Below are 273,333 nucleotides of genomic sequence, written 5' to 3'. Positions count from 1 at the left end.
CCCTGAGCCTATGGCCCCCACCCTGCCACGGCCCCATGTCCTCCAGCACTCAATGCTGCTGCATTCCCACCTCACAGGAACCCTTCGCAGCTATGTAGCTCACCCAAATCAATCCCGTTTGCCTTCTGTCATCAACATCCCCAACTTTAACCCTGTCCTCCAGAGCCCAATTGCTGTCTCCTGACCAGTGCTGGTGCTTCCCTCTGCTCTCATCTTAGAGCCACGGCCATCACTATTTCCCTCTCTTAGCCGGTACAGTTAAGTCTCTGTACATTACCTTACTTACGGTGTTGGAGCTCACTGGAATAATGCAAATCAACAAGCAAGCTGAGGAAACATTCGACACGGCAGTGTATGATTGACTCCGTTTACTTCTTTATGATTAACTGTACTAATGAGTACTGTCAGATGAGCCCTGTGAATACCGCGGTGCAAAAGGGCATGAGACCTGCATCTTAAGGAGAGGTGCGTCAGGGCTATGTTTTGAAGGTGGGAGCATGAAGCATGTGATACACAATGCAGATTCTGAAGGAATCTGAAGACAGGCTGAAAGCACCAAGACGCGGAGGGTATTGGATAGCATCACAGACTATGAAGCGGAGGAAACAGAACAGACTTTGCACGTGGTAAAAAACACACCACAGGCAACAGGTCTGGGAAGGAGCTATAGACCAGTAATGACTAGTGTGTAGTCACAAGGCTCTACAAAATAAATTAACCAAAGCAGCTGGAGACTCTTCAGGGCTGAATACTCTCACCACTGAGCTACCACCTTCCAGGTTGCCCCTCACTAGCAGAACCTTCTTCCAGTTTTTATCCTGCAGTATCAGCTCGCAGACTGGATCATGCAGTTCTCAGTGCTAATATTTTTAAAATACCATTCATTTGTTGTATCACTGAGCACAAGGTCGGTCCGGTGTCTTGTTTTTAAGGAATGTTTCATCTGAAAGCCATGTTATTTACTAGCTATTCTGAGCTAATTACAATAGCAGATAAATACTAAGAAAAAATAAATAATTCATTCCCTACAGTTCGAATAGTAATAATGCAGTTAGTAGATTTAAGAGACAAAACTAAATAATAATGAAATTATGATGGTGGTAATAAATAACAGCAAACACACTTGTATTTAACTGTTACTCTATTTCAGTTCCAAGACAGTAATTAAGTCATTAGGATCCCTTCACTGCCTTATAGCTGTGATACAGTTTTCAAATCATACATTAAGTGATTAAGGAAAAGAATCAAATGTGAAGTTCCTGAAATCAGATAGATTCAAGTTCTCTTGATTCAAGTCCAATTCAGACCTTTTCTAGAATGTTTTTTATATCTGCACCTTTAACAGGAGATTACTTTTACCATTTTCAAAAGGTCTTTTGATTCTCACCAGCTCATTTAAATTTTCATGTTTGATCATGACAGTAAGGAGTCAGCTTCTGTCTGCATGGTGAAGACAATTTGTTCAGGGATATCCAAAGACTTAGTAGAATTATAAGGAAACCATTACCTGCTTATGGAATAAACCTGGTGGTTTGGGTTTGATATTTAATGCATTTATTTTTATGAAGTCTAAACTACATTCCATAACAACTGATGGAGCTGCTACTATTACATGCCTTCAGTGTTTTCTGCATGATTTGCAAGCATACTTAATATGCAAGAATTCAACATGCTAATGTGTGTGTTTCATTGGTAGACCTCATATTAAGACTGGATCTGCTGGTACCCAAATGTGATAAGGAATAATAATAGATTAATGAAAATCGATTGAGATAAATTATAACGGACTTGAAGGGATATTATGGTTTTAAGATGCTAGGATTTAATTATTTTAATGATACTGGGTAAGGAAAAGTTAACATGTTGAAAGATATTTTCTTACCCAAGTACAGGGAGTATTATAAAAATGGTTTCAATTACAGAGAATGGATAATGCGGAAGGATTTTGAAGAAAAATGACTAGCTGGTTTTATATTCTTATCTAAGTTGGTCAATGATAGTTTAAATTTTTTTTTTTTCTAAATACCTATATCTTATTGAAACACATGAGATGGAGTTGAAGAGAGGAATTTGCAAGTTGTTGTCAAGAAAATTAAGACCTCTAAGTTCTACCTATTTATATTAGTGGAGAGTTTGGCTTGGAGTTTGCAAATAAGACAGAAAATTTGTAAAGCATTTAAAAAAAACGAGGAGCTAATGAAAGGAAAGGAGTAACATTTTCTTGTTTCTGAAGATGAACTGGTATTGTACAATTTATCAGGTGGGGGATTCACTGCGGACTTCACTGGTCAACATACACTTTTTTACCCCCCTGCAATCATATGGAATCACTTTGGACGTTGAAATTTCAGTATTTTCTAAATAATAGGTGACATTTAAATAATACAATAGGAAAGAAAGCAAAGTTGATTGTTCCTCATAGTTCCAGTGCCGTAATTAGAGAGGTGTTACATTTTCGGTGCTCAAGGGAAAACAGTTATATGTAAGAATAAAACAAACAAAAAAAACTCCCAGATAATATTCATGCACTTATTTGGATTGCTAAGGAAAGATATTTTATCATCATTCAGCATGATTAGAGACATTTATGCTTCGAAACTTAAGTTATCAGTTATTGCTTCATTCAAATAGGTGGAGAGACAGTGCCTAATAGAAACATTAAAGCTGTTTTGTAAGTTCTTTAGTTCACGGCAGTGTCTCTGAATGGTTGGTTTTGTGAGCTGTTTTTTGAAAATGTCTTTTACTGTAAACCGTTGATTATATTTATAAAAAATTGTGTCTTTTTTTATAAAAGAATTGTTTCCAGACAGTGATTCAGCTGTCAAAACCCCATTCTTTTGCAATTTTTAGTAATGTAATTATTTCTTTCAAGACTCAGAGTATGTTACAACTAGTGAATTCATATTTTTCACAAATGTTTTCTTAAATGTAGTTTATTTCTTCAGTCAATAGTATCAGTGTAGTTGGAGCAGGGCAAAATTGACAGATTCACAAATAATTGGCATCAATCTTTATCGTTTGAATAATATATAAGTATTTAAATGTAGCACAAATGCATGGGTTTGTGACCTAAAAATTTTATTTTCTTTGAAAACAAAAATTGTACACTTCATTTCAAGATAGATTTTTTTCTTACACTTTAGTTTGGTCAGTAAGAAAAAAAAACCCTTATCTTTTTAAATACATACAGACACAATTATGTATTAATTTAAACACAATCTACCCCTGTCCTCAGTCTCTAGATTCAATGAAGGTAAGTCAGTTTACAGTTATTTAGAAACTGGGTCCAAAATCTTTACTTACTTAAAAAGTCCAGGAAATATGTGAGAGATTGTGATGCCAGATTGTTAATTTACCTTTGTGTCTGATTTCAGTCAATACCCAGTAATGAGATAAATACGTTCATCCCATGTAGACATTTGTATCAGGTGCTTTTTGTCAGTGGAAAGACTGACACAGAACCAAGTCTCAATAGCGGAAATGCTTCATAGTGAAACACCAAAATTACCAAAGGGAAGAGGGGACAAGATAGACCCTTTCTTAAGGCAAGCAGTCCTTAAATAGACAATCAAATAGAGTGGATGACATCCAGTCTAACGAAGAGGCATTCGCATCTTCTGGGAAATTAAACAATGCTTATTTCAATTCTTATAAATGGCCCGACCATCTCCTGGATTAAAATTAAAATAAAATTTGTTGAATAGAATCAAATCTCTCTGGACCTCTTCAGGAAAATTTCAAATGTGGTAAAAGAAATTGGCTATAAAAGCTAACGTGCTACATCAAAAGAGGGATTCTCCCCTGATGTAACATGAGCATAAGATATCTAGGACCACAGAAGTCTTGACATCTAGGGCAGTATGGTAAATCACATGGAAATAATGTGACTAGTATGTGTAGTTTAAATTTTTACTTCCTCACTTAGGTCTAATATAAACCTCTGTTACTCTGTTGCCTGTTTTAAATCTCATTAATAAATACTTCAATTTCTTTTATCTGTATCAAGATGAAATTAACAATGAATTCTTAATCACTGCTTAGCAAGATGTTCCCCTTTGAATGGTGCAACAAATCTAGAGAGCAAGGCACTGAGCGCTGCAGCTGCCTGCTGCATTCCTAGAGCACGCAGAGAGCAGTAAAGTCGGGCACAGTAGGGTGATCCCAGCTGCAGGGCAGCAGTGGGCAGCCACCACCGCCGCAGTCAGGAGGGCATAAGCATCATCACCACTGATGGTAACCAGATCACTGTGTGCTGTGTAATAAGATAACGGGAAACATGCTCGAACTCATGGAAACCCCAGGAAATTTGCAGCTTCCAGTTATTGAGCCATGAATTAGGATTCGAGTATTACCTAACCTCAGTGACTTCCTCTTGCAGCTGGAGCTGAACAGTAAAGGAAAACATTCAGTTCATGGTGACGGTGTGCATGAGATGGAAAGGACAGCTGTATTTTAACTTTACTGTTTGCTTGATCACATGCAGAGGGAGGCCATACTGAATTATGACAATTCTATATATATTTTTTAACATTTGGGTTCAGTATTATCTCTAGATTAGTTTAAATTGAACCACAGCATAGGAGAAGAAAGTAAAGTATCTATAATAAGGTTAGTTTTTCATGTTTGACACAGTAGGCTGATTTTGTTCTCAAATTGACTGTATAAACCTGCATAACTTAATTTACTTCTGCTGAAAGTTCAGTGTAACTGTATTAGCATTGGTAGACATGTTCCCATTCAAAATTACTATAACTGACACTGCCTTGGATTTAAAGAAAATACACTTAGTGCTTTCCTTTTTACCTTTTGACTACCTTCTTCAAATAAAAGATGCTCTTGCCTTTAGAGGGAGATTTTAAAAGATACAAAGGCCTGCCCAAAAGACAGTAAATCATGAACTGTATGCATTAAGGATGTTTATATCAGCATAGCATAGAGGGTGGGGAAGTCTGTCTTACAGGCTGCCTCTGTAATATGCTTTGGTCCTGTCTGCGCTAGAAGCTGATCTGTTACAGACAACCATGGATTATCATGCTAACAGCAAGCAATTTACAGCATAGTTAAAGGTTCCATTCCTGATAACCATTTAAAAATATTATAGTTGAGAGGGAAGACCTGCCTGACCCTGTGAAACACATAAACTTTTCTGTACCATGCTTTCCTTAACTTAGAAACTGAATTCCCCCAAATTCATAATATTCCATGGGGAGTAAAATAATATCTATTGAGATTCCTGGGTTAAGGCACTTTAGAAATACAAAGTGGTATTACTGAGCAATTAGGTTCAGGGAAAAAATCTAGTAAACCCAGTCATTAAGTAGGTTGCTTAGCTTTGAGAATCTGAAGCTTATCGATTAGAAGGAGTTTGAAAATGTCAGGCATGCTGCCAGCAAGTAGTCTCATATATGTAACATACTGTGTCATACAAACTGGAAATCTAAAGGTGCGTGTTTCAGAGGAAAGCAGTCATAATCACAGCAGTGTGTGAAAGATACAGGCTGAATTCCTGTTCAGGAAAAAGAACACCAGCAATTATTGCTATGAAGGGTAAGTCAAATCAAGAGCATCACTGACCAGGCATGACTGGTGGATTGTGGAAAGAAATTGGTAGCAAAATTAGATTTCATGGGCAAAAATGAGGGTTAATAAAGTCCCCGAGTCTTTATGTGAGTAAACTGAGAATAAAACTCCTACACGCATTTCAAGAAAGCCAAAGAATGAATCTTTCTTTATGTCACCCTGCTTTGTTGCTGCTGCAGAGTTCCTGTTATTAGAGGTTCCTTACAACATGTCCTTACAGGTTGCAGGTTCATTACAACCCGTTATTATTTGTTTTGCTAGCAAATCAATAGAATGTCCCAAACGAAGATGAAAACTTACTGTTTGCCTAAGAAAGACTGTTAGCAAGATGCAAGAAAAAGATAAGCTCCAATTCCATAAAATCACATTTTATCACACAATGTAAAATGGAGTATAGGAAGACAAAGTAAGCAACATAATAATTGATTAGCCCAAGAAATGTCATTCAAGCAAAACAGGTACCCAGTCATGATCAGGTATAGCTTTGGCAGCACCTACAATAGGAATTAAGGGGGAACAGAAGTGATGTTATATAGGCAAGAGGCTTATGGATGAAAAACTACTCTCAGTCATATGAATATGCAAAGAAATAGAAGGGAAAATAGGAATGACAGACTGACAAGCAACATAACTGAAGCTCGGAAGGGAATACTAATGGCTTCATGACAGATGAATATGAAGGTTGATCTCAGATCACATAACTATATCAGAGCTATCTTTAAACTAGAGATCTCCGGTTGGGAAAGAGAAACAGAGCTTGTAGGAGTAAAAACGGAAAATAGCTGGCCCTGAGAGTTTTCACAGTAAGAACAGACAGAAAAGTCTAAACTTAGCAGCAGTGGCTTTCCTCTGTCTGTTTTGGTGTGTATGGAAAGGAACAGCAGAAGCAGAAGATGATACATAAATTGCTGATGAAGTTGACAATTAACTGGCTACAGTTGCAGGCTACAATTATGATTGTATATCCAATGCAGTATTAAAGCTGTTGCTTACAGAATAGCTATTTATGCTTGTTTATAAGCTAAAGAAGCCTTTAGTGCTTTTACTGGTCAGTGGTAACATGAACCTTTCACTGCCGTAAAAGATTTCACTGCACCACCAGGTACCATAGTAATATTTAGTCATTTGGACAGTGGGGTCAGACAGGGTTTGGTGAACTCTGAAGAAAAATCTTACCCCACGAATTCTTCTTCTCCCCAGATGACCTGCTCTTCCTAAGGCCTGGAGCCTGCCCCTCCACATGTCAAAAGCTGCAGCATAGCACTGATTTATCCCACCTGTCTGTCTCCTGATGGAGGACCCCTCTGATGTGTACATCTCCTTCAGCGAATACCCTCCTGCCTTCTAGAGTCACGGAATGGTTTGGGTTGGAAGGGACCTTAAAGATCACCTAGTTCCAACCCCCTGCCATGGGCAGGGACACCTTCCACTAGACCAGGCTGCTCAAAGCCCCGTCCAACCTGGCCTTGAACTCCAGAGAGGAGCCTGTAGCCCCTCAGGGACCCCCAACATGAGCCAACTCTCATTTCCTTCAGCAGGCAGCTCACAAGGTGGAAGAGCAGCGCTGCTGAGGAAAGGAGCAAATCTTACAGCTTTTCCTCTTCAGCCTCTCACCCCTGGGATGCAGAGACTCTGCAGATGGCAATCCTCCTGCTCTGAGGAGGCAGAGGCAGCGGCACAGCTGCGGTGGGACACAGAAAGCAGGGGTGGGCCACATTACACAGGGTGGTTTCTCACAGGGTACTGTTTGGGGCCAGGTACACATTGTGATGCCATCCATCCCAAATGTGACTTCATTTTTAATTCACCACAGGTATATATTTAGATTATTTTTTCCTTTATTTGGAGTTCTCACATTTTTGAAGTGAGTATACAACTTCATGTGATCTGCTTAATAGATTGGAAAATTTTAAGTGGTTGGTTACTGGAGCTGTCTCGAGGCTTCTCCACGTACCGGAAAATTTGAATTTTGCAGCAGTATTAGTCAGAGTCTGTATAAAAAAGAACACGGGGGTTGTGGAAGGTGGAGGTGCATGAAGAAGAGCGTGGAGGAAAGAGAAGAGGAAGGTGTGGGGAGATGTACTGTGGAGACAGGCTGAGAAGACTCCATGGGGTTTTGGCTGACTAGAAGTAGAATTAAGAGGCCCTCTTCATCTGTCACTGGATCCCAGCCCTCCCCACTCTGGATTCAGGGAGTTGTGCCTCCCCTTGCCCACACTCCCTGCCTCTCAAGCAGCAAACAAATCATTTACATCTCCTGCACTGCTGCCAGGGCTCAGCTGCTCCGGTGCAGGGAAGGGCAGAGATAGGACTGAGTCAGAAGGGTCAGGTTTTCTATTGCTGCTGGTGCATGCTCACTCTGAGAGTGAGTGTAAAACACATGTAAGTACAGTATAACACATATATATACAGTATAAAAGTATAAATTACTCGGGCTGAGAGAGTTTGCTGGCAGGAGGTAGGAATCAGTTGTTCACATAGCACAAACAGCTCAAATGTGGGGTCTTCCTCTCCAGAGGAGACAGGCCTTGGCAGAGGAAAGAGCAGAGCTTGGCTGCCCTTCATCGGGACCCATTTCACCACCCTGAACATCTGCATCCACAGGCAACCTGCCTCCATTGCCTATACCTGCAGCTGGCCCTGCTGTTCTCTATTTACTATAAGACTCTAAAGTTAAAATGGAAACTTCAGCATTGCCTATCAGTAGAATAAATGTCTTTAAGAAATTTTTTTTTAGTCATTTGTAAAAAGAAGATTATTAGGGCTTACATTAGGACATAATATCTGAAAATTTGTCTGGTAAAAATCTGAATTTATAGTGCAGCAGAGGTGGTACAACCCAGTTTGAAAGATGATGACAACACAATGTTATCATTGCAGCTATGGAAGTAACTTGCTCATTACTTTTGTTACATGACCAATTCTTTTGTTGTCAGTAAGTGTAACAAACAAGCTTCATTAAAATGCTATTTAGCTATAATAGGCTAAAGAGTTTTTGAAATTAATGTTTTAGGAAAACAACATATTCCTCAAGCCCAACAGGATTTGGGTTACAAAGCTATACAAGGACATTGATACATTTCTGCATCTACAAGGGCAGCAGTTTAACAAACACAGGGCCCATCCTTAAAACAGCCTTCTGATTTCCAGCAAAAAAATAATCACTGAGGTCATTTTCACGTATCTAAAAGTAAGTGCTTAAGGAATCACGATCTATTATGTGCTCTAGGGCTAACAGGAATCCCAGCTAGGGCAAGTGGCTGTACTTAGGGACAACTTCAGACTCAAGGAATGTTGTTGAAAGGGTAATGTGAAAGGGCATAGCTAAGGTTTTCAAACTGTTAGAAAACACTTGCATCTCTTCTCTTGTAAAATAGAGCCTGTATTTCTCTCACATTTCAAATTTCCACATGGCATATGGGTAAACTATGCAATAGATTTGGAATCACCTATTTGTGAATGCCATATGTTAAATATATAGCTTTTAGATTATTGTGAGACATAACAAGATGGAGATAATTTAACTAAGGAACGGTCTGGGAGCATAGTCCAGATAATATATATCGTTAAGTGTTAAATGGACAATGCTGGAGTAATTTTCTAGTTCAACCACCCTTAGGAGAAGCTAAACATATCTGTCTAAGAAGGTTTCAGACTCTAGTAAAGAGAACACTGGAAGGCTCCCTACAGGTCTGCTAAACACTCCTCCTCCCTCTGACATTTCTAAAAGCAAAGATGATTAATTTATTCTTATAATAATTATAGCTCATTGTTTCCAAAGCATTCAAAACATCTGGCTTAAGAAAAATCGTAGACAAGATTCCAAGGGAAGCATACTTGAATTTCTAGAAGACGCATGACTACAAAAGCTAATTTCCCATTCACTAAAAATTCTGAAAACGTTGTGTTGTGCTTACTTAAGGCTTCTCCCCCACCAGCAAAATTCTCACTTACAAAAATGTTGCCTTAAGTCAGCTATAAGGGTGCACTCCCTTCCAAGAGAAACTGTACAGTGATTTTATACTCATCACCAACCACTTTATTCATCACGTCTCAACCCAGAGGTGCTGTTAGATTGGAATCATAACAAGGAGAAATTTCCAACAGGAATTTCTGTGAGGACAGATACCCAATGGACCAATCATCAGATGTAGCAAAGAATTTAGATAATTTTAAATTGTTGTGTAAATTGTATGGTCATAATTGATGTAACATATTTTCAATTAAATTATTTCTAAACTTCACTGTTGCAAGACAAGCATCAGGTCTGCATATTGTTAAGTCTCTTTTCTATGAACTTGTACTAATTAGCATGGTTAGCTGGCCTTACAGGAATAAGGGATGTTTGTGCTGTGACAGTTATTTACTGTCTGAAAACTGAAAACTCAAGACACATGTCAAAACAAACAGTCCAAAGCTAAGACAGCATCCACCATATGAGCACACTGAAAAGAGCACTCGAGTATTTTAACGCATGTTCACATCATGCCTTAGGATTAATGGCACTTTGAACATTCTCTATTGTGGAGTCTTACTAGCAACTGCTGAACAGTGAATACTCCTTTCAGCAAAGGTCAGGTAAGCGTTGCTCATTACCAGCGATTGCTTCCTGCCCAAGGTAACTCACATGCCATGTTGTGGAGAAAACAATGTACACCTAACAGGCATCATTTCTACTGACACAGCTCACACAACATTTTACAAAAATTACCTGCTTTTGAACAAGCTGAAATGTAACGGTTGGACTAGATGATCTCCAGGGTCCTTTCCAACCTAGATGATTCTATGATTCTATAATTATTTCAGATTTGTGTATCTTTAGTGAGTGGCTGATGTACTGTCCCCAAGTACTGAGCATAACTTTTGAGCCTATGTCCTTGAGACATCTGAAATACAAAGAGAATTCACAGCACATTGCAGTGCTCTGTGGGAGGATAGCAGGAACAGATGATATTTATATACACAAGTATTATGCACAGAGTATAAACATAAGCATGAAATGATGAACAGAAATGTTCTGTGCATGGAGTTTACTTATCTACTGTCTCCTGAATTACACAGACTAGTCAAATGAAAATATTACTTCCATTTTTCCTGTATTCTAAGGTTGAAAGTGGTAAACTTCCAAGAGTTAATAATACAGTTATTTGCATGATTATTAAAAGTATCGACCCTACTTTTTATAGAAGTATTTTTTAAATTCTTGAGTAAAATAGAATTCAGCACTTGGTAATCCTAGCTAATTTAATTTCCATCACATCTGGTAACACTTCAGTAGATTTAAAGGCACACATATATGCAACTCACATTACAAAACAATTGTATAAAATGCCATGCGTGTAAGTTTCCAGTTAGAGTAACCAGGGGGGGTGTAACTTGCAGCATAGATTTCATTAATCTAATTAATTATTGAATTATTAACGAGTCACTCCTCTGTGTGAACAAAGCACTTCCAACTACTTCCTCTCTCAGGAAAGTGAGAGGTAAAAGAAAGAGAAGGAAAAATTTTCATGTCACCCTGAAAGGCATACATATATATGTATGTTTTAAAAACATAATAATTGAATCATTTCGTTGGAGCCTCCTTTCCAAAGATATTCAGGATATATTCCATTTGCTGTGACAGAATTGTGTAAATTCTATATTAATATTGCACACTGCTGATGCATATTTGACAGCAGATTTAGCTGTAATGGCTAATGTGGTTACCTCCTTCAATTACCTGCCTCATCCTACTTTTCAAGGTTGCTGAAACTCCAGAAATAAAGTGAGAATTATCCTCAACACTTTTTATGGGACCAAGAAGTACTGGCATCACCCTTAGAACCAAGAGTGTGTGTATGTGTGTCAGAGTTTCACAAATAATGCATCCCACTTCTCATTTCACCATTGCTGCTGTCATAGTCATTCCTTATATGGTATTCACCAGCCAAAATATATTCTGAATCTAGAATTTAGATTGTTCATTTATAACTTCTGATAACGCTGTGTATAAGGCAGTACCAATGTGTTGAGAAGCAATGGGAAATCAGGACCATGCTGATTATGATATAAATGTTAATGTAACAACTTGTTTGTGTATGCAGATGGAGGCTTATGGCAGTCACATGTCCCAATCCTCTCCTCACAGAATCTCTTTCAAGAATCTAATCACCAAACTCAACTAAATATTCTTTCTTAATCAAGAAAAACAAAGGGCAAAACTAAGGTGGTCTTGCTTGAATACAGAAAAAAACCCTTTGCTTTTTCTCTGTGTCCGACCTTTCCTGCTCAGTGCTTAAGAGGGGGCTGGTAAGAAGAAAACAGCATCTTGGACAAAGAAAATCAATTTCAAGTGAATAGAGCTTCCAAAATTAGTGTAAGTGAATGGGAACTAGAAGCTAGCTGAGATGCTAAAGTGACCCTGGAGGATATTTCTTGACAAATATAATAATAACATGCCTTGTTTCTTTATCTCTTTGTAGCACTGTTCTATTACTGCAAATCTGTGTTAGTAAATACATTATTTTATACTTAAATCTTGAGAAGAATCTGACTCTGAGTGATCTAGCACACAATCACACCATCTCTGATACAAAAGGGTGGCAAAGTAAAGTAAATGGACACCTTAAACATTTTCTTTGTGACAAATTGCAACCAGTGTATTTAGAGGGTACTACTGTCTGCCACTACAGAAGCTGCACTGGTCTGTTTGAGAAGTGATACCATAAGGTTTTTAAAAAGAAAAGTACATCTTTTGGTGACTAGTGATGTCTCTTTGCCTGCACTGAGACAGGAGGAAAAAAGATCTAAAATTCAAAAGATGCAGAAAATTTCCTACACCCATTTTGATACTGGACACGTTCTGTACAAGGGCACTTTTCTCCCCGGGTTGATAATTCCAGTAAGTGGTAGTGTCATGGCTTGAGCTGCTGGAACTGTTCCACTGGCTAAAATAAAATGTTAAAGACCTTGATGACATTCCAATTGGAAAACTTGTGTTATGGATCCTTCTTTCAGTATATTACACTCAGTTTTTATTTTCTTTGAGAAAACAAACAAATTGGTTTAGCAGTGACAGCAATTCATACGCCATAAGGGTATGAATTAGAGGTTTTAAAAGTCTAGACCAAAGAAAACGTAGTATACATTCAGAAACTGTAATATACATGTTATGCAAAACAGATTTTTTTGAAGACTCCTTACTTTGGTAGACTAGTTTCAAAGCCATTTTTATAAGAGACAGTATCAAAGAAAATAGACGAAGATAAATTTTACATGCACTACTAATTTTTTGGTTTTGTTGGGAAGTCATACTGCCCGAAAAACTAACAATTTCTTCATGGCTCTTTGCCACCTACAGGCAAAATCTATTTTCCTCCTTGCTTTCTGATTTACTTGGAGTGTAAAAGGAGAGGTGCATCGATTATTGCCATCCTGCCTTGCCAAGTAAATGTAGCTAGGCAAATTCTTATCTAGTATTCCATGGTCCTTACAAGATTCTGTGCCTTTACACAGTGACAGAAGCGTGAACACCTTGCTCTATATAACATACCGAAGGACATCTCAGCAGACAGAACTAGCCACACACTCATGGAACCCTGCCATCAAAACAGTGACTCAGAGAATGTGGCTCCTACAGGGCTGCTGATTATCTCAATAGGACAAGCTTATACGGGAAATTGTATGAAATCAGATATATAAATGTCAACTTAAAACCAGGCAATGATAGCACAAATCTTGCACAGATCTACCTCTGCTAGCACAGGAAAGGCACAAATAATTACTCTAATATATGCTGAAGGCTCACCACCACATAGTAAATTTAAGTTTCTATGAAGTTGGTAACAATAAGATGTTTTAAATCATTATTATGGCTAGAAGTAAAAGAAAACTCTTTCCTGTTATTGGCACTTCAGGTTGTCTAATGCAGAAACATGAATTACAAAATGGATTACAATCCTAAATCACATTGCCAAAAAGATTTTTATTACTTTATTTCAAACTATTGGGGGGGAGGGGGGGGGGAGGCAAACACAGTTTGAAGATTTCTACACCCATTAAAATAGTCATAATTGCTTTGTTCAGATGCTGGGAAACCCAAAGAAAACTGGAACATAAAATTGAGAACTCAAAGTTGTAACAGAAAAATTTACCGATACTCCTCAGTACAAAGCCTTCTTCTGCCAAAACAATATTTTCTTACAAGAACTTCTCTTAGCAAATAACGGTGGTATGAGTCGTGCATCGTGACCTTTTCGGGTGTAATTCAGAGAAAGCCCTTAATTTTGTAATTTGGAAGATAATCTCGAATACAGATGAAAATACATGTAATCAAGCATGGGGCCACTAAAATACAAAATCTGTGCTATAGGCAAGTTACAAGATATTGATAACATGATTTCAAAATTATGAGAGAATGTGAATTAAAGATTCACCAGCCAACATAAAGATGTTTCCAGAACTGCAGTTTAGACACCTCTTTAACCATTATACAGTAATGTAAAGTGATGCTTTGAAATAGTAACCATGAGATTAGAAATGGTCTAAGCATGGAACATTCAGTCAGTGAGGAAAACAATTTTAAAATCTAATAAACCAGTGATCTTAAAACAAATACAAGTCTCAGTAAACTTTCAATGTGAAAGCTTTATGCCAGCTATAGGCAGGTTCCATCGATGCCGTTTCTAGTAAAAAATTACCTTCTAACCAAGAATGTGGAATGAGCTCAAGCCACTCTGGACACTCACTGAATTAGACTTTCTCACTTGCAAACTATGATTTTAATAAATGTCACTGTAGCTAGGGGTGAAAAGAGGGACAGAAAATCAAGTAACGTACACAAACCATCCCCAACACACAAGATCCTCTCTACAAGCAATAAAAATAATAATTTGGAGTTGTCTTTCTCTTGGCAACTGGCTCCTCTCCTCTTCCTGCAGCTGTCCCCCCACACCCCCTGTACTGACTCAGAGGCTCTGGGTTTTGTGGCTGACTGCACACCCCAGCTTAGGTTGCTGGAAGGGCTGCCTGCAGCCGAGCCTGAAGTCGTCCTCCCCACCAGACGTCCTGGCTCGCTGCCTTTCCTGCTAGCTACTGTCCGTTCAGTTGTGACAGCACCTCTGCCTGCTGTTTCTGTTGCTGTTGCTGTTTCGCACTCCACATTTATTTCAGCTTCACCGTAGGATTCCAGTGCCATATGGACTGGCACAAATCTGTGGACTGTAAAACGGGCTTCCTTTATAGACCTTAACTTTTCCTTTCTTCCTTGGCCATGAATTTCTTCTACCCAGAACTCCAAACTATAGTGTTAGGGCAATCATTTAATCTGCGCACAGCTGTGTTGCTGTTCTCTTCAAAGCATAATTACAGCTTCTGTAATTCCATCACTTTTACTACACAGCCATTTTTTAACAGACATCGGACACTAGAATCCCACTGTTGTGGACCTGTGGTTGATGTGACAGACCTCCTTACCTGAATGCAAACCTGTTAGGGGCCCCTTGCCCTTCTGCTACTCTTGCTGCTACAAGGATTTGAATTTTACTAAAGACATTTTGAAGGTTGGGTTTTTTTTTCTTTTGTTTTATGCCAAAGTACAGTTTTGGGCAGGGTAAGGAAATCAATAATATAGCTGAGGACAGGTATTTACACTGGCACTTACTTTCAGCAATAGGATTTTTAATGTTCACGTGAACAAGGAATACAGTCCCCAAAAGTCTGAAATAGGAAGACTCCACTGTAAATACACAGAATAAATGAAACCTGTTTCATCCTGACCATTGGACCTTTTCATTCAGCTTCTCCTGCTCCCTACCAGATACCAAAAGAGCTGCCAGCCCTTCTGGGTTTCCAGTCCTATCCAGTTTGTGGGGGAAGGGAGGATCCTCTTCTCCTTTATCTCTTGGGCTATAAAACAGGAATGATGTGTTCTCATCCTCTCACACCGTGGCAAGTTTAAGCACATTACAGCTTTCTTCCTTAACAGCTAAGATTGATATGGAGTGTATTTGTGAATAAAACCACCTCAGGGTAGAATTTGTTCTTCATCTACCAACGTCCAAAATGGTTCTCAGAAAAGCAGCACAAAACAGATCATTTCCAATAAATGATACTTAAGTAATTCCAGTGAATGACGCAAAAAAAATGTACACATAGAGGAATAAGCACTTAGACCAGTCCAGTCTGGTACTAAAGTTAATTGTTCAGTCAAGGTCACTGGACAAACACCATTTAAAGTTACCTTGAATAGGCTTTTTCATTCGGATGAGCAAGGGCACCAAAACCAATTTTGACATCAGAATTGCTGTGGATACCAACTAACCTGGCGTGACTGTTCTGTCAGCACAGTAAGGGGCTTCTCGAATTATCAGACATTTTAATAAGAAAACATTGCAATAACTACTTGTTTGTGTTTATACTGAGACAGAAAACACTAACAATACACCACACATTCCAGCAGCTCCATTATCCTGCTTTGCATATGTCTCACACTGTCCCAAGTGCTTAAGAGTTTATGTAGTAGTTCATCTGGGTTTGCATGCACAGCTAATACAGAATTGGAATATACTATTGGCAACAGAATAAAGAAAGTTTTCTAATGAGTGTACTTGGTCTATGTTGTGCACACAGTTCTCCTCCATAGACCATTATATAACTATAGTCCTGGGCCTATCCTGGGCTCACTTCCCCGAAACCAGAGAACTGATACAACGTTTTCAGCATATTACAGAGTAAAAAATAACAACCAAAAAGCAAACATTGGCAATTTCTCCAGAAACCCCTGGTTTACCAGTTATTGCTCTTCTAAGCCAGCTGTAAGTCACAATTAATAAACACCTCCTTTAGATTTCCATGAACCGTCTCTAGGCACTGATTTGCATTACAGATTCTAAACATAGCTACCACCATAAAACTCCCTCTCCTAAGAGCACAATTACATTGCTTTCCCAATATGAACTGCATCCCTGAATACCACAAGCAATGACAAGCACATATGCACGACCACTGCTGGCTAGAAGAGCAGAATACATGTTCCTGGGTTTATATATCAAAACTACAATTTCTTCTCTGTCCTTCTCAAAACGCACCAGTGTCTCAATGGCTCGTGCAGCCAATATATACAAGGTGCTCCATAGCTGACAGAGCTGTCCTTGGACTCAAGCACAACCATCTCACACTCCATGGGCAGTGACCTCCAAGTCTTCCCTGGCCTTTGCACTAAAATAAAAAGTCATGTGTCATTGAGCAGCATCACTCTGTTGCCTGGACTGACAAGACTGACTGGGCCTCCTGTAGCTGCGATCCATGTCAGATGGCTTCATGGGCATCGCTATGTGACCTACAGGTAGCTTCAGGGAGGGGTAAAAAAGTCTTAAATAACAACTGCTACAAATACAGATAAGCCAGCAAGTTCACATCCAGAGAAAAGCCTACTGAAGACCAAAATCGGTGAGGAAACTGTGTATTTTAATTTCTTTATTAAAATTTGTTATTTAGAGAGTTTATATGTATCTCTCTACTTTCTCACACCCAGCCTGTGCGAGATCAGTTTTCTGAGGTTGAGAACACTTTTTGTACATTGAAACATGAATTCAAAGAAACATATTTTAAATGAAAGAGAATCATTACCTTGAGGATGGGTGCTTAGATTCTCTGCACTCCTAAACCATAAACATAATTCACAAATGTTGTCTTACTTATTTCATAACTGATCACACATAGCAGCACATTGATTACCTGGAGGACACTTGCAAAACTACAGAGGTGGCCTCTCTCAGTCTTGCAGACAGACAAATCCAGAAAAGCTACTCCCTATATCAAAGTTTGAACCCCCAGTTCAAGAAAATATTACGCAACATTTCCTTGAGTTACCTGGAAAAACATGCTATGAACTTGCTGATGTATACCATCCCATCAGCTATGCTTCAGAGGTGCATCACGCAGTCCCCTGGCATACAAGATACCAACTGTCATTACAGGACTTGAGGGAGCGCATCAGCCAGAGGATTTAGAGCGCTGTACTGCCCTGCAGCCCGCGGACAGGAAGGAAATGCAACAACTGACCACAGGTATTTGGATGTCAGAACCAGAAGTCTGTTCCAAAAATATTTGCCTTACCTGTGTGACCACACATATATTTCTTGCATCATGCTGAGTGACCCTTGTCACCGTTTGCTATAAAACACCATGGCGGAGGAGAGCGTGAACTCAGCTGACGCAGCACTGTGGCCACATTTCTCCAGCCCACAACTTTGGGCCTTAGGGTGTGATGTGGACAGCGCTCGTGCCAGGCATCGTCCCTGGCTCACTGTGCTCCCGTGGCCTTCTCACTGCGCCGCTTTCCTGGTGGCCAGCACGCTACCTCAGCAGCAGCTTACTGACAGAATTGTATCAGCGTGCCAACGAACGGTGTGAGCTCCTCGCGCTGCTGACCCTTCCTCCTCACGTCACATGTCTAAATTTGTTCTCCAAAGTCACCCGAGGCCCAGCCCTGCGGCATCAGCGGATGCGCAGGCCCTGGGTGACAGCACACAGGGCAGTGCGGTGGCAGTGCAGCCACACGCAGGACTGTCATCGCGGGGGCTGTGGTGCGGTGACGGGGCTCTCTGAGGGGGCCCGGGGCTAAGGGGCCCCGGGGGGGGCCGGTGATGGGGCACTGTGAGGGGGGCCCGGTGGGGCCTGGCGACGGGGCACTCTGAGGGGGTCCGTGGCTGAGGGGGCGCGGGGGGGCCCGGCCAGCGCACCCCAGCGGACCAGGGTGTGCAGAGCGGGGCGGGGCTCAGGGCAACGGGCGGCAGAGCGGGAGGGATGAGGGGAGCGCCGGGGCACGGCGGGGGGCGGAGGCCCCTCGGGTGTGGGAGAGGGTAGAGGAAAATGTTCTCGGTGAAGCCTCCCGGTTCGTGAGGGCGCAGGGGGGACCGGAGTTATGTCCAGGACAGGAACCGTAGTGAGAGGAGGTGGCTGGGCCAACGTCAGAGCTGTCACTGGAGTGCGAGGGGGGAGCCCGGCGCTTTAATCTCTTTTGCGGTACTAATTAAGACGACGCAATTTTTAAGTCGCCACACGTTGGTTAATCAGCAACGGGTGCTGAGGTGTGAGGCGGGCTGCGGGCACCGCTCCTTTACACCAAGCAGATTTCCCCGCAGCTTGAGCAAGGCAGCCCTTGCTAAACTCCGCGTGACCTTTAGTTTTGCTGAGCGTTTGCGCAGCTGTTTCCTCGGGGGCTCGCTCGCTCTGAAGCAATCGCGCGGGGCTGCCGCTTTTTGCCTCGCTACATTTCTGCTTTTGAGGTGACCAGCCTCGCCGTGATTTGTTTGTCCGACACGTTCGTATTTTCGCACTTCTGCTTTTGCGAAAAAAGCAGCAGCAGGCGGGGCGCAGGCAGGCGGGCCGGGCCGCACGCCGGCCACCACTGCGCCGAACCGGGCCGGGGACTCACCGGCGGCGGCGCCGCGCTACTGGCTGGAGGCGCTTGCCTTTCGCCCTTTCAATGACATTGCGGCAACAAACGGCCGGGAGCCGCTGAGCGGCACAAGTCGCCGCTCGGGCGGCTGAGGCGCCCCGCTGAGCCCCTGGGGGCAGCCGTCGCCGCCGCCGCCGCCCCCACCCCGCCACCTCCGCCCGCCTCCCCCCGCCCCGTGACGCCACCCCAGGTGCTTCCCTGCCCCGGGGGCGTGGTCTCGGCAGCCCCGATGGGCGGGGCCGCGCATGCGCCCGGCGCCGGCGGCAGCGGGACCCGTTGCGAGTGTATGTGCGCGCGCGGCGGCGGCGGGGCGGAGCGCGGTCGCGGCTCCCGTGCGGAGGGCAGCGCGCGAGGTGCCGGGAGCGTGCCGGCCGCCCGACAGGCTCGCGCTCTGGCCGCCGCCATGTCCTCCGCCATCGAGCAGGAGTTCCAGGAGATCGATGCCGCTAACGACTGGCAGGCGCGTTATCTGGTAAGCGGCGGGGAGTCGCCCCGGCTCTGCCCCAGCCGGAGGGTGGGAGGGAGGACGGGAAGAGGGCCGCCGACCGGCAGCGCCCGTCGCCGGTACGCGCCGCTTCGGCGGGGAGCGGAAGTCGCTGGGCCACGACTCGTTTTCAGGTGCACGCAGCGAAGCTGCGGACAGACGCCGCGCATGCTCCCGGGAGCCGGCCGCGGCTTGTCCCCGGGAGGGGGGCAGTGCGCAGGCGCTGTGCGGCCTGCTGTGCCGGTGCGCATGCGCGCCGCCCGCCGGCGGGGGTGCTGGCGGCGCACTGCGCCTGCGCGGCGACGGCCGAGGCCCCTCAGCCGGTGCTGGCGGCGGGGCGCGGAGGGCTGAAGCGAGCGGCCTGAGGCTGAGCCGAGCCGGGCGAGGGTGTTTTCCCCGCGGTTTCCAGGCAGACGGGAAAGTTACACCTGATAATATCGATCCGGTCAAGGCTCGTCATCGGCCCGGGGTTCGCGGCTTGCCACCGAAACCGCCGCGCAGCGGTTCCTCAGGCACCCGCTCACCCTCGTCAGCCGCCTGTTACCGCTGCCTCCACCTGCTTGGTCTGCACAGCTCCCTCTCAGAAAATACACTACTCTGCCTTTTTCTTTAGAAACAACGAGGTTACTAACTCGCACCAGTAGTCTTTGCGTCACTTCCATAAAGTAGACTTTAAGCTTATAATACTAGAGCAGTTATTTGAGCAAGTAGGTATTTTACAGTTCTTTTTCATAAATCAGGAAAACTAACCCCAAATGAAAGTTCTCCTTGATAACTTTTCAGTTATGCTTTTTGTCTGCTAATTTAGCAGTGTATTTGATTTAAATGTTTCAAATATTTACTCTCTAGACAGGTATTACAGAGCTGAACTGTGGCTTGAATTAGGGAATAGCACAAATAAAGTGTCCTAAGTTAATGAGATACAAGTTGTAAGGGAAGAATTCTGCAATCAGTATTTTTCATGAGGTAGAAAAGTACACATGCATTACGTCTGGTATATCCAGACAGAGCATGTTGGCTTTCCCAAGTAATTTCAGTATCATTTAATTGTACTTGGAGAAGTAAACTGGAGAGAAAATGGTGTATTAAGCTCTTCTAAACTTTGTATATGTACTTCCTAACTTTACTACAGCTATGCTGTAAAATATTCTTTAGTAAAGTTTTTTGTATTAGTAATCTGTGCTTCCCTGATTTTGTAGATCTTGCACACTCAGGATTTTTTCAGGGTACTTAATGTTCTTGTTTTATATTAAAAAGAGAATATAGATTTGCATAAAAACATAAAGAGAAAATAAAAATTATGTTTTTAAATAGTGCAGAGTTGTAGAAAGTAATCACTGACTACTTGTTTTTACACTGGGTTTTTGTTTAGGAAGGTATTTTCCTATAACAGTGTTGTACAAGAAACATACATACTTGCCCTGAGAAGTGTAAGTTTCTCTGAAGAAAAAAAAAAAATGGTCATTAGAGTTGTTTTATAGTTCTTGCTGAGACCGGTTTTGTATATTTGCCCATCACTTCCATGAATTTGCCAAGACTTGTGGTAAAATCCTGTGAAGCCGGGAATGTGTATGCTGACTCCAGGAGCTCCTATCCAATCTGAATTAATGACTGAATAAATAATAAGAATTTTCACTTTTTTTTTCAATGCAAGTTTTATGTTACATCTGGCATCTGGTTTGTTTCTCTGATTTGTGATGGATGGCTGGGAAAACTGATTTTAGAACTCGTCATTTAACTTCAGTTTAATGCTTTTTAGCAAGACTTCCCCCACCCCAGTCACTGTAGTTGTGTTTCTAGCTATTTTAATGTTTCTTGACCAAATTACAAGTCTGTTTCTCCGCGCAGAGGATGCCAGTGCTTTTAAAAACCAAATATGTTGCATCCTGTTATGGAGTAATACAAAATTTACATTTCATGGGAACTTGATGCATTTATTCAGTGTCCATGTGGTTGCTCCCAAAGTTGGTAAGCCATATAAACTAGAGGAGAAGACAAGTTCCAGTGTGGTGTATCAAATTTAAAAAAAAAAAGATTTTTCTAATGGATCAAGAGTTTTTTATACAAATATGTAGAGCGTTGGTGCTTGACAGTTGCTGCTCCATATTGTGGTTTAGGTTTTTTACAGGTTTGCACTGCACTTAAGTAATGTCATACACCAAATGCTAAAATATGAATCTTCCTTATGTATGTTAAATTTCCACTGAAGTCCTTCTTGGCTGTTTTTGTTGTCTGGGAATATATAGACTAGGAATTTTGAGAAGACACAGGAGTTAGTGGGAAGACAGAGAATGCTTAGTTGTAAGAAGTTTAAATGCTCTTTTGGACGCAATGATCACATGTAGCAACATCATCTAAAAGTAAAAGAATTCAAAATAAAATATTGTTAATTCTCTATTGTACAATGTCTGCTGAGATGGCATCAGCAGATATACAAAGGAATAGTTCAGTTCATTGGAGGCTGCTCGTCACTAGCACTGTAGATGTGTTTTCAGTTGTCTACATAAGGTAAATCTGTGTATCTTACTAAAGTTGTGGAAAAGGTATACTCAGAGGCAAAAAGTAACAGTGAACATTGAGGGTATGTGAACAGTGCGCTCCTTAAAATTGTGTGCAAATGAGTGTGTCTGAATATCCTCTGATTGCAGATTATTGAAGGGTTTGTATGAATGCTTGGGGAGAAGTGGTCTGTGATTTGACATTGATATTTGTGAGTCTAGAATTGTTCCTTCATACTGGGTCATGTTTAACTACAGCTGTATGGGTTGAACCGTCAAATCGCCAAGAATAATCTTGTGGCTGTTAACAGCAGCCATAAAATCATTAACTAGTTTATTTTCCTTTGTGGGGATTTATGCTGCCCGTTGGTGTAAAGGAGCTAGTGGTACGCTGCTGTTCTCTCTAACGGAGTCTCTTATTAGTGTGGGAGATAACATGCAAGTCTGAGGTAAACTGTAGGCACAATAAATACCTGGGGTTTTTTTCCCCTTTGTTCCTGCTGCATCAGTTGTTTACCAGATTGTACTTACATTAGTTTGATGGTGTTAGCCAAGTGTGGGAAGATCTAAATGGAAACAGCTTGGCCAAGAACAAGACATGTGTTTTCTGAGTGAAAATAACACTAGGTGTAGTAAAGGTTGGTTTAAAAATGTTAATTATTAATAACCTTGATTAATCAATAAGCTTGAAAATCTTAAAATAGGATATGTAGAACACTAAACTTAATCAGCTTACTGGCTATAAGTAAATTGCATGTTTTGTCTTTTAAAGGAAATTCGACATAAATCCAGTGACTACCCTCATAGAGTTGCAAAATATCCAGAAAACAGAAATCGAAACAGATACAGAGATGTTAGTCCGTGTAAGTATCTTTTCTGTAATTGTTGCAGTAAACTTTATGGACTTTTTGCTTACTCAGTTTACTTTTAAACACTGTAGCTAATAAATCAGGGTCACGGTCAGTTTTGGATTTTGTTTATTTCTGTAGGCATGTATCGTACAATGAATGTGTTTTTCACAACACATACACCAATGTGTATAAGAGAGAGAAGAATCTACTGGCTAAACTCCGTTGTTCTGAATGGTGAATGAGAGATGATTGCAAATCATAGTTATTAGTGTATAGGTAAATGTTTGTGAGCTGCAAAGTAATAAAGATATTTTTCTCCTAAGGAAATTATTTGTTTAATATTGCTTTATCTGTCATTAAAAAATGAACATCTGCTGAGCACTGAAGTTAATAAGCCTTGACTATCACAAACAGTTTCCTTTTGAGCTAAGTGATTCTGCACATTTATAAGATTGTGTGAATAAATGCCACTGATTTCTACTGTTGCTTTAAAAAATAATTGAGACTTTGTTATTTTTGTCTGTTCAGAAGAATGCATGTATGAAGTTGTTATTTAATTTTCTCAGTGAGAGTAGATATGTTATGGAGTGCTTTGTATTTTACTAACTGCTGTAAAATGATCTTTGTGACATAATGATCTTGCATCTGAGGTGAAGACATGGGGGTTTTTTTACCAGCTTCTTTGGTACTGAGGTGTTGTGGACTTGTTTCAAACAGTGTTTACTTTAGAAACTGTAATCCAAAGTCATTATAAAAAACATGTGAATAAAAGATTACCAATATGTAGTTACAGCTGGCGAAAGCTATCATAAATCACTTTCAAAAGGACTAGGAAAAAAATTCAGTACAGTCTTAATTTTTCTACAAAATATTGAAGTTGGAACAGGTTAAACATTTGCATGTTCTTTAGTATGAAGTTTCCCAGAGCACCAAAGGCTCATAAAAGCCTTCATGTTACTGGATCTAGCATTTTTGAAGGGTTGCTGGTCTGTTGGGGCTTTTTGTTTGAGAGTTTAATCTGAATACCTATTGTAAGATTTGGAGAAGTGCTGAACTCCTTGTTTCCAGTTGAAAGTTGTGGTAACAGCATGTGCCTAGCACTTCTCAAAATGACACGGAAAGAGTCTCGGGTTGAGTCACGTTGGTCAGATGCAGTGCTGTGTGCTGCTCACCAGGCTGCTGCCAGAACACTAACTGGCACAGGGTATTCGCACCACATGGATCTAGTCTGGCTTAATGATGAATCTTGGTACTGCACTCTGGTGAAATGGAACTTAAAAAGAGTTCAGTGTGCAACCTCTTTGCTGTGTCTGCGTGGCATTCCCCCATAAGGTCTGTTTGAGAAATGTACAGCTCTGAAGAAGATACCTCAAGTGAGTCAAAGCTTAACAACTTCCGCTGTATGCTCCGCAAAGGGAGATGGGCCTTTGCTGGGCCTTTGTTGATATGTGCAGAGGTGCTTACGTGTCCCGGGTTTGCTGTCCCGTGAACAGCATGGCGTTAGCGTCTTACTGGTGGTAAAGTAGATCGTGTTTTATTCACTGTTTCATACCTAAATTGGGATGAGGGTTGGAAGAAGACAAAGCAGGAGATTGGATTTGAATCCGTGAGACCCAAGTTCTATTCCTGGGTCCAATATCCTATACAGATTGTGTGGCAAAAGCTGTATTCATGCATTTACCATTTCTCTCATCTATGGATTTTTCATTACTTAGGCACTACTGCAAAGAGAACGGCAGCTTACCTTCAACATTTTCATCATTTTCCTTTCTTCTTAAACAGAGTGTTTCTAAAATAAATAAACAATACATTGCATTATTTAAGTAGCATCTAATAATGCTTGCATTAATATCTTAAAGGTGTGACTTATATTGATGTCCTGTAGTTTTTTTGAGCTCAAAATTTTCCTTAATCATAGCATGCCTTTTACAACAGTAAAGAACACCAAACACCTCTGCCTTGGTCATGGCAAAGCCTGCTTCTGAAATGCTCATTTAGGCAGGAGGAAATTATTTATGTGATTGTATTAATCCCTGAGCATTGTGCAAGAGCAGAGACAGTTAGATAAAATCTAATCTTGAAGTAGTAGTTGGGCTTAGGAAAAGGTTAGAGTCGTTACATGCTAGTTGATGTGAAGTATAATGTGATGACTGAACTAAGATGGTGAACTTTGAGGCATGTCTCAATTTTTAGCATTTATGAAGGAAAGAAGGTTTGAATTAGGCCACCAAGGGAGCCTGCAGAACTGAGCACTAGGAGCAGCAAGGCTGTATGAGAACAGAACAAAACACTGTGTTTGAACTAATTCCTGTGAATTTTACATCTGTGTTTTCAAATACAGTTCATAATTGTTTCTATAACAATGGTGAGAGTTGGGAGGAGAAAGAGACCTGGAAGGGAATATATGATAAATAACATTACAAGATAGCAGTACCTAAATTTTCAAAGCAGCAGGACTAAAAGCCATGCGTGACATGGTGAACATCTAATGGTGAACACATCTACTCATGGTGTATGTTTGCAAGGAACTGGTGTTGCGGAAATGCAAGACAGTTCAGTCTTACACAATCTTAACATCTTGGTCCTTCACTTTGCAAATTTTACTGCTCTTTAATAGTGTTTAAATGAAAAATGTGTGATAATACTAATATTCTCTTATAGTCAAAGGCCTTCAGAACTAGCGGTTAAACTTAAGATCTATCCAGTCTAAAACCTGAGGTGGTATGTTTACAAGAGGAAATGCAAAGATTATTCTGTCTTGCAGAAAAGATGTCAATTACAAGTGCAGGAAAAAATGCAAAAAAGGTTGGGTTTCCCCATTTCAACCATAATACACAGCACTGATACACTGAAACCAGTTTGTGTCCATTACATATATTTCTAGGTAAAAGTTGATTAAAGTTATCTGGGAAAGGCTAATCATCTTTACCCATTGCAGTTGAGTTTCACATTGTCTCCAGTTTCATAAATATTTTTGTGTCCAGTTTTGTTGGCTGAAGAGCTATGATGTGTATAAGTTTGGTTGGGTAAAAGCCCTCAAGAGTTACTGCCTAGCCAAAGAAAATAGCAGTCTTAACAGTTTGGTATTAGTCTCGAATAGGGAGAGGAATATTTTGGCTACGTAGTACTATTGAAACAGGAAGTTAATCTGAAATAGGTTTGGTTTGACAGCCAGTCATTTCCTGACAGATGAAACCATTTCTCAGAAAACATGGTTCAGAGAGGAAAATCACTTGTGAGGTTATTATTTTTTATTGATAACTTTAATGAAGCTCTAAGATTTCTGTTGTTACTTTCCTTCTAAATCTTATCCTTAGCTGACATCAGAGGAGTCTAGTGTCTCAGGTTGACTGTAAACACCTTTAGAGATCTGCTTACTGTGTTCCCAAATTTAGAGGCAAGAAGGAAATCCCCTTGGCAAAATTGACAGGATTTTTTTTTTTTTTTTCTTTTGGAGGGTAGATGGGGGGTTTACGCAATTTTATCTTTAGCCTTCGTTTGTAATGTGGTGTGTCGCCCAATATCTTAGGTAATCTGAACATTTTTGCCTGACAGATCATGTTGCTGTTGGAGGATCTTAAGAGGTAGTTGTTTTGTTTTCTTCCTGTGCCCATTAGACTTTGTGTTGGACATTTAAACCGTTGGCGTATAGTTTTCCTGGAGTATATACCAGGGAGAGAGGAATGTGAAGATTATTGTGCTTTACAGGGAACAGAATTGGAGCTGATGTGGGTGGTTTTCCATGTAGTGCTGATAAATAATAATCGCGAAAATGTTCCTTTTTTGTCCTGTGTTTTGAGCGTATGTGCTGAGAACAGGGAGATGTTCTGTCCAAAATAAGCCTACTGCCCTTCTTGTCGTCCATATTAGAGGCTGACATTGATGATTTTTATGATGTTACCAAATGATTCTCTAAAACACCTTGTTACCAGAAACATGGTATAAATAAACAAACTCCACATGTACGTATTTCCATATGAATACATTTCAGTTAGGAGTTAGGCCGTGATTGATATGATGGTATTTATTGCGTACAACCAGTGACAGGGTGGAGAAAAGTCAATTTGTCTTTCCTTTGCCTTAAGCTACCTCTGAAACTTGAGACTCTAAGTCTAGTGATAGAATATTGTAATTTGAATAATTTAGCAGCTCAGATAGACTAGATTTAGATTAGTGAAAAGAAGGGGATTTGCTGGTAGGCGGGAAAGGGTCAGGCTGGGTCATTGGGATGGCTTATGGCTACATGTTTTACTTATTACTTTCTTTAATCCACTAAATAGCATTTCACCCTCCTTTGTTGTTAATAGCTCTGTTTGGGGAGCCAGAGAGAGAGATCTCTTGGATAAAAGATAATTTTTAAGTTATACAGTGGTTTCACTTCTAGAAACACAGTTGTTTTCAGAATAAAAACCTTTCCTTAACCAGCTGCAAGAACCATTATGATGTAAAATGCTAAATTCTTCATATCTCAGTTTTAACTGGCTATGTCATTTTCTTTTTAGCAGGGAGTGCGTAAATTGATGTGTAATGTGAAGTCTAGGTCTTAGAGACCTTGAGACCCGAGGAGTGTTGTCAGTGATATGAGTGGGACAGGGTTTCACTTGGAGTGGGTAATAAGAGTCTGCTTATCTGAGAAAGGGTCATTTTGGGAGTAGTTTTCTTAGTGCAGGAGCCAGAATGAGAAGCAGTTTTAAGGTTTCCACTTCCTTTTCAGGCTGCATAGTTTGTTGAAATAGGGGAATTAGCACTTCAGAAAATGAGTACTGTATTTTAGCTGTTGTGGGCATGGCAACATTTAAGATAAAACTTTAAGATAAGATTTTAAGATAGGTTTATCATTCGTATAAATCTGAAGTACTTTGTAACTGGAAATGGTTTACATATGGGAAATATGTTACAGCTAACTCACTGTCAAAAGTTGGCTTGCTTCATTTAATTCAGCAGAACAAGCCAGGGCTTGGATGAGGCTTCTAGGTCATTGTGTCCTTTGGGAACCTTTTCCCTTGAAAGAAGGGAAATCAATATATTCTAGTGGCTTTCTTTGTCCTATGGGGTGTATGCCAGTGTGTTTGTAGGATCACTTCTGGTTTTGTTGGGGAGGAGGAGGAGGGAGGCTGTCCGTGCATAGAATGAGTTGTTAAAGGAGCTTTTAAAAAAACTTTCAGAATTTTATTTGTCGTGTTTACAAAGCAGAGTGTATAAGAAGGAAAAAATGAGGCTGAAAATGTGTGTAAGGATTACAGGAGGAAACCTCATTAGGGCCTGGCAGTTATCTCCTACTGGCAGCAATACAGCAGCTGCTGCTGGGTGATTGAACTGTTAACAGTGCCTGCTTACGTCATCTTTCCGAGAACACTAGTACCGGTATGTGTGATTTACTATAACAAGATCTTAAGTTTTTCCTGTTGGCAAATGACATGTAATATTTACAAAGGTCTTGGTTTCTCTCCAGTAGAAACATTTCAGATAAATTGATACACGAAAGGAAAGAGTAACACTTTCCTATCCAGACAAAATAATAGAAGGAGGTATATTTTACTTTAAAATGCACATGTGCCTTAATTTTACTTTGTCTTGGCTTTGATAATATTTTTTCTTCATACAGATGTATCATAAATTGTTTTAAGACTCCTGAAAGTCAAGATGGTGTTGCCTTACAGCTGGAATGCTAATGAAAACAGACTAAACCAGTAACTTTCTCATACTTTTATATTAAAAATAGGTTTTCAGTGTATTTCTGTTCTCTGCACATTTGTATGTGACTGCATATAAAAGCTGGCAGCTAAAGGAGGTAGGATAACAACCCAAATCTCAGTCCTTAATAAAACAAACCAAAAAAAGTAGTAATTTGCTGTTGACTTCTTTCTTTGAATCCAGCAAGATCCTCTCTGACAGTTGTCAATAGCAGATGGGTGAGGGAGAGTATAAAAGCACATCAAGAGCTAGTAAGTGTACTTCTCCCAGGTTTCCAAACATACGGAAAGTATTTATAAAATCATGAGTGGTCCATAGAGCAGCAAGAGTCTAATTCAGTAACTGTTTCTTGATTCCTCAGCTTTTTGTCTATCTGGGTCATATTCATGAATTTCTTAGATAAGCCTTGTGCTGGAGGGACTGGCTGTGATACAGGGACTTAATCAGAGTTCAGCTATCATAGCTGCACTGAATGTGATGCTTGGTAGTTGCTCCTGTCAAAACTCATGGACTTTGTTAATTTCCCAAGATGTTTGCCAAAAGGAGGTTAGCCTTTTGGTGCAGGAATGGGACAGGGAAAAGTGGACATTTTAACAGCAGCTGTGCCATCAGTCTGCACCCCAAATGAGTTTTTTGAGTTAGACCTGGTGAACATAGGTTAAAAACTGGCATTACAGCATAATTCATTCTCAGCTCTGTCAGCTTTTTATGGAATATTTTCCATCTCTTCCTGAAATGAGTTGAAGTCGCTTAAATTCATTTTAGTTTGCTATTTTATATTTACTCTTCTCAGACACAGTCTGGGCAGTTGGGCTTCATGGGGTTTGCAGTCAGTTGGATCTGATTTAGTGGCATGCAGTTGTGTACAAATTCTAAACTAAAAATGCTGTTTATTTAATACTGTTCTAATAAATGGCTGAAGGATTACCTACTGTGAACAAGTCTCATTACCTAAATGTCTCCTAGAGTGTGATAAATCGGATACTGAAAGGTTCTAGAAACAGCCGCAGTAACTTTTATTACAGTGATTCAGTATGACAGTCTGATAATCTTTCTCATATACATGGTGTAATTTTACATGGAGTCCTTTGCTTGCCTCTGCCCTAAATAGGGGAATCTTCTGTCTTGCCTGTGTAATGATGAGACTGAAACTCTGTAATTAGATTAGATTTCATTTAATTGGAAGATTTGTTAAGTAGGTACATTATTGCATGTGCCCTTCCATTAGTATTTTTGATTTGTGTAGTATTAAACAATAAATTACAGGGGAAGGTAAATCAATTAAATCTTGGTTTGAATTATTGCAAGTAGATTTTTTTATTTTTTGCCTAGCTGTCTGTGTTCATGGTTCTACCACAACCCATGAAACTCCAAAAATCTTGGAATTCTGAACTTAAAGGAAACCATGCAGTGGAGTGATCTGGTGTGATAGGACAGAGTGCTGTCTGGTGTGGGTTGTGGTGCTGTTGTATTAAGGAAATGCAGCTGTTGAGGGATGGCGGTGAGCATCTTTGGCATGTGTGGGAGGGTTATTTTGTTTGTTGTTTTTTAAAGAAAACTGGGTATACCAGTTTTTTGAGCAGCTTCTGTTAATAGCTGCCTGAAATTACCCTGATGGAGTGCTGAGGGAAGAATGAGACGGGCAGTTATCAGAGTTACATGAGAAATTAGTTTCATGTATATTTATAGTTTGTCATTTGGTTAGTACTGCAGAACTTTATTTCTAATGCTTGTCAGACCTAAACTTGCCTGTTAGAGAGTATTCATCGAGATGGATGCATCATTAATTCTTAATTTTCTTTGAATTTTAGATGATCATAGTCGTGTAAAACTGCAGAATACTGAGAATGACTATATCAATGCCAGCCTAGTGGTCATAGAAGAAGCCCAGAGATACTATATTTTAACACAGGTAAGTAGTACCAGTTACTAGGTTATAGGGATTGAGAATCTGAGGGAGGGGAATTTGTACAGTGGTAATTGTATTTGGATGGTTCCTTGTCTCTGGGAATTATATATATATATATATCTCATACTAGCTGCCTGTTTGATCTAGTTGTGGACACATTATTTTGGTATTTTAAGAAAAAGCTAAAGATAATATTTAAGTATGAATAATTTACTGCATATAAAGCGTTTCAAGTATTTATTTCTCTTCAGACCTTTTGGAAATAGGTTGCAACAATACTTCTACCCCTTATTTCATCTTGTGCTTTTTGAGCGTGCCTGCAGTAGCTTTTCTTTTAACAGCACAATAGTATTGATGCCCAAACTGAAACATCCCTTCCCTGAGTTCTTTCTGTTTTGTTGTTTGGTTTTTAGAAAAAACAAAACACTTAAGTACTGGAATGATCTGTGCAGTGTATTTACTTTCTTGCTTGTCATTCCTATAATTTTATTAATAATTTGTTTAAACTTTTCAGAGGAAGACTTTTTCCTGTTCCACACGGTGAACTATTAACTGTGTTCAAACACTGCTTTGCCTGTATGTTCTCACACCCATTTTTTTTTTCTTTACTACACAGGGTCCACTACCTAATACATGTTGTCATTTCTGGCTAATGGTGTGGCAACAGCAAACCAAAGCAGTTGTTATGCTGAACAGAACTGTTGAAAAAGAATCGGTAAGTAATACTAGGCCTAAAGCTGTAAAGTAAGCCACATCATTTTAATACAGTTGGACAATATTTGATTGTTGAACGGACTAACACTTTCTCACTGATATACAGCATAACATGTATTTAATATAACATGAAAGTGATGGAGCTAAGACACAAAAATTGGTTTGGTTAAAACATTCTGTAATAAATATACATCTAGAAAGGTGAAAGTAACATCCTGAGAAGGAGGATGTGCAGACAGAGATAAGGTGGAGTAGAAGCAGTGTAAAATGCTCTAGAAAAAATGGAAGGTGGGAAAACAAGTTTGAATTAAAGTATCTTTAGATTATTTCTTCTAAATCTAACAGAGCAGTATATTTGTTATGTAGTTATCTTGTTTGTAACAATGAAGACAAGCTGCTGTTCTGCAACTGTCAAATTCATCTAGTTATTTTTGATTCTTTACAGCTGGTGGTATACCTGCAGAGTGCATGAATCTTCTGTTATGAAGTAGTTTTTCTGCTAATGTGTCTAAAATCACTAGATTTTAATTATAAATGTGTGTCATTTGAGGTTTATGGTTTTTCTTCAGAGTAGATTTGTTAGTGAAAGAGATTTGACTAGTCACTTATTTTCTTATGCAAAAATTCTCCTTCAGAAGGTTTGAGTGCAGGGCAAGGGGAATACAGGATGGGGAACAGTTTTGCATTGCTTGTTCTTTTGTTCACTAGAATCTTCCAGTGTTCAGGAAAGCTTGGTAAAACTGGATTTGTTACATCGGCTACGTAAATGTGTAGGTGTGCACATCAGAAATGGAGGGGGGAAGTGTTGTTGAAATAACTGAGTAAAGATCTCTGTTCGTTGTAGAGAACTGGAGAGGGTAGAGGTAGAACGGTTAAGATATATGGGAAAAGATGCTAGCCCTGTGATGAAAGAAAGCATAAAGAGAGAAATCAGCTATGCGTAATAGCCAGTAAAACAGTTGTACTAACTTGGCCGTAAACATGATCGACTTTGAGAATTCCCCAGACTGGGAGCAGGTACTTGAGTTTACTGTATTGTATAATGGGATCTCAGAACCTGCTCATGCAAAGCCCAAGATACTAGTATACTTAACTTACTTTCTTTTTTCCTCCTTCTTTTTTTCTTCTCTTTTTTTTTTCTTTTTTTTTTTTTTTTTTCTACAAAATAAATTAGGTGAAGTGTGCACAATACTGGCCAACAAAAGAAGAGGAAGTTATGACATTCAGTGAAACAGGTTTCCGTGTGAGGCTAGTATCTGAAGACGTCAAATCCTATTACACAGTACATCTACTGCAATTAGAAAATATCAACGTAAGCTTTTCTCAGTCTGTGTAGCTCATATATTCCTGGGTCTAAGTATATAATGAAAAACTGTTTAGCATATTGTCACTACAGGTTTGTTTGAGCTTTTAGACTGAAAATTTTAATGCACTGTGCTTCTGATCATGTTGAAATGTATGTATGGCATATAAGCAAGTGAGTTAGACCTGAGTTAATCTATACATTAAAACAGGTAACAGCTTCAGCATTTTTATACTTGTATTTTCCATTTGGCAGTACCTTAACATGCTGAATTGTTACATGTTGATGGTAGTGGTGATTCTAAGAGGACCTGTAAGAAATACCCTAAAAGGAAGAACCTAGGAGTTTAAGAGTCTGATTTCTTCTGAATGTCAGAAATCAGACTCAGTAATTACTGTTTTTTAATGGAACTTTAGTTTTCCATGTAATTCAGTCCAACTATCTTAAGTTTTTGGGGGGAGGGGTGATTACCACCTGTGGATAGGTAACTTATCTCCTCTTGCTTACCTCCCGTTTTGCTCCACAGGACCAACCATCCTTTTCTCTTAAAAATTAAGCACTTTGACAATTTAATCAAGTTAAGCTCAAAAAAATTGTTCCTGGCCTGAGCTTGGGTTGGAATTTGCTGCTTCTGTTTCAGAGCTGAAGACAGGATTGAAGAGCTTGTCTGTTTGTTCCAGCTATGTCTTGTAAGATATTCTCTCTCCCTATAAACCTTGCCTTATATTAATTGAAAATGCTAGTATGGCAAGTTTTATTCAAGGTGGTCTTGTCAGTGGATTTGGAAAAGGAAAGCTTGAAGGTGTTCCTTTGCATGTTGTTTTATACAACTAAACCAATATATTTGGTCAGAATAATTTGAATTTATAGTAACTATTAATGGTACTTCGAGATAATGTTTGTTACTTTGAAACCTCCCTCACGAGATCAACATGATAAAACTTGGCATGTTGTTCCTTGGTCTATTCAATATAAGAGCTTTATGAAATTCTGTCCTACTGACCAGAAGAATTTCTATTTAGTTGTTTGTTTATTGACAGCAAAAGCAAAGAAAAGAGGACTAGTGCTTGCAAGCTAGTTCCTGAGAAGGAATAACTCCTTTTGGAAAGCTGAGGCAGGTTTTCCAAACAACTGAAAAGGCTTTTTCGTGGAATTGCCTGGCTGATGTTGGTCCCTGATCTTAAACTTCCTATTTTCAAAGTATGCAGTTTCCATGATATGTGTATGTTTGGACATAACATTAGCTGCAAAAGGCAGAGATCCCTTGAACAGCACAACATACATGACAGCAGGCTTTTGAGTTGGATCTACTGAGCACTTAAATTTCTGGGTTTGCTTTGGACTGGTAACACAGGCCTGTCGGCACTGTACAGAGTTTCTTGTATGTCATGTAAATCAGTTTCACAAATACTTAGCAAACTTACTGTGTTGAATTTTTATTTTAGTGCCCTAGTACTCCTATAAGCCTCCACAAATATTAACTCCAAACAATATTTTTTTACATAAAACAGCTACAAGCAATAGAACCTACTTGGTTACTCAAACAGAAAAACTGCATAGTTTCCAGAATAATACTGTGAATGTTAAGTGCAGCCCTCTGTAAGATTTTGATAATTAAACCATAAAACTTGTGGGAACTGAGTACTCAAAGTAACTTGAAATGTGAGCTTCACTATGTTTATACAAGTTACTCTGGAGGGGACTTTGGTGGAGGCATAGTAAGACCTTTAGCCACTTGACGCCTGGAATATAAGATGACTCATGAACAAAATATACTCTGAATTCCAAGAATAGTTAAGAAATTTTAGTAGTTCCTTGAAAATAGAACTAGAATTGCCTTTATTCTGCAACCATTCTGAACTCAAGTAAGTCTGTGTTACTGCAACAAATCTCTCTAATACATAAGCAAAATACATACGTATGAAGAGTAAAGTGCTTGTTTAATGTTGTTACCAGTGAAGCAATCTCGGAATATTTGGTTGTTTTTGTTGGTAGTTTTGTTAAAAAGAAATTAGAAGGGGGGAGGGGAGGGAACGTTTGGTTTTTAGGATTAGATCAAGGCGTTTGGTGGTTTGATTTGTTCTAGGCAAACATTTGTTTTTGCTGTTAAAGCTAGTGTAGTCCAATAAAGCCTTGGAGAGGAGATGGTGTTTATTGGTGTTCTTCCAAAAGTTTTGAAAATACTTCTAATGTGCTTTTGCCTTGCTAGTGATTATTGTGGAATTTCCTTATTTTTTGCCTGACCCAGTCTGCATTTTAGAATATAGAAATTTGAAACTGCCTTTCCATCATGGTTCATTGTGTATTCTCCATCGTTTTGTGTCAGTTGTCAGCTTTTCTGAAAGTTAATGGCTGCTTTCTGCTGTAATTGCTGAGGCTCAGAATGCTCCTTGAGGAAAGATTGACTGTGAAGGCTGCCACAAACCCTTGCCTCTGCTGGAAAATAAGGGTAGAAGGGAAATACTGTGCTCATGTTACAAATTCTTAATCATTTATATGTGAAGCTATTGCATATCTGTGATTTGAATCAAAGGCTCCCAGTATACTGGAGAAGTGATAAGTGTTTATGAGAGCGTTTTGTTAAATCTGTAAAATAACCTTACTGGCTGGGGTTGCTAAGTTTTGTGACAATATTATGGGAGAATTGTTAGATATTGACAGATAACTTCTGGAAGACTCCACTTTGTGCTGAATATGTACTTTCATATTATTCTTTGCTGCTTTCAGCTTTTCTTGTCACAAGTGTGAGTACTGGTCTTAAGAGAAAGAAAACTTTCGTTTTCAGTAATTGCTGATGTGGCAACCCACATAGCCTGGGGAAAGATACAATGTGACACACAATTAACGCTTATAAACAAAACCCTAGTAGGTTGGTGGTACTGGAGAATTCAGGGAAGCTATGGAAGGGCAAATGACCATCAGTACTTGAGGGAAACGAGGGGTTGACTGGGTGAGGAAATGGGGCAGTGGAAAGGAATTGAAATTGCTGGAGGAACCTTGATGAATGTATCTCAGACTGAGTTCCTAGAAATAAGAATAAAGCGGCCGAAGGAGAGGTTCACAAAGAAAATATTTGCTGGAGGAGAAAGGACCAGAAGAAATTAGAACTAGATTTGATGTGACACTGGTGGTATGTTACTTTAGAGTAAGGACCCATTAATAAACCTCAAGTGGAATCTTGAGTCCTCTGCAAATAGCAAATATTTAGAAAATCCCTTTAACAAAATGAATTTTTGACATAGTACCAAGCCTCTGTGTGGCCATTGCTGTCAGATTAAGGTGACACAAGACTGTTTATTGGCCCTCACTGTCTGATCCTGTGGATGAACCAGGAAGAGTCAGTGTAGTGCAAGAGGATGAGATCTGCTTTGCTCCTAGTTTACAGTGTCCAACATTTTAAACATACTGAGAAGATCTTCTAGTTTGTGGAGGCAAGCAGTCCAATGGCAGGCGATGTTCTGGGATCTAGTTGTATCTTTGTATATGGATGTGTATATGTATGTAATTCCTGGAGTGTTTTGAAGGGATTTCTGAAACATGGCATACACTAGCTTTTAAACTTGTGGGAGGGATGTCCTCATACCACTTTGTCACACTGAACAGGGATTAATTTTGGTCTTCATGGCCACAGAAATAGGACTGAATTGTTAGGGAAGATATTGGTGTCTAACAGGAAAGGAGAACCCAGACTCTCTTGAATGTCAAGTGTTTTGCAGATTCAATAGGCATAACTATTACCACGTTTAATAACTTACACTAATTATTAAAAAAACCCCATAATGTTTGTGAGAATTATTTGGCCCCGTTATCCTCATTGTCATTTTTGTGTACATTTTAAAAATAATTTTGCCAGGCACTAGAATGAATAAATAGAAGAGGTTGTGGTAAAAGTTGATTTAAGATTTTGAATCTCAGCATGCCTTCTCATTTTTATATGATCAAATTAGTTGTTAATGCACTTAAGGCATTGTCATTAAATACAAGACCATTATGGGGTTGTAGGTATATTTTACACCTTTTTATGTTAGACCATTTCAAACTATGAAATGAAGGTTTTTATAAAGAGTCTGTGAAGTTTGACAGACCAGCGTTTTTCTGTCTTCACCTGTTCTACTTGACACTGAAGGCGTCAACTTCCTTTGAGCCTTTTGGTAGTATTTCATTGATGTTCATACTCTTGGGTGACTGAACAACCTAAAGCTCTGAGATTTTTAAACCTTTTTTGTTTTGAGTGATTGAATAGTCACCGTAAAAAGGTTACGACAAGGGCTTGTTTTGATGAAAGTTCATCTAGTGGCATTATGTTATTCTGCAGAAGTCCTCATGTCAGTGTCTGCTTGTAACCTGGAGCATGGCTTGTGGTTTGATCATCCTTTTATTATGCTGTTAGTGTTGCCAGCAGTCAGTGGAGAACTGTGCAGTGTGGTGGTAACTTTCTGAGTTTATCTGTTTTGGCTATGTTGGTTATTTACCAAAAGCTTACCTCAGTAGTTCGTGAAACTTTCACTAGAATGGTTTGATTCATTTTCTTGAAAAGTTGTTTAAATGTCCCATGATTATTCAAGGATTTTTAAAATGAGTTTTTTTGGTGACTAGTCTTAGAGAATAAATCTTGCAAGAATATTTTGAAATGCCCATAGAATAAGCTGGTCTTCAGTTATCATGCAGAAATGTGTTCCTTGTGTATAAGATATATACAGTTTATATTACTGCCTGAGTCTTGAAGTCCAGCTTTTTTCTTTTAAAAAAATATCTAGTTTCCTGATAATCTTTTCAATAAAATCAGTTGTTATTTAAAATTGAATTTCTCTCCATCAACAGTTGTGCATTTTTAGTGAGCCCCAATGTTTTTTTGTTACAGTTCTGCATCACTTCACGTAAGTGATAGCTGTGGTGCATGGCTCAGTGACAGGGGAGTTCTTTAAGAAAGGGTGGTACAGATATTCACACAAAGACAGTATTTCAGCTGTGCAGCTTGACTGCCAAGCACCACTTGAAAGAGCCATTCTGTTCAAGAGAGAAAATGTGGGAGGTTTGAAATACTCAAATGGGATTTGGCTGTATGATTAGGAACTGCTAGTTCAAAGAAGACCAGCCAGTTCCGGTGCACTGAAATGGGACCCATGAAGAAAGATGAAGAGACTAGGTATTTTTGAAATGAGCTGAAATGAAGGAAAACTGTGGGATGGATAAAGCCTTCGTACAGCATGTGGAGGAGAAAAAAATAATTCTGTGGATGAGAGCTGGATGAGATGTACAACAGCACTGTTAACTCTCTCCTTTAGAAATACTTATTTTCAGATTAATGTATGAGCAGGGTGACACTTGACCATGTGCTTGAAGCACTACTTTTGTTTTTAGGAAGAGGATGGTAGTGCTTGTTAAAGTATGGGATCTGAAAAAAAAAACAACCAAAAACACCAACCCAAACCAAATAGCCTACAGGTCACCTTTGTTTTCTATAGATAAGGGCATTTTTGCCGCCTTTAGGTATAAGGGAGGCTTTCATCTGGAATGCTGTTTAAGAATCCTGAGGGAGACTGTATCCATTATCACTTCTAAGGTTCATCTAGATTCACAAGCAATAACTTTAACCTTCGCTTTACCTAGTATGTGCATTTAGCTCATCTCTTCAGTTTTCTTTTTAATTTTATTTGTAAATCGATGAGTTATTTGTCTTAAAGGAGTTTGTCTTAGAGGAAATTGCTGAAGAGTGTTATCTTACTTAAAATTCTATAATTTCTAGATTTTTCTTTAAAAAATACCTTCTTTATGATTTTTAAACAAATGGGTCATTTCAGTTGATTAGTGAGTTAACTCACTAGTTGAAAAACTAGGTACAGAAGACCAGTAAGAAGATCTCAGTTGAAAATGCAAGCTTTTTAAAATGCTTTGCTTCAGACAAATACAAGGAAATCTCAGTGTATTTATACAATTTAGGTCTCGGTAGATTTCCCCCCCCCCCCCCCCCCCCCCCCTTGAAATCTTACTGTGTACTCATTTTCCCAGTATGATGGATCAGACTCTGTTGTCCTTGTTGAGCTCTTAGCCGAGAGACAAATATTCCTGGAAGATAACTGTACATTTGAGAGTAGCTTGAGTCATGTTAATATCCACTTTTCTGTGAAAGTATTGGCAGTCTCGCAGTATCAGGCGTTGAAGGCAAAAGACAAAATGGGAGAGTATTTTTGTTACTGTGGTAACCATGAACTGGATTATTTTTGTTTCACAAAGGAGTTTCGTAAGTTGTCTCTCATAAGAAGTTGAAACAGACTGAGCAGATGAAAAACAGTAGAATTTGTTTGAATTTCATAGCTATATTTATACTCTTGCTGAAAAAGAAAAATAGCTTTCCTGGAATATGTTGATATTTTAAATCTTGTGTTCCAACTTTTTGGAGGTTTGTGTAGGTTTCAATCTACGTGGAAAATAAGATAAAATGGAGGGAGGATAAAAGTAACTGAACCTTTCTAAAATTCCTGAGCTAAATCAGTGATCAAGTAGTCTCAAAATCACTGTGGCAAGGAGTAGCATTTAACAGGAGGTCTGAAGTGAGTTCCATAAAAATACAATCCAAATTTGTTATCAAAGCTTTTTGGATCTATACATACTCTCCTACTGTCGTTTCAATACTTGCAGTTAGTTGGTCGTGTTAGGAGAGGAGCTGCATGGTTCTAAAACAACTGCACAGTTTTGGAATCCTTCTTTATTACTTATAAAGAATGGTTATGTCCAGCAGAAGTCTTTCAGTATGGGTTCTTATAGGCCTTTTTGCATAAAGCTTCCTGCTCTTCCTAGTAGTGTGGTTTGTATAAAGGAGATTCTAATAATACCTTTCAATATTAAAACTTGCTCTGAGCAAGAGTGGAGAGTGTTTACAATGCTGACGGGTAGTTTTTTCAGTCTTATTAATGCTAGCAGTCTAATAACTGCTGTCAGTCATTAAGCTTCATTAACGGTAGCAAAAGAAGAATGTTTGGGAACAAGTAGTAAAGCAAACCAAATATAGTACTGAAAGTTTGAGAAGAAGAAAGAATGTGAATGGTAGTAACTGCAAAGGGGAAAACTACCAACTTGGATGAAAAACTGATTCAGGTTGATTGTCATCCAACTTGAAGCAAGTTATTGGATTGTTTGTTGAAATGGGAAGTTTAAATAGAAAATAGTTATTGATTCAGATAGGAGAAATGTGTGCTAACTAAACAAAAGTAGAATACTTTCTAGTTGTATTGTTTATTTGTTTTCATTTCTAGAGTGGTGAGTCCAGGATGATCTTTCATTTTCATTATACAACGTGGCCAGACTTCGGAGTTCCTGAATCCCCAGCTTCATTCCTGAACTTCCTGTTTAAAGTCAGAGAGTCTGGTTCACTAAGTCCTGAACACGGACCTGCAGTAGTTCACTGCAGTGCAGGGATAGGACGTTCCGGCACGTTTTCTTTAGTAGACACTTGTCTTGTTCTGGTAAGTGTTTGGTCATTTTCTCTGTCAACCCTTTCCTTCTTCTGACACCCTGCCTCTCTTCCCAGTATGGGCTTTGTGATCAGAAGTCTTTGAAAGCATTTAAGTTAATGACATGCCAGTGAAAACTTCAATTATGATATAATGCTTTTTTTTCCTTCATGTATTTCAGTGGTTTAAAAACACAGCTCTAGAAATACATTTACAAATCTATTTTGAAGTACATTACACATTTTCACAGCTTTCTGGAAAGTAAATAGTAAGCATTCTTTTCCTTTTATGTAAGATGTACTTAGGAAAGACTGAGATTTTTTTTTTTTAATATGAGCTTGAAGTTAGGCTTGTGAATATATAAGCCTTTTTCTCTGAACATGGGATATCTTGCAGGTCTGCCAGGCCCCTTTTCTTAAGGTTACAGAAAATTGGTGTCTGAACTAAGATGAGAACTTGGGTATACTCCTGGATCTCCTGCAGTGTGTAATGGAGGATGGGGCAGTTTCCCTAGCTGTGCTGCCCTCTGGGAGGTGGGGCTTGGTAGCCAGTTGCAGTACCACATAGATGAGTAGGTTTTTTGCTTACTTGGTGAACTGCATCATCTATAATTTCTCATGACTTGAGTGAACTTCTAAATATTAAATAATACTTTAAATCTTTGTGGGTTTTTTTTTTTTTTATTTTAAAGTCCAGACACAGATCTTTGTTTTTGGCTGTGCTTGGTAATAGGGAAAACTACAGCACAGGGTTAAGTGAAATAGGATTTATTTAAATTATAAGACATTTATCTTCTGGTTTGGTTAGGTCCTCTCAAATTATTTTTTATTTTCTTCTTCAGTATTTTCTGCATTTTGAAAAACATAGGTGTATATTTTGATGTAAGTATGCTTTAATATTAGATGAATTAAAGTGAACATTGCAAGAAGTGCAGGTGTGTGGTTAAAAACAGCCCATGAATGTAGTGTGGGGACAAGTGTGTGCATTGCTCAGATTAGGGGTTCTGCGTTAAATAAGGAAACTTGTGCCACAATCATCCATTCCAAATTGCTGTTCCATTCAGCTTTATGGTTCTGAGTCTTACAGTCCTATTCCAAAGTACGTATACATCCCTGAATAAAACCAAGCATATCTAAATTTCTCAATTTGAAGACTTGATATTAGGGTACTGATTTATTTAGTTAATACATGATCATTGATTTTTTTCATAACAAGCTTTCATTAGATGGTTAAATTTTTTCCTGTAAAAACAATTCAAATATCATTTGATATGTTAATTTCATATATTAGTGGAAATGTAATATGAATAAATAAATTTTTAGATTTAGTTTTATGACTCATTTTAACTTGTAATTATTTTTTATATGTTGTCTCTATCACTAGCAATGATGCTTTTGATGTAATTTTCTTTACAGATGGAGAAGAAAGACCCATTTTCTGTAGATATTAAGAAGGTATTACTGGATATGAGAAAATATCGGATGGGACTTATTCAGACTCCTGATCAACTAAGATTTTCATATATGGCTGTAATAGAAGGAGCAAAATTTATAATGGGGGATTCAACTATACAGGTAAATGCTTAGTTCCGTGTATTTAAACAGAAACAGTAGACTGCTAACAGTTGTTAAGAATGAGCTCCAAACTATTTTAAAACATGTAACTTTGTGGGATTTAAATAATGCACCTTTTTCTGTGGATGCCTAGGTGTTGGAGGGTATCTGATCAGCGCCTTCTATCACCTAAACTTTTAATACTATGGATTTGTCCGCTTTTAAATAAAACAAAAAAAATAACTTCTTTGTACTAATGTTTAAAAAAAAAACCCAGCAGCTTACATTGATACCTTTGATGCTGAAAAGCAAAAGTAATGCCTAGTATCACTTTGAAAAGATAGCAAGGGTCTTTTTAGGATTTGTTAATCTTTGTTACATATTTTCCTATCAGTAAAGTTACCTGATGCTACAGATCAGGTTTATTGGTAAAGTTGCCTTTTGTTTTTCCTCCATATCCTTTAAAATTTGTGTTACAGTTAGTAGAATCTAGCCAAATAGAACGAGTTTTGGGGTAAACAGATTACCAAGTCTCACCGTTTTATCACTGTGGTTTGGTTTGTAGATGTAACAATAGCTACAGCTATTTTAAATGGCTGGGGGTAGGTGAGAGGGAGAACTGGGAGGAGAGGCTGCGAAACAGACTTAATTCTGCTTCCATATGCTAGAGCTTTTTTATATTGTTGATCTCTTAAAATCATGAATGAAGCAGATAAAATAAAACATGTTTCCTCTTTTCTGTGGTTCTGGTAGTTGTCAAATTCTTCTCATTGACAAATGTTTCTTACTTGCTGTGTAAAGAAATTATTTTGCACAACTACTAATCAACACCTAGGTAGTGTGCTGCTGCCATAGGCTTCGAAGACTGCATGATTCATCCTAACACTAACAGCAATTTAGCCTCTTTATTTTCTGGAAGCTGTTTCTGGTGGTATGAGGGTATTGTCTCTAATAATTTTTCTGCCTTTTTTTTTTTTTTTAAAGCTATGCTCCAAACTTAGCAGTTCTGGCTCCCACAGTTACCCATCCAGATCACGAGATTTCTTGTTCCTGGATACAAGGAAGCATTGTCAACTTGAAATACTGCTTGTCGGGTTCAAGTGTGTTATTTCTCAATACTAAGAGAATGCCTAAGAAGGCATGCTTCTCATTTGTTCTTTTTTCTTTCTTTTGTTATGATTGTTCAGATGATCTTTCCTAAACCTGTGTTTTCTGCAGTGCAGGCAGTTGTCCTGGTGCTTTTCTCTTTAGGCCTCAGGGTCATGTGCAGAAAATCAATTGGCAGTGCTTAATAGGAATATTTCTGCTTTAGAGGTCACCTAGATCATTTTTTTCCCCTTGCAGGGAACAGTTATACTGTCCAGAGTGTGAGAAGTGTTTACTTCTCTCTGCTGGTGATGGGGAGGGCATGAAGTCACTGAACGCTTCTCTATACTCAAATGTTCATCTCTGACATCTTCATGGATTCCAGAAGTCTGTAAACTGTACAGACAAGCACAACATATGCTTGAACCTTTACTTGCTTACATCTAGTGGCTGCAACTGCAACACTTGTATCAGGAGGCGAGGAGTCTCTTCCTCTCGTTCTCATTTAGACCCTCTGGGATTCCACCTGTGACTGAAACAAAGGATCATGCTCACCCAGATTGCCCTGAAACCCTGCAGAGGCATGTGGTTGGTGTGCTGCTGCATGGGGCCGTAGCTGAAACAATTACTTGCTTCCTGATTATAGTACAGCACTGTATAATGGGTGACGTGGAACAAGGTGGTTTTTAATTCCTTTGTAATAAAGATAAGTGAATATTGCTTCAGTTTCTTTCAGAAAAATCTGTTGAAATGAGTGGTCTCTGGAAAACAAATTTGTGGCTTTGGAAGGAAAAGATGGTTGAACTCCTTAGATCTGTAGATGTGTTTTGCAAACAGAACAAGAATATTATAATTTTGTACTGAAACTTGTGAATCCAAAAGCTGTATCTGACATTCACCTGATTTTGTCGGCTGAACATTTTAACATGCCTTTCTGTTGTTTCCTTTCATTCCAAGAGGCCATACAGGCTCTAAGTCTTAGCTCCGCTACGCAGGCATTTTGGCTATAATTTTAAGGACAGTTGTATATCTTAAATCAAACTTTGTCACTTCTTTGTTTCTTCCAGACTTAATTTGATGCAGTGTAGTAGTTCAGTTACTGAGATATATTTTTGTTGTTCTTTTTTGTAAAGTTGCAGGTCTATCATAAAATGGCAAAGGTAATTTAGCAACGCAGTCCTCCTTGTCTATCTGCTTCAAGTTGTACATTATTTTACCAGTCTTGCCATTCACGTAGTCTTGTCATTGATACTTAAAATTACCAGCCATTTGAGCTATTGTTATTACATGTTTAAAATAGAATTCTTTGTGGGAAATTCCTTCTGTTTGACAAGAGTAGTAAAATTGCCTCTGATTTCCATTCTTCCTGTGTGGTTTATCGCTCCAGATGTAATCAATGTTTATCTTAGCCAGCAAGTCTCTTATGGCCACCGCTGTGTCTTCTAAAAGGCCTTTTTCCATGACAGTAAGAGGGAGCTGCTAAGCGGATTTCCATTTGTTAGTGGCTCTTTTTGGGGTTTGTCTTTTTTGTTTGCTTAAGACAAAACAACAAAAACCTCTTAGAGTGAAGTGACTTCTGGGTGAAGACTCCCTTTGTGAATTTCAGATCTATACTGGAAGCTCTTCTGCAGTGGAGGAGTCTGTTCATTGTTAAAGATCATTCTGCCAGCAGTTCATTTATAAGTAGCTCTGAGTTTGATATTTAGTTTAGACCAGCAGTCTTAAATTCATTCCACAGACAAGAATCTAACACTCATTTTGTGCAGAGTCAATTTTCAGTTCATCTTTCTTATCACAGACATTTAAAAGTAACTGATTTTTTTTTCCCCAAAGGTATTTTATACAGGCTGGCTGGTTTGTGTGAGAAAATAACTGTTTTTTAGGGGCAATTCTTTTCCTTCCTCTTACCTTTATAGGTTTTCTTCTGCATGAAATTTTGTTGCAAGAAATCCTTCAGACTGTTCATCATTAGGACAGTTACCCATCAGGGCAGTGATCTAGATGCAAACCAGTTTTACTTCTGATTTTTTTTTTTTTTTCTCCTTCTATCTCATTTCAGATTACTTCTCAAAATGAGGTGGATATCTGTTTTATATAGTTCTCTGGGCTAATGGAACACGAGGTGAAATAGTAGGCTATGATTTTGGCATAAATAACCCGATTTTTTTTATTACTGGCATTGCAAATTTTTCCAGTTCTCTCTTTTTGGGCAGTTCTTGCACACAAGGTCCTACTGTGTTTTGGAGCCATGAAAGGTAATGGTACAGGCACATAGAGAGTAGAGAGAAATGGAAAGTGCTAGACAGTGCGGGATTATACAAGACAAGTTGCTTCCTCATTGTGGAGCTGCTGTGGACAGACAGTACAAGCCCTGAAGATAGTGGCCTCATACCTTCACAGTTGCATCTTCCCAGAGAAATAAAAAACGGGATTATTGTTGGAAAAAACGCATCTTCACCTAACATTATTTCTTTGTCTAGATTTTTTTTTTTCTCTACTTGATCTAGTAGTTTCTTTAATCTACTTCTGTGACTGTTCTGTTGGAAGACATCTTGGGCAAAGAGGGCCTTCAGTGTTAGGGGAATATTTGAAATATGTTCTCCTTGTTTGCAGAAACGGTGGAAAGAGCTCTCTAAGGAGGACCAAGCGCCAAGTTCTGAGCAGTCTCCTCCACACCCAACAAAAATAACCACAGAGAAGTACAATGGGAACAGCATAGGCCTGGAGAACAAAGATCAAATGGAGAAAATAAATACTGACCCGGCCACTAAAGTTCAAGATATCACAGATGGAAACATTGAAAGGTAGGCGAGATGAAGAAACTGTTTAGAAGACAGATACACTCTCTCAAAAGGCTGAAATACTGTATGCTTTTCTTATCATAAGAAAACTTAAAAGATTTCTCTTCAGTAGACCAAAAGGACAGGTGGTATTTGACTGTCTTAATTATTTTAAAAATACAACTTCAGTTATTCCTTGTGATAAAGTTCTGTTGTTTAAAGGTCAAGAGAAGAAAAACAAATGTCTCTAATTGAAGCAGCTAAACCTTATGCTTGAAAGCATTTTTCTGCAGACTGTGAACTCTGTTGTGCAGTGTGAATTAGATCCTAAAAGTGCCCAGCATAAGTCGATACTGATTTTTAAATGCAATGCTAACTTCTGTTTGGAAAAATATATGATACCTCAGAAACACAAAGTTCTTATCACCTACCACTTTCTGTATGGTGATTGAAACTGAGTCATTGAAGCCAGAGGTCACCCTCCACTCATGTTAAATCTACCACTGAAATTGATTACTGTGGTTTAGCTGTGTCATATGTATTTGTCTTTCTCTGTTAAGTTTCTCTGCCTCATGAGCAGTAATGAATGCCTCAGCTACAAGCTGCTGTGTGTGGGGAATTGCCATCGGAACTGCCGCACAAGGCGCTTTGTCACTTGGGCCTGCCTGCCTGAGGGGGGCCAAATGTGGATCCATGGCCAGACCCAGAAAGCGGGCTGAGCCCTGCGCTGCACGGGAGGAGGCAGTGTCTGCCCCAAAGGGCTCCAGTCTGAGACAAGATGCAGCTGTGCAGCATAGATAGGCTGGAATTCTGAAATAACGGATGATTTACTGAATGGACTGCTGAGTGCATTATCTCTCCATGTCTTGATGAGTGTTGAGAGACAATGACAGCGATTCTGTAGATGCTTGAACGAGCCCCTCACAAGCAGTGGGGGGGGGGCATGGGTATGAGTATGGTGTTTAGTTTTCTTGTGTTGGGGTTACACTTTCTTACAGATGATGAGGCTACTTTTGGAGGCAAGAATTACAGGGTGGCCCTGATGAAGTGTAACAACACACAACTGATTTTTAGCCCATGTCTTTGATTGGTTTACAGCCTAAGATGAGCAGCATTAAGTCCGTATGCAGATGTGAGTAGGTTAGGATCAGTGAGGCTAGTGTGAACTCCTCAGTGGCGTCACATGCTTAAATACTGTGAATGTTTGCACATAGTATCTTACATTGCATATAAAAGCAGCCTCCCTGCGAAAAATCTCAGCCACCAAATGGGGCATTGATGGGAGTGAAATTCTAAGCTCAGATAATTAAGCTAATTCTGTTCCCTGTTGAAGGCATAGGTCAAAGCACCACTTAGAGCTTTACGTATGTCATTTACATACTTCATGGGGCTTCACTGACCTGAAAGGTTGTTAAAACAGAGCGAAGATAGCTTGGTTTAGTTTTTATACTCTGCTGCCATATGCTGCTGGTGGGTTGGTTAACTGTTGGGAGTGTGTTGGGAAGAGGTTTATTTTATTACTTTAATAGCTTTCTTCCCTGTTCTACGATTTAGGATTTACCTTTTCTTTTCTTTTCTTTAAGTACTGTCCGAAAACGACTGCGAGAGGATAGAAAAGCAAACACAGCACAGAAGCTGCAGCAGATGAAGCAGAAGCTAAATGAGACTGAAAGAAAAAGAAAAAGGTGGTTATACTGGAAACCTATTCTCACTAAGATTGGGTTTGGTACACTGATTTTAGTTGGTGCTTATTCTTTCTGGAAAATGTATTTTCAAGAACATTCCTTGTAAGTAAACAGTAAGCCTGTCTGCTCCCGCAGCTCATTCTGCTGCAAGTTAATGACTAGGGGTGTGACTTTAAGCAGTAAACTCCTTACACCTGGAATGGGTACAGACTATTACATACAATAGAGAAGTGATGCAAACTTGATCACATGTCAACATCTCAGGACTTTGCACTGCAGGTACTTAGAAAAATGAACTGCTGCCCCCCAACAAAGTTGATGGTTTTTGTTTATATGAGCAGGTACAAACTTGCTGCAACTGTTTATACACTTTTTAAAATGGTGTTCTACCAGATCTTAAGCAAACCCTGAACCACAAAGGTTTTAGCTGCTGAAGGCTGTCGGGGTTTAAATTTACATGCCTGACATAAGCAATAAACAGTGTTGTATCATTTACATTATTAATGCAAAGTTATCCTTAAATGTGTGTAATGTGTAATGTACTAGTGACATGGACATAAACATTTTATATTCTTATGACCTAGGATAAATATATTTTATAATTGCATATTTAATCTTTTTGTAGTTCACTGTACTTTTAAAAGCTCAGTTTGTACAAATTTCTGACCAAAAAGAATTTGATTTTGAAACAACATGTAATTATAATTTGTGCATGAAAATAATAGTGCAACCATTCCCCATATTTTGACTCTCCAATTTATGATATGAGCAGCTAGGGGTCTGATGAAGCACCAATTTCTATTCTGTTAATTTGCATTCCTTATTTATTTTTTTGTAGTTTTCATTATTTAAGTAAGGCTTGGAGGTTTTTTTTAAGGCTTTTGAGAACTTAGCCCCTACTAGCATACTGTTGATTAATGTATTCAGACTTCAACTACTGTTTGAAGGCCAACATTGTTAAAGTTCTGACATTCCATTAAATGTGAAACATAGTGGTTTGTGTGTCTATAGATTTTAATTGCTAGAAAGAATAAAATTAATTCATCACTAATAGGTGTAGGAAGCATATCAAAGGAAACTAGAGTTGGACTTCCAAGGGTGGTTGTAGTAGAAAACAAATGTTGGTAGTATTCTCCTGTACACAGTATGTTCTGCTGTATGAGCCACTTCTGTAGCTTCACAAAATCTAGAACTGCTTTTCAGGTTCCCCAGCACTGTAGAGGCATGACTTAAAACACTTAACTAGGATTTTGGGAATACCTATGCTACAGTCACTTTAAAATTCTTGAGCAGTTCCTTTCCACTAGTTGGGCGATAACACTTTCTAAGTAGTAATTCAACACAAATCGCTTGCTGTCCTTTAAATTCTCTTTGAATACAGAGATCGTATGTGGCTGTATGTAGCTTGCTGTCATTCAAGTTGAGACCTAATCATTTGTAGTATTGGACTGCACTTTGAAACCTGGATTTTATTTATTCAAGCATTGCCTTGTTGGGTGACTTCAGAGAAGTCATGTTTTTTTCTCTCCCATTTTCCTAGCTTGGTTGTTTACTGTTGGGTACAGGGGTTTGAGGGTGAGTTCTTTTTCTCCCTCCCCCCCCTCCCCCCCCTCCCCTCCCTCCCCTCCCTCCCCTCCCCTCTTTTCTCCTTTTGTAAAGCACTTCTTGGATTTACTGATGAAAAGTACTAAAAGAGCTAGATAATTACTTTGCTCCTTATCCAAAGGAATTAACTTGAAAGGTTTCCAGTATGTTCAAGCTTAGTAGTAACATACCAGGCATGGGGCCCAAAGCGTCTAACATTTACTACGCAAAGCTAAGTTGAGTTTATTCTTTGAAATTCTCATTTCACAATGGCTAATACTATTTTGGACTAAGCTGTTTATATAGTAAACAAATGCTTAAGGGTCCAGAGAAGGAAAACAAGTGTAGTTTCATACAGTTCTGAATTTGGGAAATTGCGTCAGTAAAACAAGACAATTTGTCCTGTGGCATTATTGACCGACTATGCAGCTCTAATAGCAAAATGACCTACTGGCTGCTGTGACACAGTAGAGGCAGGCAGCTTGTGTGTTTTAAGACATTTCATAATTTTTACAACCATAGTAACTCTTTTAGCCAATGAGGCTTGGCAAAAGATTCTTTCCTTCTTTCTTTAAATTGGGAAGACAGGTTTTTCAGTATCAGCTATAACTGATAGTAGGTGTACATGTATGTGCCTTATAAAAGATATTTTGGTTATGGAAAAAAACATGGAATGTAATTAAATGCTTTTATAACAGAAATACTCGAGATTTTATTCTAAATAATTAAAAGCAGCTAAGGAAAAAGCGCAGATGCAGCCTTCACTGAAATCACACTGTCATTTATCGCCTCTCTGCATGAGAGAGAGTTCCTGGGCCACCAGTATCCTGCAGACACTGAGCTCTTAACTGTGGCTTCTCAAGTTGTCACTTGAATTTTTTTCTTGATTCCGTCTTCTGAATTCTGAGTTTTTTATTCTCTCGATTCTGAGCAGGCATTCTGTTTTTCTGGGTAGGGCGGGGCGGATGGGGGCCATCTGACATCATCCCTCGCTTCTTGATGCAGTAAAGCAGGACTTGCACATTCAAATGCTGATCTGTAAAAATTTAGTTTGGTTCCGTGATTGTATCTATCTTGAGAGTCTAACTGTTAATAATTTAAGGACTAGAAACCATTACATTGTGTTCTGGGCAAATCTGTTTTGTACAGTGAATTGTCCAGGATGGTATAGATGTAGGAAGGGAAATTAAACATTAGATCACTTAATACATTCCAGGAAATAATTTGGATAAAACTCTTTATTTCTGGTCTGTCAGTAATCCTAAAAAAAAATAATGGAGGAGGCTTGTTCTCTTTACTGCAAACTGAGCCCTTGTGATACTCTGTTACTCTATAGGATTTAAACTTGCAGTGGTTTTGCACAACTTGGATGTTAAGTAAGAACAAATATGGGCCAAAATGAAGAACTGTCAATCCCAGTGACCTCTATCGTAGGAAATGCTTAAAGAAAGAGTAAAACTGATGGATGTGTCTTCTGACCCCTCTCCTGCCTGCCCCCCCCCCCAGTTTCTGGCAAGCTACTGGCTGGTCCTGTGCTGCTTCTAAAATGCTATTGCACTCGATTCAAAGTGTTACTGTGTTGGGTTTTTCCCTCTGTTCTGGAAATAAGTCAGTCAAAGTATTTGATGCATAGTGGACTTCCTTGAATTTGATTAAACAATGTTTGACCCTCAGATGAACACTTCTGTACAAATCATGCCTGTTTTTATTTAAAAAAAAAATCAGTAACTAACAAACATTTGGACCTCTGTTGCAAGGGTCTTGCAAATTAGGAATTAGTCCTTTAGGTTTTCTGTTTATGTTCTTGGTGCAGGGACAGTCCACTTAGTGATGGTACCTCTGTATTTTTCTTGAAATGTATCAAGTGAAATAATTGAATGCAGCATGGAAAAACATTACGGATTGATTCTATGGAAGTAAGATGTTGCAAGTGAAAAATTAGCTTATTTTGTAAAACCTTGAGTGAAATGATTTACTGTCATCAATTTATATCCCACTGAAAAGGGAAGAGGTGTAAATGTGTATACATGTATGTGTGACTGGATTGTGCAGGCAATTAAAAAGCCTGGCTGGCTTTAAGTTTAATGAATGTTAACCAGATTATTTAGTTTGCTGTTTGGCGTTACAGTTAAACCTGAGTCACTTGAGGACTGCACAAGAAACTAAATTAATGCTGACAAAAGAGGAAGTCTTCTGCATGGTCGAGTGGCTTAAGTCAGGATGAAATTTGCAAAGTTGACATAACATGCAGTAGTCTTCCTGGGCTTTTTTTGTTTTCCCCTGAAGCTTTAGGTCAGTCTTTCATTTTTATGTATGAAAAATAAATGTGTTCAAAATTGCACTTCTGTCTGAGTCTTTCTTTAAATTGGAAGGATAAATACTTGGAAGAAATTTTTAATGTGTCTTTGATCAAAGAAAGCTGCATTATAAATCAGTGTAGTGCTTGCAGAATTTAGAAGTGTTTTACTTGTAGTAGCTTGTGAGTACCGAGGTCTTTTTCTGTGTTCTTCAGAGTAGAGCTTTATCTTCCCTAAGAACAAAATGCCCAGTGTTGGGATGTCTTCCTCGCTGAGAAACCTTTGGCTAGAAACGCTTATTTCCATGCTGCTGTGCCAGGACTGGCCTACAAAGCCATGAGAGGGGATGTTAGTGTTGAGAGATGCAGCCTTCTGTAGTCCCACCAGGGCCCAAGACGACTTCTGCAGTGTTTGTGGTTAGGTGCCCAAGAGTAGTGGCTTGCTGGACTGAGGCCTATACGTGAAGCTCTCCAGCAGGCATGTGCCTTATAGAATAATATGGAAATACCTCTGAAAAAGCAACGGCTTTCCAAGAGCACTTGCTGCAGGCAAACAGTAGGCAGTAGTTGCCACAGAGAATGCATGAGAAGCTGTTGGTGTTTATAGTGAATTGCAAACCCGTTGTCTGTTCTTAATTTTTTTTTCTGTACTGTGTACTGAATCGGTGACTTTCTTTTGCGTTGTGTGTCGCAGGCCGAGACTGACTGACACCTAAGCCTTCAAGACTTGTGAATATTCTGCAGCTATAAACTGCAAATTATTGACATGCAAAGCGAGACATGAACCCCTCTTCGGGAACAAAAAGTGAGGTCTGTTAAGTACCAAGAAGACCTCAGTTATCTGTTTACAGCGTAAACTGCATCGAGGGGAAGAAGACCACCAGCAGCGTGCCACTTTGCAAAACAAAATAATTTGCCATCTTGTGTTTTTATAATGCCGGTATTACTGTAGAAAGATGTAAAAGAAATAAATTAGGAAATATTTTGTTTTGTACTGCCATTCTTACTGTATTTTTATACTTTTTGGCAGCATTAAATATTTTTTTAAATTGACAATACACGGTTGTGTGCGCATTATGTTAGGCAGAAACTGTTAAGAGCCTGTTTTGTGGAAAATGTTTTACCTTAAGGTTTCCTGCTATACTGTCTTAACTGGAAAATGGCAAAAAGATTAGAATGCGCTTTATGCAAATATTTTAATTGATGCTAAGTATTGTAGTTTGAGCTAGGAGGAACTCTTGCACATTTCTTTTGTAATACACCACTAAGAATATTATTTTATTAATCTGACCAGTTGGTTTGGTAATCCTTCTGATGTTTGCTATGAAATATGCACAAAAGAGTCACTTTGTGAAAGGAAGGTGTTTTGTTGGTGATGTTTTAAAGGAGGGGAACAATGGGAAAGCTGACCTCTCGCTGCCCACGGTCATACACAATTAATGGGTGCTGAGGGCCAGGTGCAAAGCGCACAACGTCAGTGGTGTTTCTAATTAAATGGGCTTTGGACTGTGCCATTGCAGTGTGTTGTATGTATGGTATTTTACTTCACTTCTCCCCTCTCTTGTCACCTTTCTCCTGCCACAGTCTGCGCAGCAGGATTGGAAGGGGGCAGGCTGGAATGGTGCTTACGGGACTCAACAGGGTTTCCAGCCCTGCGCCTGCTGTAACAGCTGATCTCAACTCTGTGCTTGCTGACATTCTCCAACAGTTTCAGATAAACTTTAATTCACCAAAAACCTATCTTTAACATGACTGTCTAAACTACAGTGTGGTGGGGTTTTAGATGTAATTTGTACTCTGCATATTTTTGTATCAGGTTTTTGTACAAATTATACAGTTGCTGAAAGTAAAACATGGAAGAGGGGGGAAATCTAGGCCACTTCAGGCAGATTTTGCTGAAATAAGCAGTAACCTGAAATCTTAACTTGGTTTCGAGGCTCATTCATGAAGGCAACTGTACTCGGAGTTGTGTTTAACTTGAAGGTGAAGCTGAATCAAGGCAGTACTTAATGACATTACTTGAGCTAAGTATTGTGCTTGGCACTATCTTGAAGTAGTTTAAATCACCAGAGTCTGGTTTGCCTAAATATTTTAATTTCTTTAGATGTGTAGTATTGTTCCTAGCCTTATGCTGGAGGAGAAAATGACATCACAGCTTGCTTCAGCTTTCATTTTTAAGTTGGTGCAGCTGTGAGACCAGGAGTGTTTATATGGGAGATCATGGTCTGCCAAAACCACTGCAATAAACCCTGTTGTTGTTCCAATACAGGAATGGAGCCTGTCTATGCCAATTGATATGTCTTCAATACAGCAGTTCATGCTTTTTACCCATGATTTAGGGTTTTATTATTTTTGTCCTTTTGGAACTGAGAATAAGCACAAGGTGTATGACTACTGGAGATGTGCACATGCTTCGCTCGTTTTATTTGCTGCTAATGATCAAATATGTGACTAATTTGTGTTACCTGGTGGGGTGTAGAGAGCTAAATGTACTTTGGCCCTTGTTGCAGAGTGGACTCATCAAAATACTGGTGGCTCTTGTTTTTAAAATAGTTTTCATCTTCTGAGCTGCTGGACTAACTTTGGCAGGGTAGCAATGAATAGGCAAAGGGGATTAAAGATGGAGTTGTTTCACGCACTGAGCTTTGTCAGGTTTTATTGAGGGCTGCCTTGTGACAGCAGAAGTCAGCTCACTGGCGCAGGGACTCCTGACATATGCACTTGTTTTGTTATTTCTACACAAGGCCACAATTCTTGACTGCCACTGGGAGTGTATTTTAAAAGGTGAAGGAAAGGGAGAGGCTGACTTCTGAAACAAAGAACAATGGAGCATGTAATTGCAGCCTTGAAAGAAATGGGGTTAGAAGAATCATAGACTTGCAGATTTTTAAATGAAAAAGCTATAATTTACTGGCTGCCATGTTTTTTTTTCCATCCTCGGGAGCAATGTTGCAGAGGTACGTGCTTTGTGGTTTTGCTAGTCATCTTAACAGGAGGATGAAACTGTGACCTTGTTCTGCAGCAAGGTTTTGCAAGTGTGCAAAGGGGTAGGCAGGCAAGGAGGGTGCAGCAGTCAGGCTGTGTCAGGGTAAGTGCTTAGGAGTTGCAGTTAAGCATCAGATAGCAGATACTACAATTCAGACCTGGATATTTTAAATAATGAGCATTGCTCTGGGGAATCTTACAATTTTTTTCTGCCACAGGGCTATTTTTCAGAATTGTGTTAAAAAACAGAAGTCTGTGGCCTGTCTGGAATGGTCAGGCTTCATCTTTACTACCAGTGCATATCTTATAACGCAAGCCTCCAAGCAGACTTTCCTGCAGTATAGCGATCAGTTGTGTACTGCTCCTTCCTTATCTGGAGAGCGCCCTAAGGAATCATTTTTACAGCCATGAATCTCTGGTGGAGGTAAGTCAAGGTATCTTGCTGGCTAAAACCACCCATCCATGCCCTAGGAGCAAACTCCTAGTTGGAGGACACAGTAATTCAGCTTGCCCTTGTTTTGAGGTCCTGTGCACTCCAGAGGGAGAGACTGCAGTGTGACAGTTAACCCAGAAACCAAACCCAGGAGAGAAGGCTGATGCAAGTTTGAGCGTGGAGTTCATTGTAACTTTAGAGAGTGGGCAGAATTTTAGAAGAGCTACCAGTGATCAGAATTGCGAGAACTTAAGTTCTTGGAATTTTTGAATCTCTAAGTCTTCAAGAATTTCTGACTGCTCGCAAATATTAGATTTCGTGCTTCATATTGCTTGTTAATAGCTGAAAAGAGATGCCATTGCTGGAACACTGCTCAGGGCCAGCATGGATATAAAGGTCAGTCAGTTCAATGAATAAGAGTAGAGAATAAGACCAATAAATCTGAATTTTGTATTTCCCTTTGCCTGCCTTTCTCACAAATTTATTGCAAGATTTAGATGAAAAGGTAGAATATCTTAAGGAAAAGGGGTAGGAAAGCCACTGTAGCTACTGCTAGTTAACTACACGATGGTGCTTTTCAGTTAAAACACCTTCAAGTGCTACTTTCTGTTTTCTTGGGGATCTTGCCATGGTGTTAGAAATCGAAGCTTGCCTGGTGCTGTCACATAGGATTGTATTCTCTCAATGCATGAACAGATTTCCTTCAGATGTGTAACTACTGAAGGAACAGCAGGTGGTAGGGCAGCCACGTCTCTGAAACCAACGTTAGCCCCAGTTCCTGTTAACCTCTAGAAGAGGTGGGTAGTGCAGCAACCAGCCAGAGCACACAAATCCTAAGGGACTACCAGCAGATCTTGTATTTAGAAACACTCGGAGAGTGTAAAGAATCATGGTTGGCTTGCACTCATTAATTGCATTGTTCTAATTGCAAATAGTTGAATTAAAATTTTAAGATTTTTTTTAAAAAGCCTTGATCTTGTTTTTTTTAAAAAAAAAAAAAAGTTAAACTATGTATTCTGTCATTATCCAGCAGATAATATTTTCCTAAGATGTTTGCAACATAAGTACCAGTTTAGCCAAAAGTACTGGTTTAGCCAAAATGACAATAATAAAAATGACTATGTTTAAGCTATTTGCAAGAATATTTTCATGAGAAATTGCACCTTTATCTGTAATCGGCAAAAGATGGAAAGAAAAAACAACTCCCATGCCTCAAAAATTCTGAATGCCTCTTTGCTGTGCTCAAACACTCCTTTGCTGTTGCTTCAGAATCCCTGTTTTTCCTCCTCTAGCTTTTTATCACCACTTCTTGTTCCAAGCCATACTAATTTTGACTGAAATTTATTCTATCACAGCTGCTTTGATTTTGATTAATATAGTTTTGCAGTGAAATACTTCTGAACTGTAGCTTCCCAAATGCTGCTGGGCATACATCAGCCTGCATCCTGATTAATACAACCAATAAATACAAATTTTTCCTACCTTTCTGTGGATGCCCAAGCAATGCTGCTTATTGCCCAGATAAATTTTAAAAAATCAGAAGGGTAAAGCTGTATAATTTAAAAACCACAGAGGTTGTCTGCAGTATTTCTAGTGTTTTTAGTACCTTGTACATTTTGGATCTGCACAACATACTCTGGCTCTTGAACAAAATTCCATGCCTGGGCCAAACAGCTGCAGCAAACCCTGTTTGGGCTTGCTATTTGTATGTGGCAAGTTATTTAAACTCTGAGGCTTTATGCAAATTGACTCCTTAGTTGCAACACATGTACTCCACAACCTGTTTGCAGTACTGAGCATCATCTAGAACACCAGGCTGCAGCTGGCAGACATAGTAAGTCTACTGCAGCTGGCTGAAGTTCACAGGTGTTAGAATAATGATAATGAGACTCGTGAATAGGCCTAAATGAAGCGGTTAATTTGATCCCAAAGGAACAAAGTACCTAAACAGAGCCAACTAAATAAAGCTTATACAATCAGCTTATTTAAATAAAGCCAACAAAGATGTCCCAAAAAACCAACACCCTCTTCCCAAGAAACTTAAAAAGCTTGTGCCTGTTGATAATCCCTTTTTTCCCCACACCACCATCCTGTGATGGTTGGAAGAGCCTCATGAAGCAGCTCCAGTGCATCTGTAGCTGTTTCTGATAGCTGGATGCGCAACATGCAAGCCCTGGTTGAAGAGCTGGCTCTTTGATAGGCACTGTTCAGTACCTTGCCAGTCCGTGTGATAGAAGAAATTCCTTCCAGACTCATTCTTTACAGCTGGAATTGTCTGAGCCCTGCACAAATGCAGGAATATGCCCATGCTCATCTACTAGAAGGACCTACATTGAGGCAATGCAGAGGTTGGCAGTTCATCCCCTTCTTTCTGAAGTTTTCACCTTGGGAAAGCTTCAAGAAGGTACAGTTGATTTAAACAGCCACCTCCATCACGCTTGTTTGCTCAGCAATTCCAACGAAACTCCCCAAGTTAAATATTTTGCCCCCTTTAAAAGCCACCATTCCATGTAGCAGCTGTCAGTTCAAATATTCTTCATACCCACATCCATCCACCCTTCTAAAGTAACAGAGATTGTGGTCATAAGATGAAAATGTTCAACCTGCTGGCCATTCTTTCTTGAGCTGTTCTCTAGTACATCAGCAAAGCCCCACCTCAGACCAAACACAGTCATTAGAGCGTGCAGAGGAGTCAGTGCAGGGAAGGGAGAACTGAGCATTTCCTACACCTTTCTTCTAAGGTCACCTGCTGATTTTACTGGTAAACCTGATACACCCGGCTGGTTTTCAGGTCTAAAGCCAAACCAGGGCCACGATCAACTTCAGCTTCTGACTTTTAAGAAGGTCAGATTCTAATCAAGGAAAATGAACACTCAGTTCCAGATTTAGCAATGCACAAGAACACACAAGTAATTCTTGTGATTTACACAGGACTGTGTGCTTAAAGTCAAGAAGCTCTCTAGTATTTACTGGTTCGAGGCAAAGTTTTCAACCAGCTCAGCAGGTTCAGCTTTCCAAACTAATGTACAGCAGTAAATTACACTCGTAGCAGTTACCAAATTTCTCTGTGCTCATTACTGTCCAGTTACAGGTGACGTGTTACGCTCACAGAGAATCTGAGAATCCATTACAATGAAGAATAACATCAGAAGAATATTTAGATCATTAGTCTCTTTTTAAAAATGCAAAATTTGAATAAACAGTATTTGCAAGCAGGAAGTATCACCATGATGGGATCTATATGAAGGCAGGCTGCAGATAGTTTAGCTTTCCACTTAACCTATAGAAAGTCAAGCTTCTTATAAAACAATTACAAGACCATAAGCCAAAATAAATCTCTGAGCTCAGACTAATGTGATCTTTTCAGCCATGTTATTTGGTTCAACTTTTGGTTGCAGCTTGCAAGTTTCTTTTGATTCACAATCACAGGCACATCAGTCATGCCTGAATGCTTTAAATCTATTCACAGCTCATTTTTTACACCATAAAACATGACATCTTCATGAAACGTGGCATCTTCATGCATTACCACTGTAAAGCTTATTAATATGAGCAAAGGATTACTTTACATTTCTAGCATGGTATTTAGTACTAAGAAGCGTTAGTGTTAATACAATTCAAACGTTTATAAAACAAACAAAAAACCCCACCACTACAGATGTAATTAATCGTGAAGCCTTTTCAGTTCTCCTAATGCCAGCAGCAGTTAGTTCACACTCACATTGTTCTACACATATCTAGGTTTGTGACTGATTCAAATACAGTATTTAACTTGAGACTGCCTACCTTTTATGATATTATCTGAAGGTATTTGGACATACAATTATATGAAGCATTTGCTCCACATATCAGTTCTCCAAGGTTCAGTTTGCCCTGCATTATCTCCTGCAAAGCAGATTTAAGACTAGGAAACACTTAAATTTCTTATTGTTTCGTGGAAAAAGAACAGTAACTGAATATTCATGCCAATATTTGTCCCCTGGGACAGGCGTTCACTATGATTCTCATCTCAAACTTTCAAATACCCAAACAGACAAACAATATGACAAGCTTTGGGTGAGCAGTCACATTCACTAACTGCTTTTCTCTACCAATATGCACAAGTTTTCAAGTGAAGCTGACCACTGAATCTTATTCCTGCACCTTTAACAGATCTCTTCAGGACCATTGCTGTTCCTATCCGAATCATTTATACTACTGGCATGACAATACCATCATCAAAAAAAAAAGAATCTATTTAGCAGAGTAAGTATTTAAAATTATACCCTGTATATATGTCAATGCCTCTTAATTCATAAACTGAAACTTTGAAACTCTAGATTTAAAGTTACTTCTAAATAAGCTGATGTAACCAAGCACTTCCAAAAGATTAAACATGTAGCTTAATAACACAGCAGGTACCATTACGAACATTAAACACACAAATTATGCATCGCACAGCTGGTGTCTCAGACTAAGCTTACAAAATACACAGATAGGAGACTGCCTGCTATTGGGGCAATGCTCTAATTCCTTTATATTTCAGAGCACTGTATTCATCCTCAAATTAGTCTAAGAAGGCTCATCTTCCTAGAAAGCTTTAGTTTTAGCATCTCTGCAGCCCTTGGAAGCAGAAGGGAAGTTATAAATGGAGGTAGGCCAGAAAAGATAGAACAGGCTGCTCTATTGCTGGCAGTTTCCCCAGCTGAAGCTACCACGACAGCACTAGGAAAAGAAGGCAGAACTAGATCACTACTGATCTTCACTGCTATCACCAGGAAGGTTCTGAAAAAAGCGAAGATCCATAGCTGATATGGAAGAGCAGCGTTTTATCCTCATAAAAAAATCTATACCTGCACATCAGTCTCAAGTTCTCAGCTATATTAAGAAGGTGCACCATAAGCTTTTCCATAGAAATAACACTTAACCAAAGAAAAAGGTTTTTTAAAAAATATTTTATTAGAACAAACAGTCAACCAAAGTTATTCAATAAGCAACTGTACAAAACATATTTCTTTGGTCAATTTGTAAAAGTTACCTTAATTTCTTTAGCTACCCACACACGTGAAAGGAATTGTTCTTAAATAAAAAAATTTATAGAGACAAAGTAAGCCGCTTTTGCCTGGCAATTACTATGTAATCACCTTCGCAAGGGCTGTTTGAGACTGCATACGTGACTTACAGAAGAATTCAAAACTGATCAGAAGAGTGCAGGTGGAAGACCGTTGCCAAAAAGTAAGCGCCAAGAACTTGGTATTTTCCATTGTGAAGAAGTATCTGTGGAATTATTGCTCTGCAACAAAACCAGAGTAATTCATGAAGTTTAAATAGTAATGATGTCATTGTAGCTCTGGCACACATATTAAAATAATGGGCAGCATTTCAAGTGTCAGTATCATTGTGGGTTGCTTTAGAGAAGAGCAATGGAAGCTTGAACTTGATCAAACCTTTAAACAATTTCCCCCCACCCCTCAGACAAAAGAACTGCTATTTAGATTTGGTTTTTCAGGTGAGATTTAAATCAAAATATATCTTCAATTTGGCATATCCTTGATGATTAAGAGCCAAAACAAATCCAACCCATACATTTTAAACTTTTCTAAAATTCAGCTGAGTAATATTCTTTATGTTCCATATTGAAGAAAAATGAAAATAACATATATAACATATGAAAGGAAGAACTTTAGATCAAACGGCACTTACTTCACTTTTAATTAGCTGAAGCCATTCATTAAGATAGTTAATAAGAGCAAATGCATCAGGGATGTTGTCCCCTTCTGAGCAGAATTTCAGAAGAACTGCCATTTGCACTCCTTTCGAACAGCTGCAAGAAAAATGAGCAGACATTTCTACTTCTTTTCTAAATACAGAAGAATTATATTTAAGTATTAAGAGCAACAACAATCTGCATATGGCTTGTTAAAAACCCCCAAACCAAACAAAAAGTAAAAATCTATGCATATACATATAGGTATTTGTTTTCCTCTCCATACTTCCTTGATTACATTTGCATACTTCATGTTATTTTTCTTAATCTTGAATTTCTTCTTTGCTTTGTGGGGCAGGAATCCTAGGTCACGGAAGAGTTACTCAGGGCCTCTTTTACATACTTAGTTTGCATTTATACAGATCCTTTGATACAATCACTCCTTATTTTTCTGTGTACTTCAAACAGCACTTTGGCAGGCTGCAGATCACTACTTTACTCACAATATTCCCATTTTTTCATTTAGATATGAAGATGGTTATTATATATATTTTTTTCCCCTAAAGTCCTGGGAGGTCTTTTGTTTTGCATTTGTATATTGTTTCCATACTGAAGTCAGTGCAAAGGTAAGCATGGTATTAGTAACTCTCCGGCTGTTGGATGCAACAGTTTGGACAAGTGTCAAAAGCAATAGCTAAAAAAAATAGAAGTGAATTTTCCACCTGACATTTACAAAACAAACACCTTTTGCAGAGCTAACACAGTTGTACAATAATGAATATTATCCAAAATTTGAAGCTCAGACATGCTTTCAGCACAATTTCTGATGCACGCACCTTTTAACAAAATCCCCACATCTAATTTGCCCCGAAATCTTAAAATTCTGGTGGCTAAGAATGAGTTATCTTTTTTTTGTTTTTTTTTAAACAGCTGATGACAGAACTATTTGTCACAGGAAACAGTTTTAGTCAAAGTATCAGAGGTACAGGATTTTTACTATTTACAAGTTGCAGTCTGCATAAAATCAGATACCAGATTAATCATGATCTCAACTGTAAAGGCTTTGTTATTTTCCTTTAGCTCATTCATTTATATTTTTATCGTATTTTAACTTCATGATGCGGAATTCCCTATTTTTTTCATCTTAATTATGGGCTTGATCTGGAAGAAGTTCTACTCCTATGAAATCCTTTTCTATGAAAAGAGAAACTTTTCCTACAAGACAGCAGTTTAAAAGATAATTTTACCCATGTACTAAAAACAAGACTTCTGATATCTTTCTGTGCTTATCTTTAGGCAACTCACCTCTCGGTAAACAACATTTTTGTGATGCCACCTCCAGGAATATGTAGAACTTTTTCTGTATCATTTATTCCAGGGTAAGCTGCTACTTTTTCCATTTCTTTCCAGTTTAGCTCCTGTATAAGACCCCCCACTGCTTTCTCAAGATCAGGTGTAAGTAGGTAGCGTAAAGGTGTCCTAGAAACGAATCAAGAATAGTCTGACAAAAGACACTACACCAGTGTTACCACTTGTGACAGAAAGAAGCTGCAAGCATTCACACCTCACACCTGCAATGAAGAGTAGCACTGACATTCCCTTCCTTCTCAAATCAAGGTTAAAAAAAGTAGCCTGTGGCCTCAAAACAGTACAAACTACTGAACTTTCTGCCACAAAGAGAACTAAAGTACCCACATTTCAGAGGCTCAAATAACTAGCAAGTACCAGATACGTAAGCACATAAATTAAAGAACTGATTATAGTTGTTAAAATGATTTACAAATAAAATGTGCTTTTTCTTCCTTCAGACATGTGATTAATTTAAAGTTTGTTAGGGTAAACTTTGACTTCACCATGATGCAGTATTTTTAATAAGCTCGCACTGCAAGTACATGCAGACTTTAGTCAAGTCTAAGTATTTTCTGAATGCACTACCCTTGCTCTTTAGTAAATCTGCTATAAGAGTTATTCTGTGGTGCTGAGGGAGGCAGGGGGGTTAAATCACCACAACTTATGACTCAGATCACATTGAATAATCATCAGTTCTCTCATTTCATTCCATGCCAGCTGGCCATTCTCCAACTGTATGCAGATATTACTGGTAACAATATTTGGGACCCGCACGGACCTAAACCTGCTTTAAGGCTGTACACATTTATACAGCCTGAGGGTAACAATTGGTCTTCTGAAAAAATACTGATTTTTGTTTGCTTGTTTTTGTTAAAACACCATTCATGATGTCCTCAATCAGCGAGTAATGCTTGGATATTTAAGGGGTAACATCTAATAAAAATATATATAGTCTGAATCTTGCAGTTGCCTCCCAACAAATAAGAACGACAGATAAGAAAAAAAGAACGACAACTTACTATATTAAAGATGACCTTCAAAATGCAAAATAATGAAGAAGAGGTAAGAAACCAACCAATATTCTCATTAACCATTAAAAATATAATTTGTGACCTGCATGTTAGCAGCTAATCCCTGACACTGCCTGCAGCTACAAGAAAGGAAGAAGTTAAAACTGAGGCTCTGTTGCCTGACAGTGCAGACCTAGTGCAATTTACTTACAGCTTACTATTTGCTCAGTACTTTTAAGAGTGGTAACTAACAAAGTTCAGAGACTAATCCTACAGAACATAATGTTTTAATATATTAAGTATTTTATCACCTATGAGCAGAGCCAAGCAAAAGAACCCTGACAAAAGTATTCAGTAGAGGGAAATATGTCAGTGTGTCAATAAGCACAGAAACATTAATTAGGTCTTTTAATGACACAAACATACCCAAGAAGTTGCTCATCATCACGCTGGTAGGCATGGCTGCTAGACAGAAGAACGACTCTGGCACATTTGCTGCTTTTCACCCAGGAAAGCAGTGTTTGACAGAATGGCCTGTACTTGTTCTTTATACAAAGACAGAGAAAAGAAGTGAAAAATATATTCTGTCCTTAGAAAAAAAAGGTGTAAGCCAACAATACCAGACATAGACCGTTTAGCAGTGATGTAAATTTTTCTTCATATCCATTTAGTCTTCAGCTTTGCATATATTTTTAAAAAGCAGAGGACTGCTCTGGTTGTTTATTTAATCAAAACTATATGTAGAATGATAAAGATTATCATTAAGACCCCATTAACAACAACAGTACCATTTGTTTTGTGTGCCATTAATACCAATGTAAAAAGCTTTAGAGTACGATGGGATGGTAGGATCATACAGCACTTTTCCACACTTTGAAGTTAAAAACTGCATCACAAAATTTCTTCTGGCATGGTATTCTGCTTATTTTAAATTACAGCCACTGTCCACTTAATGACTAAATCTAAATTCCTGTTTTTTACATAATGAATGCAGTTTAAATTAATATAGAATACTGTAAAATAATTACATCGGAGTGACACCCAAAATTAAGTTATTGGAATAAAAGAACATACAGAACCAATAAATGTAAAGGGAAAAAAAAAAAAAAAAAAGGAAAACCCAGACCATTTTGTACTTTCAAGACTGTTAATAACTAAGGACGCATCTACACTAAAATCTACCAACACAGGTGGGCTGTTCTGGGGCTTGGAAAAACAAAACAAAATCTTAATCCTCAATGAATGCAGAAGTCAGTTTCTGTTAGCTAAAACTGTATCAACTGTAGAAGGTGTTATAGCACCTATTTTGCTGGGCCACTTAAACTATTTGCCAGCAGAACTATACAAACTGAATAGTGAAGTAAGAACGATCTGTGAACATACGTACCTTTATAAAAGGTGATCTGATCTGCAGAACTACAAGTTTCTTTGAAGGTAAGGAATACACTACAATAAGAAGTAATTAAGTTTTGTGAGAAGAAAGCAAGACATCTGGGTTTAAAGCTATCCAGATTTATCCCATTTACAAACCTCAGACTAGCAAACCTTTCAGATATCAATTCATATGGGAAAGCCTGACTATCCACAGTGTTGAAAATACATATTTTTGTGCATTGTCTTAATTGGACTTAATTTCACTTGTCATAAATTTAAAGGATTGAATGAAGAAAAATATATGAAGATCTGCTTCCTGTAATGACTCAGATAATCTCTTTATGCAGCTTTACAAAGATTGACAGATTATTGTGAGATTTCCATGATTTAAGAGGGTAAAAAAAGATGAAATGAAATGCAATGATCAACAGAGGAAGGGAGGGAGGATAAATATCCTTCTACACCAAAAATTCAGCTTGCATTCCAACAGTTTACTGTAAGTATGTGCACACTTCATGTTGCTTTGGATTAAAACTGCAGAGAGTTTTGGCAGCACTGTAATACGGTTGAAATTCAACATTTCTTACTGATTCCAGATGTCAAATTGGTTATCCAAAATAACAACAGTAACAGTTTCCTCTGTGAAGTGTAAATACATTCTTATCTGTAAGTTACTGAAGTTATTACTGACCTTAGTTTAAACATTGTTCCCACCAGCAAAACGTAACAACAAAAAAAGCAAATGTGACATTTTTGCACCTTATGCAGCTTCCAAATACCATCAGCATTCAATACTCACCTTCAGCATTTATACTCAGCTCCACTGAGTTTTCTTCTCCTGTTGCATATGGATTATTTCCAACCATTGGCACAAGGCAATCGGTGTAGAAGTAACCGACTTTAGTCATGTCAAGCGTGGAAATCACTAGATCTATTGCCAGTTGACCAACATTTCCCACTGACACTGCTGGCTAAAGCAACAGAAGTTACTTTACAGCGTGGTTTATGGACAATACAGGATGCTCTTCAAATAGTGAAAAGTCTAAATTACTTCAATTCTGATTAAACATGATTTCTATAAGTGGCTGCTCATCCTCTGACAAAGGTGACTATTTCTTAACAAAATACTAATAGAGACTTTGGTCCCTGTCCCACAAAAACATCCTGACCACTTCTGTGAATAGTTCTGCCTCATTGTAAACTTAAATAAAGGCTCGGAAATTTGTTTTCTCCCTCTTTTTTTTGATATAGAGTAGGTAAGTCAAAGGATTAATGCTGAGATTGGCAGGCTTCAAGTGACACCTAACGGTAATATTGATATTACATATTAAACCTGTAAATAGCTTGACTCATATAGAGTAATTGTTTTTCATCTTTTAAGGATGAAAATGCTAAGGATCATCTTGGATTTATTTCATAGGAGTTGCCACGGGTTATCACTGATCAGGGCAGCTACTGATGGCACAGAAAGAGAAATTCGAGTCGTGTCCTTCCTCAGAAACTGTTACAGGAAGACAATCGTACAATTTTCGGTCGCTTCCCTCTAATTTATAAGCAAGTCCGTGTGTACGAATTGCTGCCGTCACCAGTTGCGGAAACACACCGAATTTGACGCTGATGAGCTCACGGTGAAAGAGGACGTAACAGCACTTGCAGACTGTCACTCCAAACTGGCTGGTATTCAACGGCCTGTTACTCCCAGACATAGAACTCAGCCGTGAAGTGTTTCCTGGGGCTAGTCAGCTGATCGGGAGTGACTTCCCGTGAGCCTGCAGAGTCATCCCAGGCTGTGCAGCCCTCCATGAAAGGTGGTAAGGTTACCTTTAAAGTAATACGGTAAAGAGACTCACTAGCAGGAAAAATAAGGGTTTGCTACTTGGAAGCCTGCACTGGAACTCTTACCCCGCAATAAACAAAGTAATCTCAGGTAGATTACCTTAAACTGATTTCATACCATGTACGAAGGTGATTAAAACACTTCCTTAACCAGTCCTAACCGCAGTTTAAATATAGCGGAAGTGAGGGGGTTTGTCATTGGAAACAGTGATATATCGCATCTAAATGAAAAAAAACCACGACCCTTTAGTCCAGTGGCAACCCACAGGTACTACAAATCTTGTAAAATGATATACGGCATTTTAATCTTGGAGCGACAGCGTATAGCTATAGCTCGGCACGTAACTGCTTGACAGGAGCAAAAACCGGGGGGCTGAGGAGGGAGGAATTGACGGAAACGGAAGAGACGGCATTAAGCTTAAACAGTTTCGGGAAGGACCCCTGCAAATCCTTTTTTACTGGCAAAATATCCGATAAGACATAGATACAGGCACGGGCACTGCAACCGCCTGCCCAGCGCCTCTCCGCTTTCCCTCAGCCAAGTACCCAGGGAGGACCCCCGGGGCAGGGGAAAGCAAGCCCGAGGAGCCCCTGCCTGCGCCCCACAGAGCGGAGGGAAGGAGCGAAGGAAGCCCTCAGCGCCCGAGAAGCGGCGCGGCGCGGCGCTCTCGCCCACCCCGGGGTGCCCCGTCAAGCCCATCGAGGGCGGTGGGGGGTAGAGCAGGAGCGCGACCTACCATGAGCAGAGTGAAGCCTTTAAAATCGGAGCTGGCGGAGCCACCGCCACGGTCGCAAGGAACAAACATGCCGGCCGGGAAGGACGGGAAGAAGGAAGAAGAGGGAAGGAGCAGCGGCCGCTGCGTTTCTCCCCTCAGCAGGGCGGGGTGGAGCGGCCGTAGCCGCCCGCCTCGCGCCCACCAGGGGGCGGGGCGGCTGCCGCGCGCGCCGGGCCTTGGGCCGTTGCCCGCGCCCGTTGGGAAGGCGGCTGGGGGTGGGGCCTGGTGCGCGCCGTCCCCGCGCGGCGTCGCGGCTCCGCTCCGGGCCTGCCGCCATGTCGCTGCCGCCGGAGAAAGCCTCGGAGCTGAAGCAGATCATCCACCAGCAGCTCGTCAAGGTGGGGCTGTCTCCGCGCTAGGGCGGCTTCTCCTGCCAGGGGGAGCGCCGGCCCGGCCGGGCTTGGCCGCTTCCCGTGTCGGCGGGACGGACCCCCGGCCCTTGGTGACAGCGGTGCCCGCTGAGGTGGTGGCAGAGCACGCGGCGGGCTCGCTCCGCGCCCCCTCCCTCCCCCTGTTTTGTTTTCCCGGCTTCCAGGCGCCGTTTTGCCTTGGCGGCGTTTGCGCCCCCTTCCAGGAGGGCCAGCGGCGGATCGCGCTCTCGTCTAACCGCTTCCCCGGCTTGCGGCCTTCTTCCTGCCGCCTCCACCCCTCGCTCTCATCCCCTCTTTCCTGGCCTACGGAGAGATGGAGCTGAGGGCCCTCCGTCCTGGCCGACGCCCCCCCGCCCCGTTGCTGCCTCTGACTCTGTGGTTGCCCCGTTGAGGTCAGGAAGAGTACAGGGGCGGTGTGGGGCGAGCCGCGGGGCAAGGCCCCACGCTCTGACGGGCTCAGCGGCGGGGTCAGCACCCCGAGACGGGGGGTTGGCTTTCTTTTTTTTTTTTAAACACACACACAGCCCACACCCCCCCTTTGGTTTTTTTTGCTGCCTTTTGAGCGAGGTTCTTGGGCTGGCTCTTGAACTGATGGGGAGATGAATGTGTTTTAATTTATATCTCGCAAAGTATTTCAAGTCCCAGTGCACTGGCCTTAACCTCCTTCCAGTGTGAGAAACAGCTTTACAAATTCATGCTGAGATGAAAGACAGAAATTTCCTGACTTTCCTTTGAGCATAGAGGAAGCTTGCAATGGAGATTTGCTACTTTTGTGCCTTATCTACAAGTATATAAAGGTGTACTTTTACCCTTAAAAAATAAGGAACTGTTATTGTAAGTTTGAATATTGAGGGAGGCGAGAAGTTAAAGCAGTGGCCATTTTCTAATTGATGGATTCGCAGACCTGTTTGTAAGGAGGAAAGTTCAAGGCAGGGGATGCTGTCAAGAGCAGTGAAAATGCTCATGACTGGTATGCTCATGACTTTTTTTAACTGGTAGAGCTGCTTTGGTTGAGATACTGTGACTTATTTGATTAGTTCTGAAAGGATTAGTACTTTGGTGTAGTTATTTTTGTGTTCCTAGGAGAATACCTTTAGTCTTATAGAGTGTTTAGTGATAACTGCTACCATACAAAGAGCTTGCATTTATAGCATATACTAAATGTTCTTTCAGATGGATGTGCATGGCAAGATCAGAGAAGTTCTTGCTGAGACTATACGTGAAGAGTTAGCACCTGAGCATCAGCAGTTATCCACAGAAGATCTGATAAAAGCCTTAAGACAACGAGGAATCATTGATGATGTTATGAAGGAACTTAAATTTGTAACTGTAAGTAGCTTTTGAAGAGTGAAAATATTTTTGCTTATTCCTCTTACTGACTTGGTGTTTTGACAAATTGAAAATGCAGTACTTCTGGAGGTGTGTAATGGCTTTGCTGATTTGTGACATATTAGGAGCAGAACAGCTTAATGCATATGCTAAAATTGGTTTGATGATAATGCTACACTGAAAGTATTTGTTCAGTTTCGTTACATCTTAAGTACTAGAAGGGAGCATACCTGGGGAATGGCATTCAGTTGAAATGGAGGATTTTTTAATTTTTAGAGGACTGTGGTAGGAACACTGTTGTATCCCTTGATGCCTTAAAAGTCTTAATTGTAATTCCAGGATGTGAATGAGAAGGTGAGGACTTCTGCCCCAAAACCATCAACACATTTTGTTGACAGAGAACCACCAGTTTTGGAAAAAAGTATGTTGCTTGTTTATTTTAATATTTGGGTCATAGTTTTGGGAGAAATCTGAAGGCTCTGATTTTTGAACTCTGAACTAGTAATCCAGTATGAGCTGGCATGAAGGTAGATGTTTTTCCTGCTTATCTACAGGGAGTAAATTAATGTAAGCAGCAGAAATTAGTGTTGCATAAAATGTGACTTTTAAAAAAAAATGTCATTTATTTTACATTAAGATAACTTCCATACATTTTAAAATCGCTTTCTCCTAAATACTTTTTTAAAAGTGTTTTTTTTTCCTGTTCTCCTGTTAGTTAACTGATATTTAACATTCTTTCTAAGATCAGTTTGTAGTCTGTTCATTTTTATTGCTACGCTTTACAGCTAACATTGACCCAACACGGAGGTATCTTTACCTTCAGGTTTTGGGTGGAAAAGCTTTTCTGGAACATCTTCAGGAACCGGAGCCTCTGCCTGGCCAAATCTGTTCTACTTTCACTCTGTGTTTACATTTTCGAAACCAGCGCTTCCGTTCTAAACCCGTACCCTGTGCCTGTGAGCCAGATTTTCATGATGGCTTTTTACTTGAAGTACACAAGGATAGCCTAGGTAAGGAATATTGTGGGTTTAAAGCTATTGGCGTTTTTTTATGACTTCAGAGTTACTGTGAAATATATTTGATATTATTTAGTGGCTTTTTTTTCCTATTTTTTCTAAGGAAACATTACTTTATTAGGTTGTTTCACTTGTAGATCTTTCTCTACTTTTGCCTCTTCTTTTCCACCTTTTCCACTCTAAAATAACTTCTGAATTTGACCAACTTTATCCACCACTGACAGTGAGATGACGGTGTCAGAGATGGTAAGAGATACGAAGGTGGCTGTGATTTTCATGAACTTAGTGCTGACAAGTGAAGAAGGGAAATGTAAATCTGTTGCCATATGGAAGGAAAAACTTCAGTGTGAGTTCTGTCTGCCCACCAGTTTGCAAACACCTGCAGTCGAGTCAGTCACCCACAACCTGTGTTAATGTTCTTCTGTTGGTAACCAGGGAACATGGTAGGATCTAAGTGTGTTACAGAAAAGCTTCTGGATATTGTCTGAATCCTGTAGAAATCCAAGGTAGTTTATGGAATATCAGTGAATGGAGAGAAAGCCAGAGTTATTGCATTTGGGCTTGGGGAAAGGGGTGAATGAATATGCCACAAATTCAAAGAAAAACCGATTTAGTTAATTCTGCTGCTCATGGAGCGAATTATATCATAAGGTCAAGCTTAACTACAGAGAAAGTTGTTACTTAAATACTGATGTATAGTAAGTTGACTTGACACATTCCATCTTAAGGAAATAATGTTTTTCAATTGCTTTTAGTTAATGGTGCTTTAATGTTCTTTATTAAATGCTAATTCCATTTTACTCTTTATGCAGTTGAACCAGTTACATTGGACCACTGAACTATAGAAATCTTTTTATCTGCTCTTTAAATTTACTGGAATCTTTCTGTAGTTCTGTCCTAAATGGAGTTTGATTTTAAGATGGGATGGTTGCTTCCGTCTCTGGATTTTTCTTAAAATGCGATGTTTGCAATGAATGTAAATGCATACTTTTTAATTTCGAAGAAGACTTGTGATGATAATATTCTTGCTCTTATCTTGGTTTAATAATGGCAGGTGATGGAAGTAAGATGATGGATGCAACCACTATGTTATCTATATGTGATCCAGTGCATATCGTTCTGATCAAAACAGACACATTTGGTGAGACAACACTAGTAGCATCCTATTTCTTGGAGTGGCGATCTGTCTTGGCTGCAGAGAATGGCATAACAAATGTGGCTGTTGAACTCCTGGGTGTAGGTAAGGATGAATAAGGTTGTAATGATGACTTAAAAAATTGGGTACTGAGCTTGCTTATAAGCTTAAAGCAGTATTTGTGGTGTAGTTTAATTTTAGTTCAGCTCATAAATTACTAGAAGGTATCTTTAGAGAATGTGTAGGAGACTAATGATCCAATTTTTTCATTACCAAAATACTAAACCTGTATTCCAGAGCTTGTGTAATAATGACCCCATGTCTGGAAACTCCAACTGTTGATTTTCTGCAAAATCTGGATGAGTTATCAAAAACAAACCAACCAAACAAAAATCAACCATTCATCCCCAGGAATATATCAGACCGGTGCACTGAAGAGTAAAATCTAGTTTGTGCCCCCTTCATAGCAAACTGTCAACTGCTAGAGAAAGTGATCTCTGCTGTGGTGCCATTTATTCCAGTAGTGGGAAGCATGTTTTCTGACAGAAGGGATGAACAGCTTTGTTTAGGTGCTTAGCAGTTAGTATACATGTGTATTTTTGTGTATCACTTGTCCCCACTCCCGTTTTTACGAGTTCCAACCTAAGTTTTTAGGATATTATGATTTAGTGGATACAAGTTAGCTCTAGGACTTGGTCTATAATGACTTCTTACACTAGCTGTCCCAGAGTTTGATCGAGTTGAGCTGCTGAGTCGAGTATTCTTTATCGCAGTTTCTCTACCCGTTAGGTAGCTGAGCAGTCCTTGATAGTTTTAAAAGAGATGAAATTATACCTTCAAAATATTTTGAAGATTAAATATACTACTTAAGTTATTCCTGATTGTTATCACTATTGCCTGCCTTTTTGGCAGAGGGATGATTTGGTGCAGTGTTTTAGATAACGAATGCATACCTAGTAAGCTTAAATGCTGACACTGGCAAAACATAGTGAGCTAAATAGTGAGCTATATATATGGGTTTGGATAGTCTCTCAGATGGAGAGCTTTTTATTTGTAATGGCTTGGAAATGCATGACAGTTGAGTTTAATACTCAAATGGGTGATGAGAGGAGTTAAACCTAATTATCATTAGCTTTTGTCTAAGTCTTAAAGTATCAATCCAGTAAATTAGTGCTTTTTCTCCTCTTTTGTCATTGTACAAATTATATCAAGAACATCAAAGCCTGCTGCCATCTCAGATAAATACACAATCTGTTATGTGAAGCTGTTGCTTGTATTGCTTATAATCCTATCTCTCTATTGATCTGTAATGCTTCTTGTTCTTATATAATTCTAAATTTTCAGTGCAAAAACATTAACTTTGTGGGATTTTGTGGTTCGTTTGTTGTTTTTGTTTTTTTTTTAAAGTAAAGTATGGCACTCTGGGTCCTTCATTAACTGTATTTTAGGGAAGGTGAACTTCACTTATGTCCAACTACGTAAAGTTGAGCTACCTGTGTAATCAGTAGGAATAGGCACTTTTACAGGGTGTGACTCTCCTGCCCTATTTTAGATGTCTATTCTAGATGTTTCTAGAATGCTGTTCCATCTCATACATCCTGGTACTGGCTGCAAAAAGGTCCTTCGATAATTATCTCAGATCTAGATGTCTGGGTTTTTTGACCAGATTATGCTTTCTTACCACCTCATGTGAGTTTGAAATTTAAATGAAGATGCTTATTTTGCATCTGTTTAAAGACATTTAGTTATTTTTTGTGATTATATAGCTAACAGGAATTACCTGCTCCTGCTTGACTGAAATGTCCTAAGTAAATTGAATTTGAGAGAACTGATCAAAATTAATTTTGGTTCACAGGCACAGAATCAAAAGTTTCTGTTGGTGTTTTAAACGTCAGGCTGGAAATGTATCCACAGCTTAGTAAGATGCTGTCTCCAGAAGTAACTAATACCCAAGTAAGTAATGTCTGGGAGGGCTGACTTACTCTTATTGGCAGAGGTAGGGGGAAGGGGAAGCTCAGTACAGAATTATGTGTAGATATTGAGTGCTGTGGGCTTTTGAATGTTCAATACTTTCTTTTTTCCATTAAATTTAAATGTAATTACCTTTTTTTAAACTATTTATACTGAACATTACTTTATTTGAATTACTACTTTAGTAGCTTTCCTGATTACTTATATCAAAACTTTAAGAAGTAAGAGATGCGATATACCTAATTTTCTTTGTATAGTATATGTTTTTTCTTGCTCTCTTTCCCATTTGAAACAGTGATTTCAAATTAGCTATTCTGCCTGGAAAGCCAGTAAATTTGAGCCTGAAGGTGCATGCAGATATTCTGCACATCAGAAGCTGAGCAATCCTTCTGTACAGAGGTGCATTGCTTAAGATGAACACTACAGTCAAGTTTGTTGTATGAGCCTACAAACAAGAAATGTAACTTGAGGTTTTTTGTTCATTGGATTTTCATTTAAAAATACTATTCTTCAACATTTGCATGATACACTTAATATTTAAAGTTTTATTTTGCATATGCCAGGATTTGGTGTTAATGTACTTACCATGTATGGTGTTTTGTGTTTTTTTTTTTTTTCTGATTGGAATTAATACGTATGTGATTGGTTATGTTTTTCATACCTGCAGTTTGCTTTGGAACATCAGAAGACAGCAGAAAAAGAACGGTTATTTCTTGTATATGCTAAACAGTGGTGGAGAGAATACCTACAGATTAGACCTACGCACAATGTAAGGCTAGTAAAGATTTTCGCACAGGTTGGTAAATTTTACAAATAGATTATTCCTTTCTTCAAGTCATTTTAAAATTTTTGGATATATTTTAAAGTTTATGTGTATATAGAACCTGTATAGATTTATGACGTTACATTCAGGTCAGGGCTACGTGTGAGGTATCATGCAAAAAATGAAATTTGTAAGAATTTAACTTATGTTTGTACTGAATCAGCTTAATAGCATGATGCGAACAGAAGGGTTGCTCCAACCACCTCTGATGTATGAGGTGATAAAGCCTGTTTAGTCTTTTCCTTGAATACTCACAAATACCAAAGATCTGTGCAGATCAAACAACAATTTCAAACAAATTTTACACCAGATAAAACAATTAGAAAAAATGCACTTACTAGGTCTACTAGAACAGATCCACACAATATTTGATCTCTCTGTGTTCATAGAACAACCTGTCAGGTTAATGTCACACGATAGCTACGGACACAATTATTGTAGGCTAATAAATTACTATGTCAGTTACTTCTTGGTAACTGTCTCTCAATAAAAGGAATGGTATGATCCTTGCTTTTTCTGTGCTATGAATTTAGCTTGTGTAGTAGCAATTTTCCTAACAGATAATGTGCAGTAACTTATCATCTCAGAGTAATGTCCTGAAGCCATCTGTGACTACTCTTGTGACTACTCTTTCTCGTCAGTGAAGTAACAACTTTCATTCTGGCTGTACCGTGAGTGTGTTCAGTAGTGATGTGAACTTCTAAATCTCAGCTAGCAGCTGAGGCCCCTTCCCCAGTCAGCCACTCATTCCACCCCAGCAGAATGGGTGAGAGAATAGAAAGGGCAAGAATGAGGAAAAACTCATGGGTAGAGATGAAGATGGTTTAGTAAGTGAAGGAAAGAAATAAAGGAAGTGTGGGAAAAAAGCAATGCAAAGACAATCACTCGCCCCTTCCCACCAGGAGGCTGATGCCCAGCTAGTCTCCAAGCAGGGGCGAGTTTAGAAAAAGTCTGTTCCACACACCCCCAACAGTTTTATTGCTGACTGTGACACTCTATGGCATGGAATATCCCTTTGATTAGTTCAGGTCAGCTGTCCCGGCTGTGTCCCCTCCCAGCCTTTTGTCTACCCTGAACCTACTCCATGTGGGGGCAGAATGAGAGACCCTTGACACTCTGCAAGCACTGTTCAGCAACAGCTAAAGCACTGTTGTGTTACCAACACTGTTTTGGTCCCAAATCCAAAACACAGCACCATAGGGACTGCTGTGAAGAAAATTAACTCCATTACAACCAGACCCAGTACAAAGGCTTAAGGGTTTCAGGGCAGGGTATATAGAGAACCAAATATATAATTAAATAGGGAATTCTAGAACTTGGGAGTTTGGCTGGGGACATGATGTAAGAATGGTCTTGTCCTATTTTGAGAATAAAGCAGTGTATGAATTAATGGTATTCTGTTTTCTGCACCTGGAAAGCTACAGCAGGATTGGGAAGAAGGTTGGAGGAAGAAGGGTTTGTGGATAGGATTAGAGAACTAAGTTCCTTGCTACAGACCAGTACAGAAACTGGCAGCCTTCAGAATGCTATAGGAACTAGACCCCCTGCTAGTTCAGTACCTATAGAGAGTTTATCTTGAGTCTCCCACTGGCTGTAGCAAATATTAGTAAAACTGACTGGGAACAGAAATGAGATTATCAGATTTGTTGAATAGTTATCATCCAGTTTTATATGCCTAATGCAGAAGCATGCGTTCCATATATAAAACTGTATTAAATAATGAATCCTGCCTGTGATTTTTTTGATTGCTTTCAAGCTATGAAATAATTTTCAACAGGATTCTAGTCATCTTCAAATAAATGCTGCTTTTCTTACACCAACTTGTTGGAAAAGCATGACAAAACCTTAATGGGGGCAATATGTGACAACAGTAAAAATATGAAACTATTAATTTCCTGAAGCTGCAGAGATTTAAAAGGCTTTGATCCCTTTTTAAAATATATGAACATAAAAGTACCAATTTAGCCCAGTGAGGTAGAGTTCTATACTTCTTGAAATAGTTTTAATAGTTGATAACCGTAGTATTTACCAGCAGCATGTAATAAACCAGACCTTTTTCCAGTCATCTTATTTTTTCATTTTTCCAAGAAATTAGAAATTCTTATTATACTCTTAATTTATATAAATCTAGTTACTTCATTGTGAGTAAATTTTGCTGTTTTGATGACGAGTATTTAAATTCAGAAGCACAAAGACACCTTTTAAAGTCTAAAATCAGTTGCTGAGTGTTTAATGTTTTTTGGGGGGTGTTATTTTTTGGGTTTGTTGTGGGTTTGGGGGGGGATTTGTTTTCATCTGTTTTTTTTCTGGATGATGATGTGGAAATCAATAGTGGGTGGAGCATGAACAGTTCCTCACCCATTCAAGAAAATGAATTGCAGCTTGTGCTGCTCCAGGTGTGCGAATATCTAGTCTGGAATGTCCTATGAGTGACAAAGCCAGCAGAAAAATCTAACTGTAATGTCTCTAAATGAGTTGTCTTAATGGTCTTGTGTCTTAATTCTAGAAGTATTTTTGTGTCTTAATATTTTTGAGTGATACCTATTTCAGGGAGAGTAAATCCCATTGCAAAAAAGCAGTTGTAAGTTGAGAGGAATTTTTAGTGATACCTTCATGGCTGGCAAATAACTGTATTTTATATGTTCAGGATGAAAATGGAGTAAACCATCCAGTATGTTCATATATCAGACCACTTCGAGCAGGCCGGTTATTAGACACACCTAGACAAGCAGCGAGATTTGTCAGTGTCCTGGGTTATGAAAGAGCTCCTGTCATCGGAGGAGGTGGTGGCAAACAAGAACAGTGGTGCACGCTTCTTGCCTTTTTATGTAGAAACAAGGTATGAGAAAATAGTCCTTGTGTGGCACAATAGAGTTGGTGTTATATTCTAACTGAAGTCAGTAATTTAAAACAGGCTGCAAATACGTGATTAAATCAAATTTGGAGAGTTCCGTTACAATAATTTGTTTAATATCTTGTCATGGTTTAACCCCAGTCAGCAACTAAGCCCCACACAGCTGCTCACTTACTCCCCCCCTGCATTGGGATAGGGGGATAGATCAGAAGAGTAAAAATGAGAAAACTTGTGGGCTGAAATAAAGGCGATTTAACAGGTGAAGCAAAAGCCGTGCACGCAAGCAAAGCAAAACGAGGAATTCATTCACCACTTCCCATTGGCAGGCAGGTGTTCAGCCATCTCCAGGGAAGCAGGGCTTCATCATGCGAAATGGTGACTTGGGAAGACAAATGCCATCACTCTAAACATCCCTCCTTTTTCCTGCAGCTTTATATGCTGAGCGTGATGTCATGTGGTCTGGGATATCCCTTTGGTCAGTTGGGGTCAGCTGTCCCATCTGTGTCCCCTCCCAGCTTCTTGTGCACCCCCAGCCTGCTCGCTGGTGGAGTGGGGTGAGGAGCAGAAAAGGCCTTGACTCTGTGTAAGCACCGCTCAGCAGTAACTAAAACATCCCTGTGTAATCAACACTGTTTTCAGCACAAATCCAAAACACAGCCCCATACTAGCTACTGTGAAGAAAATTAACTCTATTCCAGTCAAGACCAGCACAGATCTTTTCAAAGAGAAACAGATGCTTAATAGTAGACAAGACGGCTTTGGAGCAGACTTCCTTTACTGCTGTTGTTGAGGCTCATTTGTCAATACATATGTTTGACAATGAGCTTGCTTTTCTTCATTTGTTTTTCTGAGATCCCATGTAATTATTTAATGAATCCCTGCTGGTGTGCTGGACACTAGTTTAAATTTTGGACCAATCCAGGAAGAGTTGAAAAAGTATCTTTTGAAAAACTGTTTTTTCAGATGGGCTAAAACATACTGACGGTCTTTACATTCCATTTTTGCAAGATAGGGATTTAAAAAGTTTTAGCCTAGTTCTTGGTGATCTGACACTTGCATCATATGACTACAGTAAATGAAACCAATTGTAAGTTGTTCTGGATTATAGCTCTTCTGTTGTATGGATTAAAGGAGTAGTGGTCCCTTTTAATATCTCTTTGGAGTGGTTGATGCTTTTCATTGACACTGAGATACTTCTGCGTTCAAAAATAATGTCACTGATGTATTAAAATGATGTGTTCTTGGCAGCAGGAGCTGTATCCCAATTTTTAGACCTTTTTGAAAGATCACAGAGAACAGGCATTAGCTGTTGTCTCTGAATATCGCATCATGTGTAGGTACCATATAAAGCCACCACTGGCTACCCGCTGGCTTTCAGATGGTGATGATGCTAGCGACTTTGAGTTTGAGGACCGTTGTGTTTGGAGGCACAGAGAAAGGCAGAAGTGGAATGCTGTATAGAAAGTAGCTGAATTTAGCCCCTGAGACACCAGCTGGACCATAATTATTTTTCTTTTGGAAAGTGGTATGACATTATTAAATGAACACCACAGAATTTGTTTAAACCACCTTTTCTGCATAGTTCCCTTGTACATTATGGTAGGGGAAGATTGTTAATCTGTGTAATGAACAGATAGATCTAAGAACCCTGAGTTTTACATTTTCAACATTCTGAACAGTTTTTGACTGAAGAGCCTTACTCTTCTACTTCTGAGTGGTGTGTTTTGTACTATGAAGTCTTCTTTGCATGAGGAATTTTTGCTCCTACTTTACAGCTAACACTTGTAAAGAATTTGAGACAAAGAATATTAGACATCACTTTGGAAATTGTTTTCTCTGAATTATCAATGGTAGTATTGTATTTATGAAAGAAATGTTTTTCTGACTCAAGGGAAAAGCAGCTACACATGACTTTCAGCTGGTTTATAATTAGATCTGTGGGAGAGGTTGTTTTATCTTTGTTTAATTTCTGAACCTTGACAACACATTCAAAGCAGTGAAATAACAGTAGAATTACATTTTATTAGGTGACTAAATTTCCTGTGTGAAAATACTGTGTAATTTCTAGTCTTACCTCAGGTATTTGCCTTCTGTAAGTTTTTAGGTTTAATTACAATATTGTCTTTGTCTTCACAGGTTTTGGGTTACTTGAAGGTATCTTTATAATCATAAGAAATGTTTTCCAGTATTAGTTATCACTATATTTGAATCAAAAATATAAATAGCCTATCCTTAGAAAGTATTACTAATGTTAACTGATTTATTCTATTACAGAAAAATAAAATTTACCAAGTTTAAACCTTAAAATCCTGACTTCTGAAATGTGCTTTAGGAAACAGAAGGGAAACATGACTTATTAAATAATGGTTAGAGAAGTATCACCCTTTTCTTTCTTTAAGACTTTATTCATGCCTGATAATCAAACCAACTTACTGATATTTACTGTCTAGGGTGACTGTGAAGATCATGCTAATCTGCTGTGCAGTCTTCTTCTTGGGTTTGGATTGGAGGCCTTTGTGTGTGTTGGAACGAAAGCAAAAGGAGTCCCCCACACGTGGGTAATGACTTGTGGAACTGATGGAACAGTTACTTTTTGGGAGAGCTTAACAGGACATAGGTGAGGAAAAGAAGTATAAGAAAAGTGAACTATGTATATTGAGGTTTGCATGGGATATTTTTGCTGTTGCTTTTTTGTTTTTTATCTTTACACCCCATCATGTAACTGTCATGTAATCCAGGTGACTTTTGTCTTTGAATCTTTTTTCTGTGTATTGCTTTTGGAAAATAACTGGTTCAGTGTGAGGTGAAGTATTTCAACAATCTGTAATATAGTTTATATATAGCTCAGTCTGTAATATAGTTCATTTGCTTTAATACTCTATAGTAACTGGTTTGTGTCTTACGGCAGCTGATTGCTATTGGTTCTGTTGCTGCCATCATTTGTAAAGAAGGAGATGAAATCTCATATGAGTGTTTAGGAACCTTTTTTTTTTTTTTTTTTCTTATTTCATCTGTGAAATCAGTGTTACATTACTTTTTTTTTTCCCTGCAGAAATCTCTGCAGGTTCTCTGAGATTCTCTCTCACTTGAGTCATTTTAGAAGGTCACATGTAGTTGTTCTGTATTCCAGAGCTTCTGGAACCTGTTATATCCAGTACTGAAAATACACAAACAGTGGCAAACCAGAATTGCTTATCCTGTGATTAGCATTCGAAGATGTATTTCTCCAAATGTGATGAATAGTGGCAAAACCGTGTGGGCATGTTGTTATAATTGCAAAATTTAATTGCTGTTGATTATTTGCTTCATTAAGCAGCTTATTTTTCTATATCTAAAGAAAGTGATGTATTGTTTCAGTGTATGTTAAGCCTCCAAAATGCATATAATTACTTTTCTGTAAATAAATGAATGCCACTTTGGGGGGGGGGGGGGGGGGAAGTTAACAAACTTGGCTTATATATTTAAAGGAGAAATGTTTTCTATCTGTCCCATTTAAATATTTTTATCTTGCCTTGAAATAAGGTGTATTAATAAGAAATTGAATGTTTTTGGTTAGGTACATCCACAGACCTATCAACCCTGATGACCCTCCACTAGTTGAACAACCCAAGCCACTGTATCCTTATCGCACGATCGGTTGTATCTTCAACCATCAAAAGTTCTTCGGAAATTGTCAGCCCTCTGATGCTGTGGAGGTCTGTGTGTTTGACCTGCATGATGAATCTAAATGGAAACCCATGAGTGGAGAAGCAATAAAATCTGTATGTCCCCCTGGAACAACATCTTCAGTTCCCCCTTTTCCTCCTCTGTGTGCTTCCCCGATAGATGCTGCGATAACGAGCAATGAGATAGAATTGCAGCTGAGACTACTGGTGTCTGAACACAGAAAGGTAATACTGCTTAGATTGTCATTGATCTGTTGCGGTAATGAAGGTGCATGTTTTGCTTGTTTTGGATAGGCATTTGTTTGTTCACATAAGCATGTCTCTGCAATGTGTTTTCCATCAGCTTTTGCAGAAATGCAGTATGTGAAAAGTGAAATAACTGAAAAATTGTTTGGAAAGATTGTATTGAGCTAATTTAGATGTCATGCTTGTTATGTGCAATGGTGATTTGTAGCCTCGTGTGTGGGCTCTTCCCCCCACCATGCCTTTGCCTCTTGTTCTAGGTCTGTGTTCTTCAGCTTAGTGGCACCTGCAGACTGCTTATGAGTGGTCTGTAAAAGAGGTAGGCAGATCAAATCTGGTTGTTAGTAAGCTTTGCCTATCCATCACAAATGTTTTTGGTCCCTAGATAAAAGCATGATTTCAGCTTACTCTGCTTTACAAAGTCAGAAGGTATTTCTAGAAGTTAGTTTTGTCCTTTATCAGGTTTTTTCAAGGACATAATGTGCCAGGTAGTATTCTTCCTGTGTTGGATATGAAAGAGATGATATTTTAAAACCCCGATTAGCTGATGTCTGGTTTTAATGGTGTTTTGTGGTGGTTTTCATTTTTGTCTCCCCACACAAAGCTCAACCTTTGGGGTGGCAAGTAATTCCAGACTATGAGTCTCATACAATGTTGAATACACATGTGGTAGATTTTTCTACTTCTTTGCATTTGTGGGATGATAGGAAGGTGCATGTACATGTGTATGTGTTTTGGATAACTGTTGTGCACTGTTTTTTTCAGAAGTGGATTTCCATGAGAGACATTAGAAAAACGTGAGATGACTTAGTTAATCTTTCCGATATTTTTGCTGTGCATTATGCACTCTCTTTTTACATTTCACGGGGAGATACTGTAGCTGAAACGTCTCATTTCAACTCTGATGGTCTTTGTTTTAGTCTCGTAGTCTAACTTCATTCCTTGCTAAATGTTTGATAGTTGGTTGGTGGTGTTTGATTCTTCCAGTTGGTGTGTGAGTCAGCATACAAATCTTACTGCTTCATGGGTTTGCTTCCATTAACTACAAATTAAAGATTTGTCATGGATTTATTTGAATCTATACAATATACAAGCTTAGTCATATCCTAATGTTCATTCTGCACGGTTGTCATCATTCTGTGACTTGCCTCACAGGATCTTGGCCTTTCTACTGTTTGGGATGACCATCTGTCCTATCTGTTGTCACCAGCATTAGCAGCCTATGAGCTTGAACGTACAACAAGTATTTCAGCAGGAAATGAAGAGTTTCAAGATGCTGTAAGAAGAGCAGTACCTGACGGTCACACATTTAAAGGGTTTCCTATCCATTTTGTGTACAGAAATGCCAGGAGAGCATTTGCCACGTGTCTTCGGTAAGTTTAAATGTAAAGAGATATAGATGTTAAACCCAAATAGCAATACTTAGTTGTGAATTGCAACTCATCTTTTCGTTAATGAAATTTAAAGAAAATTAATTTCCTTAAATTAGAACTGGAAGAAGAGTTGTATGGTATATGTGTCACGGGGTACAGAGCTTTTATGTTATGTTGGTGAGCTCAGTGATATAATAGTGGGTTAAATTAAAGAACATGGGTTAAATTAAAGAACAATTTAATTTCTCTGCACTTATTAAAAATTATTAGTGGTGGTCTCGTTTTCCTTCAAGGCAACAGCCCCTGCACTAGAGAACAGTATTATTATTTGTAATGACAGACTCATGACACTCACTGTTGTTTAAGTGTTAGTCACATTTGAAAAAAATGCACATATGTAATTGTAAATTTTAATAATAGCTTAGTAATATCTGTTGCTCTTGTTTTTCTTTTTGTCATGTAGGTCTCCTTTTTGTGAAGAAATAATCTGCTGTAGGGGAGACCAAGTGCGACTCGCAGTTCGTGTACGAGTGTTTACATACCCTGAATCTGCGTGTGCTGTTTGGATCATGCTTGCTTGTAAATACCGCTCTGTCCTTTGAAAACAAACAAACAAACCCCCCACAAATGCAAATAATTTCTACCTTTTTAGATCTGCAAAATAATGTATGTGTGTATAAAATTATGCAGTTAAAAACTGATAGTGTATTTTATATGAATGCTGGTGACTTTTAACAGCACTGTGTATTGAAGAGAATGTGTACACAGTAATGATTTGTATTTATAAAGAGAATTTATTCTTTTAATAAAAGTTACTTTTAATACTTAAAGAAATGTGGGTCAAGTTACTAAAATTTTGCATAGAATACTAGCTTCTCTTCTGCAGTTTTGAACTGGTGTGAGAGTTCATTTAGAAAAAGTCTGGTTTACCTCTCCAGGGTACATAACTCTGTTCTACCTCTTCTCTCCCTGCAGCAGCCAGGATGTACTTCGTGAGTGACTGAGATCCAGAAATACTGAGGTTTAAGCATGTGTCCTTTCCAGAACAAAATTTATTTCTGCCTCTCTTGGACCTAGCAGTAGCTTCTATGTTCAGCTTCTGAGAACAGTTCAGTCAGTTATAGGTAATCTTGTTAATCTATGAATTTAATAATTCATGGATTTTTTTTTTTTTTTAATACTTAAAATTAAAACTTGGGATACCTGAACATGTGAATAGCTGTACTAGGTTAGATAAAGTGGTTTAACCTGATGCCTTTTTCCTGACATGAACTTAGGAAGTTGTGGCTGGGCCATTTTGCTTAACCATTTATGATTTTGTCTAATTCTGACACTCAGATCCATACTTATTTATCCATCTGTGGTTTTATTTGTCTTAAACCTGTGGAGGATGAGTTTGCTGAGTGTCTTTTAGTCTTCATGCTTTGAGAAATGGCAAGTAATTGGACTTACTGAACTTACTCATACCATCCCTCGTGTTTTTCACCACGTGGACTCCAGCCATCTCTTTTTTGAGGCTGAAGAATCCCCAACTGTTTGATTTCTTCTGTAAAAGCCATTCCATATATTTGATAGACCATGTCTGCCTTCTTTTGTTCTACTTGTAAGAAAGATCCAAGTCTTTCTACTGCTGGAGAAAAAAAATAATCTTGGAGAAGCTTGCAACACACACAGTAGGAGTGAATGTTGGCATTTTGCGTGTACATTTAGTCAGCAGTGTGGTAGGGCGATACTATTTTTGTCTTTTTTTCCAGAAGTGTTAAATACTGCCTACTGCAGCACTTGGGGTTTAACTTGAAATTTTAATAATACATTATGTGCTTGCTGGCCCTGCTACTAACAGGTTTCAAATAGTTTACAAATCTGGTTTTGTGTTAGCTTTCTTTTGATACCTGAAAGATGAAGTGTACAGGGTACAGGACCGATCAAAGCTTCAGACAGTACATTTTTATCTGATAAAAGTGTGAAAGACTGGATCATAAAGAATGGTGGATAGTGCTAAATTAATTAGCTTTATATAAGTATGAGTTACATTGTATTTGCAGCAGTGTATGTTACACACCTGTGTCGTGAGAGAAAATACAACTAAAAGTGAGAGGGGAAGCAGGAACTCACAGGACTCAGCGAGCACGCGAGGGGCCGTTGCTCAGTCCTGTCTTGTTTAGAGGCGTTAGTCTTTAATGTAAAAGAGGTGCTGAGGGGAAATTTTTTCTTTCCTTTTATGTGTGTTAGCTAAAATTCTCGAAAACGAAAGGAAAAACGCAAAGGGGGTTCTATATGTGTTATGTAGTCCGAGTTATTTCATCTCTAGAAGAAGCAGCTGATGTTTCTGTGGGCAGTGCTCCTGTAGGCGGTAGGGACTCAGGGAGAAGCTGGCAGCGAGGGCCAGGCTCTGCCCCCCTGGTGCCCGGGGCTGTGCGGGAGCCCGGGCGTCAGGTCCCGACTCTTTGGAGGCCGGTTGCCTTCCCGGCCCTTCCCAGGCCGTGCCCGTTCAGCGCCTGGCAGCGCCGGGGATGGAGCGAGGCCGGGAGGAACCTGGGGGCGCGGGGTGTTGGCAGGGCCTTCGCGGCTGCCCTCCTACTGCGAAAGCAGACACTTGCTCCGGCTTTTCTCCGAACCCTGAAGCATCCGCCATGGAGACGGGGGTTAGGGTCGTTGTTTCGGGCTGCCTTCCCCCTGGCGCCGTTTGTTTCTGAGGGGGGTTGTTACCAGCCTCGGCACAGAACCAGCGGCCCGAGGGTTGTGAGGTGACAGCACCACACCGTCACGCGTGTCTAGGGCAGACGTGGAAGCCCGGTGTCTCGACAGGAGATTTAAGCGCTGCCCACGGACCCGGAGGTTGCGGCGGGGGCCGGAGCAAATCCCGCCGTCTGCGGCCCCTGGCAGCCGGGCCTCGGGCCGCCATTACGGCGGGGGGCCCGGCGGCGGCGGCAGGGGGCGCTGCGGCGCCGGGCGGCGGCCGTTGGCGGCGGGGGCGGGCGGGGACGCCATTGCGTTGCTATGAGCTGTCTGCCCCTGCGGCGGCGGCAGCGGCGGGCGGCCCGGGTGCCGCTCCTCCCGCCGGCCGGCCGCTGCCTGCCTCCTGCCTCCTGCCTGCTGCGCGGGCCGGGCTGTCCGGCGGCCTGGTGGCACTAGCGGGGCGGGGAGGATGAGCACGGCGGGACCGGGCGGCGGCAGCAGCAGCAGCACAAGCAGGAGCAGCGCGAGCAGCAGCAGCGGCCGCCGCGGCGGCGGGGCCGGTCACTGAGCCGAGGAGCACCGCGGCGGAGCGGGGCATGGCGCTGCCGGGGGAGCGCGGCGCGGAGCCCCAGCCCGGCGCCTCCCGCCCCTCCGCCGACGAGGAGGAGGACGGCGGCGGCAGCAGCAGCGGGGCCGGCGGGCAGCCGGAGGCGCTGTCGCTGGAGGAGATCCTCAGGCTTTACAACCAGCCCATCAACGAGGAGCAGGCGTGGGCCGTTTGCTACCAGTGCTGCGGCTCGCTGCGGGCCCGCGCCCGCCGCGGCGAGACCCCTGCGGCCAGGCTGGGGGCGGCCGCACACCTCCGCGTCTGGCGGGACGGCGCCGTCACCTTGGAGCAGGGCGAGACCCCGCGGCCGCCCCCCTCCGCCGCAGGTAAGGCCGGTCCCCGCCGCCACCGACCCCCGTCAGCCCCCCGGGTACGGCCCGGCCCGGCCCAGCAGCGGCCGGGTGTGGGGTGGGGGCGGCCGCCCCGTTTCCCCGGCCTTTGTCCGGTCTCCTTCCCGCCGGCGGGTCGCGGTGAGCGAGCGCTCGGCGCCTCAGCTGTGCCGGGGGAGGGGGGTGTGTGTGTGTGGGGTGTGTGTGGGGGTGTCCGTCCCTGCACCGTCTGGGTTTCGTGCGTGGAAAGGTGGAAACCGTCGCCCTGAGTTTGATGGCCTGCGTGTGGGTACAGGGGAGGTGAATGCGGGTTTGGTGTTTTATAATCGCGTCGTCTTTTGGTGCGTAATACTGTGTCATCCCCACCTATCGCGCCTGCTTTTGGAGTTCCTTTGGCCATATTGTTCATCCTGCCGTGTCTTGCAGAAATAGTTTGCTATGGGAAGGCAGCCCTTAGCATACCTCTAAGTCCATCTATTTCTGACATTAGGTAGATAAGAAAGCCGTGTACACCTACCAGGAGCTTAGCACCAACCCTCCGTTTCTTTAAAATACCCAGGAAAACATAATTTGCATTGGAAAGGAAAAACATGTCTGTTTCTCGGCATTTCAAAGTTTCTGATTATGAATGTGGAAAGGAATTTTTTTGTATTGTAAGTAAAGCTTGATTTCTGAAAAGAAACGAAAGCGAGGTAGCAGACGGATGCGATCAGTTATCACACAGATGGTGGTATTCCCCAGTACCAACCTAGTCCATGATCAGCGTCACTGAATTTTCCAGGAAGACAGAGGTTTGGGGATTTTAAAGTTAAGTGAAGCAAAAAGCTATGGTAAATTCAAAAAATGTGGTTAAGGCAGCCCTCAGAATTTAGAACATGGGTATTATGCCTGGTGTTACAATTTAATGAATCCTTTTAATACAGTGCCTGTCTGAAAAGTCTTTTGGCAGTTTGGAGCTAGTGGTACATGCAAATATCAAAATATACTCAGTGGAAGAAGAGACATAATTTTGTTCCACAATTGAAATGAGTCTAATAATGACTTCCATTTAAATGTGGTCTGATGTGCTTTTAAAATTATTTTTAAAAATGGGTTATTGTAATGTTAATAAAATGCCAGACCAACACCCAGAAGTTCCCAGAAAATATTTTCCCGACCAAGGCATCTGCATGTCACAAGAGCATTGAAGAGTTCTGTATTGCACATTGTGTGCTGATCTTACTTGCAGTGTGAGGTGATAGCAGACTTCTTCCTTTCTCTTTCCTATTGTAGGAAATATATTGATTTAATATGTATTTCTTTATTTTGTTGCTTTTTCCTTGGTATATGTGGGCTTATTCTGTTTCCTCTTACAGTACATCTTTAATGGCCCACAGGAAGGTATTGGATGTATCTGGATTTAAAGTTCAGGCCCCTCACTGACATCCAGCATGTTTAGTTTATGCAAAAGCTGCATTCCACATCTGCATTAATCTTTTAAAATGTTTTAGTTAACATGTGCTAACCTGTGTATGTTGATACTGCATTTAAATCTTTGGGTAGATGAGACCTTTTTTTTTATCTTCCAGCCCTACACTATTTTTTTTTTCTTATTTTTTTTTAACCTTATTATTGTATGTATTATGTTGTAAATCAGTTAACACCACATACATGTGCTTATTTCTTGAAAATCTTAGTGTATGTGTGTGTATATATATGTATATGTAAAAAGATACTCAGTTTGCCAAGACCTCCCAGGAAAGTATGCTGGGGGAGATAACCCAGGGACACTACCCTTTCCAGGGCACATAATAGAAGAGGGGAGATTTCTGACAGATGTCCATTCCTAAACCACACTAGTGATCCCTCTTTTGCATCAGCTGAAGGCTGGTAAGTGCCTGAATTTGAAAGGAGACAGTATTCCTTCTGGGGTCCTCTCCCTGCCCTGGTCTTCCTCATCTCCCGAACTTTGAATAGACTTCTTCAGTCCAGGCCATTGCTCAGCCTTCGAACTTTCACAAAGGATTTTGTGTGTTCATGGGAGTTAACACTCAACAACATGAAACAAAGGTGGTCCTAGTCAGCTGGCTTTTGTTCTTTGATTTGTAGAACCCGTAACAGGTTTTTCCTGGAAGACATCGTGTGTGTGATTCAGTGAATGTTGGTAATTCACTATACTGAATATTGAAGAGTTGACAGTAGTCTTGCTTCTCTTTGGTATTTTTTGAACTGTCCTAGTTCTTTTCCTTATTGCTCACTGTGGTGTCCTTAGGGGATGATTAATGAGCTTTCTGAGCCAATTTCAGCCTGAGCCTCTTGAATGGGTGTTTATTCTTAGGCTCATGTATTCTGCTTAGTAGCAGTGAGAGAAGAACCATTGCCCTGGTGCTATGACTTGAGGAGCAGTACATCGTAGCATAGGCCCTGAAGCTGTCTGACCACATTAATTTTACTTTTGAGATAAAAATTAAGGTTCTCTTAAAGAGAAGTACTGATTATGTAGAAACTGATGGTACTTCTCCAAAGCAGTTTTCTGGTTAATGCACAATACTTGACATTCCAAGTAAAAATACCCAGAAATTGAAGAAAATGGCCTTGAGATAGGAAACAAAGATGAGTTTCACTGATACCGGGGCAAAAAAACAGCCTTGGACTTGAATCCCTGTCCTTAACCAAAACCAGAGACTGATTCTCAGATCTTTCTAGTTTTATCTATGTGGTCTATTAGTATTTGGTTATCATGTTTAAAAAAAAAAAAAATCAGCAAGGTTTTGGCTAAATAAATGTAAAAAGAATAAATGTCACTCAGTTATTAATTTTCACGTAAGCATTGATATTACCTGAATCCCTGGCAAGAGGAGCATTGGGAAGGATTCCTGCTAATTTTTTTCCTGCCTTTGTATTTCAGACAACTTAGGTTTAAGTGCCTGTGTCAGGAGGCCTGTTAGAGCAATAGGGGTTCTGCAGGTTAACACTCAGAGCTGTAAAGCTATTTTGTTCTAGTGATACATAAAAAATATATAGCTGTAGGTTGGTGCATAGGTTTGGATAATTCACAAGAACAAATATTGGCTGTTAGTTTCTATTTTTGTAAACAACAGAATCCTGTGAGGGCAAATAAAGGATTCCTGGAAGAATGGTGTCTTTGGGTAGCGAACATTCGGGCTTTGTTCAGGATTGCAAAGAACGATGTGATCAGTCATGCCTGTCAATGGGGCTCGGACAAAGTCAGGAGCAAACGCAGCTGTGTCACAGTTTGCTTTAGCGACACTGACGAAGTGATGTTTTCATGGTGTGGTGCAAACCTTATCATTTTGCCAGAACTGAAGTGAGTAAGAAATAAACATGAATATACAAAAAATGAAGAGCTCGCTGTGGTCACCTCAGTATGAATCATTGTAACTGTCTGACATCTAAATACCACAGAAATGTGGGTTGCTTAGACGTACCCACGATGAAATTGGAGATACAGTGTAGAACGTATTTCACCTAATGGGTGGTTTAGCTGTCTCTTTGTTACTCGCATTTTGCATGAAATGAGCTAATGGTGGCATCTAGTAAAGTGCCAGATGCAATAAAAAATAACTTCTGAATAAGCTAAAACATTTGGTGTAAACATGTGGTTTGACTCCTCCAAGCTGTCTTCTTGTGGAATAGTACTTATAAGCGTTTTTATAAACTTGAAGCAATAATGAAGTGATAGATACAGGAATAGAAAACCCACAAGAGCGGCAGTTGACCTTGTGCCCAGTATTTAGTGGCAGCAGGATGCCGTAGGGCACAGGAGGCTGTTTCATTGGGGTCGTGTTGTCACTGTGAGCTGGGTAAGGGGCTCTGGCTTCTTAGCGTGCCAGCTGCACCCCCTCCTTCCCACAGGACAATTCTGGGGATGAGCAGGCTTGGAAAACCAAGAGTTCTCCCCACATGTTTTGTTAGTGCCAGATCGCTGACTTAGCAAAGGCAGCCACTGGTTTTGGACATTGCACTGAGCTCCTAAAGAAGAACAGTCATGAAGATCTTGGAAAGGAGCAAAGGTGGGTATTTGGAAAACCAAACCATGCTGACTTCCAGCCGTTGGCTGTTGAGGGCTGGCGTGTATGCAGTGCTCTTTGGCCTTCCCTCTCCCTCCTGAGAGCATGCCTCTGCGGGTGGTGTCAATGGCACTCCTTTTGCCTTGTCCTCTAGCCCTAGAGGAGAAAGCACAGAGGGAAATTACTCCTCGTTTTATCAGAACCAAGAGGAAAAAATCTTGGAAATCTGCCAGGTGTTCAGTGGGAGGGCATAATGCATGGAGTATTCTGGCTTTGAATCAAAAAGATCACAGAAAAGTTGACTGCACGGTGGCTTTCACGGTACTCAGAGGGCTCAGGGTGAAACACAGTGGAGAGGAATAGCTTACGTTGTCTTGGTAGATTTAATGACTTTCATGTCCTTCTTACAACCTTGTGTGCCCAGGTATTGGAAGGCAGCTTGCAGAAATATAGGACGAATAAATGCAAATTTAGCTTGCCTGCATCAAGACATTCTCATCTGTCAGTCTTTTGTGGAGCACTGAGGAAAAATATGCAGGATTTTTAGAGGAAAATGAATGTACCGACACTTTACTTATAATTTTGTTGACCCTTTTGAAAGATAATGGATGAGAGTTGTCTTGTTTGCTGTTTAAATTTGAAAACAAGTGTTGTTATGAATACTGCTAAAATAAATAGTACCTCTAGAATTAAGACTTAAATCATGCTCTGAATTCAGATTTTGTTCAAGGGTATTCAGGAACATCTGTATTTAGAAATAGTAAGGTTTGATGTATTGAGCCTTCCCTTTTCCTGCAAGACTGTTAAGATAGATAGATATCTATATAGAGAGATCTATACAGATATGTTAATGTTGGAAATCAAAATAGGAAGAAAACAGCACTAGACAGCAGAGAGGAGTCTCAGTGAGTTGATACTTTATCTCTGCTCGCTTGCTCTGCTTATCTGTGGAAAAGAGAAAGCTTAGGCCTTATTTATGCTAGGCTTGTTGCCATCAGTGTGGTTCCCAGTACGTAAGGGTGAACTGGAAGGCTTCCAGTCATGGCTTATGCTGATGCATCCTGCGCGTTGGGGGTTACGTGGGCTCTCTGTGAATATAGGCAGATGGCTAGGGAGCCTATTGTAGACAGCTCTGGTGGGGGAGGACAAAATAAGCCAGGAAAAGGTCCCAACATGACAAAATAACATCTTTGGCTAAAAAAAAAGAAAAAAAAAAAAAAAGCGGCATATTCCAAATGCCTGCACAAAAGAAATGGAAGCAAGTTGCCAACAGTGGTAGGTGACCTTGGTTACCTATATTTGTATGTAGAAATGTTGAAGATAGTACGTAGGCAGTGAAGGAATAAAGAGTAATTTGGTGTTGTTCCTAAATGAAACTTAAGAGCAAAGAACTTTAAGGAGTTTGGGGCCCCTGATGTTCATAACAGCTTGAAAGATAACACATTTGTAATTTAATGGAGGTTCTCTTGACTAGTGCAGAAAAAATGTTGCGAGAGAAAGGAAAGTGGAATTGTAGTTGTCGTTGTTAATGGTGATCGAAGAGTAGGATAAAGAATGAAACATCTGCCATAATGTTGCAGAGAATTAATGTGATGTCCCTATGGGGCATGACTGGAGAAAGCACAAAGGTGCTTTTTTTTTTTAAAAAAAACCCCAGTAATAGTAATGGAGTGCAACTTCAGGGGCTGACTGGAGGTGACAGTTTGCTCCACAGTACCCAGTGAGAGGTGATGGGTAAGACTTGGGTAGCATGAGAAGGGCTTTGAAAATGAAGACAGTAGCAGTGTATGATGTGACAGAGAGAGAGTGCACACCTTTAACAGGAAGATTCAGAGAGCACGATGTGATCAGAGCGACAGGGAGTGAAAATGACCCTCATGGCCCGAGTGTGAGTGACTGCGTTTGCCAGCTGTGTGGTAGGTGTGTTGCAGGTGACAAGAGGGTTAAAGGTACATAATATCCTGGATCCATGTTGGCAATGAATATATCTTTATAAAAGCAGGGAAGCTTTTTCATAATACCTGTTAAAAGGAAACTGGAGAGTGTTCACTCTTTGTTTCTGAGTTAATTTATCACATTACAGCACTGGATCTGTTAAGGAGACAAAACAAATATTGTTCTATTCCTGATAAAACCATAAGTTAGTTTGCAAGACACGCACAGCTATGTTATTGAATTTTATTACCGAGCAATTTAAGAGGAACAAAAGGAGATCAGTCAGTTTGTACAGTGTAAATACAAGACTGCAGAGACATAGCTGAGGTAGAAAAGAATTAAGAGAACTGTTTTCATCTACTTGAGAGAGTTTATTATCAGCTGGTGAAAGTTCTTAACTGATCCAACAGTGCTGCGTTACCAGTTTAGAAAAACTGTAAACTGCTTGAAACTCTGGATCCATCAAACATGATGGCAGAAACTACCAGTGACTTCAATGGGATCAGAATTCTGCCACAAGCACACATACTTGTTGAATGAGCAGGCATGTGGATAGGTCCTGGAAAAAATTAGAATATGATTAGAGTGACAGAACTTTTAAAAAAAGTTGAAAATTAAGACAAGTGAACTCTGCAAATTCACTTTCTGGGAAGGGTTGATATCTGGACAGACCAGAGGAAAGTGAATGTAGTATCTGTACGTAAACATCTGAGAAGAGACTGGCAGCTACAAATAGAGCTCAGTAGCACTGAGAGATGTGTATCTACCTCAGTATTTATTTTAAACTAACAAAAATTGATGTGATCCCTAGGTAAACTTACAGGTTTGCTAAAGAGGTTGAGCATTGGAACATAGAAAGAATTGTACAGTGACCACAGCTAGTTTTCTTGTGCAGAGTAGAAATGGGACAAGACAAAGAGTGACCATTTAATTGTATCTTGGAAGGTAGCACTAAGGTAGTATGGATTTGTTAATTTGGAATTAAAGATTATTTTTAAATAATTTTTATCATAAAATTTAACTGTGTATTAACACTGAAGACCTATTAGTACCTTTGCTTTGTGCAATGTACAAGAGGATGGCTTATGACAGTACAAAATGAGGAGTGACTTCAGTGAAACGTTGCATGGAGAAAGATGAAGGCATGAAAAAAAAGTTGATGCAAGGAAGGAAAGTTCTGGCTGCTTTCGGTCTAGTAACTTCTCTAAGAATTTTTCTTGTTTCTTATGAATTTCTTTCTCTTTCCTTTTTCCTCTAGAAAAATGAGGCATGCAATTTCTAAATCATCAACCGTAGGCTGATAGAGAAATCATTAATCAGATCCAAAAAGCGACAAGCTGTAAAAACTTATTCCATTTGTTGTTGCCTTCTAATTACACAGTTTAAAGGAAGGCCATGTTGATCCTCAAAGTCTAAGTGTTTTACTTAAAAACATGGGTCTCTGTGCTCGCTGCTCTGATAGGTCTCTGATTACCTCTCCTAATCCAGTATGCTTCCTTCCATTTCCTTGTGTTCTTGCTGCTCTTGACCTTCGTCCCTGCAGCCTGATGTCTTCTACTCCTAAACTATACTTTACCTAATTTGTCTTTGTAGTTTTCACTTTTTTCTGTTTCTTTTTATTATGCAAGATTTCTCTGTCCTTCTCTGTTTATCTTGTAACATCTGTCCTCTGTCAGAAGTCTGGTTCACTCTTGCTACATCAATATTTTCCCCTTCATTTAATTATGAATCCTGTTTTTGCATATTCATCTCTTTTCCTTATGTTGCTTGGTCACCTTTGCTTTCTGCATTCTTTTCCTTTCCTTTTATTGGTACTAATCTTGACTCTTGTATTGACTGATTGACAGTCAGATTTGGTAACTCATGGTCCAGTTCCTGCAATCAGACGATTAAATGCGAGTCTAAACTTTTTTTACTTTTTTTAAAGGAGCTCCTCGTTCTCTTAAGGGCAGGGAAAAGCTTACTATTGTAGCTACGGTCCCTCTTGAAAAGCTAGAAAGAAATAAAATTCAACTTACCATTAATTTGGGGGCCTGTCTAAAGACTGTTCAATTTAAGGATCTTGAGTTAGTGACTCCTGTGTTCTTCCTTGCTCCCTTTCCTTTGATTAGCTTCTGTGTTCTTTCTTTGGTCACCTTCTTCCGCTGTCCTCCAGTACCTATGGGCAGTGGCTGTCTTTTCTGAAGGCAGCTTGAATTCTGCTATCGTGGAAGTACCAGCTTGATTTCACACACAACCTGCAGAAATGGGCTGTGGCATTGAATTAGAATATTAGTCTTGAAAACAAAGTGAGTTTCGGGTTTGTTGCTAAGGTCTACATCAGCTACGCTGTTGCCTGAAAAATCAAGTGCTAATAATATCAGTTCTGCAAGAAGTTGTCTGGAAGCAAATGCTTTTGGATCTATGCAGAGGAATCTGAGCCCCTAGAGGAAGGCTAGGAAGATGCTCTGAGGCTCTAAAATGCAGGGCTGTTAGAGCAGCTGGTTACAGCTGAAACAGCGGCTCTGAGATTGTGGTGTCACATCACTAACATCAACTCTGTAGCTTAATTTTGTGTCGGATAGCAGAGTGCAAATGGTTTTGCACGTCCTGCATGCTTTCTTACAAATATCCTGTGTCAGTCCACTTTAACATGCTGAATTATCTATTTTGCCTTTAAAATTCGGTCTTAAATGTGTGCTTCTTGCTGTTGGCAGCAGTACATAATATGCTTGCTCTTTGTTTTTAAATCTATGAAGACCCTTTCTAACCATGACCTGTTAATCCTTGGAAGGCCAGGAAATAGTGCTTCAGTGAAGCACAGGCTATAGATAAATTGAGTATAGTCTTTTTTTAACAGCATTCTGGGAGATTTTGTGAAAAGAATTATTTTTTCCAGTCTAAATAGCAGCCTGAAGCTCCTGCCTTGAGGGATGAGACAGTGTGCCCTAATGCCTGATGAAAATTTGGCAGGACACCTCCTGTTAAGAGTTTGAAATAAGAATAATTTTCAAGTAGAAATTTTGAGGAATGGAAAATGAATGTCATGTTTTGGGGTTTCTTTTTTTTTGGTGGCAAATATGTCTCTCTGAGGACTGTTTTCAGAGATACAGGAAACCTCCAATTTAAGGCTCTTTCCTTGCAATAACTGTTCATTTTTTTTGCATTTCAACAATCTAAGTGAAAAAATCATATAATCTTTCAGAGTATAGCTTGTTTGTAAATTGAAGTTAACTTGACAGTTAAAGTTATGCTATTTACTAGTAATTGAATGCATTAATCACTTTTGAAAACTGTCATGGAAAAATACTGTTGAATCTTTTTTGGCAGTAAGAGTGGTGAAAATGCTGCACAGATTAGGATCTAGTTGAATGGTTGTGAAGTCTGGAGCAGTCTGCATCTATGTTAAGAAGCAGAAGCTGAAATAATTTTATAAGTCTTCACCTATTTACCAGATAAGCACTTAATACTGCTTGCAGACAGAGACTATTCTGTTACTTCTTACAGGGATGTTCTTTTATTCTCCCAGTCAAATGCAGAAAGTGTGACCCTTAGGCTACATTTAAGACGTTCTGCTTTTTCAGTCATGTCAGCTGAAGAGAAATTTCTGCTTCCAGCCAGTATAAGTAAACTGGCTTGCATAGGCCATACAAAAGCAAATTCATTTCAGGCTTGATGCAAGTAGGGTGCATGTTTCTTGGGTCAATATTGTTAAATGCTGGCCTCTTCAGAAGTGTAGGAAATTCCTGATGAAGGGCGTCCATAAGTCAGTGCCAACAGCTCAGGGAAATCTGCTAAGTGGACTCAAGGTACAGAGGTGTATGGAATGGTATGGTTAATAATTACCATAATGCAGTATACATTAAAATGTAAGTCAATTAGTACTTTGCACCTGTCTAGAATACTGTCTGCGGTGCATTTTTGCTGGTGTGAGACTTAAACTACTTACCATTCCACCTTCCTTCCCCAGCATGTGGAATCATAACAATAATACTGTTTTTTAAAATACTGGTATGAATGGGGATAAATAATCCAGTTTAAGATGTTCCCTATATTTTTATAACAAAACAAAAAGCAAATTATGATTTGCTCTGAAAGCAGTAGTAGATTTTGATAGTACCATAAATGAAAAAAGGAAAGTTTCCAGAATGAGTGCTTTTCCTTGAAGAACAGCTTTCATAGAAGTTTCTGAAGGAAGATCTATCAAAGGGGCTTGTTAGATAAGCTTCTTGCTATTCCTTTTAGAAATCCAAATTTTGCCTTACTTATTTTGGTCTGGTATGATTTATTTGTTTTCATGCTTCAGGTCTTGGTTAGGACTTCTATTAAAAGGATCTTCATAGGATCTCAGCAGTGCAATGAGTACTTTGTGTCTGTGCCGCTGAGAGGATCTAATAGACAGTTTAACTCCTGTTCCATTAGATCATAGGAGCAAATCAAGATATTTTAAATTATCAGTGATTGCAAACATTGCTGGCCTTCTGTATTCCACTGCATCATTACAGGTTTAAAATGAGTACTTTTTTCTGAAGCAGTAATTTAGAAAAAAAAAAAAAAAGTTGTATTTTTCTTCAAAAAAAGACAACACACTTTTTTTCCCCATCTTGACTCCATTTCTGTGAATCAGTGTAGTATGATCCTGCATCATGGAGATACTTTGGTTTGGTCGTCTGTCACTTGAGTTTCCCAGAAATAGCCCCCAATATTAATAAATCTGCTAATAATCGTATGAGTATTACAAAATTTCCTGAGTTAATTTCTTCCATTTATTATTTATAACAATCACATTAATGTTCCCATTTTAAATGCAAAAAAAAAATGTATGTGCATCTTGAAGTGAATCAGCCAGAATCATGAGTCCTTTTGAAAAGAAGATACGTGATGCAAAAGCTACCTTTTTAAGTCAGTCTTCTTCACTTTGAAGTCAGACACCAGTGCTAAGCCTTCAGCTTGCATTGGCAACAGTTCAGAATGAAGGTAAACAACTTTCACTGTTCAGTCGATGTTTTCTATTCATTAGGATGTGTTTAGCCTTTAGCTTCAAAGAGAAGGTGACCAGTTCAATATGAAAAATTAATCTTTTTTCTATGCAGGTGAGTCTTCCTTAGTGCCGACAGTTTTGCGTGCCGTTCAGATTTAACATATTAAGTCATCATGATCAATCCTCTGTGCAGACATTATGCTAACCAGTTGGTTGAGCTTCCTTGGACTTGCCAGGCAATCTGATAAAACAGTCCCTCCAGTTATGGCGACAAATTGCGGGCTTTTCCAAACTATTGCAGTAAATCCTTTGGCCACACCGGGTGATGTTCAGCAACCATTACCTGTAACATACACTCTCAGTATATGCACAGTCAAGTGAACATGTGCTGTTCTAGTTTTTGAGTATGTGGGGACTCAGAATTGTGTCACGCGTTGCCTCGGGTGAGTGCCATTAGGCCCAAAGTCGTAGATTTTAAACTAGCAGTGTGGGTGCAATGCAGCTAAAAAGCCAAGAGGAAAAGAGTAAAATTCAGTATCTGTGCATTCTGAAATTAAAGTTTTGGGTAGTGCCCCTTTGAAATGGATATATTTCTGTGGAATACTTGACTTTCTTGAATATCCTTTTTTCAATAGAAAATCATCCTATCAGAATTACTTCACCCTACTTTGATATGAATTATGAATATGAAATGATAAGCTTTTTGCTTTTAGTGAAATGGTACCTTCCTAATATGCTGTGAAATTTGTCTTATTTTTTGTAAGCTGTCAAGCCACTTACACTAAAGTGGTTTGTCTTTGAGAAAATGAGGTTTTAATTTGATGAAACAATTCAGAAACGGAATTTTTCTGTGTTATATAAATTCCAGAGTGATGTTTCTGAACTTGGAGGAGATGCAGAAATTAACAAGAGGGATTTATAAAAATATTACAGTAATGCTTCAACTTTAATTTGCTTGAGCGTCGTGTTGTTTTTGAACTCTTTGATATCCCAGAAGTATCAGATGAAACAGTAGCTTTTCCCTGGTTTTTGAATTAAGGTTGTTTTTTCTCTTGAAATAATTATTTGCTTTTGCTTAATTTAAGCCAACATGTTTTCATGTTCCCTCTATGGCCAAGCATCAGTCACACAATTTAAATAATGAAGCCTGGCATTAAAGACACATCCTTTTAAAAAGGAGTATTGTGAAGGATCCAAATAAAAAGGGCAGGGCCTTCTTGTTGTTAATTCTATGATGCATATATAATGGAAGCATTATTGAAATGTATGATTTAAAGTAAGGCAAAGAATATGTGGAAGTTACTCAAAAAAGTTACTCAAGTTTTTACTTTTATTTGTCTATAGTCTTTTACTTATTCTGAAAACTTTTTTTTCACATTACAGATAAATCGAGCCGTTTACACTGCACAGAAATGGAGGTAAGAACTATTTTGTGCTCTCTGCTAGTTCTGATTTAGCTCACCAATTTTTCATTAACTTATAGTGTAAATATGATACATTTATAAATGCGGAGTTATCATTGCAAAGTTGTATCTTGAAATGTCTCTTGTGTTTATGACTTTCATTAACAGCTGCATGAATTAGTCTTATGTTCAGAAACAGAGGAAAGAAAGGCCATGCAGTTTTCCAGAAACAAGGTTAGAGATACCTTACGAAGATAATGTAATCTCATTTGATGTTAATTTCTTTAAAATAGGTGTTTGCAGCAGAATATTTTATTTTAGATAATTTCTGTTGGATAAATTCTCTTGTTATACTTGCTTCAGAAAGGGCTAGTAGGTTGTGGAATGAATAAGTTTATGGAATTACTTGGTGATTTTTGACAACCCAAGAATTTGGATGGAAGCAGAGAAGACAAGTGATCTCAGTGGTGTTGGTCCATCTAAACACATCCCGATTTCAGATATTTTTAATATTTTCTTTAATTTATCACTTGACAATATTTTGAGGCCCAAGAAATACTGTTGTATGTCTTGCTGGGGTAGCAACAGAAACACAAATCCTGTTAAATCTGCTTGATTTATATCTCGACCATTATTTGTGTATCTTTGATACTAAGCTGTGACTAATATTCTAAGAATGTTCGAACTATCATTTTGTCAGATTTGTAGATTTAATCCAAGACTGAAAGGAAAACTAAGTAGAATGTCTTGCTGAACAAGATGAGGACACATAGTATAATTTTTATTATCGTACAGAGTAAATAAGACAGTCTACTCCTTAAAAAAACTTTTCTAGCAATAAATACGGTTTCAGTGTCCTTTGCAGGGCAGTCTTTTCTCACTGCCTTTGAACCTCCTTTGAAATGTAAAACTGAGTTTTTACTTCAACTATTCCATCAGTACCTGGGGCTGAGCCTGGAGATGAGGCAAGTGCATGAATCTTAATTGGTGGGTTATCTGTTTTCTCATCAATAATATATATGAAAGTGACAAACTGCTGTTACTGTGTGGTTTATACATGGATAAACTGTTCATGTTTAAAGACAAAATGAAAGGCCAGCTAATTCAACTACAAACAGTATAATGCTAAGGCCATCCAGATTTTTGCAAGCCTTAATAAAAAAAGGGAAATGTCCTTTCAGCAGGACACACCGTAAGGAGTAATTCCTAACTGACGTAAGTACAGAAATTGGAAGTAGGCACATTTTGTTTCTTCCTGTGGCTCAGTTTAAGCAAACACATCTTGGTTTTGTATCAGCATTTGTAAAATCTCAGTTCATAAATCTAATACCTTACTTACAAATTATAATCCAGTGTGTCATTTGCTTTGCATACTAAATATTGTTTACAGTTTCGTCTTGTGTTGTTTAATGGAAGGTGATGAAAGGCCCCAGCACTAAAAATACAGATAATAATAAACCCCTGTTAAATTATTTTTAACAAAATGTAAAATATTTCGTTTTGGGTAAGTTAAAAGTGCTTTTATTTCAACTGAAAATGTCTAGTGAGAGTCAGTTGGGTATGTTATACTTCATCTTCCCTGGGAAAAGATTTTTTTTTTTCTTTTGATCTTTTAAAAATATTTTTTTGTTGATAGTTGGAAAGAAAAGCAGATTAGAATTTCCTGGGAGTCAGAAGCTTCATTTTAAATTGTCTCTAATAAGCAGCACAATGACCATTAGCATATTAACTCTTCTGTTTATAATTGTCATTTTGAAGGAGGCTATGAAGGAGTCAGTGGCTTTTTCCTCCTCCAAAATTCCTTTGGGGCTGCAGCTTTAGATTTGGAGTTGATGATGTTTGTGTTTTTCAGAACTAGGAATTCAGCAGACACAGCCTGTCTCACTTTTTTGATTCCTGTGGAAAAGAGCGTGGCCTGATTGAAGGTCTTAGAATTTGTGTTAAACTTCTTAAAGTTGTGACTAATAACAGTCATAACATTTTTGCAAAACATGTAAGCTATCCTGAATTGATACACCATTATTTCAAGCTAGCAGTATGAGTGCTGTGTCAAGTTCAGAGTCTAGATGCCATAGCCATAATGGGAAGATGGGAGTAAGGAATAAAGTGATTTTATTTAATCTACATCTGTCCATGACTGTTACATATATAATAATAGTGTTCCTTAGTTGTCTCAACCAAGGTGGTGAAGATTATTTAAAATATGCCAGCCTTATTTGTAAACATTTAGTACTCCATATTGAAAGTATTCTGTGAATACTAAGTGATTCATACGTAGGAAGGTTTTAATTGCTGTGTATTTGAAAAGACCCACCTAACTGATCACAAGCCTGTTGTGCATGATTAATGCAGTTAGCCAGTATGTATGTAATATAAAGATAGGTGCAACCTCTCCCATTTGTTTAGAAGTCAAAAATTAATTAAATAGCCTGTCCTGAACAATGGTGAATAAATTGTTCAACACCATTCAGCTCATGTCAAATCACAAAAGGAATCAACTGTAGAAGTGTTTTATTGAGCCTTCATGTGCTCTGTATGCAAATTTTATTCATGAGCTATCAGTTATATGTATCTCTAATTATTAAAAATCTTAATACACAGTGAAAGTTATAATACTTGTCTATGGAGCTAAAATTGCTTTTTTTACCTTTTCATTGGGAACTTGAAATATTGACTATATTTCAGTTAAAAATTTAGGGAAATAAATATATAGGTTATAAGGATACTGTGTTCACTTTGGTATAAAGAGGAATATATTTGTTAATTCACTGGGTAGATGCAAACAAAATCAACTACCTCTGTCATGCTGATGAAAATGAGAGCATGTATTTAAGCACAGGATGTTAGAATTTCAAAAGAAGTGTCATAATTTTTCATTAAAAATAATACCACACCTACATTAAAGTGTGTTACCTGCTCAAAATTCAAGCTGTGTAAAATATGTGTATTTATCATGTACTAGTATCTAGGATTCTTTTTTTTTATCCTTGTTGAGTGTAAACAAAAGTAACATTCTGATTGAGGGGTAATTGCTGCAGCAAACAATCCTTGTCATGCACAGTGATAATTACTTCATTCTGCTACCTGAGCATTAACCTTATGGTGACAAGGGAGAAGAATTGTCAGCACACGGAGGACAGGCAAAAATGATTTTATGAGAAATAGTAAAATATAACTGAGTGGGCTTCTATCAAAATAAGTTGTTTTGATTATGCATTGAAAAAATGAAATTCTGTGTGAATGCTTGATTACAAACCTGGTAATTCTATTAAAGCTTTTGATTTCTTGTGCTGTTAAGAGAACTAACAGGAACTCAGGATTGCCTTTAGAAGTCAAAGTAGAATCATGCATCTTTTCTTGTGAGCATCAAGTCGTGCTTGGGCATTATGTGCCAGTTCTGGTAAGTGAAGCGCTCATCCCATGCTGATGGAATTATCTCACAGAGAAGCTGCATGTCCAGCCTTTTAGGGACCTGTTATTTTAGATTATTGATTATTGTTCACTGATACAGTGGTTCTGTGGCAGTCAGTCTGACCTCCTGTTTTTCCTGAATTATTTCATAGTCACAAAGAAACAGCTTAACAGACACTTGATTAAATAATAAACACACAAAGAAGTAGAATTCAGGTTTTGATCTTTTGTGTTTTGTAATGGGCTACTTTTTAAAGAGAAGCTTTGCTTTTTGTAATTTCTATAAGCATTTACAGCACATCAGGAGGAGGTTGATCTTGGAAGAAAATGGTTTTCTGTTGTTTACTTGCTATAAGGTTGGCGCATTGCCTTTTTCATTCAGCAATTTCATTAGGAATACACAGTGAATATTGGGCCAGAGAACTAGTCATGTATTTGACTAAGCTGATTTAGTGATAGTCAAATCCTGCCATCTGTCCAGAGTCTAAGAGAATTCAACTGTTCCTTGTAAAGAAAGGCTTTGCAATTTTGCCATGTAGTATGACGTGCCTTTAATAATCTACGCGCCCTAAAGTCACACAGGATTTATGATGAAATCTTCATTCCAGTGATGCCACTGGTAAACCTTTCAATCAGCTGGGGAAGAGTCAAGAGGCAGATTTTTGCCTTGGTCTTCTGACAGTTTCAGATACTGGCTGGTGGAAAACTAGGTCTTGCTGTAACTGTGGTCCCCCCGGGGAACATTTTGCCTGTGAAATGCACAAATAGTGGAGCACGGAACGTTAGGTGGTAGTAGTGGGTTTTCTGATGGTTTTTGTTTTGTTTTGTTTTAAATCTTAAAGGTAAAAAATATTCCATATATAGTTACTCTGTTTTTTCCTGGTATTAAATGTGAAAGTTTGCAAATATAGTTTATATGACTCTGAAAGAGATCTCAGAGTGTTGGGAGAATAAGTTAACTTGTACAGGTCTTCAGTTTTTGCAGAACCCTTTCTATATGAATACCTATCATATCAATGGCATGCTATTCTCTCTATGGTAGCTATCATATGTACTGATTGATCATATTAGTTAGCTATAAGGTACTATTTTTTTAGTAGAACAGTGCCAGTGGACATGTTTACCTGTCTGTTGGGACCAAAAGATAGGTCATTCAAACTACAGGGAAACATTAAGCTTTAGACGTTGTTTGTATGCTCACAATTTAATGGCTATTTGTATTGTCCTTTGTTGCTGTATATAATAAAATATAAGTTTGGAGTATCCGTATAAGATGAGAATGCTATGTTTCATACTCTTTGTTGTTGTTGCTATTGCAAATAAATTTTAAGCTACAGAAATTATAACTACATTTCCGGTCTGCTATATCCCTCAGAGGCTTCTGAGATCATATGACATTGTTTTTCTATGAAGTCTGCTCGTTTTCTGTTAGAGATGCTGTGTTTTCCTGCCTCTTTGCTAAGCACCAAATAGTTAACAGTAAAAACATAGTCTAGACAAGAGGTACACTTTCTGGGGATGAATAGAAACCTGATGTAATGGTTCTTCTGGAGTGATTGCATGGAGAGAGCTCTTTATTTTCTTGGTGGATTTCTGAAACTAAGGTAAAATAGAACCGTGGAGTTTAGTAAATTCAATTTCAGTGGTAAGTTTGACCTGATGGTGTTGGCTTTTTGATCTCCAGGGGACAAAACCCAACCCAAATCTTCCATTCTTGAATATCTCTATTCACTCAGAAGTCCAACACCCATCATGTAAAAAGTATGCAGAAGATTTACAGGTGATAAGAATAAAGTACATAAAATGTAGATTAAATGTCAGATGAAAAGCACACAAAGAAGCTGAATCTCTGAAGATTTCCTGTTTACAGCTATTCTTCCCCTGTACCACTTCAGTCCACATAGCATTTATACTTGCAGTGATGAGATGGGAGTACTGAATTGGTTCAGCGGTTGGTTTGATCTTTGGGAAGCCAAGGGAAATTGGACTTCAGTACATACTTTTTTAGGAGAGCAAGGAGCACTTTGACCTGATTAAGTATCTGAATATATATTGCATTCATTTTGTACTGCATTTTTCCTTCCAGATGTACTACTTTTGATATCATAGTTATCTTGCTGCAGAACATGAGTAACTTCCTGAAGTGGGTATTAGTGATGTTCTATGAAGAACAATTTTTTTTTTTTTAAATGTTATGATCCTACTAGATTATTAAATCATCTTAAGAGAGAAAATTGCTCAAATTGACCTTTTTGTGTGTATGTGTTCCTAATTGATGTCTAATTTTTCTTATTTCTGGGTGGTTGGATTTAGTAGCTCTCTGACTCTAATATAAAGGCCCTTGAATATATAAGCAGCAGTATTTCACCTATAACAGGCATTACTGGATTAGGCTAATTGTAACATAGCTAAAATAACCTAATTGCTTGTTTATCAGTTTGGAATTTGGTTGGTGGTCAAAGAAAACAGGAACTCAAGGAAGCCAAACAATTTCACTTCAGCAAGTTCAGTTACCAGGTACCATCTTCCCAATTAATAATTTAAAAGCAAATGTTGTTTAAAATTTAGCCAGAAAGAAAATGAGGCAAGGATTGGAAGGTGAAACTAATAATATCAGTAAATTTATTTTCAAAATATAAAGAGATTTAAAGTGAGAGACACAGTTATTTATGAATGAGTCAAATCCAGAATTCTCCATCCTACTTTGTTTAATGACGCCTGTGCTCCTCTTTTTGGTGATAACTTATATTAACACTGAGTCATTCTAACATTCCTGCTTTGAATGTGCCTAGAAATATTGATCAAGTTGATCTAAACCATTCTTCTACGAAGTAGAGTGTATTTTATCATACAAAATTCTGGTTAGCCTCTCTACATGTGTAGAACCCTCAGCAATTTATACTTGGGAAAATTACATTATGAAGGGCTTTTTTAAAATGCAGCTTTAGCTGACCTAATGCAGATGAACACGTGGAATTTTTATGAACAAATAGACAGTGTAGTTAATCTTTGTTTAGCTTTTGATTTCTCTCGCAGCCCTCTGCTATCTTGTTTCTGTCCTGGGAGCAAGAAGAGCTGCTGTCCTCTGGTTGTGAACATGCAGAAGCTTCAGTTACTGCAACAGAAGGCAGGGGAAATATGGTATCCCCTCACAGGATTTTCAAAGGTTATTCAGGAAAATACTAAGAATAAACTTAACTGGAATTTTAGTCAGATACTCATTTTCAGTTGGTTAATAACAGGGCAGGTCATGGTGGCCCATTCAGAAATTGCCAGTAACACTGTCTTTGAGCATTCAAAAATCATAAGGCTTATTTTAGCATACAGTGAGATCAGTGGAAAACAAACTGTTGAAAATTATGTGGGTTTTTATGTTAGTTCCTAGGTTTTGGTTAATACAGGCTCAGATACTTTTTTTTTTTTTTTTCAGTTCCATGACTGAATGTTTTTCATCACATGAACACTAACATATGTAGCTTTTTCATCTAAATCACTTGACCTGAGAAGTTGAGATGTTAAAGCAAGATTTGCAGTCGAGTCATGAGAGTGTGCAGCACTGTGTGCTTTCTTTGGCAGGGAGGATACTGAATCAGTCTTGAGGCTCACTGAGGCAAAAAGGAGTTTTTGTTAGTTTTCTTTCTTAGTGTACTTTTCTTTTGTTTGACTTGACATAGTGCAACTCATTTGAGCTTTTGTTCTGAAGTGAACTTTTTAGCAACTGCTAAATTTCTGTGCTCCTTGTGACCTACCAGTGTGAACATTTTCATCTTAAATTGTTCAATTTTTTCTGCCACTTACATGTTTATAATGTCAATCATGGGAAAACAAAGCAAGCTCCAAGATCTCTCCTTAATGGTGTGAAGGAAGGACTCTAAAAGATGTTCAGTGCTGAACTCTTCGATTATCATGTAGTGTTGCTGCGTGCTTTAGCATGTGAAGTAAAATACTTCTATTTACCAAAAGGAAATACAGAGGGTAAATTAAACATACAGATAAAACAAAGGGGTGACTGAATCTAAATGTGTATTTCATCAGGTCCAGTTCTTCTATTAACCAGTAGTAATTGTGAAGCACCTGTAAAGCTTTTAGTATTTCACCCTCAGCAAGAAGTGAAGGTTAAATAATTAACTAGGACAAGGCAAGCTGTTCACACTTAGTAGATTAACTCCTGCTTCATTTAGGTAGGTGGGGATATTCTGTTAAATTAACAGTCTTCCATGTATTTGTTCCAAAGCCTGAAACACCCTTGTCTGAGTCTCCTGTCACTGTTTTTCATCTGTATTGTACCTTTACTTCCAAGCCTCCCTCTCCTGTTTTCTTTCAAAATATTTTATAGTTCATTCATTAACTTCCTCTATTTCTGTTTCTTCCTAACCAAAAAGTTAATCATCTGCTTTTGTGGGTGTGTGTTACTGCCTCTGCCCAACATTTGATGACTCTCAACATTACAGAGATGATTCTCTGCTCCAAATGTGTTCTTTCACAGCTCCCTGCGCTTCTGCTTGTTTCTTCTGTTGGTCCTAGTAGATGTTGTACTGCTACCTGAATTCATTATTCCTCTGTTATGTATTTCTCATTGTGTCGTTATCTTTCTCTGTTATCTGGACTTGTGATATTAACGTTATCTTTGACTCACACTCTTTCCTTTCCTCCAGATGCTTGCCAAATCCTTAATTGCCGTCTGCTAAAGCACCCCTCTCTTCTCTGTTGCCAAGATGATAATTCAGGCTTTGTGTGGTTTTTTGCTGGGTTGCTTTGGCTAATGCAAGCTGCCTGCTACCTACTCCTTTCTTAGCAGTGATGTAAAATATTTCTTCAAAGTTTTTTGAAAGACCCGCCTCTGACTGCATCATAGTTTTGGGGGTTATTAATATGTCGCTTTTCTCTTCACCTCTGTCTTGCACATTCAGACTGTCTTCTTCCTACTATTGTAGGTCTGAAGCAGACACTCACTGCAAAGTAAATAAGTTGCTCCATCTGGTCTCTTCATTTAGGAAGATGTGTCATTCCTTGTGCTGTGTGTTCTGTTTGCTTTGGAGCAAAGCTCTTACAAATGTTTCAGAGAACATGGATGAGAAAAATGTGTGTGTATTCTTCTAAACGATGTATTTCTAACCCCTTCACCATTTGGTGACTGTAAATCAGTACTTTCCTTTGATTATATTTTGTAGCATGTCAGATTACACTTGGTTTTCTGAGCATTTGTTTTGCATATTTGAGTATTTCGCTTTTATTCTTGGAATGAAAGCTCCATGTAATTCCTAGGTCTTACAGAAATGTTTTATTTAGCTGGGCATGGAGAAAATAAATACAGTTGAAACTGCATGAAAACAGTGAAGTAATTGTGGCCTCTGGTCCTTGGCCACCTTTTTGCCTTATTTTCCAAATGGCTGCTCTTGTTTTTATAACTCTTTGTTTGCTACTGGAGTTTGCTTTAAACCTACAACTAGTAAGGTATAGAGAAAATTGTTCTTTTCTCCCTCCTTCTTTCTTTTTTTACTGTTTGTACACTAACAGAAATAATGTTCTGAATTCTTGGCCAGGATGTGTTCAGAACATCCAGCATTACTTTTTTAATAATGCTTTTGTCTTTCATTGTCCAACTTAATGTGCTTGAGGACTTCTGCTCTGATTTTATTGAATGAACTTTTAATACATTTTTTTCAAGATTTTGCCTTATTTTTGTCAGCTCTTAGTTACCTTTTTATTCACATCTGGTAGACAGAGCTAGTGCTGAGCCTGGCTTTCCTTATGCAGAGTGTGGTGCTTTTATTGCACAGTCTAAAGGACATTTGAACAGTAACACTGCATGCTCATGGAGAGTCAGCTGCATGTTTATGCCTGTAACGTTTAAAGCATTGACACTAGGAAAATATATTGGGAACACAATTTGGTTTTCATGTTTCAGACTCATTACTGGATGTTAAATAAAAAGTTATTCTGAAAAATTTAGGTAAGAGATGTTAAATGAAAGGGAGAAAATAATACCATTGTGATGGAGAGAATTTTATCATTATTTAGAGGGATAATAGCAAATTTATTTTTCAGTTTAGAGTAGTTCATTCTCTTACACAAGGCAAATGCTTGTTTAAAAGTTAAGGTGTTTTTAATCCCTGGACGCCAAGCTTTCTGGAGTATTGTCTGCTTGCAATTCTCAGATCCTCCATTTGATTGTGGTGTCTTGTTAAGCTAGTTATATATGGAAATACAGTAGCAGACTTCACAATTTAAAACCCAGACCAGCAGTAAATGAAGTGTGTGATGAACTTGATGTTCTGTGAGTTGCCTCAGTGACTTAATTATATGGACACTAAAGTAGGCAAGATGAATATTCGGTGGGAGAAAATAAATGCCATTTTAGAGAAAGAAATAAGTTTGAAGACATCAGGCAAATTGCCCAGTGTGACATGTGGGCTGCATGGTGGATCCAGCATAGAATCTAGATTATTTAAGCTCTGATCACAAACCCAAAAATCTTTCTTCGCATTTTAAATACTATCCAAAATAACAAATCTGTTACTTTACTGACAAAAAAATACTAATTCCCTTGAGAGACATTTTATCAAGATACTAGAAATTTACTTTCAGGCTAGGCTATCCCTTTTTTTCTGTGTATATTTCTTAAATACTTTAAAATTCTTTAGAAGTAGTAATCCATTCTCTTTCAAAATAAATCTCTTATCTTTCAGGGTCATACGTGAAGATGTTGCCATGCTATTACAAAAGCAGACTTTACTTGCTATTGTTCACTTGCTGGCAGCATATAGACTGAGCTTTGTTCCTACACAGAAGACTGATTTACCCCTAAATTTCCTGTATATGTTTCAAACAGAGAAAACATTTCAAAAATGATATAGAATGTTTGGGAAAATTAAAATTAATAGAAAAGAAGAAAAGAGCAACCTTGGGGGGATTTGAAGTAAGAGTCATTTAGGCATGAGAAAAGGGAAACTATGTCAATAAGTGAAACGGAAATAAGCATCAAAAACTAATACTGAATAAAGAAATCTTTCTTTACTGCAGCATTTGGAAGGCAGTGAAACAAATAATTCATTTTGTGATTAAAATACAGATGAAATAACGTTTACCTTCACAGTTTGGTAATACTCTAGTAATAAGTAGTAGGACAGAGAACTTGAAAAGAGATCTGTTAGAAGTGAGCAAGCTAGTGGTCCTAAAAATAGAATTTAATTTCACAAAATCTGCTTCAGAGGACTGGTATCATTTTTCAGCAGATGTTTCATGAACAAGGATATAATTGTTACAACAAGCTTGAACCTCAGTGGGGATTTACGGTGCAGCACAGCATTTTGGTATTCTTATAGCATTTCAAATGTCATATGGAAACACAAAGTGTCAAATTAATGAGATTCCAGGCACTTTCCTGTCAGTGGCTCATCCTTTTGTTTTTGAAAAAGACCACTTGTATATGTATGAAGATCTTGGTTCTTCCATCTTACGTCTGTGTGAGTATCTAGATAGGTGGTTCTTACCAGACAGTGGGCACTGCAGCAGATAGAGACACCACCAGCCCCCACCACCCCCAGTCTTGCATTTCCTATTTTGGCATGGAAACATGAATGTTAGGGATTAATGGACAACTGTATTTTTGTTGTGTATAACTAAAAGATACTGTTCACCAAAGGTGGCTGAATTTATGCGACACTGGGGTTTTTGTTTGACATAGCCTATTACAGATTTCATAAAGTGACCATGAAAGCAAATTTTCAAAAAGCTTTCTGAATAGAAGACAGAAAAGTGTTGATTGCTGTGCTTTTTCCCTCTTTAATGGCTACAGGAACAAAGAACATCATCTGCTTCAGGCATTATGTTGGTTATAACCTCTGTGGCTTTGATGCAGTGAAACTGAGAACTGTTAGACTTGGAAATAAAAAGCCCTTCTAACATTAGTTATACACAAACTAACAGAGTATTTATTGTTTTCCTCAAAAATTATGTTTTTATAGCCCCAATCCTATATGCAAAGCAGCTACCTGTGCAATTGCATTTGCAGCCATACATAAATTCGGATGAGAAATGATACTTTGTCTCTCAGTGATAGTTTGTTCCCATGTTTATTCAGGACCTGGGTTATTGTACACCACAGACATACAGTCAGAGATCCTTACAGTGCTCACCCAAACTGCTCTGTTGTGGATCCCTGCGATGTGCCGCAGATCTAGTTAAGAGCTTGCCTGTCCCTCTGAATCACCCAGGGTGACAGGAACTGCGTATTGTGGACATGTTCTTTTCTGAATTTATGTTTTTATGATTCATTCTGTTAGAATGATCTTGACTCACTTCTACACTTTTGCATCCCCTTCTCCTTTAAAATAATTCTTTATTAATTACTTTGCCTGTCACCTCTTAGTGCCAGACCTCTTTAGCTCCTCAGTGAATGAAGATCCGAGCTTGCCTTTTTTTCTGTTTTTCTTTAAATTGTTAGTAGACAACAATCTCCCTCCTGAAAACAGCCTCCTCAAAGCATTCATCTTGTCATTCAGTTGCGTTCTGAATATCTCTGCTGCTCTGGACAAATCCAGTAAGCACAGAGTTGTCAGTAGTTTCAAGTTCCACAAACAGAGGGGGAAAAGCCCGTATCTGCAGAATCCCTCCTTGTAAAGGTGATGGGTGGCTTTTTAGACGATGTTGGCCCCATTGATGTTGCAGGCTAATTTCACTTTGTCCCTGGCTCAACCCACTTTTGCCATGGCCCTAGGGGCTACAAATTGCAGGGATCCTCAGCATCCTAGTGTTGGATTTCACCTGCAGATCTCATTAGGGTATCCTGAGCAAAAAAAAATGAGCAAAAGGAACAGATCCAAATGGATACAGCAAATTATTTTTCTCAGCCACAAGTTCTGCTAAATCCGAACTGCCCTAAGCGTAGCAGCTGCTGCCGTTTCACTCTTTCATGACACCTACGGTTACAGAGGGAGAGGATCCTGAATGTATGGTTGACTCTTATGGAGGCCGTGTCCCTCTTACTACCTTCTGTCTGTTGTATGTCCTTGGCATCTGACCTCCAGGACTCCTGCTGCATGGCATTGTGTCCTCTTGACACTGAGGTGCAGAAATAACTCATGCTGCTGCAGTCCATTTTAGACATGTAACTACTACATAATGTCTCTGATTTCTTCAGCTTCTTCCCTTACAGTGACTGACTTAAGGATGTCTTCCAGGTCAAGAAAAACAAGCACTGTCCTTTTCCAGTCTGCAGAGAACACTGTTGGGTCATTAGGTCACAACCTAATTCCTATATCATGAGACACTGAACAATACAATATCCTATTGAATTTGTACTTTTGGCAACATATTTACTAGTCTTTCTATGAAGTTGGTCTTCCTGTTAACCACAGCATTATTTATGAGGACACATTCAAGATCCTTTGCCAGCTGTTCCTATATAGACAATTTACTTGTGTTTTCCTTCCAGATGACAAAGTTTGATGAGCTTTATTACTTGCTCTGAATGTCAAAAATAGTCTTTTAACATTCACAGGTCTAAGTCCTTCACAGTATCTCTCAGATTTTTGTTTCCACTGTGGGGGTTGGCTATCCCTATTCACAGCCTTTTGACATGGCTAATGTGTTGTGCCAAGACTGATTTATATTAGCTGTGGTTATCCTGGCTTTGTTGCTTTCAATTTTATTTCATCAGAGCCTTAGCTACATTGGAGTTGATGTTGGAAAGGTTTCCAGCACTGACTTGTTCGGCATGGCCACCAGGAGTTCTGTAACCTCATTAAGCTGTGTGGCATTGATGAAAACTATGGCCACAATGCTGTTTGCTAAGGACTCTGCTGGATTCTGGATCCTCCCATGTATGAAGGCCTCTGTGATCTGCTCTTTAATGACTGTAAATGTGCAAGACAGGGCTTGAAATTGGCCAGTTACAATGCGATTGATTTGTAGAATAATATAGTTAGAAGGTATCTCTGGTCATCTGGGGTGGAGCAGATGATCAGCATGCTGAAGACAATGCTAATCTCAAGTTAAATGGGGTTGATAAAGACTTTGTCCGGTCAAGTTTTGATTTTGTCCAAGGTCAGAGATCCCATAACCTCTCTGGGAAATCTGCTCCCCTCTTTCACCACTCTCATTGTGAAGAGCACATATGCAGATGACAACCCAAACACAGAAAAAAGTTCTTAGTAGTAGCTGTAGTTACTTGAAAATGTAATCCACAGGTATGGGTATATTCTTTCTGTCTTCTATTTAATCTACTAGCACTTGTTTTGAATTGCAGGTTGAGAAATACTGAGGCCATGGAGGTTAGTGCTTAGAGCAGAGCATTGATATGGCAGCACAACATTAAAGACCAAAGGCATGAGCTTCTTCTCAGAGTACTATTAAATCTAGAAATAAACTTTTCAAACTCTAGTGCCCTTCTGTACTGAAACTTTGGGTTACAGATCTTGAGCAACTCAGATCACTGGTAATAAACCTTTTGTTCTTAGTAAAACTTAACATAACTTTTGTCCTTTCTGCACTTAACCTTGTATTTGTATATTTAGAAAATGGCCGATCATGGTTTTCATTCTAGCAATTTCACATTGGTCTTCAATGAGTGATATTATTTAAACTTTGCAAATCATTCTAACGTGGGTTGTTTTTTTTTTTTTCTCATACAAAGCTCATGTTTTATCATGCATAGCAAACAAAAACACGTACAGGTGTTTGTATGTATTTATGTTTGGTTTTGTCACGGTGAAATAGCAGACAAAAAGAAGGCATGGGGCTGTGTTGGTGTTTCCTGTTAGCAGCGGAATTGTATTGTTTGGTTTGCACACGTGTAAAACAACATCAGGTATTAGCGTGTCACACATGGAAAAATTAAAGTGAGACTTGGTAGCTTTTTGTTAAGCTATGTTAAGTAGATATGTGCTCATTCTGAATATATAAATATCTGGAGGGGAGAAAACAGTTTCCCTTTAAGTGAAATGGTAGTCTGAAGAGTCATAGAGCCTTGTGACTGATCACAAGTTTTAGAAGAGACTTCAAATCACGGAATCTAATGTTACTAAAGTTTGTTGTTACTTAATGTTTAAAATACCTAACATATTACCATAATGCAGCCAGTTTCGAATTTAATCGAATGATCTTAAAAAGACTGTTAATCAACCATTGTCATTAGACAGTTGGATATATTTCATTTTCTGGTTTAGATTGTATCACTGCTTACTTGCATTGAAGCTGGTGATGAAATGTTTTCCAGACATATGAGACCTGGACAGTTTCTACATAAACTAAGAACTCTTTGTGTATCGTAGATCTTTCTCACTTTGTTGTATGCATCCTTTTTTTTTTTTTTTTCCCCACATGGATGTCTCAAATTTAGATACATATTTGCCAGTGATTATTTGTATAGACTTTACATACCTGAGGTTATTTTCTGTTTCGCTTAGAAGGACCTCTGCTCAACAGCAAGCAGCACGTGTTATAAAATATTTGCTCATATATATATATGCCTATATAGAGAATTCAGTTCTAAAATGAAAAGGCTTCAAGATAAGCAAAGATTTTTATATATTCTCCACATACTAGTAATGTTTTCTTAGCTGCTCATTTTGTTAAACCAGTCTAAACATATGCTTTTTGAAGCACTTTGGTGATTTGTTAGTTCCATGTTGCTGTAATAAAATAGTTTATGTAAAAAAAGACCAAATCCATGTTTGTAAATCAGTCCTTTTTATTGCTCCTTGAATACTAGCTGTGAATTTATTCATCTGCATTATCCTCTCCAAGTATTTGATGGAAATAAAGTTTGGTTGTTTTCTAGGTTCAGAGAGGAGAGAGAGAGTCTAATGCATGGGAGTCCTAAAATATTTTAATAGCTTGGGACGCCCACACTGACCTCGCCTACGGAGATGAGGTGTCAGAAATGGTGCAGGGAGGTTTCAGGGAGGAGTCAGCAGTGTTGCCCTGGCTGCACAGACTACTCGCTGACTCACAGAGTGTCACTGGAGCGTAGGATGGTCAGATGGCTGGAAGGAATGAGCCATGATGTTGGCTAAAACAATTTAAAGAGAGTCAGAGGCTCATATGAAGGATAAAGTTTGAATGGGGTGAAGATACTGTTGCTACAGCACCCACGTGTGCGTTGGGAGAGGCTTGCGCTACCCGGAATGATTTTTCCAGGGCAGGAGTCACAGTAGTGTGATACCCAAAACTGATTTGCGGATGTGAAAGTTGTGTGCATGTTTATTTTCTGTAATTCCTGCAACAGTTGTTGGTATCCTTTCTTCTAAAGGAAGGTCTTCCTTATGTGATACTGTTGATGGATCTAATTGGCATTAGTTTCATAAGCAGTATTGACTTAAGAAGGCTATTGTTTTCTCACACAAAACCATCAAAGACTTTATTTCAGGTATTTTCCAGGAGATTCCCAAATACAATAGACTTCATTTAATTAAAAAATGAACAACACGGGTTTGTTAGTAGGTCTCATGATCAGTTATGAAACAAGTGTAGCAAGCAAATTGCCAAATTTTCATTCAGGAGGATGAAGTTTTTCTCTTCCTGAAGAACACGAGGATGTATGTTGTTTCATGGGTCAGGAAAAGATAAGAGTTCAATGCAGCTCTCCTGCAAGCTAACTTTCAAAGTTTAGATATGTATTTTTCGGTATCTGATGTTATGTCTGAACACTGGATTGTTCTTGATCTTGACTTCAGACATCTGATTTTTCAGTAACACTTTATTTTCTAATAGTTGTCACATACTGTTCAATAGAATGCCCCTTTTTCCCTAGTGTGTTGGTATTTCCCAGTGCCAGACCTGTGCACACCTCCCTGGTAGGGGTGGGCTGCCTGTGCCCAAGGCCAGCTCTGCTGTGGGGTAGACGTAACCTTGGATCAGGTGGCTGTGAAAACAGCCATGTTAGAGCTGTGAAGAGCCCTGAGAAGCCGCCATTCAGGTGTTCCTCCTTTTTTCTGAGGAGCAACATTTAAGCTGAGTCTTTGCATTTTGTCTCTTGAGCTATGCTGCAGCTCTTCCTGTGCCCAGCCACGTCCCTGGCTGGACCTGACCTGCTGGCTTGCCTTCTTGGCCAAGCCTCAGACCTGCTTTGTCACTGTTGGGACTTCTTTGGTGATTGTGGACTGTGGCTGACCCTGGTTTCTGTAACCAGACCTGCTCTGCTTTTCCTGTTTGGATACCTGGGACTGCGTCCTTGGTCACTGAGGGCACTGTCCCTGCCTCTGTTGTGGTCACCCTCAGCTCCTGACTCACCTTCCCTTGCTGCTTCCTCACATGGTTTTCTTTGCACATTCAGATACAGGGAAGCATTCTTCCTTTTTCTGATCACAGCATAAACATACAGATGTGTGGATGCTGAACCCTGTAGGTGGGGATACATGCACTCCTTTTCTCTCCCTGCAGCCGTGGCAGCCAACACGTGCATGCCAGTACAGGTTTACAGAACATAGTACAAAGGATTTTAAGGTAAAGTTATGAATGATCCAGAAAAGTCAGCTTTAATGCCTTATCCATCTTTAAATTATCATAGTGGTATATCAAAGTAAATATTGTGTTGTCCTGTGTATGTCCCAGTGAATTTCAATGCCCTTACTGCTGACAGGAGTCAGCCTGCCCCGGTGTCTGAGAAATTCATTCCAGGTTTGTTGCAGTATTTTACATCCACATCCTCTCCCCAGCCAGTGCAGATGCCATGATGCCAGGAGCAACATCTGTAGAAGAGCCACCAACCAGCCAGTGGGATGACTGTAGCCTATCCATTTTTCCACCTTCCCACCCTTGATGCCTGCTTTATGTGGCCATTGTCAACAAGTCACAATATAATTTTAGGTTATTACCGGGATCATTGTGCCTGTTTGCATGAAGGTCAGGGACTTGCTTGTGATTGAGAGAAATTCCTGTGTGGAAAAACAAACATCTCAATTGTTTCATAGCAAATTATATTTGGAAATAAATGTTCTCACTGAACTTCTGAGAAGAGAAATTATGATGTCTTTACGATGTCTTACTTTATGAGTAAGAAAAGAGTAGGGTTAAACTCTGAGGCCAACAAAAAATAGTAAAGAAAATACTAAATCTCATCTAATACTGTAAGTACCCCCACTTACTTTCATTAGCGTGTTAATATTATCACATAGTACTGCAAAAAACAGTTTTAAACCAAACGAATACAGTTTGTGTCCTCTAGCTGGAGAGAGGACAGTACATGCAGAGAGGGAACTTCAGTTACTGTAAACAGGAACAGTAAAAGCCTTTCCTAAGTACACATAACAAAGTCAATGCTATGCCCTTTCTCTTCTTGCGACATTTGAACTGGGAGCTGTTTTCAAGGAATATCAGTTTTGCCAGTTCCATAGTGTTGATGTATTAGTCAAAACTAGCCCTACTTTCATACCAAAATTAGTTTGGATTCTGCAGAAATCATCCTTTGCCCATTTTCATTGCTCTCCAAAGAGGAATGATAGCATACTTCATGTATCTGTGGAGCTCTTAAGCTAGAAATATTTATTAGATAGTTTTACTTATGCTGTTATTGCAAACTGGCAAAGGAACAGAATCTTCCTTTTCTAAGTTCCTAAGACAATATTTTAGAAAAGCTGAGCAGAGATGACAGTTGTTATCTGAACCATGTGGCTGCTCTATAAATAGAAGAATCCTATGCGTTAAAGGAAGAATCTGTTATTTAGTCAGATGATTATATTAACAGATCTTATAAGGTGAGCATCCCATCATCATCTGATGCCACCTTTTTCACATCTTTCTGCCATTCTGGCTCCTCTAATTAGGTGTTGCTATTTTATGAATATACACATTTAATTAAAAACAAGAGCAGAAAATACACATATATTACATTAAAAATTATTTTTTGGACGAAAGTATCTACAGATTGACTGCACACTAGCTGAGGCTGTGAACTAGGGAGAGTGTTTGGAGTATGAAATGGTGTACAGTATTTTTTGGTAGCTGTGTTGCAAGAGGACCACTCTGTTTGCCATGACTGAGTTATTTCCTGATTGAAGTAGAGTGGGCAGAAATTCCCCAAACAATGAGTTGTAGTTGAGATTCTCCCATCTTGAGCTGACTGATGTATTTGGGCTGTCTTCAAGGCTTAATGGAGCAGAGATTACAATGCTTTGGATTTGAGCATGCAGTTTTTCTGGAAACCAAATACTTAGAAAAGTTTCCCCCCCATTTTTTTTTTTTTTTTTTTTAAATAAAAATCGATGTAGCTGTGATGTTGTCATCTGTATATTAATATCTAATATAGAAGGATCACCATGACTGGATAAATGCTTGTTACCTCAGTTGGAAATGTAACTAGTTCTTGGCTTACTGATGCCTTGCAATGTAAGAGTTTCAGTGTTTGTGCAAGAGCTTGGACTCTGAGTCTGTCTCGCCGAAAGATTATAACTGCCACAGTTCCCAAACAGAAAATACAAAATTTAATACTTATAACCACAGGGAGTACCTGGCTCTTAGTTTTGCCTGAGCTATTTCTGAATTCAGGTAACCGTGGTGGCCCACAGCTCCACATTGGGCACATTGCTGTAAACTAGTTTGCCTGCAGCAGCTCTTGGTTAGTGTGACAAATTTTGGTGGTGTGCACGGTGTGGGCATATACTTTGTACACTCAAAGTCAATGCAGAATAGATACCCTACTTGCTGTTGAAAAGTGCTCTTTAGTTACAAAACTGGATGTAGAGTCCTACTCTGATGTAGGATATGATCGAGGAGTCAAACTTACTATGGTTATGGAAGAAGATATTCAAGGTACTTAGACTCAAAAGTACCGGGGAGGCAGGGAACAACTGATTTTTATTTTTCTAGCATTTTTTTTTTCTTTTTTTAATCTTTTTTGATGACTGACTTTGCCTGTTGCAGCAGTTCTCCAATATGAGCAAGAAAAAATGGGACAAGTTGACTCGCAGTTACATTATTAAATAGTATTATTTCACTGTTACATAATGTTGGTGGCTTACCCTGTGAACATTAGTTGGGAAGCAATATCTTTATACAGACTTCATATGATTATGTAAATGTACTTTTCAAAGGAAGATTTAGACAGAAGTCATTTTGCACTAGAAGTACTTACATGTGCCAACCTAACAGATGTGCCTAAAACTAATGTCATATCCTACGATAAGTCAAAAATTGTCATACTGTGGATGGCTGGTTGAAGCTGCTTTTTCTTCTGTTAGCAGCAGAAAATGGGAAATCTCACAAGACTGCAGGTTCTACATGAAATTCTGCAAGATAGATAAACTTCTAAGAGAATAATGCCATGCTATAAATACATTGCATCTGCCTTTTAGGAAGAATGGTGAAAATATTTTTTAGGATATTGCCATCTGATCAGAACAATAGAAACATTCTGTTTCTTAGGTCTCATGACATCTTGCATCCTCAGTGTGGGAGTCTTCGGTGATTATAGCTGTCTGAAGCTGTTCTAAGCACAGAATCATAAACATGTGCATAGAAGGGACTTTCAGAAATCTTGTATAATTCTCCCTTCCATGTGGAAGCAGAAAAAAAAGTCTAAGTTATGCTATCACCTTTCACTCACTAGATGATTTCTTCTTAGGGAAGTAATTGATTTGCATGTTTATTCCTTTATTGCTGTGCTGCTCCTCTTGGTTCTTGCTTTCCCTACCAAGAAAGAAGATTAATGCTCATAGGGGAAAAAAAAAAAAAGCTATGAAGGCATGTGAATCCTTATCTTCTTATCTTTTGCTTTCTAGGTGGTGGCTTTCATGCCTTTGGGTTAACGTAACACAATAGATCTACCACCTGTATTGTAAATATTCTGTCCTCTTGATAATATTTGCCAGATTCTTTAAATCCATTGGATACAATAAAGGGCTGCTTGGTCTATGTCTGAGGAAGTGAGAGAGTGAAAAGCTAGCTAATATTAAGTTCAGGAGAGGTTTAATGTAAAAACTGTTTCTTGAATGCTTAATGATTTTTGAAGAATGGTGCAATTTTTTTAACACAGCTTTTATTCTGTATGCTACATTGAGTTAATTGCTTGAAAGTCTGAATTTACTGCATGTGATTAGAATACAGGATGCAATAAGCTTGGGTTTTGTAATGTAGTGTGTTTTGGCCTCGGTTAGTTAGATACTGGGGAAGTATGGTAATGATAGTTGCTAGTAATACTGCCCTTCTTGGGCAGGATTTGACTGGTGTTTAAAAATAGCTTAATGTTTGTAGGAGCAAGGATGTTCATAGTGGGAGTTTGGGGGTTTTTTCTTTTTCAATTTCCTCCCTAGCATTTACAATGTAGACATAAAATGTCTATAGAGCTTGTATATCCTAAGCATCCCTAGAAAATCTGCAGCTGTTAAAAAGTAGAAGTTATACAACAGTTATTATGGGCATAATAAATCTGAAATGAAGCAAAGCAGTAGTATAAAATCCAAGAATTTGAAATTGAGTCAGGCTTTTAAAAAAACATTTTTCCTCAGAAATTCATGAGTTTGAATTCTTTCATTTCCTCCTTAAAGCCCCAAGCCTTTTAGAATTCCTGGGGTATGATTTTTTTGTTTTTATTTACTTGAACTTCTAAAGCTAAAAAAACCCCACTGTAAAATGAACATCCAAAAATCCTTAAACCCTGTTGCACAACTCAGGAATTGGGACTATAAGGAACAGGCTAAATTGCATGAGTCTTTTGGTGAAATCATGAGAACTGGTAACTGATATCTCAGGTGCAATTGGAAAGGTGTCTCAAGACAGAACAGGTTTTAGTACAAATCTAACTAGATAGCTTTTTCATAACTGCTACGCTACAGACCTTATCAGTTGTCTTAAAACAAGATCTGTGTATTTTAAGGGTTTGTCTTTACATTTTAATTATAAACATTTTTCAAGACAAGTTTTATTGGACTCCCAAGGAATGTCTGGAACATAAATTGTATTACTACAGTAATCTGATACAACTAAAATATGCTATACCATATTACTGGAAGTAAACATAATGTTTTAGGAAAAAAAAGGGAGAAGTAGCCTTTTTATGCTACAAAAAAATGGCATCAAGAACAGCGAAGTAACAAGTGTCCTTGAATGAAGAGTTGTCTGAAGAGTTTTATCTTTGCAATGAAGCCTTCTGTTGGGGGGGTGGGGTGGGGTGGTAGAAATAAAGGTATTTTTTGTGAACCACTTCTGGATATGACTCATAAATTGAACCTTCATCTGGCAAAGTCAGAATTCATTGGCATAATTTCTGCTTTTAACACATATTTTTGTGATGCTGGTACAGACTGGCTGTTCTGGTGGAAACATGCATTCCATAATTACTGAGAAGAGACAGTGGCCTGTATTTTATAGAATGACTCTATAGTATTTCAGAGAGTTGGTTCTGTCAAACAGCAGCTCTCTATGAGCTGATTAAAGTATTTAATTGTTCAGATGAGAACCTTATCAAGCAGGTCAATATTGATTTTTTTTATAAAATATCTACATAATTCAGGAGTTCTCCTGAATATACCAGAATCTTCCTAGATGTGTTTCCCATTATGTCCAATCTATTCCTACTTGCTGACCTTCAGATACGATATGGTGCCGTACCATCTTCAGTTGAAGTTGACTTTTTTCAAGTTGGTCTTCTCTCTGTTAAGATACAGGCTTGGAAACAAGGTGGATGCATTTATGTTTGGTTACTGCAGAGCAGGCAGCCAAGTCAGATGGTACAAAAGGAGTTACTACATCAGGAGTAGGTTCTGGCTCTTACAGATTTTTAGTTCTTTTGGCATGTTTGGTGGCTTTCCCTTATAAAATTCAGCACAGTGTTTGGAAGTTCTTCAGTACATTGCTATCATCAGGGCACATAAAATAATAGTAGAAAAAAATACAGGGATTCAAGTATTTTTTTTTAAAAAAGGGGATAACTTTTTATAGATAATTATTTGCACTCTATTTGATGTAAATTGTACTTTTAAGATTATGTAAATTATCAGTTTATAATTTATGAATTGTCATGTGCAGATTTTTAATCAGTTTGTGAGGAAAATTCTTTATTCTCTGTTAGCTAGACAGAACACCAATCCTGTAAACAGCTTTATTGCCAAATAGCCATATGTGAATATATAGTGACGTCTATATTTTCATTGAAATAGCACATAAGAATAGCACTTATTCAATAAAGAGATAATAATACTATATGCATGTGCATGAACTCATGCCCATGAAAAGATGCTATCTTAAAAAAAAAGTAAAACCTAATAAATGCAGACAGCCTCTAAGACTTGGGGTTTAAGGGACAGTCTTTTAAAAATCATATCTATATGATGATTAATCATTATAGTTCTAGAAAAAGAAAATTCCTCATTTCTGTATTTGCCGCTTCTCACAAGTTAGCTTACGTCCATCAATATGATTACTTTAGGCCAACTGCAATACTAAAATTTAAAGATAAATATTTGCCTAAATTTTCCCAAGGGACCATTAGGTTAGAAGGGTCCTCTGGTCAACTCTTAGTTCAGACTAGGTTACTTGAGGCTTTTCATCTAGTTGGGTTTTGAAAACCTCCAAGGAAAGTGGTTCCACAACATATCTGGACAGCCTGTTTCAGGGCTTAGTTGTCCCACAAATGATTTTTTTTTTTTTTTTCTTTATATCCAGTCTGAACCTCTCTTGTTTCACTTCATGGTTGCTGTCTCTTGTTCTCACACTGTGCAATTCAGTAAAGTGCCTGGCTCTGTCTTCTCAGTGATCACCTTGCAGGTATTGGCAGGCTATGCTTAGCTCCCTCAGAATTTTATCTTCTGCAGCTTTGAAGGAGCCCAGGTCCCTCTGCCTCTCCTCTAATGGAAAATGCTCCAGCACCCAGCTGTCTATAATAAAGGAAATACAGTCTCATCTAGTGATTGTTTTCCTTGTCTTTTTAATTCTTGTTTTTTAGGATTTTTTTAAAAAATTTTTTTCAACACATTATTTTTTAAGAGACTGTAAAATAACACTAAAGGACTAGTTAGAGCAGAGTAGGGGAGAGGAGTGGTTGAAAGGAACACCTCCAGAACTTTGTGAAGTCAAGCAGAAAGGGAACTCAGGCTATTCACAGCCAAAGCCTGGTCTGGGGAACTCACTGCTTTGAAATGTGGCATTAAAAGATGTAAGAACCTCATTATTATAAAGATACAGGGTATTTTAATGATTAAAAATTAAATTTTAATGGGGAGGGGTTTTAAGCTTTTGAACCATGCAGTATAATAGGCTCTCCCATATTATCTGATTATCTGTTTGCTTGACTTTTGAATCTGTTGTAACCACTCATATAATTTTTTTTCTGGAGACTTGGATTGCTTCATCAAGGCTTTGTTTAAATGAGCTCTAAGAATAAGTGGAGACGTATGAGAATCATCAATAGTTTTGAATTAGTGCTCATGGAAACAGTATGTCATGTTGAGAAAGCAGTCTGTCAGTGAAAGAAACATATTCTGCAGGAAGGTCTGTGCTTTTGAAAACAAAAGATCTTTATCATTTTGCTAGCAGTTATTCTGATACTCTGTTTTGAATTCTTGAAACTGATAATGTTCAAGATGCTCTTGGGATTTACTGTTTTTTAGTATAGAGGCAAAACAGTAGAGGTACTTGCTGTAATAAAATAATTTCTTTGTATGAACAAGAAAATTCTTGGTGTTGATAAAAGGTTAACCAAGATTTTCTTCAATTCCTTTTTTATTTTTTTTTAAAGCAAGGAGGAAAAAACCCAATCCTTTTGTGACACCTTCTTTCTTCCTGCTCGCAAATAAGAAGCTTTGTGCACTTAACTCTTCTGTCCTTGCAGGCACAGAGCAAGATTCCTAGTTATGCTGCTAGTCATTGTGTTTACTAACAAACTTCCTATAATTAAAAATTACCAGGAAATCCTCTTTGGTGCTATCTATTCTGTATGCTTGTAACATTGTTTAGATGGTATTTTTATTAGGTGGAATATTTGCATATACTTACTTATTTTCTCCTACTGTCAGGCACTCTAATTGCAGAAAATTCTGCAGGACGTACGTAATCATCCTTGACTTTTTTCCCTAGCTATTGCTGGCAGAAGTGTTTAAAATCACGTTGCAGTGGAATCCTGCAGAATATTTTCATGTGAATAGGTACACAGTAAAAGCACGTGCAAAAAATTAAACCGTTCTGTCACAACAAAGATCTCTCATTTCAGCTTGCTGGTAATGCTTGTATTGACTGAAATGCTTCTCTTTCTCCTCATATATCTTTGAAGAGGTGTGGAAGTTCATATGTTAATTCACGATCTTATTAAGAGCTGATTTAAAAATCTTTGTCTGTTAAATATCTAGAAATAATTTTCTTTTGTTCCCTGTATGGCATCGTTAATTTGAAAGAGCAGTAGTATTACAGTATTATAAAGGTTCATCTTATAGCAGGCCTCATGGTCATTCCTTTAAAAAACCCAACCAAACAAACAAAAAAAGGAACATCAAGAACAGCAGTGTATTAGATACATTAACTATGAACTCCCTAATTCTGGATAGCTGTGAATTGGCTAAGGGTTTCATTTTTACAACATAATTACTATGTTCTAGATGTTTATTGTTTTCTCAATTAAATCCACGTAATACCTTTGCAAGTCACGTTTCATAAACGGAACTTCTGTATGTTCAAACTATGCTTGAATTTACAATTTGCATAATCACACTGTAAAACACTTGAAAACAAGACTTGCTAAAGTTAAGCATTAAAAAAGCATAAGCTGATTTTCACAAGCTCTGTGGAACTGACCTAATACTTGAAATTTGTGGGTGGTACTACGATGGAACTTAAGAGCACTGCATCCACTTATGTTCCTTTAAGTTATTGGTTTTAATTTAAAGCAAGCTGCTAACTAATGGTGATGGTTAACATCTGATACCTTTTGCTGATGGGGCTCCAAACCCCTTTCTCTTGACTGCTTCTTTAGCTGTAGTTAATAGTCCTCTTGTGAAGGACTGAATTGTGGCATCTGTAGCTCACTATTGCATGACTAAGAGGCCACATGAAGGGAAAAAATGCCAATTTTACTGTGTGGAGCTCATGGGTGAGAGCGTTTAGTGGCGTGCCTGTGCCCTGCGTTGCTCTCGGCTGCCAGTCGTATCCTGGGTGCGGCTCTAAATCGGGCAGCTTATGTTCAAAGCCCTAAATGGGCTCAGACAGTGTTATCTCAGAGGCTGCCTGTCTTCTCTAGAGTAGCTTCTCCCACAGGAATAAAACTACTGAAGTACAGGTTTGGTCTTTACATTGTGAAGTACTCAGGCACTAGACAGAGGGCTGATGGTCTTCAGAAAATGCAAACCTAGTTTTTGTTTGTTTGCTTTTTTAAAGCAATTATCCCTCTAACAGTTACACTGTAAAGTTGCTCCTTCTAATAAGCTTCCAGAGTAAATAGAGTAGGTTCAACTCTTTTAAAATAAGCAGCTTAGTTTCAAAGCTGTAGCAGGAGATAGACGGGAAGATAATTTACTGCTGTGTTTCTGTGCGCATGTGCACTCACCGTATGTGCACATGTCAAAACATTAGTAGTAGGCTGTGTACAGATATATTTTAAAAGATCCTTTTGAAGTAAGATATGTGTGTGATACTATTTTTACATACATGCATGTTAAAAAAAAGGAAAACTTACGAAGGTTGTAAATTCAAGAGTTCACAAACTAAGAATGCCCTTAATTGATGGTGGCCTTGCAAGAGCAGTTTGGTGCCGTTCTGTGTTTGCATCATCTTACAGGTTTTCCACAGGATTTTCACAAAGTCATCCTCTGTTCTAGTTGCAATAGTCGAATCAATTTTCAAAGAAGGGTTGACTCTTTTATGGGTTTTACCATTATATTAACTGCTGTAATTTCAAAATGTTTTACAAATGTATATTTTCATAATATGTTTTCATTTTGTTTTACAGATAATATAATTTTAGGTGCCCCATTCTGAATACTGGGAGCCTGACTTCCAGAGTACTTAATGATATTCAGCACTTCAAGCACAGAGAGCACAGCTTTCACTGATTTCCATTTCAGCTCTGGTGGTTCAGTGCCTCTGCTGTTCAGACCTGTATTATCAATTCAGGCTTACAGAAAAAGAAGGGTATAAAATTTAGTGGCTAACTGTACTAAGTATGTGCAGCAGGACTATGTAAAGATCTCCTGTGACTGAATGGTAGAAGATTTTATTAAAGCTAAGAAAAGTCATGCCTGAAACCAAAGCCATGGACACCCATGAATTGTTTTAAGCCAGTCTTTTAATCAGTGGGGACTAAAGTTTTACCAATAAAAGGTTGTCTGATCTTAACACATTATATCTTAATTTTTTCCATTATGAAAAGAAACAGGGTGAAGAATGGGTTGAAGAGCACGGGGGTAGAAGAGAGGGGCCGCACACTTTTGAAGTGTTCCTGGTCAGAAGTATCAGGGAGATCTCTTTCCTTCTGTAAATAACTGCCAGGGATAAAACAGTCAATGTTGGAAGATAGGAGCATTATATTGTGCTTAGATTCTGGCTTACAGTTTTACAGCTGTCTTGATAGTAATACTTTGACAGATCTCAGTTTTGTTACCTCCCCCCCATGTTTCACAAAATAAAACCTATGAACTCATGCATGTGAGAGTTGGGAAACAGGGAAACAGAAGAATTAGTGTTGCCCATTCAATCACAGTAGGAAACCTCTTGTGCTCACATAACAAGATTTTCATGTATCATAACGAGGCATTCTACTGTCTCAAAATGTCCTGTGGTTTTAAAGCTTGCTCTTTATAACAATGATCACGTATCTGTTAATAGAAATATCCTTTCTGAATCATGGTTTGAGTATTCCTCTTAAAATGAATGAAATTGTCTGGCAGGGGGTTGCTTCATTGCCCTTTGCATGGTTCACACTATGCCAAAGGCATAGATTATATGTTTTTCTGTTTGCTTTGTTCTAATTAAATCTGTTTAGTGCCTATAATTAATGGTAACAGCAAGAGATTCAACAGATTCTCTTCTGCCCTTTTAAAATTTTAAGAACCCTCTCTTTATTACTTGATTTTGCTTGGAGAAGCTATGAAAAAGATATCTGCTATCTGAAACTAAAATCAGACATCTAACGAACAATGCCTGTGGGTTTGGGGACAGGAGAGGGAGAGCCAAGCCTGTGTTACAAACTCTGTTTCCCTTTGCTCTTTGCTGGAATAGGATACTTGAGAGACACTAAAGCTTTCTCTTCCCTCTTTAACTGCATTTATCTGAACTCTGCCAGAGTTCGAGTTACAACCAGCTCAAGATATCTGACCTTGACAGCCCAAAGCCCTGCAGAACAGGTGTAGACCACCTGAGATTGCATCTCACAGGCTGGGCATTGTGAAATAACTACAATAACTACTTGTAAAGTAGATTTGTACATCAATGCTGCTTTGTGAGTCAAGTCCTCATTAGAGTCCTTTATAGTCTCTTGTGGTGTAGCTCCAGCCTGGCAAACTGTTCAAGGTGATGTCGGACAAATGCTTATCTCCTCAGAAGTTATCTCCTCTTTGGAATAAATGCTCATTTGAGGGGGAATCTCTCTGGTAAAGATCTGTGTGATGAAGTGGCTTAGAGCACTGTGTTCCCAATGCCATTTGTTTTAGGGACCATGGATCACAATTAAGGACTGTATTTTCAGGTGCCTTTCACACAGATTATCAGTTTTCACTTGGGTTTTTGATGCCTTTTTTTTCCCACAGAGATTCAGCAGTGCAATTTCACGTATGTGTGAGTGGTTGTATAAGGTGTAAGTTACTACCAAGCACCCTGCTTCTTTGCAGTCCTCCTCTCCTTTCCCACCCCTGATTCTGATCCCTCAAAAGCTCCCTTACTCTTCTTTGTGTTGTGATGCCACCACATGTGCAGGTTTTCTGAGATGACACATTATCTGAGGATTTATTTTCAAATACAGGTATTTCCTATAGGAAGCAGGTTATCTCAGGTAAGGGTTATGTAGATAAAAATGTGGGAGGTTTTGTCTGTATGGGATTTTGAACCTATTGCAAAGTCTGTGGTATGAAGAGGAGGATTTTGGAAGAGCAGGGTGCATTTATTACTGTGAGATGAGATCAAAAAATATTATTATATAGTGTCCAAAGTAATCTGAATATTTGTTGTCATGAAGCAAGTGCTTATTAGTGTTTGAGAGGCTCTGTAGGACAGACAAAAGAAGCCTTCTTTTCTACCCTGAGGAACTTTTTGGTGGGGAATATTTTTGCTCCACTATGTGTTTTAATTAAGCATTGTTAGTATTCAAAATTGTTAGTTTTCATATACCTCCTTTCCTGCCTTTTTAAGGTTATGAATGCCATAATTTCATTTTGCAGAGGAGAGAGGAAAAATTTTGAGAATTTAACTTGCAGTCCCTGTTTTGGTTTCTTTGAGAAGCTGTTTTCCCAGTTGCTGATTGAAAAGTGTTAAGTAATTCAACCTTGCAGTGGAAAGAGGCACTAGATGTGGTAAGAATCCAGAATCCCTCTGGCCTTTCTGAATCCCTTGTTTTAGGTACTAGAAGATTTAACCATGGTTGTAGAAGCGGCCAAGTCACAGTGAATTCCTTCTCCTGCATCACTCCCGTCTTGGTCTTCTGCTCAGCAAGCAGGGACTCAGCAGAGATCCCAGAGTTGAATGCTGGGTACTACAGCGGTGAAAAGAATCATGTATGGAATGGGTGTGGCTTGGGAGACTATAACTACGGTGCCTTAATTATTCACAGGACATTCTAAATGTTTAGCATATAATTATAACCTCATTTCATCCATATTTCATTATATGTAGTCCTATTGAAATTGGACCTGCAGTAGGGGACATAGATGTCCTAAAGAAGACAAATAGATTGCTGAACAGTGTGTATATATACGCTGGTATTTAATTTTTAAAAATCCAATGTTTGTCATTGATGTTAAACTACCCATTTGTTTTAGGGGTTTGGGTTGTTTTGGTTTTTTTTTGGTTTTTTTTAAACTGAAGTTAAAGTATCTGTTGCCTAGTCTGCATATTATTTCCTTCACTCAGGGTAAAGAAGAGTGGGTGGTGCTGGTTTGAACTGCAGTATATGTGTACCTGTATTATTTCACCCTTTAATATCCAAAGCTCCAAATTCTATTTTAGATCTGTTAGATTATGGGGTGGTTGTTACATTCCCCTGGTAATTTTACGTTGCTGATAATTACTTGCAGTTTCACAACACTTGTAGCAGCAAGAAAATATACTGATGTTAAAGGAAGAAAACCAGTCTATTTTGTTTAGAATGTTTGAATTACTGAAATTTCTGGTTTTAAAAGAAACATTAGCTCTTTCATTAGTTCTACTGGATTAAAAATATTTTGTAATGATCATAACCACCCACTTCACATTTTTAAGAGTTTCTGAAGTTTCTATCAGAGTAGAAGCTAAAGCGCAGGAGGGGAATGAGACAGTGATTTGACTGAATTTAATGCACTTAGTAAAAACTGGTGAAAGGCATCATCTTGTACTATACCTATGGGAGGATAAAGGTTTGCAAAATAGGGCGGTGGTCTTCATCTTAAAGAGAATTTTCCTGTTCTGTCAATATTTTCAATTCTGTTGCAAGGGAGTATTTTAAACAGATTTTTCAAGTATTTTACCTTACCAAATTTGCGTTCTCTTTCCAGTGTACTTTGTGATTAAGATGAAGGATATAAAATACATTTTCTTTCTTTCCCATTACCTTGCTGAGTGTGTGTTGACTCAAAGTAGAATGCTTTAACATTAATATACTAGCTTATAGATAGTGATTAAAATCTCTACCATCAGCATATCCATAATGCTATTGATCCTCCTCCAGCTAGGGAAAGGAACTCTAGTGGACGCTGCTAGATTTTCATCACAGGGTGTAAGTGCTGACCCAGATACCCCAGAGGTTCAGCCACCAGCCATAAATTTCCATTTAGACAGAAACTAAGTATAGACTGTCAGAGCTGCCCAACTAAAACCACAGTTTTTGTATTACAAAATTTTGTCCAAGATACTGGCTGCTGTTATTCTTTCTGTACTGACTTAATAGTTTTGTGGTTATTTTACAACTTTTCAGTTGTTCTTTAGTCTCACGTTAAAGTTACTTATGATATTTCAGTCTTGACTCGGTCCATTGCATTAACAAATAGCATGTTCCAAGTCTGTAGAGAAAGAAAGTTGGTGTTGAGGACCCAGTGTCCATGGAATGTGTGTCATAGTTGCTTTATTTCAAATTAGCTCTCTTCTGAGAGCCTTAGGCAGAGTGTACCGTTAGCAAAATGAGTACATTAGGTGAGCATCTGGATTTGATCTTCTGTTTTAGCTTAATCCAAAAGGAACCCCATTTTGCACCGCACTCCATGATGCAACCCAAAAGCTCAGAGAGCTTCACTTCAAAAGTGCTGTTCTTTCCTGTTAATGTAAACGCTAATGGCAGTTGCCCAAAGAAGAATGTGATCAGTCAAAAATCAGTTCTAGTAAGGTTAATAAAAGCCCATTTTACTTGATAACTGAAGTGCTCTAGTACCGTTTAGTGACTGTGGGTGCTTTATCCAAGCATGTGCTTAACCTCAGTTTAACAACCCACAGTAAGTCTGAAACATCATTGCACCTTGTAGCACATTCATCACAGGACGAGTATCGAATGCAGAAACAGGACTGTGAGTGTATTTTCTGTGCATTTACAATTTATAAGCAGTTACTTCCTAATTAGCAAGTTATAGAAGAGAAGGAAAATATTTTTTACATGTCTAGTGTTGTTTGTTTTAATGCGGTAGCCAAAAAATGTGACTGAACAAGAGACATAAATACAGGCCTTCCGTAATGAGTGCTGCAAAATTGATAAATGTTTGGAGCAGACCTGGTAGGTCAGATATTAATCTCAAGTTACCTCTCCTAGTTGGAATGGCTACTGTTCATTAGAAAACAGTGACAAGTGGTCTGTTGTGCGCAGCTTAATATTAACATTTGACCAGAATTTGTTAAGTTTTGGAGAAGAGCAAAATAGGCCCTTAGAGGATTAACTGGAAGTTTCATAGTAAGATGAGGTACGTTTGGAGGACGCAGCTGTAAATCAGTCCAGAAAAATTAGCTGTAGTCAGATGGCCAGAGAGATTTGGGCAAGTACCACATATACTCTTAAGAATATTCTGTCTTGCCTTCAGTTAAAAATGTCTCAGGAGTTATGGTGGCTGCTGGCCATCCTGCCTTACACAGATTTTGTGTAGCATTTCCACATGTGCAGCAATTACTGAGGCGTCTGCTTACTGGAGGTTTCTCTCCAAGGCCATGCTTTCTAGTGAGCAGTAATCGAGGTGTACCTTCTGCATAAGAAAAAAAATAAAATTCTTCTCTTAGATTTTAAATTTTTTTTGGTACAAGTTTCTAGGTGAGATACTTACGTAGTCCCATTGGTTGGTCAATTTGTGGAGTAAATGTTTTACCTGGGAGATGTGTTTAAAATGGTTATAAACATTATTCACTCCTTCAGTTTGACCATCTAAAAATAGAGAGCTTTCTGGGACAGAGAAAAGCTTAATTTCTTCTGGTAGAATACTTTTTATTAGCTTAATTAGGTAAGGGCAATGAGCAGGGAACGTTGTGTTTCCAGTCTGCTTGTTCCTTTGCACCTGAGCTTTGTTAGAATGTCGCATATATCTCCATGAAAACACTTTTAAGTGAAATGGAAAAATCCTTAGAAATTTTTAAAGGATTTTTATTTAATTCTGTTTAAAAAAAAAAAGAAATCTAAAAGAAAACATTGTATTTGGAGGATTTTGCTCCACTTTGAAATCTCTTACACATTATTAGATTTCTTTTACTAATAAATATTATTTTAAAATAGTGTTATTATTTGAACTAGACTTTTTCATTTTACCATGTCTTGCTTTTAGTTGACTTGATTAATTTTTATATACTACTTTTAAAATAACCAAACTTGGGGTTTTTTTTAATCTTACATATACAAAGCAAAACCTCCGAACATTTCCTCCTCATAGCTCTAACTGTCATAACACGTGTTTGGTAAAAAACCTTGTTCAGAGGTAAAACTAGAAATTAGGGAAGACGATATTGTAAAAACAGAAAAATTGTCAGATAAAGGATTATGTTTACACCAAGCATTTTACCTAAGAATATTAAATAGTTATGGCAAACACTCATGCTGTCACTCCTTTTTAAAGCTAAGTTTAGCTCTTCCAGTTGAATTAAATGTTTCTTTTATCTGTAAGCATAGCTTTGAGGTTTCTGCAGTGCTATGGTTTCTTTTGGCCTAGAGCCAAAGCTGATGTATGGTAGCACAGAGTGTGCATATGCACATGTATAGAGGGTGCATATGGAGTTGGGTGTTGGATTTGTTGTTTTTTTTTTTTCCTTTTCCTAAGCTGGAAAGGCTGACTTTGCTAAAAAGTCAGTTTTTGGATCTGGCAGACCACACTGCAAGACAAGCACTATGATGTTAGCAGAGGAGAGTAGTAGATGGAGAGGGGAAGATGACACCCACCCACACCCCCTTGGTTTGGGAAGTGTTATTCCTTAAAACCAGTGTTCTCTGAAATGGTGTCACTGCAGTTTGACACTTAATTGTGGTCCTAATCTTTATAAAAGACCACTCCTTTGTGAGGTTTTGCCTTCACATAAACTAACGTTTTCATGTTGTTGGCTGTTTGGTGTTCTGCGTGAGAACATGCTTCTTAATGTAGTATGACTGTACAAAAGAGAAAAGTAATCTGTGCAAAAGGGTTAATGAGAAGAAAATAAAAACCTATTCTGCGATTACTCTGAGCTGTGGGATTCACACATATAAATTGTTCACTGGCACTTGAAATGCTGAACATTTGATTCCCTGGAGATAGTTGAGTAGATGTTCTTTCAAACTGATTTGATTATCTTTAACTCTTTCAAGAGTATTGATGACTGCTCATTTAGTTAAAGAAATCAAGGCTTATGTTTGTAACATGATGATATTTTTCTTTTATTCTTACATTTCTTAAACTTTTGGGAAGCTACAAGAACAAGAAAAAAAGATTCTCTGATGGAATCAAATAGATGTGTCTCCTGTTTAAGGAGATTACTTTTGGGTAACTTGTTTCTTTGGCTAGACAGGGATGTTTTTGCTATTCCAAAGCTGTGGTTCCTATGAAAGTCCAGCAGGATTTAGTGTTCCTTCTGTAATGGACCTTCTGACTGTTACATTGCTTTTTCCTTTTTTTTTTTTTTTTAAATTCCCTCCAGGAAAATGATTTCTTGTTAGAAAACTATCTGAAGAAACAGCTATTTTTCATTTTGTTTGGTTTAGAAATTGTCAGGCAATTTCTTTTTGAGCTATAGGATGAACTGTCATCCTGTGGGTATTACAAAAGGTATTCCCAAAAGGGTGTGTGGATATGGTAGAATTTGTAAAATATTAAATTCTTAAAGGATATTAAAAATAATTAGGGATCCTTAATTAAATTAAGGATCACAATTTAAAGCCACAATGTCCAAAATTATTAAAACCTTGCAATTTTTCCTATTTCTTAAACTTCAAACATTCATTCTCTAGAGTGTAGACTGGTAGGTATAATTACATTGGTATAATAAGACAAAGGGATGATGCTGTTAGAATTTATTTCCTGTTAAGTTTAGAAAAATCTGATAGTCTAATCTTAGTAGCTGTTTTCTCTGGCTACCTATGCCACTTACATTTAAATAAATCACTCTTATGTCTTGCTTTATATTCTTACAGAAAAGCAGTTTTGTGTGTTGCGTTGCACCCAGCTGATAAGCCTAACCATTAGCCTCAGGCACGTACATTTCTTCGTTTTTCCTTCTCTTAGTTTATAGGGAATAAAAATCATAGGGAAAACTGGATGATTAGAGGCACTTCCAGCTGAGTTTAAGCCTGTGTGCGTGACATGCAGAAATATAATTAAGACTTGCACAGTGCTTCTCATCCGGAGCTTTGAAAATGGGTCAATATCCTCGTATAACAGGTGGTAAAACTGTTGTAGGAGAGGGGAAATGACCAGTGTGAGGTTTCACAAGAAATGAGCAATTAGGAAACCCCACAGGACCTTCAGCCCCATATGCTTCCTAGATTTAAAGTTGGCTCAAGTACGGGATGGGAGAGGCAATGCCTGTGTTCTACAGGCTGTGATTAGGAAGGGCAGTTCAGCTTATTTTTCTGGGGAGTTTGAGGGTGTAAAGATTTGAATTCTTTGGTTGTTTTGTGTTAAGAAAATTGTGAAGGCAACTATATTCTGACTTAAACGTGCTCTAACAACACTTACCTGGAAATGATAAACTCTGAACTGTAGCTGATACTTCACAAAAGAAGTGTGATGTTTTCAAAATCAGGAAAATCGCCACAGTATGAACATAACACCTTGATTTTCCAGGTAGGGATCCCATTCTGTCACTTAAAGGATGATAGGCTAGAAAGACAGGGTGATATTGCAGCATTATTTCAATTTCCAAAGCATGAGATCCCAAGGGGATTTATACTCCCTGTATGCCTGAGCTCAGCTGTGTTCTTTACCATCGAGGAAGCTTTGAGGAGCTTGTTGTGAATCCTTAAACTAGAGATGAATTGTGTAGGACTGCATTAAAGCTGTCCTAGAGTGGTCCTGTGGATGTGACAGGTCAGTCTGCTGTGGTGTTTCCCATTCCCCTTGCTACCATGTTACCTCTAGGACACATATCTTGCTTTTCCTGGAGCTGAGGGCGAGAGAGTGACTTGTACAGGAACTAATTTGAGCACATCCATTAACAAGGCATCAGGATTGGCTCTTTTAGGCCTAATTTTATGAGACTGTCGAGTTTCCCAAGTACAGCAAAATGCACACTGAATAGGACAGAGAATTTCACTATAGATTTTGAAGCAGTAAGTCTAGTTAATTGGTATACATAAACCTTATTTTTTTTTCTTGAAACTACAGCCTTCTTTTAATTGCTGAGTACCTCTGCAGCTTACATAGATGTGTTGGAATTAATCCCTCTCCACCAATGGCTGGATATTTAGTAACTTGGCTGCTATCTAGGCAACTATAAGAATTATCTAGATTAATATCTCTACTCTAAGACCAAGTGCTGAGCATTGTAGAAAATCTGGCTGTGTGATACAGGTTTCTACAGAGAGCCAAAGTTAGAAATGCTTTGGTTTGGTTTTGTCGTGTGGTTTGTTTTTAATCTAAGCATAAAATGCTATGATTTATTTTTTTTTTTAATAACATAACACTTCAGTACTGTGACTGTAAGCAAATCTTTGTTAGCATCCCTGTGCTAGAATATCATGGATATCGTCGTTATTGTCAGAGAGCAATAAAATAATGCTCAGCCATTTGTCATTCAGGAGGAATATGGCTGTCCCATTAAGGATAATAAACTGTCACAGTTCAGCACTTTGACGACTTTGGGAGCTGGCAGGTGCTAGAATATCATGTGCTAAGGTACTTTATGCCTGAGGTTATAAACTGTATGTTTTATGTATCAATAACTTTTAACTGTGATAGAAGTATGTTTTAATATGGATTTATTCTGGGGAGATTTCACTGTTCAGAAAGAAACAGAAATAGAAAACTCTTGAGTGTCATTTCATAAATGGATTCTCTGGGGTTTTGCAGCCCAAAGAGCAGGTAGTAAGCTTTTTGTGGAGGCTTGGCTACACATTCTGTTGCTCTTTAGTTTAAGTAAGTCAGCCTTCCTGCTATGATTATGTCTGAATTTCAGACCTGAAAAATAATGTAAAACTTACATCTTTTTATGATTAAATAACTTGTCAACAGTGCCTACTGGTGCCTTCTTTAATTATTCTAGCAAATGCCAGTCCTTCCAATGAGGCCACTGAGAGAGCTCAAAGGTAACTGTGCAATAAGTCCCTTTGCTCGTTACTAAAATATTTTATGTTCACTTAGGCATTCAGTCTTGGAGGTGTATTCATTTGAATGCCCGTGATCCAAACACCTTTATTGGATGTTGCTCCTTATGGGGAAGAGAATGTGAAAGAATATTCATAAAATCAAGAGCTTTGCAGAAGCTTTGTCAGCCTGCAGTGTTATGTTTGTATGACATAGTTAGAGATCATACGTGACCTAAATGAATAGCTGGCACATTAGTAACTTCTTGGACTATCGTGATAGTGCATGTGAAAATTCACATATTTTGTGATCAAGTTATGTCCTTAACGTCAAGCTGAAGATTCCTTGCACATCTGACTAACAAAAACCCCTCTAAGTAAGAGTCTTGAATATTTTGGCTTTTTGTTCACAGGCTGTATGTACAAATTCCCCTTAGGTTCTTTAGGAGTCACATATGGATGTCTGCCTAGGTATGGCTGAGTGCTGTTCCACAGGACAATGGAGGTAGTTGTGCATGGTTCGTGTTGGGTGACTACGTAATAAATGCCAACATCCCATAGACACCTTTGAAGTTTCTCCTTGAGTACGGATGAAAAGGGCAATCTTCTTACTGGTGATGTTTTGACTTCCCATCAGCATTCAGTACCTTTAAGACAAGTGGCATTAAATTTGTATTGCTTTGTGTGTGGTTAATTAATACTCCAGTCACTAGGAAGGAGCAACATATGTCAGCCTTCTTTTGTGGCACATCACTTTGAAAAGGACCTGTTGTGTGGTTACATTTGGGCTGGTTTCTTGATATCATTGAGATTAGGCATGAAATCTTGGAATTACAATTTGACTGACAAGCCTGTTAGGAGTCAGAAGGACATATTTTTTCAGGAATAGAAGAAGGCGGATTTTAGGAAAGCTACAGTCAAACTAGAAGAGTTTGGGAACTCTGTGTGAGCTTGTTCAGGTGCTTCATCTGTCTCTGTGAAGTTCATCATCTGCTTGAAATACACACATACGTCTGACAAATATGGTGAAACCAGCCTAACTTTTGTAAAGTCTGTTGAGAGCCCTTGCTGGAAAGCTCATAAGACATACATGCAAATGTAAAACTTTAACTAATCAAGAATTTGTGTTTAAAAGAACAGCTTTCATTGTGCGGGTATTTTGTTTGCTTGGCTTTTGTAGTTGTTAATTTTGGGAAAAATATGTGTGAGAAAGTTCTTGACTCCCAGGAGAAAAAATGGTTTATATTGCAGCAGGTGTTTACTCACTTTAATTTTTGGATTAATTAAATGGGGGCCCAGCCTGTAGCAGGCAATTGTAGTGGTTTAAATGAAATCTGTGTGGGAAGGCTGAGAAGTTAATGCAAACTGACTTTTTGAGTAGATTAGTTGAACTGTGTAGATATTTTGAATAAAAGTGGCATTGATTTTGCATTGCTTCATGACTACCATAAATTGAACTGAATCAAAGCTACTATAAGTATTTTATTATCTTTCTTCTGTAGCTTGTCTGACAGACCGTAGGCAAGTATGCAATATGAGACAAATTTAAAGCAGTCACACACGAATTCTCAGGATCAGAACTACTGAACTAGTTTCACAATCCTTTATACCAGTTTCCCTTGAGCTGGTCACTTTTCTCACTCACTACAAAATCTTTTACTATAGTTAATCTGATACTCTCATGTAATCTAGATAAAGCTTTATTCAAAAGCCTGATATGGCAAACAGCAATTTCTGTGTTTTATACAATTTGACCCCATTGGAGTTTCTGTGGTCTGGTCATGTTGTTGGTAGTCAACTAAAATCTTTGCTCCTTCTGTTCACTTAGGGAATTCACCTGATTGCTTTTTATTTCTATATAAAATTATATATAGATGTTTAACTGTATTTCATCATTTTAAAAAAAGACAACAAAAACTTTGTTTGGACCTGAATTTATTTACTAAAGTCAGCAATACTGAAGGGTTACATGTGCTCAACAGAATAATTGATTTGGTTGGACAGGTGTACTTTTGATGTACTTAATTTTGAAGCCACTGAGATTTTGAATGAAGTTTTTGTGCAAATTGTCTTTATAGACTGTGATAATAAGATGAGATACTGTGCCTAAAATCCTAAATAGGTAGGATATTTTAAAACAATTTTCACATAGTTTTAAGCCTACAGTAGGGAAACGTAACAATATACTCACTCTACCTATGTGTTTCAGAAAATATATTCCAACCTTAGAATTCTTAATGTAATTGCCATCTCTGTCATTTGCTTAAATGGGATAAGGTAATATGACCTGTATTTAAAACCACGATATGAATAAAAGTGTGTTTAAGAACTTTCAAATGACTTTCACCATGTGTGTTCCTTAGTTATTGCACCTAATTCTTCTACTGGAGCTTCATCTATTACTGGAGTCTCCACGGTTAAATTGGGGAATTTAATTTTGTTTTTCTCTGGGGATGAACTGTCACTTCGGTGAAGTTCCTTCAGGTCAGATAAATTCCTTAATGACAGAGTAACGATTTGTCTTAATCTTGGGGATTATAATCTATGAACAAAAAGTAGAAGAAAAATGAGGGGTTTGTTTTGATGCAGCAGATAAAATGTAAGTTGAGACTGATACAGTGAAATAAATTCTGCATTCATCTATGCTAGTAAATTGTAGTTCTCCATAGATAATATCTGCAGTGAAACTTAAACAACCAAAACCATGTTTATAATTATCAGAACCTTTGAATAAATTGGAGAGTTATATTACACTTGAGCCTTAATAAATTTACAGTTAAATTACTGCTACTTTATTTAGAGGCAAGTGAGTCCAACAGCATTTAACTGCTTAAATTTTTGCATATTCACTTTGGGGGGAAACAAAATAAAACTCAAAAAAGCAAAAAGCAATGTTCCCCTTTGTATATTTTAGGCTTGTTCTGTGTCTTTGATCAGGAGTTCTTCCACAGAATCTCTTTAATGTATGCCTGAATAGTAAAAAGAATTCAGTAAGCAGGTGTCTCTACCCACTTAGTGCATTCAGAGACTCTTGGATATAAAATACTTTGAAAAAAGATCTCCCTTGAATATGGTAGAGAATTTTTCTTAACTCTGAATGTATCTAAACCAGACTGAATCTTGTTACAAGGGTGTATTTAACTTCCTTTAATATTTATTTTCTATTAGACCTGACATACCCTGATTTTTTTTTTTATTTGCTTTACTTTTATTACTGCTTTGTCTTTAATAGCAAGACTCATTATATTGCAGAAATCAGCATCTCGTTATTTCAGTAGCAAACCAACATCACCCAGAAGTTAAATCATCCTGTATTTTATGTCTATATTCTGTGGAAATGAGTGATTCATCTGATTTACTGGAAATATTCCAAATCCTTGCTGCTTACCTGGCAGCACTTGGAAGTTTTCTCACTTCTGTTCTCATTCGACAGTCTGTTTCAAGTTGTTCTAATTTAGTGAAGGTCATATTTAAATTTAGCAGTGTCCCCAGCTATTAAAATCTGGGCAATGCTAGCCTGTTTTCACTGGAGAATGCTGTGGTGAAAACTACATTCGTATACCCAAGGTATGCAGTGACAACAGTACATCTCTTGTAACAACCTATTTAGACATACTCTCCCATGAGGTACTCCTGAGAGTTATGTAGGGCATCTAAGGATGAGGTAGATAACCAAAAAGCATGGTCTTTTTTAGTTCTGGGATGGGATACTGAAGAAGCAACAGATTATTTTGTTACAAATAGAAATGACAACCAGAGCAATGGCTTGCTCTGTCTGTCTGGGTTTACGTAAAATTTTAATGTACCTGTCCTTTGGACTGTATTACAGAATTTTGTCACAAAAACTTGTGCGTGTTTGTGTGTCTTCTCCTGATGTGCCATAGAAAATTTAAGATACATAACTCTTGACTTCAGGGGTGTCTATGGATATGTTTACGCTGCGTGGAGCTCCTGGCAGGCTAATTTAGAATTAGCACTGGGACAGGTTGGCCTTTGCAGATTGACTAAGTGCTGCCTAATACCAGGGGTGGTGGCAGAGAGGAGCTCTGCCCTAAGGGGTCCATGGCTAAAGCCAGCTCTGGGTTCTCAGCATTCTTGCCATAGGGCAGAGTGATTCTCCTTCATAAGGTGCATTGGAGATCTGCTGGTAAGAAATGGGAGCACTTAAAAATATTAATTGTTGTATAAATTTTTAATAAAAAATTTATTAGAATTCATAAAAGACAGTGCAGTAGTAATGCAAATATTGTTGTGACTGGTTGCTGTATCTGAGGTCCGTGTGGGAAGGTTCAAAGTTAGTTGACTCACTTTAGGAGCTGGGGCTTTACGGCACCTTTAATTCCAGTTTAGGGATATAAAACCTGAGTGGCTTTTGGAGGAAGGGAGAACTCTAGGGAGGGACAGGCATTTGAGCTGGAAAAAAACCCCTTTGCTGCTGTAAGTACAAGCCTGTCCTTAGGCTTTGTTGCTTTGTTTAAAATTTGAGGCAAAGCCTAGGAAGGGGATGAAAGCTCAGACAGCGCCCTATTGTGTGTGCAGTGAGTGGGGGGAATGGCATGTGGATTCTGCCAGTTCTCATCTGTGTTTCAGAGTCAGAGATATGTATGTTGAGGGGGGAAAAGGATTCTTCACTGAAATTTAAAAAAAAAAAGGAAAAAGAAGATAAGTGAAGTACAGTGATTTCACATGAGATTTGCAAGTCTCAAGCATGTTTGGTTCCTATACAAAGGCTGTATATTTGAAGAGTTTTTGAGGTTGGCAGTGTTCACTGGAAGAACTTAATTTGTGTCATATAAAAGACCTAAAACCTTAATGAACACCTTTCCAGGAGGCATACCTCAATGTGTTGGAGGAAGGTACATGGAATACAAAGTTCCATGAAGTGTTTGTGTATGAAAATTGTCTGAATGGTTTGAGTTTTATTTTTACTGTGTGTGTAAAATGAGCATGAGGATATTGCTTTTACATCATGTTTGAAGTCAGAGTGTTCCAGCAACTGTATCACAACTTGTTATAATACAAGCCCAGACTGGTGTAGAAACTGAAAGAATATGGACTTACGGTAAGACAAAATTCCCCTTTCACTAATGATTTAAGCACACAGAGTACTAGTTCAATCTGTGGGAAATGTAGGAAATACTTTTTTTTGGTCTGAAGCCATGACTTTCAAAAGAACTTGGTGAGAAGTTGTAAAGCATAATAATGCAGACTTTATTGGGGTTTTTTTAACTTATTTAGCCACTGATTGATTTGCAGAGATCAGGTCCTTTTCCAAAATTTAAATCAATCAGGAACAAGTAAATTCTAAAATTCAGGTTGCAGAACTTGATTTTTTTTTTTTTTTCCCCCATCTGAATCGAGCTGCATCTTTTATCGTTAGTGCTGGCACTTATTTCAGTGTCATGCAGTTGTTTTGGTTGATCAGTGTACAACTCTGTGGTTTACAAGAGCCTTGATATGTCACTTCTTACCCTTATTTTTCCTACTATACCTCTGCTTTCACAGATATAATTGAAAACTGTGCCAGTGCTTGTCACTTGTTAGGTGCCAGAAGTATTTATTTTGTGTGAAATTAGTAAACAGTGTGGTTTAGAACCAGTGACTTCCTTGTAAATAATTGATGCTTTTTTATTAAAAAAAAAAAAAAAAAAAGAAGCGTGCGATAGTCCCTGTTTATCCAGCTCAAAAAATCACAGATTTCTCAATTCATTCGGCTGTGAAAAGCTTTTCCTTTTTTGTTTGTATTTGGTTTGTATTACAGGCAAAGGGACAGCACTCGTGTTTAAGCAGCAATGAGCTGTCTAACCTTGTATATTATGGTTCTAGTTATATAGACCTAGAAGTTTTATTTGTGTGAAGTTGCTGTGGTGGTTTTGTACATGTGAACAAGTGTTGATGATTCTGTGACTTTTGTTTGATATTCCTACGGCACTTGTGGTTTTACAAGATACTTGGTAAGCCGGTATTACATAGAGCGCTGAATGTTTTCAGTTTTAATGCAAGTCAGAGTGAAATTTCTCAGCTGAGATGTTTGCTGCTTTGTCTTTCAGCAAGAAGAATCTGTGATACTGACAGACACTGAATAAATGTGGGTTTGATTACAACTAAATAAGGAGCTGAGAGACTGAAATATAGGTCTGAATTGGTGCTGTTGCAGGCTTTCGTGTTGTGTTAGTTTTACATGTATTATGAAATCTGCTCATAGTACGTAAAAATGCACAAACCATGTTACTGAACTGCAAAAGCTCCACTGCTGATACATCAAAGAAAGCAGCAGCTGTCATCCAGTTTTAGCCACGGTGCTTTTGAATGCCTTAATCCTCTTCCCAAACAGAAGGAGGCAGAGGGAGCACAATTTCTTTATAGGCCCCCCCCTTCTATTTTTTTGAAGTGTTGGTGTAGCAAAATCCAGAAGCTGTGTTCAGCAGCCAGCACTGCATGGCACGACATTATTATCTTTGCATCTAATTTGGACATTTCAATCTTCCTCATGTACACCAAGTTCTTTTTATTAAAGTTAGAAATTACTCACATTGTGTTTACTCCCAAGTGTTTAAAATATCAAAGCAATTATTCAGTTGTTCATTTTCTTTTAGGTCTACTTCAAATTGGAATTAACTTGGTATTCTTTGTTCCCTTTTAGTTGCTGAAGGAGATATGTTGAGATTGTACTCAGAACCTGAGTTACAGGAAACATACATGTCTACCAATAGAATATATTTTATTTTGTGAAATTTTCACATTTTTACATTTTTTTTGTTAACAATACAAGTTTTACAAGGCAGTTATTACAAGATAGCTTCCCTAAGAAGCAAGCCAGATACACAGCAAATATAAGTTTGATCCGTTACAGCTATTTTTAAGATCTATATGATCCAGTGTCCTGTCTCCAAAGTGGGTCATGGCAGAAGTCTGGGGAAGGGTATGAGCAGTGAGCAAGCATGCAGTGATGCTTCCCTGGTATACTTTGCTGTCTCACAAGCATTTCCCAAGTCCGAAGCTGTTCTTTGAACTAAATAAATAAAGACTATTTTTTCTTTATTAATTTGCCTGATCACTTTTCTTAACTGCATTTTAAGAATAGCATAGGCAAACTATTTATATTTGAGTTATCAAAATTATTGGGAAAAAATATAAAAGGATGTTTTTACTGTATTGGTTTTTATGTTTGTTTGTTTGTTTATTGGCCACTGTCTTGCAAAGTGAATTTGCACTGCAAAGTAATCTCGAATGAAGTATGCAAGTGTAAATCTGTCAGACTACAGCTAGTTCATTAAATTGCCTGTTTAGATGAAATATCATTTTAACTCTTTGCAAATATTGATTTGATATTTGAAATATCATTTTAACTCCAGGCTCTCAGACCAAAAATATTTTGTTGTGCTGAAATAAGTAAGCTTGGAGTCAAATTTAATATTTTAAGAATCCATTTGTGTTGTCCTTTTTACCCAAGTAGAATTTCAAAAATCTGCATTAAAAACTGTGTTGACCAGGATAGTACTGAAAGCCAGATGAGAGAAAATTTGATGACAAGGTCTGGTATGTTTAGAAATGCTCCTGTTATTAAAGTTGCTCTAGTGCCAGCTACTCCTACACTGGAGTCATTTGTGTGACATGCTAGCCATCACAGCACACAAGGAAGATGAGATATTACACGCAGTAACTCCAGTCCTACTTCCGTTGTCAGACAAGGATCTCCCAGCAGTGACTTTACCTTCTTGGATTACTCTTGCAAACCCTTTTTCCCTCCCCTCTCCCTTAATACCCATTTCCAAGCTCCTCAGTCTGAAATGCCATCTCTTTACATATTTAAAATGCTAGAAGCTTCCAGATTACTAATAAAAGAAAATAATGCCAAGAAAAAAAACGCACATTTAGCATTTTGGGATGTTCAGGACAATTTTTTTCTGGCTTACACTGAGTAATAGGTCATCTGTTGCTTTGCTCTTGACAGAGCACAAAAAAGAAGCCTTAAGTTCAATGAGAAATCAAGGTCCTACATCATGACTATGAAGTCCAGTTGTTAGTAGTTTCAGTGGAACATGTGTGCCTCCATTGGCTGTGCGACAGGCAAAGGAGTTCTTGTGGGCTGATGTCCCGGTGCTTAGTGAATTAGTACTGAGATGTTCACAGCTGTGTCCAGACACCCTCAGGTCAATGAAAGGATACAGAAACTGAAGGGGCACAGTTTCCAAGTGTCTTTAATTTATGGGAGGAGGGAGGCGTCTCATGTTAGTTTATTCCTTCTTTTAGTTTCTTCCCACCTGCCCCCCCACCCCGTAAAGGTCGTATGCATGTAATATCGTCTTACAAAGTCTGGAGTAATGTTACTTTGAAGTTTGTCATACTAGAAGGAAAAAGGGAAAATATTCTAACTTTGGTTTTAAATTACGGTGTTTTTTTAATTTCAAATAAGAAAGTGGTAGGTATGTAGTATGACCTGCTCTTGCATGATTTGTCCTGCATTACTGAAGAACTACTGTAGATATTAGAGGACCATTTTTCTCTGACTTTGATGTTTAATGCCTTCTCGGTTGCAAAGTTTGGTATAAGGGTGTTCCTAGGCTGACCTATCCACTCATGTAACTGGCATTAATAAATGTTTCTTTTTCACTTTTATAGGTTATTGAATCACTAGGGATTATTATATATAAAGCCCTGGACTATGGTTTGAAGGACAATGAAGAGCGGGAATTAAGTCCTCCCCTGGAGCAGCTTATTGACCACATGACTAATACCACAGAAACAGATGGGAGCAGGGATGAAGGATATGATGCTCTGGATGAAGGCGTGGAGGATGACGATGATGACAAAGAGGAAGTTGAGGCCATTCATTCCTATAAAGATGTAATGAAGGTACAGTAATGGGCAGTTTATATGATGTGTCACTGTTTTTATCAGTGAGAAAATCAACTTTATTTTCCCTGTTATTGTCCAGTGTGATACTGGCTATATAGTTTTCTGATTTTCCTGGTCATTCTGGAAGGTTTGCTTGCAAAAATGACATGCAGTAGTACTTCATGTTTGACAGTAAGCAACAGAAAATCCATGATCAACTTTGGATGTGCTGTTAATATCACATTGTGATTTTATCCGTGCACTGGATAGTCAGCCTTCCAGTGTAATGTCTGATGAATTACTTTGTGTACACTTGGATACTTCATGGGCTATTTCAATTAATTCACCTTTTCATTAGTGCGGTATTAGTTTAATTATTTCTTATCAGTTTCTTCCTCTGCCACCCTCCTCTTCTGAAACAAAGGAGTGCTTTTATAAGAGTACTTTGTATGGAGTGAGTCAGGATACAGTATTTCACTGGTGATCATTATGGTTGCGGTTCCTGACCTGAGCTGTGAGATTTGGAAATAGAGCTTATGTTTTTTAATTGCAACAAGTTCTTTAATGTTGTCTGGGCTACCATGAGCAATAATTTAAAAGTATTAACCTTCTATTTTCTATGGAGTAGTCTTCAGTACAAATTTTAGAGCCCAGTGAGTTCTTAGCACAGACAAAGTTATTAATAAGCATGGATTTTGACAAAATTTGTATAACTGGCTTACCTCATAAATAATCTGAGAGTTTAATAGAGGTTGGAAAACTGTATGCTAACTTGTACCAGGTGATTGAAGCCTGTATATTGCTTCTTCGTAAATGTAAGTTGTACCTAAAGACTGGAAGCTTAGTGTGTCAGAGAAATGAAGAGTGTAGAGGTGGAAGCTGAGACCAGAAGTGTCCCCAATAGCACATCAGGACACATTACCATGCAGAAACAACCCCACTAAAACCCACCACTTCTGATGTGTTGACAGTAAAGAGGGAAGCCCTTAGAAGGTTGAAACTGGGAGTAACCTTTGTTTGAGATGCTTTTGTATCCTTGCATCAGAAATAATGCTAAATATTTAACGGATTCGTTTTTTTCTCCCTCCCTTAGAGAAAGGAGGGGTCAGAGTGAGAAATGAATGCAATGGCTTTTTGGTCCCCTGTGATGGGGTGGGCCTGGCTGGCTGAAGTACTCTCCCCTTGAAGCCCCTGCCGCTTCCAGCCTTGCTGAGTCAGTGCCCTTGCTGCGGGCAGGTACTTTGCTCTCTCCTCCCTTGGCCGCTCTCCATTGCCCTTCTCTAGAAGTGGCCACCCTGCTAAGCCCCCGTGGGAACTGCTCCTAATAGCATGGTGTTCGGTAGAAAATGAATGCAATATATCATCCTCTTTTCCTCTGGTTTGGCAAAAATGCCGTCAATTGGTGGGACAATGAAAGTTGGTTCATTAGAGGAAGTTTTTCTTAGTGCAGAGGCAGACAAGAACACTGTATACACAGAGCTGAGGGCAGTGGCTTATAGAGGTAATTTATTTTGCAAGTTCTTTTACTTGATTTCTGCAAACAGGAAAAGATAAGTTTGGAAAACTTTGCTGAACTCCTTCAGTTACACTGGTACATATCCCTGGTATACAAAAAGGATAAGAAAATGTTTGGTCAGGTTTCAACTGTTAAGGCTGCTGAATGGCGTCTTTTTGGTTCTGCTTTGTTAACATTTATCTCTACCAGTCTGGGGTACCTGCCTATTTATATGTTTTAAAATCAGCATCTTATATTTTAACTTTTATCATTTGCTATTAATTTTTTATCATTCTGGAAATAAATCGCTTTTGTGACATCACCTTAGTGAACTGAAGTACAGCTGTCATTTCTGCATCATCGTAACTTTTACTGCTCCATCCTTTGGAATTCTCTTTTCTTGCTGTTGTTGCTTTTCCCTAAATTACTTGCTGTAGGCTTAACTCTGTGACTCGCCTTTATTCCCTACTCTGTGTCATTACTGCATTGACAGTAGTAGCATGGCAGCATCGTTCTGACACATTATTGAAATGAGTGCGGATTTATAAGATCCTTTTTTCTTGACTTTGTACCTTTTCAGGGGTATGACCATGTTTTACGTGTGGCTTTTTTTTTTCCCCAGCAGTGGCAAACTGTGTTGCGGGCTACACCCTTATTTACCCAGTGACTGTTTCACAACAGTGGTGTGTGGTCTTGTGACCATGAGGCTCGATTATTGTAATTCCCTCTTGGCAAGACTCACTGTGAAGCTTTCTCCTCTACACTTTGTAGTGAGTGCTGAAGCAGGTTTTCTTGTTGAATTGAGCAACTGTTGTTCTTGCCTACCCTGCATTCTCTTAAGTTGCAAGCTTGGAAAATGGTGGAGATCAGCTGTATGCTACTTCTCTTGATTTTTAAGGTTTTTGACTATATAGTCTCCAGTATGGACATGATGTTGTCCTTGAAATGTGATTATATGTTTTGTCCTTGTCCAGAAAGTGTCGTTGTCAGGTCCAGGGCCTGTCTGCCGCTAAGACTGAATTTTTCACCATTAATCACTAATGTGGGTGAGCCTATTTTGCGATTAAAATGCAGAGATAGGTAAGATGTGTGTCAGGTGTTTCTGTAATGTGAAGTAGACAAGGTCAGTGCTGAACCCTCCCCTAATCTGGAAAATACTGAATAACATGTTGGACACCTATTCCCAAGAACTGGGAAAAGGGTAAGTGCTAAATAGTTCTGCCAAGATCATCACTGGCAAAGCTCCTCTTTGGAGAAGACACAGACAGGCTTTTGTGCTACTTCTTGGTATGTTTGGCTGATTCGGCTTTTGATTTCCTTGGCAGGACCAACCTGCTGCACAGACTTAATCCACTGTTTTTAAAAAAGCATCTATGAAGAGAGGAGACGTTGGTTGCCAGACACTTAACTTTTGTAGTCTTTCATGTATATCGGATATGGTGGCCCTAGCGCAAATGAAGGGAGAAACAGAGACAGTAAGAACTGGACAGACAGATGCTTTCCTTGTTTGGGGCCCTCTTCCCTGCCCCCATCCGCAGTACTTACACACTGTGTACATACGGTACAGGAAGGCTGTACATCTCGGGAGCGCCAGGTTTGCTGTGCACATACACAAGGACGGAAGTGTACATATGCAGTAATCCTGAGGTGTCAGGAGTGCATCAGGTTGACAGCATATGTATAGTTTAGGGAGCCTTGGGTCAACAGAGGATATAGACAGAGTAGGCCTGGCATGCTGGGTGGTGTTGGGCTTGCTAAGGGTGTGTGAAGTCCTGTCATGTGGCACCTTTATCATGGCGTGTGGCCCTCCCTGATACTGAAACGAGATGATGCAGTTTATCAACCTCTTCCAGAGTGTGCTCAAACACTAATTCCACTCCTAATCTTAACATTATCTCACTCCTTATCCCACAGATCTCTGCAGTCAGATGGTTTAAGCCAGCACCACTTTTCCTATTAACCTGGAGGTGCTTTCTGAGATGTAGTTTAGATCTGCTGGCCTGAGCCCTAACCCTAAACCCAATTCCAGTATAATCCTTTATTCTAGGCCAGCACCCTCTTCTAATTCCAGATGTAAATAAAGCCACATTACACCCTGATAACAGGTTTTATTCTGTGCTGGTGTTTGCTGGGCTGAACTGCCATCCTAGCCCTAGTCCTGTCATTTCTTCCACCTTTGAATGTCATTGTAGCCAAATCACTACTGCCAGTACTAGACTTAACCTAGAGGTGTTGTCAGTAGTATCTGCAAGTCGTGACACTAACCTCTGTCACTGCCTCTGCTGCCTTTTTCTGCAGGTCTTGTAGAAGATACATAAGGAGGCAGTGCTTTTCCTGTACCAATATCTTGCTCTTACTTATGTTCACCTTTCATCCTGAAAGTTAATTCAACTTTAACAGGAACGTGATCTGTACCTGAGCCACACCTTCTTGTCTCAGAGACAAATATGGGTGGGTGGCCCCCAGTGCTCAGTGGCCTCTGTCCCAGGCCTTATATAAATAATCACTTTCAGGTAGTCCAGTAATAATGTTCGTTAATTCTGACCAAAATTTAACTGTCATGCAACTGCTGCTTCACAAAGATGAATTAGTGACCCAGATCCCATAGTAAAACAAAACTTGTACTTAGGAAATCTCCGTGCTGACTTTTTAATTTGTATGAAAATTGTTTTCAGAGCAATATGGACGTTACTGTGTTATCTCACTATAACTAATGTAAGCAAGATTATGGTTTGCAATATTTTTATTGGTGGAAATTCATGCTTGTGCTTTCTGTTTAAGCAAAGGGGAAGAATAAATTATGTTTGTCAAGAATTCCCCCGTATTTCAGATATTTTAATTGTCTTTTCATCATTGGCATGGTCTCTAAAATGAGAAACTTGTAAGTCTAGGTGACTTGTCTGCCTTGGTAGTTCAAGTATATGACTGACTTCTTTCAACTGGAAGGAACAGAAACTTACCGTGGTGATATTGATCTGCTTGTGCTTTGTTTTGAGTACCCTGATGGTAGTACAGATCAACTATCTATAGCATGTGTAGAGTTGTAGAGGAAAAGGAGAGTATGTCCTGTCTCCATGTAATAACAGGTGGGATGAGAAGATCTACGTTTAGATCTAAGTAATTTGGAGGTTCCCTCTGAGTTCAAGGACATACATTATTATCGTATGTACAGTATGACCCCATGTAAGTATAATTTGGGGACCTGTCAGAGAGGAACTAGAAAATGCAGTTAAAAACAAGTCTGGGTATTCGTTTATGACAGACAGTTAAAGAGTTCAAGTTACAGGAATCCAAAGGCCCATAATTTTGCCTAGTCCATGAGGTTAAGGTTAGTAAGATGCAGCTTTCTGTTGAGTGTAATTCTGTTTAAGGCTGTGTTTGGCTTTAGCATTTTTCTATGAGCCTGCAGAACAGTATTTATGCTTCATTTCAAAACAAGCAACTTGCGGTGTACCCTGTAACTCTGTCTGGTGAATATTTTGGAACCTTACTGAGGTAGTAACCAATGCGCCAAATTATGTTAGTACATTTTATATTAAAAAGAAAGGCAACAACACTGGGCATTTATGGAACTCATTGTGCTCTGTAAAGACAAGTGATCAGCTGTCTTCTCTTGAGTCCTTTTCTTAGTGTACTTAAGTGTCAGCTGCTAATCTTTATCTTGATGCATCATCTTTTAGAAAAAGGCAATCTGTCTCCACATATTGATGGGGGAAAAATTTTAAATTACAGTGGGTTGGAAGTCTTCGTTCTCCTTAATTTTTGTTGTCACAGTACTTGAGCTTGATTTGCTGTCTTGACCAAAAATTAATCATCTTCTACCTGTGGATCTTCAATTGTCCACAAAGACCTCGTGTCTGAGCCCCCTTTTTATAATGTTGAGGAACTTCCTGTCCCAACTGTTTGGGTCCTTGAAAATGCAACTGTCTAATTTTTGTAGCTCTTAAGTTCTGAGGGCACAAGTTCTCCTTTGGCTATTCAGTTTTGCATTTTAATTCTTTGGGGACTGTAAGCTAGAAAGAAACCCAAAATGATTTTATGAACACACCCCCATGTCATACCACTATGACAGGGCACCCCCAGATGGATGCCCTTGGGGAGCTGAGGCCTCTGAAGGTGGACCTTCATAGTGCTGGTCTGAGCAGGTAGACGACTTATGTTGACAATACTCCCTGTCCACCCTTCTTCTCTGTGCTGCACTGACAGAAGTCAGACCTCTGAGTTCAGCAGCGAAGTCCCAAGGACCAGTGCTCATCTGCTGTGCTCAGAGGCTTAAAAACATTCCCTTCTGGGCTCTTAATCTCCCAAAGCATACTGACACTTTTTTGTGTCAACTATCCAGTGTCTTCAGACAGACACACAGACATTGTGAAGATCCAGAAAAAAAGTTGCTGAGATTGGTTAACAAAGGCATATATATAGATCTTGACTGAATAGGACCCCATCCACGGGCATTTTCTTATTCTTTCTCCATTCTTTGAGCTAACTTGGCTTGTTAGAAATGCAGTATACCTGCTGTTTTTCCCTTGTCCAAGCAAGCCATCGTGGTTATTCATTGAAACCATAGCGTGTTTCTTCTGTCTGTGCTGTCACCTTGGCTGGGATCCATGTAACCTATATTTAGTCAAAGTATCCTGAAAGTTTTTTTGGTTGGTTTTGGGTTTTTAACTCTATCAGTTTCTGTTTTGCTGCAAACATCTGTTTTGCACCTCAAACATTTGTACATGCACAACTGAAGGACTGGTAAACTGTGCTGTTGGCTCAGTCATGAAAGGAGTCAGCATTTGAAACTCTGGTACTGTGCAGGCCCAGGGAGCTGCACTGGGGACAGATGGTGCAAAATAAAGCATATTTGAATCTTCATAATGTATGAGCAATATCTCCATGTTGTTGGTTTTAAAATAAAATTATTTAACAACAGTAGTTGAGTTTTGATATGAAGGGCTTTATAAACAGCTGCAGAGCAAGTGGATTTATGACAACTGAGAACTCTGCAAGGGTAAGTAGAAGCAGAAGTAATTTTGAACTGTTTGCAGCATTTATTTTGAGAGGTTTTGCTTAGAACTGCTTTATACCAAATGTACTTGCAAAGAAGTTGTCCCTCATGACTTCGGTCTTCCCATTAAAAAAAGGGCTTACTTTTTTTTTTTTTTTCCCCCTTCCTTGCTTTGATTATTCTCATACAAAACAGTGGAAACATTCCTTCCACTGGTGTGGATTTACATGGATTGGATTGTCTTATTCCAGGCTGGGAGACAAAACCAAATCACCTTTTCTGTGGTGATTTTTACCTTCCCATTATGGCTCACAGTAATGCATTTACACCAGTTAAAAATCCTTGTACCCATAATTCATGTAATTATACTGGTATAACCTGTCTGAGGTTTAAAATAGTCTGAGGAATCCAAGGAGTTGTCCAACAAAAACAGGAAACACAGATTGAGTGTTCAGATTATTTTTATATATGGGGAGGTAAGAATACACCTTAAATTTGTGTGTGGCCTTTATGCATCTAAAAGAAGCTGAGTAGGTTATGGGCTTTTTTTCCTATCTGTTTTATGCTGTAATTATTATAAATAATTTATACATGGGTAAAAATAAAATTCCAGTTTTTAGTGGAGGTGGAAGGATTCTTTGGTGGTAATGGTGTCCTGTAGTGTATAAAATGCAGAATTTGTCATGACAGAGCTCCAGTTTTCCCTTAAAAATACAAATGTCTAAAACGTGCAAAGCAAGCTGTTAGAAATAACACATCTGAATATGAGGTTTAATCTGAAGTATCAAAGAACCTTGTTAGCCTGCGCTGCCTAAAATAGACCCTGGAGACTAAAGTAGATCAATGAGTGTTTACTTTCTGAAGGTAGGTTTTGTTTGATCAGATTAATTTGAAATTCTAACTAATGACTGGAAATCAGGGTAATGGTCAATTAACACACTAATACCATAGTGACCCATAGCGAAGTGAAAAAAGAGCAGAGCCGCCTTTACAAAAGTGACTGGTATCTTCTCTGCCCTACTCATTAACTCCAGCACTCAGCCTGGCAGTGCAGACTGACCTGTCCAAAGCTGAAGGGATCTGCCTGACAGTCTCTCTCTCTCTTCGATTTGCAACTGCCTCCCCTCTCCAGGTGTTAAAACTTAGAAGTGCATAGAAGGCTGTGATGGATTTTTCAGATTCATTGTCACTCTGGTAAAGGCAGTAGATCTGCTCAGAAAAATTAGCCAGGACGGCAGCTTGTCTTGCGTTAGGGTTTGGCAAAGGTTCATCTTGTCAGAATCTAGTTTCCACCCATGTAGACTTTGCAGTCTTGAATGTTCGTGGTGTTGCAGCTAGCTTTTTAGCTCTACTGACTCCTTTTGCTACTTTAAAAATGCAAGCCATTTTTTTTTACAGATTCACATGATATCTTCTATTGGGTTTGTAAGGCACAAGAGTTCTTTGAAAGATTTCCATGTAATGCCAACATCCCAATAGGGAATATCCCATAGACCTTAGCAATACTGTTGTGTTATTTACATTATGTGTGATGTATGTTTTAGTAGACAAGTTAACGGTGACATGCAAAATTGCTGTACCATTTTCTCTCGTATATAGCATTATGTGTTGAAGGTTCCCAGTAGCTGCTCTTACAGACCATATTCAAAACAGTAGATTAACTTGTTTCTGCATTTTAAGTTGTGCATATACAGCTCTTGTTTGAAATGAGCAGTATAGGTCTTCTTGTAGCTGTAATGCTCTACGGGCATGAGAGAGGCAAGATTTATGGTGTGGGAGAGAACTTCTTAAGTAGGCCAACTGAATTAGCTGGAGGAAAATACATTAGCCCTTCCAGGCTGAAACGAAAGGTCCAACAGCAGAATCTTTAAGTGTTTGTCCCCAATAAATTTTTGAGTCTCTAACTTCTGTGAGGTGTTAGAGCCTCACAATCCACCACCCTGTTCAGGAGACGGGTCAAGAAAAGTGGCTGTGGAAGCTTTGCCTTTTATAGTTCTTGGCAAGACTCAAATGACTAAATTTGAGCATGGTCTGAATTCAGGTTTTTCTTGATGATAGCAGTTGTGTAAAAAACTATGGGTATTTCAGTTGTCAGTATTGCTACTTCACAGTCACTTTAAGGATGATACCGTTGCATTGCCAAAGAAAGTAAAAGTAGCACAGATGCTTCAAAATCACTTAATTCCTTATAGAGGCATATTGTACTGTAAGAGCAACATGGGAAAAGTATAGAAATGGAGTGAGGGCTCTTTAATTAAGCCACTGTGATCTTCTTGCTTTTGAATTATTCAAGAGTGAACCTTGGGCTTGAGGCAAAGTTTCTTTAGGTGCATTTATTTCAGTGCCTGTAACAGTATTAAAAGAAATGAAACATTTGGAGGAAAGTTTTTTGAATTGACTTAAAAGTACCACTAATTTTCCAGAATAATAATCTCTTTATTTTAGCTATGTGATTTTTTTAATATGCTCTTGATTGCTGTGTTCTCATGATGCTATTTTCTGCTCTCTTTTGCTTAGTGCACTGTTGCATGCTGTGTTTTAGAAAAATATTTGAGTGAGATAAAGCCATTTGATACAAAGAAATACACAGTGTACATTAGATTGCTCTGTCGCCTGAAGATCTGAATCTAAAAGTCAGAATATCATATTTATCCCAAAGATTGGTCTGAAGACAGGGAATGTTTTGCATTTCTTAGTAAAAGGATTTTTACAGTAGTTTTTTTGTTTAAAACATGTAGTTGCAACATCCTTATAAGTATTGTAACTGAAGCAGTCTTAAGGGGTAAGCTTTCAAAAGACTATTGTCTGCAGGATGCATGGCCCTCTGTGTATTTTTAAATGATTGATTTGTAAATATTTTAAATGAAATAACACAATGGGAAAAGCAGTATTATTCTGGGTGATGGCTTCAGTGCATTTCTTGGGCAGTTTTAGCTTTGCCTTACTGCATCTCTTGTGCCATACGGTCCCAAAGCTCGTGCATCTGTGCAGATGAGCCTTGTTCAAAGTTCTCCACAACTATGCATATGTTTTAATCTAATAACCTTCCTACTAACTCGCAGTAACTTGTGCAATTGAACAAAATGGTCCCAAGAGATAAACTCCTTGAATCTACTAAGTTTGACAGAGCATTTGTTGAAAGGAAGGTGTAGGCTAGCCTGGATGCTACAGGAAGACAGCAGGAACAGGAATTCAGGGATTTTGTGTGGGGAGGCAAAGCGAACTGGCAGGACCATGGCTGCTCACTTGTTGTTTGGAGGCCCAAACTAAATCATACAGAGAAGATCTATCTGAGGGTTTGGCAGGGGAAGGGAGCTAAGGGATTGTGCTAAAGGAAGCCAGCTACACGCGGGGGCAGTGCTTCATACCTTGATGAGTTTGCTTTGTGTAAAGCCTGTGAAGAAGGCTTTAGGAAGACTTTTTCTTTTTTTAAGTCTGGTTGGATGAAAAACAGAAGAGGTTTTTTGCCTTTGCCCTGAAGAGAAGACAAACCCCTTTGTTTTAGTGTTATTTATGTATTTGCATTTCTGAGAAAGAGGCTAGAAACTTGATTTTAAACACTAGAAAAAACAGGCATTTGTTTTATTGTTATTGAGTTCATGATGGCAAGGAAGAACAAGACACTTTGGGTGATTTAAGCCAAAAGAGAGTTCTGTGGTTTTTTGCCTTGCTTTCTCTTAGGACAAAGCAAGCTTGGAGTAGGGACAAGAAGGTCCTAATGAGCAATTGTATTTGGTTTTCCTTTTCAGCATGCCAAGATTTCTTGATGTGAGCACTAAGACCAACACTTTCTTTAGATGAGCACATTCTCATGAAGCCAAACCTTTTTATGAACTGGTCTCTTCTAATCAATTCATGTTGATCAGTCCATATGTCTATCAACATAAGTCACTTAAACACACTATATCATACTGTGTGTAACAAGCCCCCATATATGTATTTTATACAGTCATACAGACTTGGACAGGTAGATGTAAAATACTACTGTCCTCAAGCCACTTTTTAAAATGGAAAGTTTATGGTGATATTTGAGAACATGATGGCATTGTGGACAGAAAATGAGCTATAGGGTTTGTTTTTTTAAAAAACTTTGACTTCTGTGGTAGCATGTAATCTTAACAAACAAAAAAATGAAGTTCAGAAGAGTATTAGCATGATTTATTAAGTCTTTTCATGTCTGGACAGAGGAATTGTGTCACAGTAGAAATATTTTTAATGGCTCAGAGGTAAAAAAAAAACAAAACCAAAATACATTTTCCAGGCAACACACACATTCGAAAATGAAAATAGTCAGTAATTTAATTTTGCCTTCGTGTTAGTGATTAATTTCTTATAAACCTGTACAGAAAGTGAAGGGATTGCTGTACCTTAGCTTGATCAAGAAAGCTGTGGACAGTTTGTGCAAATCCTTTTGATGTAATTTTAAAGCAGCTTTGAATGTGACAGGTGTTTAAGTGAATTATGTTGATAGACAGGTTCCATTAATTAAAGTGATGTCATTTGGTGTCTTAAAGAGTTGTCCTGTTTTTTCATTCTAGGCAGTGTAATTGGAGGTCAACACGTGGTCTGCTTTACTTTGAAAATAACCACTGTGCTCGTTTTAAAAGGGTGATGTCAGTCCTTTTCACATTTGAATGTGTTAGTGAGCAAAGGAGGGGTGTTTATTGCAATTTCTTGCCCTGGAAATGGTGCTTACTGCATTTGGAGCCAAGGCACTTTGCTGGGACTTTCCAGTGAAGAGTCTAGATGCCAGAGGCACTTGGCCTCATAGTGTCACCTTCAGCAGAAGTGCTGAAATCTGCCCTTACAGGAAACCTTTAAAAAAACCCAAACTGCAAAATAGTTCAAAAACTGTACCTCTGAACACCGTGGGTTGGTTTGTCTTTCCTACCTGGGCCTGCTTTTTGTCACGAGTGGCTGAAGAAGGCAAGGGGATGTGCCCACTCCTTCGAGGTGCTCTCCTGGTGGCCAGGGGATGCATGGCACCCTATGTCCTTGGCTGGCTCTAGGGTCAAACGGACGGGTAAAACAGGACTGGTGTCTCTGTAGCGTCCAGATGAAACTCAAGAGGTTTGTAGTCTCCCACTGGGTATTACTTCTGCCTGGGTGCACAGCAATGAACTGCTGAGGTGAGATAACCGGCAAGATAACTAGGCCACCCCCCTAGTAACCTCTGTTATCTTACATGCCTACCACAATAAAATGATTAATAATTTTCTTCACCACTCTGACAGATAAAGATAACCTCTCTTTGAGGTTAATTTGGCAGCTATCTAGGCCTTTTAATGAAGATGCTGCAAGCAGAGTGGTTTCTTGGCAGCTCCCTGCTGGTGTCATGCAGAGTTTGAGGGAACTGAGCCCCCCTTGCCTTCCTCGCCTCCCCCAGCTTCCATTTGAAGTCATCTTTCTTACGAGACCCTGATGTATACTTAAGGATACTGGCAAGAAGTCCTTTAGAAACACTTAGTTTGGGGCTTTTTGACAAGTGAGTGATGTTTTCAGCTATCTTTGCTGGCAGAACAAGCTGTAAGCTTTAACACTCAGCGGTTTTACACCAGACTCTTTGTAGATGTGATGGTACATCCTAAATTCAGAGCTGTCAACAAACTCCAGTTGAGACACTTCGCTAGTGTCTTAGACTTGTCCCTTTATCCATCGCTAACAAGTTCTTCTGTATCAAGTTGATGTTAAACCATCTTTCATCTTGCTGAAGGCAGCAGTGCTTGAAATAGATTTATATTTTTGCATTTCTAGTTACCTGTACTTTGCTCTTAAGTCTTGTTTATTTTAAGAATAACTGCCCTGAGTTTTGGCCCTCAGAAGTGGCTTTATCCTGAAAATTGTCAGTACAGAAAAGAGTTACCCAAGAGTAACAATTGGTCTTTTGACTATATGCAGGAGAGTGCTTTACCACGATCACCCCTTCGATAACCTTACTCTCTATGGACTGAGGTCACTACAGTTTTAATTACCTTCCAGAGATTTAATTCCTTTTATATTTCTGTTTTGGAAGGCATTGGTAAACATAATGAAAAAGCATCTATTTCAATGCACATGTAGTAGATGCCTCTGCAGGTGCCAGGGGTTTTAAAGGTAGCTTTGAAGTTGAAGAACTGAGCTGGGAGTTCCTGCCTGACTTGCAGAGATACATCTTTCATGATATGTAACTGAGAACAGGTAAATAGTTATATATGGTGCAGGTCCTTAGAATACTTGGCATGAAATAGTTTAATTATTTTAAGAGCTGTGTTTGGAAGCAAAGCACTCCATGCAGCAGTTGACTGGAGAACCAGGAAAGTGATTTACCTCCTTCTATTTTTTTCTTTTTCCCTTAAGATAATATGATTTTTATGAAGAGGTGGCTGGTAGCTGGATTGTGGTGTGGGTTTTGTTGTTGTTTTTTTTTTTTAATTGTTGTTTTTCATTGTTTGTTTTTTCCCTTAACTTTTCTCTGTCAAGGACACATCTCTTTTACTGCAGTGCGTGCTTGTTTCTACAAGGCTTTTTCTTAGATAAGCATGGTAAAACTTATCTGATGTGGTTGAAATAAGCTAATGTGCAAAATTATTTTCTGTTAATTAAAAGCAAGGTAATAAGAGCTGGAGAGACTCTTCAAATACTTTAGGTATTTCTTTTCCAATGCTTTTTTTTTTAAGCATGCAAAGAAATTAATTTCAAAAAGAATGCTCAGCATTTGAAAGTGCAAGTAGCTCTTTTTGAAAATATAACAAACTTCGCTTGTTTTTGCAATCAGAGATTGGCCATGGTGCATGGCTTTGCCTCCATTGACAAGTGACATATTTTGAAATAAGCAAGCTAACTGTTAGAAAGAACAGCCAAACCCTAGGGAAGAAGAAGAAATGTTTCTGAACTTAGTTTATTAGCAAGAGAAGATCTCTCTTGCTCTGTATCTTCGGGCTCTCATCTTGTGTTGATGTCTGTGTTGTGCATCCATTTTAGAAGCAAGGACTCATTCCTGTCCCCTCCAAGGATTCATAATGTTAAAATAAAACTAACATATTTTAAGATTGGAGCAAAGGGTCAGCCTTTAGATTACACTAGAATCTTTATAATCTCTTAATTAGAAATAATGAAGATTACATTTCATATGTATTCATACAAGTTCAGGACCTAAGATTTCATGAAAACCTCCAATTAGTATGAGATGCATAATAATTCACTACAGTTGTCCATTCTAAATTTTCATATGGAGACTGAAATCTTTTTAGCAGATAGGAGCGCAAATGGAGCAACAAAGCAGGGATGACATGATGAAAAAATTTGCTGTAGCATCCAGTGTGACTTGATCAGGTGTGGCTTTGATGCAGAATTTTGAAGTTTTCTTTATCGGAAAAGATTTCTGACCAGCTCAGTGGGCTTTGCATTGGCCTCAGATCTCTGTTGGCAGAATGGTACTGGTAATTCCTGCTGTCACAAGGATGAGAGAATCCATGCAGCATCAACTGCGAGGCAACTACTGTGATGGAGCCCCTACGGCACGACTACAGTCCCCGTGGTGTAGCCTTCGTGCAGTTTGGGATATATGAAGTGGCCTTGAATACTTGACAGAGTGGTGGTTTTACTCCTGTTGCTGCTGTTGGCAAGAAAAGCAAACCAGTAATTTATGATGCTTTTCTGTCTAGTCTCTGAGCAGTCAGGGCAGTATAAACACCATCTGCAGCCCCTACAGGTGGTTAATCCCACCTGTATACAGTGTGTATGTCAAAGCCATTGACTCCAGATAATTCAATTTCTAGTAATTACCATACTGGAGACAATGTCCAGGAATGAAGTGCATGTAGAGGAAAAGGACAAAAAAGGGCATCTTAGAAATAGAGGGAATTCAGGAGAAAATATCACCTTTTAAATTCTGACTTATTCTGACTTATCTGTTCTGCTTGAATAAGCAAGGATATGTATTTGAATCCAAATTGCAGTATTTTATTTTTTAATCAATTAATTTAATATATTGTGAGTTAAATAATTTTGTTCACACCTATCTTAAAGTGGCATGTTTTAAGTATTAACATTTATGTAACTGATGCTTGACAAGACAATTGCAATGTAGATTCAATAGCTATGAATTGGAAAAAAAAAAAGTTAAGTATACTTTCCTAGAAGAAGAGGAAGAATTTTTCTGTAGGCCTTTTTCATGCAATCAGTTTCAAGACCTGATTTCCCTGACAAAGGTACTACAAATAAGGAGTATGGCATACGTGAAGGAGCAGAATAGGTTTCCACACACCGAGATCTAATGAAAGCAAAATGAGACTGGTTATAAATTGCTGGATTTATTCATTGGAAGTGAAGTTGTTATGCTTAGTAATGCAGTTTGTTTGGTTATGCAGCTAGAAATCTGTTTTTTTGGATAGGAATAAAAAGTCATGCTTCAGGACAAAACATGAAAGCAAATTATTATTATGCCTGCCGAGAGAAGTTTCATTGCTTTACATAAAAACAAACAAGCTTCCCACACACATACATTTTAAAGCTCTATATGTGAACTGTAAATTGCTGCCAAGGAAAGTGCATGTTTTTATTTTAGTTGATATATTTTAATTTGATTTTAAGTGTCTCATGAATAAAACTGGCCTGCATTAATATATTGTCTCTCTCATTTAGTAAGTATGCAAACATCTGAACTGTTTAGTAATCAGATTGATGGGTATTATTGAAAAAAATTGATAAACAACCTCTCTTCTGCATTATTCTCCCATTTTTATGTGTGTCAGTGAGATTTGGTTTTTGATTTGAGAGTCATTTCCCACCATTTTCTGTTGCCTTTTGATCAAATTGTTTTCTCTTTTGTTCTGTTTGAAAATTTTACTATTTTCTCATGTTTTTTCCAGAGAAGCTCTGTTGTGGTTTTTTTTCAAGCAGTACCCTGACTGTGATGGCTGCTTTTACATGCTTGTATGGAGGCTTGGGGAGAGGGGAGGAAAGAAGGGATCTATCCTGCTCTCATTCTCTGCTGCATATGCCTGGTACAAAACGATCTCTCCTCTCTTTTCTGCTGGACAGAAGAGTAGTTCCAGTAAGAAGGCACCCTCAAGCCCTAAGGAGGGCCTGAGAAGCGTGGCAGACAACCATACAAAATGACATTACTGGGGTGCAGCTCTGCTATCGGTTGTTTGGTTCTAAGTGATTTAATAATGCAAAGGGTGGTTCCACATCTTAATGGCCTTCTAGCTAAACAACTACAGGTAGCCCTGTGAATATGTACAGCCACTCCCTTTCTCCTTTAATTATCCAATTTTATCATGTTTCCTCATCTACACCTCTACTCCACTTCTGAAGCTAGTTTTCTTACCCAGATGCCTCCATCCCATCCTTCACGCTGCTTGCTGCTCCTGCATGAAATGAGGATGTGTGAGTGGTACAGATGAGAGCTGCTGAATGCACACAAAGCTGTTGCCTTGTTGTGAAGCAGAGAGCTTTAGAAAATGGTTGCTACTGACAGGCAAACTAGTGGTTTTGCTAAATGTTACAGGGGTTGACATTTCATGTTAAAGAATGAAAAAAATAAATAAATTGTAGGGTTTCGCCCTTGCTTATGAATAATCTCATTGATGTTCCACCGAATAGTCAACAAGAGTTAGCCAATTCAGATTACTGCATATTTATATTAATTCCTCCATTATTCTGCTAAGAAACAACAGAGCACAGTTTCTCTGAAACTAAGAGAGAATGCAGAATTGGTTTTCACTTAACTGGCTCTTTTGAAACAAGCCTCTTTGAGAAGCAGGATGTTGTTAGTCCACTGTGTAAAGACAGTGTAACAATACACCTAACACATATTCCAGAAACAGCTGTATGCGGGAGGGTAGTGTGTATTTGAGGGGTAAAAATAACTTAACAGTTTTCAAGAAGAAATGAGAAAAGCAAACACAGCTTTGTCAAGAAGTATGCACTAGCACATAAAATTCGTCATTGAAAAATTAATGTCAGAATGTCTAGTGGAAATACCATTTTGTCACAAAAAAATAGGTTGACCTTCATTTTAAGTCTATTTTGATTGTCAAGGTCTAATTCTGTACTTAGAAAGCTAAAAAAGAATAAAAATAGGGTTCACTGAACATGAAAAAATACATATTGGGCTTAAAAATTGAAATTTAGTCAGTAATGTATACTGTAGTTTGCTTTCAATTTCTTAACACCCTTTTAAGTTTTAAATGCTTATAAAAGTGTTCATAATTGTGTTAAATATTTGTAAGACTTGTTTCCCTAAAGATGGTATCGTGTAAATGTAGCAGGATACAAATTGTCTTCACCTTTAATTGTTCTTGTCATTGGAAAAGGTTCAAGTTTATAAGGGAAAGGGTTTAGTGAGGTGTTAGTCTTGCACCTGCTGTCTGTTGAAATTTTATCAGGATTTTCATCACGGCTTAAATTCTGTCTAATAGCGTGGAAAAGTAGTTAAGACTCTTCAAACAGCTGCGAAATGTAAGATTTTAAGAAAGAAAATGTATCACAGTGCTAAGCACCTCAAGACAAACAGTACCTGGAGGAAACCATGTCAGGATGGATATTCTGTTTAGAAGAAAATATTGGAGGAGAGTCCTTTGCTGTGCACCAGTTTCATCCTGAGCATTGTTGAATTGCTCAAGTTTTCTTTGTATTTCTAAAAACAACTACAGCATTTGAAATGGCACTGTGGCATTTCCCAAACACAGTCTACTCACCTGAGTCTTTCAACTTTACTTCCACACTCACTTAAGTTTCAACTCAGGAGAGCATTCGCAAACATTTGTTAGTCCATTCGTGTTTGACATTTAAACATATATATATATAAATAGTTTGCTCAAGGCCTTTAATCCTCAGACTTTGCAAAGCAGAGGGTAGTTAATGATGATGAAGAAGATTGTATGATACAGACAACTGGGCATTTTTAAGGATCAAGATCTTATGCAAAGCATTGTTTTCAATCCTTGCATCATCTAATTCTCATTTGCAGTTTTGGCTTTAATTTCAGCAGCTACATTTTTTCTTTCTTTTATGATCCTGAAAGAGGGAACCAACCAAGACCACTGTTTCATCAAATTGTACCTGTTACTTTCAAATGTAATAGCTTTGCTGCTGCATTTGGGGTTTCATATTAGAAAGGAAAATCAGTAAAGAAATAATGTATTTGTGAAGCCAGTTTACAGGGAGGATCACTTAAACCACTAAATTCTGAACTTGTGTAAGCAGAGAACTACGTAGTTCTTCTCTTGTCCACCTCAAAGTGATGAAAAACATGATCAAAACAACAAATACCAGCACGAGGAGAAAGCCCTACCAGATTGCTGGAGAATACTTAAATAATGAAGTAGATGTGTTTGACACCAGCAAACTAGCAATTTGCCTCAATTTCCACAAAACCTACTTTTTCCTTGAGGTGTGTAAAATTAATTAGGAGCTTACATGTCAAGCAGTTGGGCGTTCCATGACATTTTGCAGATGATCATTTAGAATATCAATTTTAAAAGTTACAAAGCTTCTGCAGGTAGCTCTCTGCAAAGAGTAACTTTTTGTGACTACTTTCTTGAATTTATTTTGTGAATCATAGCTAACTCTGCTCCCATCCCTTTTGTGTTATTGTAGTCTTACCTCACTAGTATTCCCTGAATGTCCTTTATCAGAGGGATCATCTAGTTCTTGGCCCACTGCAGTTACAAGTGGTGGAGCCAGGGGCAAATTTTGAGAGAGCCTCTGTGAACTGGTAGGGAGCAGGCAGGCTGGCTCCAGGTGACATGAAAGCCACCTTAAAACTTGCACTGTGTCAACATCCTGCGTACTATGCACTGGGGTGGTCCTGGCAGGCAGAAACGTCTTGCAGGCTCGTGTTAAAACACTTCTTATTCCTCTGAATTGAAGGGACCTTAAAGATCACCTAGTTCCAACCCCCTGCCATGGGCAGGGACACCTTCCACTAGACCAGGCTGCTCAAAGCCCCGTCCAACCTGGCCTTGAACACTGCCAGGGAGGGGGCAGCCACAGCTTCTCTGGGCAACCTGTTCCAGTGCCTCACCACCCTCACAGGAAAGAATTTCTTCCTTATCTCTAATATAAATCTACCCTCTTGCAGTTTAAAGCCATTACCCCTTGTCCTATCACTACATGCCCTTGCAGAAATCCCTCCCCATCTTTCCTGTAGGCCCCCTTTAAGTACTGGAAGGATGTTGTCCCTTAACATTATTCTGGATAGTAAAGTAAAGCAAAATGCTTGTTTGAGTTTTACAGATGCTCAGGTATTGTCTTGGTAAGATTTTTCTGGTAAGGCACATGTCTCCTTGAAGTTCATATTCATAAGAATAAAAAGATACATATTTTTTAAAAAAGCCAAATCAAGGTCTAGTTTATCTGCACAGAGATAAAATCTTTCAGAAAATAACCTTGATGGGATGGTATCTCAAGTTGAATTTTTTGAACCCGTTGCCATACCATACTGCAAAGGATGAGGCAGATATCTAGTACAGTTGCATGTTCAGTGATCTGTTGGTTAAAGTAATTTCTTCTTGTTGTTTAAGAAAAAATAAATCTTTTAAGTCTATGTTAATACTCCAAGGCTTTCAAAACACTTAACAAGCTTGGCATTTGAAGGCTGGTAGTATGTTTTCCATATCAATAGCTTGTCTTTGTGGCCCATGGGAAAAAAAAATCCTTTTCTTTTCTGTGGTGCATTCATACAGGCCCTCTGCCCATGATGGCTGCAAGTGGAAATGCTTTTTGTCTTTTGAAATCTTAATTCCAGCAGACCAGGTGTTTTGATAGAGCTTCCAATATATATCTAGCCCAAATTGTTTTGCAAAACTTACTTGAATTTTAGTGGGTGAGTCAATCATATTTTTTGTAATTTTATGGAGCTCTTGATGGAATATATTCAGACAGATGCAAGAAATAGTGTTTAATCTCTTTGGGTGCTTAAATTGTGATTTCTGTTAACACTGTTTTGGCTTGGTGCACTACTTCCTAGTCAATTGAGGATGAATTTGGATAGAGGAGCTGGCAAGGCTATGGCATTTACATAATGCCTTTTTTTCCTGTGAACCCTGAATGTGGATGGAAACAGTCTCTAATCTTCTTAGTGATCTAAGCAAAGATTGAATGCTTTGGGTCAAGCTGGGTTTTGGGTAGGCTCAGTTAGGAGAAAAAAAAAGTTTTAAAAAAATCCCAGCTCTTCACAGTGATTGAAAATGGAAATACTTACAGACTGAGATAGTTAATGTTTCAGTTTTTGATAATATTTTTAATATCTCTCCGGTTTGCAAAGACCACATAATCTGTTTTCAACCATACTTTTTGAGACTTGTTGGAAACAGAGCAAACAGCCCTTGTATTAAGCTCTGGGCACTGTTTGCTTTCGTTCCCCTTAGGATAGTTTTAAGTTGTATCATGAGGGATGAAAAGGCAAGTGTCAGAGTAAGCAGCATACAGAGGCTTCCTTTCCTTGATGAACTCTGAACGGCTGGAAAAGATTGCAGACCTGATCTTAATCCTTCTTGCACCACAACTACTATGACATGGTAAGAGGAGGGAGGAGTTCATTAGGTGGCTGTCCTTTCATATCTCAATTATTAAAACATCCTGACTGTGATTTTTGTGGTGTGTTACAGTAACATAGCTTTTCAAACACTACCGTCATAAAATTAAAGATGTGATTTTAATATTTTTTTTTTGATGTAGATAAATATGCTGGGCTCCGGCTAGAAGTGACAGTTCATACTTGATTTGCCTTGCCTGCCTGTATTTTACAGTATCTTTTCATTTAGAAGTTATAACTTGTCAAGCGCTCTGAACAACATGCAAGTACAATATATTACAACAAAGGGGAAAAAAATCAGTCTGTCCTATTTGCATTTTCCTTTTTGTTCAGGCTTACCTTCCCCAATCCAAAAATTTATGCTAAATCACTTGACTTAATATTACCACAAGGGATTTTGTATGTAATGCATCTTCACATAATATAAGATCACTCAGAGATTGATTTTTTCAGAACATGAAAGTTAGTAGGAGCTGCTGGCCACCTTTTAATATCTGCAGTCTAATGTTTACCAACCAAATGGTTAACTTTTTATGTGGTTGCCTTTGTAACTAAGTTCAGCAGCAGCAGTTTAATTCTTTTTTTTTTTTTCTTTACTTTGTGTTCAATAATAGAATCAAGATTATATCCATCCCCTGCTTGAACTTGCCACTGCTGCATTTCATTAACTTTCTCAATATTTGATGCAAATTGTTTCTAATTAACATGCTTCTAAATAAAGGAAAAAAGCATTCTTAAAAACCTGTGTGCAATCTGTATAATAAATTTTATTCTCAGCTATGAAGACTTGTACCATTTTATAAGCTTTTTGAAACTGCTGTTGTTATTATTCTTACTGTTATTCCTGTAAGTGGTATATTTTAGAATGAAACCTTTTTTATCTGTACTATAATTAATATCCAGAAATAGCTTACTGAAAACATAGTGAGGCAGGTAAAGACATAATTAGTTATTGAAAGGAACACAAATGAACCGTACTTAGAACTTGGTCTTTTAAATGTTCTGACTTTTTCATTAAGTCAAGGGAAGTGTTTAATAGCTTCTTCGTTGTGTGCATTGTCACTGTAGCACACATTAGAGGTGTATCTGTTTCAGTTTTTCTCCCTTTACCTGCAAAGGAGATGTTAGATTTGTTAAAAAGGAAAAAAAGAAAAGAAAATAGGAAAAAGGAAGGGGGGGGGAGGGGGAGAGAAAGAAAAAGGAAGAAAAAAGAAAGGAAAAAAGTAAAAAATGGGTTAGGTTTGTTTGGTTTTTTTTCTGTCAAGTATGACCCTGTGATTGTCCAGAAATAAACTTGAACTGTATAAGAAAATTTGGGCCATCATCAAAAATTTGAAAGGGAGGAATCAAGGGTGGTTTTGTGAACATCTCTGCCTTGCATTCCCTCTATATAGGGAAGTGATATAGGAAAGGAGGAAAACACAGACACACACATAAAAGCTTGACTTACATATATTCTTTTTTACTACTGAAAGGATATATATATATATGGGTGCAGTAATCAGCATAGGATATTACAGGACTCCAAATTGTGCTTGTAAAAATTTATCAGAGAAGTTGACCAAATCTGACCACTGAACTCTTGTCCCGTTATACTAATCAGAAGAAATAAAAGATAAGAAGGGGTTTATGGCCTTAGAAAGCAAATTGTCAGTGAGATGGAACCAATCTAAATCTGACTGCAACCAAAAGCAATTTTTCAGCCCTTTCTCCCGTTCCACACACTGGCAGTGTGTTCCCCTTGCTCCTTTTTGCCCTGCACTACTACGTGTGTGTCTGTGCGACAAAGAGTAATTGTCTCCTCCTCCGCTTATTTCACGTTGTTAATTTTTGTCCGGGTGAGTAATCCTCTCTGAGTTAGGGCATGAACTCTGGTGCCAGCATGAGGGCATCAGTGGACGCGTACAGCTGGAGGCCACAGGACCACACCTTTTAGTGGCACTATGGATTTAAGTCAAACTGAAAACAGTATGAAAAAGCAGCCCAAGCTTTACATGCATTGTGCCCCTTGTAACCACAGTGTTCACTGTAATAACAGGAGAGATTTAGGCAAATGTGCCACTCAGCTCATTAAGGGTTGCTCTCCTGAAGAGGCTTTTGTCTCAAGCTTTAGTTCTGGAGATCTGAATGTAGCCATTTTGGCTTGTTCTTAAGTTTTTAGCTCTATAGCTATAAACACAGTTATTTATATAATAATTAGCTACTATAAAACCACAGTAACAAGAGAGATTTTAAGACCTTGGTTAAGATTTTGGTTTATTTTGATATATGCACCAGTATGATATATGATATGGGTGCCCTAGTTTCAGCTTCGGGGTTTTTTTGATTTAAAACTGTTTAAGGAACAAATTGTAGATGTTATTTTGTTCTGTCTGTTTCCAGCCAAGATTTCCATGACAAATACTTACAGGTGATTGATTTGACTTAGGGGAAGAAGATATTACAACTATTAGCATCAGTGCTGAGCTATTCTGGATGTTCATGTTCACGAAGCTGGATGTTGCTTTCAGTTTACGTTTCAGTTACGCTTGTCGTCAGAAATAGGAGCTGCATGTTTTACTTTAAAAGCAGTGCTAGACTGACTGCTTAACAGTAGTTGTGAATGATTATTAGTGATTTGAGTAGGCTTTCAGAGTTTTGCAGGTTTAGCATATACGAAAACATCTATTGGTGTTTACATCAGCTGTGCCTGTGTCTGGAAATGTTAATGAATATCTGAGGTGAAGCAATAAGCCTAATGCTTCCATGACTCCTGCAGATTTTTAACATCTTTGTAACTGCTTGAAATAAACTAAATCAGAGTTTCAACTTAATGCTAACACTTCACTTTTTTCCTTGCTTCACCTTCCATCCTTTCATAAATTAGTAGAGATACAGTTCTCTTCCACATTCATAAGGAGGCCAAACAACACTTGCTCTTAAAGCTGGTTTGAATTAAGTACGTTTTCCCAGAATTTCATACTGCAAGGTTACTTTTTTTCCCCATGACAATCATGTGTGGGTTTTTTGTTTGTTTTTTTGTTTTTGTTTGTTTTTAAATGAAAAGGCAGTGTCTTGGTTTTCAGAGTTTTCCAGGATGTGGTCATCCAGTCCCCTTGGTGTCCTTACAGAACTCTTCTCATAAAATAAATGGTAGCAGAAGGTTTAGAAAATACACCCCAATTTCTGCCTAAACTTAAATGTCTCATGGAGTTTTGTGCCCTAAATATTCTGTTGTTGCATTTAATTTCATGTTATCTCATGCTCTGTAACATAAATTAAAGCATGGGACACTGTTTTGATATTGCTATTTATTTTTCTCTCTAGCTATGTGCTGCCCACCTGCCAACCCGATCAGAGGCGCCGAACCACTATCAAGCAGTATGTCGGGCTCTGTTTGCTGAAACAATGGAACTGTACACTTTCTTGGCCAAAATTAAAAGTGCAAAAGAGGTAAGCAGTCTGAGAAGGTTTTCTGCTTTTGTCCTCATTACTGTGTGAATTAGGCTTACAAAATCGCTTCTGCGCCCGGCTAGTAGTGAATGTCAGATGCTTGAGGAAATTATCTGTAGTGTTCAGGGAAAGCAGTTCTACAGCCGAGGTTTTTTTTTTCCTTTTGGCCTGTAACCATATGCAGGTGTCTCATAGAAATTGTTATTAGTTACAACTAGTTTATTTGGGAGTAAAACAAGTTTTTCTTGGAAGGTTACACATTGCATATATGCATCCATTCCTGCATATATGTAATTGAGCCTTAAAACTTGTCTGGTGTTTCAGGGATGTTGTGAAGTGTCAAAGCTCTGCCTCTTGTTCCTCAGCTCCTTCTTGTGCCTTGTCTGGCTGAGAATTATTTAAGGTTCTTTTTGCTCATGTTTTGTCTCCTGTTAGCAGCTTCTCTTACTTTTGATGTACGATTGGCTCTTGTCTGTCACATAGGCTTCACCACAGAGCCAGTGTGAAAAATTTCCACATGTAGGTCATGATGCTTATGTTCACTGCCTGCTTGGCTGTTACTGTTGCCTGAAAGGCCATCCAATGCAATTAAATGGTCTGGCTGAAGAATAACCTTGAGGGTGGGCAGATGATTTTTAATGAAGATGGCTTCAGTGATCTGGCCTGCAAAATGGCTCCCTAAACAATTTTATTAACACAGTGCAGATCTTGGTTGCATTGGAAAACGTAACCAGTGTGGGTGAGGGAAAGGGCATGTTTCCTAAAGCTGCTTTCTTAACCAAAGCCAACTTGTCAAGTAACAACACTTGCATAGTTTTTCTTTTTAATAAATCCCTGAAGGATTTTCTTTTCTTTTATAAGTCAAGATCTACAGGACCTTTGAAAAGCAAAATACAATTTTACAGGCTGATCTAAAAATTTTGCTGCTGAAAGAGGCAGAGCTGTTCCACCCACACACACATGCTCCCACTGTTTTCTTTCCTCAGGTTCTAAGAAACAAACACAGCAAATACCAAATGGAAAAAAAATGAGTCATTCCTTATCAGGTTAATGAGCTGAATCAGCTCATTAAGGGGTCAGTTGAGCCTCAGAGCAGCACATAAGAGCTTTTATCCTCATACTGGTGGTGGAAGACACAAACCAGTCAGAGGCATAAGGGAATGGTGCTGTCTTTCCTTCCTGGTTGAGATGCATCCATTGAAGGAGGAGAATCCTTCAGAGGTGTTTTTTTTTTTGTTGTATGGGGTCAAGTTTCACCTCCACTTTTCCTCCAGTCCTACTCAAACTGAAAGCAATTTTTAAACTGAAGCAGTATCGTACAAGGATAATTTTGATAGCATCAGCATGGCTAAAGAGCCACTTGTTTTCTGAAGTGCCTGTGTTACGGTTCATCTGCATCCAGTGCCCTGTTAAAGAGAGCAAACAGGATATAGTGTCTCTGTGCTACATCTGTATCCTGAACCTTGATGTCCTTAATTTCACATCTTGGCTTTTGACTGCTCCTTAGTGTTCTGACCGCTGGATATTCCTGTCGAGAGACCTGTGCTAGAAATACCTCAACTAACAGCTATTGCAAGTCCACGTTGAGGCTCAAAGACAAGACTCTTTGGAGTTCTTTTTGCTCAGAGGGGAATATGTTTCCAGTGTTTCTTGAACATTTTAGCCAGAGTAAGCAGTAATAAGGCATCTCTGTTGTCAATGTCAAAGTAAAATATCATGGTTTATAACCATGTAAAATTAAGTCCTAACAATATATTTTTTAAAACGTATTAAAAAAGTAGAGGGGTGTTTTGAATTTGCAAATTATTTAATCACCTCGTAATTGGATATAAAAATCCAGCAACATCTAATCACACCATAGAGCATACTATGAGTAATCCCAAATGAAAGAAACCATTTGCCTCTCGAAGGCTATTAGGGATTGATTCAAAGCACATTTAGGTCAAAGGAAGTAATCCTTATAGATGGAATTTTGGCCCTACCGAAATCAGTAAGGCTTTTATTGCTGGGCCTAACCAAGGCCAGAATTTTGATCTTTTGATTTCATTTTATTCTGGATCGATCCCCCAGTAGGCATTCAAGAAGTGACCAAGAAAATTATCTTACAAGCAGCTTCTGGAATCTGAATACTTTGGCTTTGTAATGCACTCGATTCTTGCTTATAGCTTTTATCTAACTATAGATTTGGAATGTATTTAATTTTGAAAATAATGTAGCGTACAAAGAAAAAAATAGCTATGAAGAAAATATGAGATGGAATGCTGTAAATCTTGTTACACCATTTTAAAATTACCTCTGTAGTTTATACTTGAGACAAGCAGGAATGATAGGTTCACACTTGATTTGTGCCAGTAAAAGCTGTGGTATTGTTTATATGCTCTTCTCTCTTGCAAATACATAGAAGAATCTTAATTCATGAGGAATACAGTTAAATAAAATTAAAGCCAATAAATTCCTTTTTCTTTTTGTTGTTGTCATATGAGTATTGGGTATAAAGGAGAGAAACACATAATACTTCAGTAAGTATTTTTCATGAGTTTATGGTGATTGCATTGGCAGATAACTGGGGGGAAAAAACCCAAGCTACATACATCAACTCCAGTTAAAAAAACCTTATAATGTTTAATACTGTGTTTGTGACACTGAAGGTGCCAGGAGTTTTAATCTGTTAGTTTATTTCAAAAACTGGCAGCTTTACTCGGAGAGCTTCTTTTAAAATCCCTCAGACCTAGACACAGTTGTGGACATGAGATCAAAATGAAATAAAAAACACTAAAAAGGGGGAAAAATCCTCTAAAATTACTTAAAATAACTTTCCTATGAATAAAAATTACTTTGGAAATTCCTTGGATTCCTTCTAAGGCCGCTGGATGGCATCTGGGTATCTGTTTCCCAGGTACATGAAGCTCGTATTTTCTGTTCAGTGGGCATTTAAACAACCAACTTCACTGTGGTGGAAGAGGGATAATTTTTATCTGCAGAAATTCACTTGCTAAGAGTAGACCAAATCTGACTTACTTTATGCTACAGCCCAGGACAAGTTTAGAAGGGAAGTAAACTGTGAAAGAGGCAGAAAAAATATTGCTGTGATGTTGTTTTCAATTTGGCACTATGAAAACTTGCCAGGATTTTGAAAGTTGGAGGAGGAAGGAGGGATTAGGCCTATGGGGTTGTAATATTTTTTGTTACAAATATATGTATATATACTAAGTAGTCATGTGCTCTCCAGTCCCCATGTGAACGTCACTGTCATATAACAAATGGAGCGTAGTTTCAGAAGGGGTTTTACTGGTATGCATTTGAGTGAGTGCATTAATCAGAAATGATGAAGCAATGAGTGAACTCTTCAGGTCATCTCCATGGATGTCAAATAAAATGTTTAAGGCACTTTGTCACATACTTGATGCCACGCGGTTTTTATTTCCAGTCTGATTCCTTGCGTATAAAAGGTCAGCAGTAAAGCTGACTTGCAGACAGGGAGGTGGTACTTCATTCTTAAAGAGAGTGAAATGTTTAATGTAGTGGATGCACAGCACAGGACTCAAGTCAGAGTTCAGAAGGGTATGATACTACTATTGCAATAGCAAAAAAATAAAAATAAATAGAGTAACAGTAATAAAAAAATGTATTTCTGTGGAATAGCAGCAGCAACTCCAAAGATAGGTTTGAAATTCAGTTAACTTACCTGATCTAACTTTTCATCTTTTTGCACGGTGAAGTTTTTCTAGCAAGTTTACTGGGGTGTTTTCTAAGCTTGCTGGCAGCATCTGTATGCTGCTCAGGCTCTGTGAAAGGTGCCCTTGCTGCAGATCCACCCTGAGTACCATCTGCTGCCATCCAGAAGTGGTCTTTTGATGGGCCAAGATCTCCTAACTGTGTCCTGCTGTTTAAGCATTTACAGCTGACAGAAATGGAGTACAGCTTGTTTCTCATCTCAAGGAGAGAGCTTTTAAAATCACAAAAAATGGGAAAATTTAATAAAAAAGAGATCTCTCCCTTTGTTTTTGATTGTGTGTGTGTGAGAATGGTCAACAAGGTGGAGGAAATGCATATGCCTGTGGTGAGGAGGAAGATAGTTTGAATATCTGCTAAAAATGGGCCTTGTAAAAGAAAAGATTCATCTTTTTCAGGATTATTCTAGTCATTGAGGTTAGCTTTGTTGGCACCTATCCATAGACAGAACTGCAGGTAAAAATAAGTGATGTCCATGAGATAAAGCAGATGTTTGTTCTGTGGAGTATCTGAAAAGGCCACACACATTGCTCAGAAATGGCATCAAGTGTGACTGAGAGAGACGGGGAGAGACTATGCAAGCATAAGAATGCAGAAATTGCTGCTCTGGATTGGACCGGGGATCCACCTGATCTGCTGTCCACATTGTGAACCTGCTTTACTGAGAGAGTATCTGCCCTAGCCCTCCTTCAGCTCCCTGTTACTGCCCAGTCTTGCCTTCTACTGGAATTAAATGCTCCACGTGCGCTTAACAGCTGAGTGAGCCAGCAATGTGCCCTTGTTGCAAAGAAGCCTTATGGTCTCTTGTGCTGCATTGGGAGAAATGTTGGCTGCAGGTCAAGGGAGGTGCTTCCCCTCTACTTAGCATTGCTGAGGCCACGCTTGGAGTGCTGTGTCCAGTTCTGGGCTCCCCAGTACAAGAGAAACGTGGACATACTGGAGAGAGTCCAACAAAGGGCCATAAAGATGGTGAAGGGACTGGAGCATGTCACATATGAGGAGAGGCTGAGACACCTGAGTCCGTTGAGCCTGGAGAAGAGAAGGCTCAGGGGGATTATATCATTGTCTATAAATACCTGAAGGGAGGGTGCAAAGAGGACGGAGTCAGGCTCTTTCCAGTGGTGCCCAGTGACAGGACCAGAGTTGATGGGCACAAACTGAAACACAGGAGGTTCTCTCTGAACATCAGGAAACACTTTTTTACTGTGAGGGTTACCAAGTAGAGGCACAGGTTTCTCAGGGAGGAACTCTCCATCCTTTGAGATATTCAGAAGCTGCCTGGATGTCATGCTGGGCACGTGGCCCTGGGTGACCCTGCCTGAGCAGGGAGGCTGGGCCAGCTGACCTCCAGAGGTTCCTTCCAACCTCACATGCTCTGTGAGTCTGGGAGTGGCACCAATAAATAGTGACCCCAGCCCGTAGCAGAGCTAAGCATTTGTGAGTGGGCTGTGGGTGATAAACTCCACAACTGGCAGAGCTGGTGCTCAAAGACACCATATGATGCTGGCCAGCCTAAAATACAAGAAGTGTCTAGTAGACTGATGTGTCTTAATCTGTTGCAGTAGGCTGGACTCATATCAAAAAGTTTTAGAGATTGATACACACCCTAAACCATCAAGTTTAATTTTCCTTCCAAGCTAATTAGTACTTTGTATAGTTTTATAATTGCCTTCATCTTCAATTGCACTGAAAATCCATATTAATCAAAAAATTGTCCATAATTTCATTATTCACAGTATGCCTTGTAATTAAGCTTTTGGTACAATACAGATAAAGCTCCCAATCTGTCATCTTTGTACTGATCTTTTAAATCATGCCGCCTTTCACTTCTGTCCCTTCTGATGTGAAAACATTATTCTTTCAGTCTGCCTGGATGTATTTCAATCAGATCTGTATGAAAATGTAAACATACAAGTTCTAATTTAAGTACACAAGTAGAAATGAAATTGTTCCTTTTTTGTCTTAGTTTCATGCCATGCAAAGACTCAATTGAAAAACAGTTAATTAAAAAAGTCAAGTGTTACTTTCTGCTTACCATGGCTATACTGGTGTATCATTTGTACAAAATATGATAATAGAGGTAGTTAATAGGTACCGAAACAGTGTCAATGACTAACTTATTTTGGAAATATTGTCATTAGCCAAGTTACTCTTAATAGTCTTGTGACTGTAAAAGCTGTTAAATACCCTGCTGCTTGGATTTTCAGAAAGCACAGCTGGAGAAATAAATCGTTTCACAAACACTGCTCCTAACTTCACTTTTGCCTATACTTCTAGCCTTCCAGTGACTCCACTTTTGAACCTGTGTTTCTGTCAGGCTTGCACCCCCACTGTGATCTGTTTGATCCCTCAGTTTAGGAGCTTTAATAAGGGAAAAGGCTGCTGGTTTTTTTTGGGGGGGGTTGTGGGGTGTTGTGTTTGGAATTTTTTTTCCTGAAGTGGTGCAGGCAGTCACTCAGTAAGTGTTACATGCATTTGGTTTGGGGTTTTCTTGCCTCTTCTTAAATAGTTATGTTGAGCAACATGGTGACCATTGTCCTTTCCAGAGCTGAGCAAAGTGCATGAACCCATACCACTATATATGAGAAACTTTGTCTCATACCCACTTGAGAGGTTTTCAAGGACTGATTTAACTGATCCTATTCCCATGTTTGAATTAAATGGGGTTTGGGTCTTTTCAGAGAAATAGAGTAATGCTGCTGGCCAAGCCCTTGATATTTAAACCAAGTTGTATAGCTGAAGATATATAAAAACAGCTTTTCCCCTTTGTGCAGGTTCTGTATTTTTTTTTAATTGAGTCTAGAGGTCCAAGAATATTTTATTAGTTTCACAGATAGCAGCATAAGAATTACTTGCATCAGTGAACAAAGGTTTCCTAATTACAACTATAAACTGAGAGCTGCAGTAGACTGTGTTCTGCAACTGATGAAAGGCAAAGTCCAGATCTGGATTCCCAAGAATACCATCTTCATTAAAACGTTGCATTTTAGAGAGCATTTTAGGGAAGTGAGTCTTTGACGCTCTGCTGACAAGTGTCTTATATAAACTCCCATCTGTCACCGAGCTTAGAAGAGCGTGTCTCAAATGTGGGACACACAGCAGCAGCAAATCAACTGCCTGCTTTTAATACTGCAAGACACTTGAAGACATTTGGTATTTTTATTACTAGCTTTTGTCACAAAATGCAGGTTTTTTTAAAAAATATGGCCAAATGCTGTAATGGTTTAAAAAAAGCCAAAGCTGTTGAAACATTCACTTCCTAAAGATCCAACCCTGATTTCCTGAATGAACACCCAGGCTGTAATAGGTCTGTGGTATGGGTCTGAGGTTCTGGGATCGCTTAGAAAAACCCTTTTAAGATGTTTCTGCTTTCTGTAATGGAAACCCATTTAGATCATGTATTTATTATACTGTAACAAGTTTTCTTAAGCTTTTGTCCAAAGGGTAAGTACAAGTGTCTACAGCAGCTGAGGTTACTCACAGGTTTTGGATCACAGTTAAATTCTAGTAAATGGTCTCTTGTAAATATGTTGGTTTTCACAATTCACGATTAAAACAAATGCAAAACTCACAGATGCTGGCTTGGGGTGCTGGAGGGAAATGATACTATTTCATTTAGTCCAGAAGTTTAAAAATAATCATTTGTCACAGTGAATTTATTCCTTCCTAAGCAGCACCTGACAGGTGGAGAAGACTTACAGAAGCCTTCCTAAGCACTGGCTGCAAGGATAGAGCATTTGCTGTTTATTTTTCTTCCCAGCCTTCCAAAACTTTTTAACTTCTGTAATGATAGAAATTCCTTTCCTTTCTACCGTTCTCTACTAATTGCAAGATGAGCTGCCTTTAGGGGTCTGAGCCGGGTGCTGGGGAGGGGAATGTACTGTCCCTACAAAGTGGGTGTCTGTGCCCACAGGGTAGGAGGGCAGTAGCCACAGCACTGAGCACTAGGATGAGGAGTAATAGGAGCCCAGTCTTGGCAGTAGCCTGTGCTTTTATCAGCTCATTTGTATCATAAAACTGCACTTTGAGGGACTTACCTCTTGGCTGGCAGGTTTTGCTCTGCAACTCTCCAGTGCATGGTAGCCAGCATCACTTACACCTATGCTTTCTCGGGTAGAAACTCCCCCTCTAGCTATGTTCCAGAGAAACTAATTAAACGGTTATTTGGAAGATCTTTCAGCTGTTGGGTTTTTGTTGTTTTTTTTTTTTTTTTTTTTTTCTCCCTTTCTTATTTTCTGATGTTAAGAAAAACAGGTTGTAATCTTTTAGCTTCATGGAATATTTATGTCAGTCAAAGCCATCAGCCTTTGGGCATAAACCAGCCTAGTAAACTGTGTGGTAGGGAACATGGTTGCTGAGATGGGTAATTGCTTCAATTCATACTGAACAGTCGAAGTAAAGGTTAAGCAGCTGGAACATGTTAATTCTTTTAAAAAGAATGTGTCCCTTCCCGTATGGAAAGGAGGAGCAAATCTGACAGTTGTGAGCTCATTTACTGAGGTTAGATTTTTGATGGCAAAGAAGAAAAGAAGAAAGTATCAGAAGGATTGTATGTTTTGCAGTTTATGAATAAATGTTAGTGGTTTGCAAGGAAGCAAGTAATTTACGGTACACAGATACTCTGCAACTGTATAATACAGAAAAGAAAAAACCCTGGATGGCAAAATACATATGAAACCTTTATGTTACTCATTCTTCCCATTTTTCTTTTTTTCCCTCGAAAAAGGATGATTGCCTGTAAATGTCAGACTGACTGCTGACTGCAGCAACAAGACCAACACAAGTTTCCATAAAAACATTCTTTCCCAATTGGGTATCCTGTGGTGACACGGCAAGTCATGACAAAGCGTTCCTGCGTTGTCACATGTATTTGCTTCTGTAGTGTAGGTGATTTATGGGGTTTTTTAGAGTCTTCCTGTAAATTACGTACTTTATTTTATAGGGAAATAGTAGTATTTCTTCTCTGATACGAAAGCAAGTGTGTTACTTACTTAAGATAATAAATAAGCCATCTGCTGTCTTTCTAAAACTTCTGTGGTCGCTGACTCACATGTGCTCTCTCTGTTAAGTGTGCAAGTTAAGCACTCTTCCAGTGCTTCCATTTTTTCCACTGAAACGCTGGCAGTTTCAGAACTACTTCCAGGAAAAATATTTTTTACAAAATACACTTATTTTTAAGTTTTGTGGGAAGTTCAAAAGCATTGAAGGAAGGCCTTGAGTGCTTAAGAGTGAGAAAATTATTTTTGATAAATAAATACATCTGTCAGACCTCTGATCTGTTGCTTGAATACTACATTAGTGAGTACTTAGAAGAGATCAAATTAAACGTTGTTAAAGATTTCCTGGAAAACTCTGTAAAACTGTAAATGAAGTGTTGGGAGTTTATACTGCTGATACCAGAATATTTCAATACAGAAGTAAACCAAAAAATAGCATTTGAATGTGCAGTTGTTTATGTGTATAAGATCATTTCCGTAAAGCCACAGCCTTTTAAATCTTTTGCTTGCATTTGTCTGTGTGCAGACTTGCCTATTGTTTGGTGTGCTGTAATGTTTAATCATTTTTCATATTCTTGTTAGTAAGAAAGCTTTTTTTGTGCTCCTTTGCAGACAATTTTTTTCATACTTGCACTATCTGATCTTATTCATAAATAGTAGTTTTTACTTTTGATTCTCTTTTTTTACCTTTTGTTTCTCTTCCTTACATGTTTTTATTACTCAGAATCTATAAACATGTAATACAGACTACTTAATTTCAATATACATGCAAGTCTGTCACTATCCAGTTCAAAGGATTTCTCATAGTTCATTTCTCCTTGCAACTGAAGTTCTGGGGATTTCTCCTTCTACAAAAAGGAGCTGTCTTGAATTCAATAAATAACAGTAACTCTGGTATGAATGGGATCTCTACCAAGTCAGTAAGGTTTTCTGTGTTGTAGCTTAACATGTGCTAGGTGTTGGGGTTTTTTTCTGTGAATAGCCTAATTTTAGGAATATTAACATCTCTATGTATAATTTTTCATCTGTCTTTTCCTCATCTGAAGTAATATACTCAAAATGTAAGATTTTTTTTTTCCAGCATTTAAGGTCCACTTTGCAGTTAAGAAAAATACATTCAAATAGTATTTCAAGTTACTTTTACAGTATTACTATTCAAGCCATAATGCATTCATTAAAATACACAAACAACATAATTCAACAGATGTCAAAAATTAAGCTTCAGTCTTAATTGAGAGTAATGCTACCATTCATTTATTGACTCATTATCTTTTCATTGGCAGAATCTGAAGAAGATTCAAGAAATGGACAAAGAGGCAAGTGATGAATCCAGCACAGATCTTGATGACTTAAAAAATGCTGACTGGGTAAGACAACAATTGAATAGTGACTCAACATCATTACTAGTAGTTTATATTTCTTTATAATGCCTACCTAAAGTTGTTTGTTTTGTGTTAAAATCAGTGTGGGTTTTTTTAACATATGAATTAATAGTAACTCATGACAAGTTAGAATTGAATGAAGTCTCAGCCTACCTTCACAGACAGATGAAACAATACAAGTATCCAAGCATTACGGTTTTTTCTTTAGACTGTTTTCATGAAGAAGCTTTTGCAGTTTAAAAAGACTGGACATTTAGACAGGTAGCATGCTGACTGCCCTTCAAAGGGGCAGCCAGGCAGTACACAGAGCCGCCAGCTGAGCTGCTCCAGTGGTCAAAGTAAAATATTACAGAAAAACTCTTAACAGAAAGTAGTTTGTTTTATTTTCTAGTTATTATTGTTGCCAGTTCATAGAGGAATATTATGAGGTTCTTAAAAATATTTGATTTCAATCTCCCAATCTTCTGTCTACCACTTCTTCCTCTTCTTCTCCAGCCATTCTCACTGCCCAGAAAATGAGAGGGAGGTGTTAGTGTATGGTGCTCTTACAGACAGAGCAAAAGAAAGTTAAGTACTGAGAGGATATTGCTAAACCTTAGGATTTGGAGTCCATTCCAAAATTAGTTCTGGGCCTAAGGGAAACAAAGTTTTGGATTCAATCGCTGTCTTAATTCACATAATATTAGCTATAAGTCTAGAAACTTTTCTGACATGCTTGCAGTACACTTGAAATGAAAATAAAGATCTGTGGTACGAGAATTTCAAATCCTTTTTCTGTATTATCTTAGAGATGAACATCAATTGAAGTGAGACTCCCCAGTCCTGCTGAGTGGCAGCAAAGTTCTGTTACATTCATGAGGGTTAAAAATAGGCTTACATAGAATATAATGGGTTTTGGTTGATGTGCTAAAAATAAAACAGTACTGCTGTATGTGTTTCATGGTGTCCTGAAAGGGGAATGAACAACTCTGTTTTAACCTGAGGTGGTATTCAAGGGTAAGGTATCAAATAAAACACTTTCTTTTTTCTTTTCAGGCTCGTTTTTGGGTACAAGTGATGCGAGATTTACGGAATGGTGTTAAACTGAAGAAGGTTCAAGAGCGTCAGTACAACCCGCTCCCAATAGAATATCAGCTCACACCCTATGAAATGCTGATGGATGATATTAGATCCAAACGCTATACCTTAAGGAAGGTCATGGTAAGTCAAGAGAATCACTAAAATTTTTAAAATCTGAAATGCTATTTTCCTTTTTTATTCTTTGTTTCTTCTCTTTTTTTCTGAGAACCTTGAAATTATGATTCCATGTAGATAATAATGTTCATGGTTTTTGTATGGCATCTTAAATTTACATAGTACATTGAGGGGAAAAACATGAAACTAACAAATGTTGTGTATTTTGTTTTCCATATGGCAGGCATTTAAAATTCTGACAGACATACCTACATATCATATGTTTGAACAAATTACTTGTGCTGGGTTTATGGTAACCTTAAGAGTTGTATCAAAAGACGCTATGCTTTTCACGGAGAGATTGTTTCAGACTTTCTTATTGGGAAGAATATTTATTTTGAACTACAACATAATTTTTGGAATTCCAGAATATAAAGTGCTACCATGAGTGATACTGTGATAGGAAAGTAAAACCTACAGTGGCTGAAAACTTATATTACCTACTACCTATATTATGCCATTTGAAAACTTATGTTACCATGGTCTGTTAGGAATTTTCAAGGAATACTTTATGTAAAAATTTCAGATCTTCAATTTGTAGAAGTTGAGCTTAATTATTTTTAGTGTATCCTATTGCGGCTTTCAAGTCAAGACAATATGCCAAAGCAAGCTAAAGAGTATGGATGGGTCTCCTCCTCCTAGATACTCATAAAGGTGCACGTGAGATTGACTTGAGGCACTCTTATCAGAACCCATTTGATACGTACCGGTGTCCACCCGTTCTTTCTTTCCTTTTGTTTATATTGTGTTCAACATTAAGATGTTGTTCTTGATAAGCTAGCACCTGATCTAAATGCCACCTTATTCATAATAGGACATTTTTAATGCCTTTATCAGAGAGCATGTGTTTGGTCAATGTCAATACTTATACCTTGCACTTCCTTATCTTTGCCAGTTATTAGTTACAGTGGAAGACAATGCTTCAGAATATTCAGTGTTCAGATGTATTTTTCTTCCTGACAAAACCTCACACAACCTGTATTAGTGAGAAAGCTGTGATTCCAGCAGAAAAATTCAGAGATGGCGGTGGGGACAGGATGAGAGACAGTTTGTCCTATCAGAGATCATTATAAAAAAGAATAAAGGAGGCAAAATGTGGAACAACGGCATGGGGAGCAAATAAATGAGTTCTGTTACAAGTACTAATGCCTTTTATGTATGAGCTGAAAGTACTTTCCTAATCAAGATCTGGATTTAGACTATCAGATCGTATTTATTTTCTGCAGCAGATGTTGCTTAGATGTTAAATCAGTAGGGTAAAATATATATCCAGGTAATGATGTTGTCTGTCTTTCCACTAACAATTCAGAGACCTGTGCTACGTGTTCCTGCTACCCACTGCAAAAGAGGAACGGTCCCCTCAGGACCTTGATTACTGTATGCAGTCAGGATAGTAGTTTTGTTTGAATGGGAACCCCTGGGTCATCTAATTTTGCTTTTCTCTGACTAGCCCTTAATTCATCTTATGCTGAGCAAGCTCCTGCCTCTTCAGAAGAGATTTTCTTCATTATATGGTGGGTCTTGGAGGCACAGCTGCTCCTCTGCTCATCCAGACTCTTGCTGTATACAAAATCCCTGCAAGCATCTATTTTTGTCCAGCTATCTTGTCTACTAGGTAGATTGTCCCAAGTGACCCCTGGGTGTAAAACTGCAGGTACAGTACCTATAGGGCTGTCTGTGATGCAACTGCTGGCTTAGTCTGACAACTATTAATGACATTGTGTTAGAAAAATAACTTCTTTCCTAGTAGAAACCTTAAATTCAGTGACTGGGATTCTGCTGCAGGGTCTGCTTGAAGAATGTGCAAAGCATACACAATAGAGTGCAGCTTGACATGAAATGTGTGGAGCCTGAAGGATTCGCACAGAATTACTAGTTAGGTTGCATAAATACAGCATCTTTTAGCTGACTGTCATGGGTCAAAGCTGATTATATATATTCCCATCAGAGAAAACTGTCATGGTTCTTGAGAAGAGGAGAAATGGACAAGAATCCTAAATCTGAATTTTAAGGCAGCCTGGGAAAGATGGATTATGTTTCTTTCCATCAGTCCAAACAAAAGTTGGGCAGAAATTGTATTAAAAGCAATTTTTGCTTTAAATTTATAAGTAGTATTTTTAGGCTTGGTAGATTGTGAAAATGCATATGCTACTCATGATAACAAGAGGTGAAGTACATTTTTTTAAGTAAATGGTATGCAACCTGAAGTCTTTACTGTTCTTGTTATTAATATAATGGTGTCTTTCAAAGAGTAGTTTGATCTGTCCCTGTCTGCTCAGTACTCTGAGTAGAAATGAAGAAAGGTACATTACTTAGTCCAAAATAGTTCCTGTCAAAAGTGTTAACAGATGCCAATAACTGGAGCTGTCTGTTCTTGCCTATCTTCTGTCATAGTGCAAATATTCAAAATGTTTTGAAGATGTAAAACATCAAAATTTGGGCTTTTTGTAAATATCTGGTTTCCTTAGTTTCAGTGACACTGGCATTTCTATTTTCAGTACATATGAAAATAATTTAAAATTTGGCATCACTCTATCCCGATGCAAGAGTCCTTGTTTCTATGGTTGTTGTGGGAACAACAGAACTTCCATTCTGGCATTTTATAATCTTTAAATGTCAACATGGAAAGGTGTAATAGCATTTTTCTTCTGTGGTGTGCTCACTCACAAAAAGTTAAAAATTATGAACATTGTTAGATTCAACACTCGGTAATGAGGAAATTCAAGAATTAAATTACTCTTATAGGCTTAATTTTTCTTTATTATGCATATGTGTTAAGCTACAGCTTTTAATTCCGCACTGATTTACAATTCACTCTCTTTCCTGCTCACCTCCCTTCCTCCAAGATGTGCACTGTTCACTACATTTCCTGAGCAGTGCTTATTGAATAGTATCTGAATACTCTTACGTTATTTATGCAATGCATAAGGTACCTTTTATGTAGTATTGAAACTCAGCATTACATTGCATAACAGTTAAATTCTTCATAGATAGTGATGCTCTTGTCTTCATAGTGAAGCCCTTCACAAATACCTGTGATGCTGTGGTATTATCTTGGCCATGTTGCAAAAGGGGAATTTCAGCATGTAGGTTGAAGCTATTATTATCAAAAATATTCAGTAATTTGAATGTTTAATCCAAGAATCCCGTGGCATGGTTGTTTGAGTATTTTTAACAAAAAATTATTTCTTTATAGTACTTATCATCTTATGGTACTTTCATTAAATTGCAATAAAAGCTGTGCATGGACAGTATTTTCATAATAAAGATCTCAGATGTTTCAAGCTGGACTTAAAGAATGTGAGGAAAAGACTTTGACCAGTTAGTCCAGCTGGGCATTGTGGAGTCTGTTGTTCTCTTACGCACAGGTCTGACTTAGTTTTACTGAGTGGTATCCAGCTGCTTTTAAGCGAGGAACTTTGCGTTTTCATTTTCTGCCTTCATCATGTGTTTTTGCAGAAGTTAGGAGTCATCCTAGGTAAAGCAGTGAGCTTTACAATTCCTAATCATGCTTTAGGAGTATTCAGAGGAGGAGTGTAAGTACTGTGGTTATCATGTGGTATCATGAACTTGTATCTACAATAGATATGCAGCAGTGTGGATACAGTGGCTTACGATGTGAAGTACCAAAGCACTTAATTCTTGGATGCTGCTGCTTGAGCTTTCTCTGTGTAACAACTGTGTTAACAAAGGCCCTATACTGTCTGCATACTGGAAGATGGCAAATATTTACCTACTTAGAATACTTTAATTCACAACAGAACTTTATCATGAGCTGTTCTGGAAATGATGTATTATGCCCTCTCCTGTCTGTTTCAGTGTCCATGCAATTTAATTTTAAATGAAAATTTCTAGATAGCACAAAACTGTTGTTCAAAACTATCAGTTTCATGTTGCCTATTATTTAGAGAGAGCACTCTCCAACTTAATGCTGTCACCTTTTATAGTGAGACAAATAAATGGCTGAGATAATTGAATGTCAGCGATAAGTGGTCTATTTTTTGTGAAAGTCATGTGCAACGTACTTGTTGTTTGGGATCATCATTTTTAAAGCTTGGGCTTCAGCCAAAGGTTACTAAGTACCATTTGCAGTTATTTTTTAAACTCCAAATCCATATTTATATATTAAAATGTGGTGGTAGCAGGTTGTGAGTGAGGAGATGATTTAATGGTATTTTTTCTGTGTTTTAGCTGATTAGATCTGTAAATTTCTGGTTGATTTTTATAACCATTAGTTATGCTTTCCCCACACTGCCAGTTCTAATGCATACTGTTGTACAAAAGCAGTTTTACACATGTGACGACTTAAGATAGTTTTACAGTGTTTTGATGTATTTATTTAAATACTAGTTTGCAGTTGGGTCCAATCTGGTATATGAAAAAAAAGATAATTTTGTTGGGTTTTTTTTTCCCCTGCACAAATCATGGCTGCATCTGCAGAAGAGATCTCTGATTTAGACTTTAATCAAAGAGCCGGGAATTTTAATTAATTAAAAGATGTGTGTGAAATTGCTCATTACAGAGAGAGTTAGTTTGAGTAAAGAAATAGATCCAGTGTGGAGAGAGAGGCTAAAAGGTTTCCTTCAGTGTCTTTCATACCAATTTCTTGTTTGGGTGCCGAGTAGGAGAAAGTAGGTTCTGCCACAGGCACTCCTGTTCTTGGTCTGTTGACTGCAAAACATCCACTTGCTTTGCCACCAGCTCCCTATGTATCCTGTGGAAAATCACTTAAGCAAATCTTACAGTTCTCCTTTTCCAATCAAATGGGAATACTGATACTAATTATACCCTCATGACATTGTCAGGGCATAGAGTGCCCTGAGGTGAAAAGCTCAGATCCATGTATTATTTATTTCTTGTTGTCATGCAGAAGGTTGTTCCCCAAGGCTGGAACAGGGATTATCAGTTTACAAAATGGCTGTTCTAATGGTAATAACTCTCAACTTCAGCTATCAGCTTTGACATCTGATGAATAGTAACTTGGGGAAGAGAGACTTCTCATTTCATTAACAATCCTGTAAAGCATGCTGGCCTCAAAAAATTGCTCAGTCTTTAAACAGGAGTAGTCAATCACACCGCTTAAAATAATATTTTCCCCATCATAAAATGTCAAATCACTGTTTAATATAAACCTTTTCAATTTTAATTTTTCGCACTATTTTTAGGAAGGTGATGCATGTTGCAGAGTTTAGCAGCTTGGTATTCTCTGCCAAACTGTATGAAATTCAGTCTAAGGAAGCTAAGAGGGTGGGGGAACAAATATAATTTGGATCATGTCTGGGGTAGGATACCTCCAGAAAAAGTCCCTGGGAAAACAGTGAAGTGTTTTTCAGGAGGGACTCTGCATCTGCTTCCTTACCAGGGAAGGGATGAATCTTCTCTGGGACGCTGTTGCTCTGCCTCAGCCTGGATATAGGGCATGTCTGAGGTGAGCAGAGCTTATACAAAAGCTGCATGGCATTAGTGAAGTTCAGTTAGGGATGATATTCAGGTATCATATTATGGGTGTTTAAACCCATTTTTCTGACTGCAGCATTCTTTCTGGTTAGTGAAAGTGCATGTGATAACGACAAACCAGAGCTGTGTCTTTACATATATTTTCTGGCTACAGAGGTTGTATGAATAGAGTCTCTAAAGAAAAATGAGCCAACTGACCCTTAAGAAAAGAAAAAATAAAAAAAAAAAAGGCAAAAAAAAAAAGCTGAAATTTGGGACACTTGGTCTAAGAAATACAGTGTCATTGGAATTCCTGTCAAATTGGAAGACAGGGCTGATAGACAGCTACTGTGTAGTAATAGAAGGTACGAGTATGTATGGTATGGGATGCTCTCTCATCCTCGACTGTGTGCTCTTGAGCACTGAACTATATTAAGACTAAACCTGAGGTGGATTTTTTTTAGCAAATCCATACACTTATTCTCAGTTTACAATTTACAAATGCTTTATATGATAGGAAAAGTTCCATTGCTGCCTTTTATATCTTGGACATATAGTGAATTGCTGACTCTCCTGTGATGTCTTCCCTATGGTTTTACGTCTAAATGAAGTATTAAAGAAAGAAATGTCTGTGTCTCTGGAGAAAACCAAGCAAACAGCCCTCGCTCAGCCCCTCTTCTACAGAAATATATGATTTACAGTGAGGAAACATGCTTCCTGTACTTCCAGTGGCATGCCATTGCGTTCTAGATATATTAACAAACTTTGTTTTACACTTGAGTAATCTTTAAAGTGCAGGTGAAGAGGTAGCTGTGAAATCATGCTCAGGGCTTCCCTCTCCTTCTGGGATTTAAACACAGGGCCACCTCTTCATGGCCAGAGCAGCAGAGACAAAAAACCAAGGAGAACATAATTTCTGTCCCTTTTCTACAAGCAAATCATTGGTGATTGTGCCAGATATAGCTTTGCTTTCACATTATTGCTTAGGAGATGGTAAGGAGATCAAGAAAACTGGGGCCTTAAAGAGCATCCATGTTTCCTCAGAGGCTAAGAACACAAGAGTATTAGAGATTGTGTAATGGTTGGCAGTGAGATATGATGCAAATAGTTGTTCCTAAAAATGGTGTCAGCAACTTTTCCTCCAAGCAAGATACAGCCTTCATCTGCATTCTCCCATAGACACGATTGCAGCCTTGACGTTTGATTTCATTATTTCAAAATTCTAAATGTTGCTGATAAAAGCTGCTGCAGTTGTGGTTATTCTTGCAGCTATCTGCAAAGCTGAAAAACTGTTGTCGACATTTTTGCTTGCCTGTGCTCTGCATATGGATTATTGCTCTGCTCAGGACTGGTGGGGTTTTAAATCTCTGCAGGTGTTAGAACACTGCAAGCTCTGTCAGGTTTGTTGTGAGTTTTCAATTGATCTCATCATCTGCCATGAATATGAATGCAAAACATGAAAATATATATTTCACTTTCTCCTTTCCAGGTCAATGGTGACATTCCACCCCGATTAAAAAAGAGTGCCCATGAAATAATCCTGGATTTCATCCGATCGCGACCTCCATTAAATCCTGTATGTAATCCAGTGGGCTTCATTCCTAACAAAGATGTGGCTTTTTAAAGCATGTTTGTGTCCAGGGAATAGGTTAAATATTAAATTTTCTGACATGGACTTTCAAAAATATTGTCTTTTGCATATAGAACATGATCTCTTGAAAGAACAGTGTGTAGTATCTTGCAGCTACCTGTTAATACCTATTATTACCACCAGCCCTTTATCTCTGGGAAATCACGATGAATTGGGGAAAAATACAATCCTCTTTTGAATTTATGTGAGTTTTACAATTGATTGCACGTAAAATCATACCACAATGTTCCACTTTTTTTCTGAAAGAGTATGAAATCTACTTTCAAGGAAGCGCTGTTTTATGTAAATATGATTATCTTTATATCCTGAGGCCTCGGCAAGAAAACTGAAACCAACCCCACCACGGCCACGCAGCCTTCATGAAAGGATTCTGGAGGAAATCAAGGCAGAGAGGAAGTTACGTCCAGTCTCACCTGATGAGATAAGGCGTAGCAGGCTGGGTAAGCACGCTGCTAGTTTCTACCTGCAACATCCACGGAAAACTTCCCACATAAGAAGCAGTAGTATTAGCAATGTCTGTGTAGATGTCATGGAAGATAAAATTATTCTCATCCTTTTAGAAAAAGAAAGAACCTACAGGCTTTGCTATGGCTATGCAATCTTTGTGCTGAATTGCATTTAAAAATAAGATACTGTTTTCGTGTAAGTATTAGATAAATTTAATGGCATTGTAGTGCTTGTTGCACATGACAGTTAATATTAGATTTGCTCAGAATGGAATGGGTATTGCTTCTTCTCAGTGCAGTATTCCTTACATATCTGCAAGTAATTTTATATGTCTGGTTTTGATTAATTTTATTCTCTTTGTTTCCTGTTGTTAGCATCATCAACTTCCTTAATTTAAAATCTGCTTATATTTTGTTTGCTGAAACTATTGCTTTTATTTTGAATCTAAATGTTTGCTTCATTTTCCAAGTTTTGGAACGTGTGTTTGTATATATTTTCCGCAAATAATTCAGACTTGCACTATAAAGGACTTAATTTCTGCAGCGTATGTTCAACAACCCACTATGAAATTATACAAATACTATGCTTTCCAACGATCGCCAATCTGCATTAGTTCAGTGGTTCTGATGACAAAAGCATGACAAATATAGTCTTACATTGTGACTTGCATTTCTTTAAGAGCACAGTATTTATCTGTATCAGAAAAACTGAGCTAGCTGGATTTTTGAAGAGCAAAAGTGGCATTTTATGGCTGAAAAGCATGAAATAATCCATGTATGTACTGCCTCTCACTGCTTTTTGCTGACTGTGCTTGCCACATGTGCTTAAAGGCACTGGTCCAGATTCAAGTGGGTTGTCTTTGGAGAAAAACAGTTTAATCAGTTTTGCTTTGTTGAATTGTTTTTGAAATGCTTGGTAGAGTTTGGTGAATGCTTGGGTGCATTTTTAAAAGCATGGTGTTTTGAATATTGGTTTTTTTGGGCCTTCCAGTTTCTGGTTGGGGTTCAGTTTATGATTGCTCTATCAGATAATGTTTGTAATAGGCCTAGACATTTTTCCTAATGTACGAAGCTTCTAAAAATGTGGAACAATGTCTTTTCTTTCAAACATTCAATTTCAGTATTTTAAATGTTCTCCATCTGGTAAGTGTCTTATCCTCTCAGGGACAGCAAATTTGATTTAATAGATCTTTAAAATTTCTAACTGATACAAATGACATCAAACCCATTTAGTAAACAGTTTCTAAAAACGATGTCAAATTTTGGAGTATTACTGGTGAGGGCTTCCTGGGCAGATTTCAGGGCATGGCCTCCAATGAGGGATACCTGTCTTCTGCCAATTCTTCATTTTTTGTTAAAGAATTAAATTTCTGACTTTTGGAGCTGTGGTAATTCCCCTTCAGTCCAGTGAATTGTTTGGATTAAATGCCATATTACTGGAGGTGTAAAAGGGCACACAAGCGTTTTATTTCCCAAGTGTTTATTTGTTGCTGGAACAAAGAAAAGAGCAAAAGGCCTTGAAGGTAATTTTTTCTTGTGCTGAAATATGAAGTTTTGTTCTTTCTCACATCGGAATGATTGTTATGTCAAAGTTCCTTTTAGAATAAAAAGTGTTTGTGCAGAATTGGAAATGGAGTAATGCTAGTGACAATCAGTATGGTACAGATAGATCAGCCACATAGTTTAGATGACCACTGAATGTCATTTAGTGTAACATGTAAGGTAATGAGGTTTAAGGTCTATAAATCTAAGTAGAAACCCCATGTGGGGCACTTGCACCATCTGGACAGAAATACTATATGTTGCTATTAAAAAGAAGGAAGAATACTATATGTTGCTATTAAAAAGAAGGAAGAAAAAGAGTGTTAGAGTGAAATATTTGGGAATATAAAGTATGTTGCACAAGTTACTCCTTGTTGCTCAGTTTTATAGCAATCAGGTGCACAACTACACTTGACTGTTGGGGTGAGGGGGACTCTACTCTTGCAGATACGGGTGGACCTATGGCATGGGTTTCCCAGTAGCCACAGGCTTTGTCCCTCTGCTCTTTACAACACATGCATACAGGTAAGCTCTTCAGTACCCTGAGCTGCCACTGAGAAAAGCCAGCCTGTGGCTGGCTGCTCTCAATCTAAAACTTTGTTGGAGATGTTAATTTAATCTTGGAAGCTGTTCTTACAAAGGGAGAGGTTTGAGTAGAAGAATTGGAGTGAGCTTCAAATGACCTCATAAAATCATCAGAGTAAGCTATTGAGACAAACACAGCCTTGAGGTACATGTCCTTTTAATTAAAAGCATGGATTTGTAACTCAAGCAAATTGAGCTAATGGAGCTTGGAGAAACCTTTGTTTCATGTACATGTTTTATCAACCTTCAGTTAGGACTTGGCATTAGGTGATAAACACCCTTATGCTTTAAAATGTATTTGCCTTTATGCTATGTTTGGTCAGGGATTTAGATACTGTTAATCTGTGACTGATGTTGTCTAGTTAATGAACTACAGGAAAAATACCCTGACTCCAAATTTAGCTCTAAGTCAGCCACCTACTGTGTTCACCACATAGATTTATTTTCATGAGCAAAACTTGTCCCAGCACAACCTTTTTAAAAAAATCTTTTAATGCAGTGGTATGTGTGGCTGACGTGCCCTTTCTTACCAACTTGTGTGTTTATCACCTTTCCAGTTAGACAGATAAACTGATGTCAGTTTTGATTCATTGTTGTACATTCTTGTAACTGGGCTTGGCCTGCTTATTTGGATTAGTGCATTGAAATTTTGTTTTCAGATAAGAAATATTTTGAGTGTCTGTTCCCTGAATTACACTGTTTAATGGGAGATACAGATAGGTCTTTCCAGAAATAAAGAACATCTGACCACTTTCTTGTCTAGGAATAAAATGGTTACAGTCCCAAAAAGAAGAGGATAATATTATGGGTACATTATAATGGCTAAATCCACCTAAGGTTTTCAAAAAGAACAAGAATCAGCACAAATCACACTGTGTTTGGCCTTTTTTTCCATCCTTTTCAAGGAAACTACTGCTCAAGTTCAGCTTCAGTGTCTCTCTTTATTAGTTTAATTATAATCATTGGAGATTATGCTTAAAAAAAATTAGAAATATCTTTATTTCAGGTCACTGAAACTTGTGTGAAATGTGGCTTTGTACTTTTAATTTCTTTCCAGCTCTTTGTTTCCTCTCTCTCTTTTCCTTCTCTGCTTTCTCTGTTTCAGGCAATTTAATCGAAAACACTCCATTTTGAAGATACTTGCCTCTTGTTTTGATATTTATTGAATTTCAAAAACCTCATTCGACAACTATGCAAATATATTTATAATTGCTCTGTTTGCAAGTCTCATTTATGCTACTGTAGTTTTCAGACTTTGAGCTTTACTACAGTAAAGCAATAGCATGTCTGACACATTTTGGATTTAGGCAACAGAATTCAAAATGTCTCAAGTGGAGTTAATCTTTTGTTTTCATTACTCCTCTGCTTTTCTAATAGCTGAATCGTTTTCTTTTTGTTGTTTTTGTTTCTTTTTTACAGCAATGCGGCCACTTAGCATGTCTTACAGTTTTGACTTGTCAGGTAAAAGGTGCAACAACACCTGACGTGGTTATTGTGTTTATTGTGAAATTTGTTCCATCTTGTTTGTTGAATTCCCATTTAAGAAAGAAACTTGAAGGGATTCTTCCAAGATATGGTCAGTGAAAATAAAAATTAAGATTAATTACTTATTAATACCTACATTTCCCTTGCCACAAAAGGATGACTAGGTATAGAAAATAACTGTATTTCACCTGAAATAGAGTTCTCGAATTCTGTTTAAACAGGAAAAATAAGGTGGCAGAGAGCTATTCCAAACTTTAGAAAGGACTGCAGAATACAGTGTCACCTTCAAGTCTGATTTACGTATTTATTAATATGACCTTTGTGTCTTTACACTCACTTTTTGATTAGACTGTCTTTTGCAGTACTTCATTTGTAATGAGGATCCAAAAGCTAGTTTTGAACTCATCTATCTTTCTAGATTAAATGAAATACATGTATGAACGCTAATCTAGAAAGGAACTGTCCGTTCTCTTGAGCATCTTTACAGTAAATACTTTGTGAGTCATGAAATCAAAGATGTTCACTCAAAAGAGGCTAAACCTTCCTTCTTTACTGGTTAGCAAAATAAGTTGCTAAGGTTTGCTGATAACAGCTGATACAGAGGATTCAATAGCTGAAACTTCATCAACTGTTTAATATCAAATTTAAAGTTTCCTCTTGGTGTGGGCCATTAGTTAGGACGTGCAGTAACTGTATGAACATATTCTACTTCAGAGACAACAACATCAGAGAGAGTTTGTGCCTACTAGCCAGAAAATAAATTCATTCCTCCCTGACTGTATACTAACTTTCCAGGATACTCAAGCCCAACCCCTCACTGAGGTTGGAGAATATTCTACATTAGGCTCAAAGGTTTGTCCTCTGAGGTCAGCTCTTATGCTAGCTCTTACCTAATTTCCCCTAGGTGACTCCCAAGAAAAACAGTCTCCAGATAAATCCATGCTCTCATTTTGTGAAGAAGCAACAGCAGCTGTACCCACCCCACTTCCTTCCAGTTGCATGTAGAAACATCTCATCTGGGCCTTTTGCAGAGTTTTCATCCTCCCTTTCTCCATGCACCCTTTAACCTCACATGGTTATTTTCCCCATAGAAAGGCATAATCTGACTGAAATGCTAGCATATTGTGAACTAGAAAGAACACATAAAAGTTTTTCGAATACCATAACAAAAAAGTTAGTAGTTTTGTAATATGGAAGTGAAGTTCACAAGTGATCTGTCTGTGAACATGGTTTCATGTTCTGGCTGAGCCAAGTAAACAACTTGCCACTGTCAAGAGGCGAGGAGGGGCTCTTGCTGCTCCCTCTCCTCCTCAGGCTTCCCTCTAAGTGTGTGATTCTCCCTTCTTCTCTGTGCCAGTCCTGCTCACTTACTCATGATGACCTGGTTAAACTCATGTAACCCAGGAACAATACCCATATTTTTTTTACCAGCTTGGTTTTCTGTTCTTTTACTGATTTAAACCTGCTTACTATCTGATCAGATGATCAGAGAGCTGGCTGAGGGCAGGTGATGAGCATGGGTGGATGGGAGGAAGGAACAGGCTCTCCCCGTCAGAGGTGGTGGCAAGCTGTTAATCCAGCTCAAGCCCTTTTGTGAAACCTTACACTCATGGCGTGTTTTACAGCTACTACAGCTGTCTGGTGGGATTCAAATTATATATGTGCTTGGTATCATGTTTTACTCCACTGAGTCCCCAGGGGTTCAGGTAACAGCATAAACAGGCAGACTTTGGTTTTCAAAAAGTATTGCTGCTTTCAGATATGCCAAAAGTTCCTTCAGTTTTAAGACTATAAAACTGAATGTGCCAGTGACCATCAAAAGGGAAATTTTCAGATCTGTCCTTCTACATGTGTCTATGTGCTTCTTTTGCCTTTTATTTCTAAGAATCCTGAGACATCCTCATGTTTAAATCCGAACAGTATTTTGTAAAAGCTCCCTTCATAATCCATGAATTCATTACCATAATGTTTTTATTTTAAAGAAGCAGTTTCATAGCATTCTATACTGTACTTGGATTTGCTCTTTTTGACTGACCACCAAAGAACTCTTCTTGTTTTCTTTATCCATCTTCCAAATGTGATTCGTTTTGTTTTTTCAAGTCACATTGTTCTCAGTAGTATCATATGGCGTGACTGAGTGATCTGATAAATTGTCTTTAGAAGTAAATTCAAAATGATTAAAACATTCCAGTTAGATACATGTGAGACACCAGGTGAGCAGTACAGATGAATTAGATGGGTTGGGATGTCGATAGTAAGCAGATAAGCAGTAGGTTTAAATGTTGTTGCTTTATGTACTTTTACTTTTTTCATTATTTTGGAGGTGGGGAAGCTATACTGTGCTTTCATCACTGTTTCCACATATTTGCTTTTTCACTGCTTTCATTGCTCTCTGCTTGATGGAATTGCTGTCATAAAAAAAAATGCAAACCAGCTGATAAACAGAAGTGTTTCCTACTAAGTGCTAAAGGACAGGTGCAGGCTTATATTATGCTTGCTGTCTGTGACTGGGATGATGCAGACAAATTCTGAGAAGATCTTTGCTGGCACTGAGCCCATGTAGTTGGTATGGCACAGTGCCTGGCTCCATGCATCTGCCTGCTGTTATCCTGAAGAGGAGAGGAGGGGTGCCTGGGACCTTCTTTTACACTACTGTTTTGTACTGGTAGAATAGAAGGAGCCATCAGCAGCCACCTGTAATGAGAGTAATCTGAGGGGTACTCGTCAGCTGGGGACCAGGGCAGTCATTGCCCACTTCCTCTAATAGAAAAATAATCGAAATTAAGCTGCTTTTAAGCTAACTGTTTTGAATGCATCTCAAAAGAGCAGTCATTCCCACTCTTAACACTCAAGTTCTTACCTCAAAGCTGTATGCACGGCTGCTTTGAAGTTGCTACTTCAGAAACAGTCTGTACATTTTTTGGGTGGAGGGAGTGCAGGGAGAGAAGAAAAAGGAAACTGAAACATTTAACGCCAAATTTCATAGGGATTATTCCTGTTGTTCTGAACCCTGTGAGGTGATGTGTATCACTGTTGGCTTTACATGATCTGTGCCTCAGACCTGTGTGAGGAAGGAACTCCACCAGGTCCTGGTATTCTTTTCATTTATCTAACACAATAATAAATGTGATGCAAACACCAGCAAAAGACTAGCAGTTTGGTGTACTGATTTATTAGTTCTCGTTTGATTTCAACATCTAAATCCATTGAAAGGAACAGCACATCCCTATTACCATTGTTCATTATGTAATCTTTCCCAGTATATTATCCTCATCATAACTAGTAAAAAGTAAACGTGTATTAATTCTGGAAATCCATTTTAGCCTTCTTTTGAATTCAGTGTAAAAATTATAAGGTTGAGGAACTCATTTGCTATATAGAGCAAATTTCAGATTTCTGTTGTCTTTATTGGCCAAGGAGATCTGGTTAGGAGGCAGACAGCATATGGTTACCTGACTGCTGTGGTTTGCATGTAATCTGTGGTCTGCTTAATTCCTTGTTTCGTAAGAGTCGTAATCTTACATGTAAATAGAGGTGCATCTCATATTATCCTAGAGTGGGTTTTTTGTCTCTCCTTTCTTAAGGCTAGTCAAGGAAGGCCAACACAAAGATCAAATAACCAAATCAAGACCTTCTCTTCTTTCATTTGCCTGTTGTAATGATAGCTTAGAAGAAACTCAAAAGAAACCAAACATATTCATCCAGTTTGCAGGTACTGTTCATTGTACTTGCTGCCTGAAAACACAGAGAAATTACACTCTCCCAGTGTGTCTGACTCTCTAATAAAATCTTAACCCCAGGCTGTTACTCACACAAGGGCTTTTTTAATATCATTTGAATCATCTTCAAAACATTTAGATCTATGAAACTAGAGATTGTGAACTACTATCCATGAAAAAAAATAGTTTTTTGTTTCAAAGAATTGTCCGTTAATTTCTTCTTTCATATTCATTTTTATAAGCATTAGTCTATTGGTTGTTTCTGACGTGTTTATCCTGATTAATTTTATCTTGTCTACAATGATATACGATTATTTTCCACCAGGTAATGTTCCTGTTGTCTGAGTACATCACTAAAATAGCTTAAAATAATAATTTTTTGGTGTGTGTCTGCTAACAAATTCTGGTTTTAATTTTGGAACAAGTTATTTTTGTTGAAATCTGTTTGCTGAAACTGTAAGATCTCATATTCCTTTTCTTAAATTATGATAATCCATTTGTTCATGTATATCCAGTACTGTAAGTGCAGGCATGATAAACTGAACTTGACCACTGTTGACAAAATGGATTTTATAAATTGGATTTTTTTCTAATTTTACTTTATTATTATTATTATTCTTTAGTACTTGCAAGTTGTAAAAACTCCCCCCCCCCCCCTTTTTTTTTTCTTTAGACAAAAGAATGGTGATAAATGTTGAGTTGGAATATGTTGGGTTGGATAAATGTTGAGTTGGAAGATGGTGGATTGTCTAAATCTAAAACTTCTCTGGTCTTTCTGAAGACTTATAAACCAACATGTGAGCAACTCATACACGTGTGAATTTAACAACTGATTTAGGCTTTGTAGATAGTGATTGGCTACATAAATTACCTCAGAAGTTTCCATTTTTGAAGCCTAAACTCTTAGAAAACAAAACAACACTCCCCCTCCCCAGCCCCAACCAACTAAAACCTACAACAACAAAAACAACAGAAGACAATTTACGATGTACCCTGGATATCTATTCTATCATCTCCTATAGTGCTAGGGGATGTCTGGTGGATGTTCCCTCCTCTTTCCTTTCCTCAGACCTATTGTGTGTTTTATTTTTTTGGAAGGAGGCCAATACTGCTGGCCTTCCCATCACTGATTCTCCTAGTGAGTCCAACAGTACTTACAGGCCATTATTCACCCTCCCTACCATCAGACAGGGGAGTCACCACCCAGGAAGTTTTTCAGAGAAGGGACACCACCTTTGGCTGTTGTGTTGGTGGTGCTGGGGCTGCTTCATTGGACTGTCTGTTTAGGAACCGCCCTGTGCAATCAAAAGACAAATCAAAGGTTTTTCTCTTGCTCATTTGGGAAACCCTGAGCTTCTTCAGTCAACTGCTTGCCAGCTAATTATGAGGTCTCAAGAAGTGATATTGGCAGCAGGGAGGTGAGGCAGTTCAGGTTTTGTTTTCCTGCTGTCGCTTTCTGGGATTGCATTGAGCAGTTGTTAGAGCAGGAATGTATTTGATGTGGAGGACGCCCATGTCCTACTCACAGAAATCTAGGAGGAAAAAAATGACCTATAAGCCATAGTGCTAGTCAGGACACCCATTAGCAAAGCCTTTGAAGATAGGAACTAAGGGTTAGAGAGTCTAAGTCTTTGATTGCAACTCTTTGTAGGGAGGACCTGAAGGCAGTAATAACACTGTAGTACACAGATTCATAGGCTTGGAATGTCACCATGACTTTAATAGTCCAAATAATCACCTTTTCTTATACTCCCAGTTGAAGGTATGATTTATAGAGGAGCTTCAATACATTCCCTGACCTTTCTAGCTCTGTTCTCAGCATTTAACAATAACCTAATTAATTCTTTAAAATATATACTGATTTAACTTAATCCTTTTCTTATTCCTTTTCAATAGCTACTCCGGTGAGAATGTTGTAAAACAGACCTACTACTGCAACTGAGGCTTTGTCTAGACTGTGTAGTTTTGATTTACCTAGTGCAAGAATGGCTTTTATCAATGCAAATTGTGTTGTAGCAGCAGTGACCGAGTCTGTTTATACCAGGGCAACTATGTGAGTAACTCCAAATGATGTGTGAGTATTTGCATTGTTGGCACTGGGGATATCTGGATGATATCATTTCTTTGTCATAGTCCTCCCAGTAACCTAAGGTACAAGTCATTTGACCTTCTGTGCCTCTTTTCACCAGGTATAAAAATGGGAGTAATAACTCATTACCCTAGCCTTAAAATACCTGGAGGTACTTTGTTATTACAAAACTGGGGAAGGAGTCCTATAATTACATGGGTAGAAAAACACATTTGTAGAAAGACCAGATGCTGAGGCACACATGCAAATGGGAGATTAAGAGCTTCTCTTCCTTCTACCTCCAACATAATTTTCTTCATATTGTAATGCTGCACTTTGTACTTTTACAGGGATAAAACTGATTTATCAGACCAAACTGTACGCTCTCCTAAAATATCAAAGCCTAGGTCATTATCTTAGTGTCTAAGCACAGCAGGCCCAATGCTTATGTTATCCAACATGCATCTTCATTGCATGCTGGCAGAAATCCCTAGTAATTTACTCAGTGGCGTTACATCCTTGTTAAAACTCATGTAGATGAAAATGGAGCTGGAGCCTAATGTTTCTGCTGGTACATGAAGATTAGACATCACAGACATATTTTTAATACAAATGACTATGCAAGCCTAAGAATTGTGCATATTTTTGATGAATGCTAGTTATTTAGCTCATTTTCATTCCTTTTCTGTATACTGCAAAATAAAGTGTAGTTCTGTCCTCACAGGAAAAACTAGGTTTACACCATGTTAAACCTCCTAATTTTTGTGTGGCGTTGTCTTCAGATTCACTGGAAGCTGACTGGTTCAGATATGGTTGTGCATTCTTCTGATACTTGTTTTATAGTTAATTATAGACTATAAGTTGAAGGAAGGATGTTTTTGGGTTTAACACAGAATTTTTGTTTTAAAGTTGATTGGTGTTAGTCTGAGGTTGGTTTTTAGTATTGTGCATTGCTGCTTTTTCCACTGCTTTCATTCTTTCATACTGCTTCTGTGCCACAAGCTATTGCCTGTAGTTCTCTGAGCAATGTATTGCTAAAGTAAAATAATTGCACATATACAACTATCACAATGATTTTTTTTTTTCCTTTTATGTGTATTGCCTTGACAGTAAGATTTGAGAAGGCAAAATTAAGTGCAAACACCAACTGTTCTGTTTCTTTTGCTAGATGTATCTACTCCAGAGGCTGGAAGAAAGTTAGTGGATGCCTCTGTAGTGAACGGTGGCCTGGCACCACAAGGAAAGCAGAATGGGGCAACACAAGTGACAGTACAACGCAAGAGACTCCTTAAGGCTCCCACGTTGGCTGAACTTGACAGCTCAGATTCAGAGGTAAAAAATCAGGACACAACTTGCTTCTCAATTTGTCAGAATTGATTCTTACTCCTTAACTGGCTGAATTGCTCGGCTGAGAATTGACTTTGCAGATTATCATCTGAATTTTCCATGACTGCTTTGTCAGCCCACAGAACTTCAAAAATATTAGATAAGACCTCAAAAATTAGAATATTCTTTGTAAAGATAAAATGCTAATTTTGGCCTTAAACCCAGTATTTACTTGTTTTTCTAAATGACCAGTATCTGTCCACAGTGTATACATAGCAATTATGCTTTTGGGAATATAGGCAAATGTGTTGCACCCTTCTGGCACCCATGCAGGAGCTGTCACTAAAGGACTTGGGTGTGAGGCCACTGTCATAGTACCAGCTATTAAATAAAGAGCATCAGCTGTGCCAGAGTGATTGCAGTTTGGTTAGCATGTTAGTTTGATATATAGGCTTGGGAAGTAACATCCAACAAATGTTTCACAGATAGGGACAAGCAGATACCACTTAGATGGAGAAACAACTCTGAATCCATCCTCTCTCAAATGGAGAGTTAAAGATTTTAAAAAGCATAAAAAAGAAAAAAATTTTTAAAAGCTGCCTAGTTTGAAAGCTGCATTATATATGATCCTCAGGAAGTACCAACATTACATCCTCAAGAATGAGCTTTGTCTTCTGGACCAGTAGCATTATTAATTGAGTTTGAAAGTTAAGCTGTCTGGAAAGCACATGCAGGCAGGGTTTATTCAGAGAGGCTGATTTTAGCCTGGGGAAGGCAGTCTTCCCTGACTCTCTTTCTCTATAGTAAATGCAGAAGGAGGGGTTTCTTGACAGGGCACTTACAAAAGTGTCTAAGCTGGAAGTTAGGAGGCTGAGGCAAAATATAGGTGGGGAGAAATTTATCTCTTTGCATACTTTCTTGATCTTTGAAAGGTTGTCCCTCTTTGTATTGAGGGGTTGCCCTATGGGTGCCTTATGTGGGTGAAGATTTGGTGCATCTGTTCTGAGAGCAGAAGAGATTTGCATTCTGAAATCTCTCAAAAGTCTTTAAAATTACAATAGAGGCTATATGAGGTTTTTTAATATGGATGAAGCTGGGCAGGATGCGGGAATATTAAGACCTGTCAGTGAGAGTTGGATCTTGAACTTACAGCTTCCCAGCTTGTAGCTCCTTGCATCCTGAAGCTAATGCAGTGTGATATTTCACACGGGAAAAGGAGCAGAAGTCAGTAAAAGAAAATTCTGTAAAGGGAAACGTGAAGGAGGGAAAAATAAGATGTCTGACTGTGACTGTTGATTAGGGAATGCTGTATAGGCAAGCAAAGTCATGTAGATTAAGCTCTGGAACACACAGCAAAAGAGAAATTTAAAATAAATCAGGCACATCAAGCTGTCATAGGGAACAGATGCTGTACTGTTTTGAGGCAACAGAAGTAGATGATGAAGCAATTAAAACGATTAAGATGCTCAGCAGAATACTGGTTGGGGCTCAGGAACACTGCTAAACTATTGTAAATAAACAAACTGAAGGGAGTTTGGGTGAAATTTTCTGAGATGGTGAAGGGGGTAAGACACAACATTTGAAGAAAGTCAAGGTCACTCTGTCAAAATGTCTTATTTCTTTCCTGACTTCTACTTTGTATGTAACACACAGAAGAGCGTATGTGTTGTCCTGTTGCCTATAAATGAATTGGCCACCTCTTTGCCTGCAATTTGAATTTAGCCTAACCTATGTAGAGTTACTCACTGGGAGTTAAATTGCAACTGTGTTATGCCCTAAATTACAGACTGCAAATATCTGCACTGCTGAGCTATGGACCTCCAAATGAGCTATGATGCAGACGCATTTTCTTCCCCCTGCATCCCCTTTGTTCTTCTTTCAGCTGTGTTGTGATACAGGCTACGCCCCAACATACAGTGTTGCCAGCCAGTGGTGAACGGGAAGGTCTAATGCAGCCCTATGCCCATTTGCTGGCAAGGAGGAATATTGTATGAATAGTTCCTGCTTTCTGTCCTTGCTTTTTATCTGCATCATCACTAGGATCACAGTTTCACAGGGGGAGCGGGAAGTGCCATTTTGCTTTGTGTGGCTAAGAGGAGTAGCAATATAATAGTGATTTTTGTTGATACAGACCTAAAAAGGGTATCTTCCTAATGAAGCTACAGCTATCTGGCCAAAATCATGTCAGTGACATATTCATATGTTTTAAGGTGATGCCTTTAAAGCTGCAGCTTTCTCAAGTACATATAAAATGATAATTGTTTAGTGCTCTGTGGAGAAATGCACAGTTCTGGATATTGGCTTGATCCAACATCAAATGTAAAAATGTCAGATAGTCTGCCATAGTAGCCCACAGTTACAGTATTGATATGAAGAAATTCATATGATGGTTCATCAGTACTTCCTACACAAGATTTCATTCTCAAAAAAGCCTTCCATGTTTGAGAAATTGTAGAACAGTAATAGCATTTCCAATGCATGTGTTTGTGCACAGAAAAAGTAATTTGAAATGGGAAACCAGGAATACTTGTTGTCTAAGTAGGTTGATACGTTAAATTTAACAAACTCCTGTCTTCCATTCTCCCTGGGTTGGTTGTTTATACTTACTACTTTTTATACTTAGCCATCGGCTATGACAGTTCATTCCCTCTCATTCTTTAGAATAAGAAGTGTGGCTCCTGGAATCTCTCCTTTAGGTTTTTACCGTAGAGAAGCCCCTTACTCTCTGTTTTTGTCCATTTCTTTCCCTCTGGGTTTTGGGTTTGGTTTTTTTTGGTGGTTTTTTTTTTTTTTTTTGAGACTCCCAGGCCACTGGAATAGCCAGTGTTCATCTGTTACGAAGGAAGTAACTAGAAATCCTTCACAACAGTGGGAGCAAGATGGCGACATCTGTGTGCTACCTAGTTTTGCAACATATGACCGAGACATCACGTCCATCTTGAGTTCAAAAGTGGAATGAAGAATGGTCAATAGCTATTTCTTCCCATTGAAAGATGGCATTTATCCAGATTAGATGGACATAAGAAACATGTCTGTAATCTCTGTTTTAATTTTACATTAAAATATATGTAGGCTTTTGGTATTCTCAGTTGTGCACCTTGTTTTGTCTCTCTTCTCTCTGTCCCAGTGTTTCAGACACAGGAAAATGGAAGAAAAAAGAGAACAAAAAACCCCCAGAAAAGCATGAAATTAAACTCAATGCATAGACTGTTGCTTGAATCATGACTCAGTCTTTTGTAAAACTCTACAGCATAAGACACCAGCAACTGAAGCACTTGTAATTTTTGGTCAGGACTAGATAGGGTCCCACAGAACAAGAGACTTCTCTATAGCAGGGATTGCTTGGATTGTGCTCCAGAGACAACTGTTCCCTGCCTGCTCCTCAGAAAGCCTGTCTGAAGCTCTGGTGCTCTTAATTTATAAAAATGAGCAGCACAGCACTATGGCTATGTGTTTTTAATTTGACGGGTTACTTAGTTCTTTGTCTTGTTAGCTTCTCCAGCAATGGGCAAGTAATCTTCCAGTCAGAAGAATATGTCTTCTATAAAGTGAAAAGTTGAGTAGTTCTCTTTGTCTGGGGGTTATTCTCTTTCACAAAATTTGAATGTTTAACTCCAGACTTGTGAACACTGTTGCACCCCTTCTAAAGAACAGTGCATCCAGTTGTCTTACAAGTTCTCCAGTGGTTGTTTAAGGCAACCATGCAGCTTGAAGTGATACGCAAAGCTATCTGAGCCAGCTCTGTAGCTAAACTGTACTGGTTTCTGGAAGTAAAATAGCTGGGTTAGCTAAATGTGCTGCTCAAGCTTCCCTACAAGCTCCCCATCATAACTGTTTTGCAGGGTCACACTTGATATGTTAAAGTGAATATATTGTTTTGGGATCTGAACTGGTTTGAGTCCCTTTGCAGAATACTGTGTTATGGCATATACGTGGGAATGGTGTACATCACAGTGTCCTCACATACAACACATACACTTGGGCTAAGCATAAAGTACAGGTCACCTGATGGGAGTTTGTAGAGGCCTCTGTGCTGTGATGCATGGTGCTCACTGAGGTGATCCTGCCAGCTTTGCTTTTCTGACTTGCTCTTACCAAAGAAGGCAGTCTTTCAGCCAGTGGAGGTTTTCCCACTTGCGATTCATGTAACTAAGGAAATCTGTGAGAGAGAAGCTCAGTCACTTGCTGGATTTTAGAGCAGGTCACTTACTTGATCTACAAATCTTGACAATTTAAATGACGTAAGTCTCCTTGGTTAAAAGCGTTCACATTAGAGCTAAAGAGCGTTCACACTCAGTCCTTCATCTCTGTTCCTTTGGGAGGCTCCTGTGATGATCTGTATCTTGCCGGTATCTGGTGGCTGAAGACAGAGGTTTTAGGGGAAAGCAAAGGATTTAATAATTTGGATGGCATAAAGCTTTAGATGTCTGAAAGGTGTTAGTCAAAGGCTTTTTCACTTTCATTCACTTGCAGGAATTGCTCCTGGCTGTTGTGATGAAACATGCTTATATGATGAATGAGTTTTCTTTTAAATACAGAAGGAGAAATGCAACAGGATTAGGGATTAGAGAACAGTGCAGTGGAGATGGGATTAATTTCTCTTTACTCAAGTAATTTGTATGAGTGGCTCTCATTCCTTTGGAGACCAGAGAAATCCAAGTGCTGATTCCTTGCTAGTGTGAGAAATAAAGTTGAGTTAACATATCTGCTGTAGCTGCAAATCCTTAGAAGTCCTTGAATACAATGAGGAAAATTAACAGGTTACAGTGGATTCATGCACCTCTCCTCTGATCTTGTTCTTTCATGCTGTAGTTAAATACACTGAATTCCAAACTATGTACCATTTATCCCAGTTTCTTAAAAAACTGAGTGTTGAAATGCCATTTACTCAGTGCTGTGTAGTGTCCATGTTTTCCTCAGGACTTCTTCTAGGGCTTTGAGTGATTGAATGGAGCAAAATACCTTGGATAGCGTGTGATTTCTGTGTGCTAAGAAGCAGGAAGAGAAGAAAAAACAATTCCTGAGGAATTCTGTTTCTTTTCCTCTTGCCATACAGGAGGAATCAGTGCACAAATCAGCAAGTAGCAGCAGCATCTCTCCCTCACAAGTGGAAGACCCCTCTCAAGAAGGTACCAGCAGCAGAAAGAGTGAGTTTTGATGAGAACACCCAGTGGCTGCTTTTACACACTTCTGTTGTCTTCTGTTCTATGAACTTTATCTGAAACTTTTATAGAAAGCTGAAGCTGAGTGTTGTTAATGGAATAAATCTCTAAAGCTGAACTCTAGAATCTTCTGAATAGAACAAATGTGATTAACAGTTGGAAGGCATTAGCCTTCGCTGTATGTGGATATCTTTGTGAAACAGAAGGTTTCATACTTGAAATTGATGTGGAACTGCAGAGGAAGTCACAGGTGAAAAGGGGCTAGTGTACCTATGGTCATCTCGTAAAAGAATTTGTTGCTGCAGAAACACATTCTAACCTAAGACCCAATTTAAATGTTTCCTGCATCTCTGTCACCATGGCAGTGACTGTACTTGTTTGAAAGACACATAGCAATCACCAGTGTTTCTCATAAGTACTTACTGGGAAGAGGGGAGGATCTGTTCTTTTTTTTCAGTCACAGTTACTGTAGGTTTTACCGTGTAACAATATTTTTAATTTGTTTCCAAGTGGTTCAGTTTCACTGGCAAGGTTTTGTAATGAAACGTGTTATCTGTGCATGTACTTTCTGTGGACGATGGTGAAATAAGTAGAATAAGCCAATACCCTGAAACATTGAATTTATTTACAATGGTAACTGGACAGTAGCATGCCCATATTTGCTGGTTTTTATGAGTATTCCTATTCTCTCAACCTGGAGAATGTGATGAATGTAATACCTGACTTGAAGATGCTCTGAGTACGGGTGTGTAACTTCAGCCATCAGTGGTGGGAATTCTGTCAAATCGAAGACTGATTTAAGTACTGAGCAATCTTATCCAACAGTCTGTCATATAAGAACTAATTTTTTTATACTGGTTGAATCTTTAGTGCCTCCAAAGTTCTTGCCCATATCATCTACACCACAGCCTGAGAGACGGCAGCCACCTCAGAGACGACACTCCATTGAAAAGGAAACGCCAACCAATGTGAGACAGTTCCTACCACCTTCAAAACAGAGCTCCAGATCACTTGTAAGTGGAGTGGGTGGTAGGAGAGAGAAAAAGAGGCATGCTAAGAGTATAATGAAAATTAAAACTTGGCTTCAGTGTGATTAGAACTTGACTCAAAGAAAACTCCTCAATTCAGAAACAGCACTTGGCTACTAAAGACATTTTGAAACCTAGATTTGAACTTTGTCTCTCTAGCATATTTAACCAAATCCCAGGTACAGGTGCCTCAGAAAACATTTGCACTTTGATTAGGACTCAGAGTAAAGCCATGTATCTTGCTTTTATTTCAGAATGTTATCAAAACAGATGAACTTCACCTTACTGATCTTCCATTTGAATAGAGACAATTCCAAAGCAGTGGATATATCTGGGGATTTGGGGGAATTTTTTAGTTTTTGGAAGTAGTTAATGTCTGAATGAATGGAATGGTTTCTTTTCCTCCCACCTTAAGAACTTGTGTGTTAATGTTTATATATATGAAAGCTCCTTCAGTAATCCAAATCAAGGTTTGTCTGTGTTACTTTGTTGAAGTTACTGAGGCAAAAACCTTTATTATTGCTTGAAAAGAAAGTACAGTACATTTGATCAATTAGCTTTAATTGAGAGCTGTTTTCCAACAGAGTATAAACAGCAAAGGATATGAAATCCTGGTTTGTTTATGCTGACATACTGATTAGTGCTTTGTAATTTCATGCAGGATATGTTCCTCGTTTCTTTTCCTACCAGCAAGGCATCAAAGTATGCCCCATGAGGTGCTGGTGAATAGAGAAATCGATAAACACATCCTAGTGTTGAAAGGAAGGGAATATTCACTTGCCTCGTCTTGTAGTGCAATGAGTGGTATTAATGGGCTTTGAAGAGTGTTTTTGTTGGCCCAAGAGATGGTGACTGGGATTCAAACCTATTAGACGATGAAGTTGAACAAGAAAATAATCTCCAAATATTCCCACAACATGCTTCCTCCTCTTCTTTTCAGAGGCTCTGCTGGGTTTTGTTTATTATATCCTTCCAAGTAGAATGTAGTTGCTCATTCCAGGTGAGGGTCAGGTCATGTTGATAAACTCACAACAAAAGTAGACTTCTGCCAAACTGAACTTGGAGCAGGATGTATCACACCAGAACCAAGCTGAAGGGTTCCTTCAGCATGCATTTGGAGACATGATCATATAAAATGGATTGCCCTGTCATTGCCTTCTGCACTCACTATATATGGAAGCACAAGCTTTATTTTCTGATAGGCTGAGTCATTCACAGACATACTGTTTAACGGGAGGAGGGGAGAGAGCATTATATGTTATACTGAAGCATTTGCTCCATCGCACTTTTAGTGTATCTAAATATGTTACATCATAATATTGTTCTTGTATGTATTTGAGGGGATTATGCAACTTTAAAATCTTATATATGAGACTGTTTATTTTAAATAGGTCAGTCAAGTTTTAACAGGACCTTTTTGACCGCATAAGTATTTTCGCTCTGTCAGTCTGTTCACTGACATATGCCTAGAAAAATACATACAAAATAAAACCATTGCAGAAAAACTAATCCAATTATTCCACTCCCTCTTAAAAATACTAAAGGAAAAGGGTGAAAAAGCCATTAGGTAAGTCAGGCTATTGTGGAAACACATGGGAAACATTTTACTAGTTTCTTTTGTGCTTGGGGTTTTTTTGTTTGTTTGGGCTTTTTTAATCTTTAGAGAACTGTCACCTGTCTTGGTTTTGGCGATGAAGTGAGAAAGAAGGAAAATCAGTAGTGAAATGATGTTCCGTTAATAAGAACCTATTTTATTTAATACCTAGAGAGCTAATTCTTTAACTTGGCAATAGTGCCCTCTAGGGTGTGACAGACAACTCCCACAATACTTTTAGTTTTGGTAGATGTTTTCTGATATGCTGACACTGGCCCAGTTCCATGCTTTGGCTTACTGCAAGTCTTTCCTTCCCCGGAGGGATGCCAGGTTCTTTCCATGGCTGTGCCAGATGCTGCATATGTAACATTGCCGTTCCCGGAGCGAATACTTCTCAATAAGTGCCGAATATGATTTACTTTATATTTGACTTCACACTTCTTCATCCCTTCCTCCAGGATTGATGGAGTTTCATTTCTTATCACCTGATCCTGTGACTGCAGTTTCTCTCCAAGGTGAAAGAGGCCTCGTCAATAAATAGCCCTCAATGCCAGTGAAAACAGGCAGGAGTTTGCTACAGTCTCTTAGCAGGATTAGCAAGAAACTGGTCTGCCTTGCATACTAACGATGGTTTTGTGAACTGGCATCTCATCAGACAGAGGGAGTTAGACCTAAGTAGGTGGGGAGGGGAAACAGACTTGGAAAGATGCCAAACATAGTCCTTTTGATACGTCACCCTCCAGTGCTCCGTGGAAAAGCAGGGGCAGCTCAGTGACTTTTCAGGGGGTCAGCCTGGTGGTGTGCTCACTGTTGTGAGCTGACTCGGTGCTTAATCAGTGAGATGAAGCCAGTGTCCTGAGTTGTACATATGAATGCCTTTGTAGTCTGTTTGCTTTTTTAATTATTACTATTATTATTATCATTATTATTTTTCATGACCCAGAGGACCAAAGCTAATGGTTTCGTTTATACACAGCATTCGCTTCTCTGCTTCCTATCTATTGTTCAGGTTCCTAGGATAACCAGTTTATTTCCAAGGATGACTTTCAGACCACTTTTTTCAACTATGCAAACAGCTTCTCTGCTCAGCTCTCATCCCGTTGAAGCAGCCATGTGTGGGGTGGCAGGGGCTATGTACTATCTCTGTGAGAGAGCTTTTGCCAGCAGGTGGAAACCCGCAAAGGTTTGCCTCTTTTTGCTGGCTTTGGAAATCACCTTCACCAGCATGTTCCCTCCTAGGGGAGCACTTCCTAAGCTGTGGCAAGAATTAAAGCTTAGGCTGGGACATTGCACCTGATTGACATTGATTTCAGTGTGTGTAGGATATTTGTATGTCTTCAATCACCTCACGGGGAAAAGAAATCAGTTCTGAAAGGACAGCAAACTAAAAATGCAACATCACAAGATTATCAATGGAACAGACCTTAAATGTTACAGCACATGAAGATTCTGCAGCAAAAAATTCAGCAAAACTATTGTAATCCTTGGACTATGTTGAAAAGAATAAGGTTTTATGTTTCTAACAAGATACACTATGTAGAATGGAAGGGCATTTGCAATCTGTTTGACTTGAAAACCTACATATGGTTTTGGTCCTCAGCACACTTACGTATCAGAATTTGCAGAATAACTAATAGCTATGTACTAGGGAAGGCAAATCCACTGAAAAGAAAAACTGAATCATTTTCCACTATGTAGAAGTGAACATAAATAATTTAATTTTTTCCTTCTTTTTCTTGTCTCAACCTGTACAAGTGTGAAACCTGTTGGAGAGTTTATAGTTGAGATATCCAGCTGACTTCTTAGAAACTTTCAGTCTGCAAGAGCAACGAGAGTTTAGAGTGCTTGACTAATTGTGAATTGCAGAATTTAGAGGCCAGTCTGGCACTTCTTCATATTGCAATTCGCTGGGGCAGCTCATCTGATTGCCTAGTGACACCCTATAATGAGAAGTTTTACAAGGAATGTATTAGTGTAAAAATGTGTTAGTCATAAGGAGCTATTAGGTGCATGTATGCTGAGAATGACCTACAAAGCACTTTATTTCACATTACACATGTGTAATTCTTACCACTTGCTTTTCCCAAGCAAAAAAAAAACCAAACCCACATACACACCTTAAGCTATTACGGTGTTGATAATAACCCTGCACAGTCAAAGTGTTAAGCCAATTCTCATGAGGATCTTGGAAACTTCAAGTTCAAAATACTATTTCTAAGTCAGATCTTTTTTTTTCCTTTGAAAATAAGAATACCAACCTGTCTTTAATATTAAAATGAGTATTGAGTACAGTTCCAGAAAATCAAGGCCATTCAAACCACATTTTGTCTTTAGTACGTTCTGTTGTATGCAGGTGTTACACAGAGCTGAAGTTCTCTCACTTGGAGCTGCCTAACTTGAGTGTAGATTATTGTTGGAAGTTTGAGCAATAACTCCAAAGCATCATCGTTTAATGAAGTTTAGTCAGTGCTTAGCGTAATTTTAATTAATTTCAATGCCTTAGAGGTAGTGTAGAAACAAAATATTTTCTTATGTACTTATTTCTATTCTGAAAAGGGGAAAAAAATATCACGCTCTTTTCTGAAATCAGCATAATATTTATCTTCCATTTAATGTTGCATTAACATTTTGTTGTCCTTGTGTAACCTCTGGAATTAAAACATTAGCATTTAAACATGTGAACATTTTCTATGTTTCCCCTGTTGCCTGCTAGCTATTTCTATTTGCTTCAGTGATAATCATTTCCGATTGGTACAACAACAGGCCCACACTATTCCCCTAGTACCTGCTCTACACCTGTAGCAGATCCGCAGACTTTCTTCCAAGGAGCAATATTCCCTGACGTCATCGTTCTGTAAATTAAAGGAATGGGCGTTCATGAGGGGGAAGGAAGAGCTTCAAGTAAGAAATGTATTTCTAAAGGACTTAAAGCTCTGATTGATTACAAGCATTCAGTCGGCCGCATTCACCTCGGACAGTTTCTCTCAGTCTCCCACGATGCAGAATCGAGGGGTGTTGCTGGCATTGTATGCATCCCGCTCTCCCACCCACTTCCTCTCCCGTCTCGCCCCAGCCTTCGGCCGTGCCTTCTCCATAGCGAGGCAGTTGCTATGGGGAGAACCCAGAATGAAATGCTGAGGGCTGCTGGTTGGCTGCAAAGTTGCTTATAAGGAACAGAAGTTACTTTGTTTTGGCTGTGCAGTTTTACACCTCAGAGCAAACTGCATTTGCTCTCGATGTAGTTTGTTCTTTCCAGACAACTAGAGATTCTATACCCCAAAGGTTTAGCTTGCAAATCTAACAAAGTTAATTCAATTCTAGTCTTTTGTGGGGTACCTTAAACAGAGTGAAGTTTCTTTGTGTTCCCTTTCTAGATAGGTAAGACAACAGTTTTTAAAAATGTGGTGGTTCCTAAATGCTAATGTTTGCCAGGTCTGCAATGTAGAAAGATTTTCTTTTGAATCTAATGGAAAGACAGAACAGACCTCTGACTACATGGAAATGTAGCATTTCACTACTAGTCCGATTCATCACTTCAATTTGTAAACGAGATCTCCAAACTGTCAGCCACATCTTTGTATTTGCAGGAGGAATTTCCTTCATTTATTCAGAGAGCATTACATGTCATTGTCATTACCGCACAGTAGCCCCTCTGGGTTGACTGAAAAGGTTCACTAAGCATAAAGTGATGGAAGTTCCCACAGAGGTTTCTGTCTTTCTGTTGGAAATGTATAATCAACTACAGGGCTGGATTACAAATTGGGTTAGTGCTTTTTATTCTCTGGTACCAAATTTAGGAGTTCTCTGCTCAGTATTCTCCTAAATGCTGTAATAAGAACAGATACAAAATTTCATCAGTGGAAGGTTGTGTTGTTAGTCTCTATTTGAGTCTCTGCCATTATTAATGCAACACTGAGTAACCAGTCCTCCTGCTTTATATTTGCAGATTATTCTATAAAGCCTAAATTGTTACTGTTACTTTTCTGGGGCAGAAAGTAGAACTTTTTTGCCTGAACTGATGTAACTTTTTGTAGTCTTGGTGGGATTCTGATCATGTGAGCACCAAGATGTGGTACCACTGAATAAAAAATTCTGCTAGAATGGGCTACTAACAACTTTCCTTGGCCACTCTGGGCATCACAGAGTCTCAAAGAAATTACATGTCTTCAAACAGTATACTTAAAAGTAACACCATCTGCCAAATTACCTTTTCCCTTTCAAACTATAAACCTGAACATTGATTGGTTTGAAACAAATCTTCATAAGGCAAGACAAATGGAGAGAAGGGTCAAGTGGTTTGAGGAGAAAAGATGAATTGTCACTGAAATTGTCATTGTTGTGAAGGCTGAACATCAGACCATCTAGGTCACACTTACACAGCCTCCAGTGGTTTGGAACTCATGTGATGCCCATGAATGAGCCAGTGCTATTCCAGTTGGAAGGGAGAAACCCTCTGTTTCTGGAGTTACTAACCAGGTGGCTGGTTGTCTAGGTTGAAGTCTGGAAGAAGCCATTTGGCTTTGAAATAATACAGGTTTTTTGGCTTCCAGGAGGAGTTCTGTTACCCAGTGGAATGTCTGGCTCTGACGGTGGAGGAGGTCATGCACATCCGTCAGGTGCTGGTGAAGGCAGAGCTGGAAAAGTACCAGCAATATAAAGATGTCTACACTGCTCTCAAGAAAGGGAAGGTAGGGCTGAGTCTGTGGAGGCTCCGAAGCTCATTGAGGGAGTCTGGTCGCACAAGCCTCCCATTTACACATTTGTTTCTTACCCTGTATTGGAGAGAAAGAAGAGAGATCCACCAAACATCCCCTTAAATGTATGACACATGGGTCAGCTTCCTTGAATTACATGCAGAAACATCCAAACTTTTCACGGAAATAGCTTGTTTGTTCAGATTGTCTATAAAAATGCAGTAGTGTTTGCAATTATCAGAGCGTATTTGTACGTATATGTTTTAAACCTCATTGACTGAAGTGATTTCTGTCGCCATGCCTTGTGCAGTATTGCTTAGCATTTCTGTTTCAAAAAATAGAATTACGGATAGCAGTAGGAAACTATATGTGAATCTTTACTATCAAGCAAAGAGGGAATGAAAGCCTTCAGAGAAGTCAGACGACATGTGACCCCAGAAGGAGGCTTAGTATTAGACAATGCATTCACTATCGCTTTTTTTTTCCTGTAAACTGCAGATGGGGAATTGGTATTTATGAATAGAAGCAGTGACCTTTTCTCCCACTTTTGACTAGTTCTGCTTGAATACCTCCAGCAAGTGTATTTTGACTTCACAGTGTATTTTGCCTACAGGCCTCCTTGTGTCTAGTATGCAGATTTAATTTAAAGATCTAATACATTTAAGGTGGAGGAACAAGAATCTTAAAATGTCATTCATTAGATTCATCTGTTGCCTTTTGTCATGATATATAAAGCTTAGTAATGAGCTTTTATCAAATCTCAACATAAACTGATGCTTTAAGTAATTTACCCTGCTATTAAAATTGTTCACTTTTATTTCTAAGCAGATTTATGTAGCCTCACCTGCATCTGTGGATCTTAGTATGTCATCTTTTGTTTCACTGCACAAATTTTCATTGTTCAATGCCTTTCCTTCCTGTAAATGTTCTTAAGCCATGATCCCTACCCCTCCTTTGAATAAACTGAATAGATGGGAGTTATTATCCCACTATAAAGCAGGTTTTCATCAAGTAAGATTGCTACAATAGCTCTTTCCTGCACCTTCTCTAGTTTTCAAGAATGTAGGATTGGAAGAAAATCATCAAATGTTGTCAGCAGCAAAAATTTTGTGTCCCAGATCATGACCCGAATGGTTAGGAACCACTTCCAGCCTAAATGTATTCATGGTTGAATTTATGGAATTTATGCCCATTTGTTCTTGTGTTCTTCCATCGTAACAGTGATCCTTCCTTACTCCTGTTACTCCTACCTTCCCATTGCTTTTTTGTGTAGTAATGATATAAACATCAGTGAGGGTGAAGTAAAAGTAAGTTAATAAATTGTCAAGTATTTAATTTAGGTAAAATATTAAGGAGTATTTCTAAATATATGAAGGTACAATTCTGGACCATTCTCTTCAATATAATCTCAGAAGTGTGGACCCCAGAACTGGATGTAGTACTGCAACTGTGGTCTCACTGATTGCAGCTGATAGGTGAAGTCATTACTGGGCGGGACCTTGCCTAACATTGTGGACTCCTCTGTTCTTCTTTTAGCTCTGCTTTTGCTGTCGAACAAGAAGGTTTTCTTTCTTTACCTGGTCCTATACTTGCCAGTTCTGTAAGAGGTAAATATTTAATATCTGTTAATAAATGAGTACGGTTTCAGAGGGACAACTTGATTTACACGTTAGGAACCCTCAAATGTTTCCACTGTATACTGTTGATTGCTTTTATTTCTGTAATATCTGATGTTAAAAAGAAATTATGCAAAAGCAGTTCCTTCCTAAGTGACAGAATTACGTCCTTGGACTGAAAATCTTGGCTAAAAGTGAGAGAAACACTCATCTGGGGTTTTTATGTTCATGGGAGAGTGAGATGGAATTTACTCAGGCTCCCTAGTCAACAGTTCCGTAATCTCTGTTGTTGGGGAAAACATTTTAAGGCAGTTTACCTTTTATATTCTTTTTGGAGTATTGGCTGGGGGAGAAGGGAAAAGCAGTCATATGAAGGCAAAATGAAAAATTTTAAGTTGAACAGTGAGACAGTAAGTCTGGAGAGCTATGGAATCACTGTCTTATTGTCTCACTTACCGAAGGAGGTTTCTTTATAGGAAAAACTGCTTTGTTTTTTTTAATAGCTTTTAATTTAGATGTAATTCTTGTTTAGCATTTCTCCTTGGTTTTAGCTTCATGCTCTAAGTGAAGTTATTACATCGAAGAAGCTTTAAAAATTAAAATGTTTGTTTAATGGGGGGATGGGGGAGGATTCTAACTCCTGAAAATATTTATCCCTTATTCTTGATTTAAATGTAATTTTTCCCAATGAAATGATTCATGCTCTTGCTTTCTTACACAGGCCTGTATGCTCACAGTGTTGCAAAAAAGTAAGTAAGCTTATGGTTAGACCCTTTCTAGAAAGCTGTTATCTTTGCAATGATCCTGCATTTTCTTCTGCTATTCTTGCAGATGCGGTTGCCATCAAAGCCATATTCTACTCTCCCCATCTTCTCACTGGGACCTTCAACCCTGCAAAGAGGAGACAGCTTTATGAGGCCAGAGAAACCCTCTACCAGTCACCGCCATTCACTGCGGAGCATGTCCAGGTGAGAAAGAACCCACGCTCACATGCTTCCTAAGTGTTTCATAGTGAGTTATCAGTCATTAAGAAGATGCTATCTACCTGTTTTGTAGTTGCCAGTGTTTCTAATGCTTGTAGTAGTTTTTCTGAAGCCTGAAACTTCCACTCATTGCTTTGATTTACAGAAATAGCAATTGTAACAGCATGTCTTAAACCTTTTCAGGTTACAGGTGAAAAATTATATGAGTTTGGGACAATCGTATTTCTGTAGCACCTCTGCAAAAATATCCTTAGCATGTCTTTTTTCTGGAGTGAATAGACTCTCCAGAGATAAATCTCACGGGCTAGAATCACTCACTGAATGGGAATTCAGTGATGCCTTGCACAGATTTATCTTTTTTTCCCCTTAGTTTTTCTAATTCTAATTTTCACTATTTTTTTTTCACTTTGGTGTTATCAAGTTATCTACTGGTGTGGTATCTTATACAGAGATGATTGTCAAAGCTAATCTGAGAAATTAAATATAAAAGAAATGCTCCTTTTTGAGGGGATCTACAGTATAAACCCTCTGCATTAATCACTAGTGCTATGATGCTGTGTCACATTAGTCAAACACATCATCTATTTAAATTTATTAGTCAGATTGTTTTTGCCAAGGTAAGTGTTACACAAGCCCACAGTCAGTGACGCCGCAGTCTTGCTGAACCAGGCAGAAGCTGTCCTCTCTGGTGTTTGGTCTCTTGATGTCATTTCTGGGACAGGAGAAAGGAAGATTTAAATTCAGACTGTTCCAATGTGCTGTTTCCTGAAGGGTTCCCTTGGGCCCACTGCAGTGCTGCTGTGACAGGTCCTGCTCTTTTGCCTTTCAGGTTGACCTCAAGGTCCAAATCTGTGGATAAGTCACATGAGGAGTTTCCCAAAGAATTGATGGAGGACTGGAGCACGATGGAGGTGTGTGTGGACTGCAAGAAGTTTATTTCAGAAATCATCAATTCAAGCCGGCGCAGCCTATCTCTGGCCAACAAGCGAGCCAGGTTAAAAAGGAAAACACAGTCCTTCTACATGTCATCGCCGGGAACCTCTGAATACTGCCCCTCTGAAAGGACTATCAATGAGATCTGAGCCTTGTGCCTTTTTCTTTGCTTCTGTCTTCGTGAGGTCATCATCCACAGGCAAGGTCACTGAAACTGGATTACCATTCCGTTGCTTCGTTTCACTTGACTGGCTTGAATTTGCATTAGATCACAGGATTTCCTACTCTCACGGTTCGCAGACAAGAAGGCGATGCTTAGATCTGTGCAGAATGATACGCAACGGGTCAGCTGTGCGCACTGGAAGAAAATCAATAGTTTGAAATTGTTGCCTCTTTTGTATGTGTGTGTTAAAACTAGAAAGCCTTTTCTTGCTTTCAGTCTTTTTTTTAACCATGCTTTGAATCATTTTTCAGGAGATGAGCTGAAAACTGTTTAATGAAGAACCAAATCTAACGAAGTGTCAGTGTTAGCACAGTAGCAAACAGTAAGTCATATTGGCATTACCACCCTAGTAATGCTCACGTCCTAATTGAAACAGCAGAGGGTTGTATCCCACACCAGACACCGAGTGTGAGCGACTGTGGTCAAAACTATCTTTGAACTGTTTCGGTTGCTCTGAGGTCAGGGTTCAGCACAGAACTCTACAAATCTGTGTCCTGGGGCAAAATACGCGACAAAGCTCTTCACCCATGTGGTTGGCCATTCCCCTGAGCTGCTGTACTTTTTAAGCCTTAGTGTACTTCTAAGTGTCTCCTGAGCAGGTTTTAGTAGTTTACTTTCTATCTTGAATGTATGATGATGACTACTAGTAGCAGTGAATTTTAGCAGTAGACAGAGTTGTACAGTTTATGGGGAGGATGGGAAATAAGGGAGGCTTCTAATTTTAGCTGAATACCTATAAAGTTGTTCTCGTGGTTACTCAGAGAAAACGGTGGGTAAGGTGTATATTTGTATTATAGTGGAACACACAAATACTGCTATAGTTATGTCTGACAGCATATCCACTGATAACCCCATTTTTTCTGGGGTTTATAACTTGGCTGTAAAAATTCGTGTTCTGCTGAAATTTGGGACAGTGCTGTCTCAGATTGGGAGCAATCTCTGTTTTCTTCTTTAATCATTTTTCATTCTTTTACCCCTTTTAATTCACTCATGAAAGAGTGCTAGACTAGTTGTTTAGAAGTTCCATTAATGTTACAATGTTAACTGACATCTCATGCTTTTTTGCACTTTTTTTTATATTCAAAATTCTTTTTTTTAAATTCAGGCATGGCCAGAGTTTAGTCAATAATTTGAGGCCAGATCATTTTGGTGTTTAAAAACAAGCTAACATAGCCAAGTTAATAATACTTGAAAATCAACTACTGTAACTTTTTCATAAATTTTTAATACCCTGAGGCATATTTAATATCTATATAGCAGTGTATTATAGAATGACATAGCAGAAAAGTTTCAGATCTATTTATTAACATTTCTATACTTTGGATTAATGTGAGATACCTCAGAACTGCTCCAAAGTAGCTGGGACTGGATTTCTGTAACATGATTTTAAAGATGTATTAATCAAAACAAATTCTCTTGCCCAAATCTCGTGCATTGAAGAGCCCAAGAGAAGGCAGACTGCCCTGGTAAGGCACGGTGTGGGGGCCGCGGGGCGCCAGGGGTGGTTGGCTCCCTCGCAGTGGCTGAGCTCCAGTCCCACTGTGGGCTGCCTCCTGCTGCCCGGGGGAACAAGGTTTCCCCTTCAAAATGTATTTGCATGTTACATTGCAGCCTTCGGAGCAGCCACTCATATCCTCTCTTTTAAGTTAATTTGAAAAGCACACGCAGAAGTCATCTTAAACCTTCCCAGGGATTCATCCATCCTTTTTTTTCTTTAAACACCCCCTTGGAAAATGATAATTTTTGCATACGCAGGGTTTGTTGAAATAATGTTTTTCATTTTTCTGAACCAATGCAAACAGGAAAAGCAGGGCTCAAGGCTAACTCCCTCATAGCTGTCCCGTGTAAGGTCAGCTGTCATGGCCCTCTCCTCGGGGTACCTCTGGAATAGTGTCTTGCATGTTAAAGCACCTGGCGTACTGGTGTGAGATGCGGATGTAGGACTGCAGGGGGTGAGTGGCACAGACAGGCTGATTTGAAAGGTCTCCTGTTGCTGGAAGAGTCGCCTGATCTCAAGTCACATCAGCACTTTTTCTTGTTTCTGTGCCAAAACCAGGCCGTGTGTTTGCTGCACAGTGCATCAGGAAAATTCGACTGAAAGAAACAGAGGAAATCTCTTGCACCTTTGCATCTCCCCTGTTGCTGTTATCGTTTTCTCCTGGAAATGCCCCAGCCACACATTACAATCACTCAGTCCTCTGCTCAGTCCTCTTCCCTGACATCCTCAAGCCACTGAGGTGCAGGGTATCCAGCACGGTTATTTCCCCTTTGAGAGGTATTGAGGATGTTGCAGGATCAAGGACTAAGGAAATTCTGAGTGTGTAAAGGCAAATGAGTCCCTCACGGCCCAGCTGTGCCCCCCTCGGCCGTGGCAGTGCCCGAGGCGGCTCTGGGGAGGCGGCAGAGCTTCGCCATCTGGCTTTGCCTTCCCGGGGTGCCCAGCAGTCCTTGGCTCAGGGCCGGGCAGGGCACAAACGCTGAACAACAACGTGGTGGTTGTAAAACCACTCTGTTGTTCACGCAGAGCTGCCATGAGGCAGGGCCTGAATAACCTCCCTTTTCTCTTGGGGAAAAACTCTCCGGGCTGCTGACACACGCTGTGGCAGGCTTCAGAAAACGTGGTGTGAAGGGCTGACTCTCCCCTTCCCTCCCATCCCTTCCTCTCTGGCACAGTTGCTCCACATTATCCTGGCATTTCATTCCGCAGAAGAAAAAGCAGCGGGTTGGTTTGTCACACAAAGCCTGAAGGAGCTCATCTCGCTGGTTGCCTGGCTCTCCGCGGAGCGGGCTATTTTTAGCTTTCCATCTCGCCGCTTGCGCTAGCATCCCAAATCCACTGCAGCCGTTTGCCTGCGCGCCCCGCGGCGCTGCCCGCCATGTCCTATTTGCAGTCAGAACTTTGCATTGGCGTCAGAGGATGAAATCAGAAGCTTGTAAATATGTGTAATATATTTATTAAAATTTAGGAAGTCTCCATCAATCATGCAGTGGGAATTGATTTTCCCAGGATGTTTTAAAAAGGAAATGAGTCTTATTTATGTGTTTGTTGGCTATTATCTTTATTAGAGTTAACGCTTTCAGCCCCCTAATACAGTTTGCACTCCATAAGTATTTTAGAGTGAATTACTGCTGCAAAGAATGTGGGATTCACACAGTGAGCTCCCTCCCATGAATTTTAAAAATACTTTAATTTTTTTTTAGCTTTATTAATGTGCCCAAGGTCTGTTTAAATATATCGTAGGAGACCCAAGGAGTTAAAGATGGCAGCATCGGTCTTGTTTTGTACATGAACCCGGTTGTGGAGAATTCAAATCCAGCTCTGCCTCAGAGCAGCGATAGAAGAAGCAAGCAGGCCTCTGCTGCAGCTCTCAAACCTCACCTTTTAAATGATCCTGGTAAAAGTAGTGCTTTGGGGGTTTGGTGGTTTTCTTCCCTTTCCCCATGACTTCCTTTATACAGGGAAGGGTGTTACCTGGTAAAAATAAAATGCCTGTTATAGCCCTTGTCTGTGTTAATTATTTGTGTGGAAGCTGATTTAAAGGTTCTGTGTGTCTCCTTTTTTTCATGCTTTTATAGTTTTGTAAGATCAGTCAGATGTTTCTTTTGGCAAAGAATTGTTAATGAAAATGATTGAATAACAGCTGTGCAGTAGCTGGGCTGCATGAAGGGATGGAAACGTTGAAGTACTCTTAGAATAGCAATAAAACTGCTTGTGTAACCCCAGTGATGTCATTAGCTCCTAGTCAGCATTTCCAGCCACCTTCCTGTTACCAACCGGGTGTTGCTGCTTCCACCACCGATGGTCTGTAGCTGAGGGGCACTTGTCCTGCGTGTAGTACAGGCTTTGGGAAATCGCCATCCCTCATCTTTGGGAGAGCAATGTTGGCAGTCTCTTGGGGAGGTTTTTTGACTGATTGCTTTTAAGTTTTTAAACCAGAAGTGGAGAGAACACTATTATGTTGTTCTCTCCTCTCTTTCAAGCTCCTCTTTTTCTCCAGGCAAGTTCAGCATCGGCTTCCAGGGGTAGTTAATGGCTGCATGCTCTGTAGGTTAAAACTAATTTAAAAGCTCCAACTTTAGACTCCTGCTGGCTACCGCCATGCTTTACCTCATCCAGCAGCTCTGTACATCTTTTAGGAATGTGTCTTACGAGCTCAGTCTCATCTGTGAAACAGTCACAGCACACAGGCATGAGGGAAAGGTGCTGCGACTGTACGCTCTGGTGCTACAGCATATGGATTATGTTAATGTTACCATAAAATTTTATAGTATTTCCATGTTGGTAACTTGGAGCTTCTTTTGTACGTATGTATCTTAAGGCCAATCTGAGAATGTTTATGAATATCAATTCCATCTATAAAGATCTGTTTTGTTGTTTCTGTCTGATTTTTACTACTGTGTTTCAGATTTTTTTGGGTACCTGAAATTACTACTCACCAGAATTTCCTGGTAGAAAAACCGCAAGAGGGGCATTAGCTCAGTCTGACGTGATACGCAAAGACACAGAACCCTTTTCCTGACACGTAAGCCCAAGTTTATGAGCGTTGTCCCTGTGGCAGCTCAGTCGAGTCCAGTGCTGCAGTCCCCTCCCACTGGGAGAGCTGGTGCAAGCTCCTGTGGGCCAGGGCGGGCGCTGGGCAGCACCCACGGGCTCTGGCAGCCCAAAGCAAAGGGAGCCCACTGCCCTCCCTGCACTCTAGGCTCGACATATTCTGGAGCTACTCTTGCTGCTTAGTTGACCTGGCACAAGCTGTGAGCCTTTCCCTGCCCCAGGGTCCCCTTCTGCAAAAACAGTAACTAAATGTGGTTATACCACCTTAAAGAATTTTGAGAATTGCTGCCAGAGAGGCGAGTGCTCAGTGTCTGAGCTGATAGGATGCTGCACTGCAAGTTTCCATCAGCTTTCTGTACTTCAAAAGCAGTTAACGCCACTTTCAGCAGCACTGAATTCCAGAGAGTTGAAACATTACAACACTGACAAGCAGAACTTTGTGAATGAATTCTACCATGGTAGTCCACACTCAACAAGTGTCATAAGGCATACTCAGGAGCTGGAGCCACATAGTTATCAAATAGACACAGCAAATATTACATGATGGTAGCTTCACCTGTTTATTTGCGCTGAGCTGCAATTCAGTAACTTTCCTGTTTCTCCTGGGGCCAGGCTGTTCTGCAGCGGCAGTGCCTGGCTGCACTGAGTGTCAGGTACGCAGGGAGCCTGGGCCCTCTCTTTGAAATAAGACAGAAGCCGCTGCCGCCTGCAAAGGTCGTCAAAATGGTTTTTGTAGAACAGTTCTAGAGGAAGCCATGTGGAACAGGCCCTTCTATAGCTAATATACATTTTTAAGCAGATAAGTCTTTCAAGGTGCCATGCTATCTAATGTATAGTCACAACTGGAAAAGACCTGTTTCATTAACCAATTTATTTAAAAAAACCCTGCAAGAGTGAGAAGGTGAGAATCCAGTATGAAAAGATACATTCTTGGTGCTTCCTATACAGTTGTAGCACTTACATTAAGCTATGGGTTCTCCCAGTGTTTCTCTAACCAGTGAGGTCAATGCTCAGCCATGGGAGCCAACAGTGCTTCAGCTTTTCTAGGACAGGCTGTAGGCCAAACACTTCAGTGTAGGATGGTTAAACTGGATTTCAGGAGCTGCTAAAGCTAGAAATAAAGGATGTGGGCCTGAGTTGGTGCAACTTCTGCAGGAGGCTGGCTTCCAAAGGCTGGTGGAAATAAGCACCGGTTAAGTTGACGCATATATAGAGACAGGCTACGTTCTCAGGGCCCATCTTACAGGGCAGGTAGAGGCCAAGGCCCAGCTTTGGTGGAGACATTTAAGATGGGCCCCTTTCTATTGAAGGGGCTGGTGGTTACAGTACCTGTGAATTAGAAAGTGAAATGAAGATACAATGAGGAGTGTATTTGAGCTGTATTTCTGTTAAAGCTGGTTCCCCTTCCCCAATCCCCTCTTTTAATAAAGGGGGGGGGGGGGAAAAAAAAAAATCCCAAACAGGAGATGCACTTTTTGGACATTAACAGGCCCAAAGCACAAACCCTTCCCCTTTGAACTTCTGCTTCTGTGCTGTCACTGCGCATGTACCATCTGTGCGCCTTCAGGTACACCCGGGGCATCAGCTCTAACAGAGAAAGGCAATAGAATTGTCTTCTGCTTGTTTTCATGTTATGTGGTACTGCAATGCAATTCCTTGTTTATGGTTACTAATAAAAAGTTCTTTAAAATGACATTGCGTTGCTCTTGCTTTCTTGAGCTAACGGTAAGGATGGTGAGCATCATTTCTTACACAGCGTAGCTGGTTCCACATTTGCTTGGTCAGGCAGAGTGCTTACTGATGATTTTATTTGCCTTCCAATCAAATGAGAATCATACCTCAGTCACCTCAGCTGTGGAAAAATTAAGAGGACAGGACTTGTGCTTCACAAAAATGCCTTTTCATCAAACAAATTCATAGTGAAAGCATGACCCACTTCCTGGAGCTGCAATTAAAAGGCCAGCCCATAACCTGCATGATTCTGACTGGTGTCAAGTAGTGTTGGTGGGGTAAGAACATAATTTATTAGATAAATAAGGTCTTGTTTATAAGTCACAGCTAATAGCTGTAGATTACTCCTTCTGTTTTACTGCAGAATGAAGCAGCTGCCAGCACCCGCTGGAGTTACCAGTTGAGGCACAGAGGAGCCCTGCAGAGCTTTCTACCAGTAATGCATGTGGCTCACAGAGAGTTCCAGGGAGCCTGGTACTGTGTCCTGCTGATTACCCATCACAGACTAACACAAATAATTTTTCTGCAGCCTTCTCTGAAAACCAACAGGCCATTTTATATGACAGCAGTTACACCCAGAATTTTTTTTTAAACTGAGGATGTCATTTATTTAAGATAGCACCACAGTGTACACAGACACTTTACAGAGTCCTGCCCTTCACAGCTTACAATCTAGGAAGATGCAAGAATAGGAACGGTGTTACCCACTGCTCCACCTGAGGAGTTAAATGAGACATGTCACATCAAGGAATGTCACTGGTGATCCTACTCTGTGCTGTTTTATTACATCATCAGATACATCGATGCCTGATATGTGCTATCCATCAATACATGCTTAGTGCTGCAGTTCAGTGCCTTTACTTGCATTAGGCAAGTCTGTCAGGAATACTGCAACTGGCACTAGGATTGCCCGTTTTCCCAACAGGTATGACACTTTCCCCCCTTGTGCCTGCTGACAGGGGAAAAGAAGTATGGAGGAGCACGGAGGACTCACACTGGCACAAGGGCAAGTCAGTAAAAAAAAAAAAAAAATTTAAAAAGAGGGATAGTCTACACAAAACCCATTACACACAAGACCATTTGATAAGTCTGTCTGCACTAGCACAAAAAATAGACACCAACCAGAAACCAGTTTATCTCCAGTTCGGTATCTTCAACATCTTGAGACCCTCCAGGGTTACCTGCCCACTTGGCCACGCTCTGGGAACCACTGCTGCCGTCTTCCCTCACTGCTTCCCCCGCAGCTGGGAACCAGCTCTCCCCAGCTTCAGCCTTCTGCAGCAGGCGGGTGCCGCGCAGCTGGAGTTACTGGGCAGACTGAGCAGCCACGCTCCTAACCAGTCTGGAGACCTGATACACTGGCACTAAATCCTTAAAACCAAACCACCTCCCTACACACACATCCCCCACTTTTCCATGAACTCCAACATAATGGCTCAGAAACATCCAGCTACAAGCCTCGGTGGCTTGAAAAGCAGCACCAGCAACCTTCCTCCCCAACACAAAATGCTACTTTTATGCTATTTCCAACGCTCAAAGCACAGAATCCTTATTCAAAATGGCACTTGCTATCCATTAATCATCACGGTTACAAATGCTGAGCTTGCTTCTGCTTGGTCCCCAGCACTTCAAGAGCCTTCCAAGTTAATGAGTGTTGACTTAATGCCATTTCTGCTTTAGAAATTATTTTCCTCCTACATATGTGGCTGTTTCTACACCAATCAAAAAAGCTACACCCCCGCTGCTCCTGCAAGCAGCCTAATGCTTGCCCTCACATGTGGCTTTTTGTCTTTAACAGTCACCTCAGTCAATGCCTGTGACATAAAACTGACTAGAAATAATATTTAGCCATTTCCATTAATTAAAGAAAAGATGGGGAGTTTCCATAGAGAAGGAACAAGATAAGCAATTCTAAAGGTAGGGTTGTTTTGCCCCAAGGGTCAGCTCAGACTCTAACAGTGACAAACCTGGAGTGGGAAATGGGGTGCTTCGAAAGCAGGGTTACACACAGCAGGGCAGAACATAGAGCCACAGATCCCAGGAAGAAGAGTCACATGGTCAAGAGAGGAGAATGGTGGGAGCCCCATATGCAAATGAGGTGGGCAGAAAGGAAAAGAGGGAAAGTGTCCAGGAAAGTTTTGAGAAATTACGAATCACTTCATCTGCTAAACACTGGTCCCACTGTGACCGCTGCCTGCAAGATCCTCCGTACACACTGGCAAAACGACCAACCACAGGAAGATCACTAAGCCCAGGGGTGCAGGAGTGTCACCTACCCCAAAGACAAGGTGAGAAGCAGCAGCAGTGTCCAGCAGTAGAGAGGCAGCTGGGTGACGGAAATGGCCTCTGAAGAGATTAGACTTTTTTCTTACCCAAAGCTTCCCCACTCCCATTTAGCCTAGAGAAAAGCAGAAGAGGACTGAGCAGAAGCAGGCAAGTTGCTTATCTGCAGCATGTGGAGCAGCAAACAGCCTGGAAACCAGAGCACCTAGCCACAGAGTTCACAAGCATCATGGAATGTGGAGAGGAAGCAGCCCAGAACCAGTGGGGAATGAAACAGAAAGGAGATGCTGCAACACCAGCAGATAAGGATTTGTTTCTAGAAGAAGGAACAAAAGTTCTAAGAAAGTAATCCAGAAAATTGATGCATAACTGGTACTGACCCTAAGATGCAGCAGAGGAGTTCAGCCCTGACAGAATACAGGAACCAGGGGTGTCTTTTCTGGGACACCAGCCAGTGCTGGAAGGTGCTATCCACAAGTCAGTCTGCTTTAAGTCAACACTACACAATTATTTCAAATCCGATGCAAGCAGAAGCTTTAGACAATTCTTTTTCCAAACTGAAGCAATACATAAGCCTCCCCAAAGACTTTTCTATCCCCCCCACCAGTAGGCTCGTATGGAAATGTTGTAGTACAGGTTTACACACACTCATGCACTTACTCATCTTTCCCTTTCGTTTGCAGAGCTCTGCCAGAGCTGCGCTCCTCTTCCTAGCAGGACGTCACCAGGAGCCAGAACATCTCCTGCATTCTTTAGCCAGGAATTGGCATCACTCCTCTGAGAAGCACAAATGACCCGCACCAAAGTTCTCCAGTGAATCTTCCTGAAGGGAGCTGCTATTAGACTTTAAGCTCGAAGTTTCTGTTCCAAATTAAGAAAGGCTTTAGGTCCATATAAAAAGAGTAATGTAAATATTAGCTACTCATGTAATTGCTTTTGACTAATATATATATATTTTTAAATTAAGTTTATTCATTAGGATCATATAATTTAGTGAGTCTATAGTTACACCCAAATTAATGTTCACTTTCAAACTAACCAGAATACAAATGCTGAAATTTCCCTTAAGCTACAGACACTTTAAAATTACCAGATCAAAACAGTGACCAACACTTTTATAGTTTTTCAGAAGTGACTCATGCTCTTAACAGCTTCCTAGACACATGCTTGCCACTTGAACGAGTAAACATCCTTGGAACATTTATTTCGCTTTGCGTGCACACCCAAAAATAAGTTAAAATGCCCTAATGGGACTAAGAAATGTATACTACACCTGGACCAAATATGAAAATTTTGTGAACATCAGACAAGGCTAGGACTGTTACCAGTATATATTTATGCACGTTTTATAGAAAGCAATTTCTGCAGTTACTGGAGTATTTTTCCAGCTAATGAGAAACATTTAAAATGATCCTAAAACCATTTTGTACCAACGTGGAAAAGTGCTGAAAAAATTCAGTTACACTGGTAGTCAGTAGAAAGCATTCAAGAAGGATAGTCCATTTGTTCCTCTTGTAATCTTGTTTTCTCCATTCAGGGCATCAAAAGCACATGTTCACGAAACCTCACCATTTCGATTTCAAATTTCCTGCTTATTTCACGCTTCAGCTCTTCTGGTTGTTGCATCACTCTCTCCCTCAGTTAAGACACGATGTGAAGAGCAAGGACCAGTGGAACAGCACAGTCTCTTCATTCGAATAGCCTACAAGTATCCTTCTTTGGAGATAAATAAGGTAAGTATTTTCCAGCACCTTCCAGGAATTACTACTCCTCTCCCCACTGGAAGGGGAGAAACTAGGGCAAGTTAATAAATATGAAAATAAATTATACCTTTCTCCCCACCAAAAAAACTGTATTAGGCTATTAACATCAATAGAAACTTTATCTTTGTTTGGATACAAACATCTAAGAGGTAAAGGATCAGTGTGTCATGGTCAGGCAGCACATTTAAACAACATACGAAAAGTTAGTACCACACAAGTTTTAGCTTTTTGGGATGATCCTCTAGATAGATATCTAATGCTACAGTATCATGTTCTGACTCCTGTAGTTCCCTTTAAATGGTCATAAAACACTCTCAGATTACAAAACAGATAAAATCCAGTGCTCTAGTACCTATTGGCCTTTCACAGAACAAACGTTCACATGGAAAACCCTAATATCACACATGCATTCTTTTCAAGTTTGAGTTCAAAAACCCGAGATGCTGTAAATAAAACAAACTCTCTATCTTTGTTTAAAAAGGCACATTTAGGCATTTTTAAATGTGCTAAATGTTTTGTTTCCAGTGTTAAAAACAAATGGTTTAAATGAAAAGAGCATCTGCAGGAGGTCAATTTAATCTTCAGTAGGCAACAGGAGCTGCTGTGGAGATGATGGATGAGGTTACTTTTCCGCTGATCCAATATTCTTATAAATATATAAAACTTCTGCAGATCAGCCTTGCAAGGAAGATCTACAAAGCCATCTGCAGGATAAAACTTTTCTGTCAGTTACTTGTTTTTTCTGGTTTTATTTTTCTGTTGACGCTGCTGCCATGGCTGGTTTCATGCCCTCGCGTGTTGACTTCAGCTCCTCCAATTCTGTGTTTAGTTTGCTGATCACCCACTCCAGGGCATCTCGACCCTGCCAGGAAAACACTGGAGTTTAGGATCAGAACAGATAAACCACCACTGCTCGTGTTTCTATAGTTTTTCCTCTGTCAGACATGAGACTAGATTTAAAATTAATTTCATGCCCTGCATAGCTCAATACTAGATTATACGGATAATTTCTTAGCATCTTCTTATGGAAACTTCACCACAAGGGCTTGTGCTTAACCCGTAAGCAAGAAGTAAATGCAATATTGGTGTGAGCTCCCAGTAGTGCGCCTAGGCAAAAAGCCTAATTCAGCAGTTAAGTTCCCTTATGTAAGAGTATTGCTGTTTTTAGAGTTTGCTGCTCCCACCACCCTAACAATATCAGCAAATCTATGGCAAAGTCTAGATACTGTTCTCAGATTCATTAACCAAGTTATATGGACAGTTTTTGAGAAGATCCAGACAAAGAAAGACAGTCTTCCAAGTGCTCTTTGAAGTAGCAACTAAGTGGTTTGATATCTAGCGGGAATGCAGAGATGGACTTGCACTGAATTCTATACTCATGCACAGCCACTTTTCAGCATATAAAACAGATGAATTGAGAGACTACAGTCACATTTTATATCAAGGCATGGTCTTTCTCTGTTCAGTTCTCAGAATGGGAGCGCCTCCAATCTGGGCATTGACAGACAATGCTTTAGTAAGAGCTGGGGAATCCAGCAAAATAAGCGTGTCAAAAACCTTTTACCTGAAGAAGACCCTGTAGCAGCTGCACTCCAATGACCACAAGATGAGCATGCAGCCAGCTGCACAATCAAGCCAAGAAAATAAAGAGGGGCACTTTAAGTAAACAAAAGTGCAAGATTTTAGAATCTCAGAATGACAGCTTTTGCCAAAACAAGCAGATAGGATCAGACCAGGAAAACATCTGGTCTTTTTTCACTTAATGAGAAGCCAAGAGACATTCACCTCTATTACGCTACTAAGAATAAGAAGTACAAACAGTGGAGAGCAGTAACTGGGAGCCACATGGCTCTGGCCAAGTCGTGACGAGTTCTGGAGATAAAGGGTCTGAGCCCAAACTTTAGGGGAGCCAGTGTCTGTGTTCAAGGCCTCTGCAGAGGCTGAAGAAAAGGCGGAGGACAGTCCTACACACAGAATCACAGAATTCACAGATTCTGTGAGTCTGTGAAAACTTTAAAAATAAAAAAAGAAAGGAAAACAAAGGTCAACACCCGCCCCTCACATACTATTGAAGAATTTTTTTTGAGGCTAGAAACATTACCCTGAAATAATATTAAAGGCTCAGCTCCAAGTAGCAAAGTGTAACCTATTAAAAGAAACAAAGTTTTAGTATGAATAAGAGCATATTTATCTCAAAACCCTCACTAAATTCAGTGAAGGGCTGACTCTGTTTCTCTTCAGGATTTACATATTACAGGGGCTGGGAGAATAAACAGTACTTGCTATGTCTGCACTGGCAGCCAGTCCTTAACCTGAGAAGAATTATCCACATATCACAACAAAGCATTCAACCCTTGGCCAGAGCTCAGAAACGGGGATTCAGCTCTATCCAGAATTACCTCAAGAATCTTTAAGTTAACTTAGTTCAAGATATGCCTTTAAAAAATACCAAAAAATAATCAAGAAAACAGGATTTAAATTGTCCAGTTTAAGTATGGGTTGCTGAAAAAAGCTCCGTAGAATATGATCTAACTTCCGAGTTCCTTCTATTTGAGCACCAAATCGTCCATGCTTCAGCAGGTGATTAACTTCCACCCTCTCTACATCCTGTGCAACACCTGGGAACACCAGCAAAGCCTGGATAAAAGCACCCAGGACAGGAGTAGGCTAGTGCATAACAACAAATTGCAACTAGCCGGGAATTAGCCTAGTGGTGGAGAGCTCCATAAGGAACAAAGCGGGGGGAGAGAGGGGGAATCATCTTTCAGTAAGTACGCATTTGGATATTTAAAAGTCAGGTTAGAATGTCCTCTCTTAGGTGACACAGGCACAGAGAACTGAGTAAGAAAGCAACAGCTTAGATGTTTTATTTGTCTAATCGCGCAAAGACGACCTGTCAGGAAGTCAAAGACCTTTGATGTAAATAATAGTCAGTATGAAAACAGAGATTTTTTTACAGGCCCTGGTTATGAAACAACCAGGTCATAGTGTTTTAGTTGATATATATGTGTTGACAAGATTAAATTAAAAAAAAAAAAGCCACGGCATCCAACTGGAGCACCAAGGTACCGCCTTCAGCTTTTGAGACTACATTGGTCTGCACGTTTCCGTAGACCTGCATACACTATATGCTGTAATTTGCAACTAAGAATAAACTAGTGATATTGACAAGGAAGATTTCAAGAATATTCTGCATGGGAAATTAAGTTACAAATCTCAACAAGATGCAAAGCCTGTACTGTAGAACTACTCAGTTACAAAAAAAAAAAAAAATCTGACAGAGGATTGATCTATAAAGTTTTATATGGTACAACAAAATCTGTAGTAAGTCATTAAGCAAGCACATTCATAACCAAGCATGCATATTATATTAGTCTTTATTGCATATGTTAGCAGTATGATGTGTTTGGCAGACCAAACCGCTGCATGTGAAGAGTTGGTAGAGCTTAAGTGACTGATAAATGCTGAGCCTTTGTAGTCGATGTTTTCCAGAAAAACAGCCATAAAAGCTTAGTGGAATGAGAATTAAAAGCAAACACTCATGGCATACACTGATCTCAAAGTAAGCAGTGTAAAACACCCTACATTCTTAAGTAGAAGAAGCAGCATATCGAATTTTTTTCTTTTTTTTAAGGAATCTTATTAGTTGAAGCATAAGCCAATACAGGAATGACAGAGACAGGCTACACTGACTAGTGGAAGGAAAACAGTCTGCACAGAGGCTTCACAGAGGCAAGTACACTCAATTCTCTCAACCTTGAAGTCAGATTTTTTCATAGTCACATCGCTTAAGGGACACATCACCACTGAAATGAATAGAACTACAAGACCAATGGAAAACACAGACAGTCTGGCATTCTGACAGCTTCAAGCTTTGTACAGATTTCCACCGAAGTTCACAGAAGGGCAACAATATTCTTCAGGCATAAGAAAAGCGAATACAATTTCACTATGCAAAAGATTACCCCTGTTAGGCAACCTGGTTCAAGAAATCAGTTTTACACCCTAAGAATACAATTGTGTTTCATTTTTGTAATGCCAATTCCAGTCACTAACCAATTCATTAATGTATTCAGGTTCCAGTTTTACATACTGAAGTCACAGAAACTAGGACCAGATCAGACACTTGCTGGAGGGACTTATCCACATGCCTAGTTATCTGTAGTCATCATTCCACCTCCAGACCATAAGCAAGGCTGTGTGGCACAAGACATGGCTGCAGCAGGTTGGCTGGCCAGTGGCATAAGCAGGGGTTAACTGATCCAGTCTAGATCGGACCTACTCTCACTCTCTACAACTGCAGTGTAATGAACATGTTTGCCATTCCTGTATGCAACGTATATAAAACATACATGCAGGTTAATTCATGAAATTCACATGACAACAATCCATGCACATATTTGCTAGAAAGCTGAAATGCTGTACCAAGAAGAATGCTGGCATTACCACTAGTTAGTAAAAACTGTAGATGTGGAGAACTGCTAGCTTAGAGCGCTTTCAGAATTTTGAATTATCCACTCAATAGCATCCCACCCCTGGAGTAACACAGAAAAGATTTACAAGATATGGCAAATGATTTCTTCATCATCATTACAAATAATAACACATCATCTGCCACTTCTCCCTCAGAGCAAAATCTCAATACTTACTTCCTATTTCTTCAGAACAACAAAACATTTTTCAGCAACTTTCATGAAGTTTAAGGGGGGTGCTAAGAACACAGAGGCACAGCACAGCATGCGAGAAGAGCTAGTAATAGCAGAGTAGGTTACTGGCTAGCAAAGAAAGGACTGGTAACAGCAAGCACAAATTCCTGCCAAGTTCAACATCTCTAATGAGACTCTTCAGTGAGGCACACAGGACAAGAAGGTGTTTTTTATTTGCAGGAAGCTTGTGAGCCAGTGTGTTCCTTGAAAATGGGAGAACAGAAGACCAATCTTTAAAAAAAATTGAGCTCACACAGGCAGCACCTGAACAGGTACCAAGAAATATTTACACTCTCTGAGTTCAGTAGAGACATGCAAATGTGACAGACGCCATGAGAGGAATTCATGTGTGAAGTGTGCCTAGTTGATCTGGCCATTCCAACCGGCTAGTGCTTTGCTACCTCTGAGTTTGCCCGAAGTTTGGTTGTGAGCCAGAGTTTGGACTTCTCTTTCAAGAATATATGCCCCATACAGGCTTTTGAATGGAAACTGGATCAGAACAGAATTGTAATTTATCCGAAATACATTTCATTTATGACTTTCAAACAAACATAGAGAGCGCTCAGCTAGTTAAAGTTACTTCTCAGTGTCTAGAAGTTACTCATGACTCCTTCCTCATTCCCCAATTTTAACCTATTTTCCTCTCATTTTTGGAAAAGCACACAGAAAGAAGGAAAAGGAGATTTTCTCCTCTCTGATCTAGTTGGTCAATACCTCCTACCAAGTTGGCTTACACCACCTTGGTCAAGCAATATCTCTCACAAGGACAAAGGGCCAGCCAAAGCACAGACTCTCTGGCAGAGTGGGAGTTACCTGGGCCAGATTCCCACTGTGCTAAACCTCTCCAGCAACGCAGAGCACAAACTGAAATTTCAGGTGCACTCATCTTGCTGTTAGGCAGCGACTCTAGCAACCCCTTTTCTTCCCTACCATCCCCAAAGAAGGATAGGACAAAGTGCCGGAGAATAAGCACTCCTGTAACTCTGCCTGTGCTGAAGTGCAGCTCCATGGCTGCAAGCCAAGTAGAAAAAGCAAGCACAAGACAGAGGAGTCGGTGTAGTGTTACCTACGAAAGCCAGCATAGTTTCACCTCTTCAAAGAATATGCCTCTGCTTACACTACATTACTTTCAGTCAAAGGCAAGGAGGCAGCTCAATAATGGACAGGAACTGGAACAACTGACAAAGCAGCACAAAAAATACGCTAGCATTAGCTGCTGAATCCAGATTATAAAGGCTGAAAAGGAACTTATATTTACTACTAGCACTAACACCTGAAAATTCGAGGTTATTGTTTAAAAAGGTGCTTTGGGAAAAAAACCCCAACAAACAAAACCAACTAATATGTATGTGTGATATGTAACTAGCATACTCATAGAAGTTTTGTTTGTTCTGCTGTGCACTTCTAGTTGAAAAACAGAGTTTTAGTAGTGAAACTTTTTCATACTTTGGGAAATTATATTCTACTTGCCAAGGCCCTACAAAAAAAAAGAATCAGTTGAAACTCTATGCACAAAGTTTAGTGAAATTAAATACAGTATTCAGCACACGTGGTTGACAATTACTATTTCAACAAAAAGAAAGGTAGGGGTGGGGAGAGAGAGGGAGAAAACAGAATAAAGATGTACCTTTCTGGCATTAGAAGATATTGTGCTTGCCATTAAGCTTTCCAGATAACTGCTCAAACTAATGCCTTTAACAGTAATAATTGCTTCTTGAGTTAGCACAGTTCTGTAAGAGAATAAAGAAAAGTTAATACCTAAACTGAACTGGACTAACATAATGTCTCCTATAAACAAAGGAGCACACAAATATCCTTACTTACTTTTCAGGGTTTTCAGGATGAGGTGTGTAAACCAGTCTCTCGTCAACAGACACCAAGTTTGTGAGAGTAATCTTAAAAAGAAAAAAAAACAGTTGAAATCCTCACTTCCTGCCTTTCATTCTCCTCTTATCAACAGCACTACTCAATAGCAGAGCAACAAAGCAGTGTACACAGAATATAAAACCTGGAACAGTCAATAAAAAGACCTATAAAGGGTGATGCATCTTCTCCTATCCTAGATCTAATTATATCAAGCTAAGTTCCTATTCACAGTACAAAGTACAAGCAGCTTTTCATTTGTTTTCTCTGAATGTTGAGTCTTCTCTGGTTTATAGCATGAGATTCCAAGAGGCTCTTCAAGACCAAGACCCCCATAACACTATTGAGAAAATACAGAAAATTAATACTCAGGAAAGACAGTGCCTCTTGTACAGTGCAAGGCTCTCCTACAGACAGCCCCACTTTAAATCTGATAGCTAAAAGTTCCCAGGATACCAAATTAGAGCATAATTCTTCATCTACATTTTGTGAAAAAAGGCATTTCAAATTAAAACTTCTGTTGTGAATGACAGTGTAATGTAGAACAAATTATTCAGCTAAAAGTCAGACTATTTTACATGCATTCTGAAACATACTCTTACATTAAAAACAGAATCACAGATGTTTGATCCCAAAGTATTTAACGCACCCTATTTGTGGGAAGAAGGAGGAGGGGGAAAAAAAAAAAAAGAGCTAAGATGCCAACTAAGACATGGAAATTGCCGCCTCCTGATGAAAGATGCAAACACATTTCTCATGTTAAGAGCAAAACATCTAATCTCCAGAACTAATTACCAGAAACCTCTTAAGCTACCACTCACATTAGTTGAGCAAAGCTCCATCTTTTTTTCCACTGGATCTACCACAGAATGTTCCTCAATGTAAGTCAGAGTTCTACTTGTTCCTAAAATCTGAAAGTGAAGAAATAAAAAAATGTTTCAAAGTACTAAAATTTAAATAAAAAACCTGAAATGCGTTAATGTCAAGGCCTTAGTGACCCCAAATAAATACGAAGTAGTTGATGGATACCAGAGCACAGTGGTAAGACTACATCCTGGTAGGTTGTATCCATTACGTAGCATGACACAGACCGACTAGTCTGGAAGGCACGTAGAAACATAGACACACATGGGTATATTAAAGCCCGCAACATATTCTCACTATTACATATGCTAATTCCAGCTTATGTGATATTTGTGGATGATATTTCCTATAAATTAAGTTTTTACTTTGAATTCAGCTCCAATTCAGTTGGTAACACAAAAATGCACCCTTAATAAATGATGAAGACTATAAAAGTGTACCGCTTTTACGATGCTTGGCAATCCCCACTCCGTGCTGAGAAGTCGGTGACTATGCAACCTCCCCTGGTTATCAAGGCTTCTGTCAAGGACATCTACTCCTACCACACACGGATTCATTGGGTTGGGGTACTTTCTCATAGCAGCTTTGATCACCGTATCCCAGGGGTGTCTGTCAAAAGGAGACAATACTTGTAACTATTTTGTATTTAATTGCAAGTATTCAGGCAACACTAAACCAGGGATCTAGCTTGCCTAATATGGCATGTGCTGCTCAACTTCGTAGCTCCCAAAAGTCCTTTCAGAATTCAGTGATGCTTCAAAAGGCAATAGGAAAGTATTGATACACAAACAGAAAAAAAAAAAAAAATCCCTTTCCCCAGCATGAAGAAAGGAATTATTAACCCAAGACTAACAGAAACAAGGGCAAGGGGCAATAGTCAGAAATTGCTACAAGTGACATTCCAATCAGCTGTGCAAAAACACCACAATGACAGGGTAGCTGTCCACAGAGGTTGCTGAATCTTGATCCATTTCAAAACTCAACCGGAAAAGCAACCTGACCTAACATTTAAGTTAGCTTTGGAAAGGGGGCTGGATTAGACGACCTCCAGAAGTCTACTCCACCATAAATTCTTCTATAATTTAGAATTATAGAATAAATATACCAAGTAAGAATAAACACCAAATAAATCAAAGAAAACACCATTAGCTTCTGTTTCTTCCTATAGTAAAAAAGCAAACTGAAATTTAATTCAACTAAAAAAAAAAAAAAATCAGGAAGTTCAAAATAAAGAAACAGATTTTCAGACACCAGATCAACTCACTGCCATATGTCTGCACCTGCACTACTGATTCCAGCAGCTTGGTAGCATGAATTAACATTTACAGATACTCTTCCCAATACAGAACTGTTTTTGTGAAACCAGTTTTGATAATCTCAAACTCCTGGGATCAGAGCAGCCCCGGTACTGGAGGACAGGCTGTTCACATGGCTCTCAGTGTGGGACTTCATATATTTTCTTCTGAAACAGAAGAGGCTAGAGAAATCATGCACTTGATCCAATACAGAAATTCTGTCCCTAAGCAATGATTTCTGTATTCAAAGTAACTGACAGATGTGGAACAAAAGGTTTGTATCCTTTAAAGGTACCTTTAAAAATTCAACTATTGATACCTAATTTAAGAAGGCTTAAGTGTGCCAACTTGTGCATAGGAGCTGCACTTAAGGCCCTAAATGGATTTGATTTTTAAGAACGCTAATTTTGGTCTTAAAATAGACCAGTACACAAGGGTAGCAACAGTACACCACCGCCAGAACAAATGGAAGCTTGGAAAAACAAGTTATTTTTCCAGCAAGATGAACAAGAAAAGGTCTTTCAGCTTTATTGGTGCAAGAAGGAAAAATAAAGCCCTCAATTCCTATATCAGGAGAGTTGGAGGACCATTCCTTCTTATCTTCAGAGACTACACATCATAATAAACAGAAGATACATAAACTGAAAAGGTCAAATTTCCGTTAAGTGTCCCGGAGGGGTTTAAGAGTTAAAGATCTGATAAGGCACAACAAGGTTTTATTAACCCCTGAACTGAACTATCTACACCTGCGCACTGTAATATGGGGGTGTTCCAATACAGATCTCGATGAGAAAATGCCAAATAAAACCCGATTGTGTTTCCCAGATATTAATCTCAAACTCCGAAGTTACGCCATACACAAGCAGCCTTTACTAGCCTCTGCCTGTCATTTCACATTAGAAGCTACAGTTCACTTACACCAGACTGATGTTAAACACCTAATACCTATGTCAGTGTAATGAATTCAGTTGTGTTAAAAGTAATTAAAGAAGTGCAAAACTGCACATCTGGGATATTCTGGAAATATTTTAAGAACTGTCACCCCCGGTGCTCTTTAGGTTTCAAGATTTTTAAGAGACCTGTAGCAAATGAGTTATTGGTGGCATTGTAAGCTCTGCATTGGAACTGCTGCGTCCTCCACGTCAGCTCCGTGGCACAGCTTGTTACATACCTGTTGATACTTTTGCCTGTTGTCCCCTGCTTACACAAAAGTGGAATCGGATGACCACAACCACGTTCAAAATACGTTCAATGCAGAAAAGGACTGACGGTAAGAAAACTTACTCAGCTATCACTCAGCGGCTGTCTGCTAGGCATCTCTGTGAGAGTATCTGACGGCTAAAGTAAGATACACTCTGTCCATACCTCTTGGAATATATCAAGTACGTCAGCAGTTTGGTTGGGTTTTTTGGTGGTTTTTTTTTAGTGTGAAAGTTTTTTTTCCGTAAATACCCGCAGCTTTATCAAGCAATTACCCTGCCGGGCCAGCTCTACCACTGCCTGTTGGAATGGTATTTCCCGCCGCGAGCAGCAGGAGGTGGGAGAAGCCCTCGCACGGAGTCCGACCACGCACGAAAAAGCTTCAAGCGACGAAGGCTGGGCGGCGGGGGCAGCGCTGACGCACCGCCGGTACCGTCCGCAGCCCACCCCCCCTCACCGGAGGACTTAAGGCCGCCGGGAGCCGGCGTCCCCCCTTCCCCCTTCCCCGGCTGCCGGCCGAGCCCTGGTGCCGGTATAACCGGTCAGGAGCCGCGGCGGGTGCCAGCCTCCCTCCTCCGGGCGCGCCCGCGGCATTTCCTAGTTCCGCCCGCACCCTGCCAGGGCCCGGCTTCCCCCGCAGGGCCCGTCCCAGCCCGGTGCGGCGCCGGAGCGGCGGCCCGCCGTTCAACGGCCGCCGGGCGCGGGGGGCTGTCCGCCCCTCAGCCCGCCCGGCCCGGCCCCTCACCCGAACACGTGCTCCGAACTCCAGATCTTCATGGCCGCCCTCGGTCTGTCCTCAGGGACGGCGGGAAACGGGAGGCGGGCGGCGGCGGCCCCGGCCGGGCGCCCCGGACAGTCACACACCGCGCCGGCCGGCGAGGGCGAGCTGCCGCGAGGGGAGGGGGCGGGGCCCCGCCGCCGGCACGGGACGTGCCCTGCCGGCTCTCGCGTCACGCGCTCGCGTCACCGCCTCGCCCCGCCCCCCCGCCCGTGCCGAGCGGCGGCACCGCGCACGCGCAGCCGCCCGGCCCCGGCACCTCTCGCGGGTCGAGGCGCCGCCGGCGTCCGGTCGCTCTGGAAACGCGGGGCCCGAACGGGCGGCTCCGCCTTACCAGAGGCGAGCGGGTGGCGCCGCTGGGAGCCCGCGGGCCTTTGCGAGCGACCCGCGCGGGAGCTCTGCTTTACGCCGGCTGTGGGCGCCCAGCACGGCCGATGGGTCCGTGCGTGTCGCTGCGCCGAGGAGTGAAAGGAAGAGGATGCTGGACGCCATCACGGGCCGAAGGGCCTTTGCACAAAGTTTTATTGCGAACATCTCGATATAAAATGCGTTACATAAAGAAAAAAAAAGAGACAAGTTTTCTCAATTTCCGCCGGGTTTTGTTGAACGCTACCACAGGACAAACCGGCACCACGCGCGTTAATGGGCAACGCCGGGGCCCGCCCATGGCAGCGGCGAAGCCCGCCCTCCCCAGCGGCGCCGGCCGGGCCGGGTCGGGCCCGGCCGCGCCACCCACCCACCCGCCCGCCTTGACTCAGCAGACTCCCCGGCCCCCCCTTCCCGGGCCGCCGCCCGCCGTAACAGCCACCGCCCTCGGCCCGGGGCGGCGCCCGCTCACGCCAGACGGTGCGCATGGCGTTCTGCCGCGCTAAGGGGCGGGGCCTCCGCGAGGGGGCGGGGCTAGGAGGGTCCTTCGGTCGTAGAGGACGTGCAGGCGGCGGCGTGATGAGGTCAGACGTTGTGGGCGGGGCTACGGCAGCGGCGGCGGACACGGTGGGGCCGGGGCGGCCGCTTGGGCCATGGCGCACCGTTACCTGCTGCTGGCGCGGGGAAGCTGCCGGCGCCGGGGGCTCCCCGGGGTCCTGCTGCAGCAGCTGCTCTGCGGGCGGGGCCCGCTGGGAGCAAGGCCCTGCTTGGCACAGGTGAGGGGCAGGGCACGGGCCCAGCCGGCCGCTCCCCCGCCCGTTGGCCCTGAGGGAGGGGAGAGGGGAGGGTCTCGATTGCCGTGATGAGGTGCGGGGGACCACGGGCGGGGTGGGGGGAGCGGCCCCGCTGCCCGGGGCCGAAGTCTCCTCGCGGCCTTCCCCGACGCGTCTTCATCTCCTTTGGTGGCGGCGGCCCCTTGCCCGCTCGGTACCTGCCCTTCCGGGCGGTAGAGAGCGAGGCCCGGTGGATGGGCGTGAGCGCGGCGCCTCCTGGCCCGGTAGCTGCAGCCGAGCTCCGTGCGGGAGCAGCCCCGGGCACTGCGGGCTGCAGGAGCGGCCGAAGGAGAGAGGCTTTCCTGGAGCATGATGAAGCGGCTCCTGAGAGCTGCTGCTCGGTATTGCCGCGTTCCCGGCGGGTTTTCAATTGATATATGCCGCCTCACTCCTTTGCTTTTTCCGGCTGATGATTGGCGGTAGGTGGGTTTGTGGCTGTCCCCACATCTCTGCTGAGCCATTCGTTTGGGGGGTTGAGTTGTCAGTGAGTGCAGTGGTAACGTGCTGAAGGAGGTAATTCGCGTGCTGGGATTGCAGTAGTGGTGTGGATTTGACCTGACATTCTAGTACTAATCTGTAAATCGTGGTGGCTGGGTGTTTGTTCGTAGTAAAATGGGTTCTCAAACTTCCCTTCACCACGGACCCCCTTTAAATGCCTTTTGTGGCTGCGGACCATCAAAATTTAAAGCGCTAGAGTGCTTTCAGATATTTATTTCAATTTTCTCCTGAAGGGTCTTCAAATTTGGAGAGAAGGGGAAATAATCTGTTAATGCATGCCTATTATAATACCTTTATTGCAGTGACTCTACATGAATTTAAAATAAAAGCATCAACACTCTTCTTGCTCAGATGCTTCATTTTATGGTATATTAATGTGCTAATTCCTAATTTGATGTCAATTTTTACATTAAAATTTGATAAATTTTTACAACTCTTCTCATCTCCCCCCTTCTTTGTCTGTGTTCAGTCACCATGTATTTTTGTTTATGGGTCCAGGGCCACCACTTGGAGGAACAGACTTCAGCCCCACTGTAGCCCTGGAAAGGGCTGTTGGGTTAAGAAAATATTTATAAGAGAAAAATAGCTTTCTCTAGTTAAAGTGGATCCCACCAACCAAACTAGCACCAAATATCCTAGCGTGTCAGGTTGAGAACCACTGGTTAGGCTGTCAGCTAGTGTGTTACCCTTGTTGTCAGCCCTACCATATCAAATGACAGGCCTGTGCTGCTGCTTGGGAAAGGGGAGATGCTTAATTCCTCCATCTTTCAATGGCATCTCGGGCAGATTGCTTAATTTTTCTGTAAGGTATAGTGGAGAATAATTGCACCTTTGTAGGTATGAAGGTTATCACTAGGGTAGTGATAACTGAGATGAATACACACAAAGATGCTAGTAACTTAGTCCTAAGTGTAAATAAGTGTTTTGTTCTTAATGTTTATGTTTTTGTTTGGTCAGAGCTGAACATCGTTACAACAATGAATGAAATGCTGTCAGCAGCACTGCTAATCTGTCAGTAAAGTTTAATGAATTTGTGTTTGGAGTGAAACATAGGAACTATGAGAGAAAGTTAGTAGTCATCCTAGCAAAACAAGGAACATTGTTTTCATAAAAGCCATTACTTTTTTTGATCTTTCTTTTTTTAAAAAAAAGAAAGTAACTTGCATTGTTAGATTTCTTTACCAGCTTTCTGTGCCCACCCCCCCCCAGCATGCCTTTATGTAATATTTTGGTGACTGTTATACAAAGTAAAACTAACTCAAAACTCTTAATTATCTGATTTGGAACTTGTTTATGGATAAAGCTGTAAACTTGTAACTTTCTAGAATTGAAGGATTCTTGGTCTTTTGCTTACATAGCTGGGCAAGTGGATTTTCTGTTCTTGCTTTGTGTAGTCTTAGTTTTTAAAAAATTGAGTGAGGTTACAAAGTTTTTGTAAAATCAGTAGTTCTGCTTATTTAAAATTACTTATTTAATATTGAAATTGTGAAGAAGGCACTTGTTCAGTGTCACAGATATTGGATTTACATTACTCTCCAGAGTAGTAACATTTGCTGGGTTATTTTAACTGTAAGACTGACCTTTGTGTACTTTGCTTATCTTGAACTCCTATTAAAAATAGTCTTGATTTTTAGGAAGGTGTCACAAAGTTTGCCTGAAAAAAAATATTAGATGGGGTTTTTAGCTTTATATGCTGTGACAGTTCTTTCATCTCTGATTGAGAGAAGCTGGCCAGAGTTTCCTGGTAGGTAGCCCAAAACAGCATCCAGTCAAAATATGCTTTGTTTGCTTTCCCTCTGCTTAGGCAGTGGGTGTGCTTATATCAGCTAAGCTTGCTCTGGGATTCCGTTGCCAGCCAACCCAGAACAGGTCCTATATCGGGATCAATATGATCAGTTTTCATGCTGTTGATTTACAGAGACAAAAAAAAAAACCAAACAACCAAACATAACCTAAGCAATTGTTACCAGTGTATTGAGGTTCTAACAATTTTTCCATTTGTGGAATGCTATGGTGGAAGGAAAGTGCATGTTTCAGTAGATTGACTCGCCTAGATCTATCAGTAACATAAAAGCATGCCTTCCAGACTCAGTCATGTGATTTACTGAATGCTATGAAATCAGTTGTTCCCTTTTCTCACAAAACAACTTTAAAACACTCAGCTCTCTCCAGATTAATTTGACAGGTGACTATGTATTTATGCATGGAATTCAGCATCTGTAGAGACAATTCAGCAACAAACCAGTTCTGTTATTCAGGTGTGCCCCAAAGCTCTATCTGTTTACCCTTCACTCTCCTTCTGATCTCCTTCCCTCCTTCTTCACCCCCCCCTGCCCAACCTGATTAAACTATAACTTAGTTCTGTAATGAACCATGCTGGTCTAGCTGAGCCAGGCAATTGAATTTGGCTTACTCAAACTTTTCCTTTAAACGTGAGCAGTTGCTTTATTTCAGTTGGAGTAAAGGTTTCTGAATATTCCTGTCTCTTTACAAATAAAAAGTAATCTGAGCTTGCAGAATAAATTTTTTGGTCTTGTAGGAGACCAGTGACATAGAGAAGCTAACATTACTGGACATAGGTTTGAGTTTCATCTGTTGCCGCAACATTCACTACCTATTTGTATTCAAACTGCGGATGGGTTGGTCTGTGGCAAGCTCTTTTTATTTTATTGCCCACACAGGTGCATCCCACTTGTCTTAAAACTTCTAGGAGTGCAGATGCAGTTGCTCATGTTGGAGGTTATAGCATATTGAACCTAGTAGCTATTCTCTAGGTTAGCTGCTCTACAGACTGTCTGCACTGCACATGCTTTTCATGATCACTAAAATATCAGGCTTTATTCGAAGACATGCAGTGACACAAAATAATGACTGGATCAAGCAGCCCAAGAATTCTTAGCTCAGTCTACAGCAAAAGCAAGCAACAAGAATGTTTTGTTATTCCTCTTGGTTCCAGCAGGTGGAACTAGATGGCTGCTCGGAATAAGTCATCATTTCATCATTTAATAAGGGGTGGAGGAGGAAGCTCCCAGACTTCAGGAGAGTTTGAATTCAATTAATGATATGTCAGCATTCCTAGGTGGTCTTAGCATGTAATCTAGTATCCTACACTTTGTTTAATATGCAAAAATAGGTTTGGTCTACAACCATTCTAACTTGAAGTATAACAGAATTGCTATGGAGATGCTAACCTTGAGCTTTCCTTCACAAATGTAGTGCTAGAGGTGTTAGTCCTAGATGGACGTTTGCTGTCTTACATGGATACCTTGAGTCATATTTCCAGGACCTGTTGTTTTCTGGGGGTTTTTTTGAGTGTGGTTTTTTTTGTTTTTACTAGTTCTCTGACTCTTAAGGTAAATAATTTCTAATCAAAAAGAACAAGAGACTGACCACCTCTGTGGGGCGGAAGGGAATAGAGACAGAAAGTCAGTCTGTGGACTGGAAAAGCTTAGAAAGGGGATAAGTGGGGATTTTATCTAAAAAAACGTCCTTCTTGAAGAAAGGGGGTTTGATTCCTCTAATAAAGTTGCCGTTTACTCTGTTTTTAAGTATTTAGTTATGATACCAAAAGTTTTAAGAATTAGTAAATTTATTTATATTTCCTTCATTGCACTTAAATGGCAAATAACAGTAAACAATTAGTCTTAGAACAAGGTGTGGTAGACGGGTTTGTTGTTTCTATAACTGGATCTTTACCTACGTAGGGGTTTAGGTCTGCTTTTTGAACTGGCATTCCTCCTCTGTGTTGGTTTCTTAGCTGGATATAAGTGTCTGCCATTTCCGTGGGTTTTTTTGATTTAAGCAGAACTTTCATATTCAGAAGTTAAAAATTCTAAACTGTTTGGAAAAAGTTGAAGTTTTTTAACGAAACATAATTCAGTACTGCGTGGATCATGCTTGTACAGTCACAGTTACAAAATACTTCCCATAGGATCAGTGTGTAGGTGTTTAATGTTCATAGCTTGTAGTGTTTCCTGCTTGATTTTTCACTTTTAGTAAAGAATGTTATGTTTGTATATAAGATGGCACTCTGCTCTTAACAAATAGAATAAAAATGTCCTTGCTGTAGGAATTACCCATTGGATTGACCTTTTCCATTGTTGTCTTACACTCTGGTCCACAGAAGTTACTGGACAGGAAGTCTGTTGTAAAGTCATGTCTGTCTTGTTGCAGTTCAGGATTACTAGAGAGCTTGAAGTATTTTGTGGCACCTTCTTGTTGCTTTATGTTTATTTTTCATCTTTCAGCTCCATGGAAAAGTTACAACTGGAGTTACTACTGACAGAAGCACTGTCTTGGCAAGTGTAATTGCTGCTTGCAGAAGGCTTTTCTCTCAGCCTCCCAAAGGTGACTATAACTTTGATCAGTGAAGTGAAGCAGATTGCATTCCTTGCTGAGGGCTGCACTTGTGTGCCATTTAGGTTTATTGTCTGTGAGGAAGTAAGTTCTTGTACTAACCATCCATTAATCTTGAGATGGAACATTGATCTATGGGATTTTTAGGAGCTATTAAAGAATGACTGCAGTTTGCTCAACTTTATGCTATGCAATGCAATTTTCAATTGAACTAAGTTTGTCTAGCTCTGGTTTAAAGGATAGCTTTACTTTAGGTAATGAAATACATGATATTTTCTTGTCAACAGTAGTAGATTTATTTCTGGAAACCTGGTAGAGCTCTTTAACAAAAAGACAAGAACAAAACCTTTTCGCAGTCCATATGTTGCTAGCTTCTTTGCTTTTGTATACGCTTAGCTTGTGACTACTGAAAAGTAATGACAAAATTGTAAACTAAAAAACAATTGAGTTTAACTCTCTTAATAGGATTTGAAAAATATTTTCCCAATGGGAAGAAACCTAATGGAACTAAAGGTACAGCTGGAGAAACAAAAGGTACAAAAATGCTGCTTAACTTCAGTTCTTTTTGTGGAATGTGTATTTATTAGACTAGATTTTTATCGTAACGTTGTGGGTTTGGGTTTTGGGTTTTTGTCTGTACCAGATTACTTTAAAACTGCGAATCGATATATTTTTATTAAATGCTAATTTGCTTTCATATCATGTATGTCTTCTGGAATAATATTTATTTTCTCTTATGCTTCTTTTGGAATGCTGTCCTTAAGTTCTTGTTTTACTGTCTCCTACTAGTTGACATTAGTTATGCATTCAGAGATTCTCTGTGTATAGTTCTCAGCTTTTCCTAGAGCAAGCTAAAATACCTGTTTTGTTGTATGGAATAACCAGAATTGTCATTCAGGGTGAGGATCCAGAACCAGCTCTTTAGCCAGGACCAACCATGTAGCCTGGTGCTTGAAAGAGCAGTTAGTAGTGGCAGTGCTAGAAGGAGCTTTACCTTTACAAGGAGGGGGCAGAACCTGGAGATTATTAGCAATAACAGCCACTCTGTTGTAGCAAAAATCTATATAACACATCTTCCAAGGAGAATTAGAAGCAGCAACCCTGTGAGTCTCTTATGAGAGCACTAACAGGAACAGCAGTTTTCTTTCATCTAGACCTTGAATGGTGAAATCTAGTGTCATGCCTAGATGCCCAGACTGCCAAGCTCTTGAAGGAGCTGGGGTTGGAAGGAGTGTGTTAGTGTTGTGCTCCATCTCGCCCTCTTGACTGTGTTGTCATATGACATAATGTTATGTCGTGCCAGCACCTGGTGAGTTGGATGAGTAGAAGAATGATGAAGATGAACTCCTCAGCTGTAGTTGGCTGCTACTGTGCTGTGCTTGTCTCTGGAATATTAAAAAGGATGCTAACCGGTGATATTGATAGACCTCGAGCCTTTAGAGGACCATAGTATGACTGGAGGAGTGAATTATGGGAGATGTTACATAGAGCTTGTGGTGGGGGTTGGGTTTTTTAAACACCAAAAAAACCAATCCATCTGCACCACCTCCGGCAAACCCAATGAAAAACCCTACCAATATTCTCCCCCCCAACCAACAACAAAATGCTTAGAATAATCTTGCACGTGTCTTGGATTAGTGCTAGAAATAAGTTTTGCGCAGTCTCCATTAACAGGTTTCTTTTATATTTTCAGTTCTTGGTGCCCAAGTATCATCACTTACACAATTAATGGACTTTTCTGATTATAACTGTATGAGATAGATGTGTCTCTGCCAGTTAATGGACAATGTATCTGTTTTGTCACATCCTCTAATTATTGTAGCATTGCAAATTAGTTCATTTTTCAGAATAACTTAATTTTAAAACTAATAAAAAATAGTGTGAGATTAGTATGAGATATATTTTTGTTATGTTTTATTTTTTAGAAGCAAAGCAAGCTAGTGCCCGACAGCCTAGTGGGACTAGTAGTGGAGGAGGTGGCAGTGGTGGGAAAAAAGGTGGCAAGAAAGAAGAAACTAACTGGTGGACCAGATTACAGAAGGTCTTGACTTTAAAATGTCTTTATGGTACTAACTGTCTTGTCCCCATGAAATAGCCTTGCATGTTTTTTGCTTTTTAGGGCCATATTCTGATTGCCTAAATCTTCCTTAAGCCTCCTGTCCTAGTGTTTCATAGTAACTGGCTCTAGGTGGCTCCCCACCTCAGTGCTTTTCATGAATAACTGTTTGTGTATACCTTCAGAGACATCTACCTCTGGTTCAGGAACATTAATGGAGTTTTAAGCTAAATAAATATGGTTGCTAGTAGTTAGTATGCATATATTGGGGCCTCAGGCCTTTAAAGGATTTGTATTTTGTTTCAGAATGTCAATTTGTAGAACTTGCTGACCATACAGTGCTAGTTAAGTATAGTTTACTATTAGCTGTTCTGACCTTAATGGAATACTTACATAAATTTCTTTTCAGAATTTATATTTATTGTCGTTAGCTGTAGCACAATGATGATAGCATCTAGCAGTACAAGAATATAAAGAATATTTTTTTTTCTGCTTTTACTTAGTGAGCATAATCTTTTTTCTTCATTCCTGGATTTTTCGTGTTTTGTCTTGCGGTTTGGTTTTTTTCTTTAGTTTTGTAGGTCTTGCATGTAGTCCTAGAAGGCAGGTAAAATGGTTGTAGAGTGGATAGAGAAAGGTCATAACGGATGGCAAAATACTTTTTTTCTGTAAGTAGTTCATAGATCAAAACTGTTCAATTACTATTTGTAAAGCACTTGAAATATTTTCTACTAATGTTGTAATTCCTCAGAAGTTACTGAAGTGTTCATATAACAGAATATAGTTTTGTTTGCCATTCTCTGTGGTAACCTTGAAGGCAGGGAATAGAAGCCACAAATAGATACTAGAGCCTGTTTGTTATGTCTTTACTGTATTACAGACTCTAAAACTATTTTTTTGTCCATTTCCTAGGGTGACATTCCATGGGATGTCAGGGAGTTTCGGATGTACGTAGTAGGAAGTTCTTTTTTCTGGACGATGGTTGTATATTACTTCTTCTTCAGGGTCCCTGGGAGAGAAATCACCTGGAAAGACTTTGTCAATAACTACCTTTCTAAAGGACTGGTGAGTAGTGAGGGGAATCGAAATGGAAAATCAGTGTGCTGAAGATGCTCATTTCTGCCTCCCCGCTTACGCTTGTATTCATGTATCTGTGGAGTGAGAACTGGCTCAAGAGGAACTTTTGAGGGAGAAGGGGATCAGCTTTCATCTTAATCAGTTCCTTGATCTGATGTTCTGGATGGCTGTATGAAGATTTGTGTCAGCTCAAGAGGAGAGGGAATGGGCAGCTCAGGACAGAACTTTGTTGTTGGATAGCTCGTGTTGATGCTAGTTTGAAGAGTCAGCGCAACCACAGTCTGTCGGCATATGGTCTTATAGTACAGGTAAGCTGACCTAGTGGCTTAAGCAGATATGCAAGCTGCCCTCAGAAGAAAGTTACCTCTAACTTTAAACACCCCCCTGTCCTGCTTGTTTCATGCCTTAAATCAGTTCCTCAGGGGATTTGAGGGGCAGCAGTGTCAACAGAAAGGTGAGGGTGGGGAATTGAAGAATACCTTCTGAGGACAGCAAATTGGCCTAACTGTGGAAAATAGCCTCCTTTATTTGTTTTCTCCTCTCTTACTACTTCTTTTCTTCCTACCTGGAGTCACTACTGGAGCAATCAATTTTATTATCGGTGTCCTGTCTCTCTGTAGAACTTGGCAGCTTTCTGCACTTGGAAAGCTTGGTGATGCCCTGAAGTTCAGGAGATCAAGTGTCATACACAGGCCTTTTCCACTTCAGGAGCCACTAGTTCTTGGCTCTGTTACCTCCCTGTTTGTAGCTTTGCCTGCAGGTTAGGAAAGCGTTGGCTTGCTTCCTCCTCTAGGTTTCAGACCTGGGATTTTGTGTTAACAGCATGCTTCCTAGTCCTCCATTACTTCAGTAAAGTGCTAACCAGGTTGTTTCCTACCTTTCTTTGTCTTAATGATCTATGCAGAGCTTCTTTGTATGCTTCTACCCTTTTGCCTAGACTGTGTCTTACAGTCCTGTTCTTAATTGACAATTATGTGTACATCTTGTGAAAAAACCTTACTGGTTGTATTTGTCATGAAGCAGTAAGACACTTGCTCAGTAAAAAGATTAGTTTAGCTGTTACAGTGAACGAAGCTTGAACCCTTGTTGCAGAGAAGCATTATGAAAGTGGGTTGTTGCAGAAAACCAAGTCTCTTGGGCCTTTGTAAGATGTAGTCTGGCTATTCAGATAGGCTAAATATGTAGCTATTAAATGCTGTTGGTTGCCATAGTGATGGCCAGTTAATGGGAGGAAGACATCCACGCTACTGGGGTTACATGCTTTTCAAAACGGACACGTTCAGGTAGTTTTGCATGAAGTCACTCGATCTAGAGTGGCTTCTTAGCTCATGTTTTGCTTCAATTCTGACAAAAATGGCCACATTTAGTGAGTTCAGGGAAACAAACACACTAGCCTGTGTACAGTTCAGGCTCAACCTGCAGAACCATTGCTGGCTTTAAATTCTGTAAAGATGCTGAAACCAGTTATTTTCTGGAAAGAGAAAGAAAAATGGAAAGAAACTTTAGTTGCCTTCTTAAGAGACCCTGCCAAATTCAAGAAACTAACCCTTTGAGACTACTTCTGTTTGGAAAAAAAAAAAAAAAAAGGCTTAATAATACATATCTGCAAACCTTCAGCTCAGTTATTGATTTTAGTTTATATGGTATCTGTTACTTCAACTAAATTTTTTTAGAAATTTATGTTATTGTGTTTAATATGGTAGCACATGAAGTCTTTTGTATGGTGGAAAACATCAAGAGAAAAGTGAAGTTTTCCCTCATTCTCTTTGGTTTGTTTTGTTTTGGAAGCTGCTACAAGAGTTTGGAGTGGTGTGGTCTGTTTTTAGTGTTTGACCGTTGAAATAGTTAAGTATTGTTTAACTATTTCACTGTACCTGCGATTTGAGCTGAGGTGTGCGTTGGTTTTTTTCTTAAAAAAGGGTTTGAAGCCATCCTTCAGTCTAAATTTTAATGTGCCAGTATTCTTTGTTTACTGATTACATACATGATGCTTTATGCCACTGCTAATGGCAAACTGTAGATTGTGGAACCATCCTGATCTACAACACAAACTTTATTCTTCTTTACTGGAAAACAGAACAGGTTCATGCTTGGTATATGTAGCTTTTAGCTGTGACAGAAGATCACAAGTTTTGTTCTTTCCTCCTACAGGTGGACAGACTTGAAGTGGTGAACAAGCGCTTTGTTAGAGTGATCTTTGTTTCAGGAAAGGCTCCTCATGAATGGGTAAACACTTTTTAATACATATATACGTGAGTCATTAGAAACAACAAAGCAATCTTTGTAGGTAAAGTTTGATGCGGAAAACTTGGTCTGGATCATTAATAATTTCTTAATCCCAAACATCTTCTGCCTTACTGTTACTGTTTTTCCTTTACTGTATTAATTGTTTGGCCATAGACATCTTAAAGCTATGGGAAGTAGTTCCTTTCCAGCACCATGTTCTTACTACAAATACACAAACAGGAAGAGTGAGAAATTACTGAAGGTTCTGTATTTCTAACTGCTATTTTCCATCTGCTCAAGAAAACCCCAGACTTAACCATACCTACTTGTGGATCTTTTCTGTTCCAGACTTCTTTTAGCCAGTTATTTCAAAAACAGAAGAGAAGATTTGTTATTTTACCTCTTCCTGGGTGGTAGGATTTTTAACTGACTTTCTGAAACAAGGTCTGCAAGTCCCTCTGGGGTTAAGTGAAATCTGCAGCAATTACTTCATCAGTGGGTTTCAGTGTGACTTATTTATACACCTACTCTTTAGCCCACATACCACCAGTTGCCTTAGTTTCTCAATCAGTTAATACTTAGGACTACTTTTTTTTTTTCTCTTTTCAGTATTAGGATAAGTAAGGGCAAGTCAGGCAGGCAGGTCATGGTGCATGCAAAAAGGAAGATTTTCTTGAAAAAACAGATCTCAATGCTGTTTGAAAGTAATGTCTGGAATTTTTTTTCCTGGTGTATGATATAAGTTCATGCTGTCTTTCATGAAGATAGCTAACTGTAAAGCTAGTATGGACTCCAAAAGTAGAGAATTGCCTTTCTTAACTAGAAAAGCTGAGACCTTCAAGTGAAACAGTAAGTTGTACGGCTGCTGTGTTTGCTGGTTCAGTGCTCTGTATTATTCTGACTGCATAGCTCCTTCCTAAAGATCTGTTTACCTGCTCTGTGTCCATTTGTTTCTGGAGAAAATGCCAGGATTTCAGTTATCTAAAGTGCCCCTAAACTATTTGGTGTGAGATTTCTGTAGAAGCAATGACAGGTACAGTATCTTCAGGTTGATAGACCTTAGATTTATTGGATGCATTTTTACAAGGCAAGTGAAAACTCTGTTTTGGTCTGAATCCGCTCTGAGAATTGATTGTGTGTGTTGGAAGAAGTTGGCTTATAATGAAGCTGAAATAAGATAGGGCACTTTGGTGATCTCTACTTTTTTTTATAGCAGTACGTCTGGTTTAATATTGGTAGTGTGGACACTTTTGAACGGAATCTTGAAACTGTGCAGCAAGATCTGGGAATAGAAGTGGAGAACAGATTGCCTGTAGTCTACTCAACAGAGAGTGATGGGTAAGATGTTGCTTTAAAGTCTCTTAGTAAAAATGGTTGTCTTTACAGTAGAAAAGTAGAGTTGTAAGACATGCACCTTATGCTTCACTAGGTGGCAGTATTATCAGCATAACAATTATCTTGGTTTTATTTTTGAATGTTAACTGTAAGAGGAGCTGTTCAGTACTTTGTCTATGTAGAAATCCATATCCTCTTACTCTAAATTTAGCTGCTTATTACATAAATGTTTCTGTTTACAATTAGTCCTTCCTTCTTTAAGCCCTTCCTCCAAGTGACTAGAGCACAAGTCAGCCAGGCACATCTGTAAATCTCCACAGATGGCACTCATGCAGATTTTCGGACAGATGAAATATGGCATAGAATTAGAGCATACTGACTGAGATATTGTGACAGACACCCATTTCTACCCATAAATTCAGCCGAAGTCAAATTTTGTGGCTTGCAAAAAGGCAAGAAATTGGTAATTAAGTAAATCCTGCCTGTTATCAGGAGCTGGAAGATGCATCATGCTTTTAATCTCTAAATTGGTTAAGAACAACAGTACTGACATTGGATTTACGGCACTGTTACTTCCCCGGTAGGGAATAATGGTTCCAATACTAGATTTGTATTCTTTGTATTAGTATTATGTAGCTGAGTTTTATTGACCTGGGCTTTAGATGAGACTAGATGTGGTTTTCTGAATGGCTTAGAAGACTGATTGTAGTCTTTTATCCCATGAACTGGTTTCTTTTTTGATCCAGGTCAGCAGTTTGAAAATGGCTCCTGGTGTCTGTGAAATAGGTTTTGTCCCATCAGGAGATTCAACTTGGGTGTAGTAGCTTGTATTACTAATAAAAAAGGCTCAGTTGCTGCCTCTCTTGTGTTTTCTTTCTTGGTACTGTGGTGTGTGTTCCAGTTTTTGAGGATGGAGGGGAAAGTTTTTTAATTTCTGCGGTATGTTTTACCAAGTTGCTGCTGCCTGTTTGTCTTGGTGGCAACAAGAAAAATGGTAGCCTTAACTCTGGACCATCCTGTGACTTCAGATAGAGGTTTTCTGTTCCCTATCTTTCTTCACACTGTCTCTGTCTCATTTCTCTGTTTCTAATGGGGCATGCTCCTAAGGATGGTCCATAAATAAATCTGTTAAGCCCTAATTTAAACAAATCTAGGAAAAAATGAGAGAACAGGGCAGCGTGGTGCTTGTGTGGAGAGGCTGCATGTCAGCCTGAGGCTTGTTGTAACAGACTGGGAAAAGTATGTCAGTTCCAATGTCTTTGTCAACCTTGCACAAATCTCTTACTTGCCAAACCCCTCTTTCTGACCACAGTCTCTCTGGCCCTTCCTTCTTCTGTGTCTGTTCTCTATAGAACACATTGCCTGTAACTTCTTGCTCTGCCCCAGAACTGCCACAGGAAATAGCTCAGTAGCTTATGTGATCAGAGTACTGCTGTTCCATGTTGGATCGGAATCTGCTGAATGTCATAGGATAGGGAAAAATCCTTTTCTTCATCTCAGAAATGTGGGATATCAGTAAAGCCTGGAAATCCTGTGCTCACATATTGTGGTGCTTCTTTTCAGCATTTTGTTTTTGCTGAGTGTTGATAGAACTTCCTATGAGCTGTTTCTTGAAGGTCTTGCCACAGAAAAATCTGTGCAGTGCTCAGATACTGTGATAATGAGGACCATGTTAGTAATAGGATTTTTGGCCTGTACAGAGCTATGTTAGAAGGCTGGAGGACAGACAATGAAGGATCATGGGCAATGAGTAATGGAAAAAAAAAATTTTTAGAAAAAAACCCACAAAATCCAACAAACCAAAAACTTACAGCTATCAGAAAGGGAATGAGAAACATTGAAGGAAAATGGAGAAAGACCTAAGGAAATAAGAGCAAGATTATATTCTGGAGGAAAGTTTTTGTCTAGTTGTAGCATACACTAATTATATGCTACCTACTACAACTTATTTTGATAATATAACCATATGCATAAACTAGTCCTGTAAGTTTACCTTTGAAGGGCACAGAAGATTTACTAGATAATGCAGTTTTTATCTGTAAAACTCAATGTCACTTGATGTGTTTGGTTTAAAAACAAAAAATAACTAAACAGACCCCCAAACTGTTGCTTGTTAAACATCAAGTGTAGAAATGTGTTACCCTCTAAGATTATTAATTTACATTTTCCTAGAATCATGAGGAAAGGAGGATGGGCAATGAAAAATTAATTCCAACTCTTCCTTTAATTATAGTTATAAGAGGCTTTTTGGCCTGTTTGACTTCAGTAATTCAGAATCTGGTTTTTTGTTCTCAAATTTATTTTGGTCCTTTCCCAATCTGAACAACTTTCAAAAATGTAAACAGCGTATAACAAAATGTTAATAAGTATTTGTCCTGAATTTGTTCAAGGTTGCTTATGATGGAACCAATGTTTTGTACATGTTATATGCAGTAATGGATTTTTGTAATACATGTGGTTTTCTTCTTTGTTCATTTTTTTTCCACAGATCATTTCTACTGAGTTTGCTGCCTACAATCCTGATTATTGGTTCTTTACTGTACACACTAAGGAGAGGTCCTGCAGGCTTAGGTCGAGCAGGGCGTGGAATGGGTGGACTCTTCAGCGTGGGTGAAACCACAGCCAAAGTCCTCAAAGATGAAATAGATGTCAAATTCAAAGATGTGGCTGGATGTGAGGAGGCCAAATTAGAGATAATGGAGTTTGTTAACTTTCTGAAAAATCCAAAACAATATGAGGATCTGGGAGCAAAAATTCCAAAGGTAAGGAGATGCTGACTTAGCAGATAAAGACTTAGTCTTTTGTCAGTCCTCAATATTCTAAATTGGACTAGGAACGTTTATATACGCTGTGCTTAGCAGTATCTTTCTTACCACAGCCAGAGGGGAAAAAAAGGCATTAAGTGCCAACAGTATAACTGTGGTGCCAGAAGATTTGCCTCGTGGAACACTTCATCTGTTCACGTGGGACAGAAATGATATATAGCATGCTTGTGTACCATCATTGTTGCATATAACTGTTACAGAATCGTCATTTGGCTATGATGTCATGGGAGCCCATCTGATGACATACCTTTTTTTTTAATGTCAGTCAAAGAAAACACTGTTCCTGTAAACCTAAGACAGCATGGCAATGTTGTAGCTAATTTATATTTTTTAACCTTTTCTGGTTTAAATGAGGGATGAATCTTCAGTTTTACTTGCACAATTTTGACTGGTGGAAGAAGAGCTAGTGGACTCATCATAATATGTAGACCTTTTAACTAAGATATTTCATAGGCTTTTATTATGTTTTTTTATGAGGAAAATATACTTGTTTCTCTTGCAGGGGGCAATTCTGACAGGTCCTCCAGGTACTGGGAAAACACTTCTAGCTAAAGCTACAGCTGGGGAAGCTAATGTACCATTTATCACAGTCAATGGCTCGGAGTTCTTAGAGATGTTTGTTGGTGTGGGTCCAGCTCGAGTAAGTCTTTTGGCCTTACATTTTTGCTTCAGTATTGGTTGAAAGGACTTTGTCAAGTTTGGGAGACAAATGGTTTGATTATAGTTGAAGTTCTTTCATCTATGCAGATTACTTACAAGGGATGACAGATGCTTGTCTAAACACAAGAATCATAGATATACTTTTCATAAAAGGAACTAATGCAGTTCAGTATCTGCTTGCAAGCCATCGGGACCTTAAGGGTTTGCCTCTTTGCAGAACCTTAAGAAAACAGAACTGAACTCTTCAAGCTCTGCTCTGAAGTAAATTTACTAGCTGAGTCAGAAATATGTAGCTTATTTGACTACTGCTATGGGAATGTCTCTTCCTGCTCTAAATAGTTCCTATTTCTTTGAAGAACTGTGAAGAAGTTCTTGTGGTGTCAAACTCTTAGATATAAATAGTTGTCTGGGACACACAAATGAGCTTCTGGTTGAAATAGAAGTCTGAGAGTCATGGAGCTAATGATTGATTTCTGGAGATCAGGTGACTTAAATATGCAAATTTGTCTAACATTTTTTGTGCTGTTTTGCCTTACCTCTCTTAAAGTAGTTAATTAAAAACATAATAGGTGGAAGGAGTTAGCTCTGCTCCAGTACATCCATTTTCCTTTAGCTGTTTTTTTTATTACAACTACATTTCAAACATTCAGTTTTAAATCTATCCTCTCCTGTTTAGGAAGGAAGGACACTTAAATCTGCTGAAAAATATTCTGTAAACTAGTTACTGATAACATTTTACAAATGAGGCGGGTAACACAAAAAATGTTTTCTCATAGTGTCCAAAATTTATACTCCATTTCCAACAGCTTGTACCTTCACCAAACTCCAATCATCTTGTCTTAAGCCTTAAAAAGTATACTGCAAGGTGACACGCTTCTGGAAAACTAGTATTTGTTTGCTGCAAATTCTGTGAACAAACTTAAGGAGGTGTACTGTGGTTTTTACTCATGTCTGGAAACTAATTCTGCTAGCATGAAATGGAAATGCTTTAGGATTTGAATTTGAAATTGGATAGGGAAGGGTTCTTACCAGGTACATGCAGTTTTATGTTCTGTGAAAATTCACAGGAAAACGTATTTTGACAGAGTTCTGTAAAGCTCTGAAAAAGGGCAATTTTCACATGTCTAGGTGTGTTAGAGGTTAGCAGATAAACTTTCCAAGATTTGGTCCTTAGTCTGTCACAGCTGTGCATGCATGTGTCTCTTGCAAACCTAGGTCTCTTTTGATAATCTTTTGCTGGACTTCTTCCAGCAGTATAGGTGGGAAACACATAAGGGAAGCCAGGTAAGTTTGGGTCTCCTGAAAAAAGACAAGGGAATGGGAGTGGGGGACACAAGTAGGTAGGCACAAAACTTGGAACTGAGAACAACAGGAGCTGTTCACAAAATTAAATCCAAAAGGTGGCTGGGACTCAAGGCTCTAAAGAGGATGCAGAGAGGGACTGGAAATGTGTAAGGAGATTGGCAAGACACTGCTATGGAGGGGAGAGGGTATAGATAGAGAGTGGGGAAATAGATGGAGAAACAGGTAACAGGGTAAAAAAACTTGGATGGCGACTGAAAAAAGTTGACTGAAAGCTAGAGGAGGTAGTATGGAGATGGTGATTACATATGTAAGATGAGTGGGACTTGAAAAAGGGAGCATGCAGTGTAGAAGGGACTCAACCAAGAAACAGTAAGAAAAGTAACTGTTCCGTATTCTCTGGGAAGTATTAAATGTCCTGAGATTATAATGGTACTCAGAAACTAAATTGTCATTCGTTGTCATTATGTACTTGAAACGCCCCAAAGCAAAGTGACTTAAACTTTCTCCGCTGGTCTATGCAGATAATTATCAGTTTTTACTACCAAGTTAAATCTGTTGACATAACAGTTGCTGCTTTGGCTATGAATCAAGGTTCCAACACAGTTGGTAACTTCTGATGCCTGTAGAAAACAACATGAGAATGTTTTAGTTTCGTTTCCTGTGAGTTTAGTAAACAGGACAGTTGTTAATGAGTTGATTATTTGTAAATTAGGATATGCTAGAATTAAAACTGTTACAGCCTTTGTTCCTTTTATTATCTTTTTAGTGTGTATATGTTATGGTAATATTTTAGTTTTGTTCCTTCTGAAAAACAGTTGTATATTTCTGGATCTCTGTCTCTTTCCAATCAAAAGATTGTTTACTTTGAGCATCTGACACCTTTCCTTGTTTATCATGTTCCTTCATGTTCATTGTACTTTTTTCAAATTCTGCTTACAAATCAGAGCGACTTTCTGTAATAGTGTACTATCTAAAATTCACATCTCTTCACATCTGCTGTACGGTTTTTGTTATCAGAGAAGCCTTTTCTAATTGCATCATTAACATACAAAGTAGTAAAGCTCTGAGCTGTAGACAACTCCCACTTAGGTCAGACTTCTTCCATAATTTTTCATTTCCTGTTTGCTCCCATTTGATTTCTCAGTTGTAGATCTGTTACCTCGCTGAACAGGTTTTAATGAGGTCCTTCAGATATATTTGCAAGCAGAGTAACTTATGTTGCATCTTAAAGCCAATCACGTTGTGCTGTAACTACTGCAGTAGAATTTGATAAGTAGTATCTTCATTTACCTGAAAGTCCCCCCCAAAATTTCTGCTATTTGCTTCGGTCTTACCTGTTTTCCCAGACTCCTAGAATTTAATTTACCTTCCTAATAAATATTTAAAGATGAATTCAGTTTTTCTAGCCCATGTAATGGAGGGAGACAGGAAGGCTAAGACAATATTTATAAAGGCATATTGTTAGAGTACAATGGTAAGCGCTTGTAAGTTCACTGTAGGAGCTATATCACCCTGTTCTAACTGGAGAAAAACTTAAAAAGATTTAATTTCTTTGGTATGAACAACTACTGTGTGGTAGCATGCCCCTTTACATTCCAGTTCTGCTGTAATACTGTGCATTAAAGAAGAGTTTAAAAGAGAAATCTTGCTTTAAATTTCAGAAGTTTGGAGGCTTTTAGAGCTGAAGTTGAAGATTTTTTCAGTTATTTCAGAAAAAGTGATTTTTTCTTAAGCCTTTTAAGTTGTTCAATGTTCTGAATTTATGGATTGAGAAAGGATTTGTCAACCAGGGGCCTCCACATAAGGGATTCTTGCTGAGCAGCAGCTACAGTGTAATTTACCATCGCCTTGAGAGCTGGCTGGAGGCTTTAGATTACTTACAAACAACCATACTCAATTATAGTGATACTATTACTGATGTACCTCTTCTCTTCCTACCCACCCCCCAACTCTGAACAATTACAAACCAATCTGATACATATTCTGTTCTCCTGTTAAGGTTAGAGACTTATTTGCTCTTGCTCGTAAAAATGCCCCATGCATTCTCTTCATCGATGAAATAGATGCAGTAGGAAGGAAAAGAGGAAGGGGCAACTTTGGAGGACAAAGTGAACAAGAGAACACACTCAATCAGCTTCTAGTAGAAATGGATGGTAAGTATTTAACTTTTAATATTACATTATAATAGCAAGCGTAAGGGAAAGAACTAATGCAATTATTGGTTAATTAACCTGTTAACTAAGAGTTGGGTTCTAGCTTAAATATAAATTGAGTGTGTTTCCTTGCTTCCTAAAATGAAGAATGGTGATGCACTTTGCTGCAGCCTGATGTTTTGCTAAAATTTGCTCAGAAAAAAGAACTGTCATTCTGCAGCTGATAACTTTGTCAAAGTAGAATACACAAGAAAAAAATTCTTTGTATGAGACCAGTCTGTCTGAAAAAAATAAACAAAAAACCCCACCAGCTAGCCATTCTGGTTCTGCGATTTCCTGAGCAGTTAATCTATTACTGCATTTTGAAGATAAAGCAGGATTTGATATAGTACTTCACAAAGCAGAGGCCAAGGCTATGTTTTTACTTGTTATGAAAAGCTGAGCAATACTCTTTACAAACTGAAGTATTTTCAGCTTTAAGTTCATTTGTTTAAACTGTCAGTTCTTATGTGGCCCTTTAAAGCAACAGTCATTTTATTTCTATTTTATGTTTTTCATGGAAACTATATTTACACAGATTTTATTACATTTCTTCAACAGGATTTAATACAACCACAAATGTAGTAATTTTGGCAGGTACTAACAGGCCAGATATTTTAGACCCTGCTCTAATGAGGCCAGGACGCTTTGACAGACAGATTTACATTGGTAAGTTTTTATCTGCGTTGAGGTACACTTCTGCGTTTGCAGAATACCACTGAAATCACTGCAGCTGTATACATATGCAACTTCCTTGCACACATTTGGTTGGAATATATACGTATGTGAAAAGTAAAAAATGTACTCTTTAATCTTAAAGGACCCCCAGATATAAAAGGAAGAGCATCAATTTTCAAAGTTCACCTTAGACCTCTGAAATTAGACACAGTCTTAAATAAAGATAACCTAGCAAGAAAACTCGCATCACTAACACCTGGTTTTTCTGGTAAGTGACTCCTAATGCTGTGTGCTTCTGCATTTACTGTATAAGCTGTAGATATTTTATTTCCTTACTACTTTTGGTTTTCTTGCACCTGATCTTCTGGATAATGCTCTTATTTTATTTACTGTTAGTGTGTGAAATTTTCTTTGCCTGTTTGACGAAGTAGGATATTTCTGAGGGTGTTAAGTTTTGTCTGCATTGGTGAGGGTGACACCAAACAGCAGTTTCTTCTGTCTTCAGCAAAAGCAATCCAGAAATTTCTCATTGCTATCACTTGTGTATATATTCTTCCTTTTAATATGTTGTTTGATTTCTTTGAACACTACCAGAGAAGACCTGGCTTTTGTGGAGTTTGTGTGCACGTTCTGTAGAGGAATTTATGTCTCTGCATATAAAAACTTCTCCCTTGAAAATGTACTGTGTAACATTGTGTTTGAATTAGGAATGGATGCAAGAACTTTGATTACTGGCTTGCAGTTTAATCCATTTTAAATCGGTGTTGACCAGTAGTTGAATCCTTCACTGTTTTCATGCTATACATAATACGAGTTTTCTGAGGTCTGATTGTCAACATGTCTGGTAATTTCAGTGATGATGTTTAAACTAAATTATCACAGTAGCATCACTGTAAATAATGTTATCAAGAAGTGGATGGCTTGAAGCCAGTAATTTCAAAGGATATCCTCTAGAGATTCATCAAGGTCTGAGCTATATTGGATCCATATGTAGGAAACTTATTCTGCTAATTGTATACTAGTCTTAAGTATATTCTGTTGCACACAGAAAACTTACGGAAGATAGGATATATCAAACAGGTGTTTCAGTGGTGATAAAATCTGTTTGATAGATGTCTACCTAAGAGAAAAATCCTAAAGCCTGTAACTGTAGTACATGTATTTAAATATATCTTAAAGAATTATGCTATGTATAATGAACTATTTGAGAGAACATTACCTTTAATTTTCAATCTCTAAGAATCTACAGATATCCAATTCTAGATAAGATTATTGTTACTCTAGACTGAGAGAAAATTGTTGAAAACTATCAGTAATTCATGCCTTCTCTGCTTTTAGGTGCTGATATTGCTAATGTTTGTAACGAAGCTGCTTTAATTGCTGCAAGGCATCTCTCAGATGCTATAAACCAAAAGCATTTTGAGCAAGCAATTGAAAGAGTTATTGGAGGTAGGTGAATCAAATCAATCATTCCGCAAAAATTGTAATATGACAGGTTGCTTCCTTTTATGTAGATAAATCCACACTTTGAACCTTTCTCCTGTTCTTCAAGGTTGTATTTTTTTTTCTCTCCTAAGCATGCTTCAGATTTAGAAAAGCATCCTGTTTATATTGTTGACTCCTGTAATGGAGAAAGGGGTAGAGAGAGAAACTTCGGGACGCTTTTCTAGTTTCTTCAAAATAACAAGAGAATTAGCTGTTTGGATTTAGCAATGCTTTTAACTGCTGTTAGCCTGGAATAGTCTAGAAAACTATTTGATTTTTAAAGTACAGATGTTTTATTTAAATGTTTGAATATTCTTAAGAACTTAGAATTGGAAACTAGACAGTCTAATCAAGGACAAGTTTACAGTAAAACCTAGGAGATACAAAATTCTAAAACTTGCAAGTTTTGCTTTTTATTTTAGAACTTCTTCAATAGATTGTATACATGGCATCTAAGTATCGCTCACCGACTTTCTAAAGGAAATATAAGGGATTTTACTGGAGAAAGGTATATCTGAAACTATTAATAAAATTTATTTTATAAAGGTTTGGAAAAGAAAACTCAAGTACTGCAACCAGAAGAGAAAAAGACAGTAGCATATCATGAGGCAGGGCATGCAGTTGCAGGATGGTTTTTGGAACATGCTGACCCACTCTTAAAGGTAAAGGAAACTAATTTCAGCTAGTAATTTAATAGTAGCATGGACAGCATCTTTCTCTTTTCTTTGTACCCCTCACCCCACCTCCCAGTGTTGAGAGAGTATTAAAATATGTGATCTTGCAAAAGATACTATGTGTAAATTTTGGAGTACTTCTTTGGTTCACTTGTAGCTTTCTTATCTGTTTCTGACTTTGCAATTTATAGTACAAACCTTCTAACAGCTAAGTGAAAGGGATCTGTTCTTCCCATGAGTCTGCCTGCCTTGATAGCTGGTTTTTCTCTGAGACTTTTAGCTTAGACTTTATATCAGTGTTTTAAGTTAATCTTACCAGGTTATACAGGTAGATGCCTCTTCTGAAATATAATTATAAAAATTATCATCTAGAGGCTGATTTTTAGTTTTAATTTGGTTTATGGATGCACATCTTGACAAGTGAAGATAAAGGAAAAAGCAATCCAACCTCCCAGATTTCCTTTAACATTCATAGTTTTGTATGTCTGTGTTCTTAATCTCGTCTGACTTTTGAGCTTAAAATTCATCTTGTACAACTTACTGCTGGAAGGAGGGACATTAGTAAACATGGAAACTCCTCCAACTAATCAGAATTCTTAAGATGGAGAAGTGTTATGTCTGTCAAATACTTAAAGCCCAATACATAACTCTAAAAGAATTGTGGATTTTCGTTAAAAGACTTTTAAAATACCATACAGTCCTTGGAAAAGATATGACAGTGGTCTTACCTTTCTTTTCCATATATTCTAGTAGTTGTTATCCCAATTTAGAGCTAGCTACGGCTTTTAAGGGTAAATCACAATGAGGGCAAAACTGTAAGTGGAAATAATGTCTGAATTAAAACTTCAAGGGTGAGTATGGTGTAGGTTGTGGTATTAAAAAATTAAGTCAAACTAAAGAATGCTTCATGTTTTTCAATGGTATTTAGTTGTAGCATTCTGTTAATTTTGATTGTAGGTATCTATTATCCCTCGTGGTAAAGGACTGGGTTACGCTCAGTATTTACCCAAAGAACAGTATCTTTATACCAAAGAGCAGCTACTTGACAGAATGTGCATGACTCTGGGAGGACGTGTATCTGAGCAGATCTTCTTTGGAAGAATTACAACTGGTGCCCAAGATGACTTGAAGAAGGTGACCCAGAGTGCATATGCTCAGGTATGTGCTTAAGCACGATTCTTACAACTTTCTTTACCTACTGCCTACCACTTTGAAAACTAACATTTTAAAATGATGCAATTTCATCAGGTATGTCCCTCAAAAGACTAGTTTCAAAAAATATTATGTGAATAAACATTATGCTGTTGTTGTATAGAGATGCTGATGACTCAAGCATTTTATTACAGTCTTAAAACAGGAATTAATGCTTTCATTACTACCCTACATCTGCCCACAGGAACATACATGCTGCAGTTGGATTCAAATACATGTGGAAATTGTGTACTTCTAAAATGGAATTTAGTGCACAAATTTTATAATCTGATCCTACTTTTACGGTTGCCCAGTTTGAAGATCCACTTCGGATTCACATGTGTAACTAAATCCAGAAAACCTTCTATTTAAGCACTGTTTGCTGTCAATTAAACATTAGTTTGTGTTTATATCCCATTAACTAGTGCAGATGAGTAATTTGAAATCTTATCAAGGTAATGACTCACTTCAGTGTAGCTAGGTGCTACACACGGATGTGTTATTCCACTTCCTGCATCAGCACTAAAGATCTTATTTTGTAAGACACTCACAAGGTGAGCAAGAGAGACAGTTTAGAATATGCTTCTCTTCCCCTGCACAACACCTACTTCCAGGTCTCTAGTGTGCTGCTTGTTGCCCCAGCTGTGAAAGTAAATGTGTGATAGAATCCTGTTAATGTTAATTTTATGGGATCTTCAGTGACTCTTGTTCAACTTTAATTTAAAAAATGTTTAAGTATAGACCTCTGTTTATGTTAACCAGACATACTGTCTCCAGAGAGAACTGGGGGCTTAAATGAAAGTATTAAACTTTTCTTAAGGAATCAGGTTAAGATGCTTGGTTCTAATGCTGAGATCTCCCTGAGTTCGAAATATTCTTTGTCATACCTGTATTGATCTTGCAAGACCAAGTGGAGAAGTGCTGCTTTAGTAGTAATTTAATTTACTATCAAATTGATAGTAGCCATGGAGCAAATACATAAATAGCAGTTTGAACTTAAATTCTGCCTCTGCTGGAGTAAAATGCAACTTAAAACATCCATATTTGGCTACCAGAGGAGTCAATACTCAGTAATGAGTCAAGCAAGATAACAATAATGTTCACCTTTGTAGGGCAGTGACTTGGGATGAAGTATAGCATATGATTTTTGCATATGACAGAACAAAGTCTTCAAGACCCTCTAGTACTTAAGTTAACCTATCTGTATGGGTGAGTGGAATATGCTAGACTTTGGAAGCATTTTGTATTTGGAAAAATACTTATTTCTGGTAAAGAGTTTTACTGCTTAATGAAGACTGAAGTGTTTTTCTGTAATATCTTGGTATTTAAACAGCAAAGCATTATGTACATCATGAGTAACCACCTTTTAAATGGTGGTATTTGTGTCCTTCAATTTAATCATTAAGAAGAAATAAGTGGAAGTCAACCAAGGTACTTTAGTTAGACTTGAGTTTTCAGGAGAGAGTTGGTTTTAGAGGAAAAGACTGGGTCAAAATTACTTCCTCCTGTCAGTTTTGGTTACTGTATTTTACATTAGCACTCCTAAAACCTTACTATCTCTCCTTTTGTTTGACTTTTTTCTTCTTATTTTTCCTTCAGATTGTTCAGTTTGGTATGAATGAAAAAGTAGGACAGATATCCTTTGATCTCCCTCGTCAAGGAGACATGGTATTGGAGAAACCTTACAGTGAGGCAACTGCCAGATTGATAGATGAAGAAGTACGGTTGCTAATTAACATTGCTTATGACAGGACAGTAAGTCTTCTGACAGAGAAGAAAGCAGAAGTGGAGAAGGTGAGCATTATAGTATTTTTAGCTGCCAAATTCCAGCTGGTAAGACAGAATCTGAATTGAACTGAATAGATTAAAAACAGTGACTCTGTAAGTATGTGAGGAAAATTGCTCAAAAACTATTTGAAGTAATCCTGGGAGTATGTCACAAGACTTAAATAAGTAAATAGAAATCTCCTTTTGTGTTGGAACACCTCTGAGGTACTCATGAATGTGATTTAACATCCCTACTCCCTTACATAAGTCAATATTCATTTAGAGGGAAGAGTCTGTCTACTAAAGTAGGCTTTAGTAGATGTATTAGACAAGTATGAAACTTAACCCAAACACAAAATACCAGGACTCCAATTCATTAGGCTAGAAGAAGCTCTCTAAGAAGGGAAGCACATATAACTTCCTTTCTCTGAATTCCTTTTGAACTTCAAATAAGAATCTTCCTGCCATCTTCCTTCCCTGCCTCCTGGCTACTTGTGACCTGCCTCACTGCAGCTGAGATTACCCTTGTGCAGATTTTCTTCCTCCACACTAGAAAGCCTGATACAGCAAAAGGATAATTTTCCAGGATAGGCATCAGATAGGTTTACTGACAAGACAAGTCTGTATGGATTCAGTAAATGGTGTTGCAGCAGGTGACCATCCTAAAAAAGATCACTGCATATGGCTTGTGCTGAACAAATCTGCTCACTGACCCAAGAAGGTTCCAAACTACACTTGTACAGTAGTGTACACGTTCTTATTTTATGGTGCTCTTTAGCTTGTAACATAACAGCAGCCCTGTGGAACCATCTGGTTTAATCGGAAATGAATACTTGTTTTCATCTATAGCTTAATGTCTTGCATCAGGAGCCTTTGGCAGTGGCAGAAGACTGCTGTTCTGAAGCAACAGTAACAGTGGCCCATAGGGAGGACACTTTGCCAAATCTTAGAAGTGGGATTTAAAGAATGGTATTTTTGCGACCTGAATGTTCACAGGGGAGAAAAATCACGTGTTAAGTGAACTCATGAGTAACCTGGTTTTTTACTGGAATTAGTCAGTGCTGAATTTGGTCCCAAACTGCCTTAAATTCTTCCAGAGAGTCAACTTAGGTATTTTGTATGTGTGACATAACTTACTGCTGTTCCAGGTTGCCTTACGACTACTGGAGAAGGAAGTGCTGGATAAAAGTGATATGCTAGACTTGCTTGGCCCAAGACCATTTGCAGAAAAGTCTACTTATGAAGAATTTGTTGAAGGAACAGGAAGTTTGGATGAGGATACTTCACTACCAGAAGGCCTTAAAGACTGGAACAAGGAGCGTGAAAAAGAGAAAGAAGAGACCACAGATGAACAGGTTGCTAGGCAGATCAAAGGAGGAATGCCATTTTAACTGCAAAGTGTGTGGTGATGTTGACTTGCACTCTGGAAGAGAAGCAAACTCACCTAGCTTGTATTTCAAAACAAAAAAAATATTTATTCAACCAAACTGTATTAGGGATGGGTGGAAGAGTGATCTCTTGTGATAAGGATATTCTGCTCCCAGTTTACATATGTGATATCATCAGTTCACTGGTAAAAGATGATCATCTTTCATTTGTCAACTGAAGAAACATACATTGGATTTGAGCTGCAGTGGAATGCCAGAACTGAGCCTCTCAAACTTTGAAACAATTCAGAATCATGCACAAACTTTGTGGCACCGGTCTCTTTCTTTTTAAAAATCTATGTAAGCTTACAGAAATTAAAGGGGTTTTGATTATTCCTCTAAAGTATACCTGTATGTGACCTGATTCCAAAAAAGAATTGTACAAAATGCATTGTTGGATGCTTAGCCAAAAGTCTGGTCTTACAAAGTACTAGCTTTGCAAAACTATTAGCTGTTTCATCTGACCTTTTTCCCCTCCAACTTTCATTTTGATTTTAGAAAAGAGTTTGTCTACAGAAAACTGCCATGTAAGTTGACAGTGAAACTGAACACCCACTTAAATATCTTAAAATGTTATCATGGTTCAGTGTCTTTAGGTCTGAAACTCAAGTTTGGCTCCTGCGGTTTTATTAGTCAGTTTTTTACAGAGTTCTGTAAGATATTGAACATATGAATGTGTTGTGTAAATACAGTTTGAGTCAATAAAATCAGTACTTTTCTGAACAAAGCTGGGGGTTTTTGTTGCTGGTTTCTTGCTATAGAACTTTTCTGAACAAAGCTGGTTTCTTGCTATAGAGACCAATACAAAACTTGCTCTTAAGATTTTGTTAAGGTAGCAAGGTTGTGCTCACAAACACCAAAACCAGCTGCCAACTCCAGAAGTGCTAAATCAGATTGTCGGCGTTTCATACTGGTTTGCTTAACCTAAAACTGTTTTCCTCTGCTTAGCTGAATATGGTTGTCTTAGTATAGTAATCTACTTCTCATTGTCAGCTGCATGTTAAGGATTTATTAGTTGGAGAATTTAGCTGTTCAAAAATTGACTGGCTCCCTATTGCAGAAGAGAAGCGTGGTTGGGGGGTGGGGCGGTGATTAAGTGGGGGAGGAGAATGAACTAAGATTCTGTGCTAGACACCAAATCCTTTAAGGCTAATGACCAAGAGGGCAGGTTAAGGGAATAATTAATGATTGATTCCATCTGTATGTTGCAACATACTGGAAAGCAGTAGGATGACAAAGGCAAAAGTTGTCTCTGAAAGGTCAGACACAAGCTCTTTGCTTGAGTTATTTGAAGTAAATTGCTTACAGAAATTATTCTTTTGGGGGTTTGGTCTTTTTTTTAATTCATGATGAAGGTGTTGCCATCTCTGATCTTGCCTGGCTTTACAGTGAAGAGGAACAAGGGAAACAGAGCAAATACAGCAATTTAGGGCATATTTACTCAGCGTTTCTAGTTGTTAAACACCACTTCTGGGTGACCCTGTTGGATTCATTGTTGTAGAATGAATGATAAACAGGAAAGCATCCTGAGGAAAAGTAAACTACAGTTCTTTTATTATTGGAATCAAAGTTTAGAATTATTTATTACAATAGTAAACTTGTTTTATAAAACTTAAAACTTGCACCTACAGTAGTGACTGATTTCTGTGTATATGTTCTAGTGCTGTACCTTACATGTATTCTGTATTAATCCCTCATTTGTTCTATGTTTTTCTTCCCTATTTAGCTGAACGCTTCTTATTTAGAATAGGCAATTTGTAGTCAGTTCTGAGGACTAAATGTGCTTATGTTGTAAAAGTTAGAATTCTGCATTTCCTCATTTGTTACTTTAAAAACAAAACCCACAAACCAAAAGCTCTCCCCCCACCAAAAAACCCACCTAACCTAACTCTTCACAATGGTGCTACCAGAATCATCACTACTCAGCACAATGGTGCTACCAGAATCATCTCTTCTCCAGGAAACATTTTCTCTCACTCCCTGTTTGTGCTGTCTACTTTTTTAAATTTCACTCTTGTTTAGTTGTGGCATGCAATTAATAAGTGTATGATAATGTAAAGGAGAGACAAGTGCCTTTGCATCTATTTTAGAGCATTGAGTTGCTTTGTGTAGTCTTACCTCAGTCAGTCTTAATATTTTGTGCCAAAAGTGGCAGAATTGGACTGTGGTGGGATTTTGGAATAAAAACAAAGATCTGGGAGCTTGGGAGGAAAGGCAGCTGTTTACCTAACCTGCTTCTTTAAAGAAGACTGTTACCCTCCTCCTACTCCCAAATTTAAGACTTCAGGTGTTTTAACTAAATCAAGAAAATCAAGTTTGGTCTGTGCTGTGGCTGCCAATAAGGCTAGATTAATTTTTGTTGCAAGCACATTCTTCACCCAGTAGGAGCTTGTGCAGCACAGAAGCAGCCACTGAGTTCCCTGCTCCTCCTAATGCTGGAAGAAGGAGCAGGTCTAGACCCTCTTTCCCAAGCTGACCCTGACCCTGTTACCAGGAGGTGAACACCTTTTCCAAAGGAGACATAAATGCAAGAGAAGAAATGGAGAGATGTGATTTCAGGATGCAGAGAAACCAAGAGCCTGCAGTGGCTTGGTTAATGTAGCCTGGGCAGAGACCATCATGTCTGTAACCGGGAGGCTCTGCCTCACTCCTTGCTGGCTTTGGCCAGAGTCATGTTTCAAAGGAACTGGCCCATCAGGTTGGGTTCCTATTCCTGTCCTGATACCACACCTTCTTCCCACGGTGCGCTTCGCCCACTCCTGGTTTGCAAGTGGTGTCAGCAGTGTAGGTTGCCGGGTTTTCCCCTCATCCTAGTGCTGGCAGAGGTGTTTGCATCTGGGTGGTACTTGAGCTGCACTTCTAGGCCTTCTTGGGTCTGGCTTGCCCTGGGAGCCTGCTGCTACGTATTTCTCTGGCAAGTGCAAAGCAGTACAAAAGAGAGAAAGTGGAGGTGGGCTAGGCACAAGGTACGAGGTTGAAAAACTGGGGGGTAAATGAAAACCATATAGGTGAGGAATGTGAAAAGAAGAACAAAGCGAGGTGGGGCTCAGCAGGTAGATTTGAAAATAAAAGTTTCCAAGGAAAAGCAGAAGTTATTTGAAAGAAGTGCAACTGAAGTTGTTCACCAAACCTGTTACTAAAACAATTTTCAGTTTTATGTCAGGAAAGGAAGATGATTAGAGGTGATTGACTGAAGAGGACCAGGAAGCATTTGTGCTTCCCATGGCTTTCTTACTGCTTATGTCCAAACTAGCCCTCTGATCACGTTCCTACTCCAGGTTCCCAAGTTCATTTTGGTGGGTTGTTTTTTTTCTCCTCTGAGATCAGATGGAAGATATGTCTCCTTTTTTTTTCCCAAAGAGGGCATTTGTTTGCCTCCCCAACCTCCACACATTCCAGAAATTCACATCAAACAGTTGCAAGTAAACACATGGGAAAGAATGGCTAAGAATCAAAGCAGGATCAGAGGATGTTGTCAGGTCTGGATTCCACAGGCTCAGAGTCTATATTCTGGATTTTGAGTCAGTGTATGAAAAGTGATAAAGAACAGGCTGGTTCATTAAGTGAATAAATTATTTAGGAACGCCAAGATTCCTGGTATTTTTAAAGGTGTGGTGGTTTGTGTTTTGTTTTTTTTTTTTCCCCCACAGTAACAGAATTTATGTCTGGAACCTAGTTATGAATTCTGTATTACAACCAAATGCAGTTCCACAAGCTGCAAGATGGTTGGCTCTACTTCATTTGGAAGAAGCTGAGCTAGTGCTTTGATTGAGAAGCCTGTGCCACAGCTATGTGATGGCAGGCACTGAGCCTGTAACACATTCTCCTCCTCCTTGAAGCTAAGAACCTCCCATTTACAAAGCCTCGACTAAACTTCTAAGTTTAATGGCTTTTGCTTTGTATTGCACTAAATGTTCATTACTCTTTAATGCATATTGTGTTTTAGCTCAATACATAGCCACAACATACCACAACATTTATAAAACACATATTTAAAGATGCCCTATTACTATTCATAAATCCTTTAGGCAACACTAGCCATTGCAAAGAATGTGCCCTCTGTGAATTTGCTGACTCCATGACAACCCTTCAAAAGCTGATCAGCCAGGCCCTCCCACCCATGCCAAAGCCAGTCTGGTTAGTACCTATGTACTGCCAGCTGTGTCTCAACCAATTAAGTCACTTTATATGAAAAACTTGTAGTTGATTAAAACTAGTTTAGTTCCATTTTTGTGTAGAATAAAATTGAGCAGACAGCTTCAATTTATGTGATTAACAGTTACCTAGCTCAGTATTTTTTTCTAAAGTATATGTCTTCATTCCCTGAATCCCAAACTAACAAAACTTATCATCTTGTTAGGAGCAATGCATCTTCAGAGATTACACTATGTTTGTGAAGTGCCTTTTTAATTATTGAGCAACACTTTCGCTTAGAAAGTGCTTCTGAAAGCGAGAACAAAAAGAGCAAAGAGTTCCTGAAACATTTAAAGTTTGGATTTCCGGAGGGTTTCTCCTTTGTTTGCTTGGTTTGTTGCCTAGAAACCAACCTAAATAAGAGACTCCATGTAGACAGAATGTTCTCTGGTAGAGGCTCTCTAATGAAGAAGGGCTGTTTAACTGGTATGAGCACAAACATAAAGCACGTACCAAGAGCGAATGCCCAACAGTCACACTGTCAAGGCAGCAGGTCAGCTGGGTGGGACAGAGACCTTTCCATTTCAGCTTTAGTATAAGCAGAAAAACTGTTGTTCATCTTTGATTTTGCCAGCTGATTTGAATATTGTGGACAAATACTTTTATTTGTACTTTAACCTTAATCTGTCCAGGGATTTTAACCTGTCTTGGTAACAAGACATCCACAGCACTGACAGGTGTGGCAAATTTATAAACCTAGGTAGTGAGATCTAGTGACACGTAGCCTGTGTGCCCTCTCCCACCACATTCTGTGGAGTATCTCAATTTCAGCTATATGTGGGCTAGGTGGAACAGAGATAGGAAAAGCACCAGTAACCAGTGACAACGAGAAAGACAGTGGACCAGCAAGATACTGGGGTGGCACTTTAAACCCCAAGGGCCCTTAAAGAACACATCACACACAGATAGATTTCATATATATAATCTGTGATTATTCAGCAGCAAATGATGAAGTCACATAGCATAAATCCAGCCTCTGGCCTGCAGCTCACTGGATATTTATATAGCATTGACTGCCCAAAACACTTTTGCTAGAGAGGATACTAATCTTTTTTATTTTGTTTTTAGAGGACTGGAGTCAAATATCACTGCTAACAGTTACTGTACAGAATAGCGAAAAACTTTTTATTACGAATAAATTTTGTTCCTGGCAGTTCAGTATTGTACGTTTGGTACAGAATGAATACTTCAAACCCACAAAATTTTCTTACTCATAACTGGATTAAAATAGTGCAGCTCTATTTTGTAGATTTTAATCTATTCTATGTCTTCTCTTGTACAACTTAAGGGACATTTGGAAAAAAAGATCCCAAACCAGCTATCTCTGTGTTTAGACTCTTAGGCCAAAGTCTTAACTGAATGCCTTATGTTTGTCTAATGAACAGAAATGGCCTGACTTCCAGAAATGCTGAATGTCCTCGGTTCTCAGAGACCTCGATGGACTCTGAAGAGCACCTCTAACATCTGAAATTCATGCTCCCCTTTTTTTTTTTTCCTTTTTAAAAGTCTAAATACAGATTTATAAGCCTAATTATTAGAAATCCAGATTTAAGAATTTGGCCTGGAAAATAGCACACCTAATTTCTTTATTCATTGATTTCTTCTTCGTCATCTTCAAACGCTTCCTCTCCATCATTTGCTGTTGCTTCTTGATATTGCTGATACTCAGAAACCAGATCATTCATGTTGCTTTCAGCTTCTGTAAATTCCATTTCATCCATTCCTTCTCCTGTGAACCAGTGGAGGAAGGCCTTTCTCCTGAACATGGCTGAAAACTGCTCCGAGATCCTTTTGAAGAGCTCTTGAATAGCAGTGCTGTTGCCAATGAATGTGGAAGCCATCTTGAGGCCACGAGGAGGTATGTCACACACTGCCACCTTGACATTGTTTGGGATCCACTCCACAAAGTAACTGCTGTTCTTGTTCTGGATGGCCAACATCTGTTCATCAACTTCCTTCATGGACATGGGGCCACGGAAGACGGTAGCCACTGTCAGGTATCGCCCATGTCTTGGGTCACAGGCTGCCATCATATTTTTGGCATCAAACATCTGCTGGGTGAGCTCTGGAACGGTGAGTGCTCGGTATTGTTGGCTGCCTCGGGCTGTCAAAGGAGCGAAGCCTGGCATGAAAAAGTGAAGGCGTGGGAAAGGGACCATATTTACTGCCAGCTTCCGGAGGTCAGCATTTAGTTGGCCTGGAAAACGCAGGGATGTAGTTACCCCACTCATGGTAGCAGAAACCAAGTGGTTTAAATCACCGTACGTTGGAGTGGTGAGCTTCAGGGTGCGGAAGCAAATGTCATACAAAGCTTCATTGTCAATGCAGTAGGTTTCATCTGTATTTTCAACCAGCTGGTGGACCGAGAGTGTAGCGTTATAAGGCTCCACCACTGTATCAGAAACCTTTGGAGAGGGCATGACACTAAAGGTATTCATTATCCTGTCTGGATATTCCTCTCGTATCTTGCTGATGAGTAGGGTTCCCATGCCAGACCCTGTCCCTCCTCCCAAGGAATGAGTGAGCTGAAATCCTTGCAAGCAATCGCAGTGTTCACACTCTTTTCTTACTACATCAAGTACAGAGTCAACCAACTCTGCCCCTTCTGTATAGTGTCCTTTAGCCCAGTTGTTTCCTGCACCAGTTTGTCCTAAAATAACATACAATAGGGAAAGAAAATATACAAAATTATTGGTGAGGTTTGGTATTTGCATGCTAAATGGATTCACATCTATAACAAGAGCAGCTATGTATCTGTCAGATAACTGTGCTCTTCAGTTTTGCCTACAAATATCTTTGGAAGTATCAACATAAACTTCTTAGTCCCCTTCTGCCTCAAATCCCTGGTAGTTTTCACTTATGCCTTTGAGTGTTTTTCCTCTTTTCTTTTAGTATTTAACCTTCCATAAATGCAAAGTTGGCCTCGACTCATCGTTTTGAAAGCTTTCACACTCCCAATCTTGCTTATTCCATAAACACAAGATCACTGTTTAATATTTAAATACTTTCTGTTTACAAGGACCATGATATATGTATGCAAAGCTAAATCACAGATACACATTTCTAAATGAAAGATTCTTGGGACTGTTCCTGTGAGAGACAGAGTCATTGTTGTCATTCAAGGGTAAGGCTGGGCTTCAGAAGTCCTATTTAACTTGTTAAAACAAGAACTATAGCTTTTTTAATTCACGGTTACCTTGCCTGAATGAAAATACCAAATGATAGAAGCTTCAAGAACATTATTTCAAAAACTTGGAAGTTATTAAGTGCCTTTTAGCTTTTACTGGTTTCCTTACAAACTCACTATTCTTCAGGATCTGCAAAGCAACTTGCAAAATTAGATTACTGAGGTTTCATGAGCCCCCCAAGATTTCTATTTTCCTTTTATGTGCCACTCAGTTTATTAAGATGGACAGTATGGATGCTTTGCTGTGTCACTATTTTGTTATTACTTCAGTAACAAGGAGGATTAAATGAGGGACCAGTTTATTAATACTCCTGTTCCTCACAGTGACTGCTACATACATCCACTGTGCCACTGAACTCAGTGGTACTCTCATGAGTGGTATTCAGAAAGAGCAGTAGTTTCAGAATTAGGTCTAGAGCTGTCAACTTCTGCGTTGTTCTCCAAGACCTTCCCCTTCCTTCCTATTACCGTGTCTCATTTCAACTCCCAGTGCACAGTGCTGATGCCAAACATATGAATCAGGGAAACGGCTTGCTGGCATATTGTTTAAATATGATGCACTTTATTTTCGCTGCATAAATGCCTGGTTTCCTCATGATGTATTTGGTTAGTTAATGCATTGTTCTATATGTTGCTATATTTTTCTCTAGTTGAACCTAGGGAGCTCAGCATTTCCTGTCCAGCTGGGCAAAGCACAAAGTAATATCCTTCCAGAATTAAATATGCTTGTAACCCTCTGCAGGCTGCCTGAGCAGATCCCCTGCTACAGATAGGGCACAACACTAACAGACATCACTCCAAGTTGTAGAAGGATCCTAACAAAGCCAAACTCTGAGTTTAGGACTGCTGTTTGCCCTTTGTGTAAACATCATATTGTCCTTCAGTGGGCACTGAGATAAGGAGAGAATGGAGAATATGAACAAAGAACAAGGTAAGAGCAGAATGGGAATTCCTCTCACAAATGTAGAAAAGACTTTTTAATGGAGAAAAAAGAAGAATGAGTAGAGACTGGGTTTAGTTGCTTTTGCTTAGTTTGCAGATTAAGTTTGGAAGCAAAATGCCTAACACAGGTTGACCTGTCCTTCTTCAGGAGCTCCACTGTGCTAGATTCCCTCAGCCTTAATTTGAACCACACCAATTCCTAGATGCCACCTGTCTCTATTGCACTAATACAACCTTTGTATTTAAACTGTTGAGTGTAACTCTAGTAGAGGCTGCCTACACCAATACTAATGGCTTCCCTCCAGCCCACAACTATTGGCTACTTCCATGGTAACACTGCACTTTGTCCACTAGTCCATCACTTGCCTAGGATCTCCGATATTTTCATTTGAAATTTCCTGCTGTGCACATGTCTATGCCCAGTCATTTGATACTTCCAGACCCACTGGCTCTACAGAACTGCAAGACCAGCACCCCTACACAGAACATGTGCAATAAGCCCTGGAAGCTTCACACTTCCTACCCATGACAATACAGTACAGGCTGGAGGTGCCATGGCTCTGACAGGATGCCACATACCTGGAAATCCTGACCTGACCATGAGCCTGTGAAACCCTGCTGGACACCCTCCACTTATCAGGTACCTACTAGACCTTTGAAAATCTTAGGCAAACAGATACAACAATCAAATTCCACCAAGACTAAATCTCTAGGTGGAAAATGAGCACGTGCCCACAAAAATCAGGACTGCCAGTCCTAGAAGCTCCCCATTTTATGTAGCCCATCTCTAGCATCCTGCCTCTGCTTTTCCTCACTGTGCATTCACCAAAATCTAAAGGAAGTCTACATGAAGCAATCCCACAACTGATCTGGTCTCTTGGTACTTCCAGATCCTTCTACCACTATTATTTCTTTCTCCCCATTGTAGGGTTATCACACATGTTCAGGTTGAGCCACACATGCACAGAAGCCATTTGTCTAACAGTCAATTTATTTTTTTAATCCCTAAAATGGCAACTATTTCCTGCAATAATCTTTCACATTTTTCTTCACTGCTTGGAATAAAAGACAAGCCTGGGAAGAGACGAGTTGCTTGCACACTAACACTCAGAAGCCCAGTATGAAAAGCCTTGGTGCAGAACACAGTATGATTTAGAGAGGGAAGGACAACTCCTTTGACATTTTGTGGTTGCCCCTACCAGTTCAGAAAACTTATCTATGCAGCAAAACCAGCAAGGGTGTACACAATAAAAGAATGACAAATGCAAATATGTACAAACGAAAACTGGTTAACAAGAGGAGATACATCAGAGTTCACAGCAATTCCTGGTGGGTAATCATATGCTGTCAGAAGGCCTTGGCAGGAGACCTGCTGCTCTCATACAGCGAAATCATTCCACCAGCACTTCTTCACCTTTTAGATCACTACCTTGTCAAGGCAAGCGTTAAAGCACAAGGATTATTTTTGTGATCATCTCAATCTCTTGCTGGTCTGAGCTAAAATTCCTGTACCTAGAGTGTGTGATCATGTACTCAATATACCTGAATGAAATCCTGTTGATGGTCCAAGGTTACTTGCTATGGAGACATGGGCACACACAGGTATATACAAGCAGAGACGGAAAAAAAAATCTCCATCAGAACGAGCCCTAACAGCCTGGGGTACAGCAAGTATGGAACTGCCAGTTTCTGCCACAAAATCCCTTGTGGGCCCAGGACAGATTTTAAAAAGAGAAAACAAAATGCTTTGTTGGCTTTTGATACAGAAGATCATTACTTCAGCGCTCAGGCAGCCATTCTGCATTATTCAGCAGGTTGGGAGGACAGTGCCTGATGCTGGCAGGGGCCTCTGTCAGATACAAGTTGATCACATGCTGTTGGTTCATTGTTATCTTAGCAGGAAGAGAGTCCAGTGAACTGGACTATTGTTGAAGACACTCTGAATTGATTTTGCTCTGGTTTTACTGGTGGCATGCCAAACTGTAACGCTCCAGTTCAGGTATTTCCATAGGTCAGGTGAATTCACTTTCAGAGGGCTTGTGTGGTCCATGCAGGAGATAGGGAGTGAAAGGAGAAGCCTAAATATAGAAAAATACTCATAAAGCTACCTATGTCTACAGCTTTTCTCCCCAAGCTTACTTCTACATGTCATAACTTAAAGTTCCTTTGAGAGACCCCTAACATCACTGCCATAGAGTATACAGAACAACAGGGACACCACTGAAAGTTTTAAGCAAGTTAAAGGGTTAAAGTAACTCTGTACGGCTTCTTACTCCACACCTCAACAGCAACAACAAGACTTGAGTTTGTTTTATACCACCCAAACAATGTTTATCTTGTCTCTGTCTGACCCTGGCATTGTGCCTTCCTTATGTTAACACAATATGCCAAACTAAGTTGCAACCTAAGCTTGCCTTGGCAGGAGGAAATGTGTTTTGTGGCTAGCACAGACTTGGAAACCAAAAGGACACGAGAGTTCTCATGGTAGCTTTCATTCAGACTTCCTGTTCCAGCAAGTGGATCACTTAACTTTCACACACTTGTTTCTCCTTCAGTGCAAAGGGACAAATAATGCTACAGTACTTTGTAGGGATGCTATGAAATTTAATCCCAGCAATGTGCATTTTTAAACTTAGATGGAAAGTACTACAGAAGTCCAAAGTGAAACAGTAAAGGCTAGAACAACCCTCTGCAAGAACACTGCAAAACCAGAAGTTCCCCACATGCTCTCAGACTGCTCAATATGTTGGAAAATAACCCAGTAACTGGCTATGTATGACAACGTTTTCCATACTACAGCTGGTCTTCCTCTACTGTTTACTATACTGTAAGGATCTGCTGAAAAAAAAATGAATTGCACAGCCTATAAACAATTTAATGCTCAAGAATTTAATATGAATTCAAGTGTGGTTGGTTTGTGGTTGAGGTTTTTTTCCCTGCTCTCCATTTTCAGCAGAATTTCCATGCATTTTGTTGTAGAAAAGCAGTCTCAGGATTTCTCTGGAGTTTTTTTCTTTCTATATATATATAGAAAGCAAATGTACTCTACCTGAACGCCGTAGGAAACCTTCCGTACTTTACTAATTGAAGATTAACAGAAGAATGGCCTTTTCAGTTAACGGGATCTTTTAGCTGACTTACAGATAACTGGAATTGTATTGTTAAACTATTAGGATTTTTCAGTACTAATAATCACTTTGGAATAGGGAACTTAAATGCTTTTTGACCATTCACTTGGTCATCAAACACCCGTCGGATAGGTTTTTTTTTTTAAAAAACTGACATCCACATACCAAAGATGAAATTATCAGGCCGAAAGAGCTGACCAAAAGGACCAGATCTCACACTATCCATGGTTCCCGGCTCCAAGTCCACTAAGACTGCTCTTGGTACGAATTTCTGGGCTACAATAAAAAGTAAGCATGTCTTTAATGTTCTGAAACAAGCTAACACAGTTACAGCTTTCAGTACACAAATACATTAGATTTCATATTATTAGTCTAATACAGATTGTACATATATAAATATTTCCTATACAGGAAGACATGGTGGTGGAAAAAACCAGCACCCTAGGAACAAATCAATCCTGTCTGAAAAACAGACCTGACATCTTTTGGGTCATACAGATGGTACATTACACTTTGTAAGCTCTTTTTTAGCAATAAATATGAGGGAGGGAAGTTTTTGATTAGAAAAAAATGGTAGACATGTTCTTTATAAGAAAGTAGATAAACATTTCTGTGAATAATGAGGTGAGTGAAGAGTTTATGTTCAAACAATCCTAACACATCTCACAAGCTTTTATGCTCAACTGAAAGAGCTACTTGGCGTAGGTGGCAAACAGTAGTAGATTAGCACATCTACCACAAAACATAAAATAATCTGCATCCAGTTGAAATTGTTCAAGGAAACTAAACAATCTGTATTAACCTGAGATGGACAAAAGATGAAAGCATTCACTTGCAGGTTCATGTCAATAGAACAAAGAACTCATGATCCCCATTTTACACTGTTAACACCCTTCAACACCAGACTGACTCAGAGAATTTGGGCGCCTTTGGCATCTCGTTAATGAATCGCGGTTGAGTTCTTCATCACCTGTGGCCCAACCTTCTTGGTCATGAAATCAGAGATGGAGTACTACAGATGCAGGCTCATATAGCCAACAGTTTAGTTTGAGGCAATTGATAAGACACTTCCAACGAGATAATAGTATTTTAGAAGAGCAAATGCCCAGCATAGTGTTGTGTTAAATAATAAACAAACCTCCACCTCCAGGCCCCAAGGACAGCCCCTTGTGGCATTTCTCTCTGCCTGGGGAGGTAACACCCAGTTATCAGTATATAAGTTGGTAATTTTTTTCTGTGAATAACACGTGAGCTGATATCAGCTGGGGGGGGGCTGATGGCACGTGAGGAGCGTGACCAGATGTGTCATACAGCTTCACAAACCCGTTCTCTCCCAGATCTCCGCGCCCCTTCCCACGGAGTCCCCTGCCCCGCACCCCTCCCCACTCCACACTTACAAGATGATTCATTATAGTAGACATTGATCCTTTCCAGCTGCAGCGCTGAGTCACCGACATAGCCTCCGGCCGGGTCGATGCCGTGCTCATCGCTTATCACTTCCCAAAACTACAAGAAGAAAAGGAGAAGTGAGCTGGGAACTCCCCTGCCCAGCGCCCGGCCCAGGGGGGCGGCGGACCCGCGGCTCGGCCCCGGCCCGGTCGCAGCTGCCGGATTCCTGGCGTGCCCGCCGCCCCTCCCTGCCCTGCCCGGGACGGGACGGGCGGCCCAAGCCCGGCAGGCGCCAGGATTTAAACCCAACGGCCGGACCGACGGCGCCCGCCCAACGTCTCGCCCGGACGGGCTGCGGCGTTTCGGTGTCCGGGGTGGGGGTGCCGCTCGGACTTCGGCCGCCCTTTCCCGCTTTTCAGCCACGGCCTGGCCAGTTTAAACAGAAAAATAATTTTTCAACGAAACAAAACGAAAAAAGTCCCGTTTGGTTTCGGAACTTCCCAAAGCCTTTTACGGTCACGGGGAGAGGAGCGATGCGCGGTGCCCGGCGCCCCTCGGCAGCGGCTGGCTCGGTGCACGGGGGTGGGGGGGGCGGCGGGCACAACCCAGCCCCGCGGCACGGAACAGCCCGGAGAAGCGGCCGGACGCGTCCCCCGGGCGCTCCGAGGCTCCGCAAGCGGCGGGCGGGCGGCGGCGGCCCCGGCTCCCCTCAGGCTCACCTTGGTCCCGATCTGGTTTCCACACTGGCCCGCCTGGATGTGCACGATCTCCCTCATGGCGACGCCTCTGCCGCCGCCCAGCCCAGCCCGGCTATGCGCGGCGCCGGCCGGCCGGGCGGCGTTTTATGGACTCCCCCCACCCCTCCGTCCCCACCCCGCCCCCCCGCCGCTGACGACTCGCCCAACGGCCGCCCCCGCCGGGGACCGCCCTCCCCCCGCCGGCGGCTGGGCCCGGCCGCCGGGTCACGGCGCGACGCGGCCCCTTTGGTAACGTGAACCTCCCCCATTGTCCTCATCGGCCCTCAGGGTCCCGGGGGGTCAGTGTGTGTGTGTGTGGGGGGGGGGGGGGGGTGTTCTCCTGCCCTAGAGGCGGCTCCCACCCCCCGCCGCGCTCCTCGCCCAAACCGGGCAGACGGCG

General features: G+C 39.3%; 7 protein-coding genes across 21 annotated transcripts; 4 read left to right on the top strand and 3 right to left on the bottom strand.

Moving 5' to 3' along the window:
• The first annotated feature begins 19,296 nt into the window (after positions 1 to 19,296).
• Positions 19,297 to 55,345, top strand: PTPN2 (protein tyrosine phosphatase non-receptor type 2). Of its 4 annotated transcripts, XM_074899277.1 has the most exons (12): positions 19,297 to 19,496; positions 22,779 to 22,869; positions 30,363 to 30,463; positions 31,077 to 31,175; positions 32,349 to 32,486; positions 32,533 to 32,548; positions 33,221 to 33,279; positions 39,731 to 39,940; positions 41,344 to 41,502; positions 45,181 to 45,371; positions 46,931 to 47,032; positions 51,607 to 55,345. In XM_074899277.1, exons 1-12 carry the CDS (start codon positions 19,311 to 19,313, stop codon positions 51,626 to 51,628), a joined length of 1,374 nt encoding a protein of 457 aa, XP_074755378.1. In that variant the 5' UTR covers positions 19,297 to 19,310; the 3' UTR covers positions 51,629 to 55,345. The 4 variants fall into 4 exon arrangements, with proteins under 4 accessions (XP_074755378.1, XP_074755379.1, XP_074755377.1 ...); XM_074899278.1 differs by lacking the exons at positions 32,533 to 32,548; positions 33,221 to 33,279; XM_074899276.1 differs by lacking the exons at positions 32,533 to 32,548; positions 33,221 to 33,279; positions 51,607 to 55,345 and having other exon boundaries at positions 46,931 to 51,593.
• A 3,906-nt stretch (positions 55,346 to 59,251) lies between these two features.
• Positions 59,252 to 66,503, bottom strand: PSMG2 (proteasome assembly chaperone 2). 4 transcript variants are annotated; one of them, XM_074899272.1, is made up of 8 exons: positions 66,324 to 66,451; positions 65,354 to 65,571; positions 64,550 to 64,717; positions 63,764 to 63,822; positions 62,803 to 62,921; positions 61,322 to 61,495; positions 60,013 to 60,133; positions 59,252 to 59,602 (listed from the first exon to the last, which is right to left on the bottom strand). In XM_074899272.1, exons 2-8 carry the CDS (start codon positions 65,454 to 65,456, stop codon positions 59,510 to 59,512), a joined length of 837 nt encoding a protein of 278 aa, XP_074755373.1. In that variant the 5' UTR covers positions 65,457 to 65,571; positions 66,324 to 66,451; the 3' UTR covers positions 59,252 to 59,509. The 4 variants fall into 4 exon arrangements, with proteins under 4 accessions (XP_074755373.1, XP_074755374.1, XP_074755376.1 ...); XM_074899273.1 differs by lacking the exon at positions 65,354 to 65,571 and having other exon boundaries at positions 64,550 to 64,721; positions 66,324 to 66,503; XM_074899275.1 differs by lacking the exon at positions 65,354 to 65,571 and having other exon boundaries at positions 66,324 to 66,430.
• A 90-nt stretch (positions 66,504 to 66,593) lies between these two features.
• On the top strand, positions 66,594 to 81,966 carry CEP76 (centrosomal protein 76). 2 transcript variants are annotated; one of them, XM_074899270.1, is made up of 12 exons: positions 66,594 to 66,700; positions 67,907 to 68,062; positions 68,402 to 68,483; positions 68,848 to 69,072; positions 70,133 to 70,318; positions 72,069 to 72,166; positions 72,852 to 72,980; positions 75,655 to 75,846; positions 78,312 to 78,478; positions 79,418 to 79,751; positions 80,925 to 81,142; positions 81,606 to 81,966. In XM_074899270.1, the coding sequence occupies exons 1-12, from the start codon at positions 66,638 to 66,640 to the stop codon at positions 81,742 to 81,744; spliced, it is 1,989 nt and encodes a 662-aa protein (XP_074755371.1). In that variant the 5' UTR covers positions 66,594 to 66,637; the 3' UTR covers positions 81,745 to 81,966. The 2 variants fall into 2 exon arrangements, with proteins under 2 accessions (XP_074755371.1, XP_074755372.1); XM_074899271.1 differs by lacking the exon at positions 81,606 to 81,966 and having other exon boundaries at positions 80,980 to 81,092.
• Positions 81,967 to 84,238: 2,272 nt separating this feature from the next.
• SPIRE1 (spire type actin nucleation factor 1) lies at positions 84,239 to 217,361 on the top strand. Of its 3 annotated transcripts, none has more exons than XM_074899268.1 (17): positions 84,239 to 84,754; positions 97,046 to 97,080; positions 141,875 to 142,108; positions 165,410 to 165,535; positions 175,548 to 175,631; positions 176,682 to 176,846; positions 183,805 to 183,891; positions 184,277 to 184,406; positions 187,959 to 188,000; positions 194,980 to 195,143; positions 200,194 to 200,266; positions 201,170 to 201,312; positions 207,472 to 207,609; positions 209,152 to 209,222; positions 209,953 to 209,980; positions 210,063 to 210,199; positions 211,044 to 217,361. In XM_074899268.1, exons 1-17 carry the CDS (start codon positions 84,418 to 84,420, stop codon positions 211,294 to 211,296), a joined length of 2,247 nt encoding a protein of 748 aa, XP_074755369.1. In that variant the 5' UTR covers positions 84,239 to 84,417; the 3' UTR covers positions 211,297 to 217,361. The 3 variants fall into 3 exon arrangements, with proteins under 3 accessions (XP_074755369.1, XP_074755368.1, XP_074755370.1); XM_074899267.1 differs by having other exon boundaries at positions 200,194 to 200,284; XM_074899269.1 differs by lacking the exon at positions 187,959 to 188,000 and having other exon boundaries at positions 200,194 to 200,284.
• Positions 217,362 to 218,011: 650 nt separating this feature from the next.
• On the bottom strand, positions 218,012 to 232,547 carry PRELID3A (PRELI domain containing 3A). The gene is made up of 6 exons (XM_074899266.1): positions 232,373 to 232,547; positions 229,573 to 229,741; positions 229,090 to 229,179; positions 228,230 to 228,300; positions 228,033 to 228,135; positions 218,012 to 222,561 (listed from the first exon to the last, which is right to left on the bottom strand). The coding sequence occupies exons 1-6, from the start codon at positions 232,402 to 232,404 to the stop codon at positions 222,448 to 222,450; spliced, it is 579 nt and encodes a 192-aa protein (XP_074755367.1). The 5' UTR covers positions 232,405 to 232,547; the 3' UTR covers positions 218,012 to 222,447.
• An 827-nt stretch (positions 232,548 to 233,374) lies between these two features.
• Positions 233,375 to 260,083, top strand: AFG3L2 (AFG3 like matrix AAA peptidase subunit 2). 2 transcript variants are annotated; one of them, XM_074899265.1, is made up of 17 exons: positions 233,375 to 233,547; positions 238,350 to 238,449; positions 238,924 to 238,992; positions 240,384 to 240,499; positions 241,427 to 241,579; positions 243,743 to 243,817; positions 245,034 to 245,155; positions 247,641 to 247,914; positions 248,480 to 248,617; positions 251,942 to 252,095; positions 252,696 to 252,803; positions 252,955 to 253,080; positions 254,151 to 254,261; positions 254,844 to 254,959; positions 255,929 to 256,129; positions 257,762 to 257,956; positions 259,078 to 260,083. In XM_074899265.1, exons 1-17 carry the CDS (start codon positions 233,425 to 233,427, stop codon positions 259,318 to 259,320), a joined length of 2,424 nt encoding a protein of 807 aa, XP_074755366.1. In that variant the 5' UTR covers positions 233,375 to 233,424; the 3' UTR covers positions 259,321 to 260,083. The 2 variants fall into 2 exon arrangements, with proteins under 2 accessions (XP_074755366.1, XP_074755365.1); XM_074899264.1 differs by having other exon boundaries at positions 245,031 to 245,155.
• Positions 260,084 to 264,462: 4,379 nt separating this feature from the next.
• TUBB6 (tubulin beta 6 class V) lies at positions 264,463 to 272,997 on the bottom strand. 5 transcript variants are annotated; one of them, XM_074899261.1, is made up of 5 exons: positions 272,916 to 272,997; positions 272,205 to 272,313; positions 270,973 to 271,083; positions 266,088 to 266,200; positions 264,463 to 265,745 (listed from the first exon to the last, which is right to left on the bottom strand). In XM_074899261.1, exons 1-5 carry the CDS (start codon positions 272,970 to 272,972, stop codon positions 265,137 to 265,139), a joined length of 999 nt encoding a protein of 332 aa, XP_074755362.1. In that variant the 5' UTR covers positions 272,973 to 272,997; the 3' UTR covers positions 264,463 to 265,136. The 5 variants fall into 5 exon arrangements, with proteins under 5 accessions (XP_074755362.1, XP_074755363.1, XP_074755359.1 ...); XM_074899262.1 differs by having other exon boundaries at positions 264,463 to 265,501; positions 266,108 to 266,200; XM_074899258.1 differs by having other exon boundaries at positions 264,463 to 266,200; positions 270,973 to 271,091; positions 272,162 to 272,313.
• Positions 272,998 to 273,333: the final 336 nt, after the last annotated feature.

The sequence above is a fragment of the Athene noctua genome, chromosome 2, assembly GCF_965140245.1.
Source record: "Athene noctua chromosome 2, bAthNoc1.hap1.1, whole genome shotgun sequence".
Classification (NCBI taxonomy): Eukaryota; Metazoa; Chordata; class Aves; order Strigiformes; family Strigidae; genus Athene; species Athene noctua.
This window is presented reverse-complemented; position numbering and strand designations above follow the sequence as displayed.

Coding starts and splice junctions, on each gene's coding strand:
- PTPN2 (XM_074899276.1), top strand. CDS start 19,311: ATGTGCGCGCGCGGCGGCGGCGGGGCGGAGCGCGGTCGCGGCTCCCGT. Junction 22,870..30,362: donor ATACAGAGATGTTAGTCCGT/GTAAGTATCTTT, acceptor TTTGAATTTTAG/ATGATCATAGTCGTGTAAAA. Junction 31,176..32,348: donor GAACTGTTGAAAAAGAATCG/GTAAGTAATACT, acceptor AAAATAAATTAG/GTGAAGTGTGCACAATACTG.
- SPIRE1 (XM_074899267.1), top strand. CDS start 84,418: ATGGCGCTGCCGGGGGAGCGCGGCGCGGAGCCCCAGCCCGGCGCCTCC. Junction 201,313..207,471: donor AACAGAGCTCCAGATCACTT/GTAAGTGGAGTG, acceptor TTTGGCTTCCAG/GAGGAGTTCTGTTACCCAGT. Junction 209,223..209,952: donor ACTTGCCAGTTCTGTAAGAG/GTAAATATTTAA, acceptor TTTCTTACACAG/GCCTGTATGCTCACAGTGTT.
- PSMG2 (XM_074899272.1), bottom strand. CDS start 65,456: ATGTCTGGGAGTAACAGGCCGTTGAATACCAGCCAGTTTGGAGTGACA. Junction 61,496..62,802: donor GATGATGAGCAACTTCTTGG/GTATGTTTGTGT, acceptor ATTCGTTTCTAG/GACACCTTTACGCTACCTAC. Junction 59,603..60,012: donor TTCAGCTAATTAAAAGTGAA/GTAAGTGCCGTT, acceptor GTTTTGTTGCAG/AGCAATAATTCCACAGATAC.
- PRELID3A (XM_074899266.1), bottom strand. CDS start 232,404: ATGAAGATCTGGAGTTCGGAGCACGTGTTCGG. Junction 229,180..229,572: donor TGCCAAGCATCGTAAAAGCG/GTACACTTTTAT, acceptor CTTCACTTTCAG/ATTTTAGGAACAAGTAGAAC. Junction 222,562..228,032: donor TATCTTCTAATGCCAGAAAG/GTACATCTTTAT, acceptor TTTTCCTGGCAG/GGTCGAGATGCCCTGGAGTG.
- CEP76 (XM_074899270.1), top strand. CDS start 66,638: ATGTCGCTGCCGCCGGAGAAAGCCTCGGAGCTGAAGCAGATCATCCAC. Junction 70,319..72,068: donor TGTTGAACTCCTGGGTGTAG/GTAAGGATGAAT, acceptor TTTGGTTCACAG/GCACAGAATCAAAAGTTTCT. Junction 72,981..75,654: donor TAGTAAAGATTTTCGCACAG/GTTGGTAAATTT, acceptor TTATATGTTCAG/GATGAAAATGGAGTAAACCA.
- TUBB6 (XM_074899258.1), bottom strand. CDS start 272,972: ATGAGGGAGATCGTGCACATCCAGGCGGGCCAGTGTGGAAACCAGATC. Junction 271,092..272,161: donor GCGGGGCAGGGGACTCCGTG/GGAAGGGGCGCG, acceptor ATGCTTACTTTT/TATTGTAGCCCAGAAATTCG. Junction 266,201..270,972: donor GCCTGATAATTTCATCTTTG/GTATGTGGATGT, acceptor ATGTTATTTTAG/GACAAACTGGTGCAGGAAAC.
- AFG3L2 (XM_074899264.1), top strand. CDS start 233,425: ATGGCGCACCGTTACCTGCTGCTGGCGCGGGGAAGCTGCCGGCGCCGG. Junction 233,548..238,349: donor CAAGGCCCTGCTTGGCACAG/GTGAGGGGCAGG, acceptor TTCATCTTTCAG/CTCCATGGAAAAGTTACAAC. Junction 257,957..259,077: donor AGAAAGCAGAAGTGGAGAAG/GTGAGCATTATA, acceptor CTGCTGTTCCAG/GTTGCCTTACGACTACTGGA.